Genomic DNA, 250338 nt, shown 5'->3' with positions numbered 1-250338 from the left:
AGATTAGAGGGCGGCGTGCACCCCAGGGTTAGATATGAATTCAGGAGCCTCGTATCTTGCAAATGCTAGAAATACTCCTGCTAAGCAAGTTCTTGGTGTCATACAAAGTTAATTGTGAATACGAATTTGCCTAAATTGGGAAAACAGTCAATCTGAAACATGTCAAGCGATATCGTTGAGAATGCAAGCACATTCCAACTAAACTAAATACATATAAATATAGCACACATGCAAGAATCATTGGCATGATGCCATTCTTTCAGTAGAATAAAATCTGTCCTGCATTGTAAATCTGGAATCTTTTATAATTCAGACTATAAATACCTCATGAGGGTTGCGACGTGAAATATACATGTATTTATACCTCTTTCTTTTTTACTTTAAGACCCGATAACGCTTAAACAGCAGTGAAACAACTGAGATCACTGTACTTTACTTTATATTGCTCCAGAAATCAGCTTCTCTGCCGATCGCAGCATCCGACACTAACAATTTTTTACAGCAAATGGGAGACAGAAGGCACATAACACTGACTGCGGCTGTTCACTTTTCTTTGGGAACGAAGCCCATAATGGTCATGTTATGACCTTACGTGTCATAACCATTAAACAACAAAAAGGTAGGGTGTTTGCGTTTTGCAAAACTGCATGGAAGTTTTTACTGCGTGCAGTTAAAATTAGAAATTTTCACAGCTGGTACTAAATGCATTCTCCACAGCTTTAGGCTTTACATGTGCACTACTTTACACAGAACACATTCTTTGCCTCGTCACGGCCCAGCTTGTGATTCAGATTGTTCAAAGATGTTTTATTGTATGGGATTGCACATCGCGCTTCACTTATTTGCAGAATATTGCATTCCAATTGTGTCATGAGATAAATCCATTAGAGAGCTCTTAACTTGCCCTAAATGTATTACAGCTGTGTACGGGTAATTTGGCAGCAACTTGCAGTGCTTGTGGAAAAACAATTGTAACTGCCATATTATATATAACTGCTAGTGCACATGCATCGGCAACAGCAATGGTTAGGGTACACTTGTTTCTTCTACTCTGGGGTATGCATCCCCCACCAGAAAATAATTCTTTCCTCTTCTACCACATTGGAATGGGAAATGGGGTGTAATTTGTAGGGTATACTCTTGCATAAACTTCATAAGCATTTCTTGTCTGTGCCACAGACCATTGTTGCTACGACTGTAAAAGCAGGGTGCCTGTTTACAGCACCCGTAGAGAAGTCTGTGAATCTTTAACGAACAGTAAGGATAATGAATAATCGAATAATTTTTAGTAATTTTTAGTAATTTTCAACAAATTTAGCACACTTTGCCTTCCACTGGGGTGTTTTCCAAACTCTAATGTTAGCACAAGGTTTCACTGCAGGAAGTCATTTTGTGTTATAGTGCACTTGTGCGCATCACCCCTCATCGGCAACATTCTGCTGCACAGAATGTCATGAGCTTTCGTATGCATTGGTCACTATCTCGCAAACCGGCTGCTCTTTTGTTAGTTGGAATGTAGCATTAATGTAAAGCACATTTGATGTTCTAACAAAAAGAATTGTGCCTGTTTATCCCCTAATTCTCCTCACTTGATGTTGATGTTATAATAGTACGGTTGGCACCATGAGTCAGTGTGGTGTATAATTGTGTGTATGGTGGGGTTGGGGGTGTACAATAACTTCAGCAACTGTTCCAGTTGACTTCAATCAGTATGGTGGAAAGCTGTTTTTTTCGCTCACTGTTACCAAATTTTACTTTGATTGGGGCAACAAGTATAATGTAGTTCGCTGGCGCTCCTGCCAACATATGTAATGTGCAGGCATCTGTGTTAAAAAAAAAAAGACCAGCTAATGGTTTTGCAAGAGCTAAGGTCCATTTAGACAATTAAGTTTTGAGCTTACACATGTGGAAATAACTGTTGAATGAAAGCTTACCCAGGAAAGCTGCCCATAATATTTTCTTTCATAATAACGATGAAGCTTTGAAAAGCACTTGAACTGACTTGTTTAAAACATGACCCATTTCTTTGTTCAAGACAAGGTTCCAAAGGAAGACAGAAACTTTAAGCCGTCAACAGCAGCATGAATATAAACAGCCCTCGACGTTTCGCAATCTCGCACCTGATTATCATATTGTCCATGCCATTTTTTTCCACAGGCTGTTTACTGTTTTATGGTCATACCCAGTTTAATTTTAATGTCCCTATTTTTTAATATTTGGTCAGTATATCTTTTCTTCATCAGCTTTCAACAAAATATGTATTCATAATGCGTCTTCATTTAACATTTACGCTGATCTTAACCAGATGCATCTTGATACAAAATTTATTTTCCATAATTCTTCGTTTCCTTTTTCCAAATGTGCAAACTGTTTATCTTAATATCTATTTTGACTTCTGGGAAGATTAGGTCGACTGTATTAATGACTGCTTACATGTGTACATCGTTTTCTGTTTTGGTCACCCCTACTCTTTGCAAGAACTGACAGCAGTGCTCATACCCGCTCCATCAATCACCACTGCTAAGCACACCCTTCCTGCCGTTATTTTAACACTTTGGCTTCTCTTGACCTATTATATGCACCAGCTTCTCCCCCAATGAGGCTAGGGGCCAGTGAGCTCTGCACTATCCAAAACAACACAGCGAAGGAAAACATTGGCTACCCTGATGACAAGCACATATGTCGAAATGTTGGTTACAGGAAAATCCCTTGTTCCAACAATGTTGGTCTACTTACATGTTTTTCTAACACAGAAGTTACTGCTTTTTTTGTGTTCTGTCATTATACTTTATTGCGCCTTTCTTTAGGATAGAAATCCACAAATACTACTTGTTTCTCCTAACAGCAGCAAGTTCATCATTGCAAGGCGTTTGGGGCCAAGAACAACTTTCACCAGGAAAAAGTGCGTGACGAGTGATTAAAGAACATAAAGTTGCTTCTGTGACCTAAGAACTTGAGGACTGAATTTTCGCACCTTTTTGTTTATATGCTATACCATGCATTCGTATCACAAAGTGCAAAGTGTTTTATCTCTGCAGCCATGTCAGTGTGTTGGCAAGACAATTTTCGCAATGGTGATCTGCTGCCTCGGCTACGAGCTGCCTTCATGACATTTTCATTAAAGGAGATGTACTATCGTGGACAAAAGTACCCTGGAAGTGCGAGTGATGACCAAATTGCATTTCTGCTCAAGACCGCTGAAAACAGTGGGTCACGAATGCACATTCCGAACGCATGTTAGCGTGGCTGATCTCAGCAAATAGCGCACCAATAAATTTCGGTCGACTCTCGCTCGTCCTGGGCAGTTTTGTCCCTCATGGCACCTTCTCCGAACAATGCATACGCTCTGCAAGACGAAATACGGGAAGCACTTGTACGTTAACGGATACAGTACAGATTTATCATACGGAGCCTTTCGTTTTCTGAATACGCCAAGCACCTCTATTTTAACGGTTATAGTAAAGATTCCGCATACAGTATGTTCCGTTTTCTGAATACGAGAAGCACCTGTACTTTAACAGTTATAGTACAGATTCAGAATACAGGCTTCCGTTTTCTAGATACAGAAGCACTCGTATCTTGTTTTACGTCTCTTTTACAGTCGTCCATTCTACGGAAATTACCGTTCTTTATTTACGGAAAAGTGTTCGGTCACAAATTAACAGCAGATTTTCTGTAAAGTAAGGCTAATTTTTTTACAGTGTACAGAAGCTGTTCCCTTCATAACAGCCTCAAGTGGCTTCGATTGCCGACGCCGTACGTGAGGAGCTCCAACAACTCGGCGTAGACCCTGAATCGCCTCAGCCGCAAGCGATGACATACGCCGCTGTAGCACGCCGTCACGTTCCCCCTCCGCGCCGACGGCAGGGCCCACTGACGACACAGTTCCGTCGTCCACCACCACCCCCGCCGCCAGCAAGCCAACCCGTCACCCTACGCGGCATTCCAAGGAAGACTAACCTTTGGCGCGCCCCCGACTAACGTCCGCTTTGCTATCACTGCGGAGAAGCCGGGCACATCTACCGCCGTTGCCAATAGCGGGAGATGGGACTCCGAGGGTTCGCCGTTAACGCGCCGCGTCCAGATTGGCGAACGACTTCGCGATATTGCCGACTACCTCGCCGCCACTCAGTGGAGCCCTCGACGACCGTTCGCCGTCACCAGGCCACTACCTGTTGTTATATAAGGCGTCGCTGCCTACCGCAGCGCCATGAGAAGGCGCGCGCTTGGAGCCGCCCAAGGGAGAGGAAAAAGAAGATAGAATAAATGCAGAGGATGAGTAATGTCTCCATTCCTGTCGTACTGATTTAATATGCACGATATAACATAATTGGCGACGAGGATTTAACAACCCATGTGCTACCGGCTTGCCCTTCATCTGTGCCGTCGATTGCTGCATATCATCCTCTACGATGAGTGTTTCGGGGCTACAACCGCCACCCCCGTTCCTGTCATCACCTGGAGACCCAGTCATCCCATGGGAGCAATGGATTCAAGCGTTCAGGAACTACATGGTGGCGTCGGGCGCCTCCGACCTACCTGCCATGCGTCGGAAGGCGATTCTGCTCAACTGCTTGGGCTTGGAAGGCCAACGCATCTTCCAGACCCTCACGTCGGAGGACGACCCGCGCTTTTTGGCTTCGAGCGCCACCGGAGGGCCGTTGACGACTCCTGCCCCAGATGAGTTCGACTGCGCTGTTGCGACACTTGAAAGTCACTACAAGAGCTCTGTCAATGTCACCGCAGCGCGTCACCGTTTCCGTCGACGTGCACAAGCCCCAGGTGAGACTGCGCTCGATTACGTCACCGCGCTACGAGGTCTCGTAGCAGCGTGCAACTTCGGTGACTTGGCGGACGACATGATGCGCGACCAGCTTATAGAAAAAACTACTAGCGAATACTTGCGTGAACGTCTTTTACTGGAAGAGTCTCTTACGCTTTCCCGGGCCCTCACCATTGCGAGACAGCATGATCAGGCGACTAGAGAAGCGAGAGAACTTGCACGACATGAAGCACAAGTGCATCACGTTAAAAACACAAACACTTCAAATATGAGAGAAAAGCACTGTGGCACGTGCACATGCTATACGACGCCAACTGAAAGTCGTCGAGCTCTGAAAGAGCAAGAATGTTATCGTTGTGGTTCTTTGGACCATCTGGCGAATAGCCCTCACTGCAAAGCTAAGACACTTAAGTGTCGCAGATGTGGAAAGACTGGCCATCTGGAAAAGTTGTGCAAGTCTTCCCGAAAGTCTGAAAAGAAAATTCAGCATGTCACGGAAGGCGACGCAGATACAGCTGACACGGACGGTCACATAAGTGTTCGTCACATCTGGAGTCGTAAGAAGGGAATTTATGCAGTTTTGGAAATTGAAGGAATTTCCGTGTCGTTCCTGATTGACACTGGATCATCAGTTTCAATCCTAGCCGAAGAGCTTTACCGACGCCATTTCGATACTGTATTTCCCCTGACATCAACGTCCGTCCAGCTCCTCGATTATTCTAAGTCAGCAATTCCTATAAAAGGATGTTTCATTGCTCCAGTTTCATTTCATGGCCGATGCACTTCTGTCCTTCTGTACGTTGTGTCGGGAGGAACAACCATTCTTGGTTTAGATGGCATCGCGGCTCTGGATATGAAGATTCAAGGGTCACCTCTCAGGTGTCTGCTAACGACGCAAGAAACTCCTGTGCTCCCTCCTGAATTACGTTCCGAGTTCGAGCACTTGTTTGAAAAGCAGCTAGGAACTGTCAGAGGTTTCACTCACAAGGTCCGAGTTCGCGCATCTGTTCAACCAGTGGCCAGCAAACTGAGACGACTCCCACTCGTCATTCGTGAGCAAGTCTCGGCAGAAGTACAAAAATTAGAACCCCAGGACATCATTGAGCGCGTCGATTCTTCAGAGTGGGTCTCGCCAATTGTCGTAGCCAGAAAAAAGGATGGCTCGATTCGCATGTGCGTAGACCTACGAGAGCCAAACAAATCTATAGTAGTGGACAGTTTTCCCCTGCCACAAACTGAGGAACTTTTGAACAGCTTGGCTGGTGCACAGCGATTCTCCAAGCTAGATTTAGCTTCTGCATACCATCAGTTACCACTAAGTCCAGAGAGTCGTGATCTTACGACGTTTATAACCCACGACGGACTATTTCGCTTTAAGAGGGTGTGCTTTGGACTGGCATCGGCACCGTCAGCGTTTCAGAAGATGATGCATATGATCCTCCAAGGATGCAAAGGTGTCTTGTTTTACATTGACGACATAATCGTGTACGGACGCTCCAGAGAGGATCACTTGGTCAATTTGCGCACTGTTTTGAAACGGCTCTCTGACGCTGGCCTCAGGCTCAACTATAAATGTGTTTTCGACGTCACAGAGTTGACTTTCCTAGGCCATGTTGTCAGCGCCAAAGGGTTATTCCCACTGATGTCATCTATCGAGGCGATAACCAAGGCACCATCACCTACAAATATTAATGAACTTCGCTCGCTGCTGGGACTCGCAGGCTTCTACTCGAAGTTCATCCCGCATTTTTCTGATGTTGTGGAGCCAATGCGTGCTTTGCTTCGCGGAAACGCGCCTTTCACTTGGACTGCGGCAGCCCAAACCGGCTTGGAGCAGCTGAAAAAGTTGATAACATCTTGTGAAGTTCTTCACCTTTTTGATCCTCAATTACCCGTGTACGTTACAACTGATGCCTCTGGATATGGATTAGGTGCTGTACTGCAGCAGGATAACGGAACATCACTGCAGACTGTCGCGTTCGCCTCACGCACTCTTCAACCGCATGAACGGAAGTACTCCGTCGGTGAACGTGAGGCCCTTGCCTGCGTCTGGGCCTGCGAGCACTGGCACGTTTACCTGTGGGGCCGACCTTTCATCTTGCGGACAGACCACGCTGCTTTGGTGACGCTCCTCTCAACGAAAGGCACAGGTCACCGTCCTTTAAGGATTGCGCGCTGGTCATCCCGGTTGCTGTGCTACAACTACATCATGGAATACAGGAAGGGTAGCGAAAACGTCGTGGCTGACGCACTCTCCCGGCTTCCCGTACAGAGTTTCATCCATGATGCACCCGAAGAAGAATTTATATGTCTCTTGTCCCCAGTAGTTACCATGCAGGAGCTTCGAGAAGCAAGTGCCGCCGATCAGGCTATCTCTCAAGTTAAGCAGTTTAACACTACTTCTTGGCCTGACAAGAAATCCTTGTCAAAAGAGCTGCTACCTTACTTTCACGTGCGATCTGAACTCTCTGTTGTTAGCGACATTCTTTGCCGGGGTGACAGGATTGTCGTGCCTTCAGCTTTGACCCGCCGTCTTATGGATCTGGCGCATGAGTCACACCCAGGAATTAGTCGTACCAAAGCTCGTCTTAGGGAGTCATATTGGTGGCCGTGCATGGATAATCACATTGAAGAACTTGTACGCACATGTGTAGCCTGCCAGTCATGTGACAAATCAGCACATACTTCTGCAGCCCCAATGCAACCCGTCACTCTTCCTGAGAGAGCCTGGGACAAAGTTGCTATCGACATTGTGGGACCTTTCACGCAAGCTCCAACGGACTGTCGATTTGCCATTACGCTTATTGATTACTACAGCAAGTGGCCAGAGGTGACTTTCGTACGCGATGCGACCACGTCTACAGTGACCAAATTCCTACTTGAACTTTTCGCGAGAGAAGGATATCCACGTGGGATCGTATCCGATCATGGACCACAATTTTCTTCAGCGAATTTTCAAGATTTTCTCACAGAGCGCGGAATCACCCATTACAACTCTTCAGTGTATTACCCGCAAGCTAACGGTTTAGTGGAAAGATTTAACAGGGTATTAAAGTCCTATATTCAATTAGCCCTGTTAGAACGTCGTGAGATAAGAACAGCGATGTTTGATTACCTACAAATATATCGCTGTACGCCTCATGCGACTACTGGTGCTGCACCCGCTATTCTTCTTCACGGACGCCAACCTCGCACCAGACTTGACATTGTGGGATTCCCTGACAAATGTTTCACCAATGACCCTTCAAAGGCACTACAGCTGTTGAGAGAACGCATCAAGAACAAGCAAATGACGTCGAAGCGCTACACCGATAAAAAACGCGGTGCCAAGGAACCCAACTTCGCCGTTGGTGACTACGTGCGGGTTAAACTACCTGCAGTCCAGGGGAAGTTATCGTCACAGTTTTCTGCGCCCAAGAAAATTATTGGAAAGCGCGGACCCGCCTCCTACCTCTTGGAAGATGGGCGGGTGTGGAATGCTTCCAAATTAGCGGCCGTTCACCCTGAAGCTATCAGCAAAATGAAATTAGGTACCACGGCTGTCATGAACTGGTCACCGGCATCCGATCGCTCAACTAGTGCGGCTGTAAGCCATCCGTCACAACCTGGCACATCACACGCAGATAATGCACCCCTGATTCCTGAACCACGTGCTGCAGGGCACACGCAACAAGCTTCAGCTAATTTGCCAAGATGCGAAGAACGCGTGAGGAGAAGCGCCCGCAACAAGAAGACACCAAAGAAGCTGCACGACTACATCAGGAAGTAACGGACCATTTTTATTTTTTTTCACGAGGGGATATGTTATATAAGGCGTCGCTGCCTACCGCAGCGCCATGAGAAGGCGCGCGCTTGGAGCCGCCCAAGGGAGAGGAAAAAGAAGATAGAATAAATGCAGAGGATGAGTAATGTCTCCATTCCTGTCGTACTGATTTAATATGCACGATATAACACCTGTCACCGCAGCGGCGACCATACACCGGTCCAGTCCGGGGTCGCTCTGCGAGCCCATACCCGGAAAACTAAAAGCAGCAACCGATGGAGGTTCTGTTCGTAGGAACTGACGAAGATCCTCCACCGCCGACGAAGACGACGAAGTGACCATCTCGACGACATAACGACACGCCGCCGTCCCAACGAAGTCGGGAAGCCAAGACTACGCCGACGAAAGACGATTTGACGACGCCACATGACGGTGGACGTGGGTGCCGACGGGCCCGAACCATCCTCGCCTTGAGCTGGCATTGTAGATGCACCCAAGGAGCGCCCGCTGCGTAAATCCATCTTGATAATGATCCCGCAACCTCCACCAAAAATCTTACGGGGTTAAAAACAGTCCCACATATATTTACAGGATATTGACATGTGAACTCGTTTATCGTTTACGGGTGAGTGGTTTTTCCGTCTAAGAAATGTTATCGCTCAGCGCAGGACGCGTCTACATGTATCAGAAGTTTCCAGAATGTTATCGATGCTTCTATCCGCTGTCTGTTGTCGCCGAACCTTGTGTAATCTGATTGCATGCATGCGCGACGTGAATGGCGTAGAACTTTCTGGAAGGCATGCGGGCCCCAGCGATTACTCTGGAACATTCGACGACTGATCTATAAAAGCCGACGCGCTTGACTTGCTGATGAGATTTTCGATGATCGCCGACTGTATTCGCCGCTATCGTTGCGCTATGAGTGTAGCCTGTTTTTGTGGACAGTTTCGCCCAATAAAGGTTAGTTTTCTTTCACAGGATTGATACTGTGTTCTTCAACCTCACCACCACGTGACAATATTTACAATAATTTTAGCAGCTGACAACATGGTAGAAAGCGCGTGAAGTCCAGAGCTTCGTCTTCCGACCAAGATTAAAACGTCTTCGTCAGCGTGTCACAATATCACAAGCGATAAAATTATACTTCCTCAACAGCTGGCATGATTGTGCGTTAAGTTACAGCTTTAAACAGCAAATATGAATTTAAATGAAACGAACATGAAGTGAAACACCTTTGCGCGCTCGTCTTCACAACATACAAACAGCGGCACAAGTGCCTGCATGAAATCACTCGATTTAAACAACGTTATGGGTCACACACAAAAAAAAAATAAATTAGAAACGAAACTGATATTACGGCCTCCGAGATTCGGCGGCGTGCGCGACCATTTTGGAGGCTGGTGCGTTTCGCCGATTCCGCTAGGTGCGCTGAGAGCTAAAGTCGGCTAGAATCGCTCAATAATTTCAAAGTAGAGAAAGGCTTTGATCCAGCCGATGTGACCTTGCTTCGCTCCTTTGCCGCCATGAAAGTTCCTGCGCGCCGGGCGAAGTACGCGCACTTCACCTGTCGTGCTATGCACATTGCTGCGATAATTTTGTTCCGGGAAGGCCGAAATGCCTTGTTGCTGTGTGGTTGGGTGCCGAAACCGGACGAAGGATGGCAAGAAGTTATTTTCCATCCCGCGCGGCAGCCAGAACCTAACCAGAAGAAAAGTGTGGTTGTACAGAATTGGACGAAAAGACTGAACCATCGGTAACTGCACGACTATGCGAGGAAAGTAACGTAGAGCGATACAAAGGTGCGAGAAAAAGTAGACGCGTGTGTGTGCAGAGCTGCGATACTATTTCATTCGCGCGTATGAGTGTTGACGGCCGAAGTTTGTGGAGATTATTGATTTTAGTGCATTATGAGCCCGTTGACTTAGCAAGTGCAGTGTGACCTAGCATGCAAGTAAATAGTTGGGCAGAAGCGCATTAACTCGCTGACAAATATCCGCATTGCGTTACGTGCGATAAAAGATCACAAATTTCAGCAGCGAATTCTACTTTTATAGTTTCCTGTGTTTGTGCGCGCGTTGTTACCTGCGCTTTAAAATATGTCTTAGACGTCAGTTCCAACTCTGCATATCCTAATCGTATTTTGTGCATTGCGTATACGTGAATAAATATATGGTGTTTGACTTCATGTGAACGTGTTTCACTTCATGTTAGTTTCATTTAAATTCATATTTGCTGCTTCAAGCTGTAACCTAACGCAACAATCATGCCAACTGTTGAAGTAGAACTTTATCGCTTATGATATTGTACCTCTTGTAACTCATGCCAAAAGGTGTATCGTAAATAAATGTGCCATGTTGCCTGAAATATAAATGAATTTGCTGCACAGTCAAGAACATGAAAATAGCTGACAATTTATTGCAGCAAGATTGTAAGCGGCAGATACATAAAAACGGGAAGAAACAGTGAAATGCAATACGGGTGTCGCACGGCGCACGTTTAAACGCCATCAAGCCCAATCCGATTTGAATTTCTCAGTCGGGATTGGTTCGTTTGCGGAAGCTGCGCGATGGAGCCAATAGCAGTCGGGAAGTTCGATCCGGATCGGACTTGATTGCGATCGAAAGTGGTCGTGTGACACCGGTATAATGGATAATCGTCGGTATTTATGGCGTGATGGCAATAACTTTGCACAAGAAAAACACAGATGACGTGTTGCAACTATCCAGATAATAAAAATAAACTGCACATACACGCGAGCAAACCAATTTGCTCAAAATGGGATTGTTTTAGAAGGAAGATGTGACGTTTTTTCTTATATTTCTGCGAAGGAGGGTGGATTAAGGTAGTAAAATTATGTGAATGGTCGTGTGCCGAAATGAAATGGCTGCAAAAATAATTGAGCACGCACCAACATCCTCATCCCAAATTTGCAAGGCAGTGTGTCCGTCATTAAACAGCTGCGATTAAGCAATTTGTGTTGGGTGTCTTCACCTGCTGTCTTCGAAGCCTTGCAATCGTCTTCTGATACTTGGGGAGAGGGAGAGAGAGGTTTAATTATACGAAATGCAGAGAGGTTGGCCTGAGGTATATTCCTCTAGCCAGCAACTCGGCGTTGGGGGAAGGGGAAGAGGGAAAGAAAGAGGGAAGAAAGAGGCGCATGATGGGTGACGATGGCGAGAGAAGGAGGATGTAAAACATATGGCAAGCAATTTGGAATGTTCAGTCTAAAATCCAGGCCCATACTTTTTAAAAAATTCAGTAACGCCTGGATGGCCTTGAAACTCGATTGAGCGTCTGGCCATGGGCGTAAAATAACGTCATTCGAGAATGGTGGGCTGTCGAGACGCGTAAGGTCATTGTTCAACCTTTGACGTTCTTCCACGTGCTTAGGGCAGTCACAAAGCACATGACCTATAGTCTCATTCACATTGCACAACTCAGTCTGGAGACTCAGTGCATCGCATGAGGTGCACGTATCCGCGCGTAAACGCTACCCCCAGCCTTAGTCTGTGCAGAAGACTGGCACAGTTGTGTTGAAGTTTTGGTGGTAGCCTAAATTTCATGGTAAGGTTCAATCTCTGGAGTCGTCGGCGGTGATTATCCGGATTGTCCCAGTGCTTTTCTGTCAATTTTTGGATGACACTGGAGAAGAGGCAGTTGGCGTCCGCTCTTGAAAAAGGAATTGCAAGCAGTGACTCTGGTTCTTCGAGTGCTTTCTTCGCTTCGGCATCAGCCAGTTCGTTGCCGTGTATACCAAAGTGACTGGAAATCCACTGAAATGTGATGTGGTGGCCGTTTTCTTGCTCTAAAGTGTAGAGCTCGGCAGTTTGAAGAGCCAACACTCCGTAAGCGCTTTCTTTCAACACCACTCTAAGTAGTTGCGGAGCCGATTTTGCGTCACTGAAGACTCTCCATACTTGAGGAGGCTGTCGCGAGGTATATTGAACGGCCTCACTGATTGCCACTAGTACCGTGGATGCTGTAGCCTTGTTACACCGACGAAACCGTGGAATTACTTGATGCGCAGGCACGACGAAAGCAGCACTATACGCATACGACGAGACCGATCCGTCTGTATACACATTCACAGAGGAGCCATATCCTTTCGACATGCATTCAAGTGGTAAATGTCTGAGGCCGACGGTACGTATTCGCGATTTTATAGGAATTCTGGGAATAGATAGACGCACCCGTATTTTGGACATTACCCATGCGTGCATACGTGGAAGGTCAGCAGGGGCAAAGTATCGTAGTACGGCAGATTCTTGGCATTTAATCGCTCTTGAAAAAGAGGAGTCCGGCCGTATGTCGGGAAGTGTGGATAAGGAGTGGCGTCCATGACTCCACAGCAGTCGCAGAAATACTCGAAGAGGTTCGCATCGTAGATAGACAGGTAAAGGGGTGACGCGAGCCTCCTCAACTGTTCCGTAGGTTGAGGTGCACTGTGCAACACCGAGACATGTTTTCAGTATCTGTGCTTGGGCACTTTTCAGCGTACGCAACCATGACCGGCTCATACTTGATAAAACTGGCAGGCTATAACCGAGTGTAGCCGACGTAGAGAGCCTGGTACAGCCGGAGTAGCGAATGCTCAGATGGTTCCCACTTCATACCGGCCAGAAAGCGAAAAACTTGAGCAAGCCCAGTTAATTTTGTCTTTAACGTTGCCACATGCTTCAACTATGAAACACCGCGGTCAATGACAACGCCGAGGTATCTGTGGTGGGTCACATATGGGATTACATTGTCATTGATCATAATTGGAAACCAACACATAAGCTTCTGTGTGAATGCTATCGCAGCACACTTATCTGGGGCCAGTTGCAGTCCTTGGCACTACAGGTACCGAGACGTTAAAGAAACGGCTCGCTGCAGTCTTGCAATAATTTGCGGTCGCGTGACTGCGAACACCCATATGCTTATCTCATCTGCGTAGGTACGGATGCGCACTGTCAGGAATTATTTCCGCAAGGCCAATAAGGGCAACATTGAAAAGAGCCGGGCTGAGTACTCCTCTTTGAGGCACTCCACGGACCCACAACGTGTCTTCTCGTTTCGCCATCATTCGAGGACGTGAAGACTGTGCGACCATCTAGGTAATTTTCAATCCACATTTAGAGATGGCCGCCGATGCCCAAATTATTGTAGGCATCAAGAATGGCTTCGTGCAGTACATTGTCATAGGCTCCTTTTATTATCTAAGAAAACTGCTCCTACAAGTCGGTGTCGCCTTTTTTCGTGTTCGATCGTGGACACGAAATCAATGACCCCATTTATTGCAGACCGTCCTCATCTCAACCATGGTCATCATTTAAGGATAAAGTTCATTCTTTTACATGAACCATTCTAATCTAGTGAGCACCATACGTTCCATCACCTTTACGACACAGCTAGCTAAAGCTACTGGCCGGTAAGAAGACATTTCGTAACGCGATTTTCCTGGCTTTAGGAGGGCCACCAAACGGCTGGTTTTCCATTGCTTCGGGACTGTACTGGATGACCACGTGGCGTTATAGTACGAAAGCAGGACTTTCCGACCTTCCACACCAAGGTGGCACAGAACAGCGTATGAAATACCGTCATGTCGAAGTGCAGAAGATCGTCTCGAAGCTGCAAGTGCAGCTTCCAATTCCGGCATCGTGAAAGGAAGGTCAAGACGAGCATCTTCAGGAGGTGGCACGGGTCAATCCAATGTTGGACATGTTCAAATATCGGCACGGGTGACTCTTACAGAAGTCTTCGGCAACCTGCACTTCCGTCAGAGATTGGTGAAGTGCTAGAGCACGGAAAGGATGTTTTTGCTGAGGAGGGGCACGAAGGCTTCGTACTATCTGCCAGACAGGCACGTACCCAAGGGGGGCGGGCCGCCCCCCACCACCACCAGCCGCCCACGCCACCACTCCCTACACACAAAAATCTCTAAAGCGCCGACAAATCAATCTACTCAGCCGTCAACATTTTGCTGCCTTTTACATCGAAATCAGTGTGTGAATCACTTCCGTAGCTTTTCTCGTCGTCCGTTAAGAGAAAAAAAAATGATCATGTGGGCCGATCCTAGTGATGGTGCAAAAAGAGCCCAAGATCAATGGCACATACCTCTGTGGACTCGGGAACCTCTAACGCGCCCTTCGGAATCTTGGGGATGGGCTCACGTAGGGGGAGCGCTTAACGCCTTCTTCACCTCCACCGCGGGTCGGTCCGGCATTTCACTACCTTCGGTATGGACCCACGTATGGGGAGTCCTTAATGCCTGCTTCACATCCGCCGCGAGTGGGCCCGGTATTGCAATATCTTGGCGATGGACCCACGTATGGGGAGAACTTAACGCCTGCTTCACCTCCCCCGCGGGTCGGCCCGGCATTGCACAACCTTCGGGATGGACTCGCGTAGGGGGAGTCCTTAATGCCTGATTCACCTGCGCCGCGGGTTGCCCCGATATTGCACTATCTTCAGGCCGACCCTCAGCGGAGGTGAAATACTTTGCTTTTCGTTTGAGAGCTGTGACTGTCGTCAGCTTTCGCTGCCATTCCATCTTCACAGAGTGCAATGGTTGTCAAGTTTTTCACTCCTTTTGGATGGCGGTATATATAGTTATCGGCATCTCCTGTGGTGGGGAGGCCAGTTTTCTCATCGATTCGCTGCCCGCGCGATTAACTCAAGGTGAATTCAGTTGTCACCATCTATTGCAGCAGGCAGGGCGTAGTTTATTGTTTTACTTATAATATTATATTTTATTTACCACGCGCAACACAATTTTTATGTTACCATCTATTCAACGATCACGCGCATCACTGTTGCTTCGTTAGTTCAACCATTTTTGTTTAGACTGATCTAGGGGCCAGGAAAGGGACTAGTTTAATAATCAGCTAAAAAATTAAATTATGGGGTTTTACGTGCCAAAACCACTTTCTGATTATGAGGCACGCCGTAGTGGAGGACTCCGGAAATTTTGACTACCTGGGGTTCTTTAACGTGCACCTAAATCTAAGTACACGGGTGTTTTCGCATTTCGCCCCCATCGAAATGCGGCCGCCATGGCCGGGATTCGATCCCGCGACCTCGTACTCAGCAGCCCAACACATTCATAATCAGCTGTTCTGCATGCTCGTGGAACGAGTTTTGCCCGGATAAAACGCCAGTTGTGTTTAACCTTCGCTTTTGCTTCATTACTTCCTCGAGTAACAGCTCGCCCCAATGCTGGCAGATCCCCAGAACCATATATCCGCGATATTGTTTAGATCAGGGGGAAAATAAAATATTGCGAAACAGCGTTCGTCACCAGACCCTGCAATAACCGTTCAACACATAAGTAATATGACTGTCACCCTTATCTGGTCTGGTTTTTGCCCACTTGTGCAGAACTTTTCGTGCAAAATCGGCAACTGGAAGCAAGAGTCGCAAGGAGATGAGAAATTAAGCGACCTCTTGAGAAAGCCAAGACAACAGCCAAATAGGGAGGAAAAGCGAAAATTATTTGTGAAAATATTTATGGATCAACATTTTTTTTATCTAAAAAGGAAGTAGAGAAAACGCCACTAGAAGTGGAGAATAATTTCGTGTGTTTTGAATGACTCTTCTACAGTTATTAATCGAGCCGCCTGACGTAGCCAGTTCCCTGTTGTGCTAATGGGGATGTTTTTGTAACCTTCCGCGGCGGTCGCAGTACGTCTAGAATCGCAGCGTCGTGCATTCTACGTGGTTGTACGGGTCTGGTGACCACGCATCGTTACGAAACTTCCCAAATAACACTACGAGGCGGTTTTGGCACTTGGCAGAGCAGTAAAGGAGGGATCCAAAAGAACTGCTATCGCTCCGCAAATATACATTTTTCTATAATTCATCCAGAGCTAATTCAATAAACGCTACTAGAAATCTTTATTTAGCACTTTCGCTGGTTAACTTGTTCTTGGCAAGGTTCTTCCTGCGCATCTTTCATGGACGAGTCCATTTGATGCCGTTCTTTGCCATGTGAAGAAGAGGTGTATCTCACAGGCGTGCCTGTTAGATCCACGTTATTTTTATTCTGCGGATTTAAGCATCTTTATGGTGAATGGTGGGCATTATTCACATTTGTACTTGTAAAAGTACCCTCTCCTCATTTTCATAGAAAAGTTAGCTTGGGTTGCCCCCCCCCCCCCCCCGAAAAGAAATCCTGCGTACGTGCCTGCTGCCAGATCCTAGACAGTGGTATTCGAGGATATAGAGAGGAACAGAAGGTCCTCCACCATTGTTTTCCCATTTCTGGAAGGCGACGCCGTATTTTTCGTTGAGCTCGACGACACAAGACAAGGTCTAATGACGACTGAGTTCGCCTAACCTTCCTTTCCACTCCACGACGGATCGCGCGGAGCCGTTCATATTCAATATCAATCGCCGTTCTGAATGTAGGTGCACTGATAAACTTAGTTGTATTCTGCACTGACAATACAATAATGTCTTCTATATCAGATAGTGAAGTGATGTCTCCGCAATACTCTTCGATGCATGTGGAGAATGTGTACCAATCAGAGCAGCGTACAGCAGGTGCAGTTGATTGCACAAACCACTTCATCTGCACATATGTTGGTATATGATCGCTCCCATGCGTTTCTATGTCCAAGCACCAGCTGACTGAGGGCAGGAGGCTCTGAGGTACAATAGTGAGGTTGTAGGTCGGAGACCCATCGTTGATGACAGTGAGACCTTCAGCTTCTATGTAGTCCATCAAGTTCCTATCCCGACAGTTCATTGCGGCACTTCCCCAGTAAGGATGATGAGAGCTTAGAACGACAGAAAGCTGAGCTAGTTGGTAAGGATTCATTATGCAAAATAGAAGTGAGGCGTGCAGACAGGACACAAGAGTAGAGAAGAATTCCATTACATTCCTGAGCATGCGCAGATGAGTTTTGTGTCTTCTTTCATTTTTCGCCTCAGTGCTCCCTTCAGCTGATAGTCGGCGTTCGTGTTGTCCACTTCTCTACTCTTGTGTCCTGTCTGCACGCCTCACTTCTATTTTGCATAAGGATGATGAGCATTGAAGTCTCCAATAACATGAGAGCCTGGGGAACCTTGTAACACAGTGGATAGGTAGGAGATGTCATGTCTTTGTCTAGGAGGTATGTAGGCGCCGATGATCGAAAACACATGTAGTTTATGTGTTAGTGTCACACACATATTCATTGCTGTCATGGGGAGTGATCGTGTGCCGAACAAACGTCATGTCACTGCGTATCCAAATTAACACTTTGCTCCTCTGTCCATTTTCACGTGACCAGGGCTTAACGTATCCGGAAAGGCGAAATTCCGACTTGAGAGTTAGCTCGCATATCACGATCACTGAGAAGCGGTATTTGAAAACCCGTTGCCTAAAGTCAGACGTGCGGCCGCATAGACCTCGAGCATTCCATTGCATTATAACAGAATTATGCATCTTCTGTTCCATTGTCCAATGTTTTATCGTGAGAGCCATGATTGCCACCCTTATTTTAGAGCCGCTAATAGCGGGTCCATAGCATCTAAGGCCTTCACGACAGATGGGGCAGTTGGCGTTGCCAAACCGGAGAGCAATATACGCATAGTGTTTACTAGCTGTTTAAGCATGTCTATCACCTTTTTCATTTCCAAGCCTTTCCTTACCCTCGCGGCTCTTGGCGAGCACCGAAGGAGTATCTCCACCTGAAGCCCTTTGTGGTAACGAAGGACACTCTACAGCCGAAGAGGTTGGACGCACGGTGGATGACGCTTCACTCCTTGACGGGCGCGGATGTGCTGGGGGAGGCGCATCTTGTGTGTGCCGGCCTTGCTCTCTCTGTGGCACGTTTTGCATCCAACTACTCAAAGGAAGTGCCTCTTTCCCCCGGGACTTGCTTAGGAGCGTCGACGCCTTTGCCGCAACCGGCGCCTTTTCTTGCGGACAGAATCGGCAGCCTCCTTGTGCGTGGAGTTCTCTCTCACCATTTTTTTTTCAGAATTTGTCTCGGCTCTGCCATTTTGGGGTAGTCCTTGGATGTCCCTTCATGGGCTCCGGAGCAATTTGGACATTTCATGGCTTCAGTCTCAGTCTACATGATGAGCACCACCACTACTTCGGCACGACGTAGGATTCTTACAGACAGCGCTCACATGGCCCAGTTTGAAACACTCGTGGCACTGTAACGGTCGTGGCACACATGGACCCACTGAGTGCCTCACATAACCTACTTTGATCGATGCTGGCAGAGAGTCTGACTCGAAGACCAACTTGATGCACCGGGAGTGGCTGAATCGGTGGATGTCGAGAATTCGCACTGTCGACAATAGAAGAGATCGCAGGTCTTCATCCTTGATGTCGATGTCCACATCTAATACAACACCAGTGCAGGTATCGTTTCCGTACGCTAGGAAAGATCGAACTTGGATGTTGCCAATCACTTGAATGGCTTTCAAGGCCTCCAATACTGCCTAAACTCACGTCCACCATCAGAATGTTCTTCCGAGCATTAATGCGGATCTCTCTCACATGTCCTGAGGCTATTCGATCGAAGTATTTGGTCAGCGATTGTCTGTTCAATGAATTCAAATTCGTTCCGGCCGTAGTTGGTGTGCATCCCACGGAGAAGACCCGTTCGTCGCACCTGCTTTTATGAGTAGAATTACTGCCTTCTGACGTCCGGAGAAGCTTGCGCTTCAAGTTGTGTGATTGGACTAGCGTGTAATCACTGTCCGATTCTATCTCTGCCGCTGCTGAGCTGTCAGATGAATCGGGAAGCCTATATTCGGTGATGTCGCGGTTTCCAAGGGCAGGGCTACCGCCGCGGGACTCGCCTTCTCAGGAGGGCGCGGAGGTCTTCCGTCCCCCATTCCGGAGGACGACGTCTTCAGGGAAGCTCCTGATATCCAAAAGTCGAACAACTTTGAAGAACCACAGAACAAGGACTTTCGTTCCGCACTTCTTCCATCTGATACTTGGAATTTTTCCTTCGAGTATGCATGATGTCCTTTGGCTGTAAAGTGTATTTTGAGAAACTGGTGGAGATTCCTGCAATAAGTAGAATGACAGACAGAAGGTAAGCAATGCTGGAGGCTTCAAAGCCATTGAATGTAGAGGCTACGTTGCTTCGTGTAAGCAATACTGGAGCCTGCAAAGCTTTATGATGGAGATGCTACGTTCCTTCATGTAATGCTTATTTTTCGCTTAAGGAAGCACTGTTATAAATACTAAGAAACAAGGAACTTTCTACGCTAACGACTCCATACACAATTAAAACATGAAAACATGTACCTTCAGCCCAATGCAGAACAGCTAACAGCGCTCGAGCGCACATAGCCTGCTACAGAGGTTAACAGAGCACGCATTCTTGCTATACTGCAGATATTGCACGTGTACCGCTTTAGAAATAGCTACACTTCTTTTGCAAAAGTAGAGCACTATGCTTTTTCAGCAGTCGCTGCGCGAAACATAAAACTCTCTGCATTGAAGGGCATGTTTTCATAGGCCGCATTTCTTAACGAACCATTTTATTTTATTTTCTAACTTCGTCATTGTCTCGAAGGTGCCTCGCAGCTAGGACGCTGCCGCGTCGCTGTTATCGCTAGCATCACCGCTTATTGCTGCGCATAAAAAAAAGAATGCGAAATGAAAGTCAGCGTAGCAAATGCGCAGCAGCTGTTCATGGCTGCAAGGCTGCCATCACTCATTCATGCGGCTAAGAGTGATATAACAAAATGCGAAGAGGATAAGTCGTTGACAACGCGCAAAATAACTCGCTGTGGCCTTACCACGAAATGGCGACAAAGCAGACGCTGGCAGAAAAACCCAACAACGATGCTCAGGTGTATTTTACAGAAAGAGCCCGGCGGGGCAGCCTGACTAGGCTTCGCACGTGTTGGGTCGTTGCCAGTGGTCGTGCCGCCTGTCAAGCTGCTAACCAGAGCCGCAGCCACAGCCGCATTTTTCTAGCGGAATTGGCGAAGCTCCATAGCTCGGCCGCGAAGTGGCTCGAGTGTCCACTCTTGTCGTTTATTATGTTACTCTATGGTAAGGCCACAGGAAGTTGTTTTGAGTGTTGTTAACGACTTATCCTCTTCGCAATTCGTTATGTCACTGTTAGCCGCATGAACGAGTGACGGTGGCCTTGCAGCCATGAACAGCTGCTGCCCATTTGCTACGCTGACTTCCATTTCGCATTCTTTTTTTATGTGCAGCAATGAGCGGTGATGCTAGCGATAACAGCGACGCGGCTACGTCCGAGCTGCGAGGCACGTTCGTAACAATAGCAAGTTAGAAAATAAAATAAAACGTTAAGATGTGTGGCCTATGAGCACATGCCGTTGGGTGCATAGAGCTTTATGTTACGCCTAGCGACTGCTGAAAAAGTATGGTGCTCTACTTTTGCAAAAGAAATGTAGCTACCTCTAAAGCGGTACACGTGCAATATTTGCAGTATGGCAATAGTGCGCTCTCTCTCAACCTCTGTAGCAGGCTCTGTGCGCTCGAGCGTTGTTAGCTGTTCTGCATTGGGCTGAAGATGTATTTTTTACTTTTTTTAATTGTGTATGGAGTCGTTGCCGTAGAAAGTTCCTTGTTTCTTAGCATTTATTAGCATTTAGCATTTATTAGTCGCGTAACTTGCATTGCGAAGCAATCGGATGACGCAGGCATCTGCCGCCGCAGCCAACACAGAGTCGTGGACTACCCGGCATTGTAGCGTTACCTCCTTTCCAACCTGCACGTTTTCATTCTATTCTTTCGCGTGACGTGAATGTGTAACTCACACTTGGTGCCCCGCATTCTCAATGTGGGTATCACCATTTTGCAGCCACTTTTGCAGGCCTTTACACCTAGGTGGCTATCAACTTCATGCACTTCGGACCATGTAATCACGTGTGCTGGTTCGTTCACGCCACATTACGGCCGATGAAGGCCCACAAGTATAATTTGCCCCCGGCTGCTGCAGGAAAGGACGAACGGGGAGCAGCAATCAAGGTGCATGTAAAGTGGGAGTCTTTGTCGCTGTGTGGACTGCAAGAGCATATGGTTACCTCGAGACACTGTTGCCCAATGCAGCTGACCAGGTTGCCCTATCCAAGAAACATAACACAGCGACCATGATCAAATGAGACTCGGCATTAAATCACCGCATAAGATTCAGACAATACACTGTACATTGGCTAAGATCCAGATGACAACAGTGACCATTCACGCAATACGGGTCGCTTACAGCACATTCAGCTATCCGACTTCAGGCATAGTGCTTGCCTTCGTCGCACATGGCGGTCTAGTAAAGTGTGACCACCAGCAGCGCAAGCAGATTGGACAGTGTCCCACCTGTTTGCATTGACACTCGTCGTAACTTGCATTACGAATCAATTAGGTGACGCAAGCATCTGCTGCCATAGCCAACACAGCGACATGAACTACCCGGCATTTTAGCGTTACCTCCTTTGCAACCTGCACGTTCCTTTTTGTTATTTTAGTGGCCGCTAATGTGTCGCTCATACTTGGCGCCCCACCTGTTCTCAATATGGACATGGTCTGTTTTATGGGAATCACCATTTTGCAGCCACTTTTGCAGGCCTTCCCGCTTATGTGGATATCAAATCCATACTCTTCAGACAATATAAGCACGTATGCTAGTCTCCGTTCACGCCAAGTCACGGCCGAGTAAGGCCAGAGGCAAACTTTGCTTTATGCTGGTGCCGTCCTCATTACTGCACGTCTGGAATAAATTTTCAGTGCATCAGAAATCGAATAAGCACAATGTTGCAATATGAAATGCGAAAAGGTGTGACATATACATTGTAATGGTTTGTGACTACAGCACACTCGCAAATGTACACTGTTTGTTCTAGAGTGCTTAAACAGCATGGCAAATAAATATTGCTACTCTCCATAAAATTGATGTCTGCCTAACTACAATGCATGTCAACAGCTGAAGTATTATTAAGATCACAAAGCAGAACATTTGCGCGCTCGTTTACACACTAGAAGAGATCACACTGCTGGTTTCACAAGCAAATGCATGAAAGACATCAAGCTATTAGAAATGATGCATTCTTTTTCTGCGTGAAGGTGATGCACCGCTTCGCTACTGCAAAAATAAATGGCCTCAGGTAAACCAAACTGAACAGCAAGAACATTTGGAACCAACAGGTACGAAATATGGGTGAATTATCATGCGTGCAACTGTTTAATACATTAAATTCAGTACCTTAGCTTTAGTTTATCAAAGGGTCATTCGGTTTTGTGGCCAAAGAAGTTGCCGGCGGATTCGAAAAAAAAATATATTGATAAGGCTACTCAGTCACCCATAGCTACGGCTAGAACGAGATCAAAAATATAACGCGCGTTCCGATATCGCTTTCTCTTTCGTGAATGTGTGTATAATGACGGCCTCGAAACTGAAAGTTTATTTCGGAAACAGCAGCGGAGGGTCCTGACTGCCCATATGTGATGCATCATCTAGTTCGTTAACTTATCTTCGTCTGTAAGTTAACGAGACGAATATGTTACACAGCGATTGAAGCAGCGATGTTAAACGACTCACCGGTATTACCGTCCCCCGTCGCAGCAGGATCCGGCTCCCATTTCGATGCTGACGTGTTCCACATGGCTCACGACTGAAACTTAGCTTTCGGGCTTACACCCCAAGTTAAATAACGCGAGGTATCGAAGCGCAATAAACTGGTTTCAGCACAAAATAAGCAACCGATGTACGAACCAAAGAATCCGTACCTGCCGTGCAAGCGAACATAGGGTAAAAATTTTAAATGCAGGCCAGAAGTCACGTGGGAGGTCGATTTTGCGTTTATAATGGCACAAACCAACAAAGTTGGTAGTAGAGAGTTCAATGTAAAATTAGGAATAATAATTTGTCATTCTTTGTACTGTAATAAAAACGCTTCGTTTATTGTTACGGAATGTTTGTAGGTTAAAATTACGCTTACTACGGCTACTCTAGCGGGAGATAATGCGCTCACGGGTGAACCTTTCTAATTGGTGTACAGTGCCTGCTTTTTTTTTTTTAGCAGCACCGCGCGGTCGATTTTTTAGCCCTTTGTGGCCATTTGTTGAAATTGAGAGTGTTTGGGGGCTGGCCGAGTCTCCGCATCCCAGGGGTAAATCTCCGCATGGATGCCATTGGCTGTTTTAATGCAGACGCTGTTTCGACGCTATCGCCAAGGTCCTTTGCAGTCACGGCCCTGGCAGGAGGGCGTTACTTTGGCAAAATGGCGGCGCACACGATTGTTTACGTTGTCATGGCAACAGGAACAGCCGCCGCGCGGCTCCTCCTCACCCTAGCGCTCTTTGTTCTTGTTTTTATTATGACGACTCCCCTCGCTCCCTTTCCACCCTTCCCCATGACCCACGCATCTTTACTTTTTCTTTCTTTTTGCCTGTGCACGGCGGGTATTTTCTTTAATCGCGCGCGCCCACTACGCAGGGCATTGGCATTGTTTGTGAACTGGCGCGTGGTGTGCCGTGGGTCCTTTGTGCGTTTTGGCATATGCTGGCATACTCAAAGTGCGGACAAGCTCAGAAAATGACCAAAAGTGAAAAATGCATGACCATGTACATGACTACTAAACAACACAAAAGTTCACAGACAGTGAAATAACAAATAATAAATAAATAAAACTCAAGCAAACGCGAAGGCCGTTTCATGTACACACATATAAAAAAAAAGATTTTTATATAATGCCCTAAAGACCACAGTGTAGAAGAGCTTCTGATATTCGCACTGAGAACTTCTGACGCCCTCACTGAGATATTGCACAAAACTGGATGACGCGTATGACATAGTTGTGACAACTAAAGAAAAGGAAAATTCACTGGTAATGGCAAAAACAATGACAAACAAAATACCTAAAATATAATAAAACGTTAAGATTCTTTTATTGACAGCCATACCAAAAAGCACGAGAACTTACTTATATACCTGCACAGAAGTATAAGAAATGCGTGACATGGTCATTACTATAGAAGAAAATGAAAAAGCATGGCAGAACAAATAGAGCATTGCACTAAAAACGGAAATCACATTATCAAATTAGTTTGCACTTGGCCACAACTTGAGTAACGGTGGCAAGGGGGAGCCGAAAGTAGTCAGCTCTTGCAGCAGCACATAGAAACGATTTGCGCAAATGCCTATTCCTCAAAGACCAGGTAAACTAAGCCAACACTTTTCTTTCACCCCGAATGCAATGCTTAGCAATAAAATTACGTCCCTTAAGGCACTAAGTCATAACTACTAGGCACTCCTTTGTGTAATAAACACGAACTGCAAAAATCTGCATATAGGACACTTGCAATGCTCATGTTTTCCAGAAGAAAAAAAGTGTATCATGCCTACACATGAAGGCTGTTCGCGCGGTTTTCCCATCGGCGATTACTGAGATAATACACAAACACGAACAGTAATTTTTCAGCTGCTAGTACGTTTGTAGAATGGTGACACAGAGAAAAAGCACTGAGGGTGGCATGGAAAGCTGGGCCACTTACTGAAGGTACAGAATGAGACTTGGCACAGAAAAACACAAGTCATAGACAAGGTGACGATGAGGAGGAACATCTATTTGTCAGGTTTATCTACCGGTAAGAGGAAAGTGTAGCACAATCAAGGGGCAACGACGTCCGGAGACTCGTGGAGCATACACATGAACAGGGCCGTGTTCGTGTACATGCGCCTTCTGATGTCCTTGGGTTGGCGCGCTCACCTGTTGTCTTAGGCACCCTGTAAGACTTTGCAGGACTTGTTTTTGAGGTATTCGTGCACCACTGCACGATGCACGAGCGGTGCGAGTCGTGAAACGGGTGAGACATCGCGGAGCAAAAGCACACAGCTATCGAGGACCACGAAACTAACGAAACTGCCGACCAGGGTTGCCAGGTCATTGGGAAAAAAAGTAGCCAAAAAACTCCGAAAAGTAGCCAAAAAAGTAGCCACCTTGTGACAAACTCACAATTCCCAATTTTCGACGCGATCATAATTAAGCAAAATACAAAAAAAACTGTTGTCTCTTGTTTCACTGATGCCAAACAAAAATAAGGGTACAAAATAAACGTTATCACACATTATTGCGTCATAATTACCATAATGACCAGCTGATGTTCTTTGATAATTTTTATCGGCCACTTTCGTGCTTTCTCATAGCCGAACCATTGACGCCAGTTTCAGTACAATAAACTCGCTGCACGCCGTCCTTGCGCCAATATATGACTTCAATTGAAACGATCCTATGTGAACTGTATGACGTCACACATTTCTCTCTCCGGTACGCAGTCGCATAGACACATATACAATGGCACCTGTAATGTCATGGAGGCCGTGACGCGTTTTCGGTTGTCTCAGTCATTTCTAGTGCCAAGTACCATGGTCTTCGCGATGCTCTGTATCGGTAATCGTCCCTGGGGGTGATAGCGGGACACCACCTTCCGTCGTACGAAGGGCGCAAAGGCATTTCCTTTAAGATTTGTTAATCCTCTTACTCAGAAGGAGCTGCTTGGGCCTGTTGAATTATTCATCCATGACAGTGCCTGACTGCCCGAAACGCTGATTTCAGCCAACAAGCGTTGCATATAAAACCTCTCGGGCACCTAGTCCTGGACAGCCCAAGATAAGTCGAATAGGCCAACTAATTATATCACGGATATGATATATTTTCAGCTCTGAATTTAATTTCAGAGCTTGCAAGACACAAAAGCATGGCCTTCAACATCTATCGTTTGGGGCTGCTTCGTGGAGGCCGTCGGGGGGAGTGTGATTAGGACACTACCTACACCAATTACCACAGCCAAAAGTGGCCAGAGGGTAGCCAAGTCGCCAAGCCCGATTTTCGGTCGCCAGTAGCCTCTTAAGGTAGCCAGTTTGGCGAGAGCTCACCAAACCTGGCAACCTTGCTGCCCGCGCCGGTCAACTCGCAGCATGCAGCGCACACTTCCCGATAACAGCAGATAACGAAGCATGAAACTTCATGCAGCGAGCTAAGCTGGCGCCGGGCCGGCGGGCGCACGTGGCGACAGTAGAAGGTGACGGAATTGCGAGAGAGTTGTGAGGGAGGGCAAGGGAAGAGGAGCTGAAGCGGGGGAGGGGGTGGCCAAAGGGCACGGCCTCTTGGGTCGGCGCGCGCGGGTAGGCCGTGCAAGGGAAGCGCATTTGCTTTCCCGCCCTCCTGATGGATGGCGCCAATTACCTCTGCCACCGAAGCAGCGGAGATTCCAAAGGCGGTCCGGACTACATACGCTGTAGCGGCTATTACGATAGCAGCCAAAGTTTCATCACAGCTACCGTTTTTGTCTCCAAAATCGAGTACAAATTTTCTTCGTTTTATAGGCTTCCAATGCTGTATCTTTAACCTCTCTGGGAACGATATTCTAGCTTGCCACAGCGTGATCACTGCATTTGGCTTGCGTGGATTGACTTCTAGAAGATGTGTTTCACCTGCGTTTTTTTTCGATTATCGACCTGCAGCTATAATTATTCGTGAAAATCCGCTCGTTCCATTGAAAAGGCGCTAGCTTCGTGCGGCGGCCGCTTAGAGCGCTAGTTGGTACGTGTCTAGAAAAGCTGGATATGTCTAAGATATTGTTTAAAACATTCACATTCAATACAGAATATTCTGGGAGTTCAAATGAAGAAGACTGCTCTGATCCTGTATGCTTTGCGCAGAAACGTTTGAACGATGCGGCAATCGCGCGCGAGACCTCTGCTTCAACGTTTCCCTTGTTGATTAGATCCGCTGCTGCAATCTAATTTCGTCTCATACTGCACGTGCGCGCCGGATGCCAAGTGTGCATTGAAATATTTGCGAGAATTCACGCTAAAGTGAAATTTCCGCAGCGAGTGTCCGGAACAATGGCTGGACATGAGACATGGGACATGGGACAACGAAAACACCAGGATACGCCAATGCCGACACACGGACAAGAAGCGTGAGTGTATAAGGCACCTTTCAAGACCTCTTTTATGCAAAAAAATCCGACTGTCTCAAGCCAGCGTCGCCCCGGCGCCCTAACTTACCTGAACGCCAGGCCTAGCGCGGCGCGAATGCCTCGGCGACAGTCATGGAGTACGCCATAGTTGGGACTAACGCCTCCCCAGTCGAATTCGATACGACCGATTGGAAAACGATTGTTTCCTATCGTAATAAGAACCCCAAAGCTGAGTCATTAACAGCTCAGAAGCCAAATAAGCAGACCGAGAAGCCGCAGGCGCAACCTCTCCCTCCACTGCATCCCAAGAAACGGCTTCCCCGACTCCCGGAGGAGAACTATAAAATCATCTACAGACCAACGGGTGGCGTTGATTTCACGCGCTACACCGAGAAGTCCATTAGGCACGCGATCGCAACAGCGAGTGGCATCACCGCGACCGAGGCTGATAAAGACCAATCTAGAACAAATTCTGCAAAAAATGTGTTCACCATATCAACGCCGGTGCCAGGCAAACGCACTACATACGTCAGTCAAGCAAATCAAGATAGAAGGCAAAGACGTCATCATGACGTCGTACATCGCCCCTCCGCACAGGGCCCTGCAACGCATCATCTATCGGGCCTACGATGGCGAAACTCAACAAGAAATGATGACAGAATTCCACAAAAGAAACCCTGAAATCGTACAAGCACGAACCATGGGAAGAACATCAAAGTCCCTTCTGCTCCACTTCGACGCGGACGAACTACCAGGTAGCATCGTATACTTCGGAGTCCTGTACCCAGTCTACCCCTTCATTCCGAAAGTAGAGGCGTGCACTAACTGCAGAAGAGTCGTACACAGAAGAGACGTATGTCCGGAGCCACCGCAACAACGGTGCCCGTACTGCGGCAACCAGCACCTAAAGGAAGAAATCTGCGACCCAGTTTGCATTGTCTGCGGTGGAGCGCACCGCACAGGCGATAACAGTTGCAAGAAACGATTTCAACGACCCCAAACGAAAACATCGGAGCACCAGTCAAGATCCAAATCCCGGACCTGCGACGACGCAACATCCACCGAAAGGAAGGATCGCTCGAGCTCCTTCCCGTCCTTGGACAGCGGACGCAGCAGCAGCCGCAGCGGAGGTGGCAACAGCACCAGCAGCCGGACTCAGAGTCCCGGACGGAAACAGGTGAGCTGGGCGGGTGTGGCCTCTCACGGAAAGGGGACGGAGCTGTAGTCATTACAGCCTAAACTCGATCAGGCACTCCACCACATTCAAATGCTAACGGACCGAATCAAACACTTGGACAAAGAAAACAGTAAACTAAAAGCCCCCACAAATTCTAAGGACCCTCTTCCACAACCACTCCCAATGCCGGAGGTCACAGAAATGGAAACTACTGTGGCCGCATCAGTCGAAAGACCAGTAAGCGTAGTAAGCAAGGAAGAAACACCTCGCAAAAAACGAGCAATAACTGACTTAAGAAATCTCTCACTCGAAGATAGAGTCCCAAAACTCAAACAAAAAGTGGAAGAGCACAGCCAGAAACTCGATAACCTAACACAAAGAGTTGACAATCTAACACAAAGCCTCGAACAACACATACAGGATGTAAATCACAAGTTCGGAGTGCTTGACACCGTTTTACAGGAAATTTTACGTCGGCTTCCCCCGTCAACTCAAGGGGCGCCAATCGATCAATCCCAGCAATATGGCCAATCCTAAAACCATAACAATTTGGCAGTGGAACTGCAGGTCTATGCGCAATAAAAAAGCACATCTGCAGTTACACATTCAATCGCAGTCCGAAAAACCTCACGTAATTGCGATCCAGGAACCCAGAATGTCTCGACAAACTGCCCGGGTATCGGGCAGTTCTGCCATGTCACATCGCAGAACAGCCATTAACCACTACGATGGTACATAGAAACCTTACCGTGGTTAGCCACGAGATTGAAGACGTAGAGCTCGATTGTATATTACTCGAAATTCTACCTAGCAAAAGAAACTCCTCTTCTCTGTTCATACTTAACGCATACAGCCAGCCCAGGGCACAGGCTGGACCAGCGAAAGCCGCTATACTCAAAGCCCTACAAATCGCAGGCCAAAACCCAATCCTAATTGTGGCAGACTTCAACGCTCAACACGTGTAATGGGGACACCCAACAATATCCAGGAAAGGCACGGCCCTAATGGATTTTATTCAGCAAAGAGGGCTAACCCAATACACGGACCCCATGCAACCTACCAGGATAGGCAACAGCGTGAACAGGGACACGTGCCCGGACCTCACGATAGGCAAAAATCTCCCTGACTTAAGCTGGAGCAACACCAGACAAAATCTGGGAAGTGACCATTATATCATAACGTCTAAAATCGTCATTGGCAATCTCAAACCCCAACCTTGAAAAAACAGACTCACCGACTGGGACAAATTTAGGATGATCCGCGACCACAATCAGGAACCGATCGCAGACCTGGAACAGTGGACACAAACCCTCCTATCAGATGAGGGAAAGGCCTCTAAAGACGTAGTACGTGACCTAGGCGTAAATACGATTGACAGCCACCTCACACCCATGTGGGAGGCAAGGCAAAGCCTAGAAAAAAGATGGCTTAAGCAAAAATACAACAAAAAGCTTAGAAACAGGATAGTCACACTCACGGAAGCAATTCAACACCACTCCGCAGAACTCGCAAGACAGCAGTGGAACCATATCTGCGAAAATGTAAATGGCAATCTTGGCACGAGAGAGACGTGGAATCTTCTGCGGCATCTCCTTGATCCGGAATCGAACAAAGCTACGACTCAAAAGTAAATCACCAAAATTTTAAACATAGACCCAGGCACGGATCAAGATATTATAAACACGCTACAGCAAAAATACTTCTGGCCAACTCGAGAGACGAAGTCCCTACCCGATTATAAAGGACAACCTAACCCCATCCTGGACGCTGACATAACAATGGCGGAAATAAGAGCAGCCCTCCTTAATTAAGATACGCACGACATCCGCTCCGGGAGAGGACTGCATTAAGAATAAGACACTCAGAAACCTAGACGACGCTTCCATCACAGCCCTCACGGACTTTGCGAACGGGTGTTGGAGAGAAGGAAAACTCCCAGGGCCTTGGAAACATGCCATCGTTAAATTCATCCCAAAACCGGGCAAAAAGCTCGCGCTCGAAAACTTCAGACCTATTTCGCTTACTTCTTGCATAGGAAAACTGATAGAGCACGTCATACTAGACTGACTGCAGTCCCACATGCACAAAGAGAATTTATATCCAAACATTATGGTGGGCTTTAGACCACATTTATCAACACAGGATACGATGCTCAGACTAGCAAACGAGGTCCTTTCTCAGGAGCAAGAAAGGAGCACAAGGGCAATCCTAGCTCTAGATTTAGCTAAAGCATTTGATAACGTCAAACACAAAGCAATCCTAGATTCTCTTTCACCGTTGAATGTAGGCGAAAGAACGTTTAACTACATCAAGTACTTTCTCTCCGATAGAACGGCTAAAATTCAAATTGGCACAATCAAATCCGACACCTTCACTTTAGGAGACAGAGGAACGCCGCAAGGATCGGTCCTCTCCCCCTTCTTATTCAATATAGCCCTCATCAAAATGGCTGACCCAAATCCCTGACCTAGAACACTCCTTGTACGCGGACGATATCACCCTTTGGAAAACCAAGGGGAGTATCGGCACGATACAAGATACGCTACAACAAGCGGCAGATGTAGTAGTAGAGGAGGCACAAGCCGCGGGACTTGCGTGTTCCCCCCAAAAATCTGAACTCGTCATCCTACACGCAAAGCGTCAAAGAAAAAATAAAGCGCCTGAGATCAAAATTTACGCGGAAGGGGCAGCCATCCCAGAAGTGGAAACCCTAAGAATCTTGGGAATGCTGATACAGTCAAACCAAAAAAAACGACACACTAATTAAGAAGCTGAGAAACACCGTCAACCAAATCTCCTTCCTCATCAGACGCATCGCGAATAGGCGAGGGGGAGTTAAAGAAGCCGAGACCAGGAAACTAATTCAGGCTTTCGTTCTTAGCAGAGTCATCTACTCTACACCATACGTAACCTCACAGTCAGAGAAAGGAACGACGTGGATTCTCTAATTCGACAATCCTACAAAATTGCGCTCAACCTCCCTCGTCATACCCCAAATGAAAAACTACTACAGTTAGGAATTCATAACACCTTAGTGGAAATGATGGAAGCACACCTCACCGCACAATACGACAGACTATCAGGCACTGAAACGGGACGTTTCACCCTAAAGAAGGCAGGCATACAATATGAAGGAATCCGTGCACACAACTTGCCGATTCCAAGACACGTGCACGAACACTTAATAGTCCATCCTCTGCCCAAAAACATGCATCCACACTACGATACAAACAGAAGAAAGGCTAGGGCACAAAAACTTCACGAAAGATTTTCAGTTCAGAAAGATACGGCGCATGTGGACGTGGCAGAACATGCGGACAGAGACGCCTTTTCCCTGGCAGTTGTCGATCATCGAGGTTCTCCCCTCGCATCGGCGACAATCGATAAAACAAAATTTCTAGAGGAGGCCGAAGAAGCTGCCATAGCTTAAGCTATTAGCTCCACCACTGCCAAATACATCCGCGACTCTAAAACCGCAATTCGAAATTTTTGCAAAAAAGGGCCCACTCAGCAGCCATCAAAATATTACGAAAAATCTCCAATACCCGCCAGATCACATTGATCTGGGTCCCCGCCCATTCAGGCCATCCTGTAAATGAGGCGGCGCACCAATTTGCTCGAGGATTCGTAGTTAACCGGTAGGTGCGTTACCCCGAGCTCAGGTCGGCCAAGGAGCGAATGACGACCTACAAAGAAATTACTGCCCACTTTAAGAAAGAAAGACAAATCTTCCCAAAACCACATAGATCTCTAAGTAAAACACAACAAGTCAGTTGGCGACAGCTCCAAACAGACACTTTCGTTAATCCGCACATATACTCCATATGGTTCCCAGAGCAGTTCAGCCCCGTCTGTTCTTTCTGTGGGCACCATAAGGCAGACACACCACACATCCTATACTCATGTAATCAAGACAAGCCGTCGAACAGTCTGCAGCTCTCTACCCAATTGCAGTGGGAGGCCGCGCTGCTCAGCTCGGACCCGGAGGTTCAACTCCGAGTCACGGAGCGAGCCGAAGAGGTCGCCGAACGACATCGTCGGTCGGCCACCTCGCGTCCGGCCTAGAAGAGGAGCCCACCGCAGGGAGGGGAACGTCTCCCCAACCCCCGCCCAAGACCTCTTCTTTAATAAAGTTTATCTCCTCCTCCTCCTTCAAAAGATGCCGGTTTCATGACCATATAAACAGATTACTTACGAGACATCTCGAAAATCATCAAAATGCTAAATACCAGGGTTCTCGTTGGGGAGCGGGAACCTCCTAAACTGTTTCGTTGATCTAAATTCGCTCATTTTTATTTACGCTTGGTTGAGTGGGTCACAAGCGAAACTATTATCTATACCATGACTAAGCCCTTTTCATATAGCTGCACTTTTACGAAAAATGTGAGCAATGTATGAGCTGTACGCCAGTACCGCAGTAAGCGATACTGTTATCTTTGCAGATTGTCACTTACCATTGAATGCCGACGGTATAATCACAATAACTCCAAATTAACAGCCGACAATGACGAGCGCTCTTCCGCTCCTATGCGCAACGCTTCATTGTTTACAAACGTCTGCAGCTTGGCCACAATGCTGGCACGGAACTGGCTATGTGCGCAGTGTCTGTAAACTGCGGAAACTACTTGAGAAGCACACATTCTGTACGTATCAGCGCTTCTTAAATATTGGTCGCTACACGTGAACATCTTGCATAAGCAGAAGCTGTACCTATTACAACTGTGGATGTACCAAGCAGCGGTTAGTGTTCTGCTGATACGTACGCGCGCTAATTGCGTGCGATTCGCGCATTAATATATAATTGGATCTCGTGTGCTTACCTCCAGGCGTGAACTGACGTCATTCTCCCTTGTGTTACTGAGCCATACGTTTCTCACGTGGTCATGTCATGCATCAACGCTCTGCGCATGTCTGAACGTGCACCACAATGCCACTTACTGCAATATTTTCTAAGTTTTTGTTATGCGACAATATCTAGTTGCTGCCACTTGCAACCTCCTTTCCAGCTGTCTCAAGTAGCCCATGAAGTTTTTAAAGCAATCCCCATCGTCGTCCCTACATATTGCGATGGTATATTTTGCCGGAGTATAGCCAAAGGTGAATATTTAATCATAAATATGCGAGACCCTGCGGTTCATAAAAGTCGAATAACATGTGGCAAGGCCAGGCCTCAGTCCGGCAGGAACAGGTGCTTTATTTTCAAGGGAAGTGGTTGCAAGTCAGCATTTAGGCTCAGATGGTTCTTGTACAGTGATCACAAAAAAAAGCAAAAGGCATGCGTCACTAGACTTCAATATAGCAGGTATAAAACTAATTCCCTCTAGCACAACGCAGCGAAAATGTTAAAACGATATTCTGATAACATATCCAAGATGAAGTTTCCGCCTGGTTAGCTCAGATGGTAGAGCAGCTGCCCCGGAAAAACGGTGGTCCCGTGTCCGAGTACCGGACCAGGGGTGCTGTGCAGGATGCGCCGAGTTTGGCGAAACTCGGGATCTTCACTAGCTCTGGCGACACCCCAAGATGAAAGCACGAATGGTACCGAGACACAGTTTGTCTTTCGACAAGCCTCCAGTTTCATTGGTTCATCTAGCTTCACTCTGGCTGGCTATCATTCCTTGGGCGTTGCCTTCTGGGCGGTCGACAAACTGGGGCTCACGTGATCATACCGTCGGTGCATGGTCGTGCCTTCTTTCACTTGTTTGTCGTTCCACCGTGTGCATTACATGCACAAGCGAGTTATAAAACAAACGCATTTATTACGATATTATTAGTTAGTTTGACGTGGTTTAGAAGCATTTTAAAGCTTACAACATGCACACTGAATGTGCATTAGACTAATTTGTAATTTAGTACGCTTAGCATTATACCACGAGGGAACGCTGTGGTGGCGTCATCACATCGATTCACCGGGCGAGCATGGCGGCTAAGCATCGGAGACGCCCAGTGTAAACAAACTCGTACAACGAGCTTGCAGTGCGCGACGTAGTGATCAGGCTCGACGATGACCACCATTTCTTGGATATTTCTGTTGCTCCGTGAGCAATATTTCCGTGCACCCCAAAAGACTGCCAATAGCTTCGGCGATTTTACAGATCGCAACGCGCACCTACTAATCACGGCGCAGTGCTGAAGAAACACCTAGTCCGGTGCTGCTTCTGCGAGTGCGCCGAGTTCCTCCACTCTGCGTGACTGCGAGCGTCACGAATATTACATAGTGTGTGCTAAAGGAAGACGGCCTATATAGCTACGATGCGACAAGGAGGTGGTACCGACGATGGATCTCGCTACCAACACAGTGAAAGGGACATCGACAAGCTGCAGATACGTACGTTTCTACTGTTTCATATTTAGCATAAAAAGAGTGCACGGATTAAGTCACTTTCGTAGTAACGAACTGAGTGCCCAGCAGTTTAAAGAAGGCAGTGAGAACCAATGAGTGTTCGTGCTCTTACATGCAAGTGGGCCCGCGAAAATGTGGAAAAGATGAAGGTGACCTTCACTAACTTGGTGAGATAACAGAAATTCATGAGTGACATTAAGCCCGCAAAATTTATGGAAGAGTATCTTTATCCAGGTGAAATATCAATAGCAGGTACTGATATAAAGCAGGAAACTTATACAAAAATTTCATGGGTTGAACAGCACATGGAAGGCATTACCGAATCGTGATCGCCACGTTACCAATATCCTTGAAAAAAAGTCTAGAATCATTGCATTCTACCGGTTATGCAATACGGGACATAAACCTGGAGGTTAACAAAGAAACTTGATATGTCAAGGACTGTGCAGAAAGCGAAGTAACAAAAATTGTTGGAGATAGCATTAAGGCAGGAAGACAGTTGCGTAGTAAACCGTGGCGACCGATATGCTAGTTGAGATTAAGAAAAAAAAAAGAATCGGCAGGCAGGCCATGCACGTATTCGAGCACTTGTTGCCCATTCATAACAGGTGACTACATAAGCGTGACAGAATGGATGTCAAGGAGAGAGAACTACAGCCGAGGATGGTAGAAAATTGCATAATGGGACAAAAATATGATGTTTGTAGGCGTAGGATGCAATCAGCTCGTATAATACAGTATTGTAGGGTGAGGCATTTGTTTTGCAGCGAACAAAAATAGATGTGTGGTGCTGACAGTAGAGATCGTGAAGGTGCGGGGCCACGTCAGCTGCTGGCACACTAATCAACATGACAATTGGCTCTGAAAAAGAAAACCCCAGTTATGAAAAATAAAGCAACGTTGTCCCAACGCATTGTTTTATTATGCATACTACACTAGAGGCTTCCACAGTTAAGGGCACTTAGTACTAATAGTGCAACGAGCATTTTTCTTTGTAAATAATGGTTTGTATGCGGCTGATTCATTCCAATACACTTTTTTGCAGCAAAATATTCTGCTGCTGGAGGCACTCAACCGCCTGGTGGCAGTAGGCGAGCACCAGGAACGTGCTCTTGAGAGTGTGGCAGAGGTCCAGAGGGCTGCTCTGCAACAGTAGTATCGGTGCCCTCACTTCTCTCCTGTCGAGCCCACAAAAGGCACCTTATAAAGGAGCTTTCAGATTAATAATTTGTTTATTATTCAAGAACATGAATAAAATTATTGCAGTAAACATTGTGCTGTGCATATTAGGAGACTTGCAACGTGCACTTCGTGTCAATTCAAAATAGGCAAAAACGTAAGCCAACCTGTGCCACTCTTTGACCATGTAAATAAAAAATACACTAATGCAGCATAAACGTCATTGTGGTGTTTGTTCTTTTTATGTGCAAGAATACAGTGCGTGTTGATTAGCCACAAGATGAACGGTGTGTGTAATTCACTATGAAGACAGGAAACAGCAGGAGCTTAATAATGCCATCACCTACAGACTGTGCATATGACTGTAACACTCCCCGATTCAAATGTGCCATTACATGCATGTTCGATACTACATATTCTTTAACATTGTCTTATAATTGCATGTACTATATTTCACACATCTTAAGCGCTTGCACAGCACACTTCTGATGTATCCATTTCATAGGCCAAATAATTGTACACTTTGTCCTTTTGTGTCTTATGAAAAGCAGCATCTTTTACAGTCGGCTAAAACTTCAGAAGACAGGAGAGGCCCCGCCCAGATGACCAAAGCGCAGCAGCCGATTGCCTCCACGTCTAAAGAAATAGTCCCTCTTCAACGAGCAGGTTGGAGAGGGACTATCTGTCCGGCGGCACGATGTCAGTCTAGAGTGCGTGCCCATTGGTGCAGGCTTGTGTTCACCTGCCTTGAAGTGCAGATTCCGCAGCCTCCTAAAGTTGTATCCGACTATAGAAACACATAATGCCTTTCACCAGTTGCATAGACTTCTGCAACTTGATAGCACACAATGATTAGGAGCAGAAATCTATAAAGGCATCCAAGCAAAGCTGGCTGGCCACACTTCCATTATGAGCGGCTGTAAAAAGGTCTCGCCAAATATTCCCATGACGTCCTTGAAAAAGAGGTGGTGTTTGGCACTTCTTTAGAATCAAAAACAGATTACAGTGAATGTTGTGTAGCATATCAAAACAAACTGAGCCTGGTTATCTGCACAGCATGTAATGGGAGGTTGTGCTTCACATAGGAAACAAACTGCTCTGTCCAGTACAATTTTGAGGCCAGTATGGCACCTATTATGTCAACGGTGTCTATATACAAATTACACTTTTCACAGGCCATTGATTTCACCATTATTTTTGTATGATGGTTCTTTCAATCAGTGCTTGTATTACATGAGCAGGTGGATTTGAAAGCAAAGCTTTGTTTGCAAACCTTCCGACTTCCATAATGGTGTGGCAAGGCACTGGCATGTTGTCGAATAGCTCACACTTCCTCGGTCCTGCACTAAAGAAGCCCAATGCTCTATTTGAAGTTGGATCGCACAACAATTCAACGGCACACAAAGTAGAGTAACAAACACAGCAAAGCATTCTGCTGTGTATATTTCTCTTCTTTGTGTCCCGTCGAATTGTTGTGCAATTAAACTTCAAGCTTCTATACCAATACACCGTCTTCAACATCACCAATGCTCTAGTTATTAGGCCACAATGGTGCACATCTTTGAAATTTCCCAACACAAATTAGCTCTCCAAAAAACCACAAATGTTAAATTTTGCAGCATAGGTGTATGTATGCACGTGCCATATTCTTTACCACTAAACTCACAGGAATCAAAGGCGTAAGCATTAACCAGCCTTGCTGCTGCCGTTACCATTATCATCATGACACCAATGGAAAGACAGCGCCACGCTTTGGTAAAAGGAGTGCCGGAGGGAAAGGTGTGACAGCCAGGGCTTACAATAAAAATAACGGTTACGAGACATGTTCAATGCCAATATATGCTGCATGTCGCTCAGCCTACTCTGGCATTGCGGCAAGCGTTTACTCGTTTGAACATATCACGTTTTGTGTAATGATTGCTCTAAAGCTGCACAAATGTTCTATTTGCTCTGCAATTTTTATTTTTATCATGGTGGGTTAAAGACCCACTTTTCATTGGCATCTGCACCACATTTCTCCCGATGTGTAATTTTGCCTTGGTGGTTCATGACATCTTCACGTACAGAGAGTTCTGCAGAGCATTGGATGTGCATTATTCTACTGCTTAAGAATTAGAGCCCCATTATGAGACGAAAATATACAATTTATCCATCCAGAATAACGCCGCCCCCCCCCCCAAAAAAAAGAAGATACACTGAAACTCTGGCACATGCATCGACAGTGAACAGAGCAAACAATCTGAAGTATTTTCTTCATGCAAGCCAACACACTAAGATTCTCAATGCATTTTCATTTCGCCACAAATGCATAGGCACAACCGGCTTGGCGCAACATCCACATCTCGCGCTGCAACAAATTGCGCAATGCCTCGCTGTTTCATAGTGCGGCCGATAGATTACACATGACCAAAATTCAGCATTGTGCATACTAAGTAACTTCACCGATGAAGAACCCCAAGTTTTTTATGGTATTAGGATTCATAGGTTACTTCACACAATTTCTGATATCCATTTATCCATTTATACTTGACTTCTTTCCCAGGAAAGTGAGCCATTTGGAAGGCACCCTAACAGACAAGTAGAACAATCGACAAAAAGTGATCAACCAGCGAAAAAGTCTGTTAATCACAGTAACGCTGACATTGAAGGCGCCTTAATGGACCATTTCGGAAAGTTGCGCGCGCCCCCTACGCGACCGCCGCAAAGCAGGCTGGGATTTGTGAGCGATCTTGGCGGGCAGGATCCGGCGCAGGAGCAGTACGACATGGACGTTGCGCAACAGCCTGTAAAAAAAAACGTTTTTTGGAGTGCTAGTAATACTTTTGTTGCATGTTTGCGCCGCGCAAGTGATCTTTACATTGCCGTACAACTTTCTTGTGGTTATGCAGCCGACGCTACGAGCGCGAAGCGAGCATTTTCGCACGTGAAGCGCGCACATGTGCCAGTGTCTCGCGCTCGGAGCTTGCGTTGCATAGCAACACCTTTGTCAGCGTTTTATAGCTATGCTACTGAAGGCACGAGCGCGATCCTACGGCTAGCAGGCGTGTTTTGTTGGTGAGCACGCGCTAACAGTGCATTTATTTACTAGTCGCCCGTCGCAAACCTTCGAAGTTTGTGCGGCTGTTCCGGCGGCAGGCGTAGTACGTAGCGTACAGTACATTCATGTTTGTTGCAACAGTGCGACACCCTCTTGTGAGAATTTATGCGCTGTATTTCAGCAAAATACCTCGTTATCGAGCACTGCCCATTCAGTCTTTTGGTTACATCGGGCTATTTAATCTACGGACGAGTCTGAAACAAGCATATCGTCGAAAGGAACGGACAGCGCATGCGTTCAATAATGTACATCTTGCAAGAAATAAGTAGCTGAGTTGGCGCTTAGCTTGTGCCAGCGAATTTTCTTGCCTATAGTGTTGTTTGAATAGCACGCAGCAAGTACGAAGTAGAACCAACAAGCTCTTGTATTAGTACTGTTACATTCAGTGTATATATCTGAGCATAGCATTGCGGTATAGATAGCAGTTGCTGTTTGTTTGACAGCTCGTACTACGTCGGTCGCGGTGTACATTACTTACTACCGTGGAGTGCAGATAGACGCACCCAAAATATGAACGTGCCTCGGTGGCTACAAGTAACGCGAACGTGGTCTAAAAAAACTGCGGCGGATGTTTTGGCTAACCTGAAAAGTATTGAACGCGCCAGTACCTTGTACTAGGGCGGCCTCAGAGGTTTAAGTTAGCTAGTGGCTTACGGAGCCCGTCCTTGTGCAACATTCTTCACGACCGCGCATAGTGAACGAAACGGGTTCAGCGTTGCTTTTCAAGCATGCTTGCCACAAGTGACCAAGACACAATGAATGAATACTCTTTTATTTCAAGATCGCATTGATGATCCCATGATCAGCTGTGTATGCTTCCATGCTCTGTTCATATGTGGAGTGCCGAAGAAAACATTTTGACGCTTGCTTATACCCATGTTGCAGGAACCACTACGAGCCATTGAAAATACTCGTCCTCTTCAAGCAAGGTTACCGAAAGGACCATGGACAAAGCAGTTAAAAGACGTGCCGGATGGTTTCTCAGAGCAAGAAATTTTGGCACATCAGAATGCACATAGTGCTCAGAAGCATACTATAAGCGGATACAGGATGTTTAAAGCAGATAACGTTCACAATGTTCTTATTTGCAAGGCTGACAGTTCCACTTTTCTTAAAGCAACCGTGGAGGCATCGTTCTCTTTGGCGAAATTATATAACACTGCTGCTGTGCTCTCGTCAAATGGAACTGTGGTTGAAGGAACCTGCAACTGCCGGGCTGGAGCTGCAGGTGTTTGTAAACATGTAGCTGCCTTACTATGGTTTGTACTAGACTTGAAGCGCTCAGGGGCAGCCTACGTGCGAGACGCACAGTCGTGTACAGACAAACCCAGAGCATGGGGTACTGGCGCTAAGAAGGCCAACATGCACTCACGCGAGTTCTCACAACTACGTTTTGTGAAACATATGCCAATGAAAGCTGGCAGGCATCTGACTCAAGAAACCACAGTTTCTCTGACAGTGACAGAAGACCATATTAAGAGAATGTATCAGACACAGAAAAATATTCCAAACGCCATGCTATGCAAGACGCTGGAGGACAACCACTTTCTGCCCGTAGCAGTGAAAAGAGCACTTCACGAGGATGCTCTTAGCCAGATGCCAATCAGGTTACCGGTGCAAGCCCTATGGGTTGAGCATGTGCCAGCTGGATACAAGTTCGGCTCCTGTGAGCTTACTTTAGAAGACTCATGGGCCCTTGAGCAAGCGACTAGGATGCAGAGCGGCTCTACAACATGGAGCTTCGAGAGATCCAAGCGCCTGACTGCTTCGCACTTCGGAGATGTGGTGTCACGGAAGAAGCCAGCTGACGAGAAGTTTTTCAAGAGGCTGTTTGGGTCTAGCCAGATGCAGACCAAATACATGGCTGATGGTTTAAGGAATGAAGCTGCAGCCGTGCAGCGTTACATAGAAAAGAGAGAGGTCCCAGTTAGGATTTACTGTTGTGGGTTGTGCGTCAACCCTGGTGTCCCTGTTCTTGGTGCAACGCCAGACCGTGTTGTACAGGAGGGAGGAGATTTTGGTCTCCTTGAAGTTAAGACCCTCTCTGCTGCCAAGGAACGGGGTGATGAATTAGAAAATGCTGTGAATACGGCATCCTACCTGAAGAATGGAGTTCTTAAACCGACCCACAAGTACTTTTACCAGGTCCAGGGGCAAATGGCTGTGACTGGACTCTCCTGGTGTGACTTTGTGGTTGATAATGGCACAAACTGCACTCTTCAGAGGATCACTTTTGACAGCTCGCTTTGGATTTCACAAATGCTGCCACGGCTTCTGGAATGTTTCAAGAACTACCAAGAGCACTGTGCTTGTGTGTGAATATCAACGACTTAGTTAAGTCACATTGGTCTGCAGGACAAAGATGCTCGGACTCATAACATGCTTTTGCATGTGTTCATCTTACATATATTTGGTTTTTAAATATGTTGTATTGCATTAGTCTCCATGAAGAAATGAAGAAAGTGTTTTTCTGTGTAATATCGTTATGGCCACGCGTATGTGTTGCCACCACCTATTTAAATGTGTGTGCAACTAATCGGTGTGTAAAAAGTAAATCAAGCACCACACGTCTTGCTGCCTTGTCATTGAACACATACATAACGCACTCTTAGACACAGGAATCTGGGCAGCTACACACTTCAACATTTCCTATACTTGATGGTGATAGTGACTTCACATTGGTCTCTGTAAGGAAACCGCATTGAAAGTTGCAAGCAAAATCTTTGCGAAGTGAAAAGTGTGTTCTCCTTAGCGTAGGTACTCTTGCACTCGGTACGACCTGTAACATATGTGGAGGGAACCAACGAAGGTTTATGCTTTACAGTAATCAATGTGCCGTCATAGAGAGTGCCCAAGGTGCACATTGAGCATACTTCATCTCTGCTCTGAGGGGCAAGTGCACAAGTTTCGAGCTGCACTGGGCTCGCACTGCTTTGACGACCAAGCTCGAACCTACCGCATCTCGAGTATTGCATACTGATACTGAGTGCGATAGCAGTTATTTCATAAGTTCTTCCTCAAGAATTCCATGCAGGACATTACATGAGAGTTTGTAATAAAGGTCTCAAAAGGTCTCGCATACATATACAAATTTTTTTACATATACAGTACACAAATATACAATACATATACATATCACAATTTTATGAAACATGAGCGCGTCACTAACACATGTATAAATGACAAAGTGAAATTCACTTTACAGATTTCACTCCAAAAAGTTAGGAAAGAAAATCTGTGGTAGAAAAGACAATGGCTGCAAACACCAACGTTACAACTTGTCTGTGTAAAAAACGAAACAAAGAAATGAAACATGGTAGGAGCCGACTCCATTTCAGCCAAATGAGGTTTGTCCTTCTTCAACTGAAAATGCTAAAAAGTTTGAGCACCCCTACTTTACAGTAGATCATGCACAACGTACGAAACATTAAAAACACCACCATCGCTCATCTGTTTAGAATGGGCTCACGCATGAAATTATTGAGATAACAACAAATTTTCTATATCTTGTTCAGCTTCTCTGCCATAACATTCGGAAAAACAGCACGGAGTATTCTGAAGTTTTTAACTTCCCTGATGACACGCTCAACATGGATTCGCAAACTGGCTATCTGCCGTGTTGCTAACTCCTCTGCCAGTGACAACTGCGAGCGGCCATTCAACATAGGTGGCATGTTTAATTCGACTCCAAGCTGACGGAGGTCATCTTCAATGAGGAATCCTCTATCCGCCATTACACTGTCCCCTTTCTCGAGCAACTCATACAGGCCACTGTGTCTTGTGAGTTCTCGATCAGAAAGTCTCCCAGGAGCAAGATTAGACACGAAAGAAACGAAGCCGTTCGGAGTGATGCCAATGAGCCCTTTTGCGGTGTTGTGTCCTTTATACGAGCTGAAAGTGTCGCTTTGTGTGTTGTAGTCAGACGGGTTCTCGATAAAAATTTCTGTGCAGTCTAGTACAATGCGTGTAGATGGGTACAATTCTTTAAAATTGTCTGGCATGAACAGGTCCACTGTGTTACGGGATGGCCACATTGGTATCTGGATTAGCATTTCAAACAAAAAATTAACCCAAAATGTATACATGGCACTCACGGTCGACACAGACACTTTCAGGCGATATGCCAAATCCTGTTCCAGTAACCCAACCCTGAGCCTGCAAAGCACTGCAATGAGCTGTTCTTTCATTGTCAGTGCTGGTGGCCTGCCAGCACCCGTTTTCACTGCCTCGTACATGCCTTCAACATGTTCCACAAACGCATCAAATTTTTTGAAGGAGTTAAACCCCGTATAAAACACGAGTCGTTTCTCATCTGAAACAAAATCGTGAACTTTAGAGACAGGATCTTTTAGTTTCAGCTTCTCTTTGAGCGCCTCAACTTTCATATCGTGCAACTGAGCCTTCAGATCCTCAACCTCTTTCTGGAGCACAGATTTGTCTTTGCGGAGCAAGCTGTTTTCATGCTCGAGTTTTCCACAGACTTCGAGAAGGTGGTTGACTTTTCTTAGTGTGGCAGAAGATGCTTCGTCTGGAGGCCCCATGGAGTACGAGTGGTCGGCACCTAAAAAAAAAATGAACTGCTCATTGATTTGCGAACAGTTAGGCCCTACTTTAATGCAGATTTCAGGGTTTTAAATAGTCACTTCAGCCCACAATGTGTGTTCTGAACCTTTGCTCTCGGCTTACATTGATATACAGACAACAAAGAACCAGGATGCCAAAGCCATAGAGCACAGCGCTCTTTCACTCCACTGATCCACCTGCGCAAGCAGCTTACCAACCAGCAAGCCCAGATTAATGCTATCCATTTATACTCGTAAACCTCATGAGCTGTCTGTGCCCCTCCTGAGCATGCAGTTCGACGACATTGCAGCTTGTGCTACCAGTGTATTGTTCCGCCAAATTTGCACTACATATGGATAGCCTGACTTCTGAGTCATTTTTCCAAGCTGGGGTAAAGGGAATAATATCGAGGTGAAAGAAATGAAATGGGTAAGTTTCCCAATGCGTGCACTGGTGGAAGAGGTACCACGTTTATCAGAAAACTCGCTGAAGTACTAACACATGGACGGTACAAATCACTGATGACATTTACGTCACAGAACACATGAGGTTCTGCCACTCCTAACATGCAGACTTCCCATGGCTAGTTGCAAAAGCTTGCGAAAAACTGGCTTCGCGGGAAGAAATTTCGTCAGTTTTCACTAGATAAGGAAGTCGCTCGCTATTAATATATCGGTTGCCACAGCACCCGTGGACCCCGGCATCCTGGGCGCGATAGGGGTCCGTTAAATGCGAAAAATAGGTTTTCATAGTGGAATGCAGAAAGCGAGAATTTTGAATTCTCACTAACCTTCCGTTTCCGTGCGAGGCGAAGCCGCGGTGCACCGAATGTCAGCTGGGTGGGCTCCTGGGAAACAACGTCGCTTTCTGCGTATAATACACTTTCGTGAAAATGCGTACACACAACGCCGAAGCCTCAGAAAAAAGATGGCACAGTTAAAGCGTCTCTTACGTTGATCGCATTGGGGCACGTCAACTACGCAGCCGATATCCAACTCGTTCAGAAGGAGCACCGGGCTGGCAGAGGCAGTTTGGGAGCTCGTCTTCTTGCGTTTCGCGACTGGAAAAGATTTGGAAGTTATGATTACATGCAATAACCGTCTGAACATATATACTTACTGGTATTAAAGGAAGGAGATAGTTGATTGATGCCCTTGTGGGGGAAAATTGTTGGCAGCCGGTCCAGATAACCACGGCGTCCACTTGCGTTGAAGTGAGCTCCGCATATCCGGTGGTGCTTAGAAGGTTGCCACAAAGAGAAGCGACCAGCACTTCCTTGGCGGTTGATTCTTCTCACCCACTCCTTTTTTTCTTTTTCATTTGCAGGGAACGCGTGAAATGAAACGTTCTTGTCTTTCAGCGTGTTGTTGTCGCAACCAGGCACACAACAAGTCTGACCGCCGCCTCGGCCCTTCGACGACATCACGCGCAGTAGTAGCTGAGGTCACTAAGTAACCCACAGGCACGTAACAGTTAATATAACGCACCTGCAACCGCCCACCACCAAAAAGTAGACGAAATCTCTAATCAAACAAAGCACGCGCACACACACACACCGCAGCTATGCGAACGCAGGAGGCAGCCAAGACGGGCGGTTGGTCGGCGCTCGCTCACTTTTCCCATAATGCGTCGCGCGCGCCCGCTAGGTTTTCTCGCGGCGCTGCGATTTCCGAAACGGTCCATTCCTACGTACGTTCCGTCGACACACCCGACTACGTTCCTAATGTTCCCACGAAGTGGGAAGCATTCTTTTATATACGGCCGCTCCGCCGCAGTATTCTGGAAAGCTAGCCACCGCTTACGCACTGCCGCATCGATAAGCGCGTCAGACACATCTCTGACACAGTTGCTAACAGTAGTTTCATGGCGTCCGATGTAACGCTCGGCGCCGACGCTTCCCTGAAAACTCCCAGTCCCGTAGAAACGGAGGGCACAGATGACTTGCTCTACGACGGTGAGCGAATGAAGCCCGCCACGCTGTCTCCGCAGACGAGAGTCTTCGCCTAGCTCGTCACACAGACAGCACACTGATGTCTTCGACAGGCGAAAATGACGCTGAAACTCCCCGTCGGTCATGCAGGTGAACGGGTCCGGACGGTCATACTGACGCTTGCTGCCGCTGGATGCAATGAAACAGGCTGCTGCTGCCGCCGCCATGTTCCCGAGTTGAACTCGGAGGGGGTTTAGCGATGTACGAGTTTAGCACGAGTTCGCCTGTCAATCAAAACCAGAGGTCACGCCCCGCGCGAGGCATGTAACTATTGCGCGCGCAACCACTACAGTTGGGCCACGCCCAACTTATCTTCCGGCAACAGCGACGCGGTGTCGAGCTGAGAGGCATCAACAATCTTGACCGCCGACATAAAACACGCACAACGCACTGCCATCGGTGATGTACTGAGCACCACTATCAAAAACAAAGCGTTGACTGTCGCTGGCATACATCTTCTCGGGCTGAGATAGCCGCACAACACGGTTTCATTGCCTGCATTGCGGCGCGTAGCGCACAGTAAATAATTATCGGCACGTCACTGTAGGTGGTTGCAAGGCGTCGAGGCGTCGACGGGGACGACGATGCTGAGGAGTGCTTATTGCAGCAGTCGTTTCAGATGGCTGCTCTGTCATCGGTGATGAAACGGAGCCACAACGTCGTAAACACGATCAGCGTCCGAGAATCACTCGCTCTTCTAGGCCCAGTGCAATGGCATTTCTTCATCACAAGCACTGCGCATTCAACAGTTCCAACATCTCTCTCCGTTCGAAATCTGATTTCATAACTGCACACAAGAGCCCTCACCTGCCAAAATGCGAGTGCTGCGGTGTCGTTACGATATCCATCTGCGATCGCTGCTGGCTCCAGCAGAGGTAATCCGCAAGCACCTTCGACTGCACAACGCACTCATATACTGCGTACATGCGCTCAGAGGCGCCTTCACTGGGCAAGCGATGACAAGCGATGAATTCTGTCGCTGGGGAAGCACGCACGTTTCGCAATGTATCGCAGAGGCTTTGCGCACAAAGATAAACTGGTACATTTTCACTGAACTGCGTCACTACGCACTCTTAAATAACATACCGCCATTTTACAGCGACAGCTGTTTTGTCGTTTTTAGTAGGTGAAGCGGGGGCCTTAATAGCCTAGTGAAGCGCCTGCGATGAACAGCCGTACCGCGGCGCTGCGTTTCTATTCCCCTAATAGAGAAAGAGTGGCCATGACTCTCCATGGATCATGACCGACTTTATTGAGAATAGCACTGCAGCGCCCCTAGGCGACTTATCACCGTATGAACGCCCTCGTGCGTGCGACTCGCTTCAATGTACCGCTTCAAAGCTTTCGCCTCCCTGTCGCCACTCACGGCAAGAAGTGCAAAATTTAATAATTTGCTTGATCTCCGTTTGTCATCTCAAATTTCTAGCATTGAAAACGAAAAACAGATACCTAAAGAAATAAAAATGTGCGTTATTTTATTTGTTGTATTTTAACGTATTCGTTTGAGTGAAAGTTTAGGTGCAAGGATGCGCCGCATGTACCCCGTTCGCATTCGATGGAGGATAGATAGATAGCGCCCGAAAGATGAGGCACGCCCTGGACGCGCCCGGGAAAGGCGTGGCAAACGGCTCACGGCAAGTGTGCTGACAGACAGCGGGCAGTCACGGTATCGCTAAGTTGCGATAATCCGTTGATAACAATACGCGGCGCTGGCGCGTTTCGTTGTGCAGCCTTTTGCGCGTGAAACGTGGAAGCAGCGTGCCGCTCAGGGTGCGCTCATGTTGTCATACGCGACTTTTTGTCTACATATTTTTTCGCCTGCACCTTCGGCCCGTTCCGCGCTATCTCCGTTCACTGACTGCCGTCGAGCAAACTCGGGCAAAACTCGGGTGAACGAGAAACTCGGCGCATCCTGCATAGCACCCCTGCTCTGCAAAGCTATCTCAGCCCGTTGCAGGTGCTTCGATCGACCCGCGGTGGTGGCGCCCTTCAGAGAACCAGCGAAGACGACAGCGCTAACCGACCACCAACTTTCTTCAGAGAACTGGAGACCACGACAGCGTTAATACACCATGAGAATTGGCGACGACAGCAGGGCTGGCCACGTTTGGCGGATGATGATGTGTGGTGTTTTGTGGCGCAAGGGCCAGGTTTGGCCAAAGAGCGCCATGACAAGTGCTAGTGTTAACGATGTATTATGGAAGATGTGACTTGGCTGTAAAGTGGCCTAAAAACAGTCGCTGTAAAGTGCGTAAAATCTAGGTGCTATAAAATTATGGCGATGACCAATGACGGATACTATAAACATTGAAATCCATCGTAAAAGAATGATGCATTGTTTAAAATATGCGAGATGTTAAATTGCTTACAGCACTACAGCCTTGCCAGAGCCCTTGAATCACAAGGGCCTAGAGGCATGTGCCATTCAAAACAATTATCGCAGCGGCACCCTCTGGAGAGAGGAAGCGCTACGAACGTGTGGGGCTAATAACATGCAACACAACATCCAAGGTCGATTCAAATAGGTCGCGAAGCTTCGGGCGAAAAGCGGTTCAGTACAGATTGTCAATGACATCAGCATGGGGGGTTATGGGAGCAGCGATTGAAGCGCGACTATGTTTGGAGGGAACAAACATTGGGAAAGAAAAACGCGTTTTTTAATTCACACGAGACACAGTCTGATTCATTCAAAGAAAATAAAATTCCTAGTCAATTTTATATATTCGTGATGAGTTAAGAAGATACGTTTACTTTTATTATTATTAATAAATGAATTTATTTTCAGCGCCCATCGCTACAGGGGTCGTTGACGCCACTATCACTCGCAGTGCAATGCACGTCTTGAAATGGGCAGAAAGGCGCACTCGTATCACCTGTTGAAATACGCCCCCTTCACAATTTGTGCTTTCTTGCTTGTCGAAGTTTGAATTTGGTGACGCGGGTAACTTCATTGCTTCTTAATCTGTTCAGTCAAAAGTAGTGAGTTACGACCGCCAGATAATTGTGTAGTTGTTTTCGTGCGACTGCGCTGGCCGACGGGTTTGGCATCTGACAATAGGATCAGCACTCTACACCTAAAGTTTTCGTCGGCCTCCAAAGAAAGTATGTTCTGTGCAGGGAAGCGATTTCGACAACCGTACGGCTGGCCTTTTCCTGCATCGCTTTCCACGCTGAAATCTCGAAACGCCCATCAAGTCGAATGGCGGGGTATTTGAATATATAGCTCCAAAGGAAGAACAACAAAACAAATTCCGCGCCTTCGAAAACAAAATGACGTCACTTTTGCTTTTAACGGACTTGGCGTCACGTTATTTTTTCTTCCGCCGGAAGTGTTCCCACCACATACAGATGGCGCTAAGCCCCATGAACCGGCGATGGACCGCCATGTTTTGAACGTATGGGCTGCTGTGGAAGCTTCGCTATCAGGTACATTTACCTTGCAACATCCTTCAAAAAACCTAGGACGGCGTTGGTGTCAAAGAGCGGCTCTGGACCAAGCAACATAACAGAATGAAGGGGGATGTGCTGCCGGTATGCTGAGAGAAAATGTTTCTTTCATTCACATTCGGCTTCCCGACACTCCAGTAGGACGTGGAGGACGGTCAGCCTCTCCCCGCATCTACCGCAGGTTGGAGGATCATTTTCAGTGAGTAAATAGTTATGCGTGCCAAATGTGTGTCCTATTCTGAGACGACAGAATAGGACATCTGTCCGGCGGAATTTTCTTACAATAGGCCAGAAACCTAATTGTGGCTTTAGTACATGCAGTTTATTATTTATTTCTTCGTCCCACATGCGTTGCCAGTGGTTTCGTAGTTTCCTTCTTAAGAAAGGCTTCAAGTCTGTGACAGGGACCGAAGCAGTAGGATTAACTGCATGCAATGAAATTGATGTGGCCATCTGGTCGGCTAGAACGTTTCCCTCGATGCCCCTATGTCCAGGCACCCAGCATATGATCACGTGTTGGTTAGATATATATGCTTTGCACAGTGCGGAGTATAGTTCAATAAATATTGGATTTTTGTGATTACAGAAAGACATCAAGGCCTTCACAACACTGAGGGAGTCCGTATATATAACTGATTTCTGGAGTTGTGATTTATTTATATGCTTTACGGCCGACAGCAGTGCGTAGGCGTCAGCCGTAAAGATACTAGTTTCCGGATACAGTACGTCGGATTCCGAGAAGGATGGACCGACGGCTGCATAGGACACCCCGTCATGTGACTTTGATGCGTCTGTGTAGAACTCCGTGCAGGAGTATTTGTGCTGGAGTTCCCGGAAATGCATCTTGATTTCAATCTCTGGAGCATGCTTTGTGACTTCCACGAAAGATATATCACATTGTATGAGCTGCCACTCCCAAGGAGGTAGCTGCTTGGCTGGATGCATTAGGCGAAGCACGAGGAGTGGAACGTGCATTTCTTCACTAAGCTGCCTCACACGCAGCGAGAAAGGCTGTCTTACGGAGGGACGATTGCGAAAGTGTGTAGCATATGTCATGTCATTAATGGTATTAAAACAGGGATGTTGAGGATTTGAGTGGACTTTCAGAAAATATGTTTGGCTGATGTATGTTCTCTGCAGACGAAGTGACCACTCATTTGATTCTACATATAAACTTTGTATGGGACTCGTTCTGAAAGCGCCAGTGGCCAGTCGGATTCCTAGATGGTGGACTGGGTCTAGAATCTATAGTGCGCTCGGGGCGGCAGAGTGATAAATCACGGTGCCATAGTCTAGTCATGATCGAATGAGGCTTTTATAGAGATTCATTAAGTACTTCCTGTCACTACCCCACGTAGTCTGGGATAGAAGTTTGATTATGTTCATTGTTTTAAGACATTTTTCTTTAAGATGTTTAATGTGTGGGACGAAAGTGAGTCTATTGTCGAGTATAACACCTAGAAATTTGTGCTCTTTGTTTGCAGGTATCTGTTGTCCACACATTTCCAAGCAAGGATCCGGAACCAGGCCTCTCTTCCTTGTAAACAGCACACAAGAACTCTTTTGAGGATTGATTTTAAAACCATTTTTCTCTGCCCACCCTGACACCTTGTTCAAACCATGCTGTACCTGTCTCTCGCATACTGCGAGGTTACAGGATTTGAAGCCTATGTGAATGTCGTCCACGTAGACGGAATACAAAATGGCCGGTGGTAAGGAAGCACGAAGCGTGTTCATCTTAACAATAAAAAGTGTGCAACTGATCACGCCTCCCTGGGGTACATCAGTTTCTTGTGTAAAAGGACGTGACAGCACATTGCCGACTTTCACCCGGAAGGTACGATTGGACAAGTAGCTTTTCATTACGTTGAGTATATTACCATGAATGCCCATTTCCGATAAGCCTCGCAAGATCCCGTATCGCCACGTTGTGTCATACGCCTTTTCCATATCGAGAAATATCGAGAGGAAGAACTGTTGATGTATAAATGCGTCCCGGATATTTCCTTCAATACGTACAAGATGGTCGGTTGTGGAGCGCCCTTCTCGGAAGCCACACTGATAAGGATCAAGCATTTTGTTCTGTTCAAGGAAATGGATCAGTCACCGATTTATCATTTTTTCAACTACCTTACAGATGCAACTTGTGAGGGCTATCGGGCGGTAGCTTGCCGCTGAGGAAGGACCTTTGCCTTGTTTTAAAACAGGGACCACAATGGCTTCTTTCCATGCGGTCGGAAGGTACCCTGCGTCCCAGATAGTGTTGAAAAGTGTACGTCGTGTCACTTGCGTGTCATTGTGTAAGTTTTTCAGCATTTCGTACATGATTCTATCAGATCCTGGTGCCGAGCTCTTGCATTGTATTGTTGTTGTTGCACTGTCCTTGTATTGTTGGTTGATTTGCCGTGGCCTTCATGGTATATTTGCAGCAAGAGAGCTTCTCTAAACAAAGCGTGTTTTGCGGTGCGTTCCTCGGGCCCCAGGATTCGTCACAATCTGCTGATACTCGAGGCGACTACCGGAGAAAGTTAGCTATGGAATTAAGAGGCACCGGCTGGGGTGAAGCTTGACAATCAGGCTACGAGGACCCGCTCAACCCGCTGGGTTCTGGGAATCCAAAGTGCGTACGTGTGTGGGAGCCCTCCCCCTCAAAGGCGGGTCGACTACGCCCCAACGACTGTGGACGGTCCGATTGGACGAAGGTTCAGGACAACATTCGTTTGGGCTAGATGGTGCATACTTGAATTAGGAAGGAACAGCGCCAACTAAGACGATCCCAAGTGGGGAGAACGACACAGGACAAGCGCCAACTTCATCTATCTTTATGCACTGAAAAAGCAAATATAAGGAAAATTAGACAGACGCACAATGACCATAATGCATCATCTGCCAAACCGTTCTAGATAGGACATTACGCTTTTGAACAGGGTCATGGAAGTATCACTAACACCGTTGTTTAAACTGTGTCAACACAGAAAAAACTGTGTTAGTGATACTTCCGTGACCTTGTTCGAAAGCGAAATGTCCTATCTAGAACGGTTTGGCAGATGATGCATTATGGTCATTGTGCGCATGTCTGTCATCATCATCATCATCATCATCAGCCTGGTTACGCCCACTGCAGGGCAAAGGCCTCTCCCATATTTCTCCAACAACCCCGGTCATGTACTAATTGTGGCCATGCCGTCCCTGCAAACTTCTTAATCTCATCCGCCCACCTAACTTTCTGCCGTCCCCTGCTACGCTTCCCTTCCCTTGGAATCCAGTCCGTAACCCTTAATGACCATCGGTTATCTTTCCTCCTCATTACATGTCCTGCCCATGCCCATTTCTTTTTCTTGATTTCAACTAAGATGTCATTAACTCGCGTTTGTTCCCTCACCCAATCTGCTCTTTTCTTATCCCTTAACGTTACACCTATCATTCTTCTTTCCATAGCTCGTTGCGTCGTCCTCAATTTGAGTAGAACCCTTTTCGTAAGCCTCCAGGTTTCTGCCCCGTAGGTGAGTACTGGTAAGACACAGCTATTATACACTTTTCTCTTGAGGGGTAATGGCAACCTGCTGTTCATGATCTGAGAATGCCTGCCAAACGCACCCCAGCCCATTCTTATTCTTCTGATTATTTCTGTCTCATGATCCGGATCCGCAGTCACTACCTGCCCTAAGTAGATGTATTCCCTTACGACTTCCAGTGCCTCGCTGCCTATTGTAAACTGCTGTTCTCTTCCGAGACTGTTAAACATTACTTTAGTTTTCTGCAGATTAATTTTTAGACCCACTCTTCTGCTTTGCCTCTCCAGGTCAGTGAGCATGCATTGCAGTTGGTCCCCTGAGTTACTAAGCAAGGCAATATCATCAGCGAATCGCAAGTTACTAAGGTATTCTCCATTAACTTTTATCCCCATTTCTTCCCAATCCAGGTCTCTGAATACCTCCTGTAAACACGCTGTGAATAGCATTGGAGAGATCGTATCTCCCTGCCTGACGCCTTTCTTTATTGGAATTTTGTTGCTTTCTTTATGGAGGACTATGGTGGCTGTGGAGCCGTTATAGATATTTTTCAGTATTTTTACATATGGCTCGTCTACACCCTGATTCCGTAATGCCTCCATGACTGCTGAGCTTTCGACAGAATCAAATGCTTTCTCGTAATCAATGAAAGCTATATATAAGGGTTGGTTATATTCCGCACATTTCTCTATCACCTGATTGATAGTGTGAATATGATCTATTGTTGAGTAGCCTTTACGGAATCCTGCCTGGTCCTTTGCTTGACAGAAGTCTAAGGTGTTCCTGATTCTATTTGCGATTACCTTAGTAAATAGTTTGTAGGCAACGGACAGTAAGCTGATTGGTCTATAATTTTTCAAGTCTTTGGCGTCCCCTTTCTTATGGATTAGGATTATGTTAGCATTTTTCCAAGATTCCGGTACGCTCGACGTTATGAGGCATTGCGTATACAGGGTGGCCAGTTTCTCTAGAACAATCTGCCCACCATCCTTCAACAAATCTGCTGTTACCTGATCCTCCCCAGCTGCCTTCCCCCTTTGCATATCTCCCAAGGCTTTCTTTACTTCTTCCGGCGTTACCTGTGGGATTTCGAATTCCTCTAGACTATTTTCTCTTCCATTATCGTCGTGGGTGGCACTGGTACTGTACAAATCTCTATAGAACTCCTCAGCCACTTGTACTATCTCATCCATATTAGTAATGATATTGCCGGCTTTGTCTCTTAACGCATACATCTGATTCTTGCCAATTCCTAGTTTCTTCTTCACTGTTTTTAGGCTTCCTCCGTTCCTGAGAGCATGTTCAATTTTATCCATATTATACTTCCTTATGTCAGCTGTCTTACGCTTGTTGATTAACTTCGAAAGTTCTGCCAGTTCTATTCTAGCTGTAGGGTTAGAGGCTTTCATACATTGGCATGTCTGTAATTTTGCTTATATTTGCTGATTTTTCAGTGAATAAAGATAGATGAAGTTGGCGCTTGTCTTGTGTCGTTGTCCCCACTTGGGATCGTCTTAGTTGGCGCTGATCCTTCCTAATTCAAATGGATGAAGGTCGGACAGCAGTTTTCCCTCCCCTAGGGATCTAGTGAGGACAGAGGCATTTTAAGCAGCATTTTGTCGGCTGCTAGGAGTGTGCTCGTGAAGCAGTGTGCTTGGAGCTGTGTGCTGCGTCTTGCATGCTCTATTTGGGAGTCACGCTAAACTGTCGAATGCATCTCTTGTTTTAATGTAAATATGTTAATAAATCTTGTACGCCTAGTTCTTGAGGAAGAGCCTAGTCCTCCCTACAACCCCGACCACAAATCTTACAGCGCACACGCACAGAAATGTGCGCATGCACGCACACGGGATTCTACGTACCCACAAACGCGCGTATGCTCGCACACGCATACACGCACTCGTGCGCACGCATATTCAAATACGGAGACAGAAACGCGCGGGCACACGCAAATGCGAGTACACACGCACGCGCACTCAGGCCTGTACACGCATATGCACTCTCTCCTTCCATCTGCCTCACACAAACATCCGCGTGCAGACTGAATGACACTCGCTCTACAATTACCGTTCTAACTCCAGCTGTAACAAATCGCCTTACGGTTTAAATTTGGCGCTTCTTCAAGTCGGTGTACCCTCTGCCGAGAGGGTGCAAAACCACTTGCTCCTATCGTGTGAACTAACCGCCCAACCCCCACTGAAACACTGCTTTAACGCACCACCAATCTTCCGACCAAGTGCCATAAATGCATATGTTGTTATAAGGGGCTACCCTCTCAGCGCAGTCAGCTGAAACTTGTTGATAATCGGCCGTTGTATTAAAATGAAATTGTCTAATATTTTGCCCATCCAGTTCCGGATGTACATTGTCGTGGTTTTCCACAGAATGGTGAATGTGCAAGTGGCGCGTGGTGGGCTCTGGCTCCTTTATGCGAAAGCACGCGCGCATTCTTGTCCATACCTTGAACATGCCAGCCTATGTCAGAGCGCTATAAATACCACTTCCAACACAAGAGATCTTTGGCCTCGTTTTATTGACTTCCGTTTCCGAAAACAAAGATTTTCGAATAACTTGGTATGATACACGCTCAGAAAATGAAAGAAAGGGAAAAATGCATGACATGTAAATGACTACTAATTAACACAAAGGTTCACAGACAGTGAAATAATAAAAAATAAATAAAACATAAAAAAATTTTGTATAACGCCCTAGAGACCACAGTGTACAAGAGCTTCTGATATGTGCACTGAGAACTTCAGATATACTCACTGAGATATTGCACAAAACTGGACGACGCGTATGACAATTTAAAGTCGTGACAACTACAGAAAAAGAAAATTCGCTGGTAATGCCAAAGCAATGACACGCAAAATAACTAAAATATAGAATAAAATGCTAAGATTGTTTTATTGAGAGCCATCCAAAAAGAACAAGAACTTACTTATATACCTATGCAGAAGTGTAAGAAATGCGTGGCATGGTCATCACTACTCAACAAGATGAAAAAGCATGGCAGAACAAAAATAGCATTGAACTAAAGTCTGAAATACACATTATCACATTATTTTGCGCATGGCCACAACTTGAGTATCAGTGGCGAGGAGGAGCAGAAGGTAGTGAGCTTTTGCAGCAGCACATAGAAAACATTCGCAGCAAGGCCTATTTTTTAAAGACCAGGTAAAATAAGCCAACAACACGAATTTCCTTTCACCACGAATGCAATGCTTAGCAGTAAAATTACTACTTAGTAATTAATACCTACTGGGCACTCCTTTGTAATAAACAACTGCAAAAATCTGCATATAGGACATTTGCAATGCTCATGCTCTTCAGAATAAAAAAGCATATCATGCCTGCACATGAAGGTTGTTCGCGTGGTTTTCTCATTGGCCATTACTGAGATAATACATGAACACGAACAGTAATTTTTCAGCCGTTAGTACGTTTGTACCACGGTGACACACACAAAAAGCACTGAAGGCGGAATTGAAAGCTGGGCAAGTTACTGAAGTTGCAGAATGAGATTCAATTGGCACAGAACAACACGTCATAGATCAGGTGACATTGAGGAGGAACATCTGTCAGCTTTCTCTACCGGTGAGAGGGAAATGTAGCACAATCAAGGCGCAACGACGTCCGGAGACTCATGGAGCACACACGTGGACAGGGCCGTGTTCGTGCGCCTTCTAATGTCCTTGGGTCTGCTCGCTCAGCTGTCGCCTTCAGGCACCCTGAAGGACCTTGCAGGGCTTGTTTTAGAGCTATTCATGTACCACTGCACGATGCACGAGCGGTGTGAGTCGTGAAACGGGTGAAACATCGCGGAGCACAAGCACGCAGCTATCGAGGACCACGAAACTGACGACGAGAGCAAGAGAACAAAAATAACAAAACAAATGTTATCACATATTATTGTGTCATAATTACCATAATGTCCAGCTAATATTCTTTGATAATTTTCGTCACCCATTTCTGTGCTTTCTCCTAGCCGAACCAGTGACGCCAGTTTGAGTACAATAAACTCGCTGCACGGAGTCCTTGAACCACTATGATTTCAGTTCAAACGCTCCCGTGCAAACTGTATGACGTCACCCATTTTTCTCTCCTCCACGCAGTCGGACAGTCACATATACAATGACACCTCTAATGTCCTGGATGTCGTGACGCGTCTTCGGTTGTCTCAGTCATTTCTAGCACTAAGTACCATGGTCCTCGTAATTCTCTGTATCGGTAATCGTCCCTGGGGGTGTTATCGGGACACCACCTTCCGTCGTACGAAAGGCGCAAATGCATTTCCTTTATGATCTGTTAATCCTCTTAGTCAGAAGGAGCTGCTTGGGCCTGTTGAATTATCCATCCATGACAGTCCCGTACTGCCCGAAACGCTGGTTTCAGCCAACAAGCGCTGCATATGAAAGCTCTCGGGCAGTCTTGGACAGCCCAGGATAAGTCGAATAGGCCTACTAACTATATCGTGGGGATGATATATTTTCAGCTCTGAATTTGCTTTCGGAGCTTCCAAGACACAAATGCATAGCTTTCAAGATCTGGCGTTTGCGGCTGTTGTTTCGTGGGGGCCGTCGGGGGGGGGGGGTGATTAGGACACTATCTACTACAATTACCACCGCCAAAAGTAGCCAGAGAATAGCCAAGTCGGCAAGCCCGATTTCTGGTAGCCAGTAGCCTCTAAATGTAGCCAGCTTGGCGAGAAATCGCCAAACCTGGCAACCCTGATGCCCACGCCAATCAACGTACAGCAGTGCACGCTTCCCGATAACAGCAGATAAGGAAGCATGAAACTTTATGCAGCGGACTAAGCTGGCGCCGGGCCGGCGGGCGCACGCGGAGACAGTCGAAGGTGATGGAGTTGCGAGAGAGTTGTGAGGGAGGGCAAAGGAAGAGGAGTTGAAAGGGGGGGGGGGGGGGGGGGCAAAGTGCCTCCTGGATCGGCGCGCGCGGACAGGCCGTGCGAGGGAAGCGGATTTGCTTTCCCGCCCTCCTGATGGATGGCGCCAATTACCTCTGCCATCGAAGCGGCGGAGATTCCAAAGCCGGTCCGGACTACAGACGCTGTAGCGGCTATTATGATAGCAGCCGCAGTTTCATCACAGCTACCGGTTTTCTTTCCAAAATCGAATACAAATTTTAGTCTTTTTCATAGGCTTCCAATGCTGAATCTTTAACCGCTCTGGGGACAAAATTCTACGCGCGCCTGCTGGGTACCTTCAACCACTCGACATTCCCGCGGAACCATTCTTTCGGGTTCATTTGGACTTTCGGGTTCGTTTGGACGTTTGGCGTCTGCTACGGAGCAAAAAAGCGCGCGCTAGCGCATGAACACGGCGCTTCGACAAATAGGAGGGTCGACTCTCCGAAGGCGTGGTAGGCGAGTGAGAAAGGAGCAAAGTTCAGAGGAAGTCATTACTTTTTTGTTTAAAGGGTTTTACTGCCACCGATGCGGCAGAGTTTCCGAGGCTGGTCCAAGTGCCAGACCTTTCCGCATTTGCCGGCTCACGGCAATGCATGGCGCTTGCCGCCTCTGAACCTTAAACCACGTTTGTTCAATCGTTTCGCCTCTATTTTTTAATGCGTGGCTCAAGAGACTGGTCACAAGCATTGTTGTGTATGTTTTCATGCGCACAAGACTTCGAAGGGCTCCCGCCCTCGCCTCGAACAGCAGAGCGCTTCCCAGGGTCTTCTCGTACAAGCGCACGGCGGCAATATTGCAATCCAGAAGTACATTTTGTTGGGCTAGTGGTTCACATTGCTCAGTAGACTATAAATATTTATGGTATATCGGACAATACTGGGTTTGTGTGACGGTATAAGGCGAGTGTGGGCTTGTCATCTTACCGTTATCGCCATCTGCGTCCCTCCTCTTCCGTCACCCTCCGGCCCACCACCTATGCGTAAGCTTGTCCCCCCTCTGCGTTCGGCGGTTCCTTGAAGAAACCAAACAGCTTCTCCAATCGGTAGACACGCTTCACCCACGCCCTGTAAAGGCATGTCACCGTCGGATATTCGAACACATGTCGTGCCCATAGATCTCGTTGCATGAAGAGCAAGCTCCCGCGAAATGTCTGCTTACTGGCCGCCTCTCGGGCTTCAAAGCTGCACCGCACTAGATCCCCTTGCTTTCGTTCGCCACTTTCCCACGGCAGCCGAGGGCAACACGTCCCAGCTCCCCTCGCCACCGGTCAAGCCATCCACTGGTGGTGACGGACAGACCAAAACAAATGCGTCTTGTGGCGCCTTGTATAGAAAAAAAGAAAGCATTTATAATACATGGCCTCTGAGCTCTGACGTCGCCTTTAGTATCAGAGTCTAGATAGGCCTAAATGGATTAAACAACCGAGAATGAATCTCACAAACAGCGCCAAGTTGTCGCTAATTCTCTGCTGTCGAAGCATCAGTACACAAAACTGAAAGCAAATAATGGCACCTGCTGGGAGGGCCAGTTCGAAACTATGCTGGATGACGACTTCATAGATGATGCAGGATGACAATGCAGGATGACGACCACACCGCCATGTTCAGCCGTGCAAAGTCTTGCCGTAGCAGCGAGAAAGGAAATCGCCCGACTCTCTGCCGACGAGTCCGTTCCCGCCGACGCACCGCCGTCACGGCCGTCAGCGATCCCTCTACTGACTGTTGGCGTCTGTGCCGTGCAACAGGAGCACCGATAGGACGGAAAACGCTTTCGCCAACATACGGCAGGCCAACATCGGTGTCTTGTTGGCACCCCCCCGCCCAGTGTGATCGTTCATTGTACATCAAAGAGCACAATGGCAGCTTAGCCTATAATATGGCCCAACTAAACTAAACATTCCCTATTCTGCCATAGCGCCGCAAAACAAGACTATTTCGCCCTTGACTACTGGCCTTTCTATTTCACTGAAAGCTCGGGTAGGTGCCCAAAGCGAAGAGGCCAAATTTCGAAGTAGTCCTGACATTTAAGTAAAAATTTACATGCAATTTCAGTGTTGTTTATGTGTTGGCAAGTTTATTATACCTCAGTTGCGCTACTAATGATCTATTACACGATTGCTAAGTAGTTATACTTCGTACATCATGTCACGATGGCTGTACGGAATATTATGCGGGATGATGTACTGCATGACTGACTAGAAGGGCTTCATTAAAAAAATTGTGTGTGCAGAATAAATGAATGAAATTATGAATAAAGCCTTTATTTTAAGGAAGGGGACGGCTCTAGGCCGCTGTTGGGGATTAGTAGGGAAAGCAATATGAATTCCCGGACTCTTGGCTGAGGCACATCTTCATCTCAGCCTTGGATCTTCCGCTTTATGCAGACTCAGGTGCATGTTCAGTTCCACCGCCCTCACATGGGCTGGTCGACCCCTTCTACACTACTCGAAAGAGGCCACTGCCTATGTCGCAATGTCTGCCATATGTCGCAATGGCTTTCTGTGTTTTAGGGTTAGTTTGTATTCCAATTCCTAGTGTTTTAATTTCTCTGTAGTATATATAAAAAAGAATAGAAGTGCTCAGTGGCAGGCTCCGTCAAAAACTGGCGCGGCCGAGGTTCTGCAACGCAGCTAGGCCCACAGTCAGTAAAACTGTGCAAGACAGTTATTTATTCTAGACCAGCGTATGCTGTACATCGAAATACCACGCTGCCTGCCTAGGGTGCAGAAAGAACTTTTTTTATTTTTTCTCTTAAGATTCCGCGGTACGTGAATTTTCATGCTGGCTATGCGTTCTGAGGCCGGTGGACTGCTTTATACAGCGAATATTTTTTCGGACCCTACGCTGCCGTTCTCGGATTTCGCTAAAACTATCGTCATCAGCAATGGCTCGAGCGTCGTCGTCTTCTTCTGTAGATGTCTCCGTAGCTGCTCGTCAGTCCAGCTTCGCGCTCCACACAGGTTTTTTATAGTGGCGAATTAAATCTGCGTTTATCTGGGGTACACAAAACCAGATTGTCACGAGAAGCATGCAGGATTCTACTTGGAGAAACAGACGTGTGTACCGCGAAGTTCTTCTAAACATGGCTATACTCGCTGCGTCCGTGACTAGCATTTCGTATATTTCGCTAGTTCCTATTGTCAAGTGGTAGTGACGGTGAAGAAAGCAGCCCAACTGAGAAAGACGAAACTAGCGTTTTATTGGGCGAACTTGTGCCCTCAAAAACAGGCTACACTCAAAGAATGGCGACAGCGGCGAACACGGTCGGCGATCGTCAAAAATCTGATCTGCGGGTCAAGCGCGTCGGCTTTTATACATCACCCGTCGAATGTTCCAGAGTAGTCGCTCGGACCCGCGTGTCTTCCACAAAGTTCTACATCATTCGCGTCGCGCACACATGCAATGTGATTACACAAGGATCGGCCACAGACAGCGGATGGAACCATCGATAACATTCCAGAAATTTCTGATACATGCAGGCACGTCCTGTGCTGAGCGATAACATTTCGTGGTTGGTAAAAGCGCTCACCCGTAAAAGATAAACCAGTTCATGTGTCACTATCATGCCTAGGAAGTTGTGCCAGGTGCATGCAGACATGGCTTTGGATAAGTGAAATTTCCTCGCGCGCATCGGTAAAGAAAAGCAAGCAACGTACGCATAAGTGCCGAGTATTGTTTAGGCACAAGCCCTAAACGGTACAAACTATCCTTAGGCCTCACTGAAAAAAAGTAGGCAAGGTTGTTCAGAGCAACAAAGCATTCGAAATGCTCGAGGAAAACGTCTAAGTTTCGGCTGTAACCGGATCGCACTACGGGTGCTTGCCTCGCATCGGGCCACTTCTGGTTTCTACCTTCAAAGCCCCAGCTGGCATCCCATCCTTCGTACATTATGACGACGTGCCCACCGGGCAGCCCTCGGAACAACAAATACACATTTGATAGGGCGCACGCACATATATACAGGTGGAACCAGGTTGCACATACGTAGCCCGCTTTATCCGTTCACCGCTGCAAATCGACAACACATGACAAGGGTAACACATTTCACGATGTGAATGCAACAAATACCACTGGTACCATTGGTATCGATACTACCGCGATCACCGGTACTATCAGTAGCACATCGATCGTCGAAATCTGGAAACATTTTGACGATGCACCATATCTGGGATTGACCCACGAAATAGGGTTGAAACATATGCACCCAATACGAAAAAGTGGGGGTAACTCGCCAAAAGACCGTCTCTAAAATGACGTCTGTGCACTCTCATACGACTGGTTTGCAGCGCTCTTAATAATGTTACCATTGAACGAAACCGGCATATTTCTTTTGTAAAATGAACGAAAGGGTGCGATTTCATGGCGTCAGTTTAGCCACGTCATCACGGTCCAATGTTAACATTTGGCTGGCAACGAAATCTGATCGAAACATACTTGCCGGTTTATTTTACGGCAGACAAAGCGGGCTTCGTTCTCTTATGCAGTAATTCAAGGAACCACAAGTAGCAGACGGGGACGAACACTTGACTTTTCCAAATCCTATTTCTAGTTTTGCTTTTGTTGGTGAGAAGGCATAACTTCAGACGAATGCTGTACTACAGCAAACAGAAGCAGCTAAAGAAAGGAAAGAGGCTGTACAGGAAAATTGGCATTTTCTAGCCTAAAACGGCTGAAAAACCTGCTACACGGAGTACGAAAGTTGTTGATTCAGCTTTGTTCTACGAGAGCAAATCAGACAGTCTTTGACCCTATTTTTTAAAGCAAATTATGGCTGCAAATGCGTAGTCGATATAACCATTCCCAGTGGTGTACCTTTTGTCGACAGGCCCGGCCCTATCTGCCGGTAGCTCCACGGCACGGCGCTGCTGTCAGTTGTTGAAGATGGCGGTTGTGCTTCACACGTCAACGGCGTACGAGCAACGAAGTGTGATTCATTTTCTATGGAGCAAGAAACTAACGCCCATCGTAGTCAACAAGGAAATGCAGCCACGTATGAGGAATGGAGTCTCGCGTTGAGAAGTGTGAGGTGGTAGTGTTGAGTACGCAAAAGGCCGTGAAGACTTGCACGAAAATGAGCGATCGGGGAAGGCGCGTGCGTCATTGACTGACGACAGGGGCATCTATAATTTAGACCTGCGATGGGACAAATGTCTGAATCAGTTTTCGAATGTGGAAAGATAGTGCAAGATACGTGGAATATATAGTGGGCATATTCGTAAGTACCTGTATGTACCTTACTTTGGCTAATAAAAATACAGACAAAGACTCTCTGATTCGCGCTCTCAGGTGAATAAAGCAATAAAAAAATGCCGTGCAAGCGCTTGTCATGTCGCAAATTTCTAAAATACAGAACGAGGGCTGCTTGTTCATTCCGATCTGCTTATATTGTTGTGAGATGAAAAATACTAAACGATTTCTGGTGGAAATTCTTCCATTCGTCCAAACATGCATACCAGTGGGGGAACTATGAGAAAGGCATGCTCACGTAACTTTTTACGACTAGCTGAAAAGTGCGATGAAAAGTGCATTCCAGAAAATGCGATTTCTGTGCATACACTCAATACTGAAAGTAGCATCCCCCCAAAAACGCACTTCTAATCACTCTGCACAGCATGCACCCGCCTGTGGCTTGTTAGGCTTCTTTTTAAAAAAAAATATTTGCGGCCGCATTCGGGACACTCATGTTTTCTCAACAGAGTGCGTTCGCCGGTGTCGACTGAGGTTACCTGTCTGCGAAAATTTGCGGCCGCACTCGGGACACTCATGTGGTTTCTCATCAGAGTGCGTTCGCCGGTGTCGACTGACGCTATGTTTCTGCGAAAATTTGCGGCCACATTCGAGACACTCATGTGGTTTCTCATCAGAGTGCGTTCGCCGGTGTCGACTGAGGCTACCTGCCTGCGAAAATTTGCGGCCGCACTCGGGACACTCATGTGGTTTCTCATCAGAGTGCGTTAGCCGGTGTCGACTGAGGTTACCTGCCTGCGAAAATTCGCGGCCGCACTCGGCACACTTGAACGGCCGTTCTCCTGTGTGAGTCCTCATATGGACGTCCAGCGCAGCTTTCTCCTTGAAAGCTTTTGTACACTCATGGCAAGCGTACGGCCTGCTCTCTGCGTGTGTGTGCAGATGTCTCGTAAGATCACTTTTTCTGGCAAATTTCTTGCCGCACTCACTACACTCATGTGGCCTTTCGAAACTGTGCGTGAGTTTGTGCGCTAGGAGAGATGACTTCCAGGCGAAAGTCTTCTCGCACACTTGGCACTTGTGGGACGGGCCGCCCTCCTCGTTTCTTTTCGGCTCTTCTTGGGCTCCTTCGGCTTCAACTGTCACCCTGCAAGAAAATACTTTCAGTTTTACCATGTCGTAACTGTACGATGTCTATAACTGACCAAAAGGGTCTACGTGTGGGCGAAGACTACTGCTTTTAAACGACACTTTTTTCTATAGGAAGCAAAATATGAGAATTGCCTTCTGATACAACTTGCACCAACAATGCGGCTCCAAGGTAAATTAATGGGTCTCAGCTCGAGGGAGCTGCCACGCAAGTTTAAAGGAGATTTTAGCACTGGTCTTTTAGTCCCAAAGTAGGTTGAGGAGCATAAAACGGCGCAAGTCATCGCGCACATTACGCACTACACTGCGGTGATGGCTTCAAAAGCAGTTTAATAACTTTAATGAAGTTCTAAGGCTTTACGTGCCAAAACTAGGCAAGTTGATGAAGCGCGTGATAATGGGGGGAGTTTGGATTAATTCAACCAGGGACGTCGAGCTCACTAGCGCAATGCCATAGTCACTAAGGTATGCTACGCCCTCAGCGGCGTAGCCAGAAAATTTGTTTGGTGGGAAAGTGGGGGGGGGGGGGGGGGAGTGCTCATGTTGCAGTTCGGCCTTCTTACCAAATTTGTCAAGGAATCAAATTCACGAATAAAGCTGCATTGCCATTGCCGAAGATGCTGCAACCAAATTCTTAAACGCTATGCACTGTCAAGTAAAGTAAAATGTGTATTTTTGATAAAACAATATACTCGTATGATCCAAAAATTCTGCCCAAAAGAACTGTTAGCAATGCTTCCAGGTTTTTGGTATATTTAATAATTAGAGAAAATACCACACGAACTTTACAACTATAGCATTTCGAAGCCAGCAAAGCAGTGCATGCCGCTGATATGAAAAAAATGTGATATGATATGAAAGGCCATGAAATGAACAAGTTGAAGACATATGTCAATGAAACGTTATAATTCTATAACCTTGTTTACATTTTTGTACATATCCAACCGGTAGGCCAAAATTTCAATGACGTTCCCTTTGGTACAACGTATTGCGCAGGTGCAGTTGTCACCGGTCGTGTACTTTGAATTATTGCACCCACAATAAAGTTGCCACACAGAGCACATATTATAAGCAGGAGTACTGCAAAATACACGAAGGAGAGTGAAATGAAAGTGAGCAAGTGTGAATATATGACAAATGAGGTACTTTATTTAAAAGTACTCTGTATGAGCATAAGGCATTTGTCCCGCTGTTTGATGAGTCGCGCGATTCCCTTCTCATAAAACTCCTTGTGGTGCTGCTTGAAAAAGTCTAACTGACTCTTTGAAGTCATTGACCGACACGAATCTGGTTCGCTTAAGCTGGTTTTTCAATTACCCCAAAATGTGGAAATCGCAAGGCGACAGGTTTTGGCTGTGTGGCGGATGTTGCAGCGTTTACCACTTGAACTTTCCCAGTTTTGTGTTAACCACATCCGCTACATGGGGATGGGTATTGTCGTGGAGCAAGATGACCCCATTCGTGAATTTTCCAAGCCATTTGTTCTTGATTGCGACACGCAGCTCATCTGGCGTTTCACAATATCGGATATGATTGATAGTCTCTCCAGGTTTTGGAAATTCGATCAGTAATGGCCCCTGACGATCAAAAACAGAAAAGTCAACAACACATTTCCGTCCAGAAATGACGACCTTCGCTTTCTTTGAGGCTGTTGAATTCGAATGTACCCACTGTAAGCTTTGCCGTCGTGTTTCAGGCTCGTAGTAGTGACAGCATGATTCGTCCCCGGTCACAATTGCAGACAAGGAGTCGTCACCCTCATTGTGATACCGGATCAGATGAGTCAAAGCAGTTCCGAACCTCTCCGTCTTCTGGCGGTGGTTCAAGATCTTGGGCACCCATTGCGCACACAGTACACAAAAGCCGATGACAGAGATGTTCATGAATTATGGTGTGAACCGAACTGCGACTGAGTTCGCACGCTATGCCAGTTCATCGATGCTTATGCTCCATTCTTGTCTAATCAGCTAATCTAATTAACTTTTGCAATTGTGTTGGGGGTGATTACACGGTGGCTTTGGCCAGGTCTTCGATTGTCTCTGCAACTTTCACGCCCTTCTTTGAACAGTTTGCTCCAACGCTTCACAGTGACCAATGAAATGCAATGTTCAACGTACACGGCAGCCATACAGCGACTAATTTCTTTTTGGGAAACACCTTCAGCTGTAAAAACCTCACGAGACCACATTGTTGAACTTTTGGAGCGTTCATTATGTCACGCAACCATGTTCAACCCAGTGTGTGAAAGCATCAAATAAATTTTGTCCCGACACCTGCGGGCCACTTTTTTCCAATGAGAGATTCCTGAGTTCTACGCGCATTCCTTGGAGATAATGAACCCAACCATTATTGCGCGGGGTGGGTTGGCTCACTTTCATTTGACTACCCCGTGCATTAGAAATGCGAAGATACAATGGAATATACAAATGCGAAGATACAGCTTGATAAAGGGCAAAAAAGCGCCACTGGAAACAAAGTTCTCTGCACGTATACAAAATACCTCGCAACGAGATATCTAAACATACGTATAAGTCTCCAATAAATCTACGTATCTAAGAAAAAGTCATGGTATATAATGGGTCAAACAAGGCAAATAAACATGTTGCGCAATCACAGATTCACAGATCACAGAGGAGTAAGGCCCGCCCCCACTCCCTCCATTCCCCCTGACGTATCGCGCGCGACGGAAGGCGTCGCGCTTCCTACCCGCTTTTCTCCCTTGCGCACACAAGACTGAGCCACCATCGTTGGTTCACCCATGCTACTACCACGCTCCTGCGTTTTCACTCGCACATACAGCAAGCGGCGCGCGGTCACGATGTTATCGCATAGGACATCCTTATACGGAACATGAGGGCGACGGCAATGGCAGGAATGAGCCTGGAGTGTCCACATAATTGCTATCGCAATAATATAATAAGAATATCCGGCAATTGAAGCGTCCCGTGGCCCATTACTTTCCACAAAAAAGTAACAAAATCGAACATTCATCTTGATACGATTCACTGCGCCACCACAATGTTTTTTTTTTTCCTTTGTGGGGTGGGGGCACCGTAATGAAAAAAATAAAAGGCAAGGGAAAGCATGTTCGCCACAATCGAACGGCTACTTTGGGCACCAAATGTGGCTACAGAAGGAATATGGGAGAAAACTTGAGACACTTAATTGATCCACAAAGAACCCTACGCATACTATTCGGTATCCTACACCGGCGAGACAAGACTTTCTGGTGAGGTTGCGCTTAAGTTAACGCGTTGCAATGCGTCGAGTCCCCACAGTGATGCCGGCGAGCATCCATTGTTTCTTTTTCTCGTCTGCTGGCCAGAAAGCGGCGAAAACTCTGGCAGCCGAAAATCCACTCGGTCAGAGAAAAACGAACGTGTACCGAAGTGCGCCGCGAGGTGGTCGGGGCAACACGAGAAAAACGTATGCGCTCTGGCTGTCTCTGGCAGCCCGCGGGTAGCGAGAACAACAAAATTGAAGAGGCTCAATGTGTCGTCGCGAATAAAAGTGAAAGTAGAAAAAATAAATAAGAACGTAGTTACCTTTGCTGTCATTAACATCTTGACACGGATGCTTTAGCGCAGGTGAAAAAAAAATGTTAATATTCCTTTCTGTGACATGACGGCACAAATGAACCGCCACAGCGCTTCGTCTCATCGGACCTCGTCACGTGCTTAGTTAACTTGGCTGATTGTGTTGATTTAGCTTGTCTCGTTGTATGGTCGGATGTACGCCTTTAGAAAAGTCTATGCACCGTTGGCGTCAAGTCCCTATAAGAACACTAAACCCACAAAGTTCCGCTATTGAAAACATAAAGCACGGCTTTGCAAATGTCAATACTATGGGAACTTTACACCCATAAAGTTTCGGAATTGAGATCCATGCGCTCCGTAGATTCCGCGGCCTCAGCGAGATGCTGCGACGAACCCGCTCGCCATCAAAACGCCATTGAAACTTTGCCCTTGCGTCATGTGATTCCGGGTGCATGGTCATTTCAGAGAAAACCGGTGCGAAATAGCAATGTTTGCGCGCAAATGTCTTTTCGAGCGTGAAAAAGACATTCTAGACAATATCCAGAAAGATTTCCGGCGCCAGGGGTTGTTTTGGTCGGCAGCGCATGACAGAACGAAAAAAACATCTGGGGAGGGGGTGCGAGGGGCCGAAGCCCCATAAACACCCCCCTCCCTTGGCTACGCCCCTGTACGCCCTCTAACTTCAATTTGTGAGAGAAACAAAAATTAAACGAGTACGGAATACACTTGTAAGGTATTCAGAGGTCACTTTGCATGTGAAAGCGACATTTTAGGTTAGCGATTTGAATGAGGGTTGTTGCCGATCACCCTGTTGCTGCGCATTGCACTAAATAGCACGTTGAGAGGGCCACGCAACGGTATACCCACGAGGGTCGACGTGTCCCTTCGTTGGAATGGCGCGGGCGCCAGTTAGGATGCGAAGCGGTGCGCCATCCCAAAAAGCAACTTGGTCAGTTTCAGTATTGCCAGCTATGCCGTAAAGGGCATGCAACCACTAAACCAAGATGCCGCGTTTCCGTCTACTTAAAAGTGCTCTTCTCCACCCAATGGAATCCATGGAATCAAAAGGTGCAGCTTCCTTCTCTACATTCAACTGCCTAAGAAGTCAGGCAGCAACGGCTGCCGTCATTGTATTTTAAAATGCTTTATCCACGCTACAAGTTCGTCTACTGTTAGAAATTACCTGGAGGAAGGAGCCGCGAAATCTTTCTCAGTATTTCAGAACGAAATCAGGTGTACTTTTCTGTTATGTCTGTATCACTTATCATCCATATTCTCATTTGTGTGCAATTCGGGCAGCAGCTGTGATAAATGAATAGAAAGGTAAAGCGACAGTTCTTCAATAAATAGTGAGATCCTGCTCAAATGGACGCCCAAAGCTTTGGTTATAGCGTGGTATTCTTACTCCTGCCAGACAAAGACTAAAGAATTGCTGGCCAGGCGAAAGCAATATAGGCACGACAGCAGGAGCGTTGTCATCTCTGGTGCATTGGCGACGCTTCTCAGAGCGGTTCAAAAGCTTGCGAAATTGTTGCGAGCGAGAAGAGTCCAATTATACGGAGAAAAAGCTGAGATGTTCTCATGATTGCACGAACACATGTCCCCTATCTCACAGTGAAGAATAGTTCTCGTGCGCTGAAAAACTGACGCGCGCATTGTTAGGAATGGCCGTACGGGGTGACAACGTGCTAGCTATTTCAGCCCGCTGCACGTGTTCCAATCCAACCGGACGGGGCGCACTTCAGAGAACTGCGAATAACCGGCAGCCACGTGGCGCGGGGTTAGCTCAGGGGAGTTCTCGAGGGGAGGTAATTGGCGGAACCTCCCCATGAGCTTTTCGAGACACCAGACAATGTGGTACCCGGCCGCGCCACCCGGGACGGAGCAGAGTTCTACAAAGCACCTCTGACGTCGGCTCCGGACCTTTAAGGGCAAGATATAGTCCGGCGTAACGCGCGCGCGCGGCCACGCGCGTCGCGGTTAAGCGACGTCGGTGATAAGCGCGCACTCTACAGTCCGGCGTCACGGCGTAGCCGGCGTGCCCAGGCGCGCTTGGCGAGCACAACGCCGCCGGCGCGGACATAGAGCGTGTTCTATTTCACGCGGCTGCCGCTAGACCAGAATGCACTGCGCGCTGCAGCGGCAGCGAGCAGAATGGCGGCCTGCGGCGCGCGTACTGACAGTGCGGCTGTGGTTTTTTCAACATCCGTGTGGGATGACAGCGCGAGTGAGGACGCCTGCTTGGAGCGATTTGCAACCTTCCACGTGTATACGATGTGAAACGCATGGACTACCGTGACACAGAGCGCAAGAACAACGCGTGGGAAGCTATACGAAAGCAGTGTGGTCTCGCCACAGGTAAGCTGCATTTCGCAGCTCCTGTACTAGCTGGTGGTAGTCGCCGAGTTGAGGGCGCTTGTCGAATAGCTTTCACATGTACATACATGGTCCGCTTCCGTTTTTGACGTAGCCGAAGTACTAGCAATATGAGTGCGATGTTCTGGCTGTCAGGCACGGCGGCCGCATTTCGATGGGGGTGAAACGCGAAAAACACCCGTGTGCTTAGATTTAGGTACACGTTAAAGAACCCCAGGTCAGAAAGAAAGTGCTTTTCGCACGTGAAACCTTATGTTTTTTTTTCTGGCTGTCAGGACAAGTTAACGCCATCCCGCAAAAGTTTTCATTTTAGCGCACAAACAGCGCCCGGAACGAGAAGCGCGCACGATACCCGAACGGCGAGGGTATATGCAAGACGCGCATGCGCCATGTAAACAGCTGTTCGCCGCGGCGGTGAAGTTGCGCTCCCGGACGCACAGATGGCGCCAGCCTCGAGCTGCGCGCGCACGCCGAACTATAGAGGAAGCAAATTTCTTGCACCCCTGGCGTCGCTAGCGCAGCGTATCCGACTTCGCCTGCCGCGGCCTGGCGCGCCGAAAACGCCGGACTATATCTTGGCCATTACACCAGTGTGTGTGTGCGGCACGTGTATGTGAGCCCTCCTCCACCTCCAAAAGTGCGGGTCATCTTCGGTGACGTCGAACGGTGACGTCGAACGATGACTGGACGAACGTTTCCGTTCGCTTGGAATCAAGGGGGGGACCAAGTGCTTATAAGCAGCGGTTGTCGGCTGCAAGAGTGTGCTCGTCGTCGGGAGCTGAGTGCTCGTTGTCGTGCTCGAAATGTACTCGTGAGGTGTGTGCTCGTAAGCTGTTTGCTGTATGTTAGTCTTGCTGGCTCCATATGGGAGTCACGCTAGACTGTCGATATATGTCTTGTCTAAGATGTAACTAATGTAAATAAATCCTGTTCACCGAGTTCCTCTCTACGACCTTCAACTCCTTCAAATGGTGGCAGTGGCGAGGTCGTCCGGCGACTCCTACATCTGGTTGACAGCGGTAGATCGTCCGACGAATCTAATAGCATGGTGCAAGTTGAACGGTATGGCGCTAAATTTATATAATCCATCAGCTTTCACAAACATTGTCATAGGTCGATAAGAAATGGTGACAGGGCATAGCATTTCATACAATTACCGGATGAAACTGTGGCGCTAGTGTCTACGGGAGCAGCAAGCAGGGAAGTTGAGAAATATGGGAAATGCTCAGTGGCCTGCAAGCAGTCGAGCGCATGGTCAATACGTTGCAACATATATAGGTCCTTACGTGTAGTCCTTCTGACGCTCGACAAGGAACCGAGTAGAATTATCTTTCTATTACCTTAGTACAACTAGAAGTTGCCGCGTACTGTGGATGTTTGAGACACGACACGCGCTAGCATGTCACGTACCTCATCGTGGATAAGCCGCCGTTCTGCCGCTGAAGCACTACAGGATGTTTCACGTAAGCAAGGTAAGCTGGAGTGCAGTTGCTTCAGACAATGCTCCGCACTTGGGTAATAATAAGACTGAATGAGCGGAATAACGGCGCTCTTGAACAAAATGACGCGGAGAGACAGGCGCTCAGGCGTGAACTAGAGCTTGCCCGCGTCGAACAAAGCGAGCTAGAATGCAGAATCGAGGAGCTGAAAAACACAGACCGAGAGCAGAAGCGAGAGCCGAGGTCGCTTAGCCCTCCACGACAGAACACGCCACAAATAGACTCATCACCACAAATGAGCGAAAAGGAGAGTTCGAATCTCAAGCAAGGACGACAACAACAAATGCAGCAGAGGATGCTGCAAATCACTCAATTAATGATAAAACGAATACAGCAGGTGAAAACACAATTCCAGGGACAGCTCATTGAAATCAAGAGCATAACACGCACGCGAAAACACCGAAAACATCAGGGAGAGGACGTACAACCGCCCCGCGCTGGCAGCTTTCGCCAACAAGACCGCGAACCAGGGAACAAACAACCTCACCCCCTCAACAGCTTAAACTATGGCTAACACAAACCAAAGCAAACAAGAAAACCTAGAAATTTGGCAACGGAACTTCAGAGGCTGCCGCAAGAAACAGGGTCTCATCAAACAATTTATTAATACACAGCTGATACCACTCGATGTAATCGCATAGCAGGAAACGGGCACGAAATCAACTCTAACGGGATACGACTGCTACGACACCAAAATGGCAGGAAAAGTAGCAACCCTAGTCAGCAAGGTGATTATAGCTCTGAAACAGAATAGCATCAAAAGCTCACACATAAAACATGCGCTAATAAAAATCATATCTAAGAAAAAGGGAAAAGGGGGAAGTATACTTATTGTCAACGTCTACAGTCGACCGAAACGGTGAAAAGTCCAATTTCATGAACTTTTCCACGAAGCCCACAAGCTAGCGAATGGCAATACGCTAGTCATCCTTGGCAACTTAAACGCCATGGGCAAGAGCTGGTGGTACCAAAAGGACAACTTCAATGAGAAATAAATAGCAGAATCAGTGAAGAAATTCAACTGCGACCTAACGACCAGCCCAGCGAACCCAACAAGAATAGGAAACAGCGTCAGCGTCGACACCTGCCCCGACGTCGCTTTCGTAAGGGAAAGCGGAGGCTCGCAATGGGAAAACCTAATGGAAAATTTGGGTACCGACCATTACATACTGAAGACCCAGGTAACCTCAGACAGGGTGAGGTGCCAGATAAGCAAGGCAAATATAACGAACTGGAACGCATTCCGAGAAGCACGCGATAGCAACCAGGCCGGCATACAAACGCTAGAGGCATGGGGAAGCATGCTAAAAAAGACACAAGACAGATAAACCCAGAAGGTAAACCGAACAGCAGAAACACCCGAGGTGGACGGACGGCCACTTAGGCTCTGGGAAGCTAGTCGCGGCATCACGAGGAGATGGAGGAAGCAACAGTATAACGGAAAACTTAGGCTCAAGATCGCCGAGATCACGGCGAAATCTGAAGAATACGACCCAAAATTCGCGAAACTAAATTGGGAACAACTAAATAACTCGCTCAAGGGGACGCTAGGCACGGCGAAAACCTGGCGTCTCCTAAGAGCACTCATCTACCCGACCAAAACCAAGTCAGAAAACAAACAAGTTTTATAGCGGCTGATCTACCAATTTGAGGGACCGGGCTCAGAGCTTTTAGAGAAGGTACGAACCAAGTCTTTGGAAATACGAACCTTCCAAGCTACACAGGGCCGTACCGGGGAGACGAGAATGCTAAGCTGGATAGACCCATAACGTAAGAAGAGGTCTACGCGGCCACACGAAACACCACAAAGAACACGGCTGCGGGTGCGGATGAGATAAACAACGCGCTAACCGCAGTGGTGAAATGGTTACCGAATTAACCAAATTCATGAACAAACATTGGAAAGCAGAAACAGTCCCGGAGGAGTGGAATTATGCCGAAGTGGTAATGATACCTAAGCCAGGCAAGAAACCCCAAATAGAAGCCTCAGACCAATCTCGCTTACATCATGCCTGGGGAAGTTGTACGAGCGAGTAGTAACCCAAAGGCTACAAAATTAAATGCAAGACAAAGAAATAGTTCCCCACACAAAATTCGGCTTCAGAACAAAGCTATCAACACCGGACGCACTCCTCGAAATATATGAAGTACTCCAGAAAGTTCCAAGGTAGGAAGAAAACATAATAATGGCCCTAGACATCAAAGGGGCATTCGACAATGTAAGCCACAAAGCAACCCTCACGGGTTTGGACGACCTGAAATGCGGAGGAAGGATTGACGGCTACGTCAAGGCTTTTCTGTCAAACAGAACGGCAACCATAGGCATGGGAAAACTTCGGTCGGAGAAGTTTCAAAAGCCTAACAAGAGAACACCGCAAGGGTCAGTCATCTCGCCCACGCTATTGAACGTGGCAACGACCTAACTGGCACGAACACTATGGGAAATTGGCGGCATACAACACACAACTTCTGCCAACCACATCACCATATGGACCAAGACGGTCTCACTCGGCGAAAAAGAAGAGAAGCTATAAAGCGTCCACCTCTGTTGAAAACTTCGTTAAAGAAATAGGACTAGCGAGCGATCGACTGCAAATTAAGAGCTCCTGCGTCTATGGAGCGGAAAACAAAACCGAATGTTCCCGACCAGTGAAGAGCTGCGACTTAAGGTCTACCTGGAAAAAACACCGATGCCAGAAAGAGAGAGAGCAAAGAGAGGAAAGGCAGGGAGGTCAACCAGACGAGCGTCCGGTTTGCTACCCTACACTGGGGGAAGGGAAAGGGGGAACAAAAAGAAAGAAAGCGGGATAGAGGGAACACTGTCTGTGCACGCAGCGAAGTGCTTGGAAATCAGTCAAGTCAAAGCAAGTGCTCCGTCGATACGTTAGGCTGCCGTCAGTCTTGGTGGTTCATAGCTGGTGATGCACGTTGAAGTTACCAGTGAAGACCAAGGATCTGGTGGGCGTCAGCAGTACGTTGCATTACGTGGCAGTATATTTTAAGCTAAGCCCCGGCCGTTCTGACTTCAGTGCGAATATAATGATGCGGGTGAACCATGATGCTTACTCAAGAGTTGCAAGTACTGAATTGAGAGCATCCAGCACTTGCATTGCACTTCGCGCTGACGGAGTGTGCATGTTATTTAAGAGTATTCGAAGGGTATTCATCAGGGACCGGAGCATCATAACGACTTGCCGGTATTCTTCGGGCAATTTGTCAGGAACCCACGCTATTCGCTCTACAGCCGTGTGCAGCTGTATCACTTGACGTGGCTCCGGCTCGGGTTGTGGCATCAGCTGCGGCATCGCCTCCGGCTGTGGCATCGGCTGCGGTATCGCCTCCGGCTGTGGCATCTCTTCCAGATGTGGCATCGGCCGGGCCACCGACTGTGGCATCGGCTGCGGCATCAGCTGTGGCTTCGGCTTCCGCTGTTGTTCTGGCTTTGGCTGTTGCTTTAGTAGTGAGGACCAAGTTGTATTGTTCTCCGCCATGGCCTTGTCCGATTTAGATTGAATTGCCCCAGGCCTAGGGGGCCGAGGAGGGGGTGATGTCGGATGGGACGTACTCTTCATAGAGGTATCAGCGTTCTTTGAAGTCCGGCGGCCTCGGGAGCGTCGCTTTCTTACTGCCGCAACAGCTTCTCGACGAGACGAATGGTCTCACGCCATCTGCTTCAAGATCGCCTTTTCCTTCTTCATTTCGGGGCAGTCCTTCGAGGGAGCATCATGGGACTCATGGCAATTGGTGCATTAGAGAACCATGACTGCACAAGTCTGCAGCGTGGGGCTCGCTGCAGCGTGAGCAAACTCTCGTGTTCTCGCACACCGCACTCACGTGTCCCAGTCTCATACAATTACGGCATTGCAGTGGCCTTGGGATGAATGGTTGCACAGGGTGTCTAAAGTGGCCTACCTTGACGTGCGAAGGGAGAGTCTCGCCCTTGAATATAATTTTCACACAGCGGGATGTGCCGAGGCGATACACATGTGTTATGGCGACGCCATCAACGGCAGGCTTCACTAGGATCGGCAAGTCGGCGCTTGAGATGGAGACGTCCACGTCGTAGACGACACCAGTAGTTGAACCACTGTTCTGGGGAATGTACGAGCGGAGCTTAACGCCACCTAGTTCTGTAAATGTAGTAAAATTTCTCAGCACAGTCTCATGTGTGACGTCGATAGCCAACATTTTTTCGTGTGTTGACTCTAACGTCTGCTATCTGATTTGGCGCCATGGCTTTAAGTTGCACCGATACGGACTGTCTGTTGAGTCGCCTCAGGTTGTCGGTAGCGAGTTCTGGTACAAATAGAATCGTACTGACTGCGGTATGCTGAGTTGGTCTTACCGCTGGCGTGCTCGAAGACATGGATGCCCTGGTGGTGTGTCATAATGCCAGAAAAATCATACGAATCCTAGGGACGTGGCTACAGTCAAACTAGTGCTGTTCCTTACGCTACTAACGGCATCAACAATCGCAAATCGCAGGCGTGATCACTCGAGTCTTGAACAGACAGCATGGCTGGCGAGAAGAAGACGCACTCAAGCTAGTTAGAAGTTTGGTGGACAGCGGAATGACATATAGCCTCCCGTACCCCAGCCACAGCAAGAGCGAAATCCAACAGGTGGATTCTATAATAGGCAAGGTGTACAAAACTGCGCTCCGATGACCCCGAAACACCTCAGCCGAAAAACCTCCAAGCTATGGGACTGTAGAACACGCTTGCAGAACTAAGAGAAGCACAACTCACGGCCCACATGTGCAGACTACAGAGCAGACAACCAGGGGCCGAGCTCTCCTCCAGATACTCGGATACATTGAGCCGATACGGGAAATATCGAGGACCGAAGCTGTGCGGACTAGTACCGCAGCACACTTAAAATAGCAGTAATGCCAAGGAACATGGACCCCAACCTCCATAAAGGTCGCATGGAGGCAGCGGCCGAATACCTCCAGAAAACTTACGCTCCCGAAACGACAAAAGTGTATGTGGACGCAGCCATATAGACCAGAAAAAGGGGAGCCAAGAATGCAGCAGCAACGATAGTCGACTCGGCACTACGACAGAGAACCAGCGTTCGCTACAGGACTGCACGGTAGTCGAGGCTGAAAAAGTGGCCATTGCTCTAGCGGCACAGGAGGGATATCGTATCGGACAGTCGCTAAAGATACTCTCGTATTTACAAACCGCCTGCCGCAACCACTTGCATGGCAGAATCAGTCACCGAGTACTCCGCATACTCTGCTCAGTAGACCGTGAAACAACAACAAACAGGCACAGAACCACATGAAGCAAACACAAGATCATATGGGTACCGCGACACCCGGGGGTGGCAGGGAACCAAGAGGTGGACAGGATAGCTAGAGAGTATACTAATTACCGAGTGTCCAACGTCGACAGGCTCGAGGAACCCACGCCTGAACCGCGAGAGTACTCGGCCATTTTAGACAGTTACAGAGCCAGTAGGAAGAGATACCCTCCACCCCACCAGTTCCTTAGCAGGAAAGAAGCTGTCGCATGGAGGCAACTACAAACAGGGTCCTACCCTAACCTTACCGTGCTAAGTAAGATGCACCCCCCCCCATAGAGGGACAAATATCCATGGTGCAATGAGAAACCCAGATTATACTACATAACATGGGCATGTCAACAAACTGACCCAGTCTCAATCATATCACACGCAAGTGCGGAGCAATGGGAGGAACTATGGTCCAGCGACCGCTGCGAAGACCAGCTAGGTCTAGTACGGCGTGCACGACGGACAGCAAAAGCCAGCGCAGCCCTGGACTGAGGGCAGCTTACCATTGCGATAGAGGGCGGACAAAGCAGCGGGTGAAGACCTCCGGGGGAGTCACAAGGAGGAAGGCTCCCCTGAAGAATCCACCCTAGTCGCAGAGGAACACAATTACTAGACCTCAATAAAGTTTTTACTCACTCCCTCCGCGAAACTTGAGCGAAACGTTAAAAATATGCAAATACCACGTAGCTGGACCCAACCAAGGCAATGTTTGCGTTGCTTCGAGTTACTCAGAATATTTTTTTTCATTCCGCCTAATAACATAATTGGTCTTAAATAATCAATTTCGTAATTATTAAATCAGATTAAAAGTGTCAATGAGAAAATAGTAGAAGAACATGGAAAACTCCCGTTACAACTATTTGTTGGTCAATACGTGCTAGATAAGTGTTTTTCCGTGCGTGAAAGATGGCCTAGAATACACGGCAAAATTGACACGTGATTGGCCGCTCGCGGCACATGATGCTAGACGGAATAGTTGGTTGCTGGATTCTTAACATATGTTGCCAACGTAAAACAAATGCAACGCAAAGGCTTGTATACAACTTTATTGAGCCAAAGAACTACTACAAGGAGCTTGGTCCTCATGTCTTGTCTTTAGCTTTTAGCGGTAATGCCAGGAATAACTGAAATCCCGGAGCATTACCTACAGGACGAAGCCCAAGGGAATGTTCAGTGTTGGATGGATGGATGTTAAGATAGTCCCCTGTGGTACGGGGCGGTTGGCTGCGCCACCAAGCTCTTGCTATTACACTGCCTAATGTCCTACCTAGGTTAAAAAAGAAAAAGAAAACTAACGATGAATTCGCATAACCAAATTTTCTGTCCCCCAATGTGAACTTTGTTTTTTACGTCTCCGTTTTTCTTTTCGTTTGCCTACTTTTCTTCCCCCAATCTTCCAATCGCCTCTTACTAACCTCTATTACGGACATGTTTACTTGCCCCCTGCTTTCGCTGAGCCCAAGGAGGCCAGTAGTGCCTAAATCGACCGCTGAGAAGATATCTTCACATTCTAATAAAACATGCTCCATCGTTTCCCTAGCTTTAAAGCAGCAAGCACATGCTTCTCCTTCCTTCCTGTATCTCGCTTTTTAGGTGCGTGTTCTAAGGCATCATGATCTCGCTTCGAAAAGTACTGAGCTTCCCTTTGAGTTATCATAAATTAGTTCTTTGTAGTTTTCGTTTTTTTCTCTTAAGTAGTTGCTCATGGCAAGATTATTTTCCATTGCCGCTACCCACGAGATTATTTCAGCCCCTCTGACTTTCCTTTTTACGTTCTCTGTAGCTGGCTTTCTCACCCTACAGGCCGCATACTTGCTGGTAAGCTTCGTAGTTGTTTTCTTCCACCATCAATCAATGTTTTCTTGTAAATATACCACAGCACCCTTATACCCATTTACTTTCTTCCATATTCCTCAGTCGTTCTTCATAACCAATTGTACTGGGAGCTTCACTCAATTCAAAAGTTGTCCAGCCCATATCACGCTGCATAGCTTCATCTGTAGTCTTCCCGTGAGCGCCCAATGCGAGGCGTCCCACTGACCTTTGGTTGCCATCGAGTCCTAATTGTACCCCTGACTTCAAGCAAACAAACGCAATTCCAAATGTAAGTCTTTTCCAAATACCCCGGAGCATCTCGCACTTATTGTATCCTCATAGCGCTCTGTATTTCATTATGGCCGTATTTGTCATCTTTTTGCTATTTTTTCAGTGTCTCCAGATATCGCCTTTGTTTATCTATACACCAAAATATTTGTATACTTTTACTCGAGGTATTTCCCGTCCTTGTAACAACACTGTTTGTTCACTGTTTTCACTGAAGACTCTAAAACCGTATTTTTAAACTCCAAAATTTAATCCTAACTTCTCACCTTCTTGTATACTGATATCAGCCAGACGTTGCATATTTGCTTGTTAGCAAGCAACACAATGTCATCCGCATGAAATAAATCTGAAAGCTGCTGCTCAACTATTGTGCCCGCTTGTTTGTGTGAGAGGGTAAAGGGCCCCTTCACCAGGCCATACAGGAAATTTCGATTATACGCTGAACGTTCTTACGTGTCCACTAGGGAGAGTTTTGCATCAAACATTTTTCAAATCGGCTCAATAATAGCCGAGATAGAAATAGTTCAGCGCCTATAACCCCTGATTTCAGGAGGCGAGCTCCACTGCCAAGCCAGTCTCTCTCTGCACTTTTTCCCATACCGGACCTCGAGGATCGCGTGACGAATACGTCACGGGCCCCGACTTCATTTTTTTTTTCTAACTTTTTTGTGGAGCGGCGCACTTCCGCTGACGGCTTCGCGCGCGAGCTGTTGTGATTGTCTTGTTTCGCGCCGCGCGAGACTTTGCGCGCTGTACACGAGGACACCTGACTAGCGGCATAAGTCAGTGCTACACGAATGCTGAGGCAGACAGGCGGATCACAGAGCATGATCCCGCGGCGGAACACGGTAGAAAATGAGAGTTTTGGTGCCTGCGTGCGCGACTGCACGACGTGGGAACAAGCAGACGAAATGGAAGTACATCTGTCTTGCTGTCGTGCGAAGAAAAGCAATAACATGCAGACATTCAGTCTATGTGTATTAGTATTTTTCTCAGCTTTAATTCGTCTGTTCAAGCTACACATTACACAAACAACAGATCTTGCCTTGAATAATTCTCGAGTCACGTGTCAGCACAAGCGACATCACATCACAAACACGTGTACGTATGCGCACTAGCACGTGTACGTCATCGTCCGGCTTGGAGCACGGCGACCACGAGAAGAAAGGAAAACAGCGTTCAGTTTGAAATTTCAGGTCTTTCCGCGGCGCGTAGCGATGTACTACTTTGCAGACACGATCGTTGCCGCGCATTGTATGCTCTGGCCTGTAAGCTCAAACTGGCCAGATCTGGTGAGGAGCCCTTTAAAGCTGATATTGAGTCTTTCTAGCGTCTTTTCCATCTTTACCATGTACATTCCATTGGCGTTGCGGAAGGAGAGGGGTGGAAGCCCCCCCCCCCCCACTCTTTTCGACGGAATTGAAACTTTCAGGAGGTGGGCTCCGAAAGAGCGACATGGATGTAAGGAAAAGTCCGAAGTGGAAAGAGGGGGTTCTCGTGTCACCGTATCTAGAACTTCAGTTTATCCAGTTTACCCACAACCGCTGTCGTGTCGACAATAGCAGCGTTTCCATGCCTTCTGACGTCACCTTTTCCCTGTCCTCCCCCCCCCCCACTTTGATGGGAACTGCAAGCGAAGAGTGGCAAGGCCGTTAATCACTCGTTTCGCGACTGCGTCGGTTCTACCCTTTCTCATGCCTCTTCTCTATCACGACTGGGTATAGTAGAAAGGTAAGCGCTGCAATTTCTGTAGTGGTTTTGCAGGGGGTCACGGATAACTACAGCTGTAAGAAGGCTGTGGCGATCGATGCCCAGGGAGCTTCCGAGGGCGTTGCGCATATTCGACGCAGTGCAAAGGTTCAACGAGTTTCTCGCGTCTTCATTCCTCTCTGCAACACTCCTTCCATGTATACACACTATATGAACCAATTCCGACGCGGGCAAATTTTCGAGAGAGAACGCTGATTTGCGCAGGGTGGAATATATTAAAGACGGAGATGCTAGGCTTGGGAAGCTAAGAGACCACCACAACAAACAGGTGGGTGGGCACGTAGGCGACTGACCTCGAAGTCCACGTAGAAACAGAAATATGGGAATGTTAGCGCCCACCGCACCGTTCAATAAGCCGGTGAATGTTGAACAGTGTGACAGTGACTAATGGAAAAGAATGTTAATGAGTAGTGTTATTGATTGGCGTCATGTTTTTGATCAGTGCAAATATCGCCTTACGTTTTATTTATGTAACCCACTTCTAGTCCTCTCGGTCGACGTTGAAAATAACCATGGGCCCGACACGAGTTCAACACTTTCGAAGTGGTAAGAGACTGTTCAACGGATGGAAGCCGGTGAAAACGCCATTTCAAAAGACTTAGAAGCGCTCAAGCACTGGCAAGCCCCCCTTCCGTTGTCACAGAACTTCAACAGCTTTCGAACAGAAGCCGACACCGTCGCCTTAAAAACGAACCTCGTGGCCACATCGTTCCAATCAGCAGATACTACGCATAACGTTTTTGGCAAAGTGAAATCTATTGAACAACCTTGTGACGATGCGGAAAACAGACTACATCATTCACATTTGTTATTATTTGGAATTCCCGATTACCCATCAGAATCTTTGTCCACATCTTATTAAGAACGGCCCGCTGAGGTACAAGTTTTGCCAGCTAGGTGCGACAGCGGCGTCGACTATTCCTGGAAAGCCAAATGGCGTCACTAAGTCCACTGTGTACCAAGGACAATACGTCGCGTCCGCCACTCTGCGTCGCGGGATTGCCAAGATGAGTTCGACGAACCAGGCTTTGTGACGGAACACGCCACCGCCGACCCGGTCTGCTGTGAACAAGGGAGTCCCCGAGGGATCGTAGTTCGAGGCCCCTTCCCACGCACCGTTCCTGACGTCAGCCCCGAGTTCTGCGAAGGCCATCTGACTTCTGTTGGGGACCGTGAACCTGTGCGGAAGTGTGTATGTGTAAGCCCTGGCACAAAGAGGCGGCTCGTCTACGGTGCCTAGCCGAACGTTTCCCTCACCTTGGGATCGAGGGAGGACTAAATGTTTATAAACCGCTGTTGTGCGGCTGCTCAGCGTACTTTCTCTCGCAGTCATGCTAGACTGATGAACTGCAACGTCCTTATTTACATACTGTAAATAATCCCATATTCCTCGTTCTCGATGAGAAGCAGTCCTTCGCTTCAACAACGCCCTCAGCGTGGATAAGTTGGACGACGACATGGGTCAGCTACCATCTAATTCATGCGCGACACCAATCTTGAGAACTGGTTACGAACGGTGGGATTGACCTCCCAATCCTTACAGTCTGCTCTAAATACTTTGACATCTCGTTAGCATCACCTCAAATCGACCGAGTGCTCCGCCTGGGTGGATGCCACGACCAAAAATGCAGACCTATCATCGTCAAGTTTGCAGTTTTCAAAGATAAGCAGCGCGTTATAGAAAAGTGTTTCAAGCTCAAAGATAGCGCATAAGCCATACGCGAGGATTTCTCTCTTGAATTACACATAGCTAAAAAGAAACTGCTGGAGTTTGCAAGATCAAAAAACGCCACATGCAAGCTCACTGTTGACCGAAAGCGAATGGACAATTCAGTGTACACGTACGATGCTGCAACCGATACCGTAGGGTAATTACCCTCCTATAACTGGCGCGGCCATATAAACAATGTCCATCCGTTAAACGCTTAACCTCACGCGCCGCCGCAGTAACAAACTTATCCGTGTCATTTACTAATGTGCGAAGCCTCATTCCAAAGCGGATATAACTATGTTCCCATTTAGATAATAGTGACCGACATTCTACTGCTAACGGAAACCTGGCTTCATACAGATATTGCAAACTCTGAAGTACTAGGGGACACAGATGAATATACCATATATCGGAAAGACCGATATAGTGGAAGAGGTGGAGGCGTGGTCATCGCTATAAAAAAAAACACTTTTCCAGTTTCCCTGTTGATGTCAGCAGCCCATTGGAAATTCTATGGGTCTGCATTGCATCATTGCTTCTCAATCTCCCTTCGGTGCGTGCTACCCACTACCAGATAATTCTGCTTCCTTTGTTTCCGATCTTTACAATAACCTTGCCTCTTTCCAACGTGAATTTCCCAAAGCTACAATTAACTTTTTTGGCGACTTCAATTGCCCTGACGCGGATTGGACAGACCTAACGTGACGCTCAAATACCACTCGCGATTTCAATCAATTGACCCTTGACTTCTCACTTACTCAACTTCTTTACGAAGCCACACTTCAAGCGAACACTTTAGACCTTACTTTCACATCTGCGCCCGATAACGTAACCTCCTTACAGTATAGCACTGCGTTTAGTGACCACTTGCTTTGCCTGTTGTACTCGACATACCTGCCTGTTCGCGTAACGTTTTACAAAAACGTATTCTCAACTATAACAAAGCAAACTTTGGAGCTATTAACCCCGGCCTTGAAATCTTGTGCAAATCCTTCCTTCAACCGTTCTCCTCTCGCTCAGTGCCGGAAAACTGGTCTCTTTTCCAGCAGAAACTAACTGATTTGGTTCAGGCGCACATACCACGTATCTCGTTTAAAACGAATTTATGTAAACCATGGTTCGTTCCACAGATCGCTACACGCATTGAAAAATAAAAAGTAATGGCTCTTTAAGAATGCAAAGTTCAGGGGCACGCCCCGTCTTGGATGAAATACCAGCCTGTGGAATAACAGTACTGTCGTGCTCCTCACACCGCCAAACAAAAATTCATGTCATGTGACCTTCAATCACTTATTTAGAATAGTTAGTTAATTCGGGTTTAATGGCGTGAAAGCGACAAAGGCCATGCTGCGCCAGCCACAAGATATTAATAAATCAAATGTTAAAGCAGCGAAAGCTGCGTTACTTTATTGTCTGTGCAAAAACAAAGTTTCTTCTAAAACGCTGCACAAATCAGTGAGGGGCACTACTAGCGGTTCATCTCCGACTATTTAGGCGGGGTGTAAAGGTATGTGTAAGTTAGAGATTCTATAAAAGCTACCGTCTCTGTGTTGCAGTATGTGGACATGTCATAATGATGTGCATTACTGTAAGTGAATAAAGGGATAATCAGACATCCACCCGTTCGTAGCAATTGCTACAAAGGAAACCCATACGGGTTCCTCGAAAGAAAAGCCTCATAGTTGAAGAAAAATTCGTCCTGGTCCGGGACTCGAACCCGGGACCACCGCCTTTCCGGGGCAGCCGCTCTACCATCTGAGCTAACCAGGCGGCTAGCAGATGGCAGGGCGAAGTCGAATTTGTCGACAACACGAAGCAAAGGCAAGTGTTTGACGTAGTAGTTCTGCGGAAACCCGCAAGGTGGATAGAAGTAAATGAATAAAGGGATGATCAGACATCCACCCGTTCGTAGCAATTGCTACAAAGGAAACCCATACGCGTTCCTCGAAAGAAAACCCTCATAGTTAAAGAAAAATTCGTCCTGGTCCGGGACTCGAACCCGGGACCACCGCCTTTCCGGGGCAGCCGCTCTACCATCTGAGCTAACCACCACCTGAGCTAAACTATGAGGCTTTTCTTTCGAGGAACCCGTATGGGTTTCCTTTGTGGCAATTGCTACGAACGGGTGGATGTCTGATTATCCCTTTATTCATTTACTTCTCTCCACCTTGCGAGTTTCCGCAGAACTACTACGTCAATTACTGTAAGTAGTTCGTGCCGCTTCTTGGAAGTTGGCGAGTTTTCATTTTGAAGTAGAAAATTGTGTGTCAGGTGTGTATGCCCAATTCGGAGTCTACATAGGATCACTCCAAAAGGCGGTGCTGATGACTGCACAAGTTCCACTCGCTAGGCAGGGGTTTTAGTGTGTGTAACTTATTTATGTAAGAGTCCCATTCTAGTTGGTATCATGATGCTAGGGCCTTATGAATTGCTCGGATACTGTCTCTGTATGGAAGTGTTGTTTGCGTTATGCATTTATGCGGCTGCCACGAACACGCATCTATCGGCTGCTTCATTCCCTTGTGTCCCAGCATGGCTTGGGACCCAGCAGAATCGTATGGTTTTTCCGTATTTATTATAGGTCACCATGTTTAGGATATCGCCAAGCAGGAGTTTACATGCCGAGTTAAGCTTTAGAGCTCTGAGTGCAATCAAGGAATCGGTATATATGATTGCATTCATCTGCTTGTCAGTGGTAATTTCTTTTACCGCCGTGCATATCGCATAAACTTCGGCGGTAAAGAATGAAGAAAATTATTGATGCGAATGCAATATTCCCAATTTCTCGTTAGGATCCCGAAACCAACGTATTCTTGTGTTTTAGAGCCGTCAGCATAAAATCCGTGTAGTTTTTATACTTTTCTTGAATAGCTCGGAACTCTCGTATTATGTGTTCTTGTGGAATGTCTTTTTTGTTGACATGTGTTAGAGTCCAGTTACATAGCTGTGCAAAGTTGTACCATGGGGTCGATCTTGGTGGCCTTTCAACAAGCTGCAGGGCCTCCTGAGGAACATCAAAAGTCTGACAGATTTCTTCGTGTAAAATAAGTGGCCGAATTATGTTCGGCTTGTTTGTGTAGTGTGCCAGTGATCTGCACTGTTACGATGCGATAGCATATATGTTTTGGTGTTGACCGAATTCTCAGTACATAGGAAAGTTGTAGTGCTCTGCGGTGCTGTAGGGAAGGCTGACTGCCGTCAACATATAATCTTTGGACAGGCGATGTTCTGTAGGCACCATTCGCCAGTCGTAGTCCGAGATTATGAACTGGATCAAGTCGCTTGGTGTGCGGCTGCCTAGCTGCACCGTAAACTGCACTACCGTAGTCGAGGTTGCTACATACAAGGGACCGGTATATAAGTAGTAGACAAGTTCGGTCAGATCCCCAGTGCTTGCGTGATAACATCTTGAGGATATTTAATGATTTATTTGCTTCAATTTTAGTGGTGTTAATGTGGGCGAGGAAGTTCAGCTTTGTGTCAAATCTTACGGCTAAAAATGCAATAATATACCGGTCGTGTTTGACCGGCAACGTTGTACCATCCAATGTGAGAACTGGATTGCAGTGTAATCTTTTCTGGGAGAAGAGAACTGTAACAGTTTTAACTGTTGAAAAACGGAATCCCTTTTTGTCATCCCATTGGGGGAGATTATTTATCGTTATTTGTAGTTGTCTTTCGCAAGTGGGTAGGTTTGAGGCGCGGCAAGCCACTTGCATATCGTCGACATATATTGAGTGCATAACAGAGGATCGGATGATCTTATTAAAAGAGCTCATTTTGACTATGAAGAGTGTCGTGCTCAGTAATGCCACCATGTGGAACGCTATTTTCTTGTGTATATGTGCGTGCAAGTATTATGCCGAGACGCACCTAAAATGTTCCATTTGCCATAAAATCAGATGGACAGTTTAGCATTCTGCCACGCACTCCCAAGTCAGCCAGGTCTCTTAAAATTCCACACCGCCACGTGGTATCATACGATTTCTCTAAATCGAAGAAAACTGCAAGACAGTCTTGTTTGTGTAGAAACGCATTAGGTATTTTATGTTCTAGTCCTACAAAGGTGCTCAGTTGTCGAGCAGCCCTTTTTGTATCCGCAATGGAACATGTCAATTAAGCTCCTCGATTCAAGCATGAATGTGAGCCTTACGTTTATGATACTATCGTAGGATTTGCGTGACAATTTGTTAATGCAATGGGTCTGTAGCTGCTTGTGGATGTTGCGGGTTTACCTGATTTCAAAAAAGGCACTACTACTGCATTGTTTCCAGTCTGTAGGCATTACTCCAGATTTCCATATCCTGTTGAAAAATTTAAGAACCGTTTCTACTGATGCTTGAGATAGGGGTGCCAGCATTGTGTAGTGGACATGGTCAAGACCTGTTGCCGTTTTTTTACCGGCAGAGAGAACTCTGTTCAATTCTTGCGTTGTGAGGACGTTAATTTAAGTTTCATTTGAAGTCCGCTGTTTGAAGTCCATTTGAAGTCCGCTGTATCACACGATAGTCCGCTGTCTTGTTTCTGTGTGGCCCCATCTTTAGCGCTGTTGGTTTTTCCAAGTAATGTACCAGCTAGGTCATCGACGCACGATATATAAATGCATCAATCCCTAAACGAAATTTTCTTTTTCAATATCATTTTTCGAAATAGCACAAGGGTGATACCGTAGAGAGAGAGAGAGAGAGAGAGACAGGTGACGGAGTGGTAGTGGTCGGTCGAATCAAATTTCTGGCTACGCCACTGGCGCATCATAAACAGCAGCGGCGATAAAGGGCACCCCTGTCTCAACCCCTTGATGATATCAACTTTCTCCTCGATCCTCATCCCTATTCCATTCAACTTAAACGGTACTTTCTCGGTAAATCTCCCTGAGAAGCTGTATACAGTCGTTGCCTATATATCTTCCCTTTCCAGAATAACCAACAAAATGTTGCGGTCTGTGTTGACATACACTCCGGAAATGTCTAAAGAAGTCCTTTCATCTCTGGATATTTTTGTACACTGAGTGAGAACAAATAAGTTATCCAGACGCCTACCAATTCCGATGCCCTTTTGAAGTTCTCCCGATATGTCATTTTGTCCTGCCCTAAAACTGAAAGTGTTTGCAGTTTTAATTTAATCACCTGCATTGCTAGCTTGTATATTACCGATAGAATGGTCAACGGTCTATATGTGTTATTTCTATCTTTTTCCCCTTACCATTATAAGTTAATATCATTCTAATTTCTCGCCAACTGTCTGGTATTCGCCTATCTGGTAAGCATTTTTCTGCTGCTTACAACAGTGGCGTCCTTACTTTTCCGTCCTAGCTCATTACTCAACCTAACGGGAACCTCGTCTCTTGCCGTGTGGCTGCGCTTTTAGGAATTTTCTCTTCTACTTTCTTCGACCTAAGATTTCTCAGCGCCAGCTCCTTTTCCGTCTGGTTATCGCTCATGCTTTTTTTCTTTCCCTCGGAAACCACCCCAACAGTGCCTTGAAAGTATTCGGCTGTTATTTTTCGAATATAATTTAACGTCGCGTCCCCTTCCAGCTTGTGGCCATCTTCGTCTAGAATGCGTTGTATTGTTGACCGACTTCCTGCCTAATAAGTTAATGTCGTTAACGTAATAAGTTATTGTGGTTGGCGTAATACATTAAAAAATAAAGTCGCGGTGCTGCGATCCACTTCGATCGCAGCGCCGCCACAATTTTTCATGGTTGGGCGCCTCACTGAAAAGCATGCGCCGCCCCGGCCGCTCGTCACGCTCAACATTATAATAGTACGCTGAACTGTCACCGGGTGAAGATACTTCAAGGCGCTGCCTCGCATACACTGCTTTATAAATCCAAAACCCGCTTGTATAATAATCTCTGACGGTGTGCAAAGTCATTAATCTTGATATGCGAACGCGGCAGTGAAAAGTACAAGAAAGAAGTCGCAGAAGATTTGTAATGTACAACAAATACTATTTGAAACAAACGCGTTCCATTTTTAATGATGGCCCGAAAGCAATGCAAATGCCATGTGCACGCGTTCACAATAAAATATTTTCATGGAAACAAACGACGTAGAAAATGCGGCGATGCACATCGGCCCCTATTGCGTATGGCCGGCCATTAGAATATTTCGCGCTGCTCTTCGCACCAAAAATTATGGCGGGAAATATCTGCGATGGTAGACCAGCGCAACGTCACGCTAAACCAAACGGACGTTTACGAAACGGTCCTTACCATGACGCTCCCCCGGGGATATTCATTGAGCCACTCATAAAGCATGCTGCATACATAGCGGCTATCTCGGAACACCACAACATATTCGTGAAATTGCAGATGCATTGCACGAGCTTCTGCGCACTACCGTTCACTTTATTTTTAAAGCGCTATAGCGTCGCAATATAGCTGCCAAGGACCAGAAAATAGTTGTATTCAATAAAACTTGCATCTCCTTGCCATGGTTCGTCATCTTGATGAAAACGCAAAATTAAAATTGGCAAAACTTCCGCTTCCGGGCGCAAATTTCAAACACGTGACCTCTCGACAGCCAATCAGAGAGTCAACATGGCGGACAGTGCTCCAATACGCCATGCATGCGTGTCGAAAATAGAGCCAATGATGGGACTTGCATGCGCACGGCTGTTCGAGCGCTGGTCTCGACAGCATGAACCAAACCGGTAGACGGCGCGTCGGTGCTGTCTGGAACGTGCTCGCGTATACTTTTGCACATGGATGTTCGTAGCTGCGAAACAGCTGCGAACAGCCGCGAAAACAGTAGGGTGCAGTAACCACAAGCTGCTTTTTGAAGTTGTCGTATGCGCATCAATCATTTCAACTTGTGGCACGCCGATTGCCATTTTATTCGCTGAACTCTTAGTATCTAATCAGTGCATGGGCTCAAAAAACAAGAAAAAATAAAAAAAACATCGACATGCTTTCCAGGGATGCATTTGTGCTCGCCAAGCATATCTGGTGGGTGTGGTGATGACGAATAAAAATACATATTCAATGCATGCACTTAGATCGTATGCGTATCATTTGGCTCAGAGGTGTCCACTGCGTTGGGCTTAAACGATTTCGAGTCACCTGCCACGTCTTGCAGGCACCGAATTTTCGGTAAATGGCGAAACCTTGAAATTGTCGTAGCATCTATTTCTGCAACCGAGGCATTTGCGTGGTTTCATTTCCGAAATGCAATACACGACTTCTGGCGAGCGCCCTCTTTCAGTACATACGGCCTGTGCGGACATATTAATAAACAACTCCATCCAACATTACAGAAGCTTTCTCTTATGGTGAAATCTAAACACGCAAAACGGACCCTTTCGGTGTAGTCGGCCGTCGTGAGATGAACTCTTCATTCTATCTCAAGATGAAACAACATATCGTCGCAGACTGGTACTGCGTGTAAACAAGTGTTACGACGACCTCCTTCCGTTTCATGTCGTAAAATATCCTGCTACTGACGGCTATTTCTCATACCCGCGAGCACCCTTCCATGGCTACCATGCGAAAGCAACGGGGGCGAAGCTTAAGAACGTGTATTCGTGCGCAAAGTAGTGCGGTCGAGTTGGGTAGTGGTTTCGGGTTCTCCGGCCTTGCATAGTTCCTTTTACTTCAGTGAAGACGTAGACATGGCGTCAATTTTTGAAGCTAATAGATGTTTATAGACACGATATACATACAGGGTACTGAAGATTGAGCAACGCAGTGTTCGTCTGAGACTCGAAGCGAAGGTATGACCTCGGTGTCGGTGCTCTTACCTAAGCCGGAGTGGGTGCGCTAAAATATTTTACCCCCTTAAAAATGAGTAAGGGTGCAAATCAGTTTCTAAGTCACACCCTTACACCCACAGTAAGGGTTGGATTTAGAGACCGATTTATACACTTCTTCACAATTAAGAGTAAATTATTTTACTGTGGCAGAGCCGGCGCAGCTCAAGTCAGCTCTTACTCATTTGCACACGCCGACGGGTGATACCTGCATGAATTCTCGTGGATTTCGAGTAGACGTTGCTGAGTACTTGCTGCGTGTGCTTGAACAGCCATTGTCGTGATCATCTTTCAGCGGAGCCGACAGGACTATAGACGCATCAGGTGGCGAACACCCACCAGGAGACGCAGACACCAAGGTGCCTTTCAGGAAGGCGTAAAACATGCGATGGTGCGAGAACACGGAAGCGCAAACGCAATATACGATACAATATCTGTAGCTGACTATCGAATGCTACGTATCGCTTCAAATCCTTTCTGCAAGAAACAAGAGAATCGATCTCCGTTCCAGACGAAAGAAAACGCGAACAAAATGGCAGATCTACTTCGACAGCGGTGCAACAGGCACGTTTAAATTCCGTAGCCTTCACTCCATATTCATGATGACTCCACAACGAAAGTGCATCAAACGCCGCGCTTGCAAGCCCTTCAGCAAGGAAAGTCGCCATGGTTAAAATACGATCACGAGAACAGGAAAGCGCCAGACAGATGGTTCGACAGAAGCGCTGGCCAGTACCGGTCCTGTGTTCGCTGTCGCTCTCTCGCTCTGTCTTGCTCTTGTGCTCGGCTTTTAGCCTGGAATATGACCAGCAGACCATAGAACTTGACGGACCTCACGTGAACGCGGGCGAAACGGCCTTTCCGTGACACTTGCGGTGTGTCAGCTGGCGTCCAGAGCTGCGATACGCCTAAGATGCGTCCTCATGTTCTTCGTCGTCCTGTCAGTTTTCTTCCTAGAAATGGGATTTTTCTATTTTGCTGTTTCCCACGCAACGCTCTATTCACCAACTGTGACAACCCATTTTTATGTCGCGAGCAGTATCACTGAGTCTAAAATCAACCACTCGCCACTAGGTGAGCCTAAATGCGTGCGTGCCTCTGAATTGGGCGTTCTTGCTCGATATTGAGCAAGTAAACAATCGTAAACCTTACACCCCCCCACCGAAATGACAACGCCAGCGAAGAACACACACACACTTTAACGTATGAACAGCGCAAGCTCACCTGGTGTCTTTGCGCGTTGTCTGTTAACTTTTTTTTTGTCGAACGTGACCAGCACCTAACTTTAGCAAGCACAACTTTATGCGACGCCGCCAGCTAACGGACATAATTAGAGCCTAAGAACTACAGCTCGTCTTTCTACGCCGAAACCTTAAAGCTTGAATCACGAGTACTGTGTGCGTCGTAAGCGTTTCGCGTGGTGCCAATATTGAGATGAAATGTCAAATGGAAGCTCACCTCGCATTGTCTTGCTGAACACCTGCACTGCTTGTACTCAGGGCTGCGTCGCTGCTGCCACCCGACATCGTAAGCAAGCGTCGACGTGGTCCTCTCTCAGCCGCAGTCGTATGCCCCGAATGTGTAATCAACGACAAACGAAGCGCGAACAGCGGAGCGCGTCAGTGAAGCGCCGTCGGCCAGTCATCATATACAGTCACTTAAAGGTATAAACATCTGGTTTGACCACACTAGCTGTGCAATTTTGCTAGCACTTTACCACGATATCTTCGTTTATCTTTTGGTTCTTTTATTTAAAAGCGAGAAACAAAAATTATGCGTGGCTTTGCTATCGCAAACACTATACACACCAGCGCAGCTGAGGGAAGGCCACTGAAGCAGTGCGAAGCCGCACACTTAGTCTAACTTCACTGTTCTTTGGTGTTTGCGATAGCAGAACCACGCATAATTTTTTTTCTACTGCGAGAAAGAGGACCGCCGAAGCGAGCGCGTGGGGTTTTATCAGAGAGCAATGACGTCATACCACCTGTCTCCCCGCCGCGCCGCTATGCTGCGCGATGCTATTTTTATACTCTGCTTTCATTCTCACTCAGCTCTCTCCCCCAGCTCGGTGAAGCTGCGGACGTCAAGGGAAACCCAGAGAGGTTCTAAAAGCTCCAGCGGCGACGGCGCGCTCTCGTTCGTTACACGTCGCTGCCGATAGCACCACTATGATTTCAAATTTAAAAAAAATCTTTGGCAAACAACGTTTCCACATTAAACAAGCGCTACGAATTCGCGGTGATTTGTATTTGATCAATAATCAAAGGGCGCAATAGGTGCGGGAAAGGCTGCCAACTTATAGTGCGCAGTTTAACTAAATATATTGTTAAGGTCTCCGGAGAGGGTTAAGCTGGCAAGGCCGTCGTCGGCCTTCCGAGGTTAAACTGACCGCAATAGACAACTTCCCGCAACCACGCACCAAGCGGGACATCAGGTCATTCCTTGGCTTGGCAGGTTATTACCAAATATATATCCCGCGTTTTTCTGAGATTGCACGTTCCTTAACGGATGCTTTCAGAAAAACAGAACCGCAAATGGCAACGTGGGATGACGCAAAAGAAAAGGCTTTTAGTATGCTGAAGAAAGCACTAACGAGTCAGCCAGCGTTGAACGCGCCCGACTTCTCTAAGCCATTCATTCTTCAGTGTGATGCCAGCGACAGGCTTATGGGGGTGGTGCTTTGTCAAAAGAGAGATGATGAAAACGAATCAGTTCCTGATGAAGTACAGTGCATCAGAAAAGGAATGGGCCTGCGTGGTATGGGCCGTGCAGAATCTAGCTTGCTATATCGCTGGTTCAAGGTTCACCATAGAGACTGACCACTGTCCCCTCACATGGCTGCAGTCCATGTCTACGAGAAACGGCCGTCTTTTGCACTGGAGCTTGGCTGTTCAACAGTACACCTTCGATATTCGCTACAAGAAGGGTAAACTTAACGGCAATGCCGACGGTCTGAGACGTTGCCCTTAGAGTAGCGAAAGCTCCATGCTCACTCTGGTTTCCGTGGCATTTTTACGTTTGTATTTTTTTCATACTTTTTTTATCGCGAAGTTGTAGTTGATTGCTAGCTGATTTTAGTAACCACGTCTTAAATCTTTCAAGAAATGGCTGTTTTTAGCGTTAAGGGGGGGGGGGGGGGGGGATGACGCGCAAAAGGGATGGGAAAGCAGTAACGGCTTTTATTTTTTAAAACCTAGTGTATCTTGGGGGAGGGTGGCCTTGTGCTCGCTTGCCTTGTGGTTGTGGGTCTGGCACTGTTCTGGGGTGATTGCTTGCCCAAACAGGAGACGAAAAGTTGCGAGACCGGTTTGCAAGTCTAGTCTCACGGGACCGGACCAGGGAGAAAAGGCACACAAGGGCGCCACGAGGACTGATGAACGACTCCCAGGAATCTACCAACTACGAACCAGGTTCGTCACCCCGGAGGGAAATTGTGCTACTGAAACGCCGATCCCTCCCCCAGTGGCTGCTGGCCCTTACGCGTCGGGATCTTCCGCCGCCGCCGGAGATTTTACACGGGCGTAACAACCCGGGTAAAAAACAATGGTCGAAAGACACTGCTCAACCAAAACGGAGGATGGATTCCTAATTTGCTATGGTTGTCTCGAGTGGTTGCCGGTCTGGTGGGCGCCCCGCAGTGTTTACAGGCCCCTTTGTGTGTGTGCGACCAAGGGGAGAACCCTTTTCACAAACTGTGCGACTCTAGGAGAGACCCTTTCTGCGAACTTCTCGTTCTTGCTCGCGGTGACGTGCCCCCCTGAAATGCTTGATTGTTGTCGCCGAATGCTTCGCCTGTCATGTTTCCACTACTTTAATGCATTCCTTGTTTTTTTATGCTCGTTCAGTCAGGTGATATTGAACTTAACCCTGGGCCCCCTGTGTCATTAGAGTCTATTTCTGAAGCCTTCGCTCGTCTCGAACAATCTCATGCCACAATAATTGCCAAGTTGTCAGCTATTCGTGGTGCCCAGTCAAACATAGAAGAAACTGTCAATCGTCTGTCACTACGTGTCGTTGATTTGGAAAGAAACATTGGGAATGTGCAATCGAGTAGCCCCTGCCTACACGATAACACAAGCCAGAACAGTACTAAGCTCTCGTTTGAAATCAAACAGCTCGCCGAAAAATGTGATGACGCGGAGAACCGCCTCCGCAGGTCCAACCTTATCTTTTTTGGAATTTCGGATGCAAAAGAAGAAACCTGGGCGCGATCTCAAGAACATGTCGTTTCCTTCTGTCGCGAGAAACTTCGTGTGTCACTTGATCCTGCTGACATTGAGCGCGCGCACCGAATGGGTCGTTACACGGAAGCTAAGAAACGCCCCATTATTGTAAAATTTGCGCGTTTCAAAACCAAATCATTGATACTTTCAGCTACATCTCAGCTTAAAAATTCAGGGTATACTGTTCGCGAAGATTATTCAGCCCGTGTCAGATTGGCCCATAAAAAACTTTTTGCGTATGCTCAGCAAACTAACGCTGCGTTCAAGATACGTTTCAACAAACTTGTTATTGGTAGCAAGCAATACGTCTACAATGACACAACCGATACTGTAACAGAGCTATTGTCATCATAGCCATCACCACCACCTGCTTTCCGCCCACTACGTGCCAATCCTCATCAAACGTCATTAGCTAACAGAAATGCGCGGGCTTCAAAGAACATGACTCTAATACTGACAAATATCCGCAGTTACCTCCCAAAGAAAGAAGCAGTAGGGTCCCTTCTTGAAGACAGTTCCGCGGACATTGCTATTTTTACCGAGTCTTGGCTAACTCCAGATATCGACGACACAGAACTTCTTTCCGAAACAAAATCTTTTATTGCTTACAGGCTCGACAGATCGGGAAGAAGGGGTGGTGGCGTCCTTGTTCTCTCGAAATCAGAATTGCATACATCCCCCGTCCATGTTAGTTCCTCTCACGAGATACTTTGCGTTAAACTGGCCCTTCCTAGCTGTACAAACATTATTGTTGCTTGCTATCGGGCTCCTAATTCCGACTCCTTCTTTCTTACCGACCTTCACTCCGTCCTACTTGATCTGCACCCTCGGTTTGTCCATGCGAACTTCCTACTTTGTGGAGACTTTAACTTTCCCGTTATTGACTGGGAAACACTGTCAGCACCTTCCGGTCCGTCGAACAAATTCATTGACTTAGACCTCACGTTTAACTTCACCCAGACAGTTAAAGTGCCTACTCGTGGCGACAACATTCTCGATCTTGTTCTCGCTTCCAAACCTGAGTTAATTCAGTCATTAACAAGCATCACTGGTCTGAGCGATCACGAGGTGCTTGTGTTCAATTTTTCCGTTCCCATCCTCACAAAGCAACGCTCTATTAAATACATTCGCGACTACAATAAAGCAGATTTTCGCCCTATTAACCGTGAATAAAATCTTATCCCTTGTCGAAACCTATAGTCGGATACAACTTTAGAAAAAAGGGGGCGTTTACTCCTCTGAGGCAGATGCGCATGAGCATCCACCAATGGGCGCGCACTCTGGACCGACGTCATGCGCCAGACGGCCGGTGACTTCGCCGCTTCGGTCATCTGGGCGGGGCCTCCCCTTTTTTCTAAAGTTGTATCCGACTATATGTCCCCCTTGTTTGCATACGTGGTGACTGTAACAAGCCCTGGTATAGCAACGCCTTGCGACAGTTAGCAAACAAAAAGAAGCGCCTCTATCGTGCGGCCAAGCACACAAATTCTGTAAAAAAATGGGAAACGTACAGCAAGTGCCTACAAGAATACATTAGCATACTACGACGTTCTAAAAAGAAATTTTTTCACGAAGATCTTGAAAACATTATGCGCGTTAACCCCCACAAATTCTGGAATCTGGTCACCCCGTGCAAAAGTCGTACTCAAAACATTTCTTTGGTTAACCATGATGGCTTACATGTCCCTGATATTGAGCGCGCAGATGTCATGAATTCATATTTTATTTCCGTGTTCACCCACGAACCTGCTCTTCGTACTCCCCCAATACCTGCCACTAGTTTTTCCCTAATGCCACCTGTTTTTGTAACCCATGAAGGTATCGCTAAACTCATCGACAACCTTAAGTTGTCAAGCGCTCCTGGGCCAGACAACATAAATGCCAAAATATTGAAGGGCACCGTGAGCATTTCTAGCCGTATTTTGCAAATTATTTTTCAGCAATCTGTTTCAAACGGCGAAATACCAAATGATTGGAAAACTAGTAAAGTAACCCCAGTATTTAAGGCAGGCAATCGATCCGATCCTTCTAATTACCGCCTAATTTCATTAACATCTATTCCATGCAAGCTGCTGGAGCACATTTTATATTCGCAGATCGCATCACACCTCGACAATAACGCTTTCTTCTATGAAAAACAGCACGGTTTTAGATCAGGCCATTCATGTGAGTCCCAGCTTTTCGAATTCACCACAGACCTTCACTTAAACTTAGATTCTTCTTTTCAAACTGACGTCAATTACCTAGACTTCTCCAAAGCCTTCGATCGCGTTCCACATCGGCGTTTAATGGCAAAACTGTCCTGCCTCCATATTAACCCTTTAATCTTGTCATGGATTGACTGCTTTCTCCGCGAACGCTCACAATATACAGTAATAGGGAACCACAGATCGCAAAATACTAGTCATCTCTGGTGTCCCCCAGGGATCAGTGCTGGGACCACTCCTTTTTCTGATATTTATAAATGATCTTCCTAATGCCATATCATCTTGTATTCGCCTCTTCGCAGACGATTGTGTCCTTTACCGCCGCATATCTACTCCCGATGATCAGGCTCTGCTTCAACGCGACTTAAATCTCATAGAAACCTGGTGTGCGACATGGCTTATGCAACTGAATATTTCCAAATGTAAGTTCATGCATGTATCAAGAAAGCGAAATAACCTCAGCTATCCGTATTCATTAAATTCTACACCACTCTCTGAAACAGAATCATACAGGTATCTTGGAATCGTCGTGAACAACAAACTAACATGGTCTGAGCACATTGCAAAACTTTGTACAGATGCTTCTAAGTTGCTTGGGTTTATCAGACGATCCCTCGCTTTTTCACCCCGTTCTGTCCGTCAACTCGCCTACGTAACATTCATCCGTTCGAAACTCGAATATGCCTCGGCGATCTGGAATCCCCATCAGAACTATCTAATAGATCAGCTTGAAGCCATCCAAAATCGCGCGGCCCGTTTTATCACATCGCAGTATGACAGACGACACAGTATAACTCTTATCAAGGCATCCCTTTATCTTCAACCCCTGGCACTTTGGCGTAAAATTTCACAGCTTTGCCTATTTCACAAATTATACTATACCTTCCCACAGCTAACAAATTCTGTATTACACCCGCCGCTTCGCACCTCACGCCGTCTTTTCAACTCCTTAAGTTTGCAGCGCATACATGGCTCCACAAACTCATTTAATAAATCTTTTTTACCTAGCTCCATTACATTGTGGAATGACTTACCCGATTCCATAGTTACTGAAATAGAACCTAATAAATTCAGGCACTTATTAACAGCACATTTCAAGAGCTGAGTTATTTTGCCATGTTTTTGAATGTGTATGCGTGTTTTGTTTTGTTTCCAAGTTGTTCTTGAGCCGCTGTGTCTATCTTAGTGTTGATGCTACTAAATGATGTCAATGTTGAACATGAATCCTGCACTTTGTATTGCTTTTTGTTGTTACCGACCATTGTATATGTAACGACTGCCCCCCCCCCTTATGTAATGCCGTAAGCCAAGGGCCTTTAAGGGTAAATAAATCATGATGATGATGAACGCTCCGACTCTAGGGGAGGCCCTTTCCGCGAACCAACGTCGCCTAGTAGAAAGGATCAGCCGCCCATCCCGGATCCGCGGGTTGCCACCAGAGGAGGCAAGCCCGAGCAACGTCGCCTAGAAGAAAGGATCAGCCGCCTACGATCCCCGACCCGCGGGTTGCCGCCAGCGGAGGCAAGCAAGTGCAAGGTCGCCTATAGAAGTGGGAGCAGCCGCCAAGCACCGAAGGGACTCGTTGACGTGAGCAAGATCCCGCCTACGATTACAGTGGGCCTATTTAAGGGGCCCCGCAAGGGACTTTTAAAAATCCCTTCATTCTTTTCTTCTTATCCTTCACCAACCATTGAATAAACGGTACAAGTTTCGCACTAGACATCGTCTCGTCCTTGCCTGGTCGCCCTGGTCTACCGGACGCCTGCAGCATGCCGACAACGCCACGCTACCCAATAGTAACGCCGGTCGAGGTTCAAGAAACGCGTCGCAGCACGAGCCGACGAACGGAGCGTAACGAACGAAAGAGCGAAAGGAGCGATGGCCGCGTTTCGATCATCCAACGCGTGTATTTTCACCATTATGGCACCGTTTCGAAAAATGATTGCGGCTGCGTGTTCGTTGCATACTCGTGCATAACTGCAACACCACAGCTAAATTTCGACCTCTATAGTCTGATACAACTCAAGTCTACAGTAAAGCCCCGCCCACGTCCTCATAACCGCCAGCCACTGTTCCTCCGCGAGGCTGCAAATATTTAGCATTTCAATGTTTCCCTGTTACCTAAATAAGGAGTGGTAACCACAAAAATAAAATTCTAAGCGCGTAATTTTGTACGTTTTCACTCGTCTATTATAGCGGAACGGTGAAAGCCTAATTCGTTATTGAACTGAAATAACACGCTTGCTTCGCTGCAACTATTTTTGCCAAGTTTCACTTCAGTTCGCAGTGAAGTTTGATGAGTAAAACGGGGTCAACAGTGAAAGGAACTGCACCGCGGACTTTTGAAGAGTGAAATGCTCAGACTCCATACACTTTGTCCAAGTCGGTTGCACACCTCATCGCTGACACCGATGAAAAGAAACTTCAAGAACAGCAGATGCTCCGGAGGTATCAAGTACGACGCCATTTTGAAATGGTCGCATGGCGACGGTTTCGCCTGCTTCTGTGATTGGCTGGCGAAGTAACAACTTGGCGCGGTCCGTGTGCCTTGGTTGCCAACTGATGTTTCTTTAACTTGTATCCTACTGTACAGGTTTGGGGGCGCCTTAAGCGCCTGTTCTGTTGCGAGCGTCGGCGCTTCTCGTAACCGAGCACAACGAAAGCTCAAAGGGCGAAAGGGTAAATATACCTCGTCGCGAAGCTTCCATAGAAGTAGAGTGCACTAGACCGTATTCTAGTACAGTCTAATAGGAGCCCATACCACCATACCCATACGTAAAAAAACATGGCGATTCATCGGCGGAGGGTTGGATTACAGTGTTCTATAAAAGGTTTTGTAGTGGACTCACTGGCCTATCCTCCCAATGCTCTCCACTGACGTGGCCGCTGTCGCCTGCCAATGCGCTCGCTGGAGGCGCTGCAGCAGCTTGCTCCTGAACTAGCCAGTTTGCCCGCCAGTTTCTGTCTCTCGTACGTGGGATTCCTTGTGCTATGATGCTATACAGTGGCGGTCGATGTCTGCGACTTCGTTGCTTGCTGCCGGCTTCTTTTCCGAGTAGTGCCTGTCTCTGGTGTCGCTCACGTTACAGACGTGTGTCGCAGGTAGGCGAAAGGCCTAACCGTCGCCGCAGTTAATGTTTTGCATCCGGGTGCCGTAAGAAGGGGTACAGCCGCGTGAAAGGCGCACCGAAGCCGTCCTTGTTGAATGTTCCGCGAGACGAAAAACGAAGAAAGCAGTGGGAACGGAATTTGCACCGTGCAGATGAAGTATTGGGTGAGACATGTGAGGTCTGCGAGCTACATTTCGAGCCGGAAAACATAATCACAGAACATGTACATAATCAAGCACTATGTGCATGCAATTGATGGCAACGAAAGATGCCTTCTCCGCGGAAGGCCCCTGCTACGGAAGACGCCATCCCCACGATTCTCCCGAAACGGCCTGACATCTTCCCATAACGACAACCAGCACATAAATAAGAGCGACTAGCGGTTAACATATTATGTCGCTGGTTATGTCGCACGGAAATGTGTGTTAAAGACTAATACCCATGTCATACTGGGAGTTTTAGTGTCATTCGAATCGAATGGCAGTCGCTGCAACGAATGTCATTCGCCAGTGGAGGTGCTACACTAGAAAAATTAATGTCATTTGGTGGCGATATCAATGGCGATCATCCCGAAAAAACGTGGCGACTAAAATATAACAAGATAGGTATCAAGTGCTTGCATAAGCAATCCATATATTTAAAAATACTTTTGGGACGTCGCTTCACTGGAAAAAAAATATTTTAGTAATGCGTATATAAGAAAAGTTCTATTTCCGAGGACTTCGAGCCGCCACCTGAGGCCACCACAGCAAGAACTACCGGACTATTCTTCAACAAAGTTTCTTCTTCTTCTATTTCCGACTACGTGGCCACCACAAGCCAAAACAAAGCTTATTGCCCTGAGTAGCCGATAAATTGAAAACAAACAAAATGGCTGACATGGCGACGCTGGACGACGACACTAAGTTGCAGCAGGTGAAACGATTAGTTGCTGCGTACTTTGCATTACGGGCAAGGCGTAATATACAGGGGAGACTATTATACTTTCTATGGCCGACGAGCAGAGTGGCGGCGGTATGGGCGGCGGCCAGACGCTGCTGAGCTGGAGAGTAACAACATTTTGCGACAGCCTGCCGCACAGATTTTGTCTCTTTAATAGAACAAGTCAATTAAACGCAGAAAAGTTATTACTTCTTTACGAGTACAGCTTTCAATTTGTAAACGCTCTGTCCTGTTTTGCTTTGTTTCTGGGGTTGAGAGTACACATTCGCTCCGAGTGCGAAGCCGAATGAGTTTCTCGAAATTATTCGATTGCGGAAGTCATTCGGTGCTAATGGCATTAAATATCGCTGTGTAGAAACCGAATAATGTCATTCGATGCTAATGCCATTCGGTTCGAATGACATTAGCATCGAATGACATTATTCGGTTGCTACACAGCGAACTTCGCCTCTATAATTGCGCCTTTGACCCAACTTTTAAGCAGCGCCTCCAATCTTTCGTCATGGTCTTCTGAGTGTGACCAAGCCTTCTCCACCCTTCGCCGTCTTCTGACATCACCACCTATACTGCACCACTACGATCCTACGGCAGCAACTGAGGTGCATACAGACGCCAGTGGTGTCGGCCTCGGTGCTGTTCTCGCACAATGAAAGCCTAGGTTCGCAGAGTATGTCGTCGAATACGCCAGCAGAACGCTCACCAAGGCCGAGTCAAACTATAGCGTCACCGAGAAAGAATGCTTGGCAATAGTCTGGACGCTTGCCAAATTCCGCCCTCACATATTAAATGGCCGCACGTTTGATGTAGTTACGGACCATCATGCATTATGTTGGTTGTCTTCGTTGAAGGATCCGTCAGGTCGCCTTGCCCGCTGGGCTCTTCGACTTCAAGAGTTTGACATCCGCGTTATATATCGTTCCGGACGCAAGCATGCCGATGCTGATGCACTGTCGCGGTCCCCACTATCCACCGAAACTGCGTCCATATTGCACTATAGACCACCCATTGTCAGCTCTTGACGTCGCCACCGTCTCCTCTGCACAGCGCCACGATCCCTGGATCGCTTCGCTTCTTGACGTTTTACCCGAGGCACCCATCCTTTCGACCACTCGAACACTGCGACGCCAAGCTTCGCACTTCAGCATCCGTGATAGCCTCTTGTACCGGCGCAACTACTCGCCAGATGGTAGGAAGTGGTTCCTAGTTATCCCCAGAACGCTGCGTTCTACAATCTGCGCGTCCTTTCACTCCGACCCGCAGTGTGCTCACGGCGGTGTCTTCAAGACCTATGAACGCTTACGCAAAAGGTACTACTGGCGCGGAATGTTTCGCTTTGTCCGCAAGTTCATTCGTGGCTGCCACGAGTGTCAGCGACGAAAAAAAAAAAAACCACCGCATCCTGCCGCAGGTTCATTACAGCCCCTTCCATGACCAGACCGCCAATTCGACCGCGTTGGAATTGACCTTTATGGACCTTTACCTTTGACCACGGCGGGAAACCGATGGGCTATCATTGCTGTCGACCACCTTACACGATACGCCGAAACCACTGCTTTTCCCACAGCGACAGCACAGGACGTCGCCTCTTTCATCTTCAAGCGTTTTGTGCCTCGACACGGTCCTCCTCGCGAACTCCTCAGTGACCGTGGCCGCGTATTTCTCTCTGATGTAATCCAAGCACTTCTCCACCAGTGCAACATTGTACATCGGACGTGTACTGCCTGCCACCCTCAGACGAAGCACTATAGCGGTTTAATCTATACTATACTATACCACTGAGCGGTTTAATCGTACACTGGGCGACATGCTTGCGACACATGTTGCATCTGATCAGTCAAACTGGGACTTGGTTCTTCCATTTGCGACATACGCGTACAACACCGCTACGCAAGTCACAACCGGGTATTCCCCCTTCTTCCTTCTGTACGGTCGCCAGCCGACGCACACTATCGACATATTGCTGCCATACGCACCAGATGCGTCAGAGTGCAGGCCCGTGTCGAAAGCCGCCCGTTACGCTGAAGATTGCCGACAACTAGCCAAGCGCTTTACTACAGCCGACCAACAACGCCAGAAAAACGCCCGCGATGATGACCACTCTCCTGCCGCAACATTCGCTCCTGGAGCACTTGTGTGGCTGCTTGAGCCACCCTGCACCCCTGGCTTGTCGTCCAAACTACTCCCAAATTATCATGGCCCCTACCGCGTCGTCGAGCGTACTTCGCCCGTAAACTACGTCATTGAACCTCTTACGCTGCAAGGCGACCGTCGTCGACGTGGACGTGATGTTGTTCACGTAGACCGCCGCAAGCCGTACTTCGACCCTCTTGTCCACACCTGTTAGATCGCCAGGATGGCTCCACCTTTCTCGACGGGGGAAATTGTTATGAAGAAAGGTAATGAAGGTTATGAAGGTTATGAAGAAAGATAATGACATCCGGATCATTATCAAGAGCGGAGGGCACGAGATCGGCGCTCGAACACCACCATATTGTTCTCCCGACCTACTGTTCCGAGTTACCGGCTGTTTGTTGGACTCGTCCAATAAACCTCCCAACACTGTTAATAAAGTGTTTATACATGCTCTGAAAATGCTTCTTTGTTTCGGAGAACTTACTCATGCTTTGTATTCTATGGAAATGGTCTTATAAAGGCGAGCATGCACGAGTGCCATAGACAAACCATTTGAGATTGCATATCCATAATTACTGAACAAATTCCTCTCCGACCCTATGCGAGCGCATGTCAAGGTTACTTTCCTGCAGCCGCGTAATGTACTACGGCAGTTTAACAATCGAACTAGATGCGGTCAGAGCAAACGGCATAACGAAGGTAAAAGGTCAACCCTTTGCGCATGATTAGGCTGTGGCATTGACAGGGGCAAATTAAACTTTCCCCGGAAGCGTAATGATTGTGAGAACAAATTGGGCCGACATTCAACATAATCGCGGAAACGACGTGCGATTTTTTCCGAGCCGTCTGCAGTGGTCCGGAGAATCGCACTTTTTTATTCCTGAAAAGTGTCGGGGTACGCTAAAGATAACCGCTCGGTCGGCTGAGCGCAGCCGCCGTGTCCCGGAGCTTCCGGAGCGAAGCTTCAGGATGGATGGATGGATGGATGTTATGAGCGTCTCCTTTGGAACGGGACGGTGGGTTGTGCCACCAAGCTCTTGCCATTATACTACCCAATGTCCTATCCAGCTTGAAAAAAAAAAGCGCACGATGAATTCTCATAACCAAATTTTCTGACCCCCTATTGTTAAATTTGTTCGCTATAGGGGATGGATGAATGGATGTTATGAGCGTCCCCTTTGGAACGGGACGGTGGGTTGTGCCACCAAGCTCTTGCCATTATACTACCCAATGTCCTATCCAGCTTGAAAAAAAAAAAGCGCACGATGAATTCCCATAACCAAACTTTCTGACCCCCTATTGTTAACTTTGTTCGCAATAGGGGATGGATGGATGGATGGATGGATGGATGGATGGATGGATGGATGGATGGATGGATGGATGGATGGATGGATGGATGGATGGATGGATGGATGGATGGATGGATGGATGGATGGATGGATGGATGGATGGATGGATGGATGGATGGATCGATGGATGGATGGATGGATGGATGGATGGATGGATGGATGGATGGATGGATGGATGGATGGATGGATGGATGGATGGATGGATGGATGGATGGATGGATGGATGGTATGAGCGTCCCCTTTGGAATGGGGCGGTGGGTTGCGCCGCCAAGCTCTTGCTATAAACTGCCTAATGTCCTACCTAGGTTAAGCAATAAAAAAGAAAAAAAAAGAACACTATGAACTACCACACCCAAATTTTCTGATCCCCTATAGCGAACTGTGCTTTTGTACGTCTCAGTTTTTTGTCGTTTCCCTACTTTTATTCCACCAATCCTCCAATCGCCTCTTACTTATGCCTATTGCGAACATGTTTGTTTTTTACTGCTCCCGCTGAACCCAAGGGCTTCAAGGAGGCCAGTGGTGCCTAAATCGACCGATGGGTAGACGTCTTCACCTTCTAATAAAACATGCTCCATAGTTTCCCTAGCTTTACCGCAGCAAGCACATGCTTCCTCTTCCTTCTTATCTCTCGCTTTATAGGTGCGTGTTCTAAGGCATCCCGATCTCGGTTCGAATAGTAATGAGCTTCCTTTGGAGTTATCATAAATTGTTTCTTTCCATGATTTCGTTTTTTCCTCTTAAGTAGTTACTCATGGCAGGTTTCTTTTCCATTGCCGCCACCAATGAGATTATTTCAACCTCTCTGACTTTCCGCTTGACCTTCTTTGTTGCTGTGTTGCCCAGCCTACAGGCCACATACTTGCTGGTAAGCTTCCTAGTTCTTTTCCTCCACTGTGAATCAATGTTTTTCCTGTACAGATACCTGAACGCTCTCCCAGCTCATTTACGTTCTTCCATATTCCTCAGCCGTTCTTCATACTCAATTTTACTGCGAGCTTCCCTCATTTCAAAACTAGTCCAGCCCATATCACCCTGCACAGCTTCATTTGTAGTCTTCCCGTGAGCGCCCAATGCGAGGCGACCCCCTGACCTTCGGTACCCGTCGAGTCCTGATAGTACGCCTGATTTAAAGCAAACAACCGCTTTTCCAAAAGTAAGTCCTGGAGCCATTACACCTTTCCACATACCTCGGAGAACCTCGTACCTATGGTATCCCCATAGCGCTCTGTGCTTCATTATGGCTGCATTTCTCTTCCCCTTTACTGTTATTCTTTCCTGTGTTTCCATATATATACTGCCTTCGTTTATCCATATACCAAAGTATTTATATTCTGTTACCCGAAATATTTCCTGGCTCTGTATCTCCACTGTCTGTTCACTGCTTTCATTGAATACCATAACACCACATTTTCTAACACTAAATATCAAACCTAAATTGTTGCCTTCCTGCCCACAGATATTAGCCAGACGTTGCAAATCACTTTGCTTGTTAGCTAGCAACATAATGTCGTCCGCATAAAATAAACCTGGGAGCTGCTGCTCTATTTTTGTACCCGCCTGATTGTATGAGAGATTAAACCCGGTATTACTTCCTTCTAGCGCCCTCTCCATAATCACCGTGTACATCATAAACAGCAGCGGGGATAAAGGGCACCCCTGCCTCAGTCTCTTGTCGATATGAACTTTCTCCTCGCTCCTCATCCCTTCCCATTCAATGCAAACGGTATTTTCTAGGTAAATCTATCTCAAAAGCTGTAGACAGCCAATGTTCCTACAGCGACATCTCGTGCTATCGACATGAAGCGCCTCAGCGGCGAGCACTTCCTGAACCCACCGCCCCTATTCTAGTACACTGTAATAAAGCCTCTTGAACTTCGTAAAGCAGCTACTTTCCTCCTCCGCCTTCACTCCACGTTTCTCCTCTTTCACGTTTCCTCCTCGACCGTGGCGCCACCTACACCGCTCGAGCGTAGCAACGGCGCCAACACGCGCTCCTCGGCACTCCGCAGACGCTTCTCGAGCGAGAATGGCGCTGAAGCACGGCGCGAGGGCCCACGTGATGCTATTAGGCCAATAGCGACGCGGCGTCGGCCAGAGCGCACGAGGAGGAGGCGGCATTCATCAAAGCGTGCCGCTACTTTACTGAGTTTAAGGGGTTTTAGGAGTTCATGGGGCTTAGCGCCATCTGTATGAGGAGGGAACTTTTCCGACGGAAGAAAAATAATGCGACGCCATATCCGTTAAAGAGAAGTGACGTTATTTTGTTCTCGAAGGCGCGAAATTTGTTTTGGGCGCCTGTCATTAGAGCTGTATATATTCAAATACTTCTCCATTCGACTTGATCGGCGCTTCGAGCTATCAGCGAGCAAAGCGATGCAGGAAACAGCCAGTCGTACGGTTGTCGAAATCGCACCCCTGCACAGAACATACTTTCTTTGGAGCCCGACAAAAGCTCTAGGTGTAGGGTGCTGCTCCTATCGTCGGACGCTAAGCCCGTCGGCCAGTGCAGCCGCACGAAAACAACTGAAGAATTATCTGGCGGTCGTAACTCACTACTTTCGACTGAACAGGTTAAGAGACGATGAAGCTACCCACGTCACCAAATTAGATAAACGTCGACAAGCAAAACAGCACGTCGTGTGATGGGGGCGTATTGTAAAAGGTGAACTTTGCGAGCGCGCCTTTCTGCACAATTCAAGAGCTGCATCGCATTGCAAGCGATAGCGGCGTCGACGCCCCCTGTTACGATGGGCGCTGAAACAAATGTAGTTATTGATAATAATAAAACAAAATAAACTTGTATTTTTTTACTGGTCACGCATATATAAACTTAACCAGTAATTTTATTTTCGTTCGATGAATTTAACTGTCTCACTTCAATTAAAAACGCTTCATTTCCCAATGTTTGTTCCCTCCAAACATTGTCGCGCATCAATCGCTGCTCCCATAACCACCCTTGCTGATGTCGGTGATAATTTGTTCTGAACTGCTTTTCGCCCAAAGCTTCGTGACCTATTTATTTATTTTATTTACAGCATACCTGCGTCGCCTCGTAGGCGAAGGGGGGGGGGGGGGGGTACAGTTATAGAAAGACGTATTAAGTCGTTCGCGTAAATAAGTAAAGAATATATAAATTGAAGTAACATCAAGGTGGGAGTACACAATAAGTGAACATTTTCAAGCGTAATAGAACATTAAAACAAAAGACAGTAATGCATTGCCACAAACACAGACGGGAATAAAAATCACTAGTATCAAATATTGACACACATTCCTCCAGTAACAAATTCCAGCCTGTCACAGTTTGTGGGAAAACGGTATAGATCGTGTAATTTGGATCGACCTTGGAGCGAAGCGGGGTATGAAAGACAGCGAAAGCGAGGAGAGCGCGATGAGGAGAGTGGAGGAGGGTGTAGCTGAACCGTGAGGCAGAAAGTAGAGGAGGGCATGGCGAAAGCGTAGTGCCGCGCAAGACGGGCTCTGTGGCGACAATGCCTATGGAGCCAGAGTAGCCTGCGTCGTCTGTTCACCGATTCCATATTTGAAAACAAAGCGCCGCATGAACCTAGTTTGTCTGCAGCGGCTGCTGTGAATCACGTTCACACGCTGCCTCTCGCGATCTCCGGATTAGCGAGGCAGTCACACCGCATTTCTCTATTAGCAGCGCGTGCCGCGCGAGCGAGATTGTCCACGCCAGCACGTACAGAGCTGCGCTCAAATTTCGCATTAGAGAATATCGTAATCGTCGGTGAATTTTTTACCGTCTCAGTGTTCACGCAAGTCAAAGAACCATTTGAAAAAATGATATTTCGGCATGCGGAAGAAGATTCATCGAGTCTATTCTCAACCACTGACAAAAAAACAAACATTGTCAGCACAGTTTTGCTTTTACTACCGCCAAACCCCTCTACTCGGTAAGGGTTTGGCAGTAAAGCCTACTGAATGGCGCCATCTCTGGCAATCCTCGGAGACTGCGGAACTAAGCATGAATTTTGGAAGTCTCGGACAGTTTCTGCAAACTGCGGGTAGGATGGGGTGGAATGCATTCTGCAGTCGAGTGCCGAGCAATCGCGATCGCGTTGTCCATGATCTCGTCAACCTGCGATTACGTGATTAGTGCTGTACAGGTAGTTTAACATGTGAAATGCGGGAGAGGAACGCCTTGGGTAGGGTGCAGAGGCATAGCCAGGGGGGGGGGGAGTCTTATGGGGCTTCAGCCCCCCCCCCTTTTCCGAAATTTTTTCGTGCTGTCCATGCACCGCCGACCAAAGCGACCTCCGGCGCCGGAAATCACTCTGGATTTTGTCTAGAATGTCTTTTTGACGCTCGAAAAGACAATTAACCGCGACGATTGCGAACTCGGGCTGGATTTCGTGGCAACGCCCATACACCGGGAGTCACATAACGCCAAGCAGTCCCATCCGAGCACAAAGTTTCAAGGGCGCTTTGATGGTGAGCGGGCTCGCCGCGGCATCTCACTGAGGCCACGGAATCTATGGAGCGCATGGATATCAATTGCGAAACTTTATGGGTATAAATCTCATAAGCTCTTGATGTGAAAGGTGCATTGACATTCCCAAAGTTGTGCTTTAGATTTTCAATTGCGGAACTTTGTGGGTTTAATGTTGTTATAAACATTTGACGCCAAAGGTCCATTGACTTTTCTAAAGTCTTACATTGGAACATACAACGAGACAAGCCAAATCACCACACTAAGAGACGAGTTGACAAAGCACGCAGCGAGGTCCAATGAGACGAAGCGTTGGGGTGGTTCATTTGTGCCGTCATGTCACATAAAAAAATATCAACATTTTTTTTAACCTACGCCAGAACATCCATGTCAAGACACTAAAGCCAGCCACAGTAACTATATATATATATATATATATATATATATATATATATATATATATATATACGTTCTTATTTATTTTTTCTACCTTGACTGTTATTCGCGAGGACACACTGAGCCTCTTCATTATTTTTTTGTTGTTGTTGTTCTCGCTACACTACCCGCGGGCTGCCAGAGCCAGCCAGAGCGCATACGTTTTTCTCGTATGGCCCCATACATACATAGACTCATTGGAGACTTATACGTATACTTAAAGATCTTGTTGCGAGGTTTTGTGTATACATGCAGTGAACTTTGTTTCCAGCAGTGGCGTAGCCAGAAATTTTGTTCGGGGGGGGCTAATCCACTGGCCCAATATATATATATATATATATATATATATATATATATATATATATATATATATATATATATATATATATATATATATATATATATATATATATATATATATATATATATATATATGTGTGTGTGTGTGTGTGTATGTATGTAGCTGCACGTTGCAGCTCAGCCTCCTCCTTAAGAGGAAGCTTTAGCTCGGGTGCTCCTATTTAAGTACATGTAGAAGGGGAATTCGTGTTGCCCTGCAACCACTTCACCAAATTTGAGGAGGTTTGTTGCATTTAAAAGAAAAGGTTTAATTCTAGTGCCTACTGGCTTCGAATTTTTCATTTAAGTGGTCAATTATTTATTAAAAATTGGCCAAAATTGAAAATTTTCAGAACACGAGACTATCAAGTTTAAAACTCCATGACTCAACAATGAAAAATGATATCACAATTCTGTGAATTGCATCTAATAGTACATCTCCAGCGGACAAAATAGATATGTTACACATGAATTTCAAAAAAAATTAGTATTGTGGAAATACGGCTTTTGCAGAACCCTTGTACACAACGTAACCAATTCACGTAAGATACAAATAGACACAGCAAACTTGTCCGCTTTGACTCTTATAATAAATGCCGTTTACAGAACCACAATATCTGTTCTTCATGCATAGCTATTAGTCTTTAAACGTCGTGCTTCTATTTTTTCAAACTTTCGAATTTTCCAAAATATTTTAAACAAAATTCAGGCCCTAAATCGAAGTTCTGTTTCCAACAGACACTAGGATTTAACTTTCTCTCTCAAATGCAACCAATTTCAATAAAAGTGATTAGCAGGATTATCTCAGAAAAGCGTTTCTGCGTTTTACAAGTATTTGAATAGGCCGCGTCGGATTGGGCCCGAGCTAAAGCTTCCTCTTAAACAATTTATCGAGGGATCAAATACATGAATAATAACTGCATTGTCATTGCCAAAGATGCTGCAAACGAATTCTTGAAAGCTACGCTCTGTAAATACAAGTAAAATATGTATTTTTTTATAAAATTTTATACTCGTATGTGCCAAAAATTGTGCCCAACATAACTGGCGTCAATGCTTCCATGTTTTTTGTCTCTTTATTAAGTAAAGAAAATATCACACGAACTTTTGAACTATATCAGTTCGAAACCAGGAAAGCAGTGCATGCCGCTGATATGAAAAATTAAAAGGCAATGAACTGAACAAGTTGAGGACAAATATGTTAATGAAACTTTGTCATTCAAGAACCGTGCTTACATTCTTGTATATATGCAATGGCCAATGAAAAATCTCAATGACGCTGTCGTTTGTTCCAATGTATTACGCAGGAGTAGCTGTCCCTTGTCGTGTATCGTGAGTAATTGCACCGAAGTTATAGTCGCGACAGAGAGCACGTATAAAAAGCAGTTCTGCAAGATAAATGAGGGCAAGTCAAATGAACGAGCCAACAACGGGGTACTTTATTTAAAAGTAGTCTTCATGAGAATTTAGACATTTGTCTTATTGACTAACGAGTTGCGTGATTACCGTCTTATTAAACTCCTTGGGTAGCTGCTTCAAGAAGTCTGTATCTGGTTCCCTTGAGCTGTTTTTTCGGTTGCCCCAAAATGTAGAAGTCGCAAGGTGACAGGTCTGGGCTGTATGGCGGATGTTGCAGCGTTTGCCACTTGAACTTTGCCAGTTTTGTATTAACCACATAAGCGACGTGGGGACAGGCATTGTCGTGGAACAAGATGACCCCATTCGTCAATTTTCCACGTTGTTCGTTCTTGATTGCGACACGCTGCCGTTCTTGCGTTTCACAATATCGGAAACAATTGATAGCCTCTCAAGATTTAGCAAATTCTATCAGTAATGGACCCTGTCGATCGAAAAAAAAAAAAAAGTCAACAACACCTTTCCAGCGGAAATGATGGCCTTTACGTTCTTTGGGCGTGGTAAATTAGAATGTTTCCACTGTAAGCTTTGCCGTCGTGTTTCAGGCTCGTAGTAGTGGCACCAAGGTTCGTCCCCGATGCCAGTTGCAAACAAGAAGTCGTCATGCTCATTGTGATACCCGATCAGATGAGTCAAGGCAGCGCGAAAGTTCTCCGTCTTCTCGCGATGGATAAAAATCTTGGGGATCCATTGCGCACCAAAGAGCCGATAACCGAGAAGCTCATGAATTATGGCGTGAACCGAACCGTGTCTGATGTTCTGACGGTCTGCCAGTTCATCGATGCTTATCCTCCGTTCTTGTTTTAGCAGCTCATGAACCTTTGAAATTGTGTGGGGGGTGATTGCACGATAGTTTTGGCCCGGTCTTGGAATGTCTTTGCAACGTCCTTTGAACCGTTTGCTCCAACGCTTCACAGTGGTCAATGAAATGCAGTGTTCAACGTGCGCGGCAGTCATATGGTGATTAATTTCTGTTTTGGAAACACCTTCAGCTGTCAAAAACTTCGCGACACAACTTTTGAAGTGTCCATTATGTGACGCAACCATATTCAATCCAGTCTATGAGAGCATTAAAGAACATTTATCTTCACACCTGAGTGTCACTTTTGTAAATGAGACATGCCGTTCTCCTACGCGCATGCCTCGCAGCCAATGAACCGTACCATTATTGCGCGGTTAGGGTAGGCTCACTTTCATTTGACTCGCCCTCGTACATTAGAAATGCAAAGATACAATGGGATATGCAAATGCGAAAATAGGGCTTGATAAAGGACAAAAAAGTGTCACTGGAAACAAAGTTCACTGCATGTATACACAAAACCTCGCAACAAGATATTTAAGTATGCGTATAAGTCTCCAATGAGTCTATGTATGTAAGAAGAATTAACTGTATATAATGCGTCAAACAAGGCAAATAAACATGTTGCACAATCATGGATTCACAGAATCCTAGATTCCGCCCCCATTCCATCCACTCCCCCCGACGCGACGGAAGGCGGCGCGCTTGCTCCCCGCTTTTCTCCTTTGCGCACACAAGACTGAGCCACCATCGTTGGCTCACCCATTCAACCTCCCCTCCTACGCTTTCACTCGCACATGCAGCATGCAGCGTGTGGTCACGATGTTATCACCCTTGGACTTTATAGGAAACATGAGGGCGATGGCAGGAATGCGCCTGGAGTGTCCATATAATTGCTTTCGCAATAATATAATAAACGTATCCGGCAACTGAAGCGTCCCGTCACCCATTACTTTCCGCAAAAGAAGTATCAAAATCGAACTTTCACCATGCGACAATTCGCTGCGCCGCAACAATGCATTTCTTTTCTGTGAGGCGGAGGCACCGCAATGAAAAAAAAAACGCATAGGAAAGTATGTTGGCCAGAATCTAATGCCTACTTCGGGCACCTAATGGGGCTCCGGAAGGAATACCGAAGAAAGCATGAGACGCTTGGTCCACTGAGAACCATACGCATACTGCTCAGTATTCTACAGCGGCGAATCAAGACTTTCCGGAAAGGTTCCGCTCAAGGAATGCGGTGCAATCCTTCGAGTCCCCACAGTGATTGCGGCGAGCGATCATTGTGTTTTTTCCTCGTCTGCTAGCCACAAAGCGTCCAAAACTCTGTCCGGTGAAAATCCACTCGGCCAGAGCAAACCGAACGCGCACCGAAGTGCACCGCACGGTGGTCGGCGCCATACGAGAAAAACGTATGCGCTCTGGTTGGCTCTGGCAGCCCGCGGGTACGGTAGCGAGAACAAAAAAAAATTGAAGAGCCTCAATGTGCCCTCGCGAATAAATGTCAGAGTAGAAAAAATAAATAAGAAAGTAGTTACTTTGGCTGGCTTTATTGTCTTGACATGGATGTTCTGGCGTAGGTTTAAAAAAATTTTGATATTTTTTTATGTGACATGACGGCACAAATGAACCACCCCAACGCTTCGTCTCATTGGACCTCGCTGCCTGCTTTGTGAACTCGTCTGCTAGTGTGTTGATTTGGCTTGTCTCGTTGTATGTTCCGATGTAAGACTTTAGAAAAGTCAATAGACCTTTGGCGACAAATGTTTATAACAACATTAAGCCCACAAAGTTCCGCAATTGAAAATCTAAAGCACAACTTTGGAAATGTCAATGCACCTTTCACATCAAGAGCTTATGAGATTTATACCCATAAAGTTTCGCAATTGATATCCATGCGCTCCGTAGATTCCGTGGCCTCAGTGAGATGCCGCGGCGAGCCCGCTAACCATCAAAGTGCCCTTGAAACTTTGTGCTCAGATGGGACTGCTCGGCGTTATGTGACTCCCGGTGTATGGGCGTTGCCACGAAATCCAGCCCGAGTTTGCAGTCTTCGCGGTTAAATGTCTTTTCGAGCGTCAAAAAGACATTCTAGACAAAATCCAGAGTGATTTCCGGCGCCGGGGGTCGCTTTGGTCTGCGGCACATGGACAGCGCGAAAAAATTTCGGGGGGGGCTGAAGCCCCATAAGCCCCCCCCCTGGCTACGCCCCTGGTTTCCAGTGACACTTTTTTGTCCTTTATCAAGCCGTATTTTCGCATTTGTATATCCCATTGTATCTTTGCATTTCTAATGTACGAGGGCGAGTCAAATGAAAGTGAGCCTACCCTAACCGCGCAATAATGGTTCGGTTCATTATCTGCGAGGCATGCGCGTAGGAAAACGGCATGTCTCATTTACAAAAGTGACACGCAGGTGTGACGATAAATGTTCTTTAATGCTCTCATACACTGGGTTGAATATGGTTGCCTCACATAATACACACTTCAAAAGTTGAACAGCTCGGTGTCGCGAAGTTTTTGACAGCTGAAGGTGCTTCTAAAACAGAAATTAATCGCCGTATGGCTGCCATGTACGTTGAACACTGCACTTCATTGACCACTGTGAAGCGTTGGAGCAAATGGTTCAAAGGACGTTGCGACGATATTCCAAGACCGGGCCAAAACCATCGGGCAATCACCCCCCCCCCCACACACAATTTCAAAGGTTCATGAGCTGATGAAACAAGAACGGAGGATAAGCATCGATGAACTGGCAGACCGTCTGAACATCAGTCACGGTTCGGCTCACGCCATTAGCTTCTCGGTTATCGGCTCTTTGGTGCGCAATGGATCCCCAAGATTTTGATCCATCGCGAGAAGACGGAGAAGTTTCGCGCTGCCTTGACCCATCTGATCGGGTATCACAATGAGGATGACGACTTCTTGTTTGCACTTGTGATCGAGGACGAACCTTGGTGCCACTACTACGAGCCTGAAACACGACGGAAAAGCTTACAGTGGAAACACTCGAATTTACCACGCCCAAGGAACGCAAAAGCCATCATCATCAAAGGTGTTGTTGACTTTCTTTTCGATCGTCAAGGTCCATTACTGATAGAATTTGCTAAATCTTGAGAGGCTATCAATTGTTTCCGATATTGTGAAACGCCAGAACGGCAGCGTGTCGCAATCAAGAACTAACAACGTGGAAAATTGACGAATGGGGTCATCTTGTTCCACGACAATGCCTGTCCCCACTTCGCTTATGCGGTTAATACAAAACTGGCAAAGTTCAAGTAGGAAACGCTGCAACATCCGCCATACAGCTCAGACCTGTCACCTTGTGACTTCTACATTTTGGGGCAACCGAAAAAACAGCTCAAGGGGACCAGATACAGACTTTTTGAAGCAGCAACCCAAGGAGTTTTATAAGACGGGAATCACGCGACTCGTTAGTCAATGGGACAAATGTCTAAATCCTCATGAAGACTACTTTTAAATAAAGTACCCCGTTGTTGGCTCACATTCATTTGACTTGCCCTCGTATATCTTGCAGAACTCCTGCTTTTTATACGTGCTCTCTGTCGCGACTATAACTTCGGTGCAATTACTCACGATACACAACAGGGGACAGCTGCTCCTGCGTAATACATTGGAACAAACGACAGCGTCATTGAGATTTTTCACTGGCCATTGCATATATACAAGAATGTAAGCACGGTTCTTGAACGACAAAGTTTCATTAACATATTTGTCCTCAACTTGTTCAGTTCATTGCCTTTTAATTTTTTAATATCAGCGGCATGCAGTGCTTTCCTGGTTTCGAACTGATATAGTTATAAAGTTCGTGTGATATTTTCTTTACTTAATAAATAGACAAAAATATGGAAGCATTGATATCAGTTATTTTGGACAAAATTGTTGGCACATACGAGTATATTATTTTATGAAAAAATACACATTTTATTGTTTTGACAGTGCGTAGCGTTCAACAATTCGTTTGCAGCATCTTTGGCAATGACAATGCAGTTATTATTCATGTATTTGATCCCTCGACAAATTGTTTAAGAGAAAGCTTTAGCTCGGGCCCAATCCGACGCGGCCTGTTCAAATATTTGTAAAACGCAGAAACGCTTTTCTGAGATAATCCTGCCAATCGCTTTTATTGAAATTGGTTGCATTTGAGAGAGAAAGTTGAATCCTAGCGTCTGTTAGAAACAGAATTTCGATTTAGGGCCTGAATTTTGTTTAAAATATTTTGAAAAATTCAAAAGTTTGAAAAAATAGAAGCACGACGTTTACAGACTAATAGCTATGCATGAAGAACAGATATTGTGGTTCTGTAAACGGCATCTATTATAACAGTCAAAGCGGACAAGTTTGCTTAGTCAATTTGTATATTACGTGAATTGGTTACTTTGTGTACAAGGGTTCTGCAAAAGCCATATTTCCACAATACTAAATTTTTTTGAGATTCATGTGTAACATATCTATTTTGTCCGCTGTAGATGTACTATTAGATGCAATTCATAGAATTGTGATATCATTTTTCATTATGAGTCACGGAGTTTTAAACTTGATAGTATCATTTCCTGAAAATTTTCGATTTTGGCCAATTTTTAATAAATAATTCACCACCTAAATGAAAAATTCGAAACCAGCAGTCACGGGAATTAAACTTTTTCTTTTAAATGCAACAAACCTGCTCAAATTTGGTGAAATGGTTGCAGGGAAATACGAATTCCCCTTCTACATGTATTTAAATAGGAGCACCCGAGCTAAAGCTTCCTCCTAAGGAGGAAGCCGAGCTGCAACGTGCCCCCCCCCCCCCCTCCCGAACAAAATTTCTGGCTACACCACTGGCCCCATGTGTGTGTGTATAATATAATATAATATGCTGCAGCTGCTTTCGGAGGTGAGGGAAAGGCGCTGGTAAGTCTGGATTGGTTACCTGCAGAAGGAGGCCTTGGATTAGCGACAACGGCAGCGTACGTAAATGGCACAGGCGTAGGAGGCGGTTGATGAGCAAGTGGTACTGCGTTAACGACTTGTTCTTGTATCATGTGACGGAGATCTGGAGACAAGCGCGGCTCTGAGGCTGGAGAGACTGGCAGAAGAGAGAGTTGGCGCGCCACTTCTTCTCGTACAAATTGGTTGATTCTGTCGAAAATTTCTGAACTGCAAGGAGTAGAAGTGACACCATCACTCAGAGCTGAAAGCGCGACGTCCGGAGTGAGTGCTTGGCGCGTAGAAAGCCGTTGTTTGCGCAGCTCCTCATAGCTCTGGCAAAGCGTTATGAGGTCGTTGAGCATTTGGAAGGCGTCATCTTCTATGCCTTTCAAGATGTTCTTGACCTTGTCATCTTCGGTCATATCTGGGTCGATACGCCGGCAGATGTCAACTATATCTTCAATGTAGCTCGTAAAAGTTTCGCCCTTTTGTTGGGCACTACAGCGAAGCTGTTGTTCAGCCCGAAGTTTGCGCACAGCAGGGCGACCGAATACTTCTTGAAGTGCCGTTCGGAATGCTGTCCAGGTGGAAAAGTCAGCCTCATGGTTGCGGAACCAAAGATGGTCGACCCAGGAAAGGTAGAATGGTACGTAACCAAGCTTGTCAGCCTCAGACCATTTGTTGTGGGCACTCACTCGGTTGTATGATGACAGCCAGTCCTCTACGTCATTATCGTCAGTGCCACTGAATATGGGAGGATCCCGCTGGCGTGGCGCACCAGGACAGACGACTGGAGGCGGTGCCATGGGTGGCGCGGTAGGACTAGTCTACTCAGGCATGGGAAATGTGACAGGGATCGTCCGGCTTCGGAGTTCCAGGTTTGCAAGAAGTCCAGCACCTCCACCAAATGTCGCGAAGCACTTTGAGCAGTAAGCGTTCGGGACTAGAACGTTAGAGCAGCGAGAGGTAGTGTAGCCGACCGAGCACCGAAACAAGGTTGTTCTTTCTCGTCCTCGTTGTCTCTCTCCTAGCCACAGCCCCACTGCTCCCCATTTTACAGTACAATATATATATATATATATATATATATATATATATATATATATATATATATATATATATATATATATATATATATATAGTGAAATAAACGCGCGTATAAAGCGGTTTATTGACGTTTCGGCCGGGGTCCGGCCTTCATTCTGATGAAGGCCAGACCCCGGCCGAAACGTCAATAAACTGCTTCATACGCGCGTCTACTTCACAGTAAATATTTACCCGGACCCAGAACTGCTTTTTTTCTGATATATATATATATATATATATATATATATATATATATATATATATATATATATATAATATTTAATATTTGGGGTTTAACGTGCCAAAACCACTTTCTGATTATGAGGCACGCCGTAGTGGAGGACTCCGGAAATTTTGACCACCTGGGGTTCTTGAACGTGCACCTAAATCTAAGCACACGGGTGTTTTCGCATTTCGCCCCCATCGAAATGCGGCCGCCGTGGCCGGGATTCGATCCCGCGACCTCGTGCTCAGCAGCCCAACACCATAGCCACTGAGCAACCACGGCGGGTGTATATATATATATATATATATATATATATATATATATATATATACATGGGGCCAGTGGCGTAGACCCTCCCCCTGACAAATTTCTGGCTACGTTACTGGTAGGGTGCCTCAATAGCCTTGGCTGGGACCGCAATATATTCGTTGTGCTGTTACAGGCAGGGCGCCTTGCTTCTTTGAGGAGTGCCTGGGTGATGGTCTATCCGTTCCGACAAACACATGCAAACCCAAAAATTCCAGGGGCTCTTAAGATTAAAGACTCTATTAAAGGGATCCTGAAACGATTTTGACGATTTTCTACAAACGTACCGAGTCGTTAGAGTAGGTCGTTCTGATCATTAATTGACGCATCTAAGTGCTCCACGTAAAGCGTGTAATTTATTATAAGGTTTTAAAAATGCACATCGCTGCCGATTGCAGCACACTGCTCGGCGGAATTTTAAGCCGCCCCTATCCATATGACGTCAGTGGGGCGAGCTATCCGATTGGCTGACTACTTTTATGGTAAACAAATGATGTTCGCAATAGTTCGAATGTTAGTTAATTTTTTATAAAACGAAAGTAACATAAAGGGAATGCACAAGAACAATTTTTCAGTACACTTAAGCACTTGCGGCACATAGCAAGTGTCGTCTGCTTGTGTTACAACGTGCTCCGTCTTTGACGAGAGCTCCGCCGTCAGTGTCGGTCTGTCTTTTCGCGAGCGCTATGATTCGACTTTGTTGCGTTATGGACTGCAAACGCAGCGACTGGCAATATGTCAAGCAGTGACATCGTGTCCCTCTGCAAGCCAGTAGACGAGCGGACTGGCTGCAGCGCATCGGACTGCCGCTATCCGATCGGCGCCAGGATTTGCCCTTTTGCGGCCGTCACTTTACACCAGAATATTACTAACGCAATAGCGTTTCGCGAGTCCGGTATTAGAGAGTTTTAGCCCAGCGGGTTTACGGCCAGCGGAGCGGAGACGCGACTGCGCATGCGCACCACGCTGAGGCGGCCAGCGGTTTTACGGAGCAGCGTTTACGCCCGCTGGAAAGCACTCCCCAGCGGAGGGTATAGGCACCCTGCAATGCAGTTTGCCTGTACATGTCGCGCCACCTGGCAGCGGCGGTGAGCATCCGCGGGTAGGCCGTCACCGTCATTTCACCAGTGACCGCGGTGCGCTCAGGCGCGCCTGCAAGCCTGCTTTTCCAATTTTCCAATAGATTCTCCGCGGCCTCTTGGCAGCTCCTTTGTAAGAAGTGTGAACAAAAAGAACAAGCGCAGATACTGCTGCGTTAAGAACTGTCACAACCGCGAAGGGGATGTCGGCATCAAATTGTACCGCTTCCCTTCGAAACCGGGGGAAGCAACCCGGCGGCTGAAGTGGATCGTCGCGGTTCGTGTCGGTCTTGCGAATTTCTGCTTAACGAACTAAGACGTAAGTGCAAAAACAAGAAAAAAAAATGAAAAAGAGCCAGGAGCGGCATCTATAAAAAGACACAATAAAGCGTCAACTGCATGAAAATGCATGAAATGGTTCCTGCTGTTGTAAATCAGTTTTGATAGTTGTTTAGCTGTTCTTGCTCCAAAACAAACCCGCAGTGGTTGTTAGGTGTCAAATCTAGCTTCGTAAGCGCTCCGTGCAGGAGCTTTGCATGCGCTTGCTTCCTCCTGCGCCAAGATCAAGACGCGAATGCTGGTATCGAGCTCATTCGTGCCGATGTTTTCTCGCGCTTAGAACAGCAGAACTAAGGTTGGAGTACACTGCAGAACACGACGAGTATTCGAAAATTAGCATTTCCCTCGAGCACACAAGAGCATATTTCTTCAATCTTCACGTTGTTTAGTCTCAGTTGATTGCTCTCTATGATTCTTCAGCGGTAATATCTTCTGACATTCGAGCCCGAACGACAATACCAGAATATGCTCGAGGCACTTCGTCAACGGAGAAAAAAGCCCTTACCTGCCAATTCACCAAAACTTCTACAATGTGAGGTGCAAGGCACGCTCCAAGTAAGAAAGCGACAAATGACAGTTCAACGACGTCCACGGCCGTATTTGCTCACTTAAGTGGCATAAAATAATGATTTGTTAACGCACTTCGAAATCGACGTCGTAAGCATACTTACTTTGTTGTGAAAAATACTTCGCTACCTGCGGTGGTTGCTTAGTGGCTACGGTGTTGGGCTGCTGAGCGCGAGGTCGCGGGAATAAATCCCGGCCACCGCGGCGGAATTTCGATGGGGTCGAAATACTAAAACACCCGTGTAATTAGATTTAGGTCCACGTTAAAGAACCCCAGGTGGTCCAAATTATTCCGCAGTCTCCCACCACGGCGTGCCTCCTAATCAGATCGTGGTTTTGGCACCTAAAACACCACAATTTATTTTAAGCACCTCACTGGGATGTCCGTGCTGTTTACTTCTTTGACACAGTATACGTGGTTGTAGTAAAAGATTTCACGTCCTTTCTCAAGCGTCGGTGGTCCAAAATGGGCCTCGACGTTTTCGATTGCCAATAACCGCAATTTAGAACGTCCGAAAGCTTTCAAACGAGTGCCGCAAAAGCATGCCTCCGTAGCAGCGGCCGCCTCAGTGTTTCGCGCAACTGACACGGTGGCGCTGACGGCTGAGCCGATCGCCGCGCCGCCTGACCATTGCAGGGAGCCCATACGCAGCGCGCGAGCGTGCGTAAGGGCGCGCGGGCGTGAATGGGAAATGCAAGACGGCAGCCGCGAACATGAACGCCAGCAGTTCTGCATCGAAGACGGCGACTGCCGCGCTGACCCGTACATTAGTACTCAGTACATTATTAACAAATAATGCACTGAGAACATGTAATATATCTTTATTCAACATTTCTTGCATAATAAAAGCAAGCGTAATTCAATTTCATTTCTCAGTAACTCCTATTCGAACCACTAGGTGGGGCAGCAGAGCGCCCCGCTCTTTAACCCGCTCGAGCGGGTGATCCGCTGGGCTAAAATTCTTTTTTCGCGAGCCGCTCCGCTGGCGTAACGGTAGAGACCGCTCCACTCCGCTGGCCGTAAACCCGCTGGGCTAAAACTCTCTATTATAAGCGTAAACGCAAGCGCAAAGGGACCGAGCCTAGCCGTGTCCCCTTGCGTGTCGTTTCAGGGGATGAACAGAAGCGCAAATGTGAATGGTCTGCACAGTAAAGCCACCTGGTGGCATAGAGCTGAACCACACACAGTAGCAGTAACAGAATGCATTGCTCTTTGCTGCTGGCGTAATTTTCTCGCAGGAGTGTAATCGTTAACACGTTGTTTTTGTAAACGTTCAAAATGTTTTACACTTGGTTAGAACAGTATTAGCTCGTTGTTTGGCTGGTTAAGCTATGCGCAAACGGGTGGCTGGACCGCGGAGACCGATCAGGCAGCTCACGTACATCTACACTAAAGTTCCTTCATCAGATTGAGTTTATGCCTCCACCATACCCTCGAAACATTCAGCTAGTGTGTGCTTCCCGGAATACCAGACACGTTCGGCGCTGCGACAGAATGCTCTTAGCATACGCTGCTTCGATAGCTTTCGCTTGGGGCCGACGGCCAAATGGCTAGCGGAGAGGTTTCGCGCGGGCGGGAGCAGTCTCCAAAACAAACGGAAGTGGACGATGTGACGTCGCATCGTGACGCAGAACCAGCGAAGGCGGAGCTTAGCCCCGATCACTCGGCGAACGGGTTGAGGAAAAACATGGCTAGGGAGGAGGGTAACTTGTAATCGCGTGTGGCTCCATTAATACGTAACGCTTCACTTAAATTGTAGTGCGATTGTTCTACTTAAGCTGTACCCTACGCATCTACAAAATTTGTCCGAACCGTTTCAGGGGCCCTTTAAGAGGTGTACGGCAAAAGCCTACTCTTCCTCCTATAATTCAGCTCTTTTTCCTCTTCTCTTTCTCTTCGTCATTACTGCTTATACTAATAAGCATTTCTCATTTGTAATCAATTGTGGTGAGTACAAGCTGTTAGAAATGTTAGTCATATCATAGTCAGTAGTAATTTAAGCCATTATTACTGTTACTTACTAAGCATTTTAGTCATTTCTAATCAACTGTAGTCGTTAGACACATTGGCCATTTCGTAGTCATTACTGGTCATTTCTAATTAATTGTAGTCGTTACAAGTTGTCATTAGACATATTGGTCATTTCATACTCATTACTGCTCACTAGTAAGCATCTCGTCATTTGTAATCAATTGTGGTCATTACAAGCCAGTATGTCATGCTGTAGTCATTACTACTCATTACTAGACATTTCTAATCAATTGTGGTCATGACAAGCCATTGTTAGACATATTGGTCATTTCAGAGCCATTAGTAATCATTAGTAGTCATTATTAACCTCTACCAATCTCTATTATAATGATATCATTCACTAACTGTCACTACCAATCATTTTTCCTTTGTTAATCTGTCTTCCCATGGCGTGACACTTTGGTGGACACTCCGGCGTCAGATCTGCTGACACTAACTTCACCATGAGCCTAGAAAGGCTTTCGCCTTAAAAGCAGCGAGGGCATGCAGGAGCCTTTCATAGCTGCGCAAACCAGCAAGCCGGTCTCCGTCCACCACAGGCGTCATGGATGACTTGTGTGCTCAAACTTTGGCTGATTGCACTCGGCAGACCTTCCCCAACTTTTCCTACTGGACCAGATGTGCGACGTGCTCCGCTGTTCATATAGCAACAGTGACATGACACAATCGAAAACAATTTGGGGAGAGGAATTGCCTCCACCTTGGGATCGCTACTGGTGCAGATGGTAATGTGCTGTACACAAATTGTGTTTCTCTGTAATAATATGGAAGCTCTGTAAGGTAATGGACAAGTGAATGCTACAAACAAAAATAATACTGAGGTGCCTTGTGCTTCAGGTCTTGGTGTTGAGGTTTCAAGTGACTGTGGCAGTTTGTGGTTAGCAAGAAATACTATGCAATGAAAAAGAAGCAACTTTGTTCTTTTCTTTATCATGTAGAATGTAAAAAAAAGTCTAGGAACCACCCTGGTGGGATGAAAATTTTTATTAATGAACAAACAAAACAATGAAACAGGTTTAAATAGGAAATACAATGGCTGTGAAATGCATGCCTCAATTCATGAGGCAAAAAAAAAAATGTACAGCAAAGATCCAGAAGTCAATAGTGGCCATGGCAGTTTGTGGTTAGTAAGAAATACAGCGCAAATAAAGAAAAGTGACTTTGTCCTTTTTTTTTCATCGTTAACAAATCTAAAAAGGCTTGAAACCACCCTAGTGGGATGACAGTTGTGTTCATTAACAAACAAAACAATGAAACAGGTTTAAATAGGTAATACAATGGCTGTGAGATGCATGCCTCAATTCATGAGGCCAAAAAAAAAAAAATGTACAGCAAGGATCCAGAAGTCATTAGTGGCCACGGCAGTTTGTGGTTAGTAAGAAATACTGCGCAAAGAAAAGAAAGTGACTCTGTCCTTTTTTTTTTTTTCAACGTTAAGAAATCTAAAAAGGCTTGAAACCACCCTAGTGGGATGACAGTTGTGTTCATTAACAAACAAAACAATGAATCAGGTTAAAATAGGTAAAACAATGGTTGTGGGATATGTGCCTCAGTTCTTGAGAGACAGACAAATTGAAAAAGTGGGATATCAATGGCATCTATTTTGCCACGAGTTTGCTAAAAAACAGGCACTAAGAAGCAAACATCACTTTTGAGAAAAAGACAAAATATTCAAAGCTATGTAGAGTAAATTATTGGTTAAAAAGAAGCAAAATAAAACAGGCTAGACCTTAAGGGGGGACGCGGGTCTTGAAATCGCGAAAAATGGTCAAAAATGGCAATTTTCAAAAATTGCGTTTTTGAAGTCCTTAATGTCCCAACTATGCCTCTACAAAATATTATGGCGCAATTCCTACTCGAAGTATAAAATAAACGGTAATTTATAAACGTCGGTGAGCCGAAATTGAACGCCAAGCGCGAAGATTTGCCTCATTTTCAAGCTGCCGTAGCTCCGCGCGACGCGTACCGATCGGCGCCATCTTGGTCTCGTTTGAAAGCTGGTTTCCCGCTCTCCATTCTGGCGCCCCTCGGCACGCTGTAGACCCTCGTGCAGCGGAGGGATTGGCACCCGTTCTCAAGCGGGAAATCGTCGCGAGACAGCCGCTGATTGGGTGAACCGGGCGCCTCCTCGAGGCGCAGCCCTCTGATTGGCCGTGACGTATGCTTCGCCTTCCGCGGCCGCGTTGTCCGACTCCTTCACGTCGTCTGCTTTCGCCTGGACGCACGTCATTTTTCGAGCTCCTCTTTGTTTCCTAGTATTTTTCGTTCTGCCTTTTTCTTTATCGTTCTTCTAGATATTTTGGCTATTGGGTCGCTTCTTTTAACCACGAATTTCTTGCTTTTGCGTGCCTGGTGGCTTTGTTCCGCGTGTCACGATGGCGCGAGACGCGCGCTTGAAAGCAAGCACGCGAAAAGCAGTCGGCAAAAAGAGACGCGCATGGAATAAGAACAGCGCTACATCGTCGAGAACTACAGCTTCGGTGATGCCGCAAGCTGCTGTGCCCTTGGTGGATGCGGCAGGACTGAGCTCGCCAACAACAGCTTCGCCGGTGGACGCGGCTGAACAAACCCCGTCGACGCTAGCTTCGCCTGTGGACGCGGCTGGACAGTGCCGATCAGTGTCAACTTCGTTACCGCAAGTCTGTGCAGTGCCGGTGGATGCGCCTGGACTAAGCCCGTCGAAAATGCCAACTTTTGAGACGCTGCAAGTCGCTTCGGATTCCGTGTCGTCGGAAGCGGCCGAGCCGGCTGACCTAAGCCTAACGTTGACTTCGGCGTTTCCGCACGCCGCTTCGGTGCCGACGGACGCGGCTGAACCGAGCTTGCGTGCTCAACGCTTCGACACGGTGTTTTTCACGGAGGCGGAGTGCGCGGGGCGCGAAAATTACGCAGACAACGTTAAAACTTCATTGGCGAAGCAGTCCGCGACTTCCCGCAAGTTCGAGCTAATGAACGTCGGCACAGCAAGTGAAGATGACGATCGCGGCACAGAGTACATCATCGTTGATCTCTCAGTGCTAAAGAAGATGTTTGTGTCCACAAGCTGCAGCAAGTGTGGGATGACCACTCTCCAACTCGCAAAGTGCAGTGAGAGAGAATACGGCCTAGCAGTGAAGTTGGAGCTCACATGCTCAAATTGCGATTTCGCCGAGCGGCACTTCTCGTCGCCACGAGTGCCCGGGAAATCCAACATCACGCCCTTTGAAGTCAATTTGCGGGCAATGAAGGGAATTCAAAGTATAGGCAAGGGAGCGACTGCCCTAGCAGATTTTTGTGCCACCATGAACCTCTCTCACCGAGGACTTCACCACAAGACTTTCAGGGGGCATATGGACACCATGGTGAAAGCTTGCCAGGCAGTAGCTACTGCTACAGAAGCAGCAAGCGTCAAAGTGGTGAAGGACATGTACAAGAACTTCCTGAATCCACCAGGAAATGTAGATGTCATATTTGATGGCACATGGAAAACACGTGGTCACAATTCAAATATTGCAGTAGGCCATGCAGTACTGGACCATGTTGTGCTCTCGAGGTACTGTCGTGGGTGCCAAGGGGCACCTGATCCCAGTGATGATGGGTACGGTGACTGGGCTATGAACCACAAGTGCATGAAAAACATCGACTGCAATGCCGGCCGGATGGAGACTGAAGCAGCTATCATTTTGTTCAACAGGTCTCTGGAAAAAAATGGGTTGCGGTACACAACTATACTTTCTGATGGTGATAGCCGCACCTTTCATGCATTGACCTCAGGAGAAGTGTATGGATATATATCCATTGAAAAGAAAGACTGCTTGAACCATGTCCACAAGCGGATGGGGACGGCTCTTCCCAACTTGGTGGAGAAGAAGAAGGCACAAGGAGAATCTCTTGGCGGAAAGGGCAACCTCACCCAAGATAAGATAAAGAAAATTACAAACTACTATGGGTATGCCTTGCGGAGCCACAGCCACGACGTTGCAGGCATGAAAAAGGCAGTGCATGCCACGCTGTTGCACATGACCTCGACAGATGAAGCCCCAGACCACAGTTGCTGTCCTCAAGGGGTTGATTCGTGGTGTGCCTTCAATCGTGCTTTGGCGAACCAAGTGGAGCCGTCACCACACAAAAACCCTCTGCCAGGCCACGTTCGCACTGCTCTTGAGCCAATCTTTGCAAGGCTGGGCGACGAGGCCCTCTTGGAGCGCTGCAAAGATGGCATGACACAGAACGCCATTGAGTGCCTACACTCTGTCATTTGGAGCCAAAGCTCCAAGAACACGCATGACTCTTTGCTGGCTGTTGAAAGAGCTGTTGCAGAAGCAGTTTCTCGCTTCAACCAAGGAATGGCAGCAACCAGCAGAGCTGTTGCAGCACAGCTTGGTTACAGTCCTGGGAGCTGCCTCATTCGTAGGAGCCTTGAGAAAGATAAGCAGAGGCTGTGCAGGTCTGATAAAAGTCACACCAACGCTGAAAAGGTGAAGAAGAGGATGGCCAAGAAACACAAGCCTGACAGAACCCAGGACTACTGCCCAGGACTTTTGTGAATGTGTGGCAGATTCATAGAAAATAGCAGGTGACTTTTTGAGCTTTTTTTTTTGTCAAAGGCCAACGCAATACAGAAGTTTTCACAATCTTTACATGAACAGATTTCTGTGAGTTTGGTGTTATTGTGTTCAGTAATGACTGGGCTGCATGCTAAAGCATTAAATTTTTCCATGTGATAGGTAAACAAAAGTGGCAGAGTAAGCAAAACTTTGAATGCAATTTTCTCAGCTTTGCTTTTTCGATCAAATGCCTTTGCCTTACGGAACTTTTCATAATGTTTGCATCAACTGATTTTATTGAATTAGGTATCATTTTTTTCAGTGAAACCTCAGCTGCATCCTAAAGCTTTCCATTTTTCATTAAACCAAATAGACTAGCAATTAGGTCAGGTGTAAGCTAATTACTCCTGCATTGTTTTTTTCTTCCTACTTTGATATTCATTCATGACCTATATGATGACTTTTAAAAAATTTCTTTAGCTTTAGGATGTGCAGTAGGTCCTTGGAAATGACAGCTATTCTTTAAAACTAGTTTTTTTAATTAAGAAATTACCATAATGGCCCGTAACAAAAGACCTATGTGGGATAAGTTATTTTGCGATATCTTCATTTCTAAATGAGATATATCAAATCTGAATATATATTTGGAATCAGCATTGAAAGATATATCTGCATGCGAATTTTCAGGAAGATACGTTAAGAAATAAAAAAAAAAGTTTTCAAGACCCTCATCCCCCCTTAAAATACTTCATATTGTTGAATACTTCAACATGAAAAAGAAAGTAGCAGTGGCATTTGAACCTCAACGTTTGGAGGTAACAACAATGCCCAATAAACCAGTTATGAATGGTTAAGACATGAGCCGGTACCTTGCAGATGACCAAGACGGAAAGACACAGAAAGAAAGTCCAGGTACGTGGTGCCATGAACACAAGGGCAATGTGTAACCACAGCATAGCTGAGACAAGGTCATGCACTTGTTTAACAATCTTTCCTGGTTACCCTAGTTTTTTAATCTAATTCGGCAGGAATTCAATTAGTAACACAGGTATGCATGCCAAACGATAAGTATGAGTGAGTGACCTGCTCACAGGAGGCAAAAGAACATTTTAGTTCAATAGATACCAAAAAAATATGTGAATATAACATGTAGGACAGACAACAAGAAGAGGCAAAGAGATCATGCATAGTGGTGGGAGCATGAGATGTGCGATACAAATGTAAGAGCAAGGCTTGACTAATGACTAAAGAGTAATCCAGACAGATTAAAATTCTACAAGAAACACTGTGAAAAAATTCAGTTGCTGATGCACTTAACTCAATGAGAGTTAGGTCAGCGGCTTGAAACAATGGCTGAGCACACTAGATACACATGCTGTCAATTTGCTGATTTCATGTACAAGTTATGTGTGGAAGATCCCTGAAGGAATAAGGCAGTAATTGAATTGAGTGGAGCAAGAATGTTGCCAACAAAAATAAACTTCTGCCTTTTGAAAGACATGACAAGATACTATAAGCTACGGATATCTGAAATCACATTTGCTGATCATCAGAAGTTTACAGTGAGCCCAAAACTTTAAAAAGGACTAGATGTGACTAAAATATGCTGCATTTTCAAGAACGGCCAAAGTATTGCACTGCCACTTTTGAATGCCTTGCAAGAGTAGGGCTGTAAATACATACTTAAAAATAGCAATGTTCAAATGCTGCAGCATGGTAGTGCTAAAGTGGTGTGCCTGACTAGGAGTTTTGATGAACAGACAGTGTCAGAAAATGACTAATGAACTAATGTCTATATTAGCTATCACAGTAAAGCTTAATGCTTTCACCCATACCACCTACCAACAATGATGATGTTGACATTTAGCTGCCAAACAAACTGGCCCACAACATACAACAATAACTATTGCACAAAGTTCCACAACACAAGCAAGGCTTATATTCCTAAATACCAGTAAAGTGTGCTGTTATATTTTAACAATGCGACAGCCACCCGCTCTGCATTCACATGTGCAGAGAAATGCAATCCACATCTCAAGAAAAATACTATTGCAACAACTGCCAATACATGCAATAATATTAAACAATGGCTAAGTACTGGTGGTATGTGTTGATTGTATATACTTCAAGTATGACAAAGTGCACACAAAGGGCTGCAGTCATCTCAGAGTGGCACTGTCACTTATCACAGCTACAGAAAAATATCACGGGTTACGTTGCAGTCAAACAGAATTTTCAAATGACGAGAGCGAGCATGGTAAGAAATGAGGTTGTGCCTGTGCCCCCCACATAGAAAAAACATTCTTAACCTACCACACTGTCAAACAGTGCAGTCTGTTCGGAGGTTGTGAAGCAAATGGTGACACCATTTCTTAGCTGAGGGATGGTGAACCGCCCGAAGGACTTCCATTTCCAACAGTGCCAAAGACCGGTTATGAGGAAGAGGGGGAGCGATCTCCTGAAAAGACACATTCAACACACATTGCACTGGCCCTTTCACTCTGCAAAAGCCTGCACAGCACTGGACAATGGTTAGTGTATGTGCTAACTAACCTAACTCTTTTGTTACCATGTTTATAGAAATCAATCATATTTGATCAAAAGCTTTTCTAGCACTGCTAAACATTTCCGCTGGAACTGTTCTACTAGCGACGTCACGCCCTGCCTGAAATGATAACTGAGCTTTAACAATTTGTAAGATTTGACTATATTGGGGAATCTGGAAAAATAAAACTTTGACTGGAGGTATTGTCGAAGATAGCCTCCAGTGCTCCTAGCACTTCCTTGAAGAAACTAAGCAAAATTTGCACTTATGACGCAATTTTTAAACGACAGCAGCAGCAAAGCCATAGAAGCTTCTCTCAGGTTGTCTAATATTCCCAATCAACATAGAGGTTGTTTTAACAATGTCTCAAACAGTCGCAGATGCTCATGACTGCATGTTATTTTGATAATTGTGTTCGAGTAATATCAAACACAACTTTATTTTTACCACCATGGGTTGCAGCATTTCGACACCGTATGTATGTATTATTAGGAGCAATCCTTCCTGTTGTCAGTTTTCACTCACACAAGATGCGGTCGATTTCAGACCAACCTTCGACCGAACTTGACAAGTAGTCTAATCTCCTACATTTTGAAAACAGCCTGCATGACCGCCCTTATTCTTTACTGTACAATATTGTGCAACACTGTACAGCTCTGTACAGGAACTGAACAAAGCACATGGAGGCTCCCGCACCAGTTGAATGCAAACTAGACTACTTTACTTTTAAGAAAAAAGCCGATTGAACACGGTAATCAAGTACGAGGAGGCTTCTGCATGCTCCCTGACCTGACAATCATTCCTTCGCGAGCCTAAAGAATGCAGTAAATAACAAACCAGGTGCCTGCTGCAATGAGTAAATACAATTGCTCTCTGTACAACAGGAACTTACATGTTTTCACATTTGCAAAGCTACTGCTTACCCACATAGCATGGGCCTCACTATGGCTAATATTGATGCCAACAAATCTTCATAATAATTTCCAAATTTTCTTGCATGATCTGACTTACAAAAGTTGGTAACTAGGAGCCAGGTGCATATCTTGTATATTTTAGATTTTTTTTTTTACTCTCAGTACTTATACCAAAAATAGCAAATTATTACTTTCAGTTGTGGTTCCTTGAGGTGCTTCATTGAATTTTCACATAAGAACTCCCGAAAACTGTCTGAGCTATAATTACTGCTTCACATTCATTCAAAATACCAGTGATCAAGTTACAATATCATACATACAGAGTGCCCCAACTAACTTGGACCACGATTTCGAAAAAAACTATGCGTTCTTCAGAACATAAATCGTGTGGATGTTAGCGTTTATCTAAACTTACACTACCATTTTTTGCTCGTCCTTTTTTGAGTAATTAGCTGAGAAAGATTAGCTTTTTAAATATAGCTTGAAAAGTTCAGGCGTCAATAGGAAAGTTGTGGAGCTCCACAAATACTGCCCATCCCACGCACTTCCAACGAGACAGACTTAGCATGGCCGTTTTTATTCGGGGAAAATGAAAGCCCGCGGAGTTTAAAGAATACAACGTGACAGCACACTCTGTGCGTTCGAATGCACCACAATTACAGCACTCTCATGAGTGATTTGGAAAACATCCCCAGCGCCGCGTGTTCCCTTCACTTCCGAGAAAGGGCTTCAACTTTTGCTCGGCTCTGACATTACCGGCAGCGGCTGGCGACGGCTCTCCGAAAAAGCACTTCGTCAGCAGTCGCTCGCGTCTGTCGGCGAAGAATGCGTCGTCATCAGCCGTTTATTCTGATATGATGAGAAGAGCAATTTTTTTTGCAGCATCCAAGTCGATGCGGAATAGAAAAAATACACACAAATATGCATCATACATCTGAAACCTGTGCGAGAGGGAGCGTCATAGGTTACAACGCCGCTTTTTTTCCAAGCTGTGCCAGCAGCTAGATGCATGTGAGCTCGACTGTCTATTACTGTCGTGCCGCATAACGGTTTCAAAGAATTTGTTTGCAGTGCCTAAAGCATGCCGTACTCAAGCGAGCAGAAGGCGAACATAGTCTTAGCCTTGGGAGCGGCACAGGGCGACAAGAGGAAGGCTGCCAAGGTATACTGAAATTGGCAATGTGGGGGAAGACCTAGCGCGAACACAATTATGAGGAGTTACTTGACGCTGAAAGAAACAGGTAGCTTCAAGACGCAGCACAGAAAGGGGACCACCAGTGAAGATGGTGAAGGAGACATTTTGGCTTTCATAACTGCAAACTCTCATTCCAGTGTGCATGATGTGAGTGGTGAGGCCGGCATTTCAAAGTCTTCAGTGTCAAGAGTTCTTAGGAAGGCTAAAATGCATCCATATCACCTTAAACTGCATCAAAACCTGCAAGAGACTTTTGATGGCGGCTTGACTTCTCAAATTGGATCCTTGTGAACAGTGATGAAATAGCAGATTTCGTTGACATGACAAAGTGCCTTGGGCAGACGAGGCAACCTTCTCCAGAAATTCTCAAGTCAACATCCATAATGCACATTACTGGAGCGATACAAACCTGCATTGGGTGGCGCAGGCCAGACACCAGTCCCAATGGTCATTCAGTGTGTGGTGCGGTATCTGTGACGAAAGAATAATTGGCCCCATATTTTTTCACCAAAAGCTCACTGCTCAGCGGTACATGAACGACATTTTGGAAGGCCCAGTCGAAGATTTTCGCTGTGATCTTCCTTTTGAATTTTTAAAGCGAACTTCGTTCAACAGCAAACTTGGCTCACAGCAGCAGCCTTGAACGAGTCTGGCTTGACGAAGCCTTCAAACGCCAGTGGGTCGGGCGGCATGGACGAGTGGCATGGCCTGCAAGGTCACCGAACTTGATGCCTCTTGATTTCTTATGGGGATATGTGAAAGACCGAGGGTACCGCAAACCTACAACTACCAGAAGCGCTAAAGGCAGAGATTGCTGAGGCCTGCAGCAAGATACCGTCTTGCGTCATCAAAAAAGCTACATCGGACGTGCTGAAAAGGTGCCAATACTGCATTATGGCAGAAGGCGACTTGTTTGAACAAATTCTTTAGACAGACATCACAGCGAATAAATCCCTACAACAGTTATCCATGCAAAGAGCCATCTGTGTGAAACTTTTGTACGACGTGGAAAAGGCACGTAAGTAATATGAAATTACAAATTCTCTGCCGACAAGGAATGGACAGGAAGCTAAAAAGCAACCTTCTGTGTCAGTGTGCAATTCTTCCTTTTGTGACAACCAGCGTAATTCACACAAGTGGGCTCGTCAGCTGGCTGCCAGTCAACATGACCAACCTGTTGCTTTTTTACACGCAGTTTTCCCCATTCGGCACGACAGCGGTCGGTGCATTGTAAGATTCAGCGTTCTTGTTCATCACCACGGCAGTTTCCTACGGAGACTGCGCGTACACACCGCCCACACCATGACGATTGCTGGGCGTCAATGCGTCCAGGCCTATCGACATCAAGAGCACATATAAGAAACCAGCCACCACCGGCACCTTCCAGTGGGCTCGTTGGCTGGCTGCCAGTCAACATGACCAACCTTATGCTTTTTTGCACGCAGTTTTTCCCGTTTGGCACGACAGCGGTCGGCGCATTGCAAGATTCAGCGTCCTTGTTCATCACCACGGCAGCTTCCTACGGAGACTTCGCGTACACACCGCCACACCATGGCAATTGCTGGGCATCAACGCGTCCAGGCCTATCGACATCATCAAGAGCTCATATAAGAAGCCAGCCACCACCGGCGCCTTCCAGTGGGCTCGTCGGCTGGCCGCCAGTCAACATGACCAACCCGTTGCTTTTTTACATGCAGGTCAGTAACAAAGCGTCTAGTGTTAAATCCAGCATTAGATGTTTCATGCAGCTGACATGCCCACGCAGCCTTTGTACGCTCTGTTTGGTTGTTCAGGATTTTGTCTTCTCTTTTCTAATGCTTTCTGGGGACGTAGAGCCCAATCCTGGACCTGGGCCTACAACTGATGAACTGTTAATGAAACTACTTAATGGTCAGAAGAAAATAGAAAAACGGTTAGATGAAATTGAAATGAAGCTAAAGGTGGTTCAGGAGTCGGCATTGGCTGTTAAAGAAGTCAGCAAAAAAGTATCTGGCCTCGAGAAAATTGCACAGAGGTTGCAGGACAAATTTGTCGATCTAGAAGATCGTTCCAGGAGGAACAACCTTCTGGTTTTTGGGGTCAAAGAAACAGCTGCCGAAACTCATGATGATCTGAAGCAAGCTGTGCTAGAGGGCGTGTTTAAAAGCGTTCTCGGTGTGCAAGTTTCGTCGGCTGAACGACTCCATATATATATATATACTATAGGATTGGGCGTAGACATGGGACTAGACCACGCCCAGTTATAATCAAGCTTTTCGACCACCGCTAAAAAATGGCCGTACTACAGAATTGTTTCAAACTGAAAAATAAAAATATTTTGGACTCGGAGACTTCTCAGCACCCATAAGAAACTCTGGGATAGCGCCTTCAAAATTAGAGCTGCTGGGGGGAAAGTCCAACTAGTGTACAACAAAATTAGGATTAATGGCGAGCTATTCCGATGGGATGGCGCGAGTGACAGAAGGATTCACACAGGCAAACAATCTGAAGACACCAGTCACAATGAATCCAAACCGATGCCCAAAAGCCCCTCCGTTTCATCAACCTTAATGCACGTAGCATCGTTAATAAATCTGATGATATTGAAAGTATCATTTTAACACTCAAGCCGCATATTCTAATAATCACGGAAACTTGGCTTTACCCCGATATCTCCGATGAGGAAGTAACACCACCAGGTTACGGAATTCATCATAAAGATAGAAGTCCGTGCAGCGGTGGTGTTGCAATTATTTATCAACAGTCACTACTGGTGTCTAGGCTACCTGATATACCTGCAATTGCGCGCATCCTGATTAAAGTGCTTTTGGATGGGAACACTCACTATCGACATTGAAGCAGCCTTTTGAAAGCAAGAAAAGGAATAAGTTTTTTCAGCATTGAGCATTGATTTGTAGGCAATTCAAGCGGGCAAAAAGTTCTGCAAATTGAATCTGTTTAGGAATACCAGATAGAAAGAAACATTGATGCTTTCATTTGTACTTTGGCTGAGCAATATAGTTTGAAATGACACCCATCAGCATGTCGTAACAATGTTGACCTAATACACGTTAAATGCATGACTACACTTTTAGGCAAAGTTCCACCCTTTGGGGTGTATCTCTGTCACACAACAATAATCGTCATCTGCCTTGCTTGCGTTTCCTTTCTTGAAAACGCCGCACCCGCTACTTTCCTGTCGGGAATGCTATGTCATGCTGATAATGCGCATGCCGTTTGTTACTGGGAAGTACCGGGCTCGCCGAGTTAAAGAAAGGAAATGCGGACAAGACAGATGGCGATTATTGTTGTGTGGCAAAAGGGTGTAGTTTTGCTTAAGAAATCTGGATGAGTGCTGTAGATTACAGTGAAGGAACTATAACATCTAATAACATCAATAATATAATAATAATATTTATTTTCACAAAACAAGCTATACCATGAGCGGCGTGTCAGGCAGAGCAGAAAGGTGAAAAACCCTACGGCAACTGCGCTTGCCGTGGGCCTACGTTCCAGCATTATGGATAGCGCATATTCATATGGTCTTCTAGTGAGAAGTTCACAGTATACTACCAGTGCGAGACACAGGAAAACAAAGTGGACGAGAAGCATGTTTTTTATAATGCCATGATACTACGTACAGTTTCTACAGAAGTGATGCTACCTGCTCAAAAAATTTTATGCGTCGGCTTTTGTGCTTTTATAAATATTCAGAGAAGGACTCCTATATATATATATATATATATATATAGATATATATATATATATATATATATATATATATATAGACACAGCACACGCACCACGATGAACGAACCAGACTAGTGCCAAGGTTGAATTTCACAACACGATTTCCATTCCACGTTCAGTAATCACACATATCATTTGCGGCTTCGTTCAGAGGCAGACGTAGCTTTTAAGTTGGTGCTTGTTGATGCGTTTGGTGCAAGAAGGCTAGGAGCAGGTACCATATATGTGCAAGCACGAGCGATATACACACATCATTTCTGCAGAAACTGACGCTGAGCATGGGTAGCACAAGGATCTCGTTGGGCCGACACGATGACTTTGAGGCAGTCGAATTCCGAATACTGCATATGCGATGAGGGTAGCTATCTAAACATGTTGATAGGTCATCTTGTAGATTGTTGTAGTGCAGGCTGAACAACACTGTCATAGAAGGCACATGAGACACCACACAGTGCTGAACCAGCTGTGAACAGCTGTTTACGTACACCGTGTCTCATCGCACTGAACTTCAGCAACCGCCGTTACGCACTCCAAAACAATTCTTATCTTCAACACGTTTTTAAATTACAAAACACGCATATTATTTGCTCCTAATAAGGAAAAGTAAACAATATTATAATTTAAACATTTTATTCGTTACATTGAAAGAATTATGCAGCGTGTGCCACGAAACCTGGCAGTAAGCAATCCTGGGTGTCGCACCAGTCGTACTGTTGAAATCGCAACCATGTGAAATGGGCCCTCTAAAAATCCCATCGTGACACTTGCAACTGCATCGATTTTCGTCGTTCCAGTCACAGCATGTGAAACAGCCTTCAGATGAAGGTGCGCGCTGCGGGTGTTGCGAAGGAAGTTGTGAGGCCTTTGCCGCTGCGATTTCAGTCACGAAATGACGAGAACTGCAGCTTCCACACTGCTTTTATGCAGAACAGAAACGGGACTTGTTCAATCACTCAGTAAATAAAGGCGTGTTGATGTAGTAAGCATTGGTTTATTGTGTTCTGGATACCCTTGATAAATGGACACTCGCTTAATTGGGACATTTTTTTTTAGGTCTGGTGAAATCCAAATTAACAAGGTTTTACTGCACTTTCCAGAAAGGCACAAGATCCTTTGGAGCACAGTGTGGTGACAGCCACACTGTGAGTTGAGGCCTCGCAGTTCCCATTTACGCAACAAAAAGTGATAATGTTACGCACTAACAAGTAGGCATACAATGAGCTACTATGGCTTAAACAGTCAGCCATTAAGCTCTATGAACGCTGGGTCGGGAATTCATTGCAACTACATTTTAACCAATACTAGTGTGTTTTAAGTGGGAATGTACTAATGAGGTTTTACGGTATTCCATTCCTGTGTCCTTGGCCTCATGGAAACCAGTGTGTAGGCACATGCTCCCACTTTCAGAAGCAAATTATTGCTATGCGACGTAATACACACCAATTGCCTCAAACTGCTTGTTAGCACAACAGCAGCATGCATGCGTCTATGGCCTAAAGGGCAGAGCATCAGGCTACAATGCTGGGAACCCGGTTCAAAGCCCACCATTGGACACAATTTTTTTTCTAATCGAATACTCAGAACAAGGCAGACAGGCACCTACCTACCAACATACCAAAAAGTGCCGATGAGTGGCAGACTGCGTTCCATTAATTACATTTTAGCAAATTGCATTAAGAGGAAGCTTTAGCTTGGGTGCTCCTATCTAAATACATGTAAAAGGAGAATTCGTTTTTCTCGGCAACCACTGCACTAAATTTGACTGGGTTTGCTGCATTTAAAAGAAAACCTTAAAATCTAGTGACTGTTGGTTTCGATTTTTTTAGTTAGGCCGTCAATATTTTATAAAAAATTGACAAAAATTGCTAATTTTCAGAAAACGAAACTATCAAGTTTACAACTCTGTAACTCAACAAGAAAAAAATGATATCGCAATTCTGTGAATTGTATCTGATAGCACATCTAAAGCGGACAAAATTGATATGTTACACATGAACCTCAAAAAATGTAATATTATGTAATTACAACTTTTGCAGAACCCTTGTAAACAATGTAACAAATTCACGTAAGATGTAAAATGACATATAATATTTGTCCGCTTTGAATGATCTAATGGATGCCGTTTACAGAACCGCGATATCTGTTCTTGATGCAGAGCTATTAGTTTGTAAACTGCATGCTTCTATTTTTTTCAATCTTCTGAATTTTTGAAAATCTTTCTAACAAAATTCAAGCCCTAAATCAAAATTCTGCTTCCAACAGTCACTAAAATTTATCTTACTCTCTCAAATGCAACAAATTTCATCAAAATCGGTCCAGGGGTTATTTCATAAAAACGTTTTTACGTTTTTACATGTATTTGAATAGGCCGCGTCGGAGTTGGGCCCGAGCTAAAGCTTCCTCTTAAGTGATGAGCCACAGTTGCTGTATATGGCACCAGAATGTGCTTTATAATTATGCCAACATGTTACTTTGAGATGTGAAAATGTTGGTGCCCATGTTAAGCAAGTGAATGCAATATACTTCAATAAATAAGAATGATAAATACCATCCAGACCTCCAGTGAAGCTGTTTGTGCTTGCTGCAGAGCCTGATGTACTGCATCTGACATCAGGCATGACCATGCTGGAGTCAACCGCATATGGTACATGGGTCATGTTGAAGTTGCTATTGTAGCCCTGTGTTGATTGGAACACAAATGGTTGCAGAGTGGTGCCGAATGTCCAAAAGTACTGCACATAAAAGAGAGAAAAAGAAGTGCAAATGCTGGTGACATGCTGGCATCTCTCAACACCATCTTTATGGGCTCTCACTCGTTACTAGGAGTGCACAAATATTCTAAAAGTTCAAATATTATCAAATACTATATCTTTAATATACATATTCCGATTTGAAAAATAGATATTTAGAAATTCTCAAATATTAGGTTTCATACGAATATTCGAATCAAATCAAATATATTGCTGGCTGAGTGGGAGCGAACATGGTTCTTGACATTTGTTTCTATCTAATCTAGGAATATTGGGGTGATCTTGTGGCTTTAGTGAAATTCCACTTGTAAAGCACACTTAACCACTGAACATCTGAACTACGCGGTAAAGCCAGCATCTCAGTAGCAATGGTTTCCGGGCGGCACAGGCGGACATTTATTTTTCTTTCTTTCTTTCTTTTCCTTCTTGTTTTTTCTTCTTTTCTTTCTTTCTTTCTTTTTTTTTTTTTTGCAGCGCCACTTCCCATTCTGAGCTTAGTGCTTGACAGCAAATGCGATGAGTGATGACTGGCACAGGGTCAAATGCCTCAGAGTTTACGGGCATTTGATGTGGCATAATTAAGGCACATGCTGGGGAGGACAGCCAATGGTAATTACTAAATTTTATAACCTGAGCCAAATATACCATGTTTTAGTATAACGGATTACTAGTCTAGTTTTTTAACACTGACGATGTAATTGCAAAGTTCCAACATAACTAGTTAATCCAACTTGCTAATAAATGCATGTGCATATCATTATTTAATATTCAAAGCTAAGTATTTGCATTCAATCTGTATTTGAAAATTTTAATATTTACGCACCTATACTCATTACACAAGCTGCTGGTGTCGCCAATGCACCACAAAAGAGGCAAAAGCTTGCTACACTTATGAAGATTGTATTTATGTTTGCATAACAATTAGGAGTATGCAAATACCGTAGACTTTCTTCAATTCGGCTCTATTTAATGAATTTTTTCAGCTAATCTGATTCCAACTGACAGTTCCGGCGAGCACCTATGGGCCAGAATATTCTTTCTATTGCAAAATTAGCCCTTGCCACATAAAGTAAACTTGGTTGGTCATCGTGTGTGCACAAGACCTAAGTGGTGACCGCAATGGCGACCTTCAATTAAAGGGCCCCTGAAACAGTTTGGACAAATTTTGTAGATGCGTAGGGTACAGCTAAAGTTAATCATTCGCACCACAATTTCTGTGAAACATCTCATATTAAGAGAGCTAGGGATGATTACAAGTTACCCTCCTCCATAGCCATGCATTTTCTCCTCAACTTGTTTGCCGAGTGATCAGGGCTAAGCTCTGCCTTCAAAGGCTCTGCATCATGATGGCACGTCGTGTCGTCGATATCCAGTTTTCTAGGAGCGAGCATGTGAGGCCTCTCCAAACTCTCTGACAGCTGCTTGGCAGTCGACCCTAAGCGAGAGGTATCGAAGCAGCGTGCGTTCTGAGCATTCTGTCGCAGCGCCGAACGTGTCTGGTATTCCGGTAACCACAGGCGAGCTGGGCGTTTCGACGGAACGGTGGAGGCATAAACTCAAGCTGATCAAGGAACTTTTGCGTAGGCACACGTGAGCTGCCTGATCGGTCTCCACGGTCCAGTCACCCATTGGCGCAGAGCCTAACCAGCCAAACAAAGAGCTAATATTGCTCTAACCAAATGTAAAACATTTACAAAAACAACATGTTAACGATTACACTCCTACAAAAAATTAACACCAGCAGCAAAGAAGAATACATTTTGTTACTGCTACTGTGTGTAGTTGAGCTCTGTGCCACCAGGTCGCTGCACCGTGCAGACCATTCACGTTTGCGCTTCTGCTCATCCCGTGAAACGACACAGTCAATTGGCCAGGCCATGTCTCCTTGCGCTTGCGTTTACCCCAATACCGAACTCGCGAAATACTATTACGTTAGTAATCTTCCCGTGTAAAGTGACGGCCACAAACGCGCAAATCCTGGCGCCGATCGGATAGCGGCAGTCCGATGTGCTGCAGCCAATCCACTTGTCTGCTGCCTTGCAGAGGGACACAATGTCGCAGCTTGACATATTACCAGTCGCTACGTTTGCAGTCCACAACGCACCAAAGTCGAATCATAGTGCTCGCGAAAAGACCGAGACCGACTCTGACTGCGAAGCTCTCGTCAAAATGGAGCATGTTGTAACACAAGCAGAAGATGCTTGCTGTGTGCCGGAAGTGCTCAAGTGTAGCGAGAAATTATTCTTGTGCATTCTCTTTCTGTTACTTTCTTCTTTATAGAAACAAATTAACTAACATTCCAACTATTACGATCATTTGTTCATCATAAAGGAGGAAAAATTATCAATGACGTGCCCTAGGCAGGCAATCGGATAGGTCGCTCTACTGACCTCAATTGGGTGATTTACCGTCATATGGGTAGGGGTGGCTCAAAATTCTGCTGACAGTGTGCTGCGATCGGCAGCGATGTACATTTTTAAAACCTTATTATAAATTACACGCTTTACGTGGAGCACTTAGATGCGTCAATTAATGATCAGAAAGACCTATTCTATGACTCAGTATGTTTGTACAAAATCGTTGAAATCATTTCACGGTCCCTTTAGTGCATGGCCCCAATCATTGCCCAATGGCTGCTGCATCTGTCTTGATGGCACTAGAGGACAGTAAATGCACTGAAGACACAGTACCTCTCTCCGAAAATACCAATTTACAGCATGTCTTCCATTAGGAAATGAAAACAGCAGCTCACAATCAATGATTAGCATTTCCGCCCCGATTCTAACACATTAATTTTTTCAGAGAGAACTGGTCATGAAATTTACTCCACCTTTCAACTGGATATGAAATAGAAACTGTCTTCATGGCATTAGCCACTGCCAACCCTCATCGCCATTGTCATTACAAGATGGTGGCAAATTTTTTAAACATGGTGACAATGATGACGACAATGTGGCTCTTTTAGGCTTTCAATTCGAAAGCTCAATAGCAAAATTATTTATTTTAAATGTAAACCTGATGTCACATGCTTTTGGCGCTCTAGAGATTTGTGCCCACTGTAGGATGAACTGTTGAAGAGGTTAGTACAGGCATGGCCCACCATCCCGTTCATGACTGTATCAGTGCTTTTTTTTTTCTTTTTGCTTACCTAATTTAATTTTAAGTGTTGCATAACTAGTTTCAATCGATCTATCTGCATTCTCGCTTGACCATGGGCACTGCGATTATAATAAGCATAGTTTTGTACAGTTTAGTGCACATTGTTACTTATTTTTGGCATACTATGATGCCTTATATTTTCCCTGTCACATTGCTTTTTACCACACACATTCATCACTCTTCTTCTTAAGCATTTGTCACCAAATGATATAATTACCCAGTAAAGCCCCCCTTATACTATGCTCTCATAAGGAGCTTGCAAGGTACTGTGAATAAATAAATGTCATTCTTACGTTAGTTTTCTACTCTAAACCCATAAAAGGTGGCTGTGTGTTCAATTCAGGAACACGTTAAATTGTGGCAAATATTTCCAAAATAATCAGCAGAGTGTTTTGGAGTTTCTTCTGCCTCTATTTAGTTCGATAAATTTTGTCGATCCTGTCTGGGTCACATTAACGAAAATTCACAGTAATACAAATTTTTTGCTGTAAAATACACCTAATTTCACTCAGAGAAGTGAACAACTAAACAAGAGCCCTCCCCCCCCTACCCAATCTGTTACTTTACGTTACTTTCCTTGTGCAGTTTTTATTCAATTAAAAAACGTAATTTTCCTAACTTAGCATGTAATTTTCACAAACAATTCGGGGCAGTTCTGCCAGTGATTTCTAGGGATGGGCGAATCATAAACTTTAGGTCCGAATTTGAAGTGAATAATAATCGAGTTCAATAATTTTGAATCATATACAGTCAACGACTGACTTTTCGGACATGCCCGATCATTTTTATGCCTCCGCGGCACTGCCGCAAACCCCATAGAATCTATGTATAAGAATGTATAAGTTTGGGCCGCAAAAATCCTTCCCCATCCGGTTTTCTGGACTTGCTGTGATCTCAAGTATGAAACGGCATTAATTGAAGCCACCACTGCCATCATTCTGATTATCTCGCAACCTTGAGCATGCCTTGAGCCTCTTGCATGCCGATCCTCTGGCAGCCATAGCCACCACTGCAGCAACACTAGGCCTAGCTGCGGCAACATCCCCTACCAAGCTTCCAGCAATTCGGTGCCATGTTTTTCATAGAAACAATTTGCAATACTACGGACTCTGCCTCTGTAATCCTTGCCGATGGCTTCGAAGCATGGAAAGCATGTTGCATTGCATAATGCCAGTCCCCAAAAGTTAGCTTCGCCACAATATGGCAGTGTTACACGGTGGAGCACACCTGAGGTATTGCTGTGAAGCATACGAGGAGTGAAAAGGTGCCATTGTTGCGACACTATGCAGTATTCCTTAATTACAAATGCATGTACTCGCCATCTCCTGTCACAGTATGAGCACCAATACGCCTAACAAGTTTCCTAGCAGACCTCCAGAGCTATTTTGGATGTGCTTGTGGTGATTTGGGCCCTAGAAAGCATGCATTCATATTTTCCAACTGACCGATTTTTCAGACTTAGGGAGCTCGAAAAATCGGACGCCGACTGTATTTCGAATAGCAGTACATATTCTATTGAAGAAAAGTTCGGCAGCATTTACTATAATTAGGCTTATACAAGTACCAATTATTTGGTTTGAAGGTAATAGTTGTGGTTTTTGCATAAACCCTCAACACAAGCTCTACAAGTGAAAAATTAAAAGAGGGAAGGGGCCAGCTTACTTGTATAGAAGACTAAGTTCATTTTCAGTGATGTTTGCTGATATTTTCATGCTAAAAACACAAGTTCAACATTTTTTCACAACACTACCGGTTTGACCCACAGTATGGAACATTTATTTACAGACTCTTGCTCAGTCTTGTGGATCAGCATACTTGAAATTTGTTGTGGCCAAGCCCGTGGGGTCCTTTTATGTGGCTCAATGCAAGTCGCATGTTGCAGTGTATCCGCGAAGTACTGATGTTGCATGCGACCTCCATAATGCCAACTGCGCAGCGTCAGCCGCTCAGGCTCGGTACTTTTAACCTAAGCGTGAGATTAACCCATTCTGTCTAGTAGATGCATAGACGAACTTAATGCACACCCTAGTTTACGGTTAACCGCCCGCAGTCACCTGGGGACCCTTTTAACCTAACCCTTCTAAAACAAAATCTGTCTTTCACTAACTGTAAGTCTCGAATTAAAACTGCATATACCTTAAATAATAATCCAGTTGAGTTGGTAACCACAAGTACCTCGGTGTTCACATCCATTCCGACTTAACATGGAACCATCATATTAACCTTACTGTTGCATCCGTTAATCGGTCATTAGGTCTTTTAAAACATAGCTTAAAGCATGCCCCTTCCCACCTCCGATCACGTGCTTATACCACTCTAATCCGACCTAAAATCGAATGTGCTTCGGCTATTTGGGACCCCCCTCAAGCATATTTAATAAATAGCATTGAATCACTACAGAGCCGTGCAGTTCATTTCATCTACTCCGATTACTGTATTTACTCGCATAATGATCGCACTTTTTTGTTAAAAAAAAATTTATGCAAATTCAGGGGTGCGATCATTACGCGCGTTAAATTTCCTGCAAAAATATTTCTTTTTTCATCCCACGTTTGCTGCGGGATGACAGCAGGTCAACAACAGGTGGCTGCCACTGTAACAGTGCGGGACACCAAAACAAATATGGCGGCTGGCGGAGCAAGCCGAACACCATTTTTGTTCTTCTTGTGAGTACATTACGCGCATTGAAACAGTTTCTGCCGTATCAATAATGAATAATATCATTAATATCGGCAAGTTTGCGACAACACCATTGCCATGTCCACTTTGAGAGGACGAAAACAGAGATGGGCGCGTGTAGCTGCCAGTGACATAGAAACACATGGCGGGCATGCTGTGGAAACTGCGGCATTTGTCTTCACTACTATCCTAATATGGCACGTTTCTGCTAAGGGTGGGCGAATATCTTAGCTGTGTTACAAGCGTCGGCATATGAATAGGGTACACTTTAATGTATTAGTGTAAACGTGGCCACTATAGTTGCCGCTCGCGATTTGTTGCGTGCTCACGAATGCAGACGAGAAGAATCGAAAGGCGCCTTTTTTGTTGTTGGCCAAAATTATTATGAAGCCTACAAGTAATAAAGCCAAGGCAAGTTGGGTTGCAGCTTTTTTTTTTTTTTTCATGGCAGTGCGGAAAGTGATGAAAGGAATGAAATTGGGCATCTGCTTAAGAATGTTTGGTGCGTGCAGACCACTTGGTATGTCTTTAAGAGTCGTTCGCGTAGCATTTGACAGCATTCGACAGATGGTATAGGCGATCCTCATTAGCTAGACTTGGCACACGACATATCGCTACGACAAGTTCGGGGGGCGATCATTACACAGGAAAGAAGCAAAAAATTTAATTTGAGCACAAAAATCAGAGGTGTGATCATTACGTGAGTGCAATCATTAGGCGAGTACAGTCGCCGACTGATTTTTCGGACTCCAAAAATTCGGACATGCTCGATTATTCAGTCTGCTTCGCGGCACCGCCATTCTCCCATAGACTATAATGTATAACAACTGCCGAAAGTTCGGACACCTTGCAAACTCTCGTCTGACTTTTCGGACACTCCTTGAGCCAACTCAATCGAGAGCACCATGCACCGACTCTGACCGGTACACGGTTCGACTTGCTGAACGCCACTTTTGTTTTGAACGGAGCCTCCTTGCTGCCCCACGAAGTGGCGCTACTGCAAATCCCCGCTCATCATCATCATTTCTTTCTGGCTCGTAGCTACAGCAGTTCCGGTTTCAGCTTACTACGCCATGTCAAGACAATCCAGCAGTTGATTTGTTTTTTTCTTCGTGCACGATGCTGCGAGTAGACCACGTTTTTCGTTTGTGCGACTGGTGTCAACGTGCCGGCGTGGTGATGTTTGCTTTGTGTGCTGTGTCGAGGTTGCGGTGATGCAACGCAGCATACGGAAACATCGTGTCAATTGTATAATGGTGCCGACAGTGCCCGTGCAGACTGCGCTGGGGAATGTTGGCAAGCGGGTGCCGGTAGGCCTAGGATTTGTCGCCTTCCGATGTGCTCCCTACTGACGCCGAAAATGTTCTGCCCGGACCTGCGCAGTGGTTGCATTGCAATTCCGGACACCGTCTCATTTGACAGTTTCACAGGTGCTGATACTGCTGTACTGACATGCGCAGAACTCGACGACAGCAAGATCATTCGTCAGGTTTCTGCTGCGCCACCGGACGATGACGCACCATGTGCTATGCTGCCGTCGCATGCGGAGCGTGTACAAGCAGTGACTGTGCTTTCAGCCGCCTATAGTGACCGTACGACCCTCTCCGAGGTTCAGGCTTATCTGATTGCGCATAAACGGAACAGCGTGCAAGGGCACATTCACGATTTCTTCAAGCCTACTGCTGAGCCCAAATAAGTGCGTGGAAATAAAGGATTTCTTTTTTTTTTCTTAATCTCCTTTTTTGGACACCGGTTTATTCGGACATTTCCGCAGTCCCCGTGAGGTCTGAATAACCTGTCGGCGACTGTAAATACGGTATTCATGTCATACCAGCATCACAGCATTGAAGAAACGTGCTGGCTTTCAAGAACTATCTCCCCGCCGTTAAATTGCACGTTTATCACTTTTTCACAAATTTTATCATCACTCAACTCTTCATAACAACTTTTTTTGTTTGCCATCTGCTATTTTTGATAGACGCAACCATCCCTTCAGTCAAGAGCTTGTCACGTCGTTCATTTAACTACGCACATTCATTCATTCCGCACACTATAACTGACTGGAACGCTTTGCCTCCATGTGTTTGCTACCACCACGGATCACGATAAATTTCTAAATCTACTCTCTGCCTGTACTATACAGCATAATCCTTGTGTAAACTGTTATCTATATGTGCATTAGGTTTTTTTGTTTTATTCCTTATACTTCTATAATGATTCTCGTTGTTTATTTCAATACATTTGTTTGTAGGTTGTATAGCTGTTATTAATTTGTATAGTGTTACATAGCGTTATGACTGTATAACGAAGTTCTAACTTGTTAGTATAGTGTCACATGTGTTCTTTTTGTCATTGTATATGTGCCCCCCCCCCCCCTATGTAATCCTTTAGTGGTATCTTGTATAAATAAATAAATAAATAAATAAATATAAAATTGGTGTGCTAGCTGTGATATACTCACCCATGTTAATACTCACGTCTACTCATGCTCACTCACGCACCTTCATACTCACGTCTACTAACACTCACAAGCACTTATATTCATATCGTCATTCACACTCATATTCAGAGTCACCTCAACTCACAAGCACTCACTCACATTCAGTCGCGCTCAATAACTCAGGTTCACGCTCACCTCCACTCACTCACAAACACCACGTTCACACTCATTTCCACTCACTCACATTCACACTCAGCTGCACTCAGACTCACTCATGTTCATGCTCCCACTCACAGTACTCAGTCACGTTCACACAGCGATCCACAACTTTAACGGAGACACAGCCGCACTGGCTATCTCCCTCAAAGAGAAATATCTCTCCACACATCAGGATGCCCGAGGTCACGCGTACTCATACGCAGGCTCTGAGAACGCTGAGCTGGATCGACCGTTCCAGCTTCATGACCTCAAAGCGGCACTTGCCGAAATGAAACGAGGAACAGCTCCGGGCAGGGATAAGGTAACGGTAAAGCTTCTAGCCAACCTCCCCGACGCAGCCTATGAGCAGCTCCTCACTTACTTTAATGCAATCTGGCAAGGTGACACCCCTCTTCCCATTGACTGGAAAACGGCGTTGGTCACCTTCATCCCTAAACCAGGAAAAGCCATAAACACAGACAATCTCCGGCCCATCTCCTTCACCTCTTGTGTGGGAAAGCTGATGGAGTGTATGGTACGGGATAGATTGTCCACCCATCTAGAGACCCAACACATCTTTGCAGACACCATGTACGGCTTCCGCCCACACAGGTCCGCGCAGGATGTCTTACTACAACTTCATATGGAGATTCTCGAGCCAGTCGAACACCCTAGTGACGGTAAGGTAGTCCTTGCGCTAGACCTAAAGGGTGCCTTCGATAACGTCACGCACGAAATCATCCTAACCCACTTATCCCAGGTAGACTGTGGATTCAACACCTTCAACTACATTAAACAATTCCTCACAGACTGCCAAACCTTTATCCGGATACAAGACACGGAACATGGCCCGTACCAGCTCGGTACACGAGGTACCCCGCAGGGAGCGGTACTCTCACCACTCCTTTTCAATCTGGCCATGATGAAGCTCCCTGCCCTACTGGGTGAGGTCCCAGGCGTGCAGCATGCTCTGTACGCCGATGACATCACATTGTGGGCTACTCACGGATCGGTTGGAGCAATCGAGGCCAACCTGCAGCATGCGGCGGCTATTGTGGACGAATATGCCGGTCGATGCGGCCTGGAATGCTCCCCGACCAAATCGGAATTTGTGCATTTACGACCCAACCCGAAGTGCACCACTAAACTCAACCTATCCCTATGTACAGGCCCCATCCCGGAACGCGACGAGATACGAGTTTTGGGCCTTTGCATACATAGGAACCGCAAAGTTGATACCACTCTTCAAAAGCTCCGTAAGGTGGGGGACCAAGTGGGTCGTATGATCCGCAGGGTATCCAATAAAAAGGGGGGCTTGCGATGCAAAGACGCTTTGCGGCTAGCGAACGCATTCGTAACCAGCCGAATACTCTACTCGGCGCCCTATCTCCACCTACGCAAATGCGATGAAAACGCCCTTGAGACGATTTTACGCAAAATCTACAAGAGAGCCCTCGATCTTCCCATAACTACGTCCAACAAACGTCTCCTCGAATTGGGGATGACGAATAGTTTTGGGGAACTACGCGAGGCTCATCTTAACAATCAATTCTTGCGGTTGAGCAAAACACCAGCGGGAAGCCGCCTCTTGTCCCGCTTGCACATCCGATATATAGCCCACACGGAACCCAGAGTCTCACTGCCAGACGCATGGCGTCTCACCTTACAGGTAAACCCTCTCCCTTACAATGTGACACGAGATACTCACGAGGGCCGCCGCCAAGCGCGCACTACAAGGATAACCAGAACATATGGCGATCGCCCGGGAGTATTCTATGCGGACGCTGCCGGCCCTCACTACGGGGGTTGGTTTACGGCGGCAGTCGTCCATCAAAACACACCCGTTAATGGTCTCACTTTCCGGGCCCCCAATATTACTTACGCGGAGGAGGTGGCCATCGCGCTTGCTGCCGCAGATCCAGCGTCTCGGGTCATCATCACTGATTCGAGGGGTGCTTGCCGCAATATAGAACAAGGCCAAATTCCATATCGTGCCTTCCAAATCCTTAAGAAATGTGAGAACCAGAGATTCCAACCCCGGCGCTCCATTATTTGGGCCCCAGCTCATCAGGGAATAGAGGGGAACGAAGTAGCCGACGCTACAGCTTGCGCGCTTCATTTCTGGGCGTCGCCTCTATCACCCGTCGACGAGGTCCCTGAATTCAAACCGGCAGTCACCTTTAAAGAAATCGTACAGCTGTGTCAGCTTAATCACGGCCGATACTTCCCCCCTTGCAAAGGCCTCAATAAGACGGAGGAGCGCTGGCTTCTCCTTCTCTACACAAATACAGTACTGTGCCCGGCGGTGCTGAAACAATTCAACCCGGCATTTTCGGGCGAGTGCCCGCACTGTGGGGAGGTGTTTGCGGACACATACCACATGGTGTGGGCATGCCCCTCCAACCCTGCTTTCCCCCCAAACCCCCACCCTACCCGAGAGGACTGGGAGGCCACCCTGCTCGGCTGCTCAACCCTCCAGGAACAACGTGCCCTGGTGGCCCGAGCCAAAGCCGCTGCAGAAGCCACGGGGGTCCCGGACTAGGGACCGCCCCCTAGACTTTGTAAGGGCTGGGCCCTTAGGGCTCAGCTCACAGCTCTCTTGTAAATAGAAGAAATAAAGTTTGTAACCAACCAACCAACCACATTCACTGGCACTCGCTTGCACTCACACTCACCTATGCTCACACTCACTGACACTCTCTCGTACTCACCTCCGCTCACACTCACTGACACTCACTCGCCCTCATCTCCACTCACACTCACTGACACTCACTGACACTCGCACTCACTTCCGCTCACACTCACTGGCACTCAGTCGCACTTGCCTGCACTCACATTCACTGGCACTCACTCACACTCACCTCCGCTCACACTCACTGGCACTCACGCCTTTGAAATTAGTGCGAGTGAGTGTGAGTGAGTGCACTTATGAGTGAGTGCGCCGACCTATGAAGATCGCCCTGGCCCCAGTGTTAACCAGAACCGCTAGACTGATCGAGTCACTACCTTGTATAAATGATTTAAATACATTTCTTCTTCTTCTCGTGATGACGATGCCTGCCTTCATCATTGCCCTTTGATTCCTGCAGTGAAGACACACCTCACCCAATCATGATCATATCACTATCCCGTGTTTGTATCTCGGGCATGATCATCACTGAGCCATTCAAGGGGTGGCAAACGGTTTGGAAACGCAACGGTTTTGGAAAATTCTCGTCATGGTGACACCGACACTTGGCTTTTATGCCAGGTGTTTAGCCAGGTGTAGGTGACTGAAGTTGCAGTTAGATTGCCAGGAAATGACATTGCCAAGTAAAGTTAGAATTAGGGAGGGAAGTTAGGGAAGTTAGGGAGGACAACCTGAATGGCACCATTTTCTAGATTTTCTATCATCGTGCAAGCGAATGATGCTAGAAAAGTTGAGGAAAGTGCCCTACAGAATCTGAAACACTTTGGCGATTGAAAAACTGGTTGGCAACAAGGTGGCCCAGTGGTGGTTTCGTTTTGGCTCGTCTTGGCTATGAGTTATGCCAATGCCAATTAAATTGCACACCAAACCGAAACTGTCGATTACGTTTTTAAATTGACATACATTACTTATAAGTAATTAGAAAATTCCCAATACTGATTCAATTCAAAGCGAAGATCGAATAGCATAACACTCGACTGAATATTACAAAATATTTAATATTTGCCTGCCCTAGTGATTTATTCACATTTTCATCGCGTCACCTGCGAACCAATTTATGTACAGATTAGCCAAACATCCCACAGTTTCCTGTATTATGGTTTTGAAATTTTTTGAAAAGCCAGTGTTTGATGAAGGATCAAGTAACGTCTTTTACTGATTAAATGTGCACTTTGCTGCAAAAAATTTGGGTGTCTGAAAAATCAGTCATTGACTGTACACTAGCAACTCCTCCAGCCGACGGCACGACGTCAAGGATGATTCCTTACAACTCCTCTCTGTTACTCGAACCAGCATCACCACAACTTTCATTCCCTTTCAATAAAATTACAGCTAATTATCCGTGATAGAAGCACGAATTCCCTGAGAATTCCTGCTAATTTCCTAGTTGGTAGACTCCCTGCTAATCATTTGTAAGTTGCCAAGGATAGCAGCACGGAGAGTGGATTTGCATGGTTGGTACGGTAGAATCTCGTTGATACGATCCCACTACGCACGATTTCCCGGTGCTAACGTATGCGATCGAAAACACAAAACATGACCAATAGAGTTGCGCTTATTTTTCACCGATACATTCGGTCCCTGAAAACATGATTTATCGGCACCAACGTTCAGTACATCACCAAATTGCGACTGTGTGATATGTTTTCCAGCCGCTAGATCCCATGCAAACAAGAAAATATGTGAGGTGTGTGCAATCAAGAACAGTATATAGCCGCCCGCTGCAGCAGCTTCACTGCAACACCTGCCCGCCCGTCTTACGTGAGAACACCGGCGTGCACTCAGTTCCTTATCCTGGTAACAGCAACTCACCTCTGAGGTCATCGCACGTCACATACACATGTATCACTGTTAACCATATTGCAATAAGCATTTTCGCCTATTGCTTCACAGCGCATTGTGCCAATGGAAGTGTACTGCCCGCTTTTAATAGACAATAACCCAGACATGCTACCATTCCCTGCTGCAGGCTGTGATCATATACATTTTCCGGTCACTAGATACTATATAAACAAGAAAAAGCGTGTGGCCTGTGCGATTGAAAACAGTACCCGCATGCCGCATCAGCTTCCCCGCAATACTCGCCCTCCCAGTTCATGTATGTAAAAACGCTAGCACACACTCAGTTTCATACTCCAGAACCAGCAACTCGCCTCCCGTGTTGTCACACACCGCATTCACTACTATTGCCGTCAAACCTCTTGAGATAGGCATCTTCAGCTATCTGTTTTACAGCATGTGGGGCATAGTGCATGCATTTAGTAGGTGATAATCTAAACGCGCCACGATTCCCCGATGCAGGCGGCACGATGTGAGCATCCTGTTTCACTTCGGCGGCATCAGGTGCCACCCACCAGCTCGATTTTGTTATGGTTTCTTGTCACCGTCTTTAAAAAATGCGCAATATGGAAACAACAAAACGTCCCTCAGGCCGCCGAAGCACCACCAGCTCGATGCGCATACATGTCTCGTGCCTCATTCGTAATGTTTTGCCTTACGCAGATGTCAAATACAGTTGAGCCTCTCAAAAATTTTAGTTACTTCAGAACGTACGTTTTATCGATTAGTACATTTTTCTAGCGTTTTTTTTTTTTTTCCAAGACGTATCAACAAGGTTCTACTGTATTTAGTCTGGGTCAGGGCACAGCCAGCGAAAACAAGCAGCAGCAAATGAGATTATTGAGTGGGAAAGGCAAGAACCACGTACGTCACGGCCTATGTTGTAGAAGAACCGCCGAGTTGCCAAATCTGAAAAGCCAGAGAGATAGAAGCAACAATTATAATTATTTTTCATTTACCAGGCTATGTGCTAACTAGGTGTTGAAAAACATCACAAGACTGTATAGAACAGAGGAAAGGTGCACCCTAAGGGCACCGACTAACAGCAGCAATTGTATTCACACCGGCAAATATATAGGGCTGAAAAAACAGAGCAGCACACATGCTGCCTGAAAATAAGCCTCAGATAAAGAAGATCAACAAAACTAAAAACATGTTACTATAGATTACATGCGATAGTAGACTTCCGTTAATTGGATATTTTGGTTAATTCAATCCTGACCGAAGGTCTTGGCTTAGAGCCCATAAATTTTTATGGGACTAAACTTTTTCATTTTATCGATCCTAAAATTACCCTTCGCAGATAATTCAAACTTGACCTAAAGAGTGACTACAGTGGTGACACTAATTACGGAAGCATCCTTCTCGGCGGAGCTTAGGTTTCAGGGCATGCATCGAAGACCCCTATTTTAGGCCTGCCTCAGGAACACATTAAAGTGAAAATTGCAGTTCACAATAAATGATTACAGTACTTACCAGATTCTAATGTGCACTTTTTTCCCCCAAGAAAGTGTCTGAAAATCTCTTGAGTAGTGCAATCCAATATGAAACTAGAGATTAATGAAACTGGAGCCACATTCACAACAGTTTACCGTCAGAGCCAGCCTAGCTTGTATCATTGCCATTGCCGCCACAAGATGGCGACCATGGATGATGCAAATATAGAGAGAGAGCGAGAGAGTGCATAGTAACAACTACGACACACTTCTTTCAGCTCGATCGGAAAACCCATTTAAACAATAAGTATTTTGCATGTTAAGCTAGCGGCCGCAAGTCCCATTAAATCTTGGTGACATTCCGGAGAATCACATGCATCGCAGGACCAAGGACAGTCAAATAAACTTATAATGATCTATCGGTTATAACGACCACATTTCAGTGCATTTATGATTTTCCGACCCTGCCTACTGTAACTGCTTCCAAATATAACGAACATTTTTTTAAAGCATCACACAGTTACAAAAATTCTTCGAACCCAGTCGTGGTAAAAAGAAGGCACACGAAGTACCAGAGCACGGAGGCACGACCAAACTGGGTGCACGGCAGCGCACGGCCCACTTTAGCCCAACCACGACAATGACAAGCTCTTCAAGATGAGCAAGTGACCGGGGCGCACAGATTTTGCAAGTCACAACGAAAGTCGCATGCTTTCAAGGCACGCCTCCAGGGAGGAGGCATACAGTCTCTACAGCATAAACAGCATGATGCAGGGCATACAATGGCGTATGCACTTGTGCGATTTCAGATGCCACGTAAGACCACTCTCGTTCTTGTGCAATTGTCTGTGTAAGACCACGTGAATTACACCTGTTTTAATTATTTAGAATCACCATCTATGTTCTTCAACCATGGGAACAATGCAGCTTAAGCATTCCCATCCATGCGACCCGAGTTGGCAATAACCATGTGCCATACGCTGCCCCCACGCAATGTTGGAATGGATCAGCGGTTACTACGCCATTATCAGAAGATCGGCAGCACTTCGTTTGCGATTGGCCAATTGAAGAGTTTCAGGTGACATTTTATCTTTCGAACATCGCATTCTCACCCTCGAAGCGACCTAGTTAGATTCGAAGTGAGCCTTTTCCGGCTCACTTCGAATCTAAAGCAAATGGTGTTTCAGAAGGAACCAACGACACTCCCAAGCAGCATTGTTTTGTTACAGTTATTGCAGCTTTACCCCCTCCTCACAATAATTTCACACGAAGAAGAAAACATGTTGATATTTGCAGTGTCGCTAGCTGTGATGCGAGCATGGCCAAGCTGCGGTTTCCACTCTGCCGTCGGTAGCCATGCACTACGGCTGACCCTGAATTGTATCGTAACTTTGTAGTATTTGAAATTGTATTGTATTTGAAATTTGTGGTAAATAACTGTTCAATATATGTCAAAAGTCCCTTAATAGTGGTGTTGTGCCTTCTTCCTCGAAAAGAGCTAAAGTACTAGTACCTTTATATAAATCTGGTGACAGACAGCTTTCATCTAACTGTAGGCCTATTTATTTAACTGCAACCTCATGTAAAATACTAGAACACATAATCTATAAGTATATAATAATGTTCCTTGAAAAGAATAACCTATTGAACAGCTTTCAGCACGGCTTCAGGTGCGGTTTCAGTACCGTAACCCAACTTACGGAGTTCACTCATGACCTTTCCCATTACATTGACTTAGGTAATCAGACTGACACCATTTTCATTGACTTTAGCAAAGCTTTCAACACGGTACTACACTCTGAATTGCTTTTGAAACTCCATAATATTCTAAACAACCCTCAGTTAGTGTCTTGGATTTCCAGTTTCCTTTCTTTGCATTTCCAATTCGTATGCTATGATTCTGCGGATTCTTCTGTAGTCGACGTCACCTCAGGAGTCCCACAGGCATCCGTACTTGGCCCTCTACTATTCTTATTGTTTATTAACGACCTTCCAGACCATGTTACTTCAAAAATACGCCTCTGTGCTGATGATTGTGTTATGTACAGCCCAGTTGACTCACTTGCTGATCATCAGCGCCTTAAAGATGCCTTTGTTTCATTTTGTGGCTTGTGTGCTACCTGGAGAATGAGCATCAATTTTGCTAAAACTGTTATGTCTTTTACTAACAGACACATGCCCGTATGTTTTGATCATATATGCAACGGTGTACCACTAACACGAGTTTTTCAATACAAATATTTAGGCGTAATTTTTACACCTACCTTGTCTTGGTCAAAACATAGATTACATCTGTAGTAAAGCGTTAAAAAAACTTAGTTACATCCGCCGGACTTTGCTGCTCTGAGGGACACTAAATTAGTAGCATACAAAACACTGATTCGCCCAATTTTAGAATATGCTTCCTCTGTATGGAGCCCATATAAACAATTTATTGTATTGAATCGGTCCAGAGGAAGGCTATCTGTTGTGTTTACCGTTGTTTTGACCGAGACTTTTTACCGTCAACTGCTCTTGCGGAATTAAACCTCCAGATTCTTTTTAGACGGTGGCACATAGAATCTCTGAAGATTTTCTATTCTTATAAGAACTCTCTTTGTCACCTATCAGATCCCTCCCTTTTAACGCCTGTTTGCCCAACTTCAACCAGAGCTTATCACGCTTCTAATATCAGACCACTCCATCCACACACTAACACTTTCAAATACAGTTTTTTCCCCCGCATGATTGAACAGTGGAATTTGTTACCTGCCGAAGTTCGTTTGTTACCCATTTCTCAATTTTTAAATGCTTTTGCTGATGTATAGTTCCCTTACATTTTTCTATTTCTATATTCCTGTTTCTGAATATCAATTAGTTTTACTCGCATGTCTACTCACTCCTGTCACAGTCCTAGCGGGCTGCAGTATGTATAAATAAATAAATAAAAACATAGAACTCTCGTTAGTGCTAAACGTTTGACCGTGGACTTCAAGCCAAATGCTGCAAACTTATTTTTGCAACCGAGTTGGAGGAGTCTTCCGATGGTTTTTGAGAGTGATGAACAGCACTAACAAATGTTTGGCTTAATAAAGTTCATGTTAAATAAAATTTTAAATCCATGCCCACTGCATTTCTTTTTTGCGGGAAAATTTTGTGGTCCCGATCTTAAATTTTGGTGCCGTTCCAGGATAGCCGCCCCCACACACACTTTGCTGGTAATTGCGACTTGCTTGTCGGGGGGAGGGGGGGTGCTTGCTTGGAATTTTACGGTATTACAAAATGCTATAACTATTTTTTATTTACTAGGCATTCAAAATTTTTTTTAAAGCATTGAATAATATCATTGGCTCTTACTGGCTGTTAAAAACTAATTAGTGAAATTATTTTGCAGTACCAATGCTAAAATAGAATGTGTTGGATCTCTGAATTGGTTGTGGCCCCCATGAGATTGCTAAACATCAATTGACAAGCAATTTTGCATGTTGAGCACATAAATGCGGTGAGGAATTTAGCAAAGTTGTTGAAATATTAACCGCGCTTAGTTGTTGGCAACTGAAGGCAACTTGACGGTATCCATAAAAGAAGGATGAGGTGTGCAACCTTCAATGGCGACACATCATAAACAGTCAACAGTTTCTAGTATTTCTCAACTTCTCTCACCTCATTGCTGTTTTTTTTAAAAGACTGTTGCATGCACAGTGGCAAGGTAAAACAAGGGCCGGTGGGGTGTGCTGCACTTTCTCACCTAAGGAAACAGCTTCACACCTTGAGCAAAGCACTCACAGGTCACAAGGTTGAGTGCGAGGAGTTCTTAGGCACAGAAAGGAAGCAGACAGGGTCGGTACTGAGTGCAGCAAAAACAGCCATTCATGGCAACGACTTCTGGAGAATAGATAAAGGAATTGCACTTACCACTCGGTAAGTCACGGCCCTCGGGGTCATTAGAGCGCTGAGCAGCCAGGTTAACAGTGGGTGCTGGTGGCTCATAGGAGAATACGCCATTAGCAAAGGGCACTGGAAAGTAGGAGGCGACGAACTGTTGCTGCTGTGGATGCTGCACAATCGCAACTTCCTGGCCATATGGCAGAGGGGTATCGTTGGCACGGGCATCTGGAGTGGTGCATGGTGGTGGACTGTACATCATGTCTGGATAGGGGGCAGCCTGCATTTAGGAGTGGACGAAGAGCTTGCATTGTAAGTTGAGTCGAACCCACTTATAACAATATTGAATTGCCATGAAAATTCCATTGTTATAAACGCGATAATCGCTATAACCTGGTTGCATGAAAAAAAATCACCTTCCTCCATCCGGCTGCTGATTGCGTTGACTCATTTAATTGTTTAACTATGTTTCCTGCACGCTCTAATCACGTGTAATAAGCCATGGCTGTCGGCATTCAAGAATGGCACTGCTATAACAACTGCAAAGAGGGGTCAAGGTGTCAAGTGACATGCGAGCTCATTTGCGACGCATTACTTTGGTCGTCCAAAAAGCGGACTTTTAAAAAATGAAAGAACCTAGCTGTGGCAGCCTCTCAGCTTGAGAACTCCAGGAGAAACACTGGGGCAAGATCACCACCAGCGTCTCAACACGTACTTCTCATTGGCTTGCATGAGAAAAACCCATGTCCGTCAGCCTTGCTTGCTTTGCACGAAGCATGGCGATATCCTTCTCCAAAGCATCCAGGTGCTCCGCGTAGTGCAGTGGAAGGTCCCTCAGAAAAACAAAGCCCAAATGGGGCTGAATCATCTGCAGGACCTTCTGCAAGGATAACACTGAGGCAGCCTGCCTTACCGCACCATCGCTGCCGTCACTATCTGATGCAAGCACGTTCACAACAATAGCTTCATCGGTTAGAAGTTCTGATGTTTCTAATGTGTTGTTCACATGTAGAAACTCTTCCGAGTCCTGAAGGATCCTCATCGACTGCAGATCAAAGTTCAGGTATCACTTCGTCGGTGGGAGCTTCGCAGGCTTAGTTTAAGTCACTGTTGCCTCGAACAAAGCACGCTTTCCTAAAGCAGTTCCGCACCGTAGAACAGCTTACTTCAGACCACGCACCAAAGATAAACTGCACAGCCATCAATAGATTGATCTTCAAGTCTGGTTGCTCCTTGCTTGTCTGTGTGGCCATGTTCATCCACAAGAATAACTTGTTCAGGACGTGGCGATGATACATGACCTTAAAATTGGCAATCACACCAGCGTCCACGGGCTACAAACTTGCCATCGTGTTCAGCTGCAGAGGAAAAACTTCCATGCTTGAAAGCTTAGGCATGGAGAGGTGGACACAAGTATTTAGGATGAGCGCCACCTTCCTCTTACATAGCTCGATATACAGTCGAACACGGATATATCGAACTCGAAGGGGATCACGAATTAATTCGATATATTAAAAATTCGATATAAAAAAATGCAGGCCCAGAGACTACCTGTGGTGGACGATGACCTACCGATCGGCGCATTCAAGAATGACAACTATTTCCGCACACACGACGCAACGTAATGCTTTATTTGCGTGAAAAAAAATCGCTTATGTTGGTCTGCTTCTTCGCCTTGCAAATGAAATTAAGGACGCCAACCTCGATCTTATCGAGGCTGTTCAGGTGCGAAAGCCCGGTTCCTTCCATGTCGCCTCAACAACGGCGAATCAAGCTGAACGCGGCCGCCACTTCAGCAGCGGAGTACGAGCGTGTAGCCACCCCCTCGTCCGGACGATCTTCGTCGCCATTCGAGCTGTCGGCCTGGGTCTCTGCGACTGCAGCTACAATGTCCTCGTCGGCGAGGCTCGCAACAGCCTGAACATTGCTGTCAACGTTCACAAAATCGTCAGCAGACACTTCGGCTGGAACGACAGCGGGGAAAAGGGACGACAACTCGCGAAACACGTCGTCCGTGCACTCGTTGTTGCCGTCGCCGTCTTCGCAGATTTCGGGAAGTTTGGCCGTCACGAGGCCTGCCTTCCGGAAGCAGTTGGCCACGGTATCCTGCTTCACGTCTCTCCAGGCGCCCGTCATCATTTGAATGGCCCTCAGCAGGTCAACCTTAAGCTCAGTGCCCATGCGGAGGTTCACCAAAACCCTATCAATGAGTTGCCTCCTGTAGCCGACTTTGAACGACTTAATGATGCCCTGGTCGAGTGGCTGCAACTTTGCTGTCGTGTTTGCCGGCAGAAACTTGAGCGCGATGTTTTCGAGCTCGAAGGTAGTGCGATGGGCCGAGCAGTTATCGACGAGGAGGCAAGCGTGACGCCCCGACTTGCCCAGTTCGGCGTCCCACGCTTGCAGCCATTCAGTAAACAGCTGACGCGTCATCCACGCCTTCTTATTGAAGGCGTAGCGAACGGGGAGCTGCTTACAGTTTTTGAAGCAGCGCAGTGCCCTTGCTTTGCCGATCACAAAGGGCTGGAGCTTTTGAGAGTCATCCATGTTTGCAGCGAGCAGAACGCTCACGCGGACTTTGCTCATCTTGCCCCCGTGACACGTGCTGCCCCGGACGTCGAGCGTCTTGCTGGGCAGCATCTGCCAAAACAACCCGGTCTCGTCGGCGTTGAAGATTTCCGCAGGTGAAAACTTCGCGCAAATTTCCGGCTATTCCTTCGAAATCCACTGCTGGATATCCTGGCTGATGACGGCTCCGCTTTCCCCAGAAATGGTTTTGCCAACAATCTTATGGCGGTTCTTAAACCTCTGCAGCCACCCTGTATTGTCGGCGAAGTTGTCATCACCGTGTGCCGCGGCAAACCATTTAGCTTTAGCCATTAGCATTGGGCTATCCACCGGAATGTTCTTAGCCCGCACCTCTAAAAACCACGCATAGGGGCCTTTTCAACTTTCTCGTGGGCAGGAGCGCGCACACGACAAGCTCCCAACGTTCGTTGCTCCGCCACTTTCGACTTTATGTCTGCCTTGTTTTTTTAACATGGTGCTTAGAGTGCTCCGAGGAATCCCGAAGTCGTCTGCCACCGTCGCACTTTTCTTGCCCGCCTCAACACGCTGAATGGCTTTCAGCTTTGTCGCAAAGTCCAGGTTCTTGCGCTTCTTGACGCTGCTTGTGCTTGCTGCGGCAGTTGCTTCCGCGTCAGCTTACCACAATCCAGTCACACGTGTCGTGAGACGCACGCAAAACAATAATGAACACGAAACACAAGAACGCACACAAAACACAAGAATTCACGTGCGCAGCCTCCGCCAACAAAGCGCTCGCGATGGCCACCTCCGAGGGCGACAGCCACGTACGAAAGGCACTAGCTGTGGTGGGCTGAGCAAAACTCATGAAAAAGCAACAAGAAAAAAAAGGCAAGAGGAGGAGGCCGCCGGCTCCTTCGTTCCTGGCTACGCGGGAGAAGGATGAGAGACATTGGGAGAGAGAGAGAGAAAAAAAAGCAGTTCCGCAAGTCAGAGAGCGTGCGCAGCGGGAGTACAGTCCGAGCCTCCCTCCCTCTCGCTCTCATATTTTCCGAGCCTTTTGGGGGTGGGGGGGAGCTCGCGGGTGCAGCGAGTGCCGAGATCGCGCGGTGTTCTATATATCCAATGGCGGGTAAAAATATCGTTCGATATAAACGTACGAATGTGTATACTTTAACACAGAATTTTCAAGGGGTTAATTTACGAGTTCGATACAGACAATAATTCGATATATGTGAGTTCGATATATCCGTGTTCGACTGTATTGACCAAACTCTAAGAGCTACTCAAGAAAAAGAAAAAGTTCTCGCGTCATTCATGCCTTGCAGTTGTGACAGTAGCATACTGGTATCCTGGCAGCACCGCAGAGCAGTGAAAATTTTTAAATTTCCCAATGAAAAATCTACTTATCACTTGTCGCTCCTGTCCATGTTGGCACACAAAAACAAAGTGAGGCGCAGCTTTGCTGTTTTTGCCACCCTTACACGTGTCTCCTTTGAGTGCATGCGTCTTGTATGGCAACATGCGGAAGAACAGTCCTGTTTTGTCACCATTATATATGTGGCGTCAACGTAGCTGTCGAGGATTTGGGGCAGCATTTCCTCCACCCATTTCTGCTTCGCCTCCATGTCAAGCGAAGCGCCCTCGCCGGTGATGGCTTTGTAAACAATGCCTTGTATCTCTTAAGTGCTGTAACCAGCCACCACCTGGCTGGAAGTCCAAATCGTTGATGAGCAATGAAACTGCTTTGCCTTTGTGGCCAGATTTGGCCCTGTGATGGGCAAGTTCATGGCACGGGCACCGAGAAACCACTTGTACAGGGCCTCTTCCACCTCCTTATAGGAACCTTGTTGAACATGCTTGCACCCATTGTCTACAGAACAGTTTTCTTTGTCGAACTTCTCTATCGAGCAGATGATCGTCAACTGTCAGTTGTGACAGATTGTACTTCTTCACCAAGTATCACATTTTTCAATGGTCTTTGTAGTCCTTCACGACACTTAACTTCATTTCCAAACCTATAGCAGTGCGCTTTCTTTTCACCAGCAATGTTGTGCATTGTTGATGATCAGTGGGTGGATCATCCATCTTCTGCTTTGGTGGCGAGTCAAACGAGGCAAAGAAACAGCGTGGTTAAGAACGACTTCAACGCAAATAACAAAAACGAGCACAAGCTATTTCATTTGTTAGCAGAACTGTACAAAATGAGGGGTCACCAAGCAATCTAGGAGCAGCACTGTCAGTGCAGATGGCGCAATCAATTTGTGTTTCAGAGAGTGGCTTAGCATAGCACTATGGGCACAGCCCATTCGTGTTTGGAGGAGTGGAAGGTGATGGGAGAGAGGTGTGCAAGACTGGCAATACGATGAAGGCTGGAAAACAGATTCTACTGTATGGACACGAAGCGGCCGTTGGGACAGCAGGCGAGGGTGCAGCAGCTCGAATTTCTTTCTTTTTTCTTTTCAAGGGTTTTGCATTCTATTATCTTTCGACACAAACAACCAGCAGCCAGACTTCATCACTATAACCGATAATGCGGCATGGGGGCATTGTTGTAAGCGGACTAGTTCACCTCAGAAAACATACAAAAGTTGATGGTGCAGCAGTTCCTCATTGTTACAACCGATATATTGTTAAAACCGGTATTGTTATAAGTCGGTCCGACTGTACAAGGTTACCTTATCTACATCGGTGTGTTGGCTGACAGCACGGAAAAGCACAGAGGGAGACGTCATGTCTGGAGAGGGTGCAGTCTGCATATAGGAATGGAGGAAGAGCTTACAATGCAAGTAGTACAAGGCTATTTAGATCGGTGTGACGGCTGACAGCAAAACACAGAGGGAACACTAGAAAAGATTATATGAAGTTATCACACCATAAGCCATGCTCCAATAAACCAAAAGTAGAGAAAAAAGCTAGATGAAAACCTGCAGGATGAACGTGCAGAAAGCAAGGGAGCAGAAACAGGAATTGCAGGAGAGGGCTTATATAAATACCACAGACAAAGGTGCTTGTGAGTTATTATTTCCTGCCAGATAAACTGATTTCTGACCCCCCTTTATACAGCTTTTGTGTCAGGACTTTATCAACACTGCCAGTGAAATAGTAATGCAGAACACCTTACTCCACTGAGATATCAGCACGACTGACTCTGATGATCACAGTTACACATCGCCACACCATGAGCAGCAATGAGCAGTGAGCTGCATCTGTACTTAACATGCGTGATCATGCGGTGCACTCTGGACTTGGCTGCCACAAAATGTTCCGCACAAGGCCAGTGCTGATATCAACACGCTTTAAGTGACATGTAAAGTGTCATCACATGCAGACAGCAGCCACATGATTGCACAATTGAATAGCTCTGAATTGACAACATGCTGAGCGTACATCAAAATTTTGCTTAGCTCAAAACTCTGTGTTATCGTGGAATTTTCCCCTTGTTTTATGACCGAGTAAAAGAGAATTAACTGTGCCCTGAGAAAGCTCAAAGAGAGTGCACCCTGACAACACCCAAGAGACAAGAAAAGCAAATGCCATGCAAAAAAAAAAGAGAGGTTAGAAATGGACGAATAGGATGAACCCATAATTTTGCCTTGTTGTCCTACGCCTCTCACATTATTTTTTTCATATCTTTTAGGCATGAACAGTGAAACGTCAACTCGGTTGCCAAATGTGCATGTGCAACCTTTAATTATGCATTGCATTTGCATTGTACAGTAGATTTCAGTGAATCTGATTGTTAATTCGACATCAAATGTAATAAGGCCCTGCTGGCACTGATGCATATATATGGGCCTAAACTTTCATTACTTTGATACTAAAGCTGGCCTACCCCGGATAATTCAAACTTGACCAAACAGCATGCACACATGTGATCCCTATGCAAAACCCTAATAGCAACCCCTTTAGTGGCAGCATGCATCAGTGGAGCATGGAGGACAATGAATGTCTTGAACACACATCTTCTTCTGTCTGAAAATGCCTATATTCAGCCAGTTCTGGGAAGATCTTTAAGCAATACCAGAAACTCGCAACGTCTGGTTACGGTATTTACCCTGCATGTCCCCCACCCTTTCTTTTTTCAAGGAAAATTGGGCCGTAAATTGCCTGCACTGTTCAATTGGTTACGCAGCTAAAATCACATTTGTGGCGTTTGTATGCTTTACCGCATAACATGGCTGTAATAAGGCGAAGCTAACTTTAGGAAATCGGCCTACTTGGATTCTTGTTTATTTTTCTTGCTAAAAAATCAGGTGCACATTACATTTCTTTGATTAGGAGTTTTAAAGCAATTTATAAGTTAGTTTTATACTTTGGAAACATGGAAGACGGGTGCACACTTGATTTGGCAGGTGTTAGAATTGGGCAAGTACTGCTCAATAAATCAATGGTATGTTCTGGTATTTTTTCTGCGTCTTGTTTAATTCGTCCTGCTGTATAATTCAATGAAATTCCTCGGTCCCATCATGGTTCAATTAACGGAAGTCGACAGTACTCATGTCCGTTTCACAGCCCCTGTATCGTGCTCCGGTCTGCTATGATGGAATGCCCCCAACGACACTTTTTCAAGGCATTAAAACAGACCTGTGTTTCTCCAATAACAAGCCGTGTATGATTACTGCTTACAAAATATAGCTACAATAAATAACATTGATCGATGGGTGAAAGAAGAGAACAAAGTTGTCCTTGTTGATGCGTGGAAGGTTTGGTGAGGTGCATGAAGCTCCTGCATGCTTTCAACATGGTCTCCGTGGACATATACCCAACATCTTCACCAATACTGTTATGATGACGTGTTTATTTGAAATGCAAGGATGAACGATGATAATGGAAGGCTAAGCTGAGGAGCCACTAAAATTCACAACCAACCTTGTTCTCTTTCACCTGTCGACCAATGTAACGTAGCAATATCTATAAAAGAAATAAGAATTCATCTTACAAACCAGGGGAAGCATGGCACACCAAAGAAAGCTGGCAATAACAATTAATAATTTTCTTACCAAACAAAAGGTGCTTACGTAGGTGAAGGAAGGAGCAGCAACATAGTCATAAGATGAAGGCAGTGGTGCACTCAGAAACTCTCTTTCTGTGTGCGCAGGTTGACCAAGGATACACTGGTCAAACACAGAAGTAGTAAAGTTGCCGGAGTATGGTGTTTCAGCACGGTGAGCTGCTGGGAGTTGGGTTTGACTACCAGGGCTCACAACACTGGAATCCTGCAAATCATATGCATAGAGATGTTGGATAATGCAGGCATATAGTTCTGTTAAGCTCACCTAATGCCAATGCGTTTCGCTTACAGGTTATACCACACACTGTTGCAAAACAGTAAATATATACAATAGAACCTCATTGATTCATTCTTCAAAGCACCATGGAAACACTGTTAGGAAGGCTGCAAATCATCACAGCAATGCCAAAAACAGCTCTGAATGCCTGCCAGTATAGTTACTAGATGTTTCAGCATTGTTACTGTGACTGGGGACAGCGCAATTGCACGTTTGCCGTTTTTTCACATCACTTGCCAAGAAAAAGCTCCAAGATATTTTTGAAAACAACAAAGGGATAAAATATGTTCACTGGCTTTCCAGTCTGTGTCATTGACCAATATTTTGAATAAGCTTGATTATTCGGGCTTATTCACGGTTTTGCCATAGCTGCCATAAATCTAGTGAAAAACAGCAACTGATATTTTGCATGCTGAATGATGGTTTATTAAGACTCAATCTGCACAACTCACGTCTTGAACATCGTTGCCACAAACACAATTTCAGAGGTCTGCAGTTTCAGTGAACGCTTAATTATGACCACAATTTGGCCGCTAAGGTTGACTAAATATGAAACATTACATCATTGGCTTGTGTTCTGCAGTGGTAAGAACCTTATTTTGTGTGGTGTGGCCAGGCAGCAAATAATGTAGCCTGAGTGCAAATTTGAGCGAAGATTGTGTTTGCCATTGGATATTTTTGACCAAGAAGTTTCATGAAAGCAAGCAGGTTGTTTGTCGGCGTGGTGCACGAGCAAAATAAATTTAGAATGTCAAACGCACGACGTTTGCCAATTAATTGACACAGATGTGTCAATAGGAAGCAATATCAAGTGCTAAAATGTATAATGAAATTGATGAGCAACACACTAAGCAGACTGTACGACCTTATTAATTCAGCACAGCATTCTTTCCTGACCGCCCTATGAAATGAGCGCCAGTTCAAATCATATTAAGCTGGTCCACATGCAGTCGAAACCCGCAATAATGAAACCCTGCAATAACACAATTATTGTGACAATGAAATACTTTCGTATCCCAGGTGGAACGCCCGTAGCATTCGATGCATTTCATACCTCATGACAACGAAACGTCGTTGCATCAACGAAATTCACCAAAACATAACCCTGCATATAACCTACTCACGCAAGGCTAGCAGGCTCCAAAATGTGTTCAAATGCGATTGCTTTGCACTAAAATTGTGTAAAATACCGCCACGCTACACTTGCGTGGACGCCGTCATTTTTGTTTACGAAAACAGTAAAGTGCCTGGAGCGATCGCGTGTGCCAGAAATGCGTCATGGCCACTTGTTTGTTGATCTCCCATTCAGAGTGGCACGCATATTGCTACTGACATGTGATGACGGTTTTTGCACACCTAGTGCAGTGCTTAATGTGAACCTCGGTGAGCAAAATGCAGCAAAAACAAGGAAATCAACGTTCCACCGATGTGGAATTGTTTATGGCACTTGAGATAGCGGTCGCAGCATGGAGTGCCACACATCGGACTGCGATTAAGCGACTGTCCCGGAATATGCATCCCTTGGTTCAAGAACTTTGGTTTCGGTGCCACCTGACAGGCATCGCGGGCGGATTCAGCACCGGACGTAGATTTGCACGAAGGGGCCGTAATCTCAAACGACTGCCTTCGGGTATACGAGATAAAATCCCTTTCACACTCTGCACTGGACACGTTGAATTCTACGGGCAACAGCGTGTGCTAGAGGAATGCTGCCGCTTGTGTTGAGTGCTGTTGCTCTGCATCCAGTGCCTAGTTACGCAAAAGTGATTGTGTCCCCGAAAGCAATTAAGAGGGAATACTGCTCCGCGGCACTGCAGCCCCTGCTGATCAACACATGTGGTGCCCTTTGTACTGTAGGCACTGTGGTTCTATATCCTCAAGCAAAGCTTGCCAAAGTAGGCTAACAGAATTTTGACATTAAAGTTGAAGCGGTCTGCGCTGGACGCATGAAAGAAGACGAAGGAAGGTGCTAGGGGAGAAGTGAGAAGGAAGAAGTTGGAATAAAATGGCGGACGACACCCGTCTCACTTAGATGATGTCATTTCTGTTGCCGTTCTATAGTCGGATACAACTTAAGAAAAAAGGGGAGGCCCCGCCCAGACGACCGAAGCGCGACAGCCGATTGCCTCCGCGACTAAAATAGTCCCGCTAAAGAAATCGTGCTTCTGAAACGCGCAATTCTCGGCATAAACAAAGACTTTAGTATTTTGATGACTGGTTTAGTAGAGCTCTCATGTGCTACAGCACATGCCGGATCACGACAAAAAAATAACCCCGTGCCTTCCACAATGCTTCCTGTCGTCTGCTCTTTCGCTTCATTGCAAGTGACAAAAGTAGAAAGAACAGCTCTGCATGGATTTTGCGCTTGTTTACATGTACACGGCACATTTACTACTCTTTTTCCTAGCTTAAAGTGAATCAGTTGCTATTGGACAAGTACTTATATAAAACAATGCATTTATCGCAACCATTACAAACCTGCGGCGTGAATACTCGAGGCAGGAAAGGTACGAAAATGCTTCATTTATCGTAATAAATAAACACTAATGGTGTTAAATAGCATAAAATTTATATTTTTTTGTTTTTGTGTTTCACAAATTTTTTACCTTGTTTTTTTTCTTTTTTTTTTTGCGAGCCTGAAATCTCGCCAGTTCGCGCAAGGCATTCCGTGCGAGCTTTCCGACATGGAGCCCAACGAGGTGACATCGGAAAGCGATTCTTTGTTGCCAAACGAGCCTTGTGTAGCCTCGATGTCCACACCACCAAAGAACCTCGACAAGAACAAGAGTGGCCACATTCTGAACAGCGATTCACGCAATATGATCCTCCATTGCTACACGTATTGGCGTAACAGGGAGCCTGAAGACAGCGTGGAGGCCACGACCAAGTTTGTCGCCGAGATGCTCGGTGTCAGCGAAAGCACCGTGTTCAAGGTGAGGAGGGAGGACAAAGCATCGCATATTTCGGGTGGCAAACTGTCGACGCCCTCGTGAAAGCGCCCACGAAATGCGGAGCAAAGAAGACGCAGCACGAAGTATGACAGCTTCACGTTGTGCGCGCTGAGGTCATGTGTGCACGATTTCTTTCGCCGCAACGAGATACCGACAGTCGAGAAGATAACGAACGAGTTCGCGAAGCGTATGAATCTCTCATCACTGAAGTGGTGTACTGTGCGTCGTCTGCTTGTCGAGATCGGATTCAAGCACGAGAAGAGGAGCCGCAATTCGCTGCTTATCGACCGCGATGACATAGCTGAATGGCGGAATCGCTACCTTCGTGACGTGGAACGCTACCGGGCGGAAGGCCGAAAGATCTTTTTCCTGGACGAGACATGGGTGACGGCGGGACACACTTGGTCGATCGTGTGGACAGACACCGTGGTGCAGAAGCGCGGACGCCTATATGCGCGAGCAAATGGTCTGTCGACGGGTTTGAAACAACCTTCTGGGAAAGGCCAGCGCCTGATTGTGACGCACATCGGCAGCGAGGATGGCTTCGTCGACGGGTGCTTAAATATATTCCGAGGCCAAAAAACGGGCGACTACCACGAAGAAATGGACGGCAATCGCTTCGAGGGATGGTTCAATAACGTTCTGCAGAAGTTGCCTGCTGGTAGCGTCATTGTTTTGGACAATGCACCTTATCATTCCCGGCGAGAAGAGAAATTACCGACGACAGCTTGGAAGAAGGAAAAAATACAGGAGTGGCTCAAAAGCAAAAACATCACCTACAGCGAAAGGATGGTTAAAAAGCAGCTGCTTGAGTTGGTAGCATCTGTAAAGCCACGCTTTCTGAGCTACATCGTAGACAATGCAGCTGCAAGGGCCGGTTGCATTGTACTCAGGCTCCCACCATACCACTGCGAATTTAATCCCATTGAGCTTGTGTGGGCAAAGGTGAAAAATGGCATCGCTGCGGACAACAGAGATTTCAAGCTGTCTACGGTCGAAGACGTCTTGAGGGAAAAAATCCAGCGTGTAACGGCGGAAGACTGGAAGAAGAACATTCACCACGTGATGGATCTGGAGGCAAAGTTCAGGCTTGATACATCTGGGAGTGACCATATTCAACCCATCATCATCCAGCTGGGTGAAGATGACAGTGAAGAAAGCGACTCCGACTGCGAGCTGTCCGGCATCGAGCCACTCAATGAAGAATAACAGCTTCTTATTAACGAAAGAACAGCCCTTATTAGGGCTACCCAAATTTCGCCGGTGGGTTCGCAGCAGCCAAGCGTTCTCCCGTAACCTCTCAAATAAATAAGCAGTTCATTTGGTGACACATTCCTTTTAACAGAAGCTCAATTCTGAAAAAGCAATGTACTGCGCAGATCGTGCTCAATATAAGTATTGGCATGGAAACGTGCTGAAATGCTGGAAAATCTGAATGCAAATACAATTATTAACCCTGAATAAATATGTGGGGCCCAAAATGCTCGTTCGGGCAGCCATTATCCAGCTTCACACGAAAAAGCAGTAGTCATCGTGAAATTGACAGCCACTCTTAGCAGCCTGCACTCGAAAGCACATTCATGTGTTTGCATTGTTTATTTTAGTTATCTGGCCCAGGCAAGTAATGCGAAGACAACAATTATCAAGCATCATTAGCTTAGTGCGGCCCCAAATACTCATTCAGGTAGACATTCATAGTAGTACACTCTAAGAAAAGTTTACACCCTTCGGAGTGCCCCTTCTGCCACACATTGATAATTGTCATCTGCCTTGATGCGTTTCCTTTCTTGAAAATGCCGCGCCCGCTACTTTCCTGTCAGGAATGCTATCATGCTGGTAACGCGCATGCCGTTCGTTACTGGAAAGTACCGGGCTCGCAGCGTTAAAGAAAGGAAACGCATTAAAGCAGATGACGATTATTGTTGTGTGGCAGAAGGGGCACTCCAAAGGGTGTAAGCTTTTCTTAGAGTGTAGTCGAGGGCACACTTGAAACGCACCAATAGCAGTCTGCACGTCAAAGCGCAGTCATGTCGTCGCCACTGTTGCTGAAGCGGCAGCAATCAATACGAAAATGACAGCCACTGTTGGCAGCTTGCATGAAAAAGCACGTTCATGTGGTGGCATTGTTTAACCTGGTTATCTGACACAGGCAAGTAATGCGAATAAGACAACAATTACCAAGCATCATTAGCTTAGTGAGGCCCAACATACTCATTCGGGTAACTATTAATAGCAGTAGTCGAGGGCACACTTGAAACGCACCAATAGCAGTCTGCACGTCAAAGCGCAGTCATGTCGTCGCCACTGTTGCTGAAGCGGCAGCAATCAATACGAAAATGACAGCCACTGTTGGCAGCTTGCATGAAAAAGCACGTTCATGTGGTGGCATTGTTTAACCTGGTTATCTGACACAGGCAAGTAATGCGAATAAGACAACAATTACCAAGCATCATTAGCTTAGTGAGGCCCAACATACTCATTCGGGTAACTATTAATAGCAGTAGTCGAGGGCACACTTGGAAGGCACCATTAGCAGTCTGCACGTCAAAGCGCAGTCATGTCGTCGCCATGGTTGGTGAAGTGGCAGCAATCAATACGAAAATGACAGCCACTGTTGGCAGCTTGCATGAAAAAGCACGTTCATGTGGTGGCATTGTTTAACCTGGTTATCTGACCCAGGCAAGTAATGCGAATAAGACAACAATTACCAAGCATCATTAGCTTAGTCAGGCCCAACATACTCATTCGGGTAACTATTAATAGCAGTAGTCGAGGGCACACTTGGAAGGCACCATTAGTAGTCTGCACGTCAAAGCGCAGTCATGTCGTCGCCACTGTTGGTGAAGTGGCAGCAATCAATACGAAAATGACAGCCACTGTTGGCAGCTTGCATGAAAAAGCACGTTCATGTGGTGGCATTGTTTAACCTGGTTATCTGACCCAGGCAAGTAATGCGAATAAGACAACAATTACCAAGCATCATTAGCTTAGTGAGGCCCAACATACTCATTCGGGTAACTATTAATAGCAGTAGTCGAGGGCACGCTTGGAAGGCACCATTAGCAGTCTGCACGTCAAAGCGCAGTCATGCTGTCACCACTGTTGGTGAAGCGGCAGCAATCAACGCGAAAATGACAGCCACTGTTGGCAGCTTGCATGAAAACACACGTTCATGTGGTGGCATTGTTTAACCTGGTTATCTGACCCAGGCAAGTAATGCGAATAAGACAACAATTACCAAGCATCATTAGCTTAGTCAGGCCCAAAATACTCATTCGGGTAACTATTAATAGCAGTAGTCGAGGGCACGCTTGAATGGCACTGTTTGCAGTCTGCACATCAAATCACAGTCATGCCACAGCCATTGTTGTATTTGTTTATCTGACCAGGCAAGTAACACCAATGTAAGCACAATTATTCACCCTGAATAGCTCTGCTAGCATTGTTAGCACTGAAATATGCTGAGTGAAGTTGAATGTGTTTTATTGAGGCAATTATTTAATTCACAAGCCATCGGCATACTGATGGACAGCCAGGTTTAGACAATGACATTTGTGAAGTAATGAATGGTGAAAGTTGCAAAAGCTCTCAGTGCACTGCTTCGCTGGGCTCCATTCACAGAAAAATGCCTTTGCAACGACGAAAGCGTCACACAGGAAATGATACCCCACTGCACAATGTTATTCGTGTTGAAAACTTTTACCATCATATGTGATGGGCGGCGAAACCGTCTGTTTACTAAGACTGAATGCATGAAAATGCAACAGCATAGAACGATGTTGCTTTGCAATATGCAGCCTTTCATGTGCACTTCTGGCGAGCTGCCACATGTACTGATGCATAAACATGAACAGAGGTAAGAGGCAAAGTTGCTGTGCAACCCACATGACGCTTTTACGAAAATGTATCTCTAAAGCTTTCTGTTTTCATAGGCGATCAAAATTTGTTTTGAGCAAGTTGGTTAATTACATTGAAGCAACAACACAAGAAGGAAGGACAGAAAACACAGCAAGTAGGCTGATTGAGAAGACGAGGTAGACCAGTGAGAAAGGTTTTAATGAGATGGAAGAGGCCAGCCCTGCAGTGTACAGATGTTAGTGCTTTGAATGAGATTCGTTAATGAAAATGTGTAAAGACGTTGCTGAAAGAAAACTAGCAAAAACAAATGCTAATATAAAATAAAAGGACAGAAATAAGAGTATGCGCAAACATGCATGGAATCAGGCACACAAACGCGAAAACTAAGAAAAACTCAAATATAAAGAAATGTGCGAAATAAAAAAAAAAATCACAAACGCAAGAAAACATACACACATTTACAAACAGACCTGGGTAGAGGTATTATAGGAGCGGGTTCACAAGCTGCTGTGCCTACCTTCTCGTATGTTTTTTTTTTTTCAACCGTTCTCTTAACACTGTCTTGGGAATTTTTAATTGCAACATAACACAATAATTCAAAAACAGCGCGAAGCTATGTTGTGGGAAACCATGTCGAGCGCTGGCAACACAACTTATGCATGACTGTGCCACACCACGCATTCTGCAGCTTGCGCGCACGGTGAGCACTGGTGGAAAGCAATCAATCGACGGTGCCACACAACGCACGAGCACGGCCATTAGATGCTCGGCCATCTCACTACTGAAAACGATCGTTCACGCTAAGTTGACGGCGACAAATCTTTGCGTTGGAGGCTTCTTTTGCAAATATTTTCTGTTGAGACGCTCGTAGGTTTGTTTCATGCGCGCACGCTTTTCTCATTTCTCCTGAGCATGGTTTTGCTCCATCACTTCACCCCGTCCGACGAGAAACGCAGCGGCACAGTACAGGAACACACCCACCGCTGACAGTAGGCACCAGACTTTGGCAAACTTTTCTCGTCGTAACTTCTCTCGGGAGCGAAAAAAAAAAAACAGACATGGAACAAACAAGCAGGATATGTGTTTGCAGCGGTCGCCGTGGGATCCTGTTTTCAGGCAAAGCGTAGTGCAGCGTCAGCGATGCTCGCTTCAATGTTTCTTCGCCGGATCATGGCTTGGAATAAACGCACGCGGCACAAATGCCACATCGTAAACTCGCAGTAATATTTCCGGCATGATAGACAATCACAAACAGTTTGGGAATTCACTGTGACGAGGCGTCGACGCGCACAGCTGACGCGACTTCGCCCAGTTCGAAGCCCGGGCGGCCATCTTCTCCGACGGCGGGGTCACCGGCCGTCTGGCGCATGACGTCAGTCCAGAGTGCGCGCCCATTGGTGGCTGTTCGTGTACATCCGCGTCGGAGGAGTAAACGCCCCCTTTTTTCTAAAGTTGTATCCGACTATAGTTAGGAACGCTACATTTTGGCGCAGCCGACAGTTTTCGAAGACCAGCGATGCGGGTGACGTTTTTCGTCGACCAGGCGTCATCAGAGTCTGTTGTGTTCACCCGATACCAAGTGCACGGTGAGCCAGCGACGGACCTTCCTCTTGAAGTTAGTTCTACCGCGCTGATCAACGTGGTACTGCAACAAGCTGCAATCAGCCGCCAAGCCCTCGTGCAAACAGGATCGGTGACAGTGAATCTACAACTGCAGACACTGAGCGAACTCGTTCTGGAACCCATACGACGTGGCACCCTCAAAGAGGAAATGCCTGCCGGGAAGGTGAGCCTAGACTTGAGTGTTATGGAACTGCAAAGGAACATTATACAACAGATCGAAATAATGAGAACTTTCGTCCAAGCGCTTAGTCGAGAGCAGTCAGCATGAAGTATTGTTGAACCAGATGTTTTTGAAGGAAAATCGCAAAATGCACACTACTGGCTGTGTTTTTTCGAGTACGCCTGTGACAAGAATCTGTGGCACTCCGACGACACAAAGATTTTGCATATGCGCCGCTATTTGGGCGGTATAGCCAGAAAATGGTATGACGTGCAACTCATGGATTATGGAACAACATGTTGGGAACTGTGGAAAAGCAACTTTTTAGGGGCTTTCGAAGGCAACGCAGTAGAAAGATGGGATGCGGCACTGCGGTTCAGTTATACAGGTGGCTCTCTGCTTGAGTACTGTCTTGAGAAGCGTCGCCTGTTGTATTCCGCAGAACCGAAGCTGTCGTCTTCTGCTGTTGTAGCTTTGATAACGCAAGGGTTGTGTATCGAGATCCGTTGTCATGTCCAGCTCAAAGGTCCAAGAACGTTTGATGACCTTCTGAACTTTCTACAGACCTCAGTGCCAAGAATTACATCGAGAAGACAGCCAGATGGTAGAACAGAGCAACTTGATGCCAATCTAGAGTCGTTGCCGTCAACTGAATGTGAACACAGCTTCATAAACAAATCTCTGGGAAGCGTAAATCATGACTGTGAGGATGGTGAAGAACCAATTACCGCAGTTCACGGCAACCTACTTCCACATAATCTGTCTACCGTGCATCACAAGCCCCAGAAAAAGAGCTTCAGTGAGACAGTATATTTGGTGTCGTCAAGCTTATTGTACGCCCCCATTAAGGTAGATGGCATTGAAGTGAAGGCTCTCGTTGACAGTGGAGCTTCGGTATCTATTATCAACAAGACTCGAGTGGATGCCAGTCGTCTGCACGCTGGTAGAACATTGCGTGTCCAAGCCTACGATGGGTCAGTGACCATGCATAGCGAATGGGTAACCCTGGCTATTGAATTTCAAGGAAATGCTATTACCAGTGACGTATTGGCCATTCCCAATGTCACCTACGATTTTCTTTTGTCCCGTCCAGACATGAAAAAACTTAAGATGAACCTCTATTGGGATGACAAGGTAATGGCCGAAGACACGATAAGAACAGAAGACCCTGGTGAAGAACCTAGTGTATCAAGGCTAATTTTTCACCACGAAGACATCAAGACTAAGTACCCAGAGCTTATATGCATAGGAAGCTACTCTCCAGCAATGAAATCCCATGTCGTTCCTTTCGAGCTCGCAGATAAAACAGTGGTTCGTAGAACCCCCTATAATATGTCCAGAGATAAAAAGGTGTGGCTGAAAAAGGAGTTGCAAGAAATGTTAGACGCAGGTATCATCCGGCCTTCTGTATCCCCATTTGCTTCTCCTATCACTATTGCACCTAAAGAAGACGGGACATTCCGCCTCTGCACAGACTACCGGGCTCTCAATCGTCAAACTGAATTGATACCTTATCCAATGCCGAGAATCGACGGCATCATTGACGAAACCGGTGGTTGCCATTGGTTTTCACGAATAGATCTCTGCAAGGGCTTTTGGCAGATTCCACTAAGTGAAGAAACGAAGAAGTACACCGCGTTCATAACCCCATTTGACTTGTTTGAGTACAACCGCCTACCATTTGGTTGGAAAAACTCCCCTGCGTGGTTTCAGAAGATTATGACGGACATTCTGAAACCTTACCTGGGCACATTTTGCAATGTGTACATCGACGACATCATCATCTACTCAAAGACAAAGGACGAACACCGTAGTCATCTTTCAAAAGTTCTTCATGCCCTCAGTCTTGCCCAACTCAAAGTCAACTTCAAGAAAAGTGCGTTCTTTCAAGATACCGTAGTATTTCTTGGCAGGGTGTTTGATGGACAGACTAAAAGCACCAAGCAAGAATCGGTAGAGAGAATCTCCAAGCTGGTAAAGCCTTATGATGTGCACTCCCTGCGCGTTTTTCTTGGCCTTGCAGGACACTTCCGGGCGTTTATCAAAGACTACGCACTGAGAACAAGGTGCCTCACACGTTTAACTCAGAAAGACGTGCCTTTTCATTGGGACGAGAAGTGCGAAGCTGTCTATCGTGAGCTTGTAAAACTAATATCGTCGGACCCCATCTTGCGAATACCGGATTTTTCCTTGCCTTTCGTGCTGAACACGGACGCATCACATTATGCTACCGGTGCAGTTCTATACCAGAAGCCATCCAAACAAGCTGATCAAACCAAACACTACGTTGTGGGGTACTACAGCTATACCCTGAAACCCGCCGAAATCAATTACTGTACCACAGAAAAGGAAGCTCTGGCCGTCTTAAAAGCTGTGCAGTACTTTCGTACTTACCTGGAAGGTGCCAAATTCATACTTTTCACGGACCATCAAGCATTGACTCAACTTCTGAGCATGGCCCAGCCAAGAGGCCGCATTGCTAGATGGGTGAACTATCTGCAACAATTTGATTTCGTAATTTCGCACCGTCTTGGCCCACTCCTCACTGACGCTGACGCACTATCAAGATTACTTGTACAGGAATCAAGCAATAATCCAGATACAATCAATCATATTAAGCTATGGGAAGGTACAGAAGAGCTCCAGTTTATCAATGGAAAGTATCACGTACCACCAACTATGATTCCAAGGATTCTTCATCTATACAACGACACCCCTGAATCGGGTGGACATGATGGCTTCTGGCGCACTTATAAGAAATTGCTCATGAGATTCACATGGCCGGGCATGAAAAACGACATCAGCCATTACATCCGCACATGCCACCTCTGCCAGGTGAACAAAGTTAAATTCAAGCAATCGACAGACGTTATGACAAACCCTGAATATTCAAGCATCCCGTTCGAAGTAATTCATTTGGACTTCGCGGAGCTCAAAAAGAAGGGGGAAGGAGTCAAGCGAACGCAAGCTTTCTTGCTCTCCATAGATGAGTGCACACGGACGATTGCGGCTAAAGCTGGCAAAGAAGACGCAAACAGCGTAATAGACCTCCTCAAAGCTGAGTGTTTTAAACACACAAAGACGCTCGTCTGCGACAACGGGCCGGCTTTTCGGAGTGCCAAATTATCAAAGTGGGCCCAGGAGCACGGCATCATGATAAAGTATTCTTCTCCATACCACCCGGCAGCAAACGGCCTAGCGGAACGTGCCATACGAGACATCAAACAGTATCTGAAGATGTATCCAGACTTTGCCGGTGGCTGGAAGTGCTGTCTCGAGGCCGCTGTGAAGCATCACAACAGATCATACACCACGAGTTTAGGCTGCAGCCCTCATTTTGTAACTTCAGGTACAGCGCCCATACTTCCTGCAGATCGTGAGCTAGGTCTCCTAGAGAACCTCGAACTTGCGGAAGTAAGGAAAACTGTCAAAGAACAGGAGATCTACAAGCGCCGCATGAAGCGAAACTTTGATAAAAGGCACAGTAGCGAGATACCGGACATACAGCCTGGAGACTATGTCCTTGTAAGGAAAGGAGCTGTGCCCTCAAATTCAAAATATTATGGACCATTTCAAGTTATTAAGACTGCATGCCAGCATGGAATATTGAAGAATGTCTGGTACACCGGAGCCTCGGGCCAAACGGAGTGCGCCGCTATTGGAAACGTATTCAAGTATTACCCCAGGAGGTGTAATTAAAAGAAATCCGGAAGAGTGAAGCGGTCTGCGCTGGACGCATGAAAGAAGACGAAGGAAGGTGCTAGGGGAGAAGTGAGAACGAAGAAGTTGGAATAAAATGGCGGACGACACCCGTCTCACTTAGATGATGTCATTTCTGTTGCCGTTCTAGTTAGGAACGCTACAAAAGTTTTGTTCTGCAACGCATTATCTACCTGTGCTGTCTGATTTCGCACCAACGAAATTCTCGCGAAAGCTAATTTTTTCATGTTCCCCACTGATTTCCTTATCGTGAGGTTCAACTTGTCTTCGCGCGTGTCTCGTCTTCATCGTCCTTTTTGTCCCTCGTCTATGTATACGCTAACACATAACACTTTTATAAAACATTCGTAATGTGTTGTATAGCCCAAAACGGTTTTGCTTTTCTTAAGGCCTAGTTAGAATTATGCCTCCAAACACATCCACACTCCAATAATGCCGATGGGGAAAGGACAGCTTAGGCTTGGATTGCAGGGCTAAGTATTAGCCAAAGCATGCCTAAGCGCTGTCTGGTTGCCACTGAACAAACACACCCTGTTAAATTTGGCAATTTCATTCAAAATTAGTGTTTTGGCACAGATTGGTGCAGCTCAGTGGTTTGGTGCAAGATGGCACAATTGGCACATCACTAGCATCCCTGCATAAGCTTCACAATATACATTTTCCTTTGTCATACAAGTTTCCATAGCAAGTGCAATGCACGACAGCTATATACAGCCGATGCAATGCTAATATTTCACGAAGCATGCTTTATAGTCAGTCAACTTTCAAGCCATAAGCTTTATAAGCAAGAGTTCATACCAGAAACAATTTACATATTATCCTATAATAGCTCACAATAGCCTAGAAGTAGAAAAGAAAAAAAGAGATGGAGAGTATGTGCGACCGAACAATTAATGCTCACGCCTTAAAAAGAAAACAGAAAAAAAAAGTTGGATAAAGCGTGGAGGCAGACTAGTTGGTTAGGATTCATGATTACAAGTGCAACACAACTGGACAAGGAAAGAGAAAGAAAATAACACATACAAAGTGTTGGCAAAAAAAAATGGAAGAGGAAAAAATGTTACATTGAAATTAAAACTGTGACTTACATGATTTTCCCGTGGCACGTCTTGTGCAGTAGACTGACTGCAATTGGGTGGTATACCTGGTAGCATGTGCAAGTAAAATAAATCAACATAGTAATACAATTTTTCTTTTCTGTTTTCAGATTCTTTAAAAGTATGAGCATACTCAAACATGAGAGACTCGTCAACATATGGCTATGAAAGGAAATTTCCAAACCTCTGAAATAAGCTTTCCATTAACTTTATCAGTGTTAGTTTAAAGCAAATTGCAATGTACTTTGAAAACTAGTTTTTTACCTTGTAGCTACACAGTAGCAAAATTTCACATGTGAGAGGAAGCATCACAAATAGCTCAGAAAAATTAACATTTCTGATATCAAAATTTAAAAATGCCAGTTACTGCTCACCAGAAGTGGTACAAAACCCCCGAGTATTATTAACAATCGGCATCTATTTTAGCAAGGAGACACTGAACAAGAAATTCACCTCGGTGCCCAGGTATGATCAGCATGTGTACATGGTTCAAGGATTCGCATTATCTCCACTCCACACCACATGCCCCCGTTGTCTGATAAGGTGTCATTAAAGGGTGGTAATTAGAAAATGAAGTTATTACTATCACTGCAGCTTTGCCAAGTTTACTTCAATTTTATATACTGTTATGCAAACTAAGGATTAAAACTGGAGACTATTTACAAAATATATTTACAAGGGATAATGCAGCGCTGGCCAGTTCAGCCGACAGCTCGAGAGCCAGAGAGCACTCTTCCTCCTCTTTTCTCGAGTGATGGCGCCCACGCGCCTCGTTCAAACAATCAAATGCCACACGCGTGTAGCAATACTACTATTAATTTATTACCAATTATGCAAAAGTCATTTTCAATTTCAGATGGCTTTTAATAAACAGTAACTATTTCTTGAAATTATGTAATGAAACAATGCCACAGTTAAGCCACACATGGTTACAATTAGTAGCAATTCATGCTGTGCTAAGTTCTAAATTGAAAAGAAATACTCCACACTGTCACACCTCTCAATCAAAGAAAACCAACATGAAAGTTCCAAATTGGAAGCATAAAAAGAGAGGCACTTACATGTCTGGGGCGTGAAGTCAACGGCTGCAGGGCTTTGAAACCTTTGTTTCTCTTGGTACATGATTGGCTAGAAAAAATTGTTTAATCTTTAGCCTCATCACCATAATAATTCGCATCAACACACTTTATATCATTGTCCAACAAAAAGCTTCCAAGCAGAAAAATAAGTGCAGGTTGCTAATGCACATGCATTATATGGTTTGGCCAGACTTGAAATCCAATCACTGGCTTTGCAATAGTATAGCAAATGGAGCAAGCAGGTGACAAAGGCGAGCATCTTCTTCATTTTGCAGGTTCCATAAAAAATCAGGATCATTCAGAGCAGCTTGCTCACAGGGCACACAAATCCCTTTCTACATTGAGATCGACTCGTAAGCTGTCCCAGGACTATCTAATCTAAACAAGTTCAAAACAGCTTTTGTGTTATCAATACATGTGTTAGTGAAGTGCCCTACACATGTAACACTTTTGCACTGACACAAACTGTCATCTACAAATTACACATGTGGGTTCCCACGTCCTTCAAGCAGTTCTTGGCACATGCATGAAGCAGCGTAACCTCGATACGGGTAACACGTGCTCGCACTGGCATGTGCTGTCGCTGCATTCAACTGCACTGTGAGATCAGCACATGACAGGAGGTGAAAATGACAATTGAAGGAAAACATTGGCTTTAACATTACGGTACTAAGCATGAAGTCGTGGAATCAAATCCTGGCAGTGTCGGCTGCATTTTGAAGGGGACCAAAATGCAAAAACGCCTTTGTACCGTGCACAAGGTGAACAAAAATTAATCTGGCGTCCCTCACTACGGCCTGCCTCCTTATCAGATTATGGTTTTGGTAAGTGAAATCCCAGAATGATGATGATGATAGTAGTGTTTAATGGCGCAAGGGCCAAGTGTGGCCAAATAGCGCCAAGGCAGTGATGATGAGTACTAAATGGACTAACGGCTGATGTGACGTGGCTGTATAGAGGCCTAAAGCTAAACACTGTAAATCGCTCAAAATATATAAAGAATAAAAATATGAGAATGACTGAAGTAGGGTATGCTATATATATAGGATGTGCAACAAGGGTGTAATAGTGTTACATGCACAAAAATGGACAGGTGATTGTTGATGACGAGTAGCACAACAGCCTCAGCCGGTCCCATGAGTACAAGGGCCCGGAGGCGTATGCTATAACAAAGGTTGACATCGCAACCATGGTGTCTCGCAAGAGGCCGTGTTACGAATTTCTTGAACAGAAAACATGGAGCGTGTCAACGTTGTTTAAAAGGCTAAAATATATTGCATGTCGAATAGCGGTTCTCTGCCTACAAACAGTACCAGATGAAGTGGTATACACTGAATATGTGCTAAGGGGAAGCGTCTTTTCCTCTTGACTTGTGTTTCGCGACATTCTAAGACATGCTAAACATTGAATGTCTCCCCACATCTACTACACATTGGACGTTCACCACCAGTCAACAAAAAACTATATGTACCATAAGTGTGCCCTGTTCTGAGGCGACAGAATAGGACATCACTTCGTCTGGACTTGGTCAGTGATGGCCAGTATCATAAACATGGCTTAACTACATGGAGTTTATTAAGGATTTCAGCGTCCCACTTATGCTGCCATAGGTTGCCAGTCTTTTCCGTAAGTATGGCTTTAGGTCTGAGACCGGAACGGCTACGGGCATGTTGCAAGCTTTCGTGTCTAAGGAGGTAGCAATTCGGTCTGCCAGGATGTTACCTTCAATACCTCTGTGTCCAGGCACACAGCATACCGCTACATGTTGGCCAGAGGCATAAATAGTACAGAGGAGAGAGAAAAAAGCTGCAATTACTGGATTTCTGTGGTTGTAGCATGACATCAATGTTTTTACAATGCTTAATGAGTCTGTGTATATGACCGCCTTATGTAGTTTTATCTGCTTGATGTGTTTTGCAGCCGACCATAGTGCATACGCCTCTGCTGTGAAGATGCTTGTGTGAGGGTGAAGAACATTAGACTCCAAAAAGGATGGGCCAGCGGCTGCATACGACACACCAGCATGCGATTTAGACGCATCTGTGTAATATTCTGGACACGAGTACTTAAACTGCAATTCTAGAAAATGCATATGAATGTGGGCCTCTGGAGCGTGCTTTGTTACCTCCACAAATGACGTGTCGCAGTCAATGATGTGTCAGAACCATGGCGGAAATGGCTTGGCAGAAGCCATTAGACGATTTTCATGAATAGGAACATTCATATCCTCGCTCAGCTTTCTCACATGGATCGAGAATGGCTATCTGGCTGTAAATTTGTTATGAAAGAGCGTTGCAGAGGTCATATCGTTTATGGTGGGATAACAAGGATGGTTTTTGTTAGCATGTACTTTCAGAAAATAAAAGTAGAATATGACCGCTGCAGATCAAGGGACCATTAATTCAATTCGTCATTGAGGCTTTCAATCGGACTCATCCTAAAGGCACTGGTGGCGAGGTGGATACCAAGATGATGCACAGGATCCAGCATCTTGAGAGCACTGGGTGTAGCCAGAGTGATACACTACGGCACTGTAGTCTAACCGTGATCATACAAGGCTCCTGTAGAGGTTCATGAGGCATTTACTGTCGCTTCCCCATGTTGTGTATGACAGTATTTACAGGATGTTCATTGTTTTCAGGCATTTAGCTTTCAGATACTTGATATGAGGAATGAAGGTTAGTTTTGAGTCGAGTATTATGCCTAAAAATTTATATTCAGTGTTGAGTGGTATGTGTTGTCCATGCAGCATAATATCAGGATCTTGTATAAAGCACCTCTTTCTAGGAAAAAGTATATAGTAGCTTTTGAGGCGGCTTAGCTTGAAGCTATTTTGATTTGCCCATTTTGAGACTTTGTTCAGTCTGAGTTGGACTTGGTGCTCGCACACTGCAAGGTTACAAGACTTAAATCCTAGTTGCAAATCATCCACATATATTGAATAAAACATTGCGGATGGAATGGCTTTGTGAAGGGAATTCATTTTCACAGTGAAGAGGGTGCAACTAAGCATGCCCCCTTGTGGCAACGTGCAGTTAGACAGGTAGTTTTCTATCATGTTCAGCACATTGCCACGTACGCCAATTGCAGATAGGTCTCGGAGGATTCCGAATCGCCATGTTGTGTCATAGGCTTTCTCCAAAACGAGAAATACAGAGAGAAAGAATTGTTTGTGTATATAAGCATCTCTTATGTTTGCCTCAATGCGAGCAAGGTGGTCTATTGTTGACCTACCTTCCCTGAAACCACATTGAAGGGGATCAAGCAGACGGTTGCTTTCCAGGAAATAGATTAGACGCCGATTTATCATTTTTGCATATAACTTACACATACAACCTGTTAGTGCTATTGGCCTATAAATGCTGGCTAACGCGGGGTCTTTGCTTTGCTTATGAATTGGGATGGCAATCGCTTCTTTCCACGAGGATGGAATATGGCCAGATACCCACATGGTGTTGTAAAGAGACAAAAGTGTGTTCAATGCTTCTGGGTGCATATTCTTGATCATTGTATCTGTTACAGAGTCACCACCTGGTGCTGAGCTGCTGCAGGAACAAAGAGAAGCCTTCAGTTCAGCGAGACTAAATGGACCGTTGTAAGGTTCATTATCTGCGCACTTTCGTTCAAGGGGCTCTCGCTCTATGCGTTCCTTGAACTTTAGGAAAGTTGGCGCATAGTGTGATGCACTAGAAATATTTTGAAAATGCTTGCCAATAAAATATGCCTGATCTTTCTTGGTGTCACCTTAAGCGTTTGTTAAAGGAAGCCGTTGTGTTTCAGTGACGTTTAGTTTGCTCACCCTGTTCCACACCTTACCCTCATCCTTGTACGGATTGATACTACATAGTACCTTTCCCAACTTTCTCGCTTAGCATGTCGACGTGTTCTCCTGCCCTGTGATTTCGCCTTCTTGAAATTAATGAGGTTCTCCGCAGTTGGAGAGTCGCGAAGCAGGCCCCAAGCTTTATTTTGTTTTTTCCGTGCCTCTTTGCATTGGTCGTTCCACCAAGGCAAACAATGTTTATTAGCAAGTCCGTTAGTTTGCTTTATGTATTCTTCAGCGGCGTCAATAATAAAATGTGTCAAATATGCCACAGCATCATGTATGTTTAAAGAAACCAAATCGTCACACTGCAAATATGTAATCTCCTGAAACAGTTCCCAATTCAACAAGTGGATTTGCCATCGAGGAATCTGTGGAGGGCAATCAACTCGTTTTGTAAAATTTAAGAGAATAGGGAAGTGGTCACTTCCATAAGGGTTTTTTTAGGACTTTCCAATTAAGGTATGGCATTAGAGATGGAGAGGCAATGGTTAAGTCTATTGAAGAATATGATTTATGTGTGGTGCGATAAAATGTGGGTTCTTTTTTATTCAGTAGAACCACACCGGTACATAAAAGAAAGTCCTCTACAGTATGCCCTCTTGAATCGCAGTGCGAGTCGCCCCACAGCATATTATCGGTGTTCACATCACCGGTTAAAATGAATGGCTCAGGGAGCTTATTGACAAGCGTTTCAAGTTCCCTAAGTTGCAAACGATGTTCGGGTGGTATGTAGAGTAAACAGACTATAACCAGCCTGTCGAATAGAAGTGCACTAACTGCTACTGCCTCTAAATTAGTTTGAAGGTGGAGATGTTGGCAAGGAACTGACCTCTGAGCTACAATAGCCATGCCACCAGACGTGGCATGGCCATCATCGCGATCTTTGCAGTATAATGTGTATTGTGTTAGGAAATTTGCATTTGATGTTTTCAAGTGGGTTTCCTGAACACAGAACAGCCTAAGGTTAAACTCTTGTATTATTTATTTGATGTCATCTAAGTTGTTAAGAATGCCACGAGCATTCCAATGAATAATTTGTACAGCCATTTTGTTAGAATGAGAAATGTTCTGCGTTCAGGTGTGTAGTTGAGTACTTTAGGTAACAGGACCGTCGTCTGGCCCTGTTATGGTTTTTGTTTGTTTTGGCGTGCTCGAGAGAGCCATGCCGGTTTTAAGCACCAAACATGCCAGTGTTGTGTCCATTGCCTCTTGAGAGGCACTGGATGGCCACACGTGCGGGCTGCTAGTTCGTTTGTCAGACCTCACCTGGTGCAGTGTGGTCTTGAGGCCCGACATACCCGGGGTAGCCGGCCTCTGTGTCTTGGTGGGTGGATCAGATTTGACTGCTGCCACCTCGGGAGCGGGAGGTGCCACAGCCAACGACTCGCTGTGCGCGGGCCGGGCAGGTGGCGCAGGCCGGCAGCGCTGTGCCCTGACGCATCACATCGGCATACGTTGTGGTATGGAATGGTGAGCACCTTTTACGTGCCTCCTTGAAAGAGATGTTCCCGTGTACTTTTAGCGTGATAATTTCCTTTTCTTTTTTCCAGTTTGGACAAGGTCGGGAGTATGCTAGATGTTCACCATCGCAGTTTACACAGCGAGGTGTCGCTTCACACTTGTCTGAGGCGTGGCCTTGGACTACCACGGCAGCTCTGCGATCCGTGGCCAAATCTTTGACATTGGAAGCGTCTTCTTGGATTAGGGATGTATGGTCTGACAGCTACCTTTGTGTATCCAGTTTCTATGGCTTGTTGCAGATCGCAAGTGGCAAAGGTCAGGATTAGATGCTTTGCAGGAATTCCCTCATTTGCTCGACTGATAATGATGAACTGTAGATTGGTTACATTATGCTCTTTCCAGCCCTCCATAGTTCTGTCTCGAACAAGTTGATCAGATCTGCATCAGACACTACTCCGCATGCTGCATTCATAGACTGATGAGGTGAAATCACAACAGGAATGTCTCCAAATGCCACAAGTTTGTTTAGTTTATTGTGTTGTTCTTTATCACGGATCTCAAGCAGGAGGTCGCCGCTTGCCATATTGGTGACCTTATAACCTGGGCCAAGGGTATCAGTCAAGCCTTTTGCAACAAGAAATGGGGGCACGGTTCTAGATGGTTTTTTCAGTTTTTTCGCTGTGTACAATTTGAAATCGGGGGAAAATTTCTTTCGGCTTAAAGAGGCTTAGAATTTCGTTGGTGCGTCCCCTCTCTTGAGGGTGACGATCTAGTCACCCTCAAAAGTCACCCTTTGGCATTGTCACTTCCGCATTGCTGGGTCACCCTGGGTCACCCGCCATTGTCACCCTTCGGCAACAATGGCGGCCACCCACCACACAGCCTAACTAGGGGACACTGTAGTACTTAATGTGCAAGGCTGCAGATGCCAGCCGTGCATTGCTGCTATAACCCAATATAACATACCCAAGAGAGGGCACATACACAAGGTTAACCCAAGCCGCCTACGAAAATGTAGAAGTAACAGAAGAGAAGACAGCACAGCTGAGAAAGTATACAGGAAAGAAAAAGTTCGGAGAGGGGGATAGGAAAAGGCAACCAGCCGATTTCGCCTGGGTGCGTCAGCCCAGTGGTATCATCTACGTGAAGCGGAGGCCAAAGAGGAGTGTTGCCTCCATCAAGGGGCCTTAAAGGTCCGAACACCCGGCATCGGCTCAACCCCCAGGATCCCCCTTTTCCCGGACACGGCTAAGCTGCGCATGGCTACATGCGGGAGGGTCCAACCGTTGTGTGCTTGGGTACGTGGTGTCGCAACACACCAAACGCCTGCTGACGCAGACACCCCTGGGGGCAAAATCCCAGAATTAGGAGAACATTGTACTTCTGATCTGCAAAACAATGAATAGAATTCATTTCTGGGGCTCTACGTGCCACAACCACAATTTGATTATGAGGCCGCCCTTGTGAGGGACTCCAGATTAATTTTGACTACCAGGGGATCTTTAATGTGCCCCCAATGCATGGGGCATTGGCATTTTTGCATTTCGCCCTCACTGATGTGTGGCCGCCACAGCCACGATTTCATCCAGCGATCTTGTGTGTAGCAGCACAACACCATAGCCGGAAAGCCGCCGCGGCAGGTGATCTACAAAACTCTAGCTTAGTTGTGTACTACACTACTAGTGTCACCTATACAAAGCATTTCACATACCTTTGACAAATCACTGTCATTAAAAAGAAAAAATAAATACAAAAAAAAGAATGGTAGTTCATAGAAATTTTGATAACCCAAACGGCATAATGTACACCGCTGTTTGAGAAACTGAAAATATTTGTTGAATTGTAATTTGTTGGTTTATTTAGTCAAGATAACTTTTTACAAAATTTTAAATAGTCATTCCTGGGAATAAGTTTATTTGAAAAAGTTGCACAGTAACATAAGAAAATTGCTGATTAGTACTGCCTCTGTATGATGGCCCTCTGCCTCCTCATCACCTGTCCGCAGAACTTGTAAAGCACAGTCATTTTTCCAGTGTGATGCGTACATCTCCTTCACCATCAAGCGCCATCAATAGTTTTCCTGCCTGAAATAACTTCCCTCTCTCGGACACATCATGATGTGTGTTATCCCAGACTATGGCAGGCCAGTGCAGTAGATACCGTATTTACTCGCATAATGATCGCACTTTTTTGTCGGCGAAATTGACGCAAAATCAGGGGTGTGATCATTACGCGGGTTAAATTTCCTGCGAAAAGAAAAACTATTTTTTTTTGTCCTGCGTTTGCTGCGGGACACCAAAACAAAAATGGCGGCAGGCGGAGCAAGCCGAACGCGCCGAACGTGATTTTTTTTTCTTCTCATGAGTACATTACGTGCACTGAAACAGTTTCTTCCCTATCAGTAATGAATAATATCGTTAATATCGGCAAGTTTGCGGCAATAATGGAGCCATGTCCACTTTGAAGGGACAGAAACAGATGAGCGCACTTAGCTGCCAGTGACACAAAAACACATCGCCGGCATGCTGCGGAAACTGCGGCATCTGTCTTCACTACTATCCTAATACGACACCTTTCCGCTAAGGGTGGGTGAATATCTTTGCTGTGTTACAAGCATCAGCGTATGAATAGGGTACACTTCTAATGTATTAGCGTAAACGTGGCCACTATAGTTGCCGCTCGCGATTTGTTGCATGCTCACGAATGCAGACGAGAAGAATCGAAAGGGGCCTTTTTTGTTGTTGTTGGCCAAAATTATTATGAAGCCTACAAGGAATAAAGCCAAGGCAAGTTTGGTTGTAGCTTTCTTTAAGTCATGGAAGTGCAGAAAGTGATGAAAGAATGAAATGAGGCGTGTACATAAGAATGTTTGGTGCGTGCAGACCGCTTGGTTTGTCTTGAAGAGTCGTTCGCGTAGCATTCGACAGATGGTAAGCGCGATCAATATTAGCTAGACTTGGCACACGACATATCGCTGTGGAAAGTTAGGGGTGCGATCATTACACGGGTGCGATCATTATGCGAGTAAATACGGTATAACTGGCCATTACTAGGAAAAACAATCCAATTTTAACGCACAGCTTGTAACACGTGGCCACAGAGTAAAATAAACAGGAGATCCGGCTTATCTGATAACAGTGTTCCCTTCTTAATGCAGTGTAGGGTACCTTCGCCACTTGTTGTACAGATGGCAACACTCTGCATTAATTAGTGCCAGCTGCTAGATTTGGCACGTTTCTTTCATTTCTCAAACAAGTGAAATGCTTAAGCATACCGTGACAACTGCGTAGCATGGCCTCCCCTCAAGACAAGGCAGTATCAAATGGAAATAATCTATTGAAGTTTGCAACTCTCATCAGACAACTGAGCAATGCAAAGCACATTTTTGCAATCAGACAGGGTGTTTGGAAGCGAAAGAATAGAGAGCAGCAGGTCGCCTCATCCATCTGTGGCAGTCTTGGTTTAGGCAGCACTCATGGGGGAGGAACGGAAAAAGAGGCAGGTGCGTAGATGGTGACTGCTTCTCTTGTGTTTGACTTCTCTCCCCTTGTACACTGCTTCGAGCGTAATGGGGAAAGTGCACTGAAGAAATAAGGGGGACTGGTTGACCTTTTGCCAGTAAGAAGTGTTCTGTGGCTGTATGGTCGGTACAGCTTTGAATGGCTTCTTTGGCACTGTGATTCTTTTTCGTGAGAAGTCCGCTATAAATGCGGGTGTCAAGTTTTGAGCCCCCATATTTTCACCTCCTATGGACCCTCATAGACCGCCCATTTACACGTAGGTCGCATGTCTCATTTAGACTATTCAAGCCTATCTTTTTGAGAGTTAGTTTAGAGAAAAAGTGCATAGGTACCGTTGACGGTGCATTTCCTTGCTTCGAGAGCATGTCTGTACATTTGGATCTGTTGAAATTGGCATCTTAATAACACAGTTTAAATTCGATGCCTTGTGGTCTTTGCAGGTGCAATTGATGTGCAAGAGTCTGCATGCCAGAGCTTGTCGGGCAAGTGAATTAACAGAATGTGGCTGGATCGTAAATGCATGTAGCACCAGTGTATAGGAGGGGAGGGGAAGGAGGGGGGGGGGAATGCAGTGCCTGCAGCGCCTGCAGCCTGCTATCTTGTGTATTGTATTGTACTTAGTGTTCACCATGAGAAATCATGGATATGTCAAAACCTGCTCCAAAGAACAATGCTTAAAGAGTTATTGAGAGACCACACAGCATCTGGTCCAATAATAAGCACCCAAACAATAGTTATATATGTTCCATTTCTCAAACTTACATAATATGTGTCTTTATTTCATATGTCAGAGCGGGACCATTACAGAAGCATTCAAGTGACCTGGCTACACAGTTTTCTGGTGAATGGCCTTATGCAGTTCAAGGAAGAAGGCCTTTTGGAATGCCCATAAGACTGTCATTGATTAATTCCCATTTTATGTTTGACCAAACCACTAGCCTACAACATATTACAACATTCCACAACAAATTTTTCCGGTTTCTGTGTGTTTCTACCTAAACGGTACAAAAAATTTCACAAAAGATAAACTGCAGTGATGACTTGTCCACAAATATCTCGCCTTCTATAGCCTGACTTAAGACACAAACGTGTGCATGAATTAAGTAGCAAATTACGCAGCATGTCTTTTCTTATCCCAAACAAATTTTTTTTTTTAATTCCTGTCGCAGATACCGGCATTCCGCTTCTTCAGCTGTGTTACATTTGACAGATAGACATTACTTTCTAAATAAGCTGTAGTGCAGAAGTTTTTAATTGACAAAATCACGCTCTTCATCTTTTTAATGAATAACTTTTTAGTGCACATGTGGCAATGGCGGAAATGAGCCCGTTAACATGCCCGGCCTATTATGTAAGAAGCCATTTTGTACTTAGTACCAGTTTCCAGACATATGTCAAAGATCGCAGTGAAAATGCATCAGTGTCTTAGCTACTTTCCTGCCAAAGCTAACGAGAACACAGAGACCAATTTATTTTACCGACTTTTGACTTCATATATCTTAAAACTGGGGCTAGTTCCAAATTGGTTCTAACTGAATAGGTCCTACATGTTGATGGGCTCTTATTCTGCCATTACAACATTAGCCATAAGGCCATTAATTAAAAAGATGATTAGCAGAATTTTTTTTTATTTAGATGCTTCTGCACTCTGACTTATCCAGAATATAATGTTATCCATCAGTTAAGGTAAGTCAGTCGAATAAGTAGAATATGCTGGTATCCGTGACAGGGACCGCAAAAAAAGAGGGAAAAACCTGACATAAGAAAAAGCAGCCTGTATGCGTGACTAAAACAATAAATAATAATAATAAATAAAAGAATACCAGCGTACGAATGCTGGCTGAGGACAAACTACGCTGATGGGGTCGTGGGGAAGTTGTCGGCCCATGCGTGCGAGTAAAACCTGACCACAATGAATTAACCAGTGGTTATGACACTGGCCCGGTGCTGCTTGCCAACGGTCTGCTGGTGGTTGGCATACGGACTACACATTTTCAAAAGCCAAGCCTGGCACAGACAGCCAAGATCGTACCGTCTCTTTTTTGGCTGGCAATAGGCACCGGCCCAATCTTCCGCCGAGCTCATTTTTTGCTTGGGTTGCTTGCCGCCTTACACCCAAATCCTATTCAAGTTAGAGCGGGGCATGCTGAAATGTCGAGCACTTTCACATGGGCTTACTTAGCCTCTGTGATTTAAAATCAAACAACTCAGTCCTCTAGAACAGGTCACAATGGCCACACATATAAATGCTCAATTTATCTAAAAATAGACAAAGAAATCATACAGTAAAACCTTGTTAAACCGTACCCGCTTAAACAGTAGTATAGTTTTAAAAGTACTAAAGTCAAATCCCCGACTCAGCAGCCATTGAACATAATGTGTTTTGTATCCGCATAAACCATACCAGCTTATTGCGTACGCATCAGTTAAAACATAGCGTTTCCACTTTTCGTCGCGCAAACACGGCGGTGCATCGTCTCCATCGGGCGGCCCGGCAGAACAACAAGCCTCAGAGATACGAACAACGGCCTCCAAGCGCCCTGTGCGTTTGCGCATGAAGCCACATCTAACATCAACATCACTTCGACGTTGTGCCAGAGAGCGTTGTGACGTCGTGCTGGCAAGGACTCGTGTCATGCCGAAGCTCGGATAAAAAAGACGGCAGGTGCTCAGCATAGAAGAAAATTAGACATCGCCCGTGCTATCGAACGTGACACGAAGAAGTCGGCGCTAGCACGCGACAGGGATCTGCTGTTAACACCTAATTTAACCACCCGATTCATGGCCAATCCCCCACTGTGGGTATGTGCCACAGCCACTCAGGACAACAACAACGACTACGGTGTGTGGCATTTGGAATGCGAAGAAGTTGCTCGGCAGCACTGCATCGACCGGCAAGAGATGTCGGCTACAAGGTTAGACTTTTCGCCATCGTTGCCTCTGTTGTTGCCTAAGTGTCGACTAGCAACAGTGGTGAGGATGACACAAAAAGCGACAGCATGGGCAATTCAGGCCCGACAGTGGGAGAAGCTGCGTGTTACATCAGCCTCATGAATGCAATCGTCGCGACGAGAACAGGGGCGCGATAACGTAACTCTATTCCAAACGAAAAGTATTCCAAACTCTGGCACCCGGAAATAAAAAAGGCGCCTCGGGATTTCTGTAGCACTACTGTGCGCATGCACAGAGATTACGTAACGCCAACGAGGAATCTGCCATGCGAGTGTTTGCCGAGAAGAAGGAGCTGGCTGAAAAGCTGGCACGCGGCTTCAGTAAGTTTGAGGTCGCTGTCGTCATGCTAGGCCGCTGTAGCATCAAACGAAAATAACACTTTTGTCGCCAAAGTGAATAAATACTACATGTTTTTTTTTTCCTTTCATCGCTCTCTCTGAGTTCCGTTTTCGACAGGTAAGTGGGCGATCTCATGCTACTTCAGTTAAACAGTACTACCGTTTAGTACATACTTTTTCCAAGTTCCGGCCAACTACTGTTTAACGAGGCTTCACTGTACATGCAACTAACTCCCTTTCATCTCATCTGAATCTCATTTCTGTCAATGTCTTCACATGCAAGGCCTTGATAGAGTGGCATACTTAGATTCCTTGCCTCCTCCCCATCCACACAAGTCACCACACCTTTCAGATAAATTTGCTCTCTCTCTTTTGCTGTGGTTGCTTAATTCAAGTTGACTTTACCCCTGCAGCTGAATGAACGTATTGGAAAGTATATCTTCCCATTTCAATTGCACAATTATTCCTACAGAAACTGGAAGCCTAAGAACAGGGAGACTGTGCCAGTTCATTATTATCCAAGTATTTCCAGATTTCAACACTTACTCTAAAGCAAGGAAATGTTCGTGCAGGTCCAGTGAAGAAAAAAAAGCAAGCACACACCTGAGGAAATGCGCAGGGGCTGCCAGGTGCCAACATTCGTACAGGATGGGTCCAAATTGATCGGCAGGTGTCCATGGGCGATGAGGGGCTCAAAGGGAACCTCACCCTGACAAAAATATGTAGAGGATGCATTGAAGACAACTTCCATTTGAACAAGTTACTTGGATGGAACAAAACTAACTTCACAAGCTCGACTGACAACACATATTATAAGTAAACAATAACAGAACCCACAACATACATTACTAACAAAAAGACATCAGAATGACCTATGTGCAATGGTCAACCACAACCACAACAAGCGACCACTGAGGAGCCATCCTCCAACAACATAGGTGCTGTGTCCGGTTACCAGAGGCCCTATAAGACTGGCTATCGATTATTTAACCACTGCATTTCATTAGCATCAACGGCCTAGTTAGAACACATCGGTGACATTGATTTCGACACTAACCAGACATAGAATGCAGGGACGAAGTGAACGCTGGCTAACTGTAACTGCCTTCACAAACTGCAGAAAAAGGAGATATCATCGCATATATGCGAGAAGTGTGAAAATCGATATCACCAGACAAAAATGAACCCATGGTTAATTTTTCTCTCAAACTGTAGTTCCACTGTAGACGTTATTTAGGATGTGTTTGCAAAAATGAACCATTTAAAATTTTCTGTGGCGTTAGGTCACCCCCTTTTTGGAGCCCTAAAATAAGAAAACAGCTTTGCTGAAAATTGGACTTGATTCAGCAAGGTTGCGGAAGTTCAGTTTTTCGCAATGTCACACTGTCAACAAGCTCACTACCAAAACGTACTGTTTTTTACTGCACATAGACTGTTTCACTGAACTTTATTTCGTGACTGCAAATCAGTTCAATGAAAGCATAAAATTCAACACTCATCGTGCATACAGATGAGCTATTCGTGGCAGCCTATTTCTCTTAATATTCACCATCCATAGAAGCCCCCTTTTTATCTCTTGGAAATGAAAACATTTGCCAGCCGTTTCTCTAACAATCTCTAACGACTGGAGTACTGCAAGACCCAGTCATTGCACCCAGTTATATATTGCAAAAGTTACAGCAAGGCCGCAAGGCATACAGTGGCTGCTGACCATGCACACGTACAGCAGACATCTGAGGTGGGCTTGAAAACAGTGAAGCGTGCCGAGCCAAGATAACTGGTTTTGAGGAAGTATTGTCAGCATCGACACCTTCAAAGAATGTTGCCGCCCTGCATGGAGCGCGGGAGAAGATGCGTTTTGAGGCGCCCTATTCGTGGTGGTAAAGTGCGTGTGTATGTAATTTTTACTGTTATTCCTGTGCCTTGCAGTGGCATGGCATGATACCAACAGCTCATCAAAGTCAGCAAGAGACCCTTTGCTCATTATACAAAAAAAGAAGTGAGGCGTGCAGACAGGACACAAGAGTAGAGAAGTCGACATCAATGTCACCGATGTGTTCTAACTAGGCCGTTGATGCTAATGAAATGCAGTGGTTAAATAATCGCTATGCATGCGCAGATGAGTTTTGTGTCTTCTTTCTTTCTTCGCCTCAGTGCTCCCTTTAGTTAATAGTCGGCGTTCGTGTTGTCCACTTCTCTACTCTTGTGTCCTGTCTGCACGCCTCACTTCTTTTTTGCATAATGAATCCTTACCAACTAGCTCAGCTTTCTGTCGTTCTAACCCTTTGCTCACCTATCGGAGGCAATCCACTTGCACTTAGTTTGCACAGACCTGATCACATTTCTTTTTTTGCCAATATCTGTGTGCATGCTTAAATGAATGCAGGCTATAACAAAAGTATTTTCACCTCCGATGCGACTACTTTATAACAAGCTTCTACTGTATTACATTAAGCTTCATGGCTAGCATGACTAATTCTGTAGTTGCTTAACAGTGACTGCTGCAATTTTTTACAACTTTGCTTCTTTAAGCGGAAGCTTTAGCTCAGGGTCTTTTATCTAAATACATAGAAATGGAGAAATCCCATTTCTCGGCAACCACTGCAGAAAATTTGATCAGGTTTGTTGCATTTGAAAGAATATGCTAAAATCTTGTGATTGCTGGAAGCGAAACTGAATTAGGTAAGCAATTTTTTAAACTATCAACTAAATTTACAACTTTGTAAACTGCATCTAACAGTACATCTCAAGTGGACAAAATTGGTGTATTATAACATGGCTCTCAATTAAACATGTAATGCACGAGTAAGATCGAGTTTTGCAAAATCCCCGTAAACACTGTAACAAATTCATGCAAGACAAACTGATATATCAAATTTGTCTGCTTTCGAAGCTCTAACGGATGAAGTTTACAAAACTGCAACATCTGTTCTTACTGCAGTTAGGAATTTGTAAACCTTGCGCTTCAATTTTTTTAGACTTACCAATTGTCGGTAATTCATGCAAAAAATTCCAGGCCCTAAATCGAAATTCTGATTCCTACAGTCCCTAGCATTGACCTTCCTCTCATAGGTGCAACAAATTTCATTCAAATCAGTCCAACGGCTGCCTCATATAAGCATTTCTGCATTTTACATGCACTTGAATAGGCAGAATCGGAGTTGGGCCCGAGCTAAAGCTTCCTCTTAAAAGGGCATTGAAACATTTCTTATTGAAGTTGAGAAAAACATTTGAAATTAAAATGGATCATTTCAGAAATACTTTGCCGCAAAAAAGTACTTCAATGCATTCAGCAGAAGCAGAGTTATTGGCAATCAAACATCGTATTTTATATCCTTTACGGTGCTCTCGCTCCTTCTACAATGCCTTGCCCTGCAAAGGCTATGGTGGAGTGGGGCAGTGCCCAGACTGCTCCGCCTACTGAACGTCACCATGGCTAGCAGTCCAAATCCGATTTTGAATGTTCACATAGACGCCACTCCTTGCGATTCTGCCGCCTACGGCACTCCAAATTTGGAGGCTATCCCTCAACTTATGCTTGAGTGCACGGTGTCTCATCCCTTTGCTGTGCTCCAGTGCTACATGCAGCTGTGTGTTCTTGTGCCGAATGGCATGAGTAGCCCATTTGCTTTTGCACTTCTTTCTACAGCAACCACACCATTTCCAAGGGTCGAACGGAACATCGTTCTTGTGCTCGCTCGTGCGAGTATGTTGGCCACACACACCTTGGCCTAACGTTACGAGCTTCGACCATGATGGCGACACACCTCGAAGGTGTGCAACTTGGGTAGAAGACAACCTATTTCAGTCAGATGCTGGTGCTCGGGCCACCTTGCCACGCGCCTGGTGATGGTAGGCAGTACACCCTACCTGGAGCCATGCCAGCCACAGAAACCAGTAGAACACGCAGTTGTCCTCAATGAGCTGCAGAGAGCTCAGGGAGTGGGCCCTGTTGCGGCTACGGTATGTACGCTGCACAGCAGACACAGCTACATGAAATTGGGGTAGCCAAGTGTAGTGTGTACAACAGGGCTGGAGTGCACACTCGCGCTCATGTGCTCCAGTCTGGCTGTGCTACATGGTGCGGATGAGCTTTGTTTTGCACCAGCTTGATAGACAGATAGTAGCCACATCCAAATTGTGTATTTTGAAGTGCTATCAATAGCTCACTACAAAGTGATGTTTTGCAAGGCGTCCAGCCAGGAGGAAGCGCACCCTGGCAAGCATACCTGTGGTCTGACCTTAACAGTTTCGCGTGGCTAGAGGCTAGATAAGTGTTAATGACTAATAGACATTAGTGAGACCCAACGGCTTTGACACCAATAAGCATTGTAACCAAAGTTTAATTCTTACGTGGGCAGGCACAGTTGAACATGAGCAGACAATAGTTGCCTTCTACAGAAAGTAAAGTAGAACCTCATTCATACTTTTAACACACAAATAGGAAATGCGAGGAAAAACATACTAACAGAGAAAATGTATGATCCAAAATAACTAAACAGTTTGATAGACGCAACTGTAGTTCACAACTATGTACCACGAAGCATTGTACAATTCATTGCTCATTTGGAATGAGACGCCGACCTGCGTGGAGCAGGTGGGGCTTCGGTAGCCGGAGACACATTTTGTTGTTTTCCTATTGCATAGTCTCTCAAGACGGCGACAGAAAACTGAAATGAAATTGAGCTGGTGGGCGACGCCAGATGCCCACGAAGCAAAACGTGGCGCTCACATCGCACCACCTGCAGCAGGGAATGACTGAGTGTTTGGATTATCACCTGCTAAAGGCATGCAGTATGCTGCCAAAGGCACTACATTCTACGTGTTGTGAAGATGCTTATCACAATAGGTTTGGCAGGAACAGCTGTGAATGCGGTGTCTGACAACTCGGCAGAAGATTTGCTGTTACTGGAATACAAAACTGAGTGTGTGCCGGTGTTTTCATGCGAGGCGGGTGGGAGAGTATTGAGGGTAAGCTGATGCAGCAGGTGGCTACTGTTCTCAATAATGCACTTTCTCGCCTTTTCTTGTTTGCATGGGCTCTGGCAGCCGAAAAACGCATCATACAATCGCAGCTTGGTGACATACTAAATGTTGGTGCCAAAAAAAAAATTTTTTTTCTGGAACGTATGAACCGGTTAAAAATAAGTGTAACTCTATTGGGTAACTTTTTGTGTTCCCGATCGCGAGCGCTGGCACCGAGAAGTTGTAAGCAACAGGACCTTATCAATGACACTCTACTGCACATTATTCTTATCGAAATTCAAAACAAAGACTTTCACGTACTTCAGCCTGTTTAGTAAACTACATTATAAACACACAAGCTAACCACAAGAAGAAGTGCCCTGATCCAAACACACTTCTTGATTGATGTCAGTTATTGACCAATGGCCGCACTCTATGGGAATCTGCCCGCTAAAGTCAAGCGGCAGCCGCTGGTAGCCCCGAAAGGGTGAGAAGGTCTCTGTTGAAAAGAGCATGTTTAAGAAAAAGGTGATTTTGCACTCCACTTGTGAGCCCCACGTGCCACACACAAATGCAAAATGTGGATGAGATGTTCATAGCAGCATGTGCTTTCTGCAGAATGGTTTTTTTTCCAGGTCCAAGGCATGGTTGAGGGTCTCTTTAAGGAGCAGAACGTTATATGAAGTTTCACTGTGCGAACATTGCAAAAGGTAATGTCAGCCAAAAGCATGCTTCAAGAAACTAGACTTTATTCTGGTTGATTTATTCAATGAATTAAAGAAAATAAATAAAAGTGTGTTGTTCAGGAAATATGGATCTTCATTAGCAGGTAGCAGAATGTAGACATGGCTTCTACGAGAAATTGCAATTATAAATTAGGTGATAAATGGTATCAAATTAAATCAGGGCGTCTATCAAGTTGACATTTTCAAATTCCCTGAGCGACACAGAACTTTATTTTATGTATGTAAAGACAGGCTGACACCCTGTCGCCCAATACTGTCACTCTCAAGTAAGCATTTCAAAAAAAAAAAAAAACTTAATCCAGTTTGATTAGAAAGGAGTAGTGTTTATTTATTTCAAAATAGAAAACTGATGGTAGGGGATGGTAAAATGCACATGAAATAAAATATATTCGAAAAAAAAAAAAACGATAAAGCCCATTGTATTTCTAGTCAAACATTTTCAACTACGAATAAAAAGAGATGCATACAGAAGCAAATATTTTCGAAAATGAGCTATTTCTATCAAGTGATAGCAAGATCATTGGTATTAGGCCCGAAATTTGTCACAAGTGAGATTTTCTTAGCATTTGGAAAGTCAACCTCAACTGCCCTCGCATACTCTTAGCTCTACTGCTAAGACACTGCTTTCAAGAGATTATACAAAGTTTTAGATACACTGCTTTCAAGAGTTTATTTTGGTTTGGATGAGGGTCACCTGCACTTTTGCGTCAGCCAACACTTTGCTTTTTGAGCTCAAGCTCCTTCAAAAGAATCGGCGGCCCAGTTCCTTTCCCGATCATTCCTCAATGCGATGGTCATTTCTGTTCTTGTCCTCGTTCTGCCGCACGTTTGCCCCATGGACCAGCTGATGCAACCTCTTAGTCAGCAGTACAGTCAACGCCCGATTTTTCGTACTCCTTAGGCACCACGAAAACATCCGAAAAAATGAATGCATGTCTTCTACTGCCCTTAAGGGCCCAAATCCTCGCAGGCACGTCCGAAAAAGCTCTGAAGGTCTGCCAGTACACTTATTAGGCATATTGGTGCTCATACTGTGGCAGGAGATGGCAAGTGCACGCGTGTATAATCACGGAGTACATACTGTGTCCCGTGAAAAAACTGCCCTTCCCCCGATTGTTAAGCTTCACCTCAACACTTTACGTACACTTCACTGTGTAACATCACTGTGCTGAGGCGAAGCTGCCTTTCAGGAACCAGCATTATGACACGCTTCATGCTTTCTAAGCTACGAAGCCAATAGCGAAAATTGCAGAGGCGGAGTCAGTGCCATTACTGACAGCGGCGAATTCTTTCAATGAAAAATACGGCACCGAACGGCATGAACCTTAACGGCGAACATCGAAGCAGCTAAGCCTAGCGTTGCCACAGTGGTGGCTACAGCTACCAGCGGATCTACGTGCAAGAGCGCTGGTTCGAGACGGCGAGATAATCAAAACAGCGGTGTTCGCTTTGATTAATGCAGTTTCGGACCTGCGGCCGTGGCAAAAAGTCAGGAAAATCTGACAGCAAAGGGTTCTTGTGCATGAAATTACAGACATTCTTATACATTGACTCTATGGGGCACATGGTGGTGCCGCGAAGCTGTCCGCATTATCGGGCATTTCACAAAAATTGGGTGCCCGGAAAACCGATTGTTGACTGTACACTGGCAACTTCGCCACCCGACGACATGGCATCAAAAACAATTCATTCCGATTCCTTTCTTTTACTCGAGCCAGCAGTAGGGCGACTTCTATTCCCTTTCAATAAAATGACAGCTAATTTTCACCGATTGAAGCATGAATTCCCCGAGTTTTTCCCTGAGTTTCTTCCAGACTATTCAAAATCCCTAAGAATTCCCGGCTTTCTGAGTTCTCTTGGTTGGTAGACACCCTGTAAGTATGGTCCCAATTAAGATGTTTCTTTTTTACGTTTACATTGAAAGTTTGAAGATCTTTTTCCAAGACCATTCCATCTGGCAAAGCTTTGCTATCACGCCAGTGAGGAGTACAGTAATGGCAGCACACTGCATGATCTCCTAGTATGCTAGAGGTAGTACCGTATCATCCAACAGACCTAAAGGGACACCAATGGGGAACACTAAATTACTTGGCACTCTTCTTTCAAAACTATCATTCGTTTTGCAAAAGAGACTCATTAGTGGAGAAAATTAAGGCTAGATTTCCCCTTGATTTTCATACCAAAAGCTTAGCGCTGGTACATGAGCGCAACGTCATGAATTACAGCACACTTTCTCATATTGTTGGTCATTTTGACACAGTAAATGCTCTATAAACTTGCTAAGCAAAGCCTTTTGTTTCTTTAGAATGCAACATTGTCCTGATAAACAATTAGCTACAGTCTCGAGCATACGGTGCCAAAATCCATGATTTCACGGCAAGCTGATGCAGGAACTTTCAAAAGGTTAAAACGTGTTGGCGGGTTAGTTGGTTTGAATCCATGATAGAATGTGTCAGCACAACTGAACGATGACGTAGACAGAAACAGACACACAAAAACAGAGCTGTCTCTGTGTGTCCGTTTCTTTCTATGTCCTTGTTCAGTTGCGCTTACACATTCCATCAAGGATTCAGCAAGGTGTCCCCACCAGTCTTTCACTCTTGCATCTTTTCGGGCTTTCCAAGCCTACTGTAAGAGCAGGCCTCTTTGTTATTGTAAAAGCCCAACTTAGTGATACAGGTTAGCTTAATATTTCTCCTTTGTGCCCCCTTTGAGGCCATAACTGCAGGTATCCTGAACATCATTCAAAATGAGGAAGGGCATTTTCGTGAGCTTTTTACTTTCAAAACAGAAAATTAGCTGTCTTGAATTGCAGTTATAACAGCATGTACTATCTCGACATGTCATTACAAGAATAACAGGTTTCAGCTTTACAATTTAATATATGTAGGGTCCCTCGTTTTCAGACAAAACCAGATAATTTTCAGATTTTTGTGCCCAGAATCACTTTGATACAATTTGGGTTAAACCCAATTTTCCCCTGAATTTCACTATAAAAAGCATTATCTAGAGAATGAGTTTAAAGAATATTTATTAGAACAATCCACCAAGTGAAGCACTCAGGTTCTGACCTGCAGGCCAATATCAATTATTTACATTCTGGGGTTTTATGTGCCAAAAGCACTATCTGATTATGAGGTCTGGCATAGTGGTGACTCCATGTTAATTATGACCACCTAGGTTTATTTAATGTGCACTCAATGCATGGTAGACGAGCGTCTTTGCATTTAACTTCCATCAAAATGTGGCCACGGTTGCAGGGATTTGATTCTGCGACCTCATGCTCTTTAAGAGCACAATGCCATAGCCGCTAAGCTGCCACTGCGGGTCAGGCTGCAGGCTGCAGACCTGCATGACCATCCGCTACCGTAACCTATCAAATGCAGTACTGATGTTGCTCTGCATCGCAAATTGTAACTGTGATGTCAACAGAGGCTTCTAATTAAAAGCATCACACCTCTTGCGAACCTCGCCTGTGTGCACTATTGGTCAGGCTTTCGTTCTTTGTTAAAAAAAAGTGTGAATAACAAATTAAGCAAGGGATCGCCAAGCATACCTCTATTTAATTTTGTGGTTTGTTTAAAAAGTGCTAATCGTGCATGCAAACAAAGATTTACATAAGCAACTATGTCATGTGACTTGGGAGCACCTCTTCTTGTCAATATATGTTTATTTGTCCTAAGAAAGTGTTCGCGTACAAAAAGACACAAACCTTGTCTGTGTTAACATCGCCTTACATTAATAATTTGTGAGAGTTGGCAAAATTTTGAACTTTGGGCTACCAACGAACAAAAATTAAGATTTCTCACCAGTTTTTCCGTTTAACCTATAATATGCCTAGCATCCTACATGTAGTACACTTCTTTCATTGGCTGTAACTCCTCAAATTTTTATGTAAAAGCTTGTGGTTGGCAGCCTGTATCCATAAGGTCATATCTCTTCTCTGAGCACACTTTGGTAAGTGCGTATCTAGTTATTTCTGTGTAACGACCGCTGCAACATCGTAAATTTTGGGTCATGGACAAGGACACCACCTCGTGGCAAAATAGTTACCAATGAGAATTGAAATTTAATTAATTGTCGTCGGGAATGTGATCACATGTTCATAAGGGACGAAATGCATGTACATCAGAATATCTATTGTCTGTAGTTAAAATTTCGTCACTTAAAACATTTGAAACAGCAGTGTCCTACATTTAGGACACTGAGCAGATTGGGTGCAGTTTCGAGAACCTATAGCAATCGATAGGCCAAACATCCTATCGAAGATAAACTAACGTAACCATGCATTCTCTTGGTTCATTTTGGAGGGCAGATATTTTTTGATCAGGCTATTGCAAACAAAAATCCCCCCCCAAGGCTGAAGATAATTTTCAACTAAATTGACACTCGTGATGAGGTGCACCCAACAGCCTCCATTATTTTGCTTGAAAGTACCCTGCATTAGTACATCAAACGAGGAAAGCAGTCAAGAATGCACCACGGGCATGAACTATGTGCCGGGCAGCACTTTTCTGGCTAAAGCAGGATGCAAAGCTTTGTAAGGCAGTGATGACATGTTTATAACTGAGCCAACAGTAAAATATCTAAAAGTATGCAGCAAGTAAGTGCAAATATGACCTTAATGTGTTTTCCTAGCACCTAGTCCTACGACACACTAATTCGTCAAGATGCAACCCTGTATTTTTGTAGACGAAGTGGTCTACATTTTTTGTAAATGAAGTGGTCACTTTTCTTGCACATAACACAAACTACTACGCCCGGTAAAATAATCTATGCTTGGATTAGACATGGGACAGGATAAACAGCTTTCAAGTGCTCTCTTCTGTGCATCTTTCCTATAAACTGACACAATATTAGTCAAACTTTGTTGATGTAATTTAGAATTATGGGTACAAGGTTTTCATTACCTTACCTAAGATTACATTACCTAAGATTACCTAAGATTTCATTACAAATGCTACAGTACTGCTGCAGTAGCATCTAACGCTCAATGTGTGGAACACAAGCAGCTGGTAATAAGACATTGGATAAAAAGTTACTCAAATGGTGAGGTCAGGAGTCCGTGGCTTTTATAGCCATACAATATAATCCAATAAAGGTAGAGTGTAGAGGCTTCACTGAACCGTTGCAATATACTTCACTGTTATACGAGCAAGAAGCGGTATTCTTCGCTACTTGCATACCTTCCTTATGTGCGTGAATGTGTTCTAGCACTACAGTGTAGGAAATGATAAAGCTTACCTGCTCCCATTTCAAAAGCCCATAGCAGCCACATACCAGAAAGCTTACATCTATAAGCCACTGCATTCAAAGAGCCAACAGTATTGGCCAAAAGCAGAAAATTTATTTACCCGATTGGATAAATTCTACTCAATAGGCGAACAATCTGTTCAAACTGCCATAACAAGACTACCGTGCATTGTGACAAAAGTTAAACCACAGTTCGAAATAAATAGCTTAAATCCTATCACTTCAATAAGTAGTGCATTTACCTAGTTTGCTATATATAGGATGGCTCAAAACCAACAGTTACACAAAAATGTTCTATCAGTAAACTGCTGATGCAACATTCTGGAGCTCCTGAAAGGCTTTTTACCAAACAATATTTTAAAATTCTTAACTAGTCAAAGTTTAGGCATATATGGCTTAAAAATAACGCCCAATTTATAAGCCCGAATTTGGAACTATAAAACCAAAAAAGAAGGACCCTAATTGTATGCCATAGGCTGAGCAAATAAACATTCAATAATAATGTTTTATTAATTAATATGCAGGTTCTGTCTGCCTCTTTTTATTACCAAGCCACCAAGAGAAATGTGCACCATGCACCAAAGAGCATTTTTAAATGTCTTAATTAAAAAGAAAAAAAAACATTGCACCTGCAAACAACAAGAGCAGCTTACTGGTCATCAGGAGGTGAGCAACTGACATTCGAAGGCTGCGGAAGAGAGAAGTCCAGGGGTGGATGTGCTCCAGTGACCGCTGTAGGCAGCCACAAGGAGAGGTCCTACAAAGACATGGCAATAAGGCACTGTACTCAGAAAGCACTTTCAATTTGGTCCACTTGGACATGCAGGCTTATGTAAGAGGCAGGTTCAACTTGTTATTATACAGCTGAGACGACAGAGAAGCCTCGAGCTTGTCTTTTCCTCTTCACATAGCAGATTCACCCCAGTTAGAATACAACAAAGACTAAATAACAGATGTTTAAGGGAAGACCAAGTGACTACTAAATACAGCACAACCAAAATCCCGACACGACTTCTTTACCAACACATTATTCATGGTGACAGACGTGAGAATCCATGTGATAATAACCAACTGATTGAATAATAAACTAAAATCGCCTAATTATCTCAGGACATGTAACTGAAAAATTAAAGTTGGCCATGATGCAAAACAGCACCATTTCCATGAAATACCAACCCAAAATGTGTAATGAAATGCATTGGTGTTCCAGCCAAAATGTCCCACCTGCGCATTTTCTCAATGTCCATTCTACCATTGATGCCTACACAATGTGACAGTATGGCCATAAGGATGCATTAGGAAAAGAATTGAAAGAAAATACAGCCCAATACAGTTTTCTAAAGTTATTCTGCATTAGTAAACAATAATATGCATCTCAAAGGTGGCCTGTTTATATTGCTTGTACAGGGACTTCAAAATTTTAACACTTCTTACGTTTATAAATTTACAAATACATCAAGTGCTTCTGTCACAAGGCACTATATATGAGAAGTAATCTATTGTTTTATGCAGTGTTTAGCGAAGTGTGGTCTGTGAATTGACTGAAACAGAAGCGCATCCAAAAAAGATCACTCTCAGGGAATGCTTTATGAGCACCGCGTTCTGAAATAGTGGACAGAATGAGGCCTGGCTTGTTGCATACAGTAACCAACCTGTAGAAAGCTGCATTTTAGACTACAAACGATTCTGATCAAAATGAATACAACAAAATTTATGCTGAACCAATATTCAAAGCATATGACAAGATCCTCTTTTTCAAGATTGCAAGTGCCTTGTTTCCAGTGTTAACCCCTACTTTTCCCACAGAAGCAGACTGCAAATGATGCAGGAGGTGTTATTAATAACCCTGGCAGGGTGAACTAAATCATTTTGACTTGTTATGTATAGAATATCAGCTGCAAGCGGGGAGAAAAGATACCTCACCACAAATGTGGGTCCACCACACAGGCAATGCGCATTTTACTATGAAGGTTATGGCACAGTTCCTAAAGTATTGAACAAATTGATACAACTTGTTGAAATGCCACCTTCAGAATCTACAGTGAATCCCGCTGTTCCACACCAAAGATCTCGGATGGCTGTGCTTAGCTGGTGACTAGCATCGCGGTTGCCAGATGTCACCACAGTGCTGTGCACTGGGCGTCTCCAAGCAAAACGATATGTTCAAACACCTCACCTTACTGTTGTCGCCATAATTTATTTGACAGCTTCCAAATTAAAGTATTGGATTGGGGACATGCCAACACACAATGAAAGAAATGCAAGCAGCTATTCACTGTCTAAGACATGCAGTTGGCTTGAAGTCTCCTCAGATCTGTAGGAGTTTTTCTCAAGGGAACAAATGCCCATGAAGAAGTTCCTGCATAATCTGTGAGCAGGTAAGGCAAGGGGTCTGTAATAGTTAAGCATTAAATAGATGATAATGAATTTATTGAGTATGCTTAAGTGTTATGGGCCTGCAAGGAACTGCACAAAAGCGGTGCACGGCATCAATGGGCAAATCAGTCAGTGACTGTGTCAGAAAGAAATGAGTAGAGGTTAATGAGAAATGAGAAAAGGAGGTTGATAGCCCGGCATACGTACGGTTGGCTAGCCTACACATGGGGAAGGGGATGAAGGGAACAAAAAGAGAAGGAAAGAGAGAAAGGCGTCAGAAAAGGCAGGAATTATAACCAAAGGCTTATTCAGGTTACAGAACAGCTGACATGAAAGACACAGTATATACAAGTCATGCATACAGAAGACAGCATAGCATGGCCATTGGCAAATGCTTCTGCCAGTTGGCACTAAGCAAAAACAAAAATGGCCTATCAGAGGTAACACCAGAGTACTGGTCACTGTATTTGTTCACTCAATTTTTTCTACACTGCCAGTAGGGTTTCTACAACACAGTTGAAAGGACATTAAAAAGACCTACAGACACACACTAAATTAGGCTAGGCTGTGAGAATTTGCTGAAAGAACATTTTTCTTGCATTTGCTTGGTGAAATAACATGGCTTTTATTAGGATTAGGAAACAAAGGCCAATGTTTCCTTCTTTCTTTTTAAAGAATTACGGCCAACGTATTGCACTAATAATGTCAGTGTGACAGTGATTTTTGCAGCACATTGTGCAGGAGAGGCTCAAGAGAATTCCCAAGACCAGTTCTCATTTACTTTCAAATGCAATGTGCAATCATTTCTTTTGCCAACAAAGAATCAATAGCCTATGCCAGGCAGTCCTAAAATCAACGAAATCATGAAAAGCTGGTGTGGAATTTTCAAGGTGGCAGCGACATGATTTTAGACTTGTTACGGAGCCAGTAGGCTTCTGTAAAGGGCAGCCCTATTTATTTTAGAGCAATCTAACAATATTTCCTATATATCTTTAATTGGCGGCCCCTAACTAACGATGTAATTGCTGGCCGTTACTCAGTGGTTGATATCAATGGCTTAGGTAAGTAAGACATGCTACTTTTTAGCACACGACCTACAAAACCAAGCAAGTTTTAGGATATCTGTCAAATGTCCAGCTGCACGAACATTCAGATTAAAGCAAAAAGAAAAAAGAAAGGCAGTTTGCTGGCCAATTATTCAGGACCGAGAATATTGGTTACAATCGGACCTCAAACGTCCTCTTTTCCATTAATGCTAACTTTAAGACGAGCACGCTGGCTACAATGAAAGGACATGTCTCAGTATGCACAGAGCTTAATCTGCACAACCACACATCAGAGGTCCACAAAGACCACCGCAATCCTTTGTTCAATGACACCATATATTTTGAGGATCTGCACCTTTCAGGGTGTCTGACTTCATCACTTCATAATTGTTTCTCGACTCTTACAAATTAGTTTTCCAGAACTGTGATTCCGACATGCCTAGCAGTGCTCCATCTCTCATATCATATATGTTTATCACTGGTGTTGCAGAAACATGCTCTCACTGAAAGCTCAGTTTGTGTTAAAAATGTCTACAGCTGCCAAAGCAAGTGTAACCTTCCAAGCAGGTAAACAGTACTGAGTTGACAAGCAGTAACTCAAGGTTACGGAGGCAGCTGTTATTTTTCTGCAAAACAATTGTTTTCTGATCCAATCCAATTCCAATTCAGTTTCTGTCACAATTGCATGTCTGCAATTCAAACGTGTCTTGTGTGCCAGCAAGTCACAAAAGCTCACCTTGGCCTTCCCTTTGCGTGCAAGTCTGCACTGCGACTCCGGAAGATCTGCACACAAAGTACAGTCACAAATAACTAGGGGTGTGCGAGCATTCAAAACTTTCCAATAACGAATTGAATAGTGTGCTATACTATTCAGTCTTTGAACTGAATAGTCACTATTCGTAAATGCAATTACTTTCTTGATAATTTTCAAATTGTCAATATTTCAACTGTGCCCTATGAAGATAGAATTGGAGTAAAAGTATGTTAAGTTCTAAACCCCACGGGCAAAGTATAGACATAAAAAATGAGAACTTTCACAGTGGAGCGGGTTATGTCACTTAGGCAATCATACTTTACAGTGACCATTCACAATCTCTGAAGAGTCCTGTGCATGCAAAGAAACTACTACTTGTTTGCTAATAATGCTCCATTTATGCTTTTAATAAAGAACGCTTCATAACGTACTAATCATCATCAGCCTATTTTATGTCCACTGCAGGACGAAGGCCTCTCCCTGCGATCTCCAATTCGCTCTGCCCTGCGCCAACCGATTCCAGCTTGCGCCTGAGAATTTCCTGATTTCATCACCCCACCTAGTGATGAAATTAGTCGTCCTCAACTGCGCTTCCCTTCTCTTGGCACCCATTCTGTAACTCTAAAACGGTTCACCGGTTATCTAATTTACACATGACATGGCCTGCCCAGCGGCATTTTTTTTTTTACTATGTAATGACAAACTTGCTAACTTAAGGAATACAATGATGTGGACACTGTTTTACATTAACTGCGATAACGGCTGTTCATTACTCAAAAAACACTTCGAGCACTATTCAATATTCGATTCGTTCCCAAAAATCACTATTCGCACAGCCTTACAACTAACCAATTCCTATGTTAAAAATTTTTGTAAAGTGGTTACAGACCTCAAGAGCCTTTAAAGCAGTTGAAAACTAGACTAACCCACTCATACCCATAGATATGTATGTACAAATAATTAACTAGAGTAAACACCAGGACCATACTACGTTTCTCTTCTCAGCTTACATACATGCTAAAAGGCTACAAGCGATCAGTAATCACAAACACTTAGGAGTTACTTTGACGAAGAGCCTATCCCGCAGCATGCGTAAACGTACAAACAACATTCGGTTTTCTGTCTTTTGTAAAATCTGTTTTCCAAGACAAAACTTAAAATTATTTAAAATTAAATTCCAGGGAATTATGTGACAAAACCATGATCTGATTATGAGGGACGCCCTAGTGGACTCTAGATAAACACTTGTCCCTTTTCTTTTTCCCGATCCAACATGCACCTACCTACTTAAGTAAATTAGCGTTTTTGCATTTTGCCCCCATAGCTATACAGTTGCTACGGTGAGCTTTGAACCCCCAAACTCAAGCTCAGCAGTGCAATGCCGTAACCACTAAGCTACCACAGTTGGTACCCAGACAAAACTATGAAATGTCCCGTCTGGTACCAAACTTCCCAACTGCACCAATTTATTATGTTTAAAATATTACATGCAAGTAGTCTTGGAACATTTAAAATCTTGAAGGAATACGGAGCATAGCCTTCAATTTATTTGCTATGAATCTTCATGATCTGATTCACTACACCAACTTAGAAGAGCACAAAGGTTTTTGCTTTTACAGAAAAACATTTTACTTCAGCTCTTTTAAACTCATTGGCCATAAATTTGTTGCAAAACATTCATTACATATTATGCTCTAAAAGGGCACATTCTGAGGAGACACTCACACTTATTCTTTTTTACAGGGACATCAAAAAGAAAACTTATTGGAGCTGTATTAGTAAATTACCCTTCTATATTGACAAAAAAAACACTCATTCAAGTTGGAAGAGGTTTGGCAAGACTTTTTTTCTTTAAGAATGGCACAAAAACAAATGACTGGTGGCGATGCCACCTTGAAGTTCTTGCTACAGCTTGCCATGAGGTCACAGATTTTGACGATGTATGCTCGGGCCTAGTTATATTATTATCTTTAAAGATGTACTACTTTGTGTTCTTAAAAGGTCAAAAACTTAGGAAGTTCTGAGCAGTAAATTTAAGAATGTTCGAAAAAAAAATTTTTGCATTACAAAAAATTACTTTGAAATTCATGACATCACAATGACACCAACTCTGGGGTATCAGCGCAAAATTCGAAGCATACATGACATCGTAATGGGTTCATTATTACGATAAAATTAAGTTCTGAAATATTATCTTACGAGGCTAAGCTGACTTAGTGTTTCTCTTTGGTGTCCCTTTAAATTAAATACTATATTTGCACAAAAAATAAAGTGACCACGAATCTAATGCGAGGAGGGATTCTGCAAAGAAACAAGAAATGATGTAGAAAAGCGGATGCGCACAGGCCTTTACTCATTGTTACTGCGAAGTGCTGTTGCAAAAAAAAAGCGAAAGGACGAGTACTTTGTCCCTGTTCGCCAGATTGGCATTGTCCTCTCACCAAGGTTATTGGACCCACCAAGGTTATTGAACAAATAGCACTTAAAAATGCCCCTGACACAATCGAACATGACAAAGCCTTTCACGGATTGTGCAGTGATACGCCGCACAACTACGGACCGCTTGCTTCACGCGCCTTCACAACAGCCCCCTATCATCCTGCTTAAGGTGCATAATCATGTATTGATGCAGCACTAGCAGTGTTTGAAATTGGGAGAAGGCGGCGCAAAATGCACAGTGGCAACTTTGAGCTCACAGCTCTTGCACGATGCAAAGCGACAACGGGCATGGAGAGCAGGGAAAGCAGGCACAAATAAAAAGACATTATACAGGGTGTTTCGTGTAACGAAAAGTGGTTAGCCGCAGCTGTATGAAACTAATGGCATATAGTTTGCCGTCATGTGGCGCTCCTTAGAGTATCTTTTACATCATGCTTAATTAGTTAACTAAGATGAATTACGCAAAATGTTGAATATACACTTTACGGCCAAGTGCGTTTGATTGAGCTTTAGAGTGTTCAGAAACGACCGATCCAATTTTTTGTGGCAACGTACATGCTGCATGGCGATTTTTTTTCGGCCTTTAAAGAAAGCCTGCGAAATATGAAATAAAACCATGTGACTGGCACAAATCTTTGGCACAAGTTACGTAAACACCCTGTATGTCATGTCATGACATACAGGGTGTATGTCATGAGGCTGAATGTCATGAGGCTGAATATACCACAAGGCACATTCCAAGTCTAGATATTTAGAAAGATCTGCAAAAAAAATAAAATGTGCGTTGTATTTATGCAAATACGGTACTACACCTATACAGGGCGATTCCACGAGAGATCAAACATGCATGTCCACCTGCTATTTTTGTTTTGTCTGGTTTTTTTATGACATGTAGGAATATTCAAACTGCACAGAACCGAAAATTTTGTTGCCAAAAAGCATTCCCAGCAAGCGAAAAAATATATATATATTTGAAGGTGGCGGTGCGAGAGTCCTCCTATTGCTAACACAACATTTTCCAATTTCCCAGCCGAATTAAGTCCAAACTGAAAATGTGTCACAAACTTTTCCTGCTCATTTTATTACGCTTCAGAGTAAATTAGTTCTATATGTGTTTTTTATGCTGTCCAAAAACGAAAAAAATGTTAAACATCTCCAAACATGACCCAAATCAGAAAAAATTTTATAACTTCAATGCATCTTGGTGCGTTTTCTATTTCACACAGAAGCTTGAAGTGTCAAATATAGAACATTCTCTGTGCAACATTTATCCAAAATATTATCTTCCTACATGAAACACAAGAAAAAAATTGTCATATAAACAAAACTTAAAACAAACTCATTCAAAAATTTTTTAAAAAACTTCGATTCCAATTTTTGAAAAAACTTTGTATGGATGTCCGCTTATGTTGGCCAAAACATGGATGCGATAACATGTTTTCTCATTTGATTTATTCACAAAATATATGACGCCAAAGTGGCCCGTGTTGATCGTGCTGGCTTTAGTGCTGCGATGACTCGTTCCAGTTTGTTGACATTTACTGTCTGTTAAAAAAAGAAAAAGTAGCAGTTGTCACAAATGAAGGAAGGTTTACCTGGGTTTTTTATTGTGGCAAGGACAGAGAATGTGTTTTCTACTTCGTTTTCTGACTCGACACTACTTGTGGTGCTTGAACAAATTTTGTTGCATGTCCTTTGCAGTTAGTATTTAAAAGGGTCCGATCACCGTCAGCTAGCTAGCAGCAGCTCTGGCAACGGACACCGCATGTCCACTTGACTGGTTGCGCACACACATCCACACATGCCATGACTGAATTCCCAGCACATGCGACACTGACTTCCACTCCACGGACTTTTGCTGACAATGCTTCTCGATGGCTGCAGCAGGCACATGAAGCAGAGCTACATTCTTGATGTTGCCACCTCATGTGCCGACTGAATGAAGGCGGCACTTCCAGACATCAGGTTCTGCAGGGAAGCTTGGTGACAGGTATCCTTCCCATGCCCGGTAGTGGAAAATATTCACCTCATGGACATACACAGTGGAACCTCGATACTATGAACACCACATTAACAAACTTTTTCAGATTAATAATCTTTTCACAAATCCCCTGCTGACTTATGATTTTAATGATGCAATATTTCAATACTACAAACTTCAAAATGCCAATCTTTTCAGAATAACAATTATTATTAAGTTTCCATGTCATGTTAACAACGCCTCAGTACTACGAACTAATATTTCAAAATCTGGGGATTCCTCAAGATCTGTGTATCCTTCACGGCAGCCAAAACAGTAGGCTAGCAGACGACAAGGTGTAGAAAGTGGCCACCACGGCACATCGATTCGGAAAACCTGAGACGGCGCTAAAAAAAACACAAACAAACAAAAAAAACAAAACAAAAAACTCTGAGAGAATTTTTTTTATCTATTGTGGAGGTGACGGCGCATCGGGTTTAGTGAGTGCATGCTCTGCCCAGGTAAGTGTCGCCTTTAGCAATGGATCCGTATCTCTTTCTTCTTTCTGTGCACGCCTCTTCCTTTTGTGCTTCTTTCTGCAGCTATACTAGCTATGCACGTAGAGAAATGTAACCTTCGTACTGGCGAGGATGCCACACGATCACACTTTGCACTTTCCAGACGGTGTCATTTACGCGTGCTTGCACTTTGGAATAGTTCAGGCGTCCACCTCGAGTGAGACACCTACAGCGTCCATGGCAAGGAATGTGAAAAACAAACAAACTGCAAGAAACATTGCCCTTTGGAGGCAACATGGAGCCTCCTTTTTGTCAGTAGTTCTTTCAGCATTTGCTTTGTGCACATCACTCTTATTATACGGTGCTTCGGTGGTGTGTGGCGATGGAATCTATGGAAAATAGCAACAGCGTGGGCCGAGAGCCAACAGTGACATTCTTCTGGATAGCTCAAACGGTGACAACTTATGAACTGATGGGTTGGTGGGCGGAATGGTTGATTTTGGGAGCTTTCACTATACCGACCTTTCAGAATATCAAACGATTTTCGGCAGTTCTACGTGATTCGTTATATTGAGATTTGACTGCACTTGGATTGGCACAACTCATACAGTTGGCACCTATTTTTAAAATGGTGTATGTCACATGGCAGTAGGTGGATGCTTTTTCATCTAATACTTTGTGCACTCTACCTAGGGCGTAGCAGGTGCGCGCTGTGCCGTGATGCATGTTGTCACCTATGACAGTAAAGCTGAGTGTTGCTTTCCTTGACGTGGTGACACAGGTGAAAATGGAGATTCGCTTCTTGTGCCAATGGTACGATTGTGCTTCATTTGAGAAGGACAGTCGACTTTTCTGCAAAATCAAAATGCATAACAATGCTTCCATGCTGCTTGTACTTCTTTGCCTCATGAACAGCCGCGGCTTGTTCATTTTCATTTGGTCACCTGTTTGCCAAGCTCTTTAACAAAAACGGTTGGAGACAATGTCTTCTTGGTCAAGTAATCGTTTTCCCAGACAGTGTGACCCCATCCTCGTCAACCATTCCCAGAGTGGCCAAAGTGACACTTTCCCTCCATGGGCAGCGCTCGCATCCACCTAACATAGAATCTATGGTTGGGGAGCCGCAAAGGCACAATGCTTTCATGCCTTCTAATGAGATTTCCATGCCAGTTATGTTCTCAAGCGTGGAGACAAAGGCTGGCATTGGCGCAATAAACGCAAACGCAAACCTCTTGTTGTGGTGTGAGCAGCGCCCATTTTGGACACAAGCTGTAAGACTTTGACAGGGTGACGACACTTTTGGGGTAAGCTGCCTTGAACGACTGGAACTTCTCATGGATAGAATGTGTCATAAATCGCTTTGAGACTTACTCTCTTTGGCTTGTGATGACTGACACAACATCCTTGTTCGGGCTCTGCCAAGAGCACCCAAGTTCCTCCTTGGTGAAATAGTCGAATGCAGCTTGTACATCCAATGGGCTTAATCTTGACCTCATGTACGGATCAAAATCTGACCCCATTCCATGCTTCTCACGCCAATTTCTGGCCTTTCTGAGCATGTACATTGTGAGAGCTGGGGTTGCCTCTTGAATGCGTCTTTTTTCAACTTCTGGTGGCATGATGGTTAAGAGACTGAGGTACTTTCAATAGAACCTTGAAGGCTTGTACGCTTACTTCAAGCTATCATAACTAGCCAGCACATGCAAAACATTCTGTCACAGACGGTTTAGGCATGCTGACGCTTCCATATGCAGTGCTTAAGGTTAAACGTATCTTTGTCACCACAACGCTTTCAATCTCGACCTGTTTTCTCTTTCTGTAAGATTGTATGCTGCGTTTGTGAATGGAAGATGGTGGCTTCAATGGTGAAACGTCAGAAGAAAGGAGGACATAGCTGTTGAAGTTGTCAATTGCTTCTTCTTGCTGAAGGAGTGCCTTGTATACTTCATTGTGGGTGCCACTAGATGACAGGTTTTCCTTGAGGCACGTAAACCTATGCTGGCAGACCTCATCAGTGTCACGAATATCTTCAGCCTCTGGCAGTAGCTTCCACAGGGAAGCAACATCCAAAACTTTTACGTAACGAGAATCTTTTTTTTTAGCAATTTTCTTGTGAACACGTAAATAATCAGCTCAGAATACTCAGACCGAGCTATGAGCCACATGCATCGCGCGCAGTGAACAGCGAGATCAAGTCAAAATGTTTATACTGAACAACATCGCACCCTTTCTGTCGCTTTTTCTGCGCTAATGTCGTGAATGAGCCTCTAGACTGTCTCACGGTTTCATGTTTTATGAACAAGGCCTTCTAACGCTTTTCACTGTGAAACCATATGGGCCACACTCGTTATCGAAGGACAACGTCCGCCTAACACCATCAGTGACCTCTGCTGTTCTTGGCATGGGAAGGCACGTTATCAAGGTGCTAACAAAATATCATAAAAATTAGGCAACTTCAACAGCTTTTGGCTCAGTCATGCAGCACTTCACTTTTTTCGAGTTGAAATGCAGAGGTGAAGGTCGAGGTAATACAGGGAGACATTATCTGTGAGTGATGCAGAAAACATGTGATAACGGGAAACGAAATAAATGACTCGGCAAATGCCTCAGATAAATTTTTAGAAAGTCGCAGTATGAATCGCACGTGCTTGTGCCGAAGAAGGTTACAGTATCCATTGCACATGGGGGATGGGGAGCAAGCAGTGAAGTAGCACCTCCATAATGGTGCATCTGCTGATTATGGGAGCGCTCCATTGCTTACGGACTAGGCTGCCTTGGCGCTGCTCACAGGTGATTTACTGTGTACACCAAACGGGTTTTGGCATATCACCCACAACATGCACTCGTGGTGTCTTGCATGCTGTTGCAAAGCGAATAATGTAGGCATAAGTGCGATGTCCACACAGGTTGTAGGCTGAAAACTCGGTATGCGTTAGCACTTTAGAGGCCGGCAACCCCACACCCCTGCACAACTGCACAGAAATAAAAGCTGACAATACATTTCTGTTGAAAACAAGCTGCCAGAGCGAAGTTCTCAAGCATCAAAGAAATTGGAACTAGATTTGTGTGCAATGCAAACTGACAGACAACCAGCAAATATACTGAAGCCAGCACTCTCAACATCGGCCACTTTGGCCAGTTAAATTTTGTGAATAAAGCAAATGAGGAAACATTATGACACCCACGTTTTGCCCAACATAAGTAGACTTCCACCAAACATTTTTTTCAAGAATTGGAACTGGAGTTTATTTTACTTTTGAAAATGAGTTTTTTTAAAAGCTTATTGACCTATTTTTTTTCTTGTGTTTTATGTTGGAAGATAATATTATGGATAAACGTTGCAAAGAGAATTTTCTATGTTTGACACTTTCTTGAAGTTCTGTGAAATAGAAAACGCAGAAAGACGCATCAAAGTTCCAAAATTTTTCTTTGGTTCATGTTTAGAGATTTTCAACATTTTTTTTCATTTGTGGACAGCATAAAAAATGTATGTAATTATTTTACTGTGAAGCATATTAAAATGAGCAGAAAAGGTTTGCAACACGTCTTTAGTTTGCATTTAATTCGGCTGTGAAATCGGAAAATATTGTGGTAAGCAATAGGAGGATGCTCCCGCCATCAATTTCAAATATTTTTTTAGCCTGCTGGGAACGCTTTTCGGGAATAAAATTTTTGGTTCTGTGCAGTTTGAATATTCCTACATGGCATAAAAACAAGACAGACAAAATAAATTTTTCAACCGGACATGCATGTTTGATCTCATGTGGAATCACCATGTAGTACTAACAACCATGTTTTGAAAAATTCAGAATTAAGTTGCCTAATAAGTGCAAGTAACACTGTTTGGAACAAATTCCTTTCACAACAAACCACTATGAATGCTCCTCTCTTCACAAAAGCTGTCGAGCTGTGTACATCAGAATTCAGCTGCTGCCACAGGACAGAACTCATGACATCATGCTTGATGGCACAATACTGAGACACTCAGATACTGTAACAGGCTGGACAATTGAAAAGTGGCACAATAGCCAATGAGAAAGGAGCAGTGAAGAAACCCACATTACCTTGAATGCTTGGCAGCAACGTCTGCTGGTAGAGGCAACCCTGCAGCTGGTGTGGAACAGGCCCTTCGCACGAAGTCAATACTGTAGGTGGGAATCAAATGCAGTAACCTTTCTCTGTTATAGCCGAGATTGCACAGCAAGCCAAAAGCAGTGACAGAACTCGCGTGTACAGTTGGGGCACTCACCATGAGCTCAGGAAAAAAGTTTGGCGAAAAATTTCACTTTCACTAGATGTAACATACAGTGCTATCCCAGAGCACAGCAATGCACATTACGCCACGTCATGCCAAGTGAAAGTGTACTAAATCAAAGCGCTTACTCAGAGGTCTCTTTCATATGACAGGCTGAGCAATGTTTCAGGTTTCACCACTATCTTTACAGATCCTTACAGGTTTGAAATTCTTTCCAACCCAAGACCAGAGTTGCAGAGTGCAGCCCTCCATTCCAGTGTGTGGAGATGCCCACAATTCTTCAACTGATAGAAATGGTGGGAGTTGGACCATTCCCCACACCAGGAGTGGCTGAGCTGGTCCATTCCATTCCTTAGATTCCAGTAAAGGAAGCACTTGCAATTTCCCAAAGAAACTTCATTGTGCCACTTCGAAAAGCTTATGATAGCTTGGTGGTGGTCACAGAACTCATGCACTGAGAATGTAGAAATTTCATATACGATCGACTTGATTCCACAGTAGTCCCCTCCACTTTGTCATGCTAGTAGAGCTCACGATGCGCATTTGTGTCACTGGCATTTAAATAAACCAATTCCGCTATGCCAAATAAGACCAATTGGTGTGCAAGTGCGACGGGGGCAGATGGGACTACGAAACTGTGACCTTGTAGGCACTCCGTCGGCCATTACAGGTAAAGCCCTATCAACAAGCACTGGCAGTGGTCACTTCAGCTCCTCAATATTTCGATATCTCTTTTCCCCTGTGTTTTTGCTGTTATGTTCACCAAGACTGGTGCCATCGATTCGCGATTCTTGCCTGCAGTCCATAATCGCACAGGGGCACCATTTTGGCAACAGTACAGCGAATGCAATGTGGAGTGTCAGTAATGCCAAACTTGAAGTAGAGCCAGCATGACGACTACAACAACGTTCCCCGTGAAAGCACAAAATGCTGCCCAACTGACCACCATTTCTGCATTGGACATGCTCACTGCCTCATCTACTGCCACCAAAGTTTGCCAGGAGTATCAATATAGTATTGGTTGTGATATACAATATGTTGACGTAACTTGACATGATTTACAAAAATAGACGGGGCGCCCTGACACAGCAGTGGTACTTTCAAGTCTTCTACTGATAGTTTCTGCAGTTCAAAGCAGCTGTGTGCTTTTTATTTCTTTCTTGCTGTCTCTGGGGCCACATCCAAAACTGTCTAAAGCCTGTGCCAGAAGTTACTCTAATCTAGTTGTACGACAGTTCGGCATAATTTTGGATTTAGCATTGTCTTTATGTCTGCCTTTTTTGTGGCTATTGTACTGCATATCTAAGTGTGTCCCACAGAGCGTGAATTAAAGGTACACTAAAGGCAAATACTAAGTCATGCTAAAGTGATAGATTACTGCTAAAGAATCTCCAAGGCATAAATATTATCGTGAACAGAGCCTTAACAATCGAGAAATTGAGGTAAATGCAGGAACTGATTAGAGACTCCCCCGGGACATTCAAGCACTTGCCCGATGATGAAAGCACTCCTCAGTTAAATTCTGTCACTAGTACTCAACTACTCATTCCAAAAACATCCTCATATTGTATTATAATATGAAATAAAGTGCTACTTGTCCAGTTTCATTTCATGTTTAGAAAAAGAACTCATTGAAATTTTCATTGACAACGATGGGGGCAGTCAAAAGGTTTCGTTTTTGCTGAACTCTGCGCTGCCCACACTTTCATGTTTCAATACTTTCCTGATCGTGCAGTGCTGCGCTGGTTTTGCTGGCTCACGAAACTCGCACAAACTGCAAGTAGCAGAAAATTCAACTTCCATGTGATGTCACAGGATGCCCGAACGGTCTACACTACTTGACCAAAAAGCAGCTGCAGCGGTGAATCCACTGCTCTGTCTTGGCTCGGTGCCGCCATCTGTCGGGTGCCGTTTTATTCACCAACGGCAGCAAAGGGTGGTGATAGCGTGTGCAACATCACCATTCCCCCGGTTGAGTGGCTGGAGATTTGAATGTCGAAAAAGGTATTCGGATCCTTCAGATACAATTTTCGCGTAAACTAAGCCTTTCGTTGGCGCGAGACAAGCGTTACAAGGTCACTGGAATGGTATTTAAACAGTCCACGTCGACTTAGTATTTGCCTTTAGTATCCCTTTAAGTACAGCAAGTTTTATCGTGGCGCACATGTTCCTATTGTGCTAGCATGCATGGGCATGATCGCCTTACGATGCAACTATTGCTTTATCAAGCTGATAGCCCATTGAACCAATACGCCTAAAAGTCTAGTAGGCCGACAAAATCAATACACCTGTTAGAAAAATATGCCTATAGGACCAATGCATTTATACTGCAAATATTGTATTTACTTTATTGTAACGCGCAGCCGTTTGCTGTGACCTAAAAAAAAGAAAAGTCCTTTACAGCACTGCACACCTCATTCTCTCATACAGAAATACAACTTTCTCTAATTTGGAACAAAAAGATTTACTCCCAATACACTAAAGTTGCGATAAATAGAAAAAGTAGCAGCTTCGCCCAAAAGCCGAAGCGTCGATTGTGATAGCAAATTAGTAGACAGCTATATGAAAAGTAAGGACAGCAGTTTTATCAGCCGTATAAACTTTTACACATTCACTTATTAAATTTACAAGCATGGCGTCACGCGCGCACAAGCAAACATGAACACATCTCACTCAGTGACCGCGGAAACTTTTATCAAGACACTGGAGTTAGGAAGTGCTGTAGCAGGTGCGAGCGAATTGGCCATTGTGGAGTCTCTCACTTCAACGTGAACTAAGCGACGAGAATGCAGCATGGTGCACCTAGATGCATAGGCTGTCTCCACTGCATATCATTTCAAGATAGGGGCCGCGTGACCGCGCCATACACAGCAGCTACTTGAGTAGAACGCCTGCTCTGTTTGCGGCAGTCCCACACGCAAGTTTCGGGAACTCCGAACACCCATGATGTGGCCTGATTTCCATCAGTCTCCGCACACATGATCACTTTTCTTTCAACTCCGGCATCGAGTGTCTTCGCGGTTGGCACTTCCAGGCTGACAGAGCAAACGCAGAAAACGGGGAGACGGATGGTGTACTAACCTAAGCACACCTACTAAAGCAAATGGAGGAAGCTACGACAGCTAGGCTCAACGCGTGTAGAAAGAGGCCATTTCGAAATGCCGATGGCAGTATGGTAACGCAGATTTAGGGTGGCACTCGATTCTAATGCGCATGCAATTTTTAGACCCATTTTATTGGAAAAAAAAGTGTGCATTAGATTCGAGTAAATATGGTACTCATATAGCAACAATACACTTATAGCACCAACATGTTCAATAATCCAATAAGCTAGTGGTTTTCCTGTTGACTTTTTGGCTTGGACAGAGACAACATATGTGCAAGCTGTGTATAATTAAAGAGCACATACCTTGTCTCGCGACACTGGCCCCTTTCCCCTCTTTTAACATGATTCACCGCATAACAAGTATGTACAATGGCGAAGTTAACTGAACACTAAGTTCAGGCAGTAAATACAAAAAGGCATTCAGAAAACTTTTTCTTTTTTAATTGCACATCTGGATAGCAAATCTTTACAGATTCGCAATATATAGCATATAACACGGGGGTTATGCGAAATAACAAGAACCATGTACTTCGACTATAGTCGGATACAATTTTAGAAAAAAGGGGAGGCCCCGCCCAGATGACCGAAGCGCGACAGCCGATTGCCTCCGCGACTTATATAGACCTGCTTGAAAAACCTTGCTCCTGAAACGAGTAATTCTCGGTGTAAATAACGACTTTTCCATTTTGATGACTTGTTTAGTAAAGCTCTCATGTGCGACAGCACATGCCGGATAGCAACAGAAAAATATCCTCGTGCCTTCTACAACGCTGCCCGTCGTCTGCTCTTTAGCTTCATTGCAAGTGACAAAGGTAGAAAGAGCAGCTCCGCAAGGCTTTTGCGCTTGTTCACATGCACACGGCGTATCTACTACTCGTTTTTCAAGCTTAAAATGAATCAGTTGCTATTGAAAAAGTACTTATATAAAACACCATTACAACCATTACAAACCTGGGGCGAGAATACGGTCGAGGCAGGAAGGTACAAGAATGGTTCATTTATCGTTTTAAATAAATACTCTTGGTTTTAAATAGCATAAAACATATTTTTTGGTTTTGTGTTGTCACAATTTTTTTTTCCTTTTCATTATTATTATTATTATTTTTTTTGCAAGCCTGCAATCTCGCCCATTCGCGCAAGGCATTGCGTGCGAGTTTCTCGCCGTGGAGCCCAGCGAGCTGACTTCGGACTTTGTTTCTGAATAAGCTTTGTGTCACCTCGATGTCCACACCACCAAGAAGCCTCGACAAGAATAACAAGAGTGGCCATATCCTGGATAGCGATTCACACAACATGATCCTCGTATTGCGTAACGGGGAGCCTGAATGCAGCGCGGAGGCCACGACCAAGTTTGTAGCCGAGATGCTCGGTGTCAACGAAAGCACTGTGTTCAAGGTGAGGAGGGAGGCCAAAGCGTCGCACATTTCTGGTTGCAAACTGTCGACGCCCTCGCAAAAGCGCCTACGAAATGCGGAGAAAAGACGACGCAGGACGAAGTATGACAGCTTCACGTTGTGCCTGCTGAGGTCATGTGTGCACAACCTCTTTCACCACAACGATACTGTCACGTGGTAGTGACGGTGAAGAAAGAACACAGTAGCAGTACTGTGAAAGACAAAACTAGCTTTTATTGGGCGAACCTGTGCCCACAAAACAGGATACACTTAAAGCACAACGATAGCGGCGAACACAGTCGGCGATCGTCGAAAATCTGATCAGCAGGTCAAGCGCGTCGGCTTTTATACTGCAGTCGTCGAATCTTCCAGACTAATCGTTAGGACCCGCGTGCCTTCCACAAAGTTCTACAACATTCGCGTCAAGCGATGAAATCTGATAGCACAAGGTTCGGCGACAACAGACAACCGGATAGAAGCATCGATAACTTTCCAGAAACTTCGGATGCATGCAGGCGCGTCCCGCGCTGTGCGATAACATTTGTTAGGCGGCGAAACGTGGTCGCCCGATAAAGATAAATACGCGTGTCAATACCAACGGCCGAGAAGATAACTAACAAGTTCTCGAAGCATATGGATCACCCATCACTGAAGCGGTGTACTGTATGTCACCTGCTTGTCAAGATTGGATTCAAGCACGTGAAGAGGAGCCACAATTCGCTGCTTATTGACTGGGATGACATCGCTAAATGACGGAATCGCTACCTTCGTGACGTGGTGCGCTACCGGGTGGAAGGCCGAAATATATTTTTTCTGGACGAGACATGGGTGACGGCGGGACACACTCAGTTGATCGTGTGGACAGACACTGTGGTGCAAAAGCATGGACGCCTGTATGCTCGAGTAAATGGCCTGTTAACGGGTCTGAAACAACCTTCTAGAAAATGAGTAAAAGCAAGGCGCAAAAGACAAGGACTAATGAAGGACACAAACGACAGGACCGGCTCCTCTTCGACACATCTTCGGCATCTTGCAACCATCTTCTGGGCACATCAGGCGCGTATGCAAAATACCCTTTTCCAGAAGTAAAACTCTTTCTTGGGCTAGTTGGTTCATGCTTGAATGAGTAAAGGCAAGGCGCAAAAAACAAGGACTAATGAAGGACACAAACGACAGGACCGGCTCCTCTTTGACGCATCTTCGGCATCTTGCAACCACCTTCTGGGCACATCAGGTGCGTATGCAAAATACCCAAGCCCGAGTGGCGCCGGTCCTGTCGTTTGTGTCCTTCATCAGTCCTTGTCTTTTGTGCCTTGCCTTTACTCATTCAAGCATGAACCAACTAGCCCAAGAAAGAGTTTTACTTCTGGAAAAGGCCAGCGCCTGATTGAGACGCACATCGGCAGAGAGGATGGCTTCGTCGACGGCTGCTTAGATGTATTCCGAGGTCAAAAAACAGGCGACTACCACGAAGAAATGGATGGCAATCGCTACGAGGGATGGTTTAATCACGTTCTGCAGAAGTTGCCAGCTGGTAGCGTCGTTGTTTTGGACAATGCACTTTACTATACCCAGCGAGAAGAGAAATTACTGACGACAGCTTGGAAGGAAAAATACCGGAGTAGATCAAAAGCAAAAGCATCACCTACAGTGAAAGGATGGTGAAAAATCTTCTGTTTGAGTTCGTAGCATCTGTAAAGCCACACTTTCTGAGCTACATCATAGACAATGCAGCTGAAAAGGATGGAGGGGGGGGGGGGTTGCACTGTACTCGGGCTCCCACCGTACCACTGTGAATTTAATCCTATCGAGCTCTTGTGGGCAAGGTGAAAATGGCATCGCTGCGGACAACAAAGACTTTAAGCTGTCCACGGTCGAAGACATCTTGAAGGAAAAAATCAAACACTTAATGGCGTAAGACTGGAGGAAGAACATTCTCCACGTGATAGACCTGGAGGCAGAGTTCAGGCTTGACACGTCTGGGAGTGACCCCATCCAACCCATCGTCATCCAAGTGGGTGAAGATGACACTGAAGAAAGCGACTCCAACTGCGAGCTGTCCGGCATTGAGCCACTCGAGGAAGCATAACAGCTTCTTATTAACGAAATATCAGCCCTTATTAGGGCTACCAAAACTTTGCCAGTGGGTTCACAGCAGCCAACCACCCCCCCATGACCTCTCAAATAAATAAGCAGTTCATTTGGTGACATATTCCTTTTAATGGAAGCTCAATTTTGAAAAAGCAACGTCCTGCACAGATCGTGCTCAATAAAGTACTGGCATGGAAACTTGATCAAATGCAAATACAATTATAAACCCTGAATAACTATGTGGGGCTTAAAATGCTCATTCGGGCAGCCACTGTCAAGCTTGACAAGAAAAAGCAGTAGTCAACACGAAATTGACAGCCACTGTTAGCAGCCTGCATACCAAAGCACATTCATCTGGTTGCATCGTTTATTTTGGTTATCCGGCTCTGGCAAATAATGCAAATAAGAGAACAGTTATAAAACATCATTAGCTTAGTGAGGTCCAAAGTGCTCACTAGGGCAGCCATTATCGAGTTGACGGGCCCTATGGTGAAGTAGCAGCAGCCGAGGCGAAATTGACCGCCAATGATGGCAGCCTGCGTGTCGAAAGGAAAACAATAGCAGTCGTGTTGGAGCCATCGTAAAGCTTTACATGCCCCTAAAGGCCAATACATGCAGCCAGGCAATAACAGAAACACACCGTCGGCTCGGTTTACTTCACCGCACAGTCATTGTTAATTTCCTCAAGCCACTTGAACAAATAAGAGCAATGGAGAGCGACATGCCCCTGTTAGGCGGCCTGCTTCCAGGTAGTTGTGCTGCCCCTACTGTTTTTTCCAGCCTATTGAGATGAATAATGCCAATGTCAGAAGGCCCAAAATACTCTATTGGGAAGCCACCATCGAGCATGACGAGCCCTGTGATGAAATAACAGTACTTGGAACACGCTTGAAAGGCACCTTTAGCAGTTTGCATTTCAAAGCGCAGTCATGCATAGCCATTGTAGGTGAAACAACAGTAGTCGATGCGAAATTGACAGCCACTGTTGGCAGTTTGCATGCTAAAGCATAATTATGTGGTTGCATTATTTTGGTTATCTGGCTCAGGCCAGTAATGCAAATAAGAGAACAATTATCAAACATCATTAGCTTAGTGAGGCCCAAAGTGCTTAGAGTTACCAGCTGGTTTACTGCCAGAGAAAGGACCTGGGACCGGCTGATGCCCTGAGCCGCCTGCCCCGTCAGAGGTGCCTGATGCTGTTCCAGAAACTGCTGAAGTGTTCATGCTGGAGCATGCGTACCCGGAGGTGCTCTCTAGATCTGCGGTATCGCAAGCGACCAGCTGGGACCCAGTCCTGTCTCAGGTGGTCACGGCGGTGTCCCGTGGGGAGGAATTGGTTCAGCAGGCCTATAGCCACAACGCCACTGAGCTGAGCTTGCAGCAGGGCTGCCTACTGTGGGGTCCCAGGGTGGTGATCCCACAAAGTCTCCGGTCCAGGGTCCTGCAGTTGCTGCACGCAGGTCATCCTGGTGTGGAAAAGACCAAGATGGTGGCCCGGTCCCAGGTTTGGTGGCATGGCTTGGACCAGGACATCGCTCACATGGTGCAGGGCTGCCAAATCTGCCAGGAGCATCAGCGGGCCTCATGTCATGTGGAAATCACCCCCTGTATTCCCACAGAGACCCTGATCCCACCTACATGTGGATTTTGGGGGGCCCTTCAAAGGCCATTACTTCCTGGTGGTGGTGGACGCCTTTTCGAAGTGGGTGGAGGTTCTACCTGTCACCACTCCATCAGCAGGCGTGACCATTGCAGCGCTATGACAGGTCTTCACTGCCCAGGGGTTGCCGGATGTCGTGTCCGACAATGGTCCTGCTTTCGCCAGCACAGAGTACCTGGCCTGGCTGACAAAGAACGGAATCCGCCAGATGATGGTTTCACCGTACCACCCTGCTTCAAACGATGAAGCCGAGCGGGTGGTGCAAACCATCAAGGACAAGCTCAAGAAAAGCCAGACAGGGGATTTCCGGAAGCAGATTACCCGGATACTGTTACAGTATTGGAGCACGCCCCACAGTGTCACTGACTGTGCCCCCTGTGAGCTCTTGCTGGGTCGGATGGTCAAGACACCCTTGGAAGTCTTGCATCCGGATCTCCAATCCACAGTGCTCCTGAAGCAACTGAAGCAGAAGCTGACTGCTGACCGAGGGTGCCGTCCCGGGCCTTTGCCGCAGTTGAGAGCTCCAGTTTTCACCAGGAACTTCCATCCTGGCCCACCCTGGTCCGCCAGACAGGTGGTGTCTCCTGCCAGCGCCTCATTGCTGCTTGTTCACATGCCAGGTGGGGCCATGTAGCACCGACACGCCGACCATGTCAGGTCTCGCCTCGAGACCTGGCCAGCACCCTCGACTGCCACTTCAGAGTTCCAGCCCGCAGGAGGACCAGCGGCAACATCAGTCGCTTCCAGCGGAGCACCGCCCACCTCAGAGGCTGCAAGCGTTGCCAGTGGTGCGGCACCTGTTGGGCCGGTGTCAAGTCCGGCACTACTCACAAGGCCGACCATTGTGGACCATCCGGACAAAGCAAGGCTGGCTCAGGCAGCACCCGGCATTGCCACACCTAGCCCGTCAACACCGGTGCCCACGCAGAGTACTCGACGGCGGAGACCACCGGACTGTTACTCGCCTGGGTAGCAGGCACTGTCGACCCGGCTAGGAAAAATGTCCAAGCCTCGTACTAGCCTTGGACATTTTTTTGTTGTCGACAAACAAACTATGGATAAGGGGGTGTAACAAGCATGTGACTCCCTCTCGGGCATAATCTTCATTGGCCCGCCAGGCTCGGTAGGCAACATTGGTCATCGCACCCAATAAACACCGATGAGCACAGCTGCTCGGCGGTCAGTCATCGTTCGTCACCACCACACTGCAGAGCTTCTATCTAACAGAGGGTGCCTCGAGCCCTCCCTCGTTCATGAACCCAGGCGGATCGTGACACAGAACACTGCATAATATTAAATGAGTAGCAACAACAACAAAAAAAAAAAACTCAGTCGAAAAACTTAGGAAACAGACAGTTCTAATAGACCATCAATATTTTCAACAAACGAAGATATTCTCTTGAAACCTTAAGATTATACATATGTATTTACTTCTGTAAGCTTTCTGTAGAGAGCTAGCTTTACGAATTTCACTGTTCATTCACTAACTACTGAAAAGTCACAATATTTCACAAGACATTAAACATAATTGTAACATGCAAATTAGCAAGCAACATAAGGTAGATCATTCCTGTTATGTGGAGTTTTTATTTTTGGAGCTTGTGCCACGCATCATATAGGATATAAAGAATAGATAGTTTTGAATTAAATGCCAAATTTCCACACATCTTACTAAAAATCAATTCAGACAATACTGTAATGTAAAAATGTGCTACGAAACATTACCAAAAGGTTGTTTATTTTACCTTCTACGCTGGAAGGTTATATCTCATGGATCCTTACCTTTGTGCGCTGGCAGGGGCAGTGCCTGAACTTTGTCATATGGGACTGTGCACCTTCAAAGATAATGAAATTTGACTGTCTTAAGTTCTGATTTTGACGTTCAGAACCTACACAACCTAAGTTAACAATCTTGTTTATCACTCTCAACAAGCTCACTTGCAAACCAACACACCAGCAACACGTGCAAAAAATATAGAGCAATACATTTTACAACTGTAGGCTAAAATACAAAGCTGAATAAAAGTAGTAAAATGACTGTGACTTGATCTTCCAAATAGGATGCTATCACAAACAGGTTAACTATGTGCCACTAATGCATGTTTGGAAGGGAACATGCACCATACCAGTTCCCGAGGCCACACCTTGGTGTGACAATCTTAGTGCTCATACAGATGTGCAGAGAGCCAGCAGCTTGCTTTCCTAATCAATATTTGGGGCGATCATTTTTAAGTTTTACAGAATTTTTAAAAGTCGCCTCTGGCAGATAGCCTAACTCTAGTCCTTGAGCTGGATTATTTGAAGAAGCAGACATGCACAAGAAATTGAAACACATGTTCAACTAATTAAAAATACATCACATTAACTTCTTAATTACTTCACGGCACATACAACTAATGAATTGTAGCCAGTGAGTTCGCAAGGCGTATTTACTTAGAATGAATTGTCAGGATCACAACGGTTTCGAAATATTCATTGTCAAAGTGTGCAACTAAATACATGGGCATTTCAGTTATTTTTGCGCTTCAAAGCATAAAAAAGTGTTTTGTTAAAAAATGGCTGTGGCTTAGCTAAGGTTAAGCCCAGGATGCGAAGCATACTAGCCTTTATTTTAGTTGTTGAACCACTGTTTAGCCTGGTGGTGTAAGCACGTTCCTTTTCGAGACGCTGTTGCCTCTGTTCCGAGTTTCTTCGGCACGTATTCTCCGCTTGGTTGCATTTCGCCACTCCGAGCGAGTAGAAGTACTCCCAGATACACTCGCAACTTCATCCTTTACCTCGGACTCTGTGGAGGAATGCTGCTGTTTAGCCGCGTACTGTGCACGTCGCTTGGCAAGCCGAACTTCTCGTTCTTCGGCCGTTTCCGTGGCTTGTAACTTGCGCTTTGCGGTCTGATGAGCGGCCCTTTCCCTTCCCGCCATCGCGCTATACAACTGGCCTCGACGAGAGCGCGCCGCTCTTTTATACAGCTGTTATGACGCCAGTGCCCTAGTGGGAGGAACGGGAGTTAGACCTCTGCACCGGCTGTGCGACTGCAGGCGAGCGCAAGAGTTGAGCCCGGCTTGCAGCTGTTGTGACGTCAGTGCCCTAGCGGGAGGAGCGGGAGTTAGGCCGCAGTACCATCTGTGCGACTGCAGGCGAGCGCACGAGCTGAGACCCAGCTATGTAGCTACGCGGCCGCAAGCGAGGGCACGAGTTGAGCCTCCGCTTTTGCAGCTGTTATGACGTCATATGGTAATTACGCGGCCGCGCACGGCGCAGCAAGGAAGAGCGTGGTTGTGCGGCTAGTATGCTTCGCATAAAAAGCAAGTGGAACAAGGAACAACAGTGAATTTTTATCGCTAGTTGATGGCACATATCTCAACGTGCCATCCTCTGAATTAGTTAAGTAGTGAATTTTTGTCAATTAGTTGATTATGCACTTTTCGCTTTCTCATACAAGTAATGCCCTTCTTTTTGAATAATCCAGCTCAAGGACTAGAATTATGCTATCTGCCACGAGCAATTTTTCAAAATTCTGTAAAACTCAAGAATGATCCCCTTGTGAGGCTCATATAATATATCCTGCAACTCAATAAGGGGATTACTAACTGCATCATGCTGATAAGACATTTAGCATGTCATTTACAACATTTCACACAACTATACATTGCCTGCTTATCAATGGCATTGCTTAACAATGTTTTTCGGAAAGAATAAACTGAATTGATTGCTTGACAATAAACCGGAATACCTTGATGGCACATGAAATGTTACTCATAGATCTTCAATTCAAAGATTATCTTGCTTGTTTTTCTTTCATCGAAATCTATTTTCTAGAAGTTAAACCAAGATGTAACGACGTCAGTAAAATCGGCAGTTTATTTCATTATACTGAAATTTGACCTTTATGTAAGTACAGTTGCCAACAGATTTCTTTTTATGTGGAAGGGGCAGCAACGTTGTCTGAATTATTGGACAATCAGAAAAAAAAAAAACAAATTTCAATTAGAAAAGAAATTTATTTTGTAAAATTTGAAAGTCTAAAACTAAAGATACCGTTTCATGCTGTGTCGACGATATCCTCACATTGGTGGTAAAAAGCGAGGCCTATGATGTTTTCATGTTAACTCTGCCTTCGTGGCTGATAGTGTCGCCTGCAGTGGGACGATGCTATACCGAAAAGTGCAGGCAGATGGAAGCAAATGGTTTGTCTCCCTCTTGCTTCAATGCATCACTGAAACACAAGATTACACAACCTCCAGCACTAAATGCATGTGGAGACTGTAATGTTTGGAGTCGGGCATGAAATAGATTGTAGCTCGCCCATGCCGTCGTCCAACTTATCCACGCTGAGGACGTTGTTGAAGGGAGAGACTTGTTCTCAATGAGAACGAGTAATATGGGTTTATTTACAGAATTTACTTGAGAACGTTAGAGTTCATCAGTCTGACATGACTGCAAAAGGAATGCACTCTGAGGAGCCACCAACGGCTCGTTAAATACAGTCTGTCCTCCCTAGATCCCTAGGTGAGGGAAAAATGGCCGTTCAACCTGCTACAAACTCTGAGCATTAGAAGTCATCGTAGCTGACCCGGCTTTAAGGCGGACAGTTACACACACTTCTGCACAGGTTTCACTGACCACATCGAGGTTAGTGGGTTCTCGGAGACATGGTGCTTTTCCCCGAGCAGGCGCCTCTTCATCCCAGTGTTGACTTTGCAGACAATGGCCGCCGCATCTGTTCATGACTTCTAAGCTGCGTGAGACGGCAGCGCAAAATATCTTCCAGGAGCTCCCCGGATTTCCACCGCTTCTAACAACCCGTGGCGGCCACGACGAATCCACGAACAATACTTGGTCCACCGACCGTGTTTAGTCATAGCAGCGTCGCTCGCTTGGGGACGCGGCGTGAACGTGATCAAGCTAGTGCTTTATCTGCCCCACCACGGCTGAAGTAACATGTCGGGTTTGGTGTAAGTTGGAAATGAGGTGTGATAGCTGTTGTTAGCATAGATAAAGTACACGGATGTTTTTTTGTTTTTTTTTCCAAAAAACCTATCACCACAAAAGCGAATTGACAATGTCAGTGCAAAGGTTTAAAGGTGCGTTTTGCTTCGCCCCAGTCACCATGTCTTTCTCTAATGAGTAGAAGGTAAACATGATCCTTGCCTTAAGATCTGTAAATGGTAACAAGAGGAAAGCTGCAAATATACATATCAGTCATGGAAGTGTGGAGATGGACCAAGCGCATCGACTATCATCAGAAATCATGAAAACCTGAGACAAAGCAGCAGCTTCAAAAAACAGCGGCGGAGGACTCAATTTTTTAGTTCTAGCCTACGCATGGATGTTCTAGCATTTATGGCCTCAAACTCTCATGCTAGCGTGCGGGACGTGGCCGCCCAGGTACCAATTTCCAAGTTATCAGTTTGGAGGATTCTAAATGACGGCCTTTCACCTGTACCACCTTAACCAGCACCAATGCTTAGAAGATAGGGACCTGTAGAACCGTCTAGATTTCTTGAGGGTCCTCATAAAATGCCGATGAGTCACCGGACTTTTTGAGCAACATCATGTGTACAGATGAAGCCAATTTTCGCAGAAACGCCTAGGTAAATTTGCATAATGCACACCACGGGAGGGACTCCAATCTACACTGGGTAAAGCACAATCGGCAGCAGTACCAGTGGACGCTGAATGCATGGTTCAGAATTTATGCCTGTGCCATAATTGGCTCCATCTTCTTCGATCACACACGCTGACTGGACAGCGTTACATGAACGAAATCCTTGAGGAAGTGGTGGATGAGTTTCTCAGTGAAGTCCCACTGTCACGTCTTCCACTTCTGTGGTATCAGCAAGATGAGGCACCCACACAAAGCAGCAGCCGAGCACAAAACTGGCTGGATGCGACTTTTCATGCGCAACAGATGGGAAAGCACGTGCCTGTAAATCGGCCGGCTAGGTCACTTGACCTCTCTCCACTCGATTTCTTTCTTTGGGGTTATGTGAAAGATCGTGCTTACATGATCGAGATGGACGTCAGATTAGTTCAAGGCAAGGACAATGGATGTCTGCTGTAGAGTTCTGGAGTCAGTCATCAAGAAAGCCACTGAAGATGGGATGAAATGGACACAATACTGCGTAGCTGCAAAAGAAGACCTATTGGAACACGTCCTCTAGGCTTGTGTTCAACGGAGCTTACGAATTCATAGATAATAAGGGAACACTAAAATCTCAGTGTGTGTGTGTGTGTGTGTGTGTGTGTGTGTGTGTGTGTGTGTGTGTGTGTGTGTGTGTGTGCGCGCGCGCGCATGTGTGTGTGTGTGTGTGTGTGTGTGTGTGTGTGTGTGTGTGTGTGTGTGTGTGTGTGTGTGTGTGTGTGTGTGTGTGTGTGTGTAAAGACATCCCGATGGCCAATTCGGCTCCTTTAGAAGTGGTATATTTACTTTCTTGGATGCTTCGGTTTTGCCTTTTCTCTACACGTTGGTCGCTTCCCGGTCTGTTTATCTCACTTTTATTTTTTGACACAAAAATTTTTTTGCAGCATGTATACCCTTTCATGAAAAATAATACGCTCACTTTAATTTGGCTTTGGTCCAAAGCAAGTTTCTGACGCAAAATATAGCTTTGTGCGCTCTCTTTCGTTGTGGCGCGAGCAAAGCCGGGATTTTGAAACATTCTATGCCTATTACATTGCTTTTCGCATTTCGTGCATGGTCAGAGTGGTGCTTCGGCCGCGTTATCAAGGGGCTTTTGTTATCAATATGATCACTCGGTCTTGAGAGACAGATAAGTGTGACGTAGAAATGGGAGGAAGGAATAGCTGCGAAGCCACAAAACCAGCTGCTGGTGCTCTTCCCTACCACTATTAAGGTGATGCGCTGCCTCTTCAGGTTTGCGACAGGCAATGCGGTTGCTTTCAATCAGTTTATTTGACAGCGCTGCTTTATGATGCGGGTGGAAGCGCACTCACATGGTATTTGTCATACTTCGTGAGGCTTTTTTGCCACACGTAAAAATTGTACACAATTAGTACATCGCTGAAAACACCGCAGCTAGATGTCATTTTGGGGTGCCTGAAAATGCCTCATTGACACTTTGAAAATTAGGACAGTACTTCTCGAGTTAGAGAATTATTTGCAATTACCAAAATAAATCTTGGTAATGAAAGAATTACTGGAAACAATATGCACTAGGTTTTCTTCAAGTAGCAGAACTGCTATTTTTAAGTCTTGGTGCATGATAGTTAGGGAACACTGTATAATTCACAAAGTAACCGAAATGAGGCCAAGCCAGATTCACTCGAAATCAGAATCAACAGCAGTTATGCGCAGCAGTGCTTATACTCGGACTCACAGAAAAAAGAAGACAGAGAAGCTGCAGTCTCACGGAAAAGGCCAAGCAGTATTAGCAGTATTATCCACGTATGCGACAATTGCACTAAGGAAGGTTACACCACCGAGAGGACTCAGACTGTTAAACTGAACTGTCTCCTACTATGAGGTCTTGTATATACTCATATAGCGCCGTCACTTCAGCACTCACTTCTTCGAGGTCACATGAAGTTTCTTGAAGTGCAAGAATGATATATATATATATATATATGGTTCAGAAAGCTGGTCCCCCCCCTAACAATGAAAGCTCTCTGTCTATGGCTCTGCGTATGCACTGGCCAGCCATTAACTAGAATTTCAGTGTAACATTCAAGTGAACAATAAAACAAACTCGCAGTAACAATGTGTCATTATTCAATGGTCTGCAGTGACAAAAGCCACAGCAACCTGTGCCAGCAGCAGTGAAATTTCTTTACATTGAAATCATGTATAAACACACTTCGTTACATTAAAGTTTTAAATACAGTTGAACCCAGATATGTCGAACCCACATACAGTCGAACCCACTTATAAGAATATTCAAGTGCCGCGAAAATTCCATTGTTATAATCGATAATTGTTTTAACCAGGTTGCATGAAAAAATCAAAATAGGGGGATGGCAGAGGTGATACAAGAAGACTATATAGGCAGGGAGGCCAGTGCCCCTCCCCACCACCCTCCTCCGCCCAGCTGCTGATCGTGCTGATCGGAACTCTGTCCTGGGCACTCCAATCGCATGCAGCAAGCCGCAGCTGTCGGCGTTAAAGAATGGCACTGCTATAACAACTGCAAAGAGGTGTCACGGGTGGCAAGCGATATGCGAACACCGCCGAGGCATCACTTTGGTGGCCCTAAAAGGGGCCTTTAAAAAATTGCAAGAAGGCTGCCATGGCAGCTTGTCAGCTTGAGAAACCCATAAGAAATGCTGAGGAGAGATCACCACAAGCATCTCAGCACGTACTTCTCACTGGCCAGCACGAGAAAGGCCTATGTCTGTCAGCCATGCATGCTTTACAGGAAGATAGCCGACATCCTTCTCCAAGGCAGTGCAGCGGAAGGTTCCTTGTGAAAACGAAGCCCTGGAGGGGACTGAATCATGTGCCTCCTGTGAGGAAAGCATTGAGACAGCCTGCCATACCGCATCATCGCTGCCGTCGCCGCCGCCGCTATCCAATGCAAGCACGTTTCTGACGATTGTCTCATCGGTTAGAAGAACTTAGTTTCCAAATCTATAGCCATGCGCTTTCTTTTCAGCGGCAACGGCATGCATTGCCGATGATCAGCAGACGGATCAGCCATCTTCCATTTCGGCAGCGAGTCAAGCGAAGATGAGAAACCGCGTCGCTGGGAACGACTTCGACACAACCAACAAAAACGAACGCAAGTGATTGAGCTGTTCGCAGAACTGCACTGAGTGAGGAGCCAGCCAGCAACATGATGATGATGATGATAGTCATCTAAAGAAAGGTAAGACACTTGATTCTGCAACTCGTGAGGGAGAACAACATGCGAGAGAGGTGGTTCTTGTGGTGGGCAAAGGAGAAAAGGCTGGCACTATCTTCTGCAACCCTTGCAGAAGCACACGAGACGTTCATTTGAGGGATCACCAGCCGTTTCTGTGGAGGCGCAAGTAAAGGCAGGGGCGACAGAGAAAATCTGGGGTTTTTGCTCCTTGAATATATGATTCTGCCTAGGCACTACGGAGGAGGTTTTTTTAGCACATACTGTAGGCATTTGTCCCTAGGCGTTCCGGCATTGCAGAGTGGGGTCGAGCAATCACCAGATGATGCGTCTGTGCCCACTGGCTCACCGCGCAGGCAGCCAGTGGCAGAGCGTAAACAAACTCGACCGTACTTCGCAATGCCAGCATGTCTAGGGGACAAATGCATACGACACGCGCTAAGAAACCTCCTCCGTAGTGTCTAGGCAGACTCATATATTCAAGGGGGGGAAGAGGAAGAAGAAGCATCGAAGAACATGTAATAAGATCGGCTCTCGCTTTAAACATCAGGTTTGACCCGTTAATAAGAATGGCTGGATTACATCAATCAACGCTTCGCCACCAGAGAATCACGGCGACACCACCCGCTCGCAGTAACAGCTGTCTGGCTCGCTGTTATCTGAGCCCGCCAGCGATACCGCCGTCCGGCCTGCTGCCGTCGGCCATTGCTGCTCGTCCAAGTTTCGTGCTTTGATAGCCTCGCCGGAGCAGCCCGTGCTCCCTAACGATGTACCACTGCCCGATGACATGGACTCACAGGTTCCGGACAACCAGGCTGCCTCGTTTGCGCCGCTGACTTTAACGAAGAACTCGGCCGCCGCTGTTATACCTTCAAGGGTGCTGCTGCTGCCGGACACCAACCCCTCCGCCCCACTCATGGACCTAGAGGAACAGCATGGCATTGAAGGCAAGTTTGCTAATACTTTTAACAAGCTCGCGTCATTTCCACCGCACCGAATGGAGAAAAACGTGCACGAGGCTCGCTCATGCTGACGCCCGAACGACAGTACACAAGTATACACAGGGATCACCCCTGTGCAAGGGGCGCACATCGCATGCCTCCTTCTCCCGTTAGTCGCCAGGACGAAGAGGACAACTGGGCACTTGTTCGTTCTCGACGGACAAAGCAGAACCGCACGACGGACGCGGTGAAGCCGAACTCAGGTGCCCCGCGTAAACATCAACACACCCTCATCCTTCAGCCTAAGCAGCCGTGCCGCATTATGGATGAACAGTTCATACGGTTAGACAAAGTCATAACGCGCCACATTTCGGCTCATCTCGGTCTCTCTAAGGAAGACCAAATACCGGAGTTCTTGGTTCGCTACTCAAGTCAGAGCAATCAGCTCGCTGTCGACGCGTCCGCACCCGAGGTGCGCAACGCACTTCTCGCAATAGCGTCCCTGCCACTCCGTGGACAGGATGTGCCCTTTCAAGCATACGAAGCCATTGGTCGTAATCAAATCATAGGCATTATTAGAAATGCTGGAGACATGACTTCTGAGGAACTAATGAACTCCTTGCAAGGCCGCAAGTGCAAAATCCTGCAAGCATGCCCACTTGGTGACAAAGGTACTGCCATGGTCACATTTGAAGGTAACAGCCTACCCTACAAGGTCGGCCTGCGGTCATTTACTATCCGTGTCTTTCCGTACCGTGCACGAGTGGCAGTTTGTGACATATGTCACAAGATCGGGCACCACAAGGAGCAATGCCCCAACACTCTGGCAACGAGATGCTCTACATGCGGTCTGCGGCAACACGAAGCGGGAACACAGTGCCCGAACGCAGAACCGAAGTGCCGTAGCTGTGGTGGTTCTCACTTGGCCACAGCCACAAACTGTCCAAAAAGACGACAAGTCAACAAGAAAATTGAACAAAAACGCAAGCCGGCTGCCTAAAGGCCATGTAGGAAATGGCACACAGAGGGGCGTCAGCACCGCTCTCCCGAGAGCGGAACTGAACTAAATTCATCTAGACCCATGCTAAAGGCAACGCGCCAGAATTTTTACACCGGGCCACCGGTATCCCCAGCTGCACAGTCAGAAGCCAGCGGTAAAGCCACCTTCGCGGATGTAGTTAGACAAGCGAAGGCGCACCTAACAATCAGTTCCAGCAATACTACAGCGCTTCCCTCAACCTCAACACCCTCGTCCTCTGCACTGCAACCACCCTCAGATGGAGTAGCGCAGCATAATCGCAGGGACCCAGCTGAGTCAACGGTGCATGCTTACACCTCCCAGCGATAATCTATATCTTCCTCCCCCAACGACACTTCACGATCTCGAGCAGCGTCTTGAAAATTGTATGGCGCAAATAGAGAAGTCCATCCATCAAAGCGTCCAACAGCTTATTAACAGGGCCATAGAAACATGCGTCCACACCATCATGGAGCGTATCATGCTTTCCGGCAATCTCCCTTTTGGCACAACCTCTCCAAAACCCGCAGGAGCACCAGCAATGCGTACGCCTTGGGTACCACCAAGCTTCATTGCTGCTGAAACAACACAGCCTCACCATGTCTAGCTCTTCAAATTGATCACCATGGGCAGCTGTCCTGCAATGGAATTGTCGTCCTCTTCGCAACAAGAGGGCTGACATCATCACCCGGTTCTCCAGCAAGCGAGTCAATACCAGTCCCTTGGTCATTGCCCTTCAAGAAGTCAACGGCCCTGTGCTGAGCATAATCGGCTATGACGGCCCCGCCTGTAAAAGTCGCTGAACCCACGAAGACAGCATTGTACGTGCAACGGGGAACTACACATGTGCAATTAGACACGCAACCGTGGTGCAGCGCTACTCTTAGCGTTGTCGGATGCCGGTTAGAAGTCTCATCACAGCGTACAATGCTCATCTTTTGCGTCTACGTGCTTCCCGAGAACACAAGGAATAAGGCAACTAGGGCACTTGTTGATCTCACCTTCATTTCCCACTTTAAGAAGATTTATCCACAAGACACCATATTGTTGTGCGGGGACTTTAACGCTCAGCACATCACCTGGGGATACAACAAATGCAGCCCGCGCGGTCGGCGCATCATGCAAGATACCTCGGAGTACGGGCTGACACTCCTCAACATGCCTCAAGCACACACGAGGCTGGGACAGACAGTTCACCAAGCAGACACATCACCAGATCTTACCTGGAGTACTCGTCCGCAGCTTTTTCGATGGGAGGTGCTGGACGATTGCATGGGGAGCGACCACTTTTTGTTCCTCATACGCTTTTGCACAGGCCACGCCAATCCGAAAATGTAAGTCACACGCCACTACACGGCTAAGCCACATAACACACTGGGACAAATACCGCGAGTTACTGCAGCAGCAGTCTCCAGCCAAGAACACTGACCATCTGGTATCACAGCTGTGCGTAGCGAAGCGAAGAGCCACCAAATGCTTACGGGTTCCCTCTGACCACCCAGAGCCTGATAGACATCTGCTCACCTTATGGAATAGAAGGCACCGGATACTCGCTCAGTACAGGCGGTCTGGTCGCACTGCTCACCAAAAAGCACGGTTGCGCAAAATACAGTGTTTGATCGAAGAATATACGACTACACTCGCGTCAGACAGCTGGATGGGAATTCGCGAATCCATCAATGGACAGACTCATACGTCCAAGGTTTGGGCCATCCTGCGCTCTCTTCTCGGCCAGCGCAAGACCAACAATGGCGCGGCTCGTGTGGCCCTCCGCGAAGGCATCAGCGCTCAGGAACTTGCCGAACAGGCTGCTGAACTGTTTTTCCCGCAGACGTCTCACCCCACAGACACCACATACCAGAAGGATGTACATTCTGAAGATAATGAACCACTTAACAGCCCCTTCACCTTGATCAAGCTGGAGCACGCCTTGCAGCGTGCTAACGTACGTAGTGCTCCAGGGGTCGATGAGGTGGGCGTGGCTCATCTACGCAATCTGCCCCTTGAGCACAAGCACGCTCTTCTCGAAGAATTTAATCGAGTCTGGGATACCGGGATACTGCCCTCCACTTGGAAGTTTTCGGTGGTCAAGCCCATTCCGAAGTCTGGTAAACCACCACATACCTTATCCAACCTTCGTCCGATCTCTTTGACCTCGTGTGTCTGTAAAGTAATGGAGAGCATGGTCAACACACGCGCTTGATGTGGTACCTTGAAGATCGCGACCTTTTGGCTCCTACACTGTATGGATTTTGCCGTGGTCTATCAACACAGGATGTGCTAGACCGCTTAAAACAGGACGTCCTCGACTCTGATTCGGTGCACCCACGAGCCGTTGTCGCAGTGGATATACACAAGGCATTTGATTCTGTCCATCATAACACTATCATGATCAAAGCACGTGCCCTTGGCATCAGAGGGAAGATGTACAACTTCATAGCGGGTTTCCTTGAAGAGCGAAGCTACCAAGTCGAAGTTGGTCACGACGCCAGCGCCATACGAACCAACCGCGTAGGCATCCCCCAGGGCTCGGTTATTTCACTGACGCTGTTTAATATAGCTATGCACCAGCTGCCTAAGTGCCTTGCCAACATATCGAGCCTGAAACGCGGTGTACGCTGATGACGTCACCGTGTGGACGCATCAAGGGTGCATCGGGGAGCAGGAGGACGTCTTACAACGAGCTCTCAACATTATTCACGCCTATGCCATGGAAACGGGTTTACACACTGCCCCAGACAAAACAGAGTTTGTCGTCATTCATGGTGGCAGGTCTACCTTTGGAAAGCAGGAAGAAAAGCAGTCTTTTAAACTGTACATCGGTGACCAACCCATCACACGGAAATCTACTATCCGAATACTCGGTATGCACCTAGACGAGAACTGCACAGCTAACACTTGGTTCCAATGCGTTACGAAGACCAGCAAACAAATCCTGCACGCTTTACGCAGAATCTCTACCCGCACCCGTGGAGTAAACGAACGTGAAATGCGGCAGTTCGCTCAAGCTTTTCTTGTCACCCGTATCATGTACGGGCTGCCGTATCATCCAGTCAACCGCACACAGATGCACACGCTCGACCGGTTACTTAACGAAGCCAAACGCATTGTAACTGGACTCCCAAGGTACACAAGCCTCGAAGCGCTTAAAAGTTGTAGCAAACTCAACAACCTGTCCGAGCTCGTAGACATGCACATCTATACACAAGAGACGAGACTTCGCGCCACAAAAGCCGGGCGACACATGCTCATGCTCCTCGGGTATGACGTCTACAAAATGCCGATTTTGCCCAACAACACGCCGCCGTGGGAAATCACGGCTCTCACCGGTGGCAGGCCACTTCCTCTCAATATGGACCCTACTCAGCGAATGCGGTGCCTTGCATATGCCAAGAGGCATGCTAAGGCTACGAGTTCACTCTCCTTGACTGAACGCATCGTATACACGGACGCTGCACTGCCTGCAGACGACGTTAGTAACACCTGTTATGCGACTGCGTGGTACGACCAGACAAATGAAAATCAGAACCGCCGCCATCATATATCAGCAGAAGCAATGTCCAGCACCCGCGCTGAGCTAATGGCCATCCTAGATTATTTGGAGTGGGCCCTCGCAACTTCACCTCAAACTGACCCTGTTCACCATCATGTGTACACAGATTCCCAGGCTGCCCATCGGGCATGTGCTAATATTATTTACACAGATTCCGTACTGCAGAAGATCCGGCACCAGGCACGCCTGCTCCGCGAATGCGGTCACGATGTTACCATTCACTGGGTCCCTGCGCACTGCGGTATCCCCGGAAACGAGAAAGCACATAGACTGGTGCGCGCTCATCTCTCTACCGCGCTAGCCAGAGCCTCCGATAATCCTTATCCTCTCTTAGCTACCACACCTGAGGTAGCAGACCCAATGGCAGACAAGCATGCGACCAAACAACGACGTGCCGCCTACCTCGCAGCAGTGGGCAATCCACTCTCTATACCGTCACTTCCACCGAAGGTATTCACACGGCGAGAGTCAGTCTTGCTTCGGAGAATCCAGACAAGCACCCTCCTTACTTTTCACTTGTTGAACCCTTTCCACAACGGTGGCACACCACCACCCGTAAGTGGGTTCTGTTCCATGTGCACATGTCGTGCTGATCTAAACCACCTTTGTTGGGAGTGCCCCCTCTAGATCCCACCAAGGCTTTGTGCCCTGGCCACCATACAGCGGGGACCCTGGCCTTCTTCTCTCTGGACTTGGGCTTGCCCGGATACCACGTCTCCGGACCATGCCATCGAGCTCTGGCGAGCACTGCTGCTGTTCCTTCAGGACCCTGCAGCACCACCGGTCGGTGATCGGCTCCGCGACAGCCACAAGCGTCATGCCGCCCCCACTTAGCTGCCTCCAGGACGTTCATTAATAAAACGGAGGCAGCCTTACCCTTCCCCTTTTCCAATAACACCCCTCCTCTTTCCACCGCAGCGTCTTCGACGCATTTTAATGTGGAATAAACGTGGTTTCATTCATTCATTGTATTCAAGGAGCAAAAGCCCCGAAATTTGCTCTTTCACGCCCGCTCTTACTCGCGAGATCCCTCAAATCTCAGCGTAATCTGCTTGCAGTGCAGTTGGCGCGGTCCATCTGTGTTTCAGAAAGGCGGCATAGAGCTATGGGCACAGCCCATTAATGTTCGGAGGGCTGGAAAATGAGCGCGCGGCGGCTGTTGGAGCAGCGGCCAATCGTGCAGCAGCTTGAATTTCTCATTTTCTTTTCAATGATTTTGCATTTCACTACCTTTCGGCTCAGACACCGAGCAGCCACACTTCATCGTTATAGCCGATAGTGCGGTGTCGGAGCATTGTAGCAAGCGGGTTATTTCACCATGGAGAACATATAAAAGTCGACGGTGCAGCAGCTTCTCATTGTTATACCTGATATATTGTTAAAACCGGTATCGTTATAAGTGGGTTCGACTGTATGACAAATGATATTGTGTGTATGAAACAGCTGTAAAGACCCTTTGAAAATACCATGCAAATGTACAGGGCTAGTGCATGCATATATAGAACGTCCATTCACCAGCACATTCGTTATACAGAATGAGGCACACGCCGATGGCCTCAAAGCGCACTGCTTTGTGCACTTTGAGGTGTTCTGCCGCCTGGAGGTGGAGATGAGAATAACACATCGGGGAAAGTATGACGGAGCGTGCTGAGCGCACGGCAAAGCAACGCCACCTAAAGGAAAGTCTAGGTGGCTGCGAAGGGGGGGGGGGGGGGGAATAAGAAACAAGGTGAAGCGTCGCAGCGACCTATACGCTTGCACGTCAATCACGTTCACGAATAGAACCACGACAGTAACCCTTTTTTCTGCACTTTTTGCTTCTTGCGGGCCTCGTGTGTGCAGTCAGTTAAGGCCCATCAAGTTGTTTGGCTAGCCCACGTGCTACCTCGAACATCAGCATTCCTTCTCTCTGATTTTTGTGGCATCGTCGTCGCGTGGGTTGAGTGCCTACTGTAAAAACCTACGTATAATATGAGGTTTTTTCCCTATTATTAGCGTCCCAAATTTTCGCCTCATACTATATGCGAATCCGAATGAAAATTTCAGTCAGAAATTTGGGCTAGAAGTTTTGATTTCGTTATTGCTGCATGGCTATGGCTTGGCTTCCTTATTGCTGCGTGGCTACGGCTTGGTTTCGTTAGTGCTGCGTGACTAGAGCATCGTTTCTTTATTATTGAGTGCGCACCTTGGCAGCAAACATGCAAACCCCGCTTCACAAAGTGCATCTTTTTTATTCCGCATTGAAGGACCAAGACGTCCGGACCACGAAAACAGTACTCGGCTGCTTTCAAGAGAAAGGTTATTTTAGCCGCACAGGACATCGCCAACAGTGCAGCCGGGAGGCAGTTTGGCGTCAACTACGAAAGCATTCGCGGATGGCGTTGACAGAAGGAAGCCCTTTTCGTGTGGAGCGGAACACGAAGAAGCTTTCGCGGCCCGAAGAGTGGGACATTCCCGGAAATCGAACTCGCCCTGACGAAGTTCGTACGCCAACAGCGAGTCGCGCATCTAGCTGTGAGCTTGGAGCTTATGCAGGCAAAAGCAAAGGAGCTTGCAAGTGAAAAAGGGCTACCAAGCTCCGCCTTCAAAGCGAGCAAGCACTGGATATGTCGCTACATGTACCGTGCTGGTTTTTCCTTATGCCGCTGAACTTCGATTTTGCAAAAGCTGCCCCAATCGTTGTAGTGCCACGTTATTTCGCTGCGCAAGTCCAAAAACTTCCAGCTAGGGCAAATCGGCATTGCTGACCAAACGTCGATTTATCTAGACAGGCCATCGCCCCTCAAAGTGCATGAAAAGGGCTCTAATTAAGTTTATGTCCGGACCACTGGCAACGAGAAAATGGGAGTTACCGTCATGTTGTTGTGCACGGCAGACAGACGCAAACTTCCATCCCATGTCGTCTTCAAGCGCAAGACAGTGCCTAAAGGTGAGTAGCTGCCAAAAAATGTGGCCGTGAGATGCCATGAGAAAGGCTGGATAAATGAGAATCTTGTACTCGACTGGATAAAGTCCGTCTAGTGTAAGCAGCCCAGCGCACTGTTGTCATTCTCGTCCATTCTCGTGCTGGACGCATTTCGTTGCCATTTGGCCAACTCAGTGAAGAGACTGTTGCGTGAATCTGGCACTGAACTTGTCGTTATCCTGGGTGGGATGACGCCTCAGCTGCAGCCTTTAGATTTTTGCGTGAACAAGCCGTTCAAGGACGCGGTCAAGTGGTGTTACGCAGATTGGATGCACTTAAGTGAGCCTGCAGTGACGCCGACCAGGCAGCTGAAGCGGGCTTCACCAGCTGCGCTATGCAAGTGGATTGTGGTCGCATGGGCCAGCACACCAGAGGACCTTGTGCGCTGCACATTCAAAAAGTGCGGCATTTCGAAAGCACTCGATGGCACAGAGGATGAGTACCTCGGAGTAGATATGTCTGACAAAGAACTATCCAAAGAGAGTGCAGCTGAGGAAGACAGTGATTGAAGTGCGGAGTGCAATTTAAATAAATGTTTTCCTAAAGTTTTCCCAACTCATATTATACGCGGATAAAACTTTTTTTTTTTCCATTTCGCGTCCCAAAAATGTCACCTCGCACTATATGCGGGTTCGTATTATACATGAGTTTTTAAGGTATTTGTTGTGCAATCTTGCAGAAGTGATGGCCACTGCAAGAGTAAAGAAAAGAATCAACTTGGACTATGCAATGAAGCTGAAAGTGATCAAGCGTGTTAAGGCAGGCGAGAAGAAGTCCACGGTAGCAGATGACTTCGGCATCCCGCACAGCACATTGAGCATGCTTCTGAAGAACAAGAAGATACAGTAAACCCTCGTTAACTCGAACTCGCATATCTCGAAATATCGGTTAAGTCGAAAGTTTTCCACACTGCACCTTCCCATCCATAGGTGTTATATATTTGCTCCCGTTTATCTGGAAGCATTTCTCGGGCGTAATACGTATATCTCGAAATTTTGACCGGGACGGCTGAAGGCAAAGGCCAGGTGATACAGGCTCCGAGCGAGCACTTGGTTCCTACCAAGTGCCGAAAGCGGTCACGATCTAAGGGCGAATACAAAATTCCCGCGGACGCAGCTGTTTCCGTCAACCGAGTCAAGTAACCTTGAAAGCAGTCATGTGATGTGCGCCGCTTGCGCGAGGGGGCTCATGGGTTTTATCAGGTAGTCGCACCAGCGGGCTCCAGTCCACCGCATTTCGCACCTGTGAGCGCTCTTAGGCGATTGTGCGTGGGCGGTTCTGTTAGTTCTCTGTTTTGTCATGCTATGCGCCTGACACGTTGACTGCGATTTTTTTGTTGTGTGTGTGTGCGTGTTTGTGTGTGGTCAACGGACGACAATGTACCGCCCCAAGCAGTGTAAATCTCTGATGCTGGAGAAAAAAAAGTCGTGTTAATCAAGGAAGTGGAGAAAGCAGGAAGGTCCAAAACAAGCATCGCCAAAGAATTCGGCATTCCCTTGTTGACGCTTTCGACAGTTCTAAAAAATCGGCAGAAGGTCTTGGATGGCTTCGAGCAAAGCTTTTCCAGCAAGCAGAAGCGGATTTGGGCCTCGAAATTCCCGGACGTCGAAGCAGCACTCATGTTGTGGCTCCAGAATGTCAGGGCAGCCAACCTTCCCATGACAACTCAAATGATGATGGAGAAGGCAGACGCTCTGGCATTGCAGATGGGCCACATAGACTTCAATTGCAGCAATGGGTGGTTTGAACGATTTAAAAAGAGAAATAACCTGGCCTCGAAACCTATCCACGGCGAAAGCGGCACCGTCGATGAAGGGACTGCAGACACCTGGCGCAACCACCACATCGCTGAGCTGCAAAAGGCTTACACTGGCAAGGACAGTGCTGGTTGTTACTGGCTCCTTCAGTGACCCGGTCACTAAAATTTTCAGGATTTTGCTTAACCCGAAACTCCGCTTAACTCGAAATTTTTCCAGGATTTTACAACTTTGCGTTAACGAGGGTTTACTGTAAAACCACAAGCCGCTGACCAAACAATATTAAGAGCCGTTTGTGTGTGCGCTCCTGCCCATGAGAAAATCAAGGAATGTCTTTATGCATAATTCTTGACATCGGCATTTGACATGATTCGTCGCGTCTGCAGCGATATGGAAAGCATGGGGCTTTTGCACCTTGACAGTCCTGACAAAACAGAGATGAGCGTATTCAACTACATTTCGCAGAAGAAGTAAACCAGAAGCAGCAATTTTTTAATATTTTTTTTCACTTAAATAAAGCTTGCCTGTTTTTTTTTTTCAAAATTGTGTGCAGTAACTTAGCGGCCCTCGAACACACCAATCAGTAAGCCGCAGTTTGCCCCAGGGCCTATTATTTCATTTATCGAATTACCTATATATCTAACTTTTTTGTGATCCCATTCAGATTCGATATACCCGGACTCGACTGTACATAGCGTTCTATGGACAAGAATTTATAAAAGATTAAATACTTCATTATATCAAGAATTTCATTACTTCATTATATCAAGAATTTCAATATATTGAAGTTCATTATATCGAGGTATAAATATTGCTGCTTTGAAACAAAACTTTGGCAGCACCCTCTCTTCACCCTACTTTTGTTTATGCTTTCCATATGCACCTCTACACAAGCTAGCCCAGTTTGACCCCTTACGTAACACATAATGACCACCGATGAGTGCATTTAAAAAAAAAAAACAGAAGCAGTGCATTCAGACTGCGGCAAAGTACCGCATTTATTTGAGCCTAGGCCGATACTTTTTTTCAGATAATCATATACCTAACTCTAGGGTTGGCTTGGATCCGAGGATTTCCAAAAATGCGGCAGTTTTAAACTGAAATGATAAATATGGTGCATAGCTAGCGCCATCTAGAAAAGTCAGTATCTCAACTGAAGTACACAAGCAGCATCGCTATTTTGAACTGTCGTATCGACGTGTGGTGTGGCATTATCGTAATGGCACTAAACAGGCAATGCCACTATGCTGCCACTTTCAAACGAGACGCTGTACTAGCCACAGATGCATCGTCAAACATTCAAGCCAGGGGAGACTTCGGCATCGACAAGAAAAATGTCCATCTTTGAAGGGGGCAACGGGAGACTCTTCTTGTGTGCACCGGCCGCAACGAGGAGGTAACAACGATATCGACGATAGAGACGCAGAATGAGCTGGGCATGTTAATATGCAATAAAGTCTGCTTTCATTTTGTGAACGCTGTCGTCGCTTTTTGTTTGGCCTACATTTAAGGTGTAAGCTTTCTTTCTTTTTTTTTCTAGATTCAGACTTTCTGGGGACACTTAGGATTGGGGCCAACCTAGATTTGAGTAAATGTGGTATGTAAAATACCTGGTAATAGTTCTCCCCATTTAAAGGCTGCACAGTTGGCTACATGCACACCTTCAGAGTAGCCTGCCATGAGATGAAGGGGGAAGGTTGAGGTGCAAGGTGTGCTCAGCTGCAACTTGTTACAATTACTTCTGTCAATGTAAAGCTTGACAGTTTTGTTCCAGAGCATTAAAGGCCAACTCCTCAGCATATGTCACCCATTCCACCAAAGACAGCAGTCTTGTTTCTACACAACCAGAGCACACCGACTTCAGAATGCATGTCTCAAGGAGCAGGGTTCCATTGTCAGAGGTTGTCAGTGAAGTGTCACATTCCAATAAATAAAGCACTAAACAAGCATTGCACATATATTTTGTAACTGTATCTTTCCTGTCAAGGGAAAAAAAAAACAGACCCAAATGTTCCAGCTTCTCCAAAAACTGAACTAGTGCATTTCTTTCAAATAATGCGAGCAATGTCATTCTGGCGTTTCAGGTTAAATGTAAGTGACAAAGGCATGGCTAGGAGCACAAAGCTATGCTTATTGCTTCAAACACTAGCAGTTCAGCTGTTAAACTTGTGAAAGAATGTTCCGTGAACTGAATTCTGGGGTTTTACGTGCCACAACATCAATGTGGTTATGAGGCACGGTGTAGTGGGAAACTCTGGATTAATTTTGACCACCAGGGCATCTTTAACGTGCCCCCAATGCACGGGACACGGGCGTTTCTCTGCATTTCGCCCCCATCAAAATGTGGCCACCACGGCCGGGATTTGATCTATCGACCTTGTGCTCAGCAGCTCAACACCATACCCACTAAACCACTGCAGCAGGTAAATGTTTGTCTGTGGACACTGTGCCATGACTGTAAATAGAGAGCGGAACTTCAAGTATTCTTGAAAGTATTTGTGCTTTCACTCACTTCATGAGGCACAGCAACTAGAAGATTAGCTGCACACTCACATTTTCCCCAGCCTTTCAACGAAAACTGTGACAAGTCCTTCATCCGGTTCCACATTTTGAATGTGAGCTAGGAATGGGGTGGAAGTGCTGTGGACTTCCAAGTCGCTAGACATCTGCACCTATAAGAAAAAAAAAAACAAGAACAATAGATTACAACTATAATTTATTTACTGGCTACCATAGCACAGTCAACTTGCATTAATTCAACCCTGATGGAACCAATGAAATTGGTCAAATCAAGCAAGAACCAGAAGAACACCAATACATACTGCCAATTCACTTGGCAGTACTTGGCACAAATCGAACATGCATCCACTTGGTATGGGTTAAAATTAGAAAACTAATGTAAAAATGTCAGAAGAGTTTCAAGATACTGTAGTAACTGAATGTACACCTAATTTTCTAGCAAAAAAAGTAGCATGCCTCCAATTCAGCAATAAGAGAAAGGTAAAACCAGCATACTTTACCTTCAAAAAATGGGAATTTATTTACTTAATGTCTTTGATCATCATACTCGGACACTTCGTTGCTATTTATGCTTTTACTTGTAATCCTCCATACGGTCCATAGTGCATTTGATACTCTGCGTTTATCAAACGACTCCACAATGTCAAGCGGGATGGTGGCCCACACCTAAACTAACCACTTCACTAGTTCATCCTGCAACGCAAGCAATTCTCCAGATCAGCAAGAACGCAAGACACAACTTGCTGCCTGCTAGCTTAGTGTGTAAAATACAGTAGCACACAGATATATTTTGCATTTGGATCCTGTGAGCTAAACTGCTAAGAATGTAGGTGCTGTGTTACGAGAGACCACTAGCCAAGTGCACTAGTCTCTTGGAACAAACTGCCATCTTACTTTATTCACGCTGCATAGACCACCCACTGTACAGTGCTCACGGAATGAAACGCGTCAATTTAGGGCTAAGTAATGCGCATACTTTTGTTTCAACTGGTTGCAGTTCGTGTCACATCGACGTAATTCTGGCGCGTACACTTATATCAGAGTCCTCGTCACCTTTGGTGACCAAATTCCTAGCGACATGACATAGTGCTCTCGCATACTTTGCACATAAGTAGGGTTCTACTGAATGCTCCGTGTCCCATTTCATTCCGTGAGCACTCTACATGTAACTTGCGTGCTCCAAGAATGCACCACAAGGAAACCGCATAGTATGCATTACAAGGAATGCATCACAAGGAAACCGCAAGATGGCAGTTTGAAACAAACTGCCATCTTACTTTATTGACGCTGCATAGACCACCCACTGTACATGTAACTTGCGTGCTCCAAGAATGCATCACAAGGAAACCGCATACTATATCAACCAGTATGTCAAAATATGAGCACTGTGGTGAGAGAAATCTTAAAGGGGCCTGAAACGCTTTCTGAACTTAGGAAGAAAACATTGCTGACCTGCTAACGAAGCTCTCGTGAACATGGGGGCCAAATATTATTACACTGCATGCAGCAGGGAATTTACAACCTTGAGTCAAAAGCATTGAAAAATCCCTTGCTCTCTCCTTCGCAATGTCGTCAAGATGCATCATCGCAAGCAGCAAAGCCAGAATGGCTAATGGTCGATATTGTGATCGCTGAGAACAATTTCAGTAATACTTGAAGAAAAAAACAGCGCTACAAAGACGCGGACTAAAAGAAAAACATGTACGACAGACAAGTGCCTGTCCGTCGTACATGTTCTTCTTTTAGTCCGCGTCTTTGTAGCGCTGTTTTTTCTTCTACTAGTATGTTACACCTACTCACCCACATCAAGCTCCTGCAGCTTCAGATTTTCAGTAATAGAACTACAGTTCCTTAGAGTTAAATAAATAAAATATATACATGTCTGCAATCACAAAATGAATGAAAATCTATTTCATATTTACACTGCCGGTCTACACACGACAGTTGCGCGTAGTTGCATCTGTTGCACATGGCCTCATAGTCAAAAAGTGTAGCATAGAGACCGCAGCCACCACGGGCTGCAACCACAAGCAGTCTTGCCGCCAAAACGTTCAGCCTTTACATGGGGCCAGTGGGGCATTGCTCCCTTGCCAACCCCTTGCCACCTCCCTAGTTTAACTTCCAGCACACTAGCGGAAATGAAAGGAGAAAGCAAGCCACTCATCCGTCCGATAACTTCTTCTAACTTCGTGCTGGAAGGATTGTAAAAATTTTTGCAGCACTTTCATGAGGCGGCACAATTTAATAGTGATGTTTTGAGATTACTTAGAAAAGTGTTCACTGCCCCTTTAACGATAGGTGGAGAGGTTAGCCGAGCCAAAGGCTTGGCATGATACTACAGGTTTAATATGTAACAAGAGATCAAAGGACAGAAGAGAAAAGAATGCACATGCAATCTACTCACACAAAATCTCTGAAAGGGGCAGCAGTGAGCACCATGAAATGAACAAAGTGGAAAGTGAAGCTTTATGTTAACCATCTCTGGCCCTTTGTCTGCACCACAGAGATGGATTCCAGAGATGGTGAAGCTGCCTTGACTTCCTGCACTAGCTCACCGTGACATGGATTTTGGCGACAACAGCTCGGGGATAGTTAATTTACTCCCCGTAGAGATGGACTACATTGCATTCTCAAGAAGCCAAAGACTGAACTCGGCAAGTTTCAAAAATTCGTACTGTACCACAAAGACCCAACTGTGAGCCAATTCATTGAAATTACAGACTTCACAGTGATGTGCCAGTGCCGTGGTCTCGGTTTGAAATCTAGAAAATAGAAGCTGTGCCTCAATTTTCTGTTGAAGAAATAATCTACTTGTTGTGCAATTAACTAAAATAGAGCATTTAGGAAATTGTCTGCAAGTCTGAAATCACATGGCGTTTCTTTTTAGTGTCTCTTTAATGGACATAAAATGTCTAGCACCTGCACATTTTCGTGGTGCATATTGAGGCGAAATTCAAGTTAACTATGTGGACAGGTCTCGTGTTGGCGAAATGAAGTTCTCCAACTTCCATTTAATACTGTGTGTGTGGTAGAAAGTGAGAAGCTTTCCTCTTTTCTTGCTCCCTACACACTTTCACCTGCTTGTCATCAACCGAAATCAAATTCTGGTGTTATGTGCTAAAACCACACCTAATCACGAGACGCACCATAACAGGGGATTCCGGATTAATTTTTACAACTTTGCAGGGACTCCATAACGTTTTCGAGATCGGGGGGGGGGGGGGGGGGGGGGTCAGTATTTTGTTTGTTGTGTTTATTACTTCTTTTAAATATCAGTCAATTCTTATGTACATTAGATTTTATTATTTTAATAATTAGTATAACCTTAATGATAAATTAATAATGTTTTAATTCATTTTAGCCATATAAAATTTTACATATTTGCATCCTCGGTTATTCTGCATTGTTATACACTTTAAAAATGGTTGGAAATTTCTCGAACCCTGCGCAAATGACAAAACAGGTTCAAAATCATTTTTAACATTTCTGCATTCACTCCCGCACTGAAGCAAATGTGAACTGATATACAAGTACACAAATGTGATAGAAGTAGGCAAGCATGTAGGCACCAGGTACAAAGCTATTATCGCAGATTGATGAGTTTCATGGCTGCCATGACAAGAGGGCGTTGGGCAGGTGAGGTTGTCAAAGGAGGCCGAAGGTCACTGTTCGTTCTGCCGCTCTAGGCACCAACTCTTTTGTAACAGCATACAAGTGCAGTTCTGCAGCTCTCTACTTGTGCACGTGGAGGAGGAGAAGGTGTGTCAGCCTCCTCTGCATCATTTGAATGCGCAAAAATGTTTTTACTCGCCTCAGAGCACTGAAAGATCGCTCTCCTGAAGCAGCTGACACAGGCACAGAAAACATGAGTTGCAGGTATCGCACAACCTGGTCCATCATCTTACACTTATCTGCAACCTTCCCCTGCAGAACTTGTAAAATGCATTCACTTGCGGCCGAACCCTCATCAGGCAGGAGCGTTGGGAGAAGCACGAGTTACACTGAAAGCCTGCTGATGTCAAAATCTGCAGCATGTGCTTCTAAGAGCTCATTTAAGTTATTTGCCGCAAATTTTCTACCTTCAGCAGCTTCAGTCAAAATGTGCTTGAGGCTAATCAGCTGTTCCATGCAATACAATTGATAGCGGAAAAAAAAAAATGGCTGTGGCTTAGGTAAGGTTAAGCCCAGGATGCGAAGCATACTAGCCTTTATTTTAGTTGTTGAACCACTGTTTAGCCTGGTGAACTGCTGTTGCTTGGCTATATTTGGTTCGGCTAGACGAAGAAACAACTCATGCATTACTTCTTCGCCTTCAAGAGTGGAACGCGACAGCGTTCCCGTCGACCCGCCAAGGGGTGTAAGACAATGGGCTACAGGGCAGCGACTACGCGCCCCGCATTGGACGCGGTGAGCGTCGAGCAAAGCAGCGTTCGGCGCGGCAACGAAATGTGCGCCTGAGCAAGAGACGCACGCCTTAGAAACAGCGCGTTTCTAAGGCAACACCGCATTCACTAGAGGCGCTTTTGTACCGCTTTGAAGCGTTGTACTCGTGGCTCAGTGGTAGCGTCTCCGTCCCACACTCCGGAGACCCTGGTTCGATTCCCACCCAGCCCGTCTTGCAAGAGTTGAGCCAAAGCCACTTCTCCTCTGTCGTGACGTCACGGTGTCACGTGATTTCATGGTCACCGCCGCGCCTGAGGAGCTGGGTTGAGCCCTCGTAATATGCTTCGCATAAAAAGCTATTTCCTCTGCGACGACTTGTCGTCAAGCGCTGCAGGCTCCTCAGGCTTGTATGTGAATTGAAGCCTTCTGGGCGGCTGCGAAACTCTGGGCACACGAGGTTCCTTTAACCTAACTCTGTTGCTCTTGTGTTCGTCCGCTGCCATAGGACATCAAATGAGGCATCAGACCGTAGCCTTGACAAGCAGTCACAAAGAGACTCTGCTGCTTCTTTTGCTCCTGCAGCACGGTAAACTGGGCGTTGAAGCATCCTCGCTAATTCCTAACATAGGCCAAACAGGGGTATAGAAAGGTTGATACCCAATAACGTTTCGAACTTCTTCAATACTTTCTCATACCCTTTTATGGCTGTCTTGGTGGTGCCACTGAGAGAGCTTTCAACTTGTACCAGTTCCTGCAGAGTTTCCTGCACCCTTTCATGGTTCTCAATGAACCTATCCATTGATTTTACTTTTACTGTCCATATCGTTGGCCACAGTGGTAGCTGTAGGGTGTTCGGCCTGGAACAATCCTGCTCACCGGCATCGTTACCCGAGCAAGTACAATGCTCGAACAAAGTCTTCCCGTTGTTCAATTCGAGGATTGCATTGGAAGCATCCTTTACAATGTGCAGAGAGTTGCCGACGACATCGCAGTTCCTTGCGGCCTCCAGTTCCTTGCGGCCTCCAGGAGTGCCAAGGTCTAGGTAGTGGTTACTGCAGTTCACAATATTGACAGTGGTTCTGAGTCCGTAATCCTTTTCTGCGCGCCACTGAATCTGCCTGCCATGTTCACAGCCCTATCAAAACAGTGCCCCCTTAGGTGTGAGAAAGTCCCAGGACCAGCACAAAACCATGTCCCTCACGGCTTTATACAAGGTCTCGCTTCTGCTGCCTAGTGCATTGTACATGCCAAGAAATTTCTCAGCGAATTTCAAGTGTTATCCCAATCTACCAATGCACAAAAAAAATTGTGAATTGATCATTGCCTGTTACGTCAGAAAGTACCCCCCCGCGTCGATTTCATAAATGGACTGCACTGACATCTTTGATGATGCCCCACTGAACACTGTGCGCCGTAATTCTATGAGCTC

General features: G+C 45.7%; 2 protein-coding genes across 2 annotated transcripts; both read right to left on the bottom strand.

Annotated features, from left to right (window-relative positions):
- Positions 1 to 74481: 74481 nt before the first annotated feature.
- Positions 74482 to 74991, bottom strand: LOC139052041 (uncharacterized protein UU046-like). Its single transcript, XM_070529110.1, has one exon. It carries the CDS (start codon positions 74989 to 74991, stop codon positions 74482 to 74484), a length of 510 nt encoding a protein of 169 aa, XP_070385211.1.
- Positions 74992 to 127062: 52071 nt separating this feature from the next.
- LOC139052070 (uncharacterized) lies at positions 127063 to 245047 on the bottom strand. The gene is made up of 16 exons (XM_070529139.1): positions 245027 to 245047; positions 244560 to 244678; positions 224736 to 224788; positions 214512 to 214592; positions 205513 to 205559; positions 202008 to 202111; positions 190994 to 191099; positions 178275 to 178341; positions 177205 to 177260; positions 163535 to 163732; positions 163386 to 163427; positions 161192 to 161266; positions 156018 to 156267; positions 151556 to 151596; positions 137482 to 137665; positions 127063 to 129008 (listed from the first exon to the last, which is right to left on the bottom strand). Exons 2-16 carry the CDS (start codon positions 244670 to 244672, stop codon positions 128983 to 128985), a joined length of 1443 nt encoding a protein of 480 aa, XP_070385240.1. The 5' UTR covers positions 244673 to 244678; positions 245027 to 245047; the 3' UTR covers positions 127063 to 128982.
- Positions 245048 to 250338: the final 5291 nt, after the last annotated feature.

The sequence above is a fragment of the Dermacentor albipictus genome, unplaced genomic scaffold (assembly GCF_038994185.2).
Source record: "Dermacentor albipictus isolate Rhodes 1998 colony unplaced genomic scaffold, USDA_Dalb.pri_finalv2 scaffold_17, whole genome shotgun sequence".
NCBI classification, from domain to species: Eukaryota; Metazoa; Arthropoda; class Arachnida; order Ixodida; family Ixodidae; genus Dermacentor; species Dermacentor albipictus.
The sequence above is the reverse complement of the archived record's forward strand: the minus strand, read 5'-3'. Positions and strand labels throughout refer to the sequence as shown.

Excerpts from the sequence above, each read along its gene's own strand:
- LOC139052041 (XM_070529110.1), bottom strand. The coding sequence starts at position 74,991 with ATGAAGAGTACGTCCCATCCGACATCACCCCCTCCTCGGCCCCCTAGG.
- LOC139052070 (XM_070529139.1), bottom strand. The coding sequence starts at position 244,672 with ATGTCTAGCGACTTGGAAGTCCACAGCACTTCCACCCCATTCCTAGCT. Across the intron at positions 202,112-205,512 it reads CACGCAAAGGGAAGGCCAAG|GACCTCTCCTTGTGGCTGCC; the intron begins GTGAGCTTTTGT and ends ATGTCTTTGTAG. Across the intron at positions 156,268-161,191 it reads AACACACCGATGTAGATAAG|GCTGCCCCCTATCCAGACAT; the intron begins GTAACCTTGTAC and ends TCCTAAATGCAG.